Genomic DNA, 288,358 nt, shown 5'->3' with positions numbered 1-288,358 from the left:
TAGACTGTACAACATGTAACGTTATAGTGTAAAACAGGTAACGTAAGACTGTACAACAGGTAACGTTATTAGTGTACAACAGGTAACGTAAGACTGTACAACAGGTAACGTTATAGTGTACAACAGGTAACGTAAGACTGTACAACAGGTAACGTTATAGTGTACAACAGGTAACGTTTGCTTGTACAGCAGGTAACGTTAAGACTGTACAACAGGTAACGTAAGACTGTACAACAGGTAACGTAAGACTGTACAGCAGGTAACGTTAGACTGTACAACAAGTAACGTTATAGTGTACAACAGGTAACGTAAGACTGTACAACAAGTAACGTTATAGTGTACAACAGGTAACGTTAGGCTGTACAACAGGTAACGTTAGATTGTATACGTTACGTTAGGCTGTGCAACAGGTATTGTTAGACTGTACAACCGATGACGTTAGACTGTACAACAGGTAACGTTTGATTGTACAACAGATAACGTTGGACCGTACAATACGTAACGCTTAACTGTACAACAGGTAACGTTTGACTCTACAATAAGTATCGTTGGACTGGACAACAGGTAACATCATACTGTACAACAGATTATCTTATATATTGTACAATCTAACGTTATATGTTGTAAAATCTAGAGTTACGTATCGTTCAGTCTAACGTTACCTGTGTACACTATAACTTTACCCGTTGTACAATATAACGTTACCTGTGTACACTATAACTTTACCTGTTGTACAATATAACGTTACCTGTGTACACTATAACTTTACCCGTTGTACAATATAACGTTACTTGTGTACAATCTTACATTACTTGTGTTATACAGTATATATATATCGAATTGTGTCCTATCGCGATATTTAACTGTGTATCGTACTGAAGAATTGTGAATTGATGAAATCGTCATACACTGGAATTTTTTTTCATTTCTTTTGTTAAAGGTCTTAAATTAGGTCAATCAGTGGTAGGGAGCATGCCCCTTTGGCTCAGTCGGGAGAGACGTAGATTTCCATGCTGAATACCCAGATTGTACAACAGGTAGCGTTAGACTGCACAGCAGGTATCGTTAGACTGTACAACAGGTAACGTTAGACTGTACAACAGGTAACGTTAGACTGTACAACAGGTAACGTTAGGGCGTACACAAGTAACGTTAGGCTGTACAGCAGGTATCGTTAGACTGTACAACAGGTAATGTTAGACTGTACAACAGGTAACGATAGGTCGCACACAAGTAACGTTAGACTGTACAACAGGTAACGTTAGACTGTACAACAGGTAACGCTAGGTCGTACACAAGTAACGTTAGGCTGTACAGCAGGTATCGTTAGACTGTACAACAGGTATCGTTAGACTGTACAACAGGTAACGTTAGGTCGTACACAAGTAACGTTAGGCTGTACAGCAGGTATCGTTAGACTGTACAACAGGTAACGTTATAGTGTTCAACAGGTAACGTAAGACTGTACAACAGGTAACGTTAGTCTGTACAACAGGTAACGTTATATTGTACACGTTACGTTAGGCTGTGCAACCGATGACGTTAGACTGTACAACAGGTAACGTTTGATTGTACAGCAGTTAACGTTGGACCTAGTCCGCTAAACCTGCCTATATTATTAGGCTTTTTAAAAAAAAAATTTTGCCTAATATATAGTCTATATATTAGACAAAAAAAAAACAACCTAATAATATAGGCAGGTTTAGCGGACTACGTTGGACCGTACAATACGTAACGCTTAACTGTACAACAGGTAACGTAAGACTGTACAACAGGTAACGTTTGACTCTACAACAAGTATCGTTGGACTGTACAACAGTTAACATCATACTGTACAACAGATAACGTTATATGTTGTACAATCTAGAGTTACGTATCGTTCAGTCTAACGTTACCTGTGTACACTATAACGTTACCTGTTGTACAATATAACGTTACCTGTGTACACTATAACTTTACCTGTTGTACAATATAACGTTACCTGTGTACACTATAACTTTACCTGTTGTACAATATAACGTTACCTGTGTACACTATAACTTTACCTGTTGTACAATATAACGTTACCTGTGTACACTATAACTTTACCTGTTGTACAATATAACGTTACCTGTGTACACTATAACTTTACCTGTTGTACAATATAACGTTACCTGTGTACACAATAACTTTACCTGTTGTACAATATAACGTTACCTGTGTACACTATAACTTTACCTGTTGTACAATCTAACGTTATATGTTGTAAAATCTAGAGTTACGTATCGTTCAGTCTAACGTTACCTGTGTACACTATAACTTTACCTGTTGTACAATCTAACGTTATATGTTGTAAAATCTAGAGTTACGTATCGTTCAGTCTAACGTTACCTGTGTACACTATAACTTTACCTGTGTACACTATAACTTTACCTGTTGTACAATATAACGTTACCTGTGTACACTATAACTTTACCTGTGTACACTATAACTTTACCTGTTGTACAATATAACGTTACCTGTGTACACTATAACTGTACCTGTTGTACAATATAACGTTACCTGTGTACACTATAACTTTACCCGTTGTACAATATAACGTTACTTGTGTACAATCTTACATTACTTGTGTTATACAGTATATATATATCGAATTGTGTCGTATCGCGATATTCAACTGTGTATCGTACTGAAGAATTGTGAATGGATGAAATCGTCATACACTGGATTTTTTTTCCATTTCTTTTGTAAAAGGTCATAAATTAGGTCAATCAGTAGTAGGGAGCATGCCCCTTTGGCTCGCTGAATACCCAGATTCGACTCCTGGTCGGGACAATCAGCAGGAAAGTATGTATATTTTCGAGAGAAAGGAGGCAACTAAAATAATTGTTCTTTTCATAAAACAGACCTATATTTAAGCTATGGTTTAAAAACTCCACGAGAATATTACCTTACCAACATAACATAGTTTATTTCTGTACTATCGTACACAATGTAAGACCATAATTACACATCAGGTTTAGTTCACGATCATGACCTTGAATTTTTTAGCTGAAAATATGAAGATCACGATACGTATCGTATCCCATGCATTGTATTGTGATACATATTGTATTGTGCGTAAAGCGTATTTATCGTTACAGCTGTAGATGTTACAATAACATCAAGAAACCCAAACGTACCGAAATGATTGGCTAACAGTTGGAAAAATCAAGAGATAATCTGGGCCTAGTGGTTCAAAAGCTGGTTTAATGCTAATCAACAATTTTCAAATGAAGACGAAGTATGTTTTCTTGACAAAATCTAATTAATTTCTGTAATACTCCATTCTTCACCTGCTCGCCAAACTTCAGATAAGTAATGAATATATGATTAAGCTAATCAGCGTCTGAACAGTCGGGCCGCTGTTTATAATTTCATCGAAGAGTAAATCAATGTTGAAGCGAGTCAGCAAATGAAGTATACACAATAAAAACCCTTATGCGAGTGGCTATACGAACATGGCTGGGTACTGACATGAGACATTGACAGTTTGGGAGAAGGTATACCAATTTACACACATAAAAAAATTTAAGTCAGAATTTTATTACAATAAATTAATTATGAAAAGGTTTTTTTTTCAGAAAAAGGAGTAACTCGGCCAGCGTGAACATTGGATTACAACGATTTTTACAGAATAAAGGGAAGTAACTCGTAAGAAAATGTTATCGGAAATATCGATGTAGTAATCTCTCCACCACTCACTACGTTTTACCATATACGTCGTGCTTTAATGACTTCCTTTTTTCTACCAGAATTTCTTTCAAGATCATGTTCATTATTACTGGTATTGGAAGATAGGACGAGATACCATACCGTACTCCCGTGCATCCACATCATACTGATTAAGTTTATACATTAAGTTTATACATCAAATTTATAAGAATCAAGATTTCTCTTTATTTGTATAACATGCTATACTTGCTAAAATACCTCTGAGGAGGCCTATCTATACTTTCCAACAGATCCATTGATGTGCAATCAATTTTATTTACGGAGAGACTACATAAATAAGAATTTGAATAATACATTAAAACTACAGGTCAGTGGAATTCAACTTTGATTCATCAAAAATCAAAATTCAATATAGCTGTACCATATCCTGTTAGCAATTAGTACTTTAAATTCAATTTTCGCATTGTCAATGGTATATGCGTAACTTGAATCTCATCATCGATATTCCAGGGGTTATTACATGTATCACTGTCGTTAAATCCACCCCTGGACTATCTCAAAGTAAAAGACAGAGACTTACTATGAAGATTACAGAGAGAGAGAGAAAGAGAGAGAGGGGGAGAGAGAGAGAGAGAGAGAGAGAGAGGGAGAGAGAGAGAGAGAGGCGGGAGAGAGAGAGAGAGAGAGAGAGAGAGAGACAGGGGGGGAAGTGAGGGAAAGGAAGGGAGAGAGACAGAGAGCGACAAAGTCAAAGTCAATCACAAGACTGTTATTCGATTCTTTTGATGCACATGTACCTCAAAGGACCAAACTATTCCTGTTCATATGTTGTCGCACACAGAGCCTTTCGTTTTGCTATGAGATAGTCCAGGGTGGATATGACGGCAGTGATAGTAACTCCCGGAAAATTGGGGGGGGGGGAATGGTAAAAAGACCATCGACTCGTTGTAACTACTTTCAATTGTCAAAGTCCAAGATGTAGCACGTTAGCCACGCTGTTTTACTATCATATTTCCAAACGCAATGTGCACAAATATGGACTAAGTGGAACCTACATATCACTTTTGTGAAAAAAATCTGAAGTATTTGAGAAATAGCGATAACAAGCTTCCAGTGTCAAATCCAAGATGGCAGCCTGTATACCAGGATATGTGGATTTTTTTTGTGTGTATACACAACCGTGGTCACTTTGTGTAATATCACAGGATTCAGATAAAATTGAAAAATAACTATACACATATAGAAAGTTAAATATTTAATGACATTCAATTCATTTATATAAAAAGATAAAAAAAAATGTATGGGTACACAGGGGCTCGATTAAGAGAGATATCTTATGAAAAACAATGGATATCAAGTAGTCTTGTATATTTACATAATATACATCTGTTATAATCGATACATATTTTTTCGTAGGATTTTTTTTCACGATCGAGCCACTGTGTATTGGTATACTAGATGAGCAGTTAAATCGGTTGTTATAAAGCCGCAGATTAAACTGTTCATTTGTGGGACTGTATTATGTTACCGGGGACTTTTGTGATTGTATTTCTGAGTGTCATGAATTTCCAAACGAAATAGAGAAAAAAAAGGTAATTTATTGAAAACCATGTTTGATGAATCATGCTTTGAAAATCATCCAGATAGACATACAAACATGTATGATGCCTTATAAATATTAGTTTCATAATAAAATTTATGCATTGTAAAATGGATTTTTATGCTTTAAGTATTATTATGCCAAATGAAATGATATCTGTAGAAGTCATATTATATGTAGTCAGTCTTGAACTTATAGCCACATAAATATATTTGAAAAAACGATCTCTCAGGCTAAATCTTAGCATTTCAAAAAGTGATTTTCCGGATTATTGTGTACGTCTTTAAATATTCACTAAAAGAATATCATATCGCATGTTTGTAAAATAAAATGGTTAAAATTGTGCAAAATTTTTATAACATGCCAAATATTCAAAAATGATAATGTTTAAAAGATGGACACGAGAGGACTCCTTGCCATATACCCAGTAGTATTATTAGGGGAGATAAAAATTCTCTTAAATGTAACTTTACTAGAACTTGACATCTTAATCTCATGCAATATTATAAGACTCTTTCATTTGTGGATATGAAGGATAGGGATATTCTACCCATAGCTGTAAACAGGACGTTAATTAATCAAACAAAGAAACAAACAAATATTCTACTCGAGGGTCACAGAATGTTGTGATCCCGAGGGTAGAATATCCCTATCTTTCATATCCACGTATGAAAGAGTATTTTTCTCTCATACTTCGACGTTTAATTGCAATTTTACTACTACGACTTTCCGCATTTTTGAAATGAAAACTCGAAACAAGAGGCCCAAGAGACCTCGACGGTCACCTGAGTGCTGATATAGAAAGAGCGTTGCAAAGTTGGTTCAAATCTGTAAAAAGTGTTTACAAATTAGAATAAACTTTAAAGTTGAACCTTCGTATTAGAATTTTTATCTTTTGTTTTTCATTTTGATAGTTAGTGTATTATGTTACCAAACCTTATGCTTAAAATTCCAATTTGCTTTGCCAATGTTAAAGATGCTCCACCGCTGACAAATGGTATTTTTTCACTATCAAAAATAGAAGCAGACGATTTAGTATTTTTTCAGTTACAAAAGTTACTTACTTTACACTATTACCACCATTGAAAAGTTTGAGCTTCTAATTTTATTTCAAGTTTAAAATATGAAAAAATAATTAATTGAATCCCGAAAAAATACCGCGGCATCATATCCTATATGGAATGAAGTACTGATTGTGCACACATCAAAGGCGAAATTAATTATTTTATATCATTTTTTATGTTAATCAAGCATATTTATACACGATTAAGCACCAATTATTGTTCAAAAGATGAATATCATTTAAGCTCTGTCGGCGGTGGAGCATCTTTAAACAACAAAACCAAACTAGAAGTCAGTCAGTGTCAGTGATTTTATAAATTTCACTTTTAAATCTATGAAGATTATTTGGTTCCATCAAACCTGTGAATTCAGAAGAATATTTTTGAAATTTTAACCATTTTGACCAATTTTGGCCCCGCCCCTCTGGTCCCTTGGGGTCAGCCAGGACCAATATGGATATGGTGTTAAAATGATATTTCAGGCTAATAATTCTAATCCAGTTTGACTAATTTCCTATGAAAAATAAGCAAATAATGTTCATAAATGTGTTTTTCCTATATAAACTATAGTAAACTTGACCCCGCTCCCCAGGGGGAAACACGAGACCCCAGGGTCATATAATTCACAATTCTTGTAAAGGACCTCAAGACCTTTCAATCTATGAAGAGTATTTGATTCTACCATTTCTGGAATTCCAGAAGAAGATTTTTGCAGTTTTAGCACTTTTGACCACTTTTGGCCCCACCCCTCAGGCCCCTGGGGGGCCGGGACCATATAATTCACAATTTTGGTTGACCTTTGGCTATGGAAGGTTTCTGCAAAATTTCAACAAATTTGGTTCAGTACTTTTGGAGAAGAAGTTGAAAAAGTAAATTGTTTATCGCCATACGACGCACATGTTTTATCCCTCATGCTACACATTATAATGTGTCTGGGTGTAAAATAAAATCGTTGAATCACGACGGACGACGCACGTCGCACGACGACGGACAAAAGGCGATTAGAATAGGTCACTTGAGACTTCGTCTCAGGTGACCTAAAAGATCAGTGAATGCAAATAATTTCTCCATGCATGATAATTGCGTGATAGTTTCACGGAAAATTATACAGAATTGTGTCTGAACAAAAATGTTAAAATTGTGCCGGGAAAGTAGAAATTTTGTTGACGCTATGACATCACGAGGGTTTATTGCATGAGTAGCAATGCAATACAGCGCCATGCGACATTAGTGTATTGTCCTGGACAAGCCAGTATTACACATGTAGGTATGAGAGAAAATATACGCATGTCAACTGATGCTGTATTTCATGACTGTACGCATGCATGCTGCAAGCAATACAACCTCATGACGTCACGTCACCTACAAAAAGGCTGTTCCGGTAAAATATGAGAGCCAGTTTTCAAAATCATGAAGGTATAATTGTAAAGGATGCTGAGAGTGAGAATTATCGTGCAATTTTAATTTCATTTTTGGAGAATTGATTTTCTGTTGCGGTTTTTATTACCAGAAAAAAATCAAAATGGCAGGATATCTTTAAAAATAAAATTGAGGTATGAGAGAAAAATACCATTTCATATGTGAATAGGAAGGAATTCTGGCATCTAGATCACAAAATGCTGTAAAACCCTCGGGTTTTCTACATTAAAAATGAACCTCGAGTAAAATACCTCTGTCCTATCTATCCACACATGAAATAGTCTGATAAAAGTGTTAACGGATAGTAAAGGACCTGGAACTTTTAACAAATCAAAAGTTAAAACGGCACTGAGATTAATTTGATTGGCTAATAAAAAGTAATCCAATCAAAAGCTCGAATAAGCCACTGTCAGATATCCTTTACACTAAAGTAATAGCAGTCCTTGTAATCCTTATACTATAAGCACACGAGTTTAGGTTAAACAGTATTAATTCCTATATCGATATAAGTACATACAAAACTTAGAATATTATGGGATTGGATAACAAACTTAAAGCTATATGTTTGTAAACAATTGGTATTGGAATTGTTATGTTTAATATATATATATTAAAAACTCGAAAATTGATAATTACATTCATATGCTTAATTAACATTAAAAAACGCACGAACACGTACCACGACCCTTTATGTTTAAGGATTAATTTGATATAAAAAACTGAGTGTACTCTCATCTTTAACCGCTTCACAGTTTATTTAGAGTGCGCTCAGATTTTTGTGTTATTTCTCCATAACATAAAAAATCAATCTTTATAATCAAATTGACTAAAAGATAATCTCGTCAGAATTCCAAATTAATTAAGACTCTTTTTCTACGAAATCATTACGCCGTTGTCTCCGACAATCAGAAGAGACGTACATGTATATAAATTGCGACGCCATTTTTTCCTTTATCGGCCGATAAAGAAAATTTTTAAGCCAATGAAAATGTTCATTACAATCAAATTTGAATTAATACAAGGTATCACAAAAGCAGTGTCTTCCATTACATTTATGAATTAACAAATAAAATTTGAATAAAACAAAACATACATAAAATTTGAATAAAACAAAACATACATATATATTTTGTAAAGTTCCAGGCAATATGAATAAATCCACACAAAGTGTTGTAATAATCCACAGATAAAGTCACAATAGCTCTCCCAATAGAATCTTATATGGCGCTTGTACAATTCTTGATATGTCTTATTACAGGTCTCATTACAGTTCTGATTAGCCTTGGGCAGCTGGAAGTATATATAGCTTAACCCTAATTCAAGAAATATTGGAAACCTTCTACTTCTAGAAAATATCTAACTAAAAGCAGTAAACAAGTAAACACACATAACTTTCTGGAAATAGATCATTCTAGATATCTACTTAAAATCAACATGTTTACAAACATATTTGTTTATACATGATTATATTCTAGAAAGTTCTATAACCTCCAAATCATATGATATGACCTTCATAGGATGTATCTTATAAAAAACATATAGGAGTTATCTCCCTTATCTCATACTAACATGTATTTTCAGACTGTCATTACATAACACACCCCGGATCCTTAAAGAAAATTGAAAGTTTTTACTTGAAAAGGAAACTTTCTTCAAATATTAAGTCATATTTTAAAATCCTTGTAAACCACATCTGCTAGAATATTGTCTTTCCTTTGATATGTTTGATGTCAAGATTGTATTATTGCAAAGTCAAAACTCCACCTGAGATTCTGTTGGTTTTTGTTTTTCTCATTTTCCCAATGAATGTCAAAGGGTTTGTGGTCGGTACACAAAGACCAACACAGGCACAACTGTAGTGCAGAGATACACATCAAATTGGTTCAAGCCAAAATCAACGCTAACATTCTTTCTCAAGTGGTGGAATAATTTCTCTGGTGTTTGTCAAACTTTTTCGAGAAATAACAAATTGGATGGTCAATTTAGTTCAGTACCTTCTTGCATCAAAACAGCACCAACACCTACATCACTGGCGTCAACAAACAGTTTAAAACTGTTTATTAAAATCTGGAGCAGTCAGAACTGGTGAGTTTGATAGTATGGCTTTCAATTTCTCAAATGAAGACTTACATTCGTCTGACCAAACAAATTTGACATTTTTCTTTAACAAAGCAGTAAGTGGAGCTGCTATAACAGAGAAATTTTTGACAAAATTTTCTGTAGTATCCAGCCATACCAAGAAATCTCATCAGCTCTCTCTTGCTTCCCAGGAGATGGAAAATCTATAATTGATTCTACTTTGGCCTGAACAGGTTCTAACCCTGACCCTCTGTCCTATAACAGATTGCCTAACAATTCAACAGTTGCATGACAAAATTCACCATTTCAATAAGTTACAACAGTACAGTCACTTTTCATGTATGCAGATCATTCTCGCGAAGAAATTCACGAACATCCCGCGAAGATGTCTTGCCCACGTGGTCGTGGTAGTTGATGACGTCATCGATCTTTCCATCCCCACCTTCCATGTCTGATATGACGCTGTTAAGACACAAGCTTGAAATATTTGGCCCGGGGACATGATCAGACCCGAACTGATCAACTTTGTTACCTAATACAAAACCTATGAGAATACAAAATGCCCGACACTTCGATTAAGATCTTTTCTGTTAGTTGCAGCTGCTAGTACCTTTCAACAGGTCAAACTTGCATTACGTAACTTGGCTTTACTAACATTGTTCAATACACCGATTCAATGTCTTGGACCTGGGATAAGAGTCCTGCTATAATGACAGAGTTACTTTTCAGAGTCATTTGCAGAAACGGTATGTACTGTCTAGCTTTGGTACCGATAAGAACAGGGGGATAGCTCTAATCACTTTTGCATGGTTCAATACTATCATTGTCTAAACAGTATTGAATACGTTCTCTAAGTTTCTATCTATGAGCGTAGTGACACTTGCGGATGTTGAATGACTGATGGCGAAACGCCTACAACCACGTCGTGATAGCTGGTTGTCAGATTTGCCTAGCAGGTATCACTGAAACAGTGTTATACTGAAGTATCAAATCGTTCCAGTTCATTGCGTTCATTTCTGATAGATGACACAGTTTCTTGTCAAGTTGTCGCGAGCACATCTGAATTCCTTAACTTAACACCACAGTCTAAACCTTCCACCTTGCTACACCACCAACTAAGTCTAATTTACTAATATCAGCTGTCTCTTTCTCTTTGTGATGGTACAGAGGCCAAAGTACAATAGGGTTTGAGAGGTCTACCTCTCTTCCTAGCTACAAATTTCTTAAGCATCATTAACATGACATAATTGAGTTTTCTTGCGCCTCCCTGGAGTTTGTACAATGTAGTTAACATCATCAACCTTTTTCTCAACAATATAAGGTCCAAAATATCTAGCTTGCAAAGGCTGACCCGGTATTGGTAATAGAGCCAAAATTTTGTCACCTGGATCAAAACTTCTTGCACGGGCATCTTTATCATACCATGTTTTCATTTTGGTTTGAGTAACGGCCAAATTTTCTTTTGCCAGTTCACATGCCCTTGTCAACCTTTGCTTAAAGTTAGACACATACTCTAAGGGATTCACTTTAGAATCTTCGTCCAACATTTTGTCTTTCAAAATTTTCAAAGGACCACGTACAGTATGTCCAAACACAAGTTCAAATGGACTGAAACCAAGAGATTCTTGTACAGATTCTCTAACGCCAAACAACAACATGTGTATGCCTTCGTCCCAATCTCTTTTGTTTTCAACAATAAGATCTCATCATATTCTTCAACTGTCTGACTGTAAACGCGTTCAAACTCACCCTCAGACCTCTGGATGACTAAGCACTAGACTTATACTGTGCTTGAATCGGAGCTGGTACATGACTTGTTGAAAACATACCACGACATGTCGCATTACAGAACACATTCTGGATCCCGATTGGAGACAGCATTTGAAGACCACCAATGTAAAGAAGTACACAGATAACCAGAAGCCTTGACTATAGGTTAGGGGCCTTAATATTTCTGATCGTGAATGCGCGATCAGGAAAGGCGAGAGGGAAGCACACATAATAGTTATAAATACTCATTCCACGACTTAGTTTTGGGTAGAGGACCTACACAGTCTATAATGACTCTACTAAAAATGTGTTCCTCAAAATGCTGGAATCGGCGGTTGCAAAGGTCTAGCAACAGGGATGATTCCTGATTAGGTTTCCCTACCACCTGACAAGTATGACAAGACCTACAAAAATCAGCCACATCCCGTTTCAACTTGGGCCAAAAGAAGTGATCTAAGATCCTGTTATAAGTCTTGGTCACACCTAAATGCCCTGCCATAGGTACGTCATGAGACAAACTCAGAATATTCTTGCCTATACCTCGGTGGGACAACTATTTGATTGACAACTTTCCAGTCTTCCTCGGAGACACATCAGGGGGCGCCACTTGCGCATCAACACACCTGACCTACGGAAGTAACAAACCGGGACTTTCTCCGCCTCTTCCTCACTCAAAGCCCGATTACACAGTAAGGAGATTTCAGTGATCTTTCTCCTGTTCTACTATAAGCTCCTCTCTAGACAAAGATGATTTACTCATCATTTCAGACAAAGAAGTACCCTTGTTAGGAACAACTCTATTACTATCAAAGTCTACAGGATTGCTCAAAAGATCACACTTGCCCCCGATATCCTCTATATCATGAGCCAAGAAAGTGTCACCTAACCCTGGACTATAATGATCCTCAACTACTGCAACATCAGAAACCTTCTTACCCATTGAACGAGTTACAGCACAAGAAGGGAAAATACCAGGAAATTCCTGTTGAATAGTCTCAGCATCATCTGTTTTATCAGGGATACTGGACACTAAGGGATCTACCCTAACTTTCTCTCCAGCCAAGTCATTGCCTAAAATGAGCGACACGCCCTCTATGGGAAGTTCTGGTCTAACACCAATGGTGACAGGCCCAGTAACCAAGTCTGACTTTAAATAAACAGAATGGAGAGGCACATTAACAAAACCTAACTCTACACCTTGAAGCAAAACACTACTACCACACGAGGTCTCCTCAGACAAAGGCACTACGCCATCTAATATCAAAGAATGAGAAGCCCCAGTATCTCTCAAAATCTTCACAGTTTTCAAGATGGTAAATATCACTAGTAAGTGAAACAAAACCTACAGAAATGAAGGAGAGTACTTCTCCAAGACACTATCAGACTCTGAGCTTCTTAATCTCAACAGACACTTTAGAATCTTCCACAATATCACTAAGTTTTCTGACTAGGCTTTGACATAGCTAACACAGAAGGAACTGACGTTTACGCCATTGCTCCTTACGCTGGAGAGAATAACATTCAGACATAGTATGCCCTAGACTTTCTTGCAGTAATTTACAACAGGAGCCAGAAGGAGACCCCACACCTGCCCTGTGATCTGTTTTAGAATCAGACTTAGTCTTATTACCTAATTTAGGTTGGTTCGTTAGACAGGGCCACTAAAGGTTGGGTTCCTAGGCTGACCAAATTTACTAGTAACCTGTGGTACTGTTTTTAGTGTCTTGAGAACTGTTTTTTAACAAATGAGCCTTTGCGTTCTGGGTGAGAGCGTACATCATCAAGCCATTTACGCTGCTTCACTGAGTGTTTCAACTTTCTCTCTGCATCTAAATGAGTTTTTTATGTTTGTGTGGACACAACGTTTAACTCCTCTCATCACACAATAATGCCCTCAATTTACCGAAATCCTCTTCAATTTCTTTAGAATCACACCACCTATTAAATAATTGTTCCTTTTCTCTGGCAAATTTACATGAGTTTGTTCATCTCTCTTTCTCGAGTTTCGAAATTTCTGGCGGTAAGCCTCAGGAACTAACTCATAAGCTTTCAAAATAGCTTTCTTGACTACTTGGTAATTTGAAATCTCATCTACAGATAAAGAAGAATAAATGTCTCTAGCTTTACCCATCAAGACACTTTGAAGAAGCATTGTAAGCTTATCTTCAGGCCATTTCATACTGTCAGCTATTTTCTCAAAATGCAGAAAATACTTGTCAAATTCTTTCTCTTGAAAAGGAGGAACTAACCTAATATTTCTACTGACATCAAAACCTCTGTTTCCTTGTAAACCCCTAAAAGTTGGATTACTTGAACCGTCTTGAGAAGCTAGCTCTAATTCTTTAATTCTAAGTTCTGTTTCAGCTTGAATTTTCTGCTTCTCTAGTTCTAACATCTGATCTCTCTCGATCTCTTTTTCTTTTAATTTTCTTTCAATTTCTTTTTCTCTTAACTCCTTTTCTATTTCTCTTTCTCTCATTTCTTTCTCAATTTGTTTCATTTTCATTTCATGTTCAAGTTCCATTTGTCTAATTTGGATTTCTGAAGTGACTGTTTCCTCTATACTATCTAATGCACTAGAGTCAAATTTGCATTGTCAACAAAAATATCTTATAATTACATTCCTAATTTCAGCTTTCCTCAAATTAGTTTTGATAGTAAGGCCTAAATGTTTACCCAATAACAGTAAATCCTTCTTACTAACTTGCAAAAGAACTTCCAGGGATGGCGCTTTAACAAACTGTTCTACCTGCATAGTAGTCATATTTATCTAGCTGTTGGTTTCAAATGTAAACTCAAAGTTTGTACACAAATTTTGAAAATTTCTAAATTAATTTTTCAAAGTTAGATTTCACAAATAAAAATATCGATCCCGGAACGAGCCCCCAATTCTGTTACATTAACCAATAACAGAAAGGAGAAACCAGCAGCTACAAAAAAACAATTTAATTATATATACAATATTATACAGAGATGGTTTTACAATGTCCTAAAGTAATTGGTGGTGGTACAAGAGTAGTACGATGATTTAAAGTGTTACTTATCTGTATGCGAATATATATCACATTTCATAGTTTCTTTCCATAATACAGTTTATAGTCAATATATTAGAGTTACTTCTCTTCCATTCAATCCGAGTAAAACAAAGAAAAAAGATAATATTTTAAAACATTGACAGTGTCTTAAGTAAAAGAACACTTTAAACTGTATCGCCTATGATACAGTCATGTATCTCTATTATATAGCTATATAGTACAATAGATAAACACACACACACACATATATATATAATATAAATATGAAAAACTAATATAAATATGAAAAACTCAGACTTTGCAGCAAGGCCTCTATCTGCTTCTGCTATCACAGATGTATATAGTCCGCTAAATTATAAGACTTCATAAGATGTACATAGAAAGGAGAGGTCTAGTAATATAGGCAGGTTTAGCACTATATGGTGTGTACAGACTGAATGTGTTAGACCCCTGTGGAGGCAGAACGGCATTATAGTAAAATTTGAGTTTTATTTTTTTTTATATTTTTTCGTATTTAAATTTACACCTCAGCAAGTCTTTTTTTTACGTAAAGGATTAATTTTACACACAAAGGATGAATAAAAATACATTTCACAAATTAAGAAAAAAATCATTTGTACAGACATTACCACTCCTGTCCTGTTATGACACAGTGGTTACTGATATTATCGTCCGTTAATCACTGACTCTAGTCAAAACGACAGGTACTTACATACAAATATATGTTTATAGTCCTCGAAACCTACCTAGATTGTTAGGCGTTTCCCCTAATATATATATATTAGCCAAAAAGCCTTATAATACATACAGGTTTAGGGGACTAACAGGCTTCAATTTAAATTCCAATAAATGTTACTTACAGGACATGGTATACCATTTGTTTACGTAGCTCAATACAATAGTAAAATGTGCAAAAAGTATATAGGACTGTATAGCTTACCTGGCTACTTCACTTTCTTGAATTTATTTTCTTCGTATAAATATATGTATTACCACTAGCCTTTTCCCTCTTGGTCGCAAGTTCTTTGGATTTTTTAGTTTTATGTTCTATTAACAGCCAGTGTAATGTAAGGACGGTGGTGATGGAAAACCGGAGTACCCGGAGAAGAACCACCGAGGACCCAGATGTGAAGGGCTTGTGGTAATTTGTCGGGACATCTTTACCACTCACCACCGCGGCCCCAAGGCCGCGAGTTCAATTCCCATGCTGGGCAGTTGCCAGGTTCTGACAGCTGATCGGTGATATTTCTCCGGTACCCCAGATTTCCATCACCATCTGAACATGCATGGCACGTCCTTAAATGACACTGGCTGTTAAATGGATGTTACACTAATCTTTCTTACTTTTTTTATATTGTTTTTTGGCCCACTATCTTAATCTTAAAAAACGATAATAACATAAAGAAAATTTATATCGATTACCTAAGATAAGGTTACAACACCCAAGAAATGTTAGTTTACCTACTTAATCTACGTTAACAGTGAAGATTAATGCCGCTGTTTCACCGTCTGGTGCAGTGATAGTCGGCTAACGGGAGGTAATAAGAACGAACGTGGGAATTATTAAAATTAACATTGAATTCATTTTAATTACATTGCTCAGAATGTGATGATAAGTGTAGCACTAATGTTAAGTTAATAACTTTCGCGACTCAACAATAATCATCAATCTCGTTTTGCATACCATTTTAAAAATCCAAAGTAGTTTCCGAAAGGTAGCGAGCCATAGGTACAATTCATATCAAACAATGATAGATGACAGACGGCTGACTATTGCTGCTATAGTATACATACCATAAGGTAATTGTTGTAATGTCGCTTATTTCTCACACACTAACATGTATCAACAAGTATAAAATTTGACAAACTTATAATTAGCTTAAAGCTGTCTGGCGTAAAAATTATCAAAACGTGAACAGTTTGAAAGCTGGTTGAGCGAAAAATATCCACACGTGAAACTATTCACATAAACAGTAACTATGAGTATTGATATTGTGTAATTGTATCGTGATATACCGAAAATTTATATATCAAAATAATTAATAAAGGAGAAAAAAAGCGTTTCAATATCATCCGAGTATTTACACTGTTCTTATATTTTATTAAATACATAAAAATAAAAGATGATAGTAAACAGGGACATTGATTCGATGTGTTTTATGTACATATTGAAAGTTAAAGGTAGGTATGGATATCTTCTTATGATAGATATAATATTATGTACTTAAGACGCGAAACTGATCACTGAAAAGCTATGTATGGAAGTGATCATTGATAAACACAAGGGACTAAGATTATTTGTTCATTAATAAACATTAAGAACTTGATATTTGATATTTAGAACTTGATATTGTACAACGATAAACACATAGCACACGAAATATTTCACTATAAATCAACAATTATAAGGAAGACAAAAAAGTTTCGCGTATAGGTTGTTGACTAAACAGAGGTTTCCGTCTCAATGAATACAACATAAGTGCTTAAGCCATCGAAGTTACTATACCAATGATAAAAAATCGTAAAAATGTTGGATGAAAATATATTGAGAATAAACCTTGGATGACAAAAACAGAGGACGCCCTAAATTTACACGTTTCTGTTAAATGAAGAATATTTTTCACTAAAAAATTGACATGAATAATAGTGAGGTCTTGAAACTAATCAACTTGTTTTGCCAGTATTAAAACTGGAGACTTGTACGATTAAAATATAGAGGATCTTGCATGAGTGGCTATGTGATCTGGAATTTATCAAACTCCCGATAGTAGAATATCCTTATCCTTCATATCCATATATGAAAAAGTATTTTTCTCTCATACCTCGACGTTTTATTGCAATTTTTCCGCCATTTTGAAATGATATTCACTGAAAAAATGACATGAAAACAGTGAGGTCTTTAAACTAATCAATGTGCGATTATAAAAAAATGTTTGCAAACTTTTGTGAGTATCATTCACACAGTTTGCAAACATTTTTTTTTTCATTTAAGCATTGATGTCACTATTTTTTAATTTTATCGTGGTAGCGGATTCTCACAAAAGTTTGCAAACATTTTTTTTTCATAACCCGATAAAATTAAAAAAATAGTTACATCAATACTTATAATTAATTTCATACTATATTTGATAAAATGAAGTATGTTTAAGTGTACCATTATAGTGGTTTTTCAAGGGATTCTTTTTTCCGAATCAATACGCAACGTCAATGTCTCTATTGTGACGTCACGATAACGTCGGGGTTTCGCGCCATTCTCGGATGTTTTTTTCATAGTGGTATGCAAAAAAAATATTGGCCAATCAGAGAGCCGGATTTGGTATGAAAACAAAGAAAAATTAATTATACCCCGATAAAATTAAAAAAAATAGTGACATCAATGCTTAAATGAAATGGCTGGACGGACCATTTATGTGATAAACTTTGTTTAAAATCGACACCAGGTAAGACTCTTTCATATATATATGGATATGAAGGATATGGATATTCTACCCGAGGGTCACAAAATGTAAACCCGAGGCTTGCCGGGGGTTTTACAACATTTTGTGATCCCGATGGTAGAATATCCTTATCCTTCATATCCATATACGAAAAAGTATTTTTCTCTCATACCTCGACGTTTTATTGCAATTTTTCCGCCATTTTGAAATTAATTCAATTTCAATTTCAACAATATTTTATTGATATTATGTACATCAATAGGATCAGACATCAGGCTACGCCTATTTAAGTCCTCTCCAGATCTTATTTTAAAGTATAAACATGAATTCATTCTGCAATTAATCAATACATATATTTATATATACAAATAAATTGAATTTATTACAGTATAGTGATAATAATATTAATAATTACTAATTAAAGGGGGATAACTCCAATTTTATTTTTTATAGAAAATGTTTCAGAACAAGTTTAGTTATTTGGATTTCATATTCCTAGTGATTGTAGTTTTTGGATAGGGATAAGAATCATGCTCATTTATTGACAGACTAACATACATACACACCATGAGATATTAGGCCAAAAAGTCCCCGTGCTTATGCACAATAACCCATCCCTTTGGAATATATGTATGAAAGTCTGACAACAAATGAACATGTTGTCTTCAGTTGAATATGAAAAAAAAATTGGTAGGATATTGAATGCAATTTTTTATACAATTGGAGTTAACCAGCATTTATGGTTCTAATATGTACAGCTTGATTATTCAATTAGATAATTATTATAGTATAAAAGATTCTCAATATTCGATAAACAGTATTCAGTATCCATCCAGCCAGGATAGTTTAGAGTAAATTAGAAATAAATATTAACATATACAATAGTTTAGATGTTTAATTGCACTGCTAGATAGTATTTTGACTATCAAGTAATTAGATATGGGTACTTGTTACTTGTTTTTGTTTGCTTATATATGCAGAGGGCTATGATACATGTATATAAAATATGTTTATCAGAAATCAAATCTTTTAGTATGGCATATATATTCAATCACGCATTGTAAAATATCTTTGTTAATATCATTATTGCAAAATTTACATCCATTTAATAGTGTTTCAATGTTTAAATGATTATGATTATCTGGTAAACCTAAGTTATTTATTCCCTGTATAAGAACTGCTCTCTGTTCATAGAAGTGCCTACAGTCAAAGAAAAAGTGATATGAATTTTCATTGGTATAATAACAGGAACAGGCTGGAGATTCTCTTAAGTGATCGTGATAAAGATCAGAGTTTAAATTACTTGCTTGGTTTCGTAGCTGGCACAGAATAATGTTATATTTACGGTCGCCATGATATTTAAAAATATTAGAAATTTCTGTAGTAGGAATATCATTATCAATTTTGATACTTTTTTTAAATTGTTCTAATGAATTATTAAATATGAGTTCTATATCTGTTTGATTAAATTCTCTTAGCATTGAGGGAATAAAGCTGTTGGAGTATAATTCAGTTCTACAGAGGGGGGATTAAACAGGCGATTATTCCTTAATGTGTAAGGAGTATTATTATTATCATTAAAGAATGGATCAATCAAATTAGTAAGATATCTAGGGGATTCATTATTTACAATTTTAAACATCAATATTGATTTATGTAGTATTCGTCTGAATGCAAGTGAATCAAGTCCAACTTCAGCATAAAGTTTATTATGAGTTTATTATTCCTCTTCTCAGGCCTGTTATAATTCTTATTGCTTCTATCTGTACAGATTCTAATAAGTCTTTATCTTGGTTTGTACAATTATCCCAAATGACATCACCATATTCTAAAACAGGTCTTATAAAGGATGTATAAATTTTTAAAAGGCTCTTTCTATCTATATTATGTTTTAGTAATCTTAAAATATTTAGTCTTTTAGAGGCCTGAGTATAAATATTATCAATATGTTTGGACCATTTACCATCACTACTGAAAGTTACCCCCAAATGTTTATGAAATAGAACAGAGTTTACAATATCATCTGCAAATAGAATATCAGGATTGAATATATGTCTTTTTCTTGAGAAAAGTACAGTTTCTGTTTTTGAAGGATTAAAATTAATGTCCCACTTCTTTGCCCAATTATTGATATTACTTAGATCATTGGTTAGATTATCTGCAATTTCTACATGGTTATCAGTTATTATTTCATAAAGTGAAGTATCATCAGCAAAGAGTTTAATTTTACTATTTACACATTCAGTTATGTCATTAATATATAATAAGAATAGGAATGGCCCTAAGACAGAACCTTGTGGTACACCGGCATTGACATTTTTAAAAGAAGATAGGAAACCCTCAGTAGATACTCTTTGTTTTCGATCAGAAAGATAATTTCGAAACCACTGTAACACTCTTCCTTTTATACCATAAGACTCTAATTTGAATAATAATCCTTCATGCCAGACTCTGTCGAAAGCTTTGCTAATATCGCAGAATATAAATTTTATATCATTGTTTTTATCCAAATTATGCACTATCGTAAATTAATTCGAAAAACAAAATGTGACTACAAGTCAATTCTCAATTCATGATAACTCCGCGATATTTTCAACGCAAATTCTGTGTTTGTACCTTTTAAAATGAATCTAGCATACTTTCTGAAAAATGTTAAAATTATACCGAGAAATTTTGTTGACGCTGTGACGTCACGGGACTTTAATGCATGTGTATACGTAGCTATGCAATACAGCTTCATGCGATATGAGTGTAATTGTCCTAGACCAGCCAGTATTACACCTGTAGGTATGAGAGAAATTGTAGTGTGATTCTGTACAGTCCTATAGAGAGGCGATGTCATCGGGATAACAATTTTCACGAAAGGTTACTGAGGTGCCGAGTAAAACGCTACCCACAGGCCGTTAATCCCTACAAAAGACGTGATAAGTAGTTCTGAAGTCTAATATCACACGTTTCTTCACAGAAATAGAATATCGTCTTGCTGTTCTGAAACTCTTTTTTCTATTATCCAAATATCACTTTGGTGTCGAGTTTAGAAGTCTAATGCGTTTCTTTCTTTATTAAACAAGAAATGAAAACAACCCATAAAGGTTCCGTGGCATATCATCCTATTTCGGACACAGCGTCATTGCCTTACATTATATACCACTGATAAAATCCGTTACTTTGGTGGTTTAAGTTTTTCGATAAATTGCTTCACCCATCCCTTGTGATCGTCGTCTGGTCGAATAGTGTTCTCATCCGAGAGAGGCAGTGGGATGAAAGACACATCTGGTGTTCTGGCAACATCTGGCACATTGCATTCATCATCTGAGAGAACTACGACCCGAGTACCAGTTTTCTCTGAGTTGATTTTGAGGGCATGATTGACATAGAACCTGTAATGGTCTGCACTCTCATGGGTCATGATAATGATACAAGGTATCTTCTGCATCATGGAAACCATAGCTTCGGTAGTGATCTCATTCGCGAGCACATTATCAGTGTTAACGGTATACCGCAATCCCATACAGCTTTCCAGAATCGTACCGACATCTCTGGGATAGCTGCATCTCCAGTCTTGTGGACATGAATGTAGTATCAAGATTTCTTTTGCTTCCTCTTCTTCCTCCGCCTCACATGGATCATGCCCGAACATGCCATATACTTGAAAGGCACGCCTAAAACGTTGGTGTGCTAGTTGTGCATTATCCATCGAGTTGGCGTGAAGTGCTCCATTGATATACACATCAAAGATCAAAGACTCAGACAGCTCAGCAAAAATCGCTGTACATTCCCATGAACTCAAAAGAGTAGCACATTCTTCATACTTCCCAACTTTCATGTAGCATTCCAACATATTTTTGCAGTCTTTTTTATCCATTTGCTTCCCGTCTGACAATTCCTTATAGATAGCGATTGAATCCCGGTGGTCTCCCATCAACATGTGTAAGACTGCTAGTTGTTTAGGTTTTCTGTCTGTTGTGTCATTCCAAAGTTCCTTGAGACTCGGATATGAGTTCCATCCATTTCTAAATTCTGGATCCTGTGCCACAATACCCGACTGAACTTGGACAGCATGCAACAGATGCGCCTGACCATCTGTCTTGTATTTCTGTTTCAAATCTATGTCTATCTCTTCCGATTCACTCATTTCTAGGAGACAAAGCCCTAACTGCTCATAAACCTTTGTCATTAAAGTCTGTGTCGTAAGATATCTCTTTTTAGAGACTATTTTCTTGAATACCTGGACGGCATTTTCTGTCTGGCCAAGCATCCTATAAATGATGCCCTCGTCGTATTCAATATTTAAAGGGTATTCAGTCAGTTTCTTTGTTTTTTCCAGAAGTTCTATTGCCTCAATAAGCTGTGTGTTCTCAGGATAAACTTGAACTTTCAATGGCGAATTCATCAATCGGCGAAGATTTTGCTGTTTCCATTGATCAGATACGCTTTCTTGGGGTTGACCTCTTTCTGCGCCGGTTTCTGAATAAGAGCCTCTCCTCCGACTCCATCCTCCAGTACTCCGTGTTCTTTCCTGACTACATGATGTGTTTTGAATTGTCTGTCGTCTATGACTATTTTGATCCCTGCCTCTGTTAAATGATCTGTTGTTACCCCTGGTAAAGTTTCCATTTCCCCGCCAGTCAACATAACTTTGGCAACCTCTATTAAAGTTTGCATTTCCCCGCCAGTCAACATAACCCTGCCAACCTCTATTAAGGTTTGCATTTCCCCGCCAGTCACCATTACCCTGCCAACCTCTATTAAAGTTTCCATTTCCCCGCCAGTTAACATTACCTTGCCAACCTCTATTAAAGTTTCCACTTCCCCGCCAGTCTACATTATCTTGCAAACCTCTGTTAAAGTTTCCATTTCCCCACCATTCTCCGTAAGACCAATAGTGACCGCATCCATATCCGCCAAAATAATAGGCAGCCTGATCCATATGCTGATAGTTATGATCTTGATAATAATTTTGAGAGGTAGGATTGTTTTGATAACTTAGTACGGGATGTTGATATTTGTTTTTATGAAACTGACCTCTACCTCTGCTTGACAAGAACCTGCCATTGGTCTCCTCCCTCGGCTGCTGATATCGCGAGTCTGGTGTGACTGCTTTAGCCTCAGACTTATGGCGTGTTCCGATATTACTGGTTTCTTTCGACTGTCCTCTTCTCATTTCTACTTTTCTCTTAAGTGTCAGAGCAAGATGATGATACCCTTGACACGTTGGGTTGATCTGAATTGATTTTCGCAGAACAATTTCCGATATATCAATGTCTTTGGCGTAACGAGCAAGTTGACCACATGTATTTAAAACCGATGGTTCTTCAGGGCATTTTTCAATAGCGTTTTTGTAACAAGATTCATACGTTAGTTGTTTTAATTGATTAGGTAGATTGTATTCCCCATTTTTGTGAATTGCATACAAGGTTTTTCCAAGAAAAGCATAAGCTTTTGCGCTTAAAACATCATCGTCTGATTCTTCTGCAACAGTAACAAAAAGCTGCGCAGCGCGAACGATGTTCTTTGCCTGTTGTTCGCGGTTAAAAATGTCATCCGCCTGTGAAATAATATGATGAGTTCGCCTGAATAAAGTCAGCCCAAGTCCGAATTGCCATGAATATTCTGTTGGATATTTGTCTACTAGTCTGCAATACATTTCTGTTGCTATTTGGTGGTACCATGGACCCGATCTCGAATATGCGTAAGCTAAATCCGCTTCTGCATAACATTTTCTTTTCTCATAATCTTTACTTTTTTCTAAATCTAGGAGTTTTGATATAACTTCTTCTACGTCAGAAACTTCTCCACTTTCTAGCAGAATTCTTCCTTTATTTGTGTTCGCTATGATATTGTCTGGGTCTCTCTGAAGAGATTCGTCAAGAAGCTGAAGGGCAAGGTCTGTATGTCCCAACAGAAAATTCAAATACGACAGAAAATTAGATATCTTCAGATCTTCGTCTTTCGATTTCGTTGTGTTTTCTCGGTCATCTTTTAATTTCTTTATCGTGCTTTCAACCCTGTCTTTGGAGAAATTTGAAAGATCAAGATCAAAACTTGAAGGAAATCTCTTTACTTCCTCTTCAAGGGTTTCTTTGTCGCAGAATGCTGCCATGGCATCTGTGTACAATCATCAGATTCTACAAATAATAAACGTCAAATAGTTAGAGATAGAGTTAGCCACAACATACATATATGCAGATAAATGTATAATTTACAATAACATTTTATAGAACACATTCACAAACCATGGTCGCAAATACAGGGGAAAATACAGGGACGTGGTGGTTTACCTTTGTTTTTATACATCGTACATTACCAAGTTATCTGCCCTTGTGAAGATGTATTGATTATGACGTCATATGTTTTCGAGCGCAAGTCATGTTTTTCAGAGAAAAGGATTTCGCTAACAAAATAATGACATCACAATTGACACCTAACCGAATGAGATGAACAGGTAATTTGCACATTGGTGTTTATGGGCACAACATATAAATACAGGCTGTGTAACAACGTGTGAACCATGATTTCTTTTAATTACCTAGAAGTAGTAGATAATCTAATTATTTTATTTTGCTATTTTTAATGAGAACCAATATCAAGGGAATAAATTAAAAAGATGTTTACAAAAAGAAAACAAATCTAGCATACTGATACCTTTAATCTAAAACCATATGCAAGTTACATTAAAATATAACCGTAATTGTTCTTTTGGTTTAAGCAATATGTTTTGGATGAAGATACAGATATATTATTAAGGATTGGATTCGGAAACAAGAACAAAGGTATATTAGATCAATCCATCATCATGTACATGGGACTTTGACTCAAATATACCTTAAATAACTTTCATCACCTGCACTACATGTCATAATATAGATCATATCACTAAGGGAATCTGGTAAAGAATTTCATAATATGTTCAATTGTAATTATAATCTGATTACCATTATTTTCATACTCACGAACCAAGAAGAGCTTTTAATATTTTACAATTTATTCACCACAAACAAAATACCAGCATTTTAAGAATTACAATACTTACAATGCATAAGTTTTAATTTTACACGTAAAAATAAGAGCTGATATTTACCAGTACTGCAAAATCAAGCTATTTACGCCTAATATGCAGTGGAATGAATGTACGGTCAGACCAAGAAGCCAAGTTGTGGTCTACAATTCCACTATATATGTTTACAGTGTTATTAGGAATTGTAAAGTGATTTCTGCGCGTATTTTTGGCATCTAAACATACATAAGAGATAGAAAACAAGAATTTTACACTTGCTCTAACTACATATAATATTAATATGGCAAAAATGAATGATTTGCATAGCTTAATTAATCACCAGATGGTTTTCAATAGATTACTGAAAAAAAGGACATGTCAAAATGTTCGTCCAGTTATGGCACATAAATAAATGTTAATAGCAAAATGTTATATGTGCTATAACTACGCGAAAATTTTGACATGCTATATCCAATCAAGGTTGATGGATAGAAAGCTGTGAAAATAATTCAAATGCACAGACAAAAATGTATGAACCCAGAAGTTTTTGTTTTTATGCTTTATGCATGTGAAAACATATCCGCAGAAGTAACTTTAGCAATTAGTAACTTGAATTTGTTCACCTTGGTATTATGGTCTGAGCATATGAACTCATTTAAATGCAGTGCAGACGTACATATAATGATTTTTGCAGTACTGCCAGAATTCATTTTAGCTCTTATTTGTCTGTTTAAAATTAAAACCTATGCATTGTAAGTAATGGAATTCTCAAAATGTTGTTAACGTTGGGTGGTCAATAACACCTATATATAAAAAGCTCTTTTTGATTCATTAATATTAAAATAACGGCACGTATAATTACAAGAATGGTATATTGAATCGAGTCAATTTATAATGTACTAGTTACATAGTACACATCTAGTACATTGTAACTACTAAACATATACTGGGTCAACTAGTCACATAGTACATGTCTAGTACATTGTAACTGCTGAAACATATACTGGGTCAGCAAGTTACATAGTACAGGTCTAGTGTATTGTAACTGCTGAAACATATACTGGGTCAACTTGTTACATAGTACACGTCTAGTACATTCTAACTGTTCAAACATAAACTGGGTCAGCTAGTTACATAGTACACATATATTATATTGTAGTTACATAGTACACATCTAGTATATTGTACCTACTCAAACATATACTGGGTCATCTAGTTACATAGTACACATATATTATATTGTAGTTACATAGTACACATCTAGTATATTGTACCTACTCAAACATATACTGGGTCAGGTAGTTACATAGTACACATATATTATATTGTAGTTACATAGTACACATCTAGTATATTGTACCTACTCAAACATATACTGGGTCAGGTAGTTACATAGTACACATATATTATATTGTAGTTACATAGTACACATCTAGTATATTGTACCTACTCAAACATATACTGGGTCAGGTAGTTACATAGTACACATATATTATATTGTAGTTACATAGTACACATCTAGTATATTGTACCTACTCAAACATATACTGGGTCAGGTAGTTACATAGTACACATATATTATATTGTAGTTACATAGTACACATCTAGTATATTGTACCTACTCAAACATATACTGGGTCAGGTAGTTACATAGTAAACGCGTGTGACTATCATTGTTGTGATATCCACCCTTCAGGCAAATAGTAACTCCACCGCACCCAGTAAACACAAGGAGGCGTAATATTACTGTCGAGCTTTTTAATGAAGTTTGGGTTTTGGGTTTTATTTGCCCCTAAAACCTGCAGAAGTTCTGGATTCATTAGATGAGAATAACTTTACTAAATGTTTATAGTCTGTGAACATACAATTAATTTTGTATTTAGATAAACCCGTTTTTCTTTCAGTAGAATTTACTGTACACTTGAGGATGAAGTGAGCAATATGCTCTACAATATTGCAAAATTTGCAAAACCGGTGCTGTAGTAGCGGAAAAGGATTGATTGGAGTCCGGTAGATTTAGGATGGTCTCGAAGTGCATTTTATAAACTGACAGGTTTTCTAACGAGTGAAATGATCTATGTCGTAATCTGAATGACAAACAAATCCTGGATAACATAGTGGGTATTATGAACTAAAAATCATGCCTTGTACCGACACAATAATTGGGTCTTGTACCGGTACAATGATTGGGGAAATAAATGAATTAACGCAAAGAGGGATAGCATTTTATCATAGCGGGATGTGAACCATGTGTTTGGCAGGATCAAAGAGATTCGGACTCGAATGCAACCAATCTTACTTCAGTTTTAGTTCTTGGTTAGGTATCATCCATGACTGGCCATGAGGGGACAGGAATTTTAGTTCAATTCCAAGACAAGAGGCCTGTATCGCTCACCTGGTTTGTAATGCCAAGTAATGTTCTGAATACAGGTTCATTGTTTCTTTTCTGAAGGAATTTGAATATTTACCTCTAATTCCCTATTGGGCCCCGCCGCTCCTGCCCCCCCCCCGGAGAGGGGTGGGGGGTGGTCAGAGCTAAAATTTACACAAGTTCTGTTCCCCTTCTCCCAAGGATGTTTGTGGCCAAATTTGGTCACAACCCATGCAGAACTGTAGGACAAGTAGCGATTTATAGGATTTACCTCAAATTCCCCTATCGGGCCCCGCCCCTCCTGCCCCTGGGGGTCAGAGCCAAAATTTATACAAATTCTGTTCCCCTTCACCCAATGATGTTTGTGGCCAAATTTGGTTACAATCCATGCAGAACTCTAGGACAAGTAGCTATTTATAGGATTTACCTCTATTTCCCCTATTGGGCCCCGCCCCTCCTGCCCCCGGGGGGTCAGAGCCAAAATATACAAGTTCTGTTCCCCTTTCCCCAAGGATGTTTGTGGCCAAATTTGGTTACAATCCAAGCAGAACTCTAGGACAGGTAGCGATTTATAGAATTTACCTCTATTTCCCCTATTGGGCCCCGCCCCTCCTGCTCCCGGGGGGTCAGAGCCAAAATTTATACAAGTTCTGTTCCTCTTCCCCCAAGGATGTTTGTGGCCAAATTTGGTTACAATCCATGCAGAACTCTAGGACAAGTAGCGATTTATAGGATTTACCTCTATTTCCCCGCCCCTCCTGCCCCCGGGGGTTCAGAGCCAAAATTTATACAAGTTCTGTTCCCCTTCCCCCAAGGATGTTTGTGGCCAAATTTGGTTACAATTCATGCAGATTACTAGGACAAGTAGCGATTTATAGGATTTACATCTATTTTCCCTATTGGGCCCTGCCCCTCCTGCCCCTGGGGGTTCAGAGCCAAAATTTATACAAGTTCTGTTCTTCTTTTCCCAAGGATGTTTGTGGCCAAATTTAGTTACAATCCATGCAGAACTCTAGGACAAGAAGCGATTTATAGGATTTACCTCTATTTCCCCTATTGGGCCCCGCCCCTCCTGCCCCGGGGTGGGGGGGGATCAGAGCCAAAATTTATACAAGTTCTGTTCCCCTTCCCCTGGCCAAATTTGGTTATAACCCATGCAGAACAAGTAGCGATTTAAAGGAAATATTGACGGACGCCGACGGACGACGGACGCCGCGCCATGACATAAGCTCACCGGCCCTTCGGGCCAGGTGAGCTAAAAACTGGAAGAAACTTGCTAGGCTTTGTCAGGTCTCATCCATGTTTTACGATGGGGTAAAGAATCTATTTTTAAATCTAAAATAAAAACTTAATTGGTGATTATAACACTTCGAAGTTCTTGTTCACCATGAGGAATTAAATGTTATATTTATGCAGACGGTCAATTCTTAGGATCCCTCCCGACATTGCTATTACCAAATACATCTTATACATGTCTGTCTGCAAACTTGGTAAGAGGAAGTTATTTAGATATCTTATATTAAATCTTGGCCTTTTCATGGGAGAAGGTTTATTAAATGTTATGCTTTTGCAATCCCTAATGTATCATGTGTGGTGTAGGTCTATGTATTGTTTCATTGTTGTGTTTTAACTAGGTTTGTAAACGTGTGCTGTCAATAAATTAAGACTCTTTGAAAGTCCATTTATCATATCATGTCTGCTGTAAAAACATTGATATCGAAATATATTGTGTCTGGTTTAGAGTCGAGCTAGATAATCCTAGTAGATTACATAACAGTACACATCAATCGCTCTATCCCATATCTAGTAACCTATTGACATAACCTTATCTACGCACATTTTTTGTTTTTATCAGCATTATTTATACTTACTAGTGTTTTCGTTGAAGTAACGTCCGTCGTCTAACAATTAACTGTACACCTGATAGTTCTCCGAAAACCTAGAGTAATGTTTTGGTTTCGGTTTTGAGTGAATAAGAGTTATCATTCTTTAATTATATGGAGCAACACATATCAGTTGCGCTCTCTCATAATGTGTCTGGGTGTAAAATAAAATCGTTGAATCGTTGAATCTTACTAATCTGTTTCGAAGCACATAGCACAGCTTGGTTTCCGACTTCCTCCATACCATCCTCGATGCTCCAGGGGTTCCGATCACTTACGATCTCTACACCCCTGGACTATCTCAGTAAAATTGGAGACAACAGAACAGAACAGGTAATTTAGTCATTTGGTGTACATCAAAAGAGCCGTATAACGGTACACTGTGGTTGACTGTGTGGCTTTGATGTAAGGCGTCGGTCTCTCTGTAGTCTTCAAAGGAAATCTTTGCTGGCCTGTGATTGGTCAAATGTTTTCCGCTGAGCTGCCTTCAATTTCACTATGAGATAGTCCAGGGGTGTAGAGATCGTAAGTGATCGGAACACCTGGAGTATCGAGGATGCCTCCATGCCAACGTCTGTGGATCTTCGCTAATATTGTTATGTCAGAAGAATACAAGTCAGTCTAATCTGTGAACAGACCGTACGATCTCCTCGTATTTTTTTCACCGTAGCGCCAATTTAGATCTGGGTAACTGTGGTGGCCCTAATCCGAGTACACCTCCCCGCCCCTTACATTAAAATTGTATCTAGAACGAAGCGCTTCATCTTTGACTTTAGTTAAGGATTTGTCCGTTAGCAGTTCCCGGGTTGTTGTTCGAAACTTGTGATCACAGCCCACATCCTGTGATAACAATCAGCGACCTTGACAACACAAACAAACGCCTTTACAATGTACAATTAATGTAGCTATAAGAATTACTTATAGACCAATCTTAAGTTCACGGTTCAATATTTGTAACATGGAACGAGCGAAGATAGACTTTGATTAGGGAAAAGAAAACCCAATAGCGTATAAAGAAACAAAATAGAGATTTTATATACACCAAATAAACAGAACAAATATAGCTATTTACAGATATTACGAAAATTATATGATAACAACAACCTACTCACACCACATTCACACTACTTCCACACGATAAACAATGTCTCTGCACACGTCCCTCCGATTACTCCCACGAACCAATAGTAGTGTCAGACGCTGCACATCGACGCAGACCCTGTAGTGGTGGTCTGTCTGTCTGGATCAAACAGTGACACACGCGGTGTCCACAATAAGCACAGGCCCTAAATACACTATAGCCTGCCTGCACAGCCGTGTGGTGGCTGAAGGTTGATGACGTCACGAGTTGAGTTGTTGGGAAACTCCCTCACAAAATGATCTAGCGGCCCTAAATATGACGTGGCCTCTCATTGGCTTCACTGCCGTATAACTGGTGCCCAGTTACTCTAACCAACTGGCGCAGTATGTCGCACAGGAATGAGCGTCTGGTCCACCATACTGTATCTCTTGTCCAGCATCAGTTTGCTGCGAAAACATAAACACAACGTCGATACACTCATTTACTCATTCACACATTGTTATTATATTCAAAGTTAATACATACAGTATTTTTCCTAAAATAAACCTTTCCTTCTACAAATATAGCTGGATCAATAATATTCCAATGATTATACACTTAAAACATAATAATTAAGATACAAGTTGGCTTATTAAAGTGCTGGTCCACGAGTTAACTATATCATATAAAGCTTTAACGTACGCTACCAATGGGCTTCCATACAATAAATTCTGATTAGCGTTCAAGTTATATAAAGTTAAACAGACGTACATAAAACCTAAATACCTTCCAAATACCTAATATACATGTTTGTATATGGAAGTACGATAGCTATTACATACATAAATCGGTATAAACGTTTACAAAACAGTCAAAGTAATGCATGTTTGGACCGCACAATTGAATAATGCATGAACAACATTCCAAGGTTTATAACATACATTTAACCCCAAAATTAACATTACAAATGATAGACTGTATGGTTCTATGCCCGTATAAGTATAAACACTAAAAGGTGTTTCTCTGTCGATTCACATCGACATGGCGTCCAGCCCACAGGGACTTGTGGTCCAGCCCGTGCGCGCTCGCTTACCTGTGTCATCATACGGAGGCTCTGTCGCGCCGTACAATGTAACAGACACGGTAACAACGACACGACAATAAACACATACATAACAACAAATACGACAGGAGTATATACGCGATTTGACATTATCATTTATGGAAATAACAAATGAATTTACAAGAGAAATAATAAATAATTAACTAATGAGTATACAATGTGGGACAGATGATAACAAATGGTTTAATAAGCTGATATAATGATGCACAGTTAATGTAGGAATATAACAACCTTAAGATTAACTAATTAATCGTGTCTCTTTTCTTTTATGTTTTTCGGTGTAAATAATACATATAATATGCAGACAATGAAGTATGTTTATAGTCTTTCGAATCTTCGGTCAAAGTTTTCACATTTGTTTCTTTCTTGATTTCTTAATGTCAAATTTTATTTTGTGTTTATGGGTCTTTGTGATTCTATGTACTTTGTGTTTCATGTTATGAAATGTTTACTTTGTGTAATAGATTGACAATTTCAATATATATAGACATGTACTTGTTTTTTACCTATTCATTGTGTCAGACTACCTTTGCTTTTGCATTTTCAATACATGCTACACAGACAGCATGTGTAATATCAACTAAAATGTATTAGATAATGGCAAAAAATATTATGATAGCATTTGCAAACTGTAGAGGATTAAGTCAAAAGGAAAAAAGAATTGATGTCTTTAATTTCTTAATAAGCCGCTTTAAGGAATTTAGTATTTTCTGTCTCCAAGATACCCATTTTATAGAAGACTAAGAAAGGGAAATTATTGAGCAAAGGGGTTTTAAATGTTATTTCATTTCCTATCGAAACAAATCGCGGGGGTATGAAATCTTTTTAACAACAATTTTTAATTCAATATTTATGATATGCGGAGTGACACTCAAGGTAACATACTAGCACTCGATATTTCTATAAGAAATATATTTACATTGATTAATAATGTTCCGAATAGATTAGATCATTAGATCTTAATCTAAATATTTTGTTAGAGGCAAAGGCCTGTCTAAATTCAACAATGATCTCTTACATGATCAGGAATATGTGCAAAAAGTTAAGGATACAATATACAAATACTAAAATACAATATGTTTCTGATATGCATAATAACGATATTAAAATATACCAGATTCTGACCTCGAATTATGTATTGATGATCAGCTGTTTTTGGAAACTTTACTTTTAGAGATCATGGAAGTAACAATTTTACATTCATGATTAAGAAAAAAGAAAGAGATAACAGAGAAAAAAAGTTATAACTGAAATAGAATTACTTGAAAAAAAATCTTAAGTATCAAATCCAGAAACGTATGAAGGAAAAAATAATTGGAAAATATTAGAAAAATTAAAATGAAAGGACAAGCAATACGATGTAAAGTAACTTGGCTTGAAGAAGGCGAAAAAAACCCATCTTAATATTTTTGTAATTTGGAAAATTGTAATAATATGAATAAAACTATCTGTAAAATAGAGAATGATAATGGTGATATATTAATGGATCAAAACCAAATATCTGCTGAAGTTCAAAATTCAGGGTCCATTAGGCTAAAGTCAGTTTTAGAATATTCAATTTCGGAAACTAAGACAGGTTTTTTAAGCGGACGTTATATTGGAGAGAACACTAGACTCGTATACGACATTATGAATTATTCAGAATTAAATAATTAACCTGGACTTTTAATTCTTATTGATTTTGGAAAAAAAACCCATTTGATTCGGTCTCATGGGATTTTTTTTACATTAAGTAATAGTTTTTTTTTTAATTTCGGAGGAAGCACCAAAAGATGGATAAAAACATTATATAATAAAACATTTTCAACAGTTACACAAAATTGTTTTCTATCAGAATTTTTCAATATACAGAGAGGCTGTAAACAAGGTGATCCTGTTTCCTCATATCTTTTTTTCACTTGTTGCTGAAGTTACTGAAGTGCTAGCAATTCTCATAAAAATAACAGAAATATCAAGGGCATTAAAGTTTATCAAAAGACCATAAACTCTCACAGTTTGCAGATGATACATGAATAATTTTGATGGATCGCAAAACTTAGATGAAATGACTGGTATCAATTATACAACAGTGCAAGCTAACACAAAAATATCCTTGGTTATTGGTCAAGAAGACTCCTTACTCCTATTGGAAGAATTGAAGTTTTGAAATCAATTATTATACCTAAATTCAATCATTTGTTTAAATCCATTCCCACTACTGGAAATTCTTTCATCCAACATTTGAATACTTTCATTTGGCAATCAGCAGTTGATACAATTAAATTAATATGGGGATTATTTAAGTAAATAAAAAGTTTATTATAGCACAAATCACTAAGATGATAAATGTATCAGGAGTCACATATGCTCTTTAAGATGTCTACTAAATGAACGTTTAAAGTACTGATGTTCACAGACTCCCTTAGCCGATTTGGTAAATCATTCAAAATCTGATTTCCTGAAACTAAAAAAGTATTTGCATACAATTTGGTAAGATGTTTAGGAATTTGTAAAATCTGATTATGGTTAGATATGGTACATCTGGTATGAACGAGACTGTAGATAGAAAACATTACATAGGTATTCAGGGACCAGATAATTTATACACTTGTACATCATTGTATCTTTCCTATATTTATAAAACTCAGCTAATGGCAACCAGTTTAACACCTTAAACATGTCAGCAGATGGAGTCTCGAATGGCACACCTAAAATTAACCTTGCTGCCTGTTTTTGAGCTTTAAAAAGTTTCTGTATCAAGTTTGAAGAACGACCATTCCAAACTGTTGAACAATATATAAAAAATGAGGAAAACACACGCATTAAAATATTTCATTCTTGCACAAGTGGGAAGATATTTCCTCTGAACAAACCTAAACTTTTACGAATTTTATGAATTACAACAAAATTAGAATAAAACAAAACATATGTAAATATCACATTTCATAGTTTCTTTCAATAATATAGTCAATATATTAGAGTTACTTCCCTTCCTTTCAATCCGAGTAAAACAAAGAAAAAACATCACATTATAAAACATTGACAGTGTCTCATAAGCATTAAAACATAGTTGTGTCATCTATTGTTGTTTCTGTACTTTAACTCCCGAATTATCGGACCATTACCTGTAACTGTCCTATATGTTACATTTTACTATCTTATAAGTGACTCTAATATAAGACAGTCACTTATAAGACAGTAAAAGGTAGCATAAGGGAGAGTTACACATACGGGTGACTATTTGTCTCCGGGCATAATCCCATAATTATGTGAACACACAACACACAACCTGCCGGACTATTCCCATTATTTTTTTTAATCCAAATTACGAAACTATCCCACACAATGAATATAATCAATCCTCCATTGATGCGGAATTAAACACATCCACAGAATTTCTGTATATATCCCAGATCGAGTTTTCCTCCTTGTTATGAATTCACCATTTAACACTTATCTACAGCATTAACTCTAATTTCCGCTTTCTAAAAACCTTATTGTTTTTGTACACCACTTTTGATTTTTGAATTTCCAAATCATCTGCACTGCAATTTTACACTTATTTTGATATTGTTTCAACAATATTTCAGAATTTCACATAAATCCCATTGGCTTGTTGAATGAAATTGCACATGGTATAAATAAATCTAAGATTGTCCCTAGAGAGGTCGAAATTTTAAATCCTCTGAATTCAATGAAAGCTGTGGGGCCACCGACTGTTTTGAACTGGCCTGTAAATCACTGTTATACGCGATCATTTTAGGAAGACGCTTTCAAACAAGCGACTTAATTGAAGTATAGTTTCATATGTCATTTCTTTACCACCTCAGACAATGGAAAAAATGTCCTTTTAGTAATAAAAGCCACTAAAGACACCGCATTAAATTGCTTAAATTGAGAACGTAATATCCCTCCATCGCTGTCGGTGGACATGGTGAAATTAATTTACAGATAGTTGTCCAGCCCAAAAGCATGCTTACATGCATTCCGTTCATGATTGCTATTCACCACATATAATACAGGCAAAGACAATTCTATGGTGTCATTGTCTAGTATTGGATTTGTCATGGTTGAATGCGCATTGGTAGAGTTACCTGAGCGCATAAACAAAGGCAAAAAACTGGCTTATATTAGAAATAAAAGTGTACTTTATTAACACAAAGACTTGCTATGTTTTAAGTTAGAGAAAGGCCTCAAACTGTATAATATGTGAATGAGAGAACAGATCTCGGCACTGACGGGCCTTGATACAGTTCTCTCTCCTACATATTGAACAGTTTTCGGCTTATCTCCATAACATAGAATACTTTAAGATGTACTTTTACCGCCTATGAATGAATATGAAAATAGAATACAATAGAAATACACACACACACACACACATATATATGTATTTATATCTAAAATATAAATATGAAAATGTTTCTGCCATCATATGTGTCTATTGTCTGCTAAATCATAAGACTACATGTACATATAAAAGGGGAAGCCTAATAATATAGACAGGTTTAGCACTACGGTGTCTAGAGACTGAATCTGTTAAACTTCTGTGAAAGCAGAAAGGGGTTGGAATATTTTTTGAATTATATATATATATATATATATATATATATATATTCATATTTAGATTTATACCTTAGCAAGGAACCCTCGCTCTTTTACGTAAGAGACGAATAAAAATGCATTTTATTAGTTAAAAAAAATGATGACAATTTATTTGTCAATCACTGACTCTATTCAAAACGAACAGGTACTTACATACAAATGTATGTTTATAGTCCTCAAAACCTACCTAGATTGTTAGGCTTCCCCCCCCCTAATATATATATATATTAGGCAAAAAGCCTTATAATACAGGCAGGATTAGGGGGCTAAAATTTAAATTCCAATAAATGTTACTTACATGACACGGTATATCATTTGTTTACGTAGCTCAATACTATGGTAAAATGTGCAAATAGTATACAGGACTGTATAGCTTACCTGGCTACTTCACTTTCTCGAATTTATTTTCTTCGAAGAAATAGAGCTTATTTCTTATAATATGATGTATGTATTACCACTAGCCTTTTCCCTCTTGGTCGCAAGTTCTTTGTATTTTTTAGTTTTATGTTTTATTAACAGCCAGTGTAATGTAAGGACGTGCTATGTTTAATGGTGGAGGAAAACCGGAGTACCCGGAGAAGAACCACCGCGGACCCAAATGTGAAGAGCTTGTGGTAATATGTCGGAACATCTTTACCACTTACCACCGCGGCCCCAATGCCGCGAGTTCAATTCCCATGCTGGGCAGTTGCCAGGTTCTGACAGTTGATCGGTGATATTTCTCCGGTACCCCAGATTTCCATCACCATCTGAACCTGTATGGTACGTCCTTAAATGATACTGGCTGTTAAATGGATGTTACACTAATCTTTCTTTAAATTAACATTGAATTATTTTTAATTACATTGCTCAGAATGTGATGATAAGTGTAGCACTAATGTTAAGCTAATAACTTCGCCACTCAACAATAATCATCAATCTCATTTTGCACACCGATTTTAAAAATCCAAAGTAGTTTCGTAAAGGTAGTGAGCCATAAGTACAATTCATATCAAACAATGATAGATGACAGACGGCTGACTATTGCTGCTATAGTATACATACCATAAGGTAATTGTTGTAATGTCGCTTAATTATTTCTCACGCACTAACATATATCAAGTATAAAATTTGACATACTAATAATTAGCTTAAAGCTGTCTAACGTAAAAATTATCAAAACGTGAACAGTTTGAAAGCTGGTTGAGCGAAAAATATCCACAAGTGAAACTATTCACATAAACAGTAACTATGAGTATTGGTATTGTGTAATTGTATCGTGAAATACCGAAAATTTATATATCAAAATAATTAATAAAGGAGAAAAAAAGCGTTTCAATATCATCTGAGTATTTACACTGTTCTTATATTTTATTGAGTACAGATTCGATGTGTTTTATGTACATATTAAAAGTTAAAGGTAGGTATGACAATCTTCTTATGATAGATATACAATGTAATATTATGTACTAAGACGCGAAACTGATCACTGAAAAGCTAAGTATGGAAGTGATCATTGATAAACAAAAGGAACTATGATTATTTTTTCATTAATACACATTTAGAACATGATACTGTTCAACGATAAACACATAGCACACGAAATATTTCATTATAAATCAACAATTATAATGAAGACAAAAAGGCGTATAAGTTGTTGACTAAACAGAGGTTTCCGTCTCAATGAATACATATGGAGAAAATATATGGAGAATAAACCTTGGATGACAAAAACAGAGAACGCCCTAAATGTACACGTTTCTGTGAATTTCTCCGATATGACGTTTCCGTCTACTGAAACAATCATGCGACTTCATACAAATATTATGACGTCAAATATATGTGACGTCAAAATAGTGTTATTACACATGTGTCTTACGATATTTATGACATGGCCGTATGATATGGCTGGACGGACCATTTATGTGATATACATTGTTTAAAATCGACATCAGGTAAGACTCTTTCGTACATATATATGGATATGAAGGATATGGATATTCTACCCGAGGGTCAAAAAATGTAAACCAGAGGCTTTCCGGGGGTTTTACAACATTTTGTGATCCCGATGGTAGAATATCCTTATCCTTCATATCCATATATGAAAAAGTATTTTTCTCTCATACCTCGACGTTTTATTGCAATTTTCCCGCCATTTTGAAATGAATTCGAAAAAGATAATGTGACTGCAAGTCAATTCTCAATTCATGATAATTCCGCGATATTTTCAACGCAAATTCCGTGTTTGAACCTTTTAAAATGAATCTAGCATACTTTCTGAAAAATGTAAAAATTATACCGAGAAAACAGTAATTTTGTTGACGCTGTAATGTCACGGGGTTCTAATGCATGGGTATACGTAGCTATGCAATACAGCTTCAGGCGATATGAGTGTAATTTTCCTAGACCAGCCAGTATTACACCTGTAGGTACAGTCCTGTAGAGAGGCGATGTCATCGGGATAACAATTTTCACGAAAGGTTTCTGAGGTGCCGAGTAAACCGCTACCCACAGGCCGTTAATCCATACAAAAGACGTGATAAGTAGTTCTGAAGTCTAATATCACACGTTTCTTCACAGAAATAGAATATCGTCTTGCTGTTCTGAAACTCTTCTTTCTATTATCCAAATATCACTTTGGTGTCGAGTTTAGAGGTCTAATGCGTTTCTTTCTTTATTAAACAAGAAATGAAAACAACCCATAAAGGATCCGTGGCATATCATCCTATTTCGGACACAGCGTCATTGCCTTACATTATATACCACAGAAAAAAATCCGTTACTTTGGTGGTTTAAGGTTTTCGATGAATTGCTTCACCCATTCCTTGTGATCGTCGTCTGGTCGAATAGTGTTCTCATCCGAGAGAGGCAGTGGGATGAAAGACACATTTCTGGCAACATCTGGCACATTGCATTCATCATCTGAGAGAACTACGACCCGAGTACCAGTTTTCTTTGAGTTGATTTTGAGGGCATGGTTGACATTGAACCTGTCATGATCCGCACTCCCATGGGTCATGATAATGATACAAGGTATCTTCTGCATCATGGAAACCATAGCTTCGGCAGTGATCTCATTCGCGAGCACATTATCAGTGTTAACGGTATACCGCAATCCCATACAGCTTTCCAGAATCGTACCGACATCTCTGGGATAGCTGCATCTCCAGTTTTGTGGACATGAATGTAGTATCAGGATTTCTTTTGCTTCATCTTCTTCCTCCGCCTCACTTGGATCAATATCGACCTTCCCGAACATGCCATATACTTGAAAGGCACGCCTAAAACGTTGGTGTGCTAGTTGTGCATTATCCATCGAGTTGGCGTGAAGTGCTCCATTGATATACACATCAATGATCAAAGACTCAGACAGCTCAGCAAAAATCGCTGTACATTCCCATGAACTCAAACGAGTAGCACATTCTTCATACTTCCCAACTTTCATGTAGCATTCCAACATATTTTCGCAGTCTTTTTTATCCATTTGCTTCCCGTCTGACAACTCCTTATAGATAGCGATTGAATCTCGGTGCTCTCCCATCAACATGTGTAAGACTGCTAGTTTTTTAGGTTTTCTATCTGTTGTGTCATTCCAAAGTTCCTTGAGACTCGGATATGAGTTCCATCCATTTCTAAATTCTGGATCGTCTGCCACAATACCCGACTGAAATTGAACGGCATTCGACAGATGCGCCTGGCCATCTTTCTTGTATTTCTGTTTCAAATCTATGTCTATCTCTTCCGATTTGCTCATTTCTAGGAGACAAAGTCCTAGCTGCTCATGAACATTTGTCATTATAGTCTGTGTCGGAAGATATTTCTTTTCAGAGACTATTTGCTTGAATACCCGGACGGCTTGTTCTGTCTGGTCAAGCATCCTATAAATGATGCCCTTGTCGTATTCAATATTTAAAGGGTATTCAGTGAGTTCTTTTGTTTTCTCCAGAAGTTCAATTGCCTCAAGAAGCTGTGTGTTCTCGGGATAAACTTTAACTTTCAATGGGGAATTGATCAATCTGCGAAGATTTTGCTGTTTTCGTTGATCAGATACTTGTAAGTTTTCTCGGGATTGCCCTTTTGTTTGGACGGTTTCTGAACAAGAACCTCTTCTTCGACGACTACGTCTTCCGGTACTCTGCATCCCTTCCTGACTATATGATGTGTTTTGATGTATCCGTAGTCTATGACTATTTTGATCCCTGCCTCTGTTAAAGGTTCCAGCACTGCTGTAACTTCTGTTAAAGGATCTATTGTTACCCCTGGAAAAGTTTCCATTTCCCCGCCGGTTAACATTACTTTGCCAACCTCTATTAAAGTTTCCATTTTCCCGCCGATCAACATTTCCTTGCCAACCTCTATTAAAGTTTCCACTTCCCCGCCAGTTAACATTACCTTGCCAACCTCTATTAAAGTATCCATTTCCCCAGTATCCATCGCAATACGGGTTTCTGTAAAAGGTTTCATTTCCATTCAAAGTCCTGTCACGACTTGCGATATTGTCCCAATTCCCGATTAAGGATTCAGAACCACCCATTGCACCGGTACAGTCAAGGTTTTCATATACAGTAGAGGAATATCCGCCATTGCCCTGTTCGTAGTTATAAGACAAATAGCCCGAATCACCGCATCCATATTCGCCAGTATAATAGACGGCCTGGTCCATATGCTGACTGTAATGGTCTTGATAATAATGACGTGAAGAATTGGGATGGTTATCGTATTGTCGTGCTGTAGGTTGATATTTGTTTTCATGAAACTGACCTCTACTTGACAAGCACCTGCCGTTGGTCTTCTCCCTCAGATATTGCGAGTCCGTGGTGTCTGATTTAACCTCAGACTTATGGCGTGTTCCGATATTACTGGTTTCTGCCGACTGTCCTCTTCCCATTTCTACTTTTCTCTTTAGTGTCAGAGCAAGATGATGGTACCCTTGACACGTTGGGTTGATCTGAATTGATTTTCGCAGGAATTTCTCCGATATATCAATGTCTCTTGCATAACGAGCAAGCCGACCACATATATGCAACACCGATGGTTCCTCTGGACATTTTGCAGCTGCTTTTTTGTAACAAGATATGTAGTCTATTTCTTTTATTTGCTTAGGTACATCCCATTCCTTATTTTTCTGAATTTCATGCACAGTTTTGCCAAGTCTAGCATACGCTTTTGCGCTTAAAATATTGTCGTCTGATTGCTCTGCAACCTTCAGAAAAAATCCCGCAGCGCGCACGATGTTCTTTTTATGCTGTTCAGGGTTAAAAATGTCATCCGCTAGTGAAATAAAATTATGAGCCCGCCTGAGTAAAGTCAGTCCAAGTCCGAATTGCCATGCGTATTCTGTAGGATATATGTTTACTAACGTGTTGAACTTTTCTACTGCTCTTTGGTGGTACCATGGACCCGATCTCGAATATGCGTAAGCTAGATCCGCTTCTGCATAACATTTTCTTTTCTCATAATCTGTTCTTTTTTCTAAATCTTGAAGGTGTGATATAATTTCTTCTACGTCAGAAACTTCTCCACTTTCTAGTAGAATTCTTCCTTTATTTGTGTTCGCTATGATATTGTCTGGGTCTCTCTGAAGAGATTCGTCAAGAAGCTGAAGGGCAAGGTCTGTATGTCCCAAAAGAAAATTCAAATACGACAGAAAGTTAGATATCTTCAGATCTTCGTCTTTCGATTTCGTTGTGTTTTCTCGGTCATCTTTTAATTTCTTTATCGTGCTTTCAACCCTGCCTTTGGAGAAATTTGAAAGATCAAGATCAAAACTTGAAGGAAATTTCTTTACATTCTCTTCAAGGGTTTCTGTGTCGCAGAATGCTGTCATGGCATCTGTGTACAGTCATCAGATTCTACAAATAATAAACGTCAAATAGTTAGAGATAGAGTAAGCCACAACAAACACAGATAAATGCCTAATTTACATTAACATTTACAGTATTCACAAACCGTGGTCGCAAATACAGGGGAAAATACAGGGACGTGGTGACCTTTGTTTTCATACTTTGTACATTACAACGTTATCTGCCCTTGTGGAGAGGTATTGGTTATGACGTCATATTTTTGCGAGCGCAACGTCATATTTTTCAGAGGAAAGGATTTCGCAAAAAAAAAGACATCACAATTGACACCTAACCGAATGAGATGAACAGGTAATTGACACATTGGTGTTTATGGGCACAACATATAAATACAGGCTGTGTAACAACGTGTGAACGATGATTTCATATAATTTTAGTGCATCGTAATTCCCTAGTAGATATATTTTATTTTTAAGGAGAACTATTGTCAAAGGAATAGATGTTTATAAAACGAAAACAAATCTAGATATTGATATCTTTCTTTGATCATTTATGGACACAATATGGCCATACGGATAAAAATGTACATTAAAAGTTTATCTCTTTTAATCTAAAACCGTATGCAAGTTGCGTTATAATTATCAAATGTTCTTTTGGTTTATGCAATATTTTTTAATGAAGATACAAATATGTTAAAGATGCTCCACCGCCGACAGAGCATACATGATATTCATCATTTGAACAATAATTGGTGTTTAAACGTGTATATAATAGTCTAATTAACACAAAAATAATATAAAATAATTTATTTTGCCTTTGGTACATGCGCATTCAGTAATTCATTCCATATAGGATATAGTGGTACGAAAATTTTTCGGAATTTATGTAGATACATTATCATAAATTTGAAAAAGGATGGCAAAGAAGTTTTAATGATTAATGTATATGCCCCCAACATTAACAAAGAGGTATACTACACGATGTTAAATAATAAACTGAATTCTAAAGTAGATAAGCCTATGATTATAGGTGGCGACTTTAACTGTACACTTCATAACGATAAAGATAGACAAAACTGTTTTACTGTCACAGATTCAGGTAAATCACAATTACAACACTTAATGGAATCCTTATATTTGGAAGACATATGGCGAAGAAGATACCCAAACAAAAAATGTTTTACATTTAAAAGAGGTGAAAAACGGTCAAGAATAGATTATTTCCTTACAAGCAAATCATTAAACTCAGATATATCTCAGGTATCTTTCATGCACTGCCCATTTACTAATAATGACCACTATGGTAATCCTTATATAGAATTAAATTCTACCGACATTGCTAATGGACCAGGATACTGGAAAATGAATGTAGAAACTATTAAATCTAAACTTTTTAATGAAATTTTTAATACTTTCTGGGTTACATGGAAAACCACCATCAATCAATTCAGTAGTAAAACAGAATGGTGGGAGATTACAAAAATAAAGATAAAAGACTTGTGCATTCAAGTTAGTAAGCTCCTCAACAAACCAAAAGCACATATCGAATCTCTAGAGAAAAGAATAAACCAAATGATACAAAAAAAAGATGAAGGAAATACTGTAAACGAACAAGAGTTATCTAACTTGCAGGAAGAAGTATATAGATATTACGATAAACGGACACAAGCGGCAAGGGTAAGGTCTAGATTAAAATGGTATGAACAAGGCGAAAGGTCGTCTAGTTATTTTTTCAGTTTAGAAAAGGTTCATGGGGCAAATAAAACTTGGAAAACAATTAAATGCCAAGATGGTACTTATAGCAACGATATAAACATTATACTTAAAGAACAAGTTGAATTTTACAAGACATTGTTTTCTTCGGAAGGATGGAATGAAATCGAAGCTGATTTGTTGGTAAGTAACATAAGCACTGAATTATCTAAATATGAAATGGAGTCTTGTGAAAATTCTCCAACTGAAAATGAAATACATAAAGCCGTTATGAATCTGAAAAGTAATAGATCACCAGGAATTGATGGTATCTTGGCAGAGTTCTACCAAATTCACTGGCATACTATAAAGACTGAATTTATTCAAGTAATTGATGAAATTTTTTCGAATTATGAAATGTCAACATCACAGTACAGAGGAGTCATTACTTTAATGTATAAAAAAAGGTGAGAGAGAAAACTTAGCTAATTGGCGACCATTAACTCTATTAACATCCGACTATAAAATTATCACAAAAGTTTTATCGGAAAGAATCAAACCGTTACTTCCTAAAATAATTCATAGTGATCAGAAAGGGTTTATCAAAGGGCGCAACATAGAAGATGCAATACGATTATTAAGTGACGTGATTGAATATACAGGGCAAATGAATACGGGTGGGGCAATTATTTTCTTAGACCAACAGAAGGCGTTCGATAGGGTCGAATGGGGATGGTTAGAAAAATGTCTTAAGAAATTTGGTTTCGGGACAAAAATGATTGAATGGGTTAAAATGACTTACAAATACTCTAAAAGTTGCATACTTACTAACGGCCATCTTTCTAAATTCTTCAACATATCCAGGTCAGTAAAACAGGGATGTCCAATCGCCCCAATACTATACATTTTACAAGCGGAGGCACTAGCATGTTCAATAAGGAATAACGTAGCTATCAACGGTATTGACTTACCGAGTGTAAATAACAAACACATTCAATTAAAACTTAATATGTTCGCAGATGACTCTCAATTCTTTGTTAGTAGCGCGAACAGTTTACCAAAATATTTTCCACATTCTATCTAGATATGAAAAAGCATCTGGTGCAAAGGTAAACTTAGAAAAAACAAAAGGACTATGTATAGGTATTTGGAAACAGAGGCCTCCAAATTTTAGGAAAATTTCATGGGTGAAAGACAACATCAAAGCACTCGGCGTATATCATGGATATAACATCAATGAAGAACAGATATGGGAAAGTAAACTTTTGAAAATTCGAAACATAATAACACAATGGAAAAAAAGAAACCTAACGCTTGAAGGGAAAGTTCTCATAATTAAATCCTTGATTTGTTCCCAGGTAACTTATGAATTATCTCAAAAGACCATTCCGAAAAACTACAAAATTCTAATAAACGATTTGATTTACGAGTTCCTATGGAACAGCAAAATTCATAAGGTCTCTAAACAATTATGTTATCAGTCAAGAAATCAGGGTGGATTGGATATGTTGGATATAGACGTTATTGATAAAATAAAAAAAGTCAAAATGATATATAAGCTTATCCACAGTGAAACAGAGGCATGGAATATCTTAGGAAAATACTGGCTCCAAACTTACGATAAAGCGTTCAACATTGATTACTTTCTTTGCAAATGTAGCACCACAAAAGGGTTAGACCTCCGGAAAATACCAGACATATTTCAGCAGGCCTTAATTCAATGGCAGTTCATTATCCAAAAATGTTCTAATCACACCCGACAAGGCATATTGAATATGAATCTTTTTGGCAATAGCAAAATATTATTTAAGCACAAACCACTTTTCTTTAAACAATGGTGTAAGAGCGGAATATCTAAAATCAAACATGTATGGAATAATACAGAAAGCAGATTTATAACTTCCGAAGCATTACAGAATAAATTAATCAACAAACATAACTGGATATCAGAATTTGCTAAAATAAAGAAGGCAATACCTAGTAACTGGTTACAAATCTTAGAAAACCAACAAGAAAATGCCCAAGAAATTACTAAGATCACCGACGATCTATGTCTAATATACAATGAGAAAATTATAAATACACTTAGGACCTCAAAAGTTTTTTAAACACATTCTGTATAGCAATAGCTCAAAAACTAAACAAATGAACAAATGGGAACACTACTTTAATAACGAGGATATGAATTGGGAACTAATTTGGCAAACAATCAAATATTCAATAGCAGATAAAAAATGTAAGGATTTTCAATGGAAACTTATACAAAGAATAGTAAGCACAGAACATAAACTTAAACTAATGAAGAAATCAAACGGCCTATGTACATTCTGTAAAATTAATGAAGAAACCTTAACTCATTTATTTTATTCGTGCCCAAAAATTGAATTACTATGGCAAAAAAATAAAAATGTCATTATAAGGCTATTTAACTTACCCCCAAATTATATTATGGATGAAAAACACATTATGTTAGGACTGGATACTTATTTCAACAAGGAACAGCAAATCACTACCAGTTTTATCATAATGACAACAAAATGGTGGATTTGGAAAACAAAAAATATTATTAAATATCAAAACACTGATCATGACGAAAATTTTATATTCAGACACACTAAAAATAATTTAATCAGAACAGCAAATATTTTTGGATTGGATGGGACATTGGAAAAATTGACTACGATACTAGAAAATGAAGTGTGAGTGTAATAGAATGAGAGAATGTAGAATGAGTCAATGAGAGGGATGTAAAAAAAAATATACAACCTAACAAGCATTAAGGATATTATATTGAATGAAATAGGAGTAAGCAAGAGATCGATAGTATTAGTGTAATTGTAATAAAAATGAGAGAGAATGAGATATATTTGTACAACGAAAGGAAATAATAGTGCGATAACATGCTGAAGTTAAGATGATCATATAACAAAATGCTTAAAACAAATGAGAGATGAGAAAGTTAGTGAATGATGACTATGTACAAGTTGTTTATATGTAAAATGTTTTTATGCAATAAAATATAAAAAAAAAATTTTTCGGGATGCAATTAATTATTTTTCATATTTTTAACTTGAAGTAAAATTTGAAGCTCAAACTTTTCAATGGTGGTAATGGTGTAAAGTAAGTAACTTTTGTAACTGAAGAAAAATACTAAATCGTCTGCTCCTGTTTTTAATAGTGAAAAAATACCATTTGTCAGCGGTGGAGCGTCTTTAAGAATTGGATTCAGAAACAAGTACAAGGCTATATTATATATATTAATCCATCATCATGTACATGGGGCTTTGACTCAAATATACCTTAAATACGTTTCATCACTGTACTACTGGTGATAATATGGGTCATATCACTAAGGGAATCTGGTAAAAAATTTCATAATATGTTCAATTGTAATTATAACCTGATTACCATCACCATACCTATTTCTCCATGTACCTAAACTTAAAATCAAGGACATATAGTATATTATTACATTTTTGTATGTACATCACAGGACCAAACTCAACTGTTGTAGCACACAGTGCCTTCAGATTAACTATGACACAATCCTGGGAACGGTAACCTTTGGAATACCCAGGGTGCAGTTCTGAATTCGTTTGTTTTCTTCTTTATATTTCTGTTTACAAGAGTTCTTATTTACGTTTATTGTTGTTACTGTATACCTGTATTGTACATATCTTAAGTGTTATTGATAGGAAAAATGAGAAAAATTAGAAACATATCAAATAACCTTGTGATAAAAATGGTATATGCTTCTGCACAAAGTTGACTCTATCTTTTATTAACTCTTTAAATACCCAAACGACATGCTCAAATTATATTAATCAGGCAAGGTACCACTGTATGGTAACGGGATCCGGCCCCGGTTGTTTGGTATCTACTTCCGGAAAAATCGTACCCAAAAAAATGAGAGGGGTACGTGCTAAATCGCTTTATATAACTCAATATTATTTCATTTGTTTATCGAAACCAATCAAAAATTAGAACAGTGGAAGCTAAAAAATTTAATATGTCCCACAATTGTATGTGAAATGGAGAATAAAGTCTCCTTTTTTGTATTCAAACATGCAACCTGGATGATCGTATTTCCGTACAAAATTGAGAAAAATGCTTGAAAATATGAAAATATCTCAAGATATAGGATACATTTCATTAAGATAAGATGTTGAATGAAGAATTAGGATAGAACAAAAACGATCTACCACTTCAAATTAATCGTAAATACGTCCTTTGTCCTATAACAGGTGATGTTTAGTGAGCATGTTATGACTATAGTGTAGGTACGCACAACATTCCAGTTTGGTTTAGTCATTAGAATACGGTTTGGTATAACAACCTGGTTAAATTTTGTTCACAAACAGGGAGCCGCAAAGCATGGCATAATCCCCCGCGCTCCACAGGTATATTTATGAAAACCCAAATATCAAGCACAAAGTAAGAGTTAATAATGTACATATATAATTGAAATTGTATGTGTTTATTGTAAAACTGTAAAAAACCAAGCTGATGACAAAAATAAACAGTAATTTGGTATTTTTGGACTAAGTTTCCATGGTAATAGAAAAAATACCAAAAATGGAAGGTTCGCAATAGCAAAAGGCACAACTCGGACACTTGTCTGATATATATATACAGAAAACGCGTTTCGCAGGCGATAATAAAATCTGATTGACTGAAGGAACGAACGGAAGAACGATCAAAGTAACGAACGAGCAAAAATGGACGCACGAAAGAGATCTATTTTATTTGTTCGTTCGTTCATTCTTTTTTTAGTTCATTCGCTCATTCGTTATTTCTTTCTTTCACGCGTGCGTTTGTTCGATCGTTCCTTTGATCATTCGTTTGTTTAGTCAATCGAATTGAAGCGAAGGGAAACGTATTAAAACGACCATTTGTTCATTGATGTATCACTAATATCATTACCTGGGTGGAAATCCCGTGTTTCGATCGCGATCAAATCTACTATATTTCGTTTTCTCTTTTTGTTTGTAATTTTGAATATTTTAACCTTATCAGCAGATAAATATACATCTAAAATAACTATTTCCGGTAGATCGTTCACGAATATTACGGACAGTAGTGGGCCCAGCGCGAATCCTTGAGGGATTCCTAATGTTACGTCTTTCCAATCGGAATGCTGTTTCAATAGATTTAGTGCAGTTGAACAACCGAAATGCGATATGACACCACAGTCAGTAAATTATGGAGAATTGGATATAAGCTGTTTAATAAAAATGAAGACTTGAATAAGCATCGTTCGTTTCGCCATGTAGAAAAAAATCATAGGAGAGATTATAATGTTAATAAATTGGTGTAAAAATAGAAGGACATCAATATTAATTTTTTTTATAAAATGTTTGATAAAATGCTTATCTGTAAATAGAACACAAAGGTAACGTGTCTCCTCCCCTTGGGGTGAATAAAATAACATGATAACAAAAATGAGATATGAGTAAAAATTACGCATGCTCACTAAACATAATCGATTATAGGACAAAGGACGTATTTATGATTAATTTGAAGTGGTAGATCGTTTTTGTTCTATCCTAATTCTTCATTCAACATCTTTTCTTAATGAAATGCATCCGATATCTTGAGATATTTTCATATTTTCACGCATTTTCTCAATTTTGTACGGAAATACGATCCAGGTTACATGTTTGAATACAAAAAAGGAGACTTTAATCTCATTTTCACATACAATTGTGGGACATATTAAAATTTTAAGCTTTCACTGTTCTAATTTTTGATAGGTTTCGATAAACAAATGAAATGATATAGAGTTTTTGAAGCGATTTAGCACGTACCCCTCTCTTTTTTTACAGCGGGTACACGCACATACTTTCTGACAGACCATGTGACTACATGGCTGGTGTATAGAACATTGATCTACATGTAGCTGAATGTGGAAATTTCTATTGTCTGGAGTCGGGCTACATTACATCACAATGGTTACCCTAGTAACCTATATACATTTTTGTACAGTCATACTTTGTATCTAGGCAGATTACTTGATTTATCCCCGTTATTTAGGCTGTATACTTACTAGTGTGTCTAGAGTATTTGTCGTCCAACAATTACTACATTGTATACTCCTATATAGGTACACGCCCGAAACCTACGAGTGACAGTTCTTCGAAAATTTAGTGTAATGTTTTGGTTTCGATTTCGATTTAATTAGAGTTATCTTTCTTTTATTATATGGAGCAACTTAAAGATCATTAGTACTACTTAAATCAGATGTGTAATTCATGATCCAAAGATGATTAGTATAATTAGTATCAAATGATAAGCAAAATGCAGCTCAAAAATAATAATAATAGGTTAATATTTTAGAGAAAAAAAAATACGTTCTCAAATTTGAAAACTGACAATTACATGGGTCAAAAGTATAATATAATGATATTTATTTAAGCGTTATTCCACGACATAATAGTATTTATAAGCAGCTTATATTATTTAAGGAAAATTGGTGATGAATTTCGTTATTTTTTTTTTAATTTATAACAATTATCAGATTACTCTCTGCAGAAAGAAATGCATATATCAAGATATCATTATGAAGGACTAGCACTTATAAATTTACTATCTTGTTCAAGTACATTTTTATAACTTATTTTTTATTAAGGTTTTCATATGCAATACACATTACATAATTATTTCCTTATTATCATTCTCACTGTTACCATCCTCACCTCTAAATTGTCAACCATACATACAAAATACTATCTCCATCGTCATCATTCCATACATCCTCAAGTCATTATCACATCTTCAAACCACATTAATTCACTCATCGATCAATACTCAATTAACAGCTTTATCCATTTATTAACACTGCACTAGCTATGATCTTCACATTCAATCATCATTTTCTTCTACCTTACACACAACTTTCATTTCCAAGCAATTGTTATTATTTTTTTTTTGTTGTTGTAAAGATTAAGTGGAGATTTAATTCATATCACTTATAACTTATAGCTGAAAAAAATTATTTAAAATAACTACATATTCAAGTACATTAGTATAAAGGTCCAAATGAATGGATATTATTAGCAAAATTCACTCAACATTTAAAGGTAATACTTACTTCGAGCTCCTGTCCATCGTGCTCAATTTAGTGAATACAATGCTTACATTACACTTTATACATCTGTCTATATTTGTGTATGGAACAGATGTTGCTATTTCCATTTTCTTTGATATGCTGCTATAAAAGAATAGTTTTTAAAATCAAATTGTGTTTGTTATGAAGAGGTAAAATAATTAATAACAACATTTGCTTTTTATTTGTTCATAAAGCAAGTATATATAATGCGTATTGTTCTGAAATTCTCTATTCTTTATGTCTATGAAAATAAAATATTGTCACTGTGGTTTTGACCGTTACCACTTTCCTGGTTATTGTTCGAAACTTGTGATCACATATCACATTCAGCGATCATAAGAATTACTCGGAGACCAATTTTAAGTTCACGGTTTATTATTTCCATTTATGGGAAATAAAATTGACAATTTAATTAATAAGTGGAACAAACAATAATGAATAATCTACAAATGAGGATACAATGTAGTAAAGATGATTACTTTTGTTGTCAATGCCATTTTTCCGACCAAGTACGAGTGTGAATAAAGGTAATTTGACACTAGTGTCATTTAGTCCTACCTCAAATTCTATATCTTAAATAGTTTAACAGGTTTTTGGATGATTTCTTTTTGGTCAATAAATATCAAGAACATTATATCTTGTAATATTAGTTGGTAGCGTTCAAAACTCCTAATAAGATAAGTCTCTATTGAAACCAATCAAAGAAAGTATTACACTCACGCAATTAGAAAGTGGATGCTTTTCATTACAATAAAAATACAATGTAAGTACTTGGGATCTGTTATTCAAATTATGTTCCAATATTACTAAAATATGAAAAACAACAAGCAGCTAGGTATAGGCTATTAGGATAAGGCTGTGTCCCCCAGTTACATCAGACGCCATTCTTTATATGTTTCAGAAAGATAGCAATCAGTTTGTTTAGATAAACGTTTCATTGTCACCGAACTATTTTTGAACGATCATTTGTATCTTAACAATATTACATAACAACAGACAACCTTCCTATTTATCTTAGTCGCAAACATGATATATGCCTCACTTTAGTCAAGTACACTGTTTATCTAGATAAATGTGCATAGTCTTGCATCTTTGACTTGTCTTACAGACAGACAATTGTTTTGGCATTAACTTCTCTTAAGATGATGATATTGTATAATGTACAAATTCATGTGAGTTAGTTTTTTTATAATTAATTGTTTGTATAAAACTTCGTCCTTTAGATATATGACATAATCAGAAAAGTTACCTTTCCTTAGTTTACCAGGTGGTTAATTATCTACAGTTTAATAACGACGTATCCCGACACATCGAAGTCCTAGGACTGGCTTCATTGCCTGTCAAATGTAGCTATGGGCAAATGTGATATAAAATCAAGTGGGCAACATATGTGTGTGAGGGTGTGTGCATATGTGTGTATTCGCTAGCACTCACACTCACTTAGGATGTATTTTTGAGATTTTATCAAAATTAAAAATTAAAACTAAATGTCAGTGCACATGGATAAAGATAACAAACATCATTTTAACACTTGATCATTTCAAATTACTGACAAAAACTAGTCAAAGCAACATGCTATCATATAACTGTCATGATCTTCTTTTTACCTGGCCATAAAGTGAAATATGTATTTTTGACGTAAACAATTCTCTTGTGACTGTACATCAGTATTGCCACAAAGCGGTATTACATAGTCCCATGGACATGTTTGCTTTTTGTTACATACACGCCCAGATTATGCATATTGTGCATGTATAATGAATTAATACACGAATTTCATTGATGTTCAAGTCAATATTATTTCTCAAGCTTTGTGTTTTCAAGGTATTACTGTAATGTTTCGATTTGTTTCAAATACGTTTCCTTTTCGTAAAAAATGACCTAACACGATCGAAACAAATCAGTTCGCGGCAATTGATCGCATTAATTGGTCACAAAATTAATCGAGTAAAACAAAATTTATTTTATTCTATGTAGTGGCTAATATTTACATCACGCACACCGGCTCCTATATCACACAATCTCATGTTGAAATACGTTAAGAAAATGTTGTTTTTTTTTAATTTTATTTCAAACCCGCCTTTTATGTACGGTTTTTAATCGTTCTATCCTTTCCCGTGCAGGGTTGTCGAATTGGTTTGCTCCTTTGACATTCAGAGAATCCTGATATTCTCGGATAGCCCTGGATATTTTCCCCATCATTTCGTAACAGATGCCCAGGAGATTGTGGACAATCCAGTGGTTACTTACTCCCTGGCATTCGTCATCCTTCACAGACCGGAGTTGGATCAGTGCTTCTTCACGTTTGCTGGTGTCACCAAGCTCCTGGTAACACAGGAACGACAGGAACATGGCGTAAGGTCGTGGCGGAATACGAATATTTGCAACCTTGCAATGCTTTAGCTCAGGATGCAACTGGGATGGACACATGAGCGGAAACCTCACTGAGAGTCTAACGTAGGAAACGCATGCCTGTTGAGATTTGTGTAGAAGATTATATCCGCGTCCACAGTAGAAATGTTCATACTTGTCTCGATCCATTTTACTAACAGGAATACTTACAATATTCGACATGACGAAATCACTTGCTCACACATTTTCAGTGTCTTGATGTAATCCCCGGTCTGATAGTGATACGTAGCTAACCTCAGTAGACCGGGGCTGCAACACGCCGATGTAAGTGGTGTTATGTACTTCTTAGATCTCCTAAGACATTTGTATTTGTCTTTATTTCCCCTCCGAGAGGAATGCTTTTCAAACGACTTCATGCCTTCATATGTCAACGCACGCGCCATACCATAGTAAGCTGTATATTCATCCGTATCCGATTCTGAGTTACATAGAAGTTTACTCAGCAATGTCAATAACCCAGAAGATGATTCATCAAGACTAGGTGCCATTGTTTTTGCAACAGTTATCAGATCCCGCTCCCTTTCTAATCGGGTCGGTGAAGCTATGTCTATTTCCAACTCTCCATGTTTTACATCACGGATACATTCCCCAATAGACGGCTTAAAGTGTGACCCTATTGACAGGCATCCCCACGTCATACCGTGGAGATCAACGAGATAGTGAAGGAGCTTTTCTTGGTTTTTACCATGCACTTTTCCCAGAAACATATTGTTTTTGCTGATGAAGTAATTAGGACAATGTGCCGTTTTTACCCACGAGATCAAAATTTTCAAGCACAGAAAGAAGCATAAGAATGTATTCTTTTCTTGCCAAAACGATTTCGGTGTGAGTTCTAATGCGTGGAATAAAATAGTTTTGATAATATACGATGATATAATGTCTGCATCTCCATATAGTTGTTTCAACCTGCCAGATATCTGTTTTAAAAGATATTTGAGAAGACAGTACACCAAGAACTGGACACGACTGATAGAATGAATGAGTTTGCGTTCCGCAGTTACGAAAGAAATTCTCCACTGAAGGAATGCGTCGGATGATGTTTTGTCTCCTACAGGGACGAGATAACAACCGCCTTGTACTATTTGATGTATCAAACTTTTACCTGGCCAGTCGTGTAACCGTGGCCTGTTCAACCACTCATCAGCTTCTTTTGGCCACATACTACATCTAAATGAATGTGCATAATCCGTATCAACACCAAATTTGCTCTGATCATTTAAAACTGTAGATGCTGGGCCATGTGTGTCTATGGGCATTTTAAATTCAACACTAATTCTATTTGTTATCATCCTTTTATATATATCACTGGATATGTAATGTAAGTTTCCTACAGATACAATGGATAGTACCATTGCTGGAGAGCCCATTGTTCCGAATTTAACCAGTTCTAAATGCACATATCCAGGTCGACTGTTGGCATCTCTCATAACAAATACAGTTTTATCAGCTACATCTGGTGTGGTACTAGTGTTCTGATCAGGGCATACAACTAGCACACGGTTGTCAACAAGCATGCAATCTCTATCTGAACCTAGCATTTCAACTCCTTCTGCTGCACTGCCTGTAAAAATGACGTCGTTTAGTGGTCTTCCAGCACTATTACATTGTTCCTCTACAAGTGTCAGCTTCCTCTTGATTTCCACTATTTCCTGACTCCCTACCAGCCTGTCAAGAATGGTATATAGAATCCAGAAATCTCCATACAATTCCCCCTGGTCCGACATCTTTATTGATGCATGTAAATTCCCTACAAATGTATTAAAATTGAATCTTATTGTTATTGAATGAATATTTATTGAACGTAGAATATATTAGATTTACTTATGATTAATTATATATAAAATCCTGAATGATTTCTGTAAATCTCATTATCAAGAATTTCATAATTTTATTTATTGATAACATTTGTTCTAAAAGGTGATCAAATACATTGTGTAGGCAACAAAGTTAATAGTCTAATCACAGTTCAACGGGATAGTTGACGAGTACATTCCAAACTTCTCAACGGAAATGTCATGTACATTTCAAACGTCATAACAAAAATGTCATGTACATTCCAAACTTGCATACCTAGAATGTCATGTACATTCCAAACTTACATACCCAGAATGTCAAGTACATTTCAAACTTCATAACTGAAATGTCACGCACATTCCAAACTTCATAACTGAAATGTCATATACATTCCAAACTTACATATTTGGAATATCTTGTACATTCCACACTTACATACCTGGAATATCTTGTACATTCCACACTTACATAACTGGAATATCATGGACAGTCCAAACTTACATACCTAGAATTTGCATACCTGTACAAGGATGTCATGTTCGTACCTTTCATTCTTATGTATAATATTTGTACATTTCTCACTTACACAATATATGACCATATATAGAATATATGATGAAATTTTTGCACACTACTCGGAACTGATATAATGTCTCAAGCCTAGAATAAACATAGTGTACCCATAGTACTCAGCTACTTGTTGAGTACCCTGTGTATGTTCTGCACACAAAGACGATATAAATATCGATCACAGTGAACGCGTCGTAAGTATGATTCAGTGACCATTGTTGCATTTCCTTTTCAAGAGAACAAAATAATTATTGTGTGCACGTATAAGGAGTTTTTGGTACCACATACATAAAGAATAACATGTACTGTGTGTAACTACAACTGTCTGTGGATTTAATCACGGATAAATAATATCCAATAAAATAACTTAAATAAGTGTCATATAATTAGTTAAATATTAACAGAAATATTTTATAAGTTATATACAGTCATGTCTATCAAACATTAACAACTTACCAACACTTCTTTGACAATGTAATCTTTGGTTTTTCCGGGATAATACCTATGTTATATTGGAGGGTCCATGGAATACAGAACAGTCCATTCCGTTAGATGTTGCACGAATGCACGTAATATAGTCTAGGCCATAATTCTGGAACAGCAACGAAAGTATTGAAATGAAACAAAAATGGCATTGCCTCTCATCGACAACACATACGAGTACAAATGGTAGAATTAAAGCGATATAGTGATGCCTTTCAGTGGCAATACATAAATTTATTAAAATTTATTAAAATTGAAACAAAATAGCATTGTCTTACAGCCTCCTACAGATACAAGTATTACAATTGAAATAAATTAGCTCTGCCTTTCAGTGGCAACACATACAAGTATTAAAATAGAAACAAAATAGCATTGCCACCAACACATACGACATGCCCAATCTGTCTCTGTATATGTAGATGTTACAGAAAAATTAAAACAGGTGTATCATGGTAACATATGTTAATCACACGGGTTTACTTTTGTATCGGAATATTTAGCATTGAATGCCATACATGTGAAGAAGGTCTTGATTATTTAATCGACATACATTTAATGTATTTTCATCAATGCTTTTGTTATAGTCTGTCATTGTTGGAAAGGTTCTCCTACACAAAATCACGTTTTAGATGATGATTTTTACTTTTTTCAATAGTAGTTTTTTTTTTAAATATCATTTTTACTAATTTGAAGATTATCAATGATAAGCAGGCATATGTTCATGTATGGATGACTTGTGAGTATTGTTCTTTACATGTTTTAGATCGAGTTAAATAGGTATTAAAATACTGTATGTGATAAACACTATGTCTTTGACACCATGTTGATTATTATAGAAGTGATTCGTTATGGTCGAAGGTTTGAGAGGTTCTTCTTTAGGTAACTTGTTCTCAATCCTATAAAACTTTCTTTAAAACAACAATAGCGTAAGAAAATATATCGATGGCTTAAGATAAGGTTTAACAAGACAATGCAAGATTCCCTGCGTTATCTGTTAACAGTAAAGATTTAATTTCGCTGTTTTTCCGTCCAGCGCAGTAATAGTCAACGAACTCGCAGTAATTACGACGGCGGGAAACATAATACGATCCGCGTAATAAAAACGCACGTTTATTTATTATAATGAAATTGTTGAGAAGTTGATGATAACTGTTGTATTAACGGTAATCTAATAACTTTTGCGACTCTATACAATTTTCAATCTCGTTTTATATTCCCATTTTAAAATTCAAAACGGTAGTGGCCTTTATGTGTTGATAAAATTAATTATCATTGAATGCATTTTAATGTGTCACAACGTACTGTCCTTGATACAGAAGGTCCTTGTAAAGCTTGTAAATACAACATACTAAGTTGTAACTCAATCATTGTAATAACATCTCAAGTTTGGTTTAGTGCTACCCATCGTTTAGTACAACAGAGTTATTCCCCTTTGCATACGTGTATGCACGCCCCACTATAAATAACTCTATTTGTTTGTCTTTAAATAAATATGTTCATAAATAGAAGTGTCAATCTCATTTGACTAAAAGATGATGACATTTTATAATGTACTATTACTACGTTTTTTATTATTAAATGCTTGTGTCGTCTGTTAGATGTGTTACCTAACCAGATAACTTACCTTTTCTACGGTTTAATCACGACATATTCTGACACATCACAATTATAAGACTGGCTCCATTTAATACTTTTATATACACATAATGATGTTAAACAATTCGTTCTTCAAGATTTTCAATTACATATTAGCACTCACACTAACTTCACGCATACCTACACGGAAGAACCAAAATACTTCCGTGCTTGTCAGTGTCAATTTAAAGCATGAATTGCATAATATAATACCATGTGATGCAAGCGCTTAAGCAACTTTTATGAAATGTTGAACATTATTTACTCAGAAATTTAATACTTTCGTTTTTTATACACATAATGATGCTAAACAAATCGTTCTTCAAGATTCCCAATTAAGAGTTGATGACAAAGATATATGTAAATAGTTAAAGCTGCAGTCTTTATGCAATTTATTTCAAGCATAAATTATTTTACTTTTACAATTAAGATTATGAATCTGTCTATGCACTATTAACTAATCCGTTATAAATCACGAGCAGCCATCGCTGCGTTAATGTCCTAGTGTAATTGATAACAAAATCATGTACTGATAAACAACCCATTACAATGTGGAAAGTTATTATCTATCGATTGAGATATTGTGTGAGATTAATAAGATGATACTCAGGTACAATATGTGTGTATGGGTTCCGTGAACTCGATCCTGTCACTCTTTTGGCCGATACAAATTAATGTTAAGACACACTTACCGTTATAAAATGGTTGACTTTCCACTATAAACATATACTGACTGATGACGTAGATGTGATATAAACAATCGGATATTAAAGTCTTTCTTCAACACTTTCGTTAATTGTTAAATCATATTTTGACTCAGATATTCTTAGTCGCTAGCGATTCTAATAACAGACACGTCCATCTAGAAACCAACACGATCTTTGCTTTTCTATTCCACACTGTAAAACTCAGTACAGGAAAATGTCATACTTTCCATGTACGATCATAGACTGGAACAACCTCACATCCGATACTGTCCATGCCAAAACTTTAGACAGCTTTAAAAACTCCCTCTCAACTTTTAACCTGTAAACATCAACTATGTTTTTAACCGTATTTATTTATATGTGGCTATTTCTTTTTCTACAAGTAGTGTATTCTAATTATTGATAATTATTAATTTAATACATATTTTTTTCATTATTCTTAATAATATTTTAAACCTTTTGACTGCACTTTGCGCACTCCCCCAAAGTATCAAAATAGTCGGAACGTCGACTGGGGATAATCAAACGGCAGAAGCAAAATCTTACATAAGATTAAATTTGTTTAACCACATGCCTGACTTGCTGAACTCGAAGTACTCGTCTCAACTGATCTGATCATCTTTATCATTGCATTGACATTAACTTACCTTAAATGCATCCGAGTGAATTTTTTAACTGGACTGAAATATCTAGCAAATATCTCAGATATTGTTTTGTGGTTTCAACTTCATTTTATTGTATTTCCCGTGACCAAATGATTTGATTAATAAAATTTGACTGTATGGTATCGAAATATATCGTCTAAACCTATTCTTTTATAATATCGGCTTCTTTTCTTATGTTTCCTTCAGCTCGTGAAAAATCCGTATATGATATCCGTGATACTTATACCAATCGGCAGGATGCTAAATCTAGGTTGAAGTAATTATCTATAAAAGTAAAATAATTAACTTACATCATATATAATAATAATAATAAAAATACTGTAAGAGATATCTTCATAATTCCAATTGTTCTGAAATCAGAACGAATTTTTAAGTGTTCCAGCAAAATTAATGTAGTGTAACTTACTTGCCTTTGGAGAAAATCGACTTTTTGTGTCCCTATTTTCCTGACTCAAATATTTACTGTTGCCATACTTGGAAGGTCTTTATCACTACAGTGTTATAATTCCCGTTGAAAACAAGCGTTCTGACGCCCTTCGCGGGTTAAGTCCATTTAACGAATTTAAAGTCAACAAAAGAAGCGGAACAATATCGAGAAACAATGCATTTTCAGCACTTATAACGACATAAGTCGGGCACAGACATTCTATACCGGATAATAAGAATTTCCTGTAATCGTTGCAATAAGAAAATGTTGCGATGTCAGTAAATAAATGTTTAATTTCTTTCGTTTGATTCACTTTTTAAATTTGATGACTTGATCCCGAACATTCCAGTGACGTCACTTTTAGTAGGAGTGAATGAAACGGCAGTCAGTCCCGCCAAACAGTGACGTCACAATCACCGGAATGACGTCGCTTACATATTTCCCACGGTAGTAAAAAGGAGTACTCACTCATTCGGTTTAGTGAATGCATCTTTTCTTGATCATCAAAGAAGCAATTCGTTTTGAGCGAAATCGAGTAAATAACAGGCAATTTGCTTTCGTTTTGAAAACCATCTTCTGTATGCATAATGAAAAAAATGCAGGATAAACAGAATACACGGTCGCTATCTTACAATACAAGTTTTATTTTGGTGTCGACAGGGAAAACCGAGATGACTCGGTAAAACCTCCTCATCTCATCTCATCGCACAATCGATAGCAGCATCGATATTAATCATAGCAAAATAAAAATGTCCAACGTAGGATATATTGCAAGTATTCATTATTTACATAAAACAGTAATTAGAATACTCATTTATTTCATCTAGACTAAAAAATTTGCAAATCCCATACACCGCCTGCAAGGAGACGTCCTTGGCCTATCGCTACCCACGATGCTTTCGATCGTGGCCTTATATAATGCAACTTTTCATAGGATATTAAATCTAGATATATTTGTTTTCGACAGTTAAATTTCTATGAACTTGTGTAAAACAAGCAGTCTCAACTGCTATTCCGAGACTGTAAAATGCAATCTTGGTCAACTCAGCCAAAACACAGGGACAGGCAAATTATGACAGAAACGTTTACTAGTCATTTGATACGTACATGTATGTCATTTAAAAGAATTGGAGACCTTTTGATATGCACGTGTATATCATGACGTTTCAAGCCGCTGCCCGTATATTTTTGTAAAAAATGAATTATACATATATGTTATAAAATTCGGTAAGCTTTTTTATTGTAATTATTGTTATATACACTGTATGTGATATTTAAACTAGAGCACATATTTTACCTAAGATGCCAATGATATATAATGTAAGTATCGGTTAGCTTGTTATAATAATAATAAAACTAAATAGTATAACATTTTATACTTATTTATGTCTTTGGATTTTTTCATTCATACTTCTATGATAAAAATCTAAGAATGGCAAAATTTTGTTACCAAACTTTTGTGAGATATCCACTACACCGATTAATACATTTTATAAACTAATTAATTTCACACACTGATGACATTTTAAAAAATCAATTCTTAAATTTTCATCCATCTATTACAATTGTAAACTGGTTATCATTACAATCCTCATAACAAGAGGCCTAAAAGGCATGTATCATCCACCTGGAGATTGCAATGGCTATGACAAAATACTTCCTTTCGATAGAGAAAGAAGAATTCATACGAATTTGCCTAAAATCTCCGACAAGGTTGCCATTTATCTGGCCAATGGTGCCAAATATTTCAGTCCAAATTTTAAGTTTCTTCATGGATAGGAGGACTTCCATTTATTGAGCCTTGTCCCTCTGACCTAGGACTGGAACACACGGAGGCAAATGGAGACACATACTTCTTAGTTTTCCTAAGGCATTTGTTTTGATCTTTATTTCCTTTATAAGAGAGCTGTCCCTCAAATGATTCCATCCCTATAACACCCAATGCGTTATTTATATGATAGTAAGCAATATAATCATCCATATCCGAGTCTGATTTGAAAAAGAGTCTACACAGGAGTGTCATTAGTCCAGGAATTGTCTCAGTTATATTAACAGGCATTGTTTTTTCATGATTTTCAAATTACATTTGCGTTCTAACCGGGCTGGCGTAGCTAGTACTACTTCCCAGGCTCCATGTTGTACACGGCGGATACGTTCTCCTATTGATTGTTTGAAGAATGTTCCTATTGACAGACATCCCCACGTCATATTACGTAGATCTACAAGGTAATGAAGGAGACGTTGCCCATGAACTTTTCCTAAAAACATATTGTTTTTCCCAATAAAGTAATTAGGACATATGACATTTTTACCCACCATGTCAGAATATTCATATATAGCATGAAGCACAAAAATATATTCCTGTCTTGCCAACATAATTTTGGTGTAAATTCTAATGCATACAATAAAACTATTTTGATGATATAGGATTAAATAATATCTCCATCTCCATAGATCCGCTTCGACACGCCGGATATCTGCTTTAAAAGATACTTGAGAAGACAATACACCAGGAACTGGACATGGCTCGCAGAATGAATGAGTTTGCGTTTCGCAGGTGCGAAAGAAATTATCCACTGAAGAAATGTGTCGGGTGATGTTTTGTCTCCTACAGGGACAAGATAACAACCGCCTTGTACTATTTGATCTATCAAACCTTTACCTGGCCAGTTATGTAACCGAGGTCTATTCACCCATCGTCAGCTTCTTTTGGTCAATCACTGCATTTAAATCCAAATACATAGTCTAAATCATACATGTTTTGACCTTTTGCACTTAACATAGCAGCAGCAGGTCAAAATGTGTCTATAGATATCTGAAACACTTGTATGATTGGCATGTAACTGTTTATACATATCGCTGGATATGAAATGTAAATCTTCTATAGGTACGATTGACTCCATCATTTGTGGAATATGCCTACGTCCCAGTTTAACCAACTCTAAATTTACATATCCTGGTCGGCAGTGGGCATCTCTCATAACAAATACATTTTTATCAGCAATATCTGGTCTAGTACTAGTGCATTGATCTGGTCATATAACTACAATATATTTGTCAATAAACATACAGTCTATGTCCGAGCCCAACACGTCCACTCCTTCTGCCGCACTTACTGTGAATATGCTATCGAAATGTGTATTTCTGTTATCCCCTATCTGTTCCTTTACAAGTACCAGTTTCCTCCTGATAGCCACCAACTCCTGGTTCCCCATCATCCTGCCCAGGACGTGGTACAGTATCCATGAGTTCCCGTACAGTTCTCCCTGGTTTGACATCTCTTCGGTTATATGTCGGATATTCTATAAAAACATAAATGAAAATATAAGCAATGTATTGGGATTTAAATTTGATATAGGAATGATCTAGCTGTGATAAGCAATACTAAATGGAATTTTAAGTTCAGGTTGGTAATCAATACATGTGAATAGAATTAAATGTCCGCATTGTACTTGTACTTTATAAAGAAACAGCGCTGGATGGGTAATACAAGGATTTGAACGTTCAAAACAGTGAAATAATCATAACGCCTGACGGGCAATGAATTGTAAAATAGTAAAGCGCATGACGTCCAATAGATAATGAAATAACAAATCACGCAAATAAATTCCATTTCATCCCATGGTATTGCACGAATAGCTACAGAATAGTATTGAAATACAATTGATAAACATTATTACGTATTATTTTCAAAACGCAAATACCTATTGTAAAAACGATGATACTTTTAAAAGGTTTAACCAGTTCAATATTCGTATTTATTTCACTGTTTTCTATGTTCATAAAATTTCCTAACAAAAACACATCTCATTCCCAATTTGCATATGACAATTGTATTGGCAGAATTCTTATACCTAAAATTAAGTTCCAAACATCATATCAGAAACGAAGTCTATAATATCTAGCAAGCTGCCTTCGCCTTAGTTTTTGCTTTAAACATTTCATATTGTCTAAATGATATGGATGATGGCCAACGCATACGTACTTCTTTTACCCAATACGGTTTTAAGTATGCTTAAGAATTTAAGTTCCTAAAGTTAACGCCTAATCATAATTTTCCATCTTTGAAACAAAAGCTGCTTTTACATTTATCACTTACTTACAAAATACTGATGTAAGCAAGTTTGGCACTAGAGAATGTCGGAAATTCCTTTCGGTGTGCGCGAAAATTGAAAATAAGCATTGCATCTGAACTGGGGGATGCAACTCTGTCATGAAAATATCGTACATGTTATATGCCCAACATGTATTAAGGTATTTCGGTCCCATGACACATATACAATATCTCTAACTGATTTGTTGCTGTTTAAGAATTCTATGTTGTTATTGTGGATTACCATAATATTTAGTTATTTAGTTATCCAATCAAATTGCTAATACAATGTACTTTATTATATTAATGATCTATATTATAATTATGTTAAATTTATTGTCTTACCAATAAAATATTTTGAAATAATATTTACAGCGAACCTATTGAGCTGAGTTAAAGTATATTACAACTTTCATAACAATATCTTTTAAAGGTTGGTTACAGAATGTTAACAAAGATTTTCACATTATTTTTTAAATTTGCAGTCTAAGTCGTTAGGTAACAAATATGACGATTCAATGATGACCACATGCTCATGGTAGAATTTGAAAATTGAAGAAAACTCCAAACATGTAATATTTTAGCAACATATAATACAATTGTGTATTTGACGACCAATATACTATGTAGCACTGAGAGCAAAGAAAGAAATAAGGAATATAACCAATAAATAATGGGATATTGTTTAACACACTTGATCCTTTTTTGTTTAGATAATTTATCGAAACAATGGAAAATTGGGTACAATATGCAGTCTTAAGTCATAGGTATCATCTTAATAAAAACATAACTTTAGCTGACTCTTCATGAAAATAACTACATATACAAGATATTTCACTATTGAGAAATGGTTTAAGATATTTGTGTTTAAGTTCCATTCAGATAATGTTGTAGAAACGTTTAATATATTTTTGTTTAGCAGACTCTAAATTACATTAAGTAAATTAACTATGATTATTCATTACATTTATTTAATTGAACGGATATGGATGAATGGTTTGTAACAAAGGGAGAGTGATGTAAGCTTGTTTAAAAGTAAAATTAATAAATGTGGAAATGGTGTGAGAGTCCTTCTACGAAAGAAATATATTATGTTATTTATATGTAATATGGAATAAAAAACAACTTATATATGCTTTAAAATATATCACAATAAAGAAAATTTGTGTACATTATACATGACACTAGTCTATATAGCCGTAACATTTAAAGTTTTAATATTATACTCCTCTTCGACCAAAATGAGTAATTCCTTGAGAAAGACTAAAAGTTATTTCCATGTCCCACACAGTTTTAACAAAATGATAAAATAATAATAAAAAAAAAGATATGCTTGGTCATAAGTGAATAAGTCATTTGGAGAGGACTTGTTGATTGATTTGAAACCAGTTTTAGGAAAAGTAATAAAAGTATCAGGTATAATTACTGGATAGAATTATTTCATATTTACTTCTTCATTTGTAATATGAATATAACTACTTATATAACAATTGCTGTGGTTCAAGTTAACAATTAAAAAATGAAATTGATAATATATATCAGAGGATAGCGGTGTTTATATATTAAAAGCGTGGGCTTCATTTTTCTAAAAACTAGAAATCTACAGTAGCCCGCTACCCTGGAATTTCCACTTTCGATTTGTTAGTCTAACATCTGACGAGCTCTTGATGTCTATAGAAATCTTCAGCAAGCGTTTGACTGACCTCTTCTTTCACTTTTAGACGTTGGTTCATTTACAATCCAGCTATAGTAAGTTTACGTATCAGTGTCACTTCTTTTAAAACAACTAATTTTACTGATTGACAATAGCTTCTACATTGTGTTGATAAAAATACCTATGCTTATATAGTTACGATGTACACGGCAACAACATTATGGACACTCAACAACTGGTTATACAATGTTGATCTTGTTTTAGTCGCTGCGTGTACAATGTAGTTATACATCATATGTGTATTGGTATTATTATTGTAAATGATTTTCTCTAATGCCTACGGATGTACTAACTGTTTTATCCCATACAATACACTGTGACGTCTGAGTATGGATTACATTTTGTACATAGCTACTCAATATATCAACCAAAATACTGGTTTTTTTCCCGTTAAAATCAGAAACTGCACGTAAACTACATGTAGTTTTACTATAAACGATGCAAACAACAGTATTTGCGTTAAAATATCACGCAATTTTGATGTTTGGAGATTTTGTTCGAATTAATTTACAATGTCGGGATATGGTTGTTGTAAAATTGCAATAAAATGTCGAGGTATATAAGAGCATAATACTCTGATCATATGTTGGTATGAAGGATAGGAATCTCTGGTGACTTTTACCTGAGGGCCACAAAATGTTGTAAAACCCCGAGTTTTGCAGATGATAGGGACGCATATCCTTCATATCCACATATGACTGATACGTTGTTTTATGTTTGTTTACAGATGCCAGGGTTAGGGTGGTCATAATATGACAAGATATTAAGATAAGGTCAGATCCCAGGGATTAATCATGGAGGTAAAGTTGCTGTTCCGTCCACTTTTGAGCACATAATATTTTTGATTGTTTTTGCTACATATATAAAGTGCACTCGAATCGTCACGAGAGCAATTTCAAAGAAAGAAATAATATTGGAAAAATACATTTTTCAAGGGACTACATTGTAGTCCTAATTGTAGATGTAATTGCACAAATGGTTATATTATATATTCATTCAGTGTGTCAAATATGAAACATATAATGAATTCATGAGGATCACAATTAGCGGCAAACTGTTGTCTATAGCAACTCGCATATGAAATTTAATCGTCGTTTACGATCACGGAATAGAGATAATGAGTACACTTTTAACACTCTAACTACTACACATACCCACTGTGCCACATAACATAACATATTTTTGTTTATTTTCAGATACAAGAATAACGATGGATATCAGATAATTTTTTCAACAAAGGACAAACATGTCAACTGTAACTGTAAGTTTTTTTAATGTTATGTCATAAAATATATTGCCTGTAACGATCGATGTCCGCAGGCATAGCTTTAACACATATCTAACAAGTGATCACTGGCCTACATATCACTTGCATATAACTCTTGATATTGACGTTTACATATTTACGTTGTCACTTAATTTCAATGTACTAAGTGGATGTTTCATTTAAAGTAGCATGGAATATAGTTACACTTCTGTTTCATTTAACATATCACTAAATATTGACATATGCTAATCCCAATATCAACATACACCTTTTTTTTTTTTATTCACGATATCTACGCATATATCATTCTATTAACAGAAACACTTTATATTGGCAGAAACAACTTGTAATTGTATCCTAAAGTAAATAAATCCGAAAACGTGTCAACTTCCTGTACTTTTAAAACATTTATACTGAAATTCGCGAAATTAAGCCGCCATGAAAAAGTCATTTGGAAATGAGAACGGAAACTTAATGTCCCCGCGAAAACTAAATTGGTTTACAGGTACTGAACACTGAGATTAATATAATCTTTCCCTACCAAGCCTTGTCGAAGGTTGGACATTCAGGAATTCCCCCGAGGGTTGTGATTTTGTTGTCACACCCTAGGGAATGTTTCTTTTTCTCCCATATACAAAAGAAAAAGAAGAGAAAATAGCCTAAAAGAAACAAAATCCCTGCGACGTGAACATGGTTCCGTCGTGTGCAAGTCAGTATTGAAGACGTCATCGACATAGCACACCACGGTCACACCGCATGAAGTCATGACGTCATGTAATTGTCTTCATGTTCAAAAAGTTAGCGCGCGCAATCTGTCATACCCTAGGGGTTGACAGAGACATCTCCTACGGCTAAAACCGGTGACAAATCATGGTGGGAGAATACATGACCAACTCCAGGCTACGTGTGATATTGATATTATGCGTATCATATACGTAAATCTTGATTTAAAAAATATGATCAATCATTCACACGTAACTTACTATTCTTAAGTCTATCATTTGATTTTTACATCATATCAACTTATGCATATTGTAAACGTAACCTTACTTACATCAGACACTTATTATAAGTTATGTAACTGTTTTCACGGTGAAGTGACTAGATTTCGTTTGTTCCAGTGGGATGGTCTGTATGAAGCAGCAGAACTTGGTAACATAAACCTTGTTAGAATAATACTGAACAGGGGAGATGGTGGCAAAAAGGTAAGGTAATCAAAGATCGATAATTAGAAAGACAATGTGTGCTCTATATTAATGAAATATATAGATGGGCAATTCACATGAAGAGTTAGAGTTACGTACTCTGAAAAAAAACCCACATTATACTCTCTTAAATCACTGATTTGTTACATAACCAGAGAATAATATATATTTCAGCAGTGTCAAAATCGATATCGATCTTCGATATTACAATTGCATTTCGAAGCTAACACTTTTTACAGCATTGTGTTCCTATGTTCTCGAGTCATTTGTCTGATAAAGGTCATGGTAACACTGTAATACATTACCTAACCATTCTTTACAAGGCGGAGACACATTACAGTATCAGCAGATCTTTTTGTATAATGAAGCGTTAAAGGTATTTGGAATACCATTTTTTAAAAATTTTCTGATACATTTTTTAAATATTGTTCCAGTGTTAATACCCTTATCACACCACTTACACTGTACTGTCCTGATGTAATCAGTATGACAGGATATTTTTGGTAAAGTTTTAGCAAGACAATGTCTTATAATATATTTATCATAACTGTATTATTCCTATAGCTACTGTCTATGCTTTAATTGCAGTCTCTTGCTTTGTGTGGGGCGGCACTTTATGGTCACATAGACACAGTGAAAATCCTCCTAGAGAGAGGAGCTGATGTAAATAAGGTAAACCGAGCCCCTTGTAGATAATGCTTTTTGATGATGTTGTTTTTCTTCTTCCTGTTATACGTACAACCTACATCATGCAATACACACATGCCGTCTTACATAATATGTGGATATGAAGTGATACTACACCAGGGTCACGAATTATAGCATTACTGTATAAACAATTTTAAATGTCTTCAAGATAGAGGAGAGAAATAGTCTTTCATGTATGAATATGAGTTATAGGGATAATTATTATACCTTTGCTTCCTTTTCACTATATTAAGAGTAGTGAATAGGAATGCTATTCAAATCTGCTCGTTTAAAACTGATATTTGACAGGTAAATAGTCATTCGGACTATCGGACTATTTACCTGAAAATAAGCTATTTACATGCATTCAAATTTTCGCGAACTTTTGCTTAATCATGAATTGGATTGATAAACACATTAGGAGTATTTTCTTCTGTAAATCGTCATTTACAACGAAAAACACAAAGCGCTTAGGTGATCCAGATTTGACGCTGCAGACCACAATTTGTTTACATACACTAGCAACATGACCTCCAGATTCGACAACATAGACGAGGAATCTTTTAAAAAAATGGTGAATAATAGGGACTGTTGTTAAAACTGCAGTAAATATTCTAAACGACTACATAAAAAAACACCTAACAAACAAACAAAAAAAAAAGAAAAGAAAAAAAAGCAAAAGGAAAATTTGTTTACACCATATACTAGTAAAAAAAGGAAAGGTATAATTAAACACTTATTGAATGTGTTTATTCGAAAAATAGTACTTTTATTGTCCCCCTCGACACAAGTGCTATTTCCCTCATACCCATTCAATATCTGTATACTATCATCAAGATCACAAAATCATCCCGGATTGATTCTTTATCCAAATGAATGTAACCTGATGAATTATGTCCAATGTAAAGGTAATATTTTGCGTAGCGTATAGGGTAATATTGCACAAAGGATGAACATTAGATTGGCCGTAAATGAGGCCACTGTTACTAGGAGTTATCGGTATATCTAAGGTATATGTTAAAAGCCATCCAGACTTTTCTGTTTATTTACGATTGTGTAATTGTTTAGATACTATAATGTGTAGATGTTATTATATTTTATCCCAGTACTACTCGCTGGTGTATGCAGCATCAGGAGGTCATAAAGATATCGTCAAATTACTGTTGGATAATGGTGCTAATTGGAATCAGGTATAGGTTTACTGAAATAACCTCCTTCATTTAATCTGTAAGATTCGTATTCCTCTAACTTCATTGAATAAATATTTTGTCTATCAATGGTACCCATGCCAAGTGATGATGTCACAGTACACTATTTGTAGTACATATGTTTATTATATAAATGTATGAAATCGCCTTGATTTTAATCCGTTTTAGTAAAGCGGAATATGTTTTAGGTCATTTCGTTTTCATACAAAATATCCGCAAATTATGTATTCACACACAAACATATTAACAAGTGCATTTGGCATATGATTACCTTAACTTAAACGGACTAAAGGAATATTATCACATCTCCAACAGTTTCAAGGCTGATTTGGCGAACTCTTGTGAAATTCCTTAGATCGCAGGCTTGAATATTTATCGCAAAGTATAATATTACTGAACAATTCATAAGGCATTACATTTCTCTTGGTTAAATTCATCCCACTTTATTGTATATTACTTTATTTCAAGTTCGCTCTCTTGAGGGATACTGTAGAAAGAGGACAAGCAATTTTCTTTGACCAACTAGTGTATCAGGACCTTGACCAAAATTGGGTGAGTCGCTTGTTTGTAATTGTTAGAAATATCAAGGACGTATATGAGAAGGATAAGTCACACTGGGTTTTGGGGGAGTGCAAGGCAGGAGCTTTTGTGTTTGTGCAGTGACCGTGACGTTGGTCGACGGCTGATTTTCCTTTGATATCCGCCGGCGCAGCCTTTGATGTAGCTTGCGGGTGCGAGGGTTACCGTCTTACTTTCTGAAGCGGGCCGTCATTTCATGAGCTGTCGTATTTTTTTAACGAAAATTTAAGACATATCCTCTAAATCCTCTGTCCTTAAATCAAGTTATAAACGTTGTGATATTTAATAAACTTTACATTGGTGTTTCGTTTGACTCGATAAGACAAGTATTTGTTGAGAAAAACGGTTTTTATTCCCGGTTCATAGGCGTCTCGCGTGGTGTTTAGTAATGTAAAGAGACAGTCACGAATCCTTCTCACTTATAAATCCTTGGAAATATTGAGATGTTTAATAGGGATATCAGAGCTGGAAGAATACATCTTTGTCTCTGTTTTTGCTGATATGTTTAAGAGGGATCTATCTTCCATCCATAAACAATTATGTATGGAATTAATCTTATTTTTGTTGACGCAAAATGTTGTTGATATATTACAGATCTCAAAGCTCGAAACGGAATTACTGCCCACGTCAAAGCCACCCGAAGTTATAGAAGGTAATATGAATTATTCTAATACTCCTTTTAACGTTATGTATAAAATTGTATAGGAATAGAATGAATTCCTTCATACTTCGCTTCTTTTTTATACCGTATTTAAATTCATTCAAAAAGTTACCATTATCCTTGACCATTAACTTTGGAGGAAATGGTGTCTAGCGTCCGTTGTTCTGTGTCAGGTGTCTGTCCCTCCATCTCTTTGTTTGTCAACAACAGTTTCCTTCCTCATAACATTATATTTGAATTTGAAATCCTGGAGGCTTGAAGGGCGGTACAAAAATCATCTTCTCTGAAACTATGCAATGCATGTCACTCATATTTTCTTGACAACATTCATTTGATTATTCAAAATTGTACTTAATGAGCCTGAGAAGTGAGACAGAAAGAGAATATTTTAAGTATATTCATGTAATAAAGATGAAAAACAACCACAATTTTATTATAATTGAAAGCGTGTGTCTAGGTGTTGATATTGTTGATTCTGAACCAAAAAACGTTGCTTACTGACCATGTCAAGTAGGCAATACAGGCCCTCTGGACCTCTTGTAACACTATTTACTTGAATATTTCGGTGATAACTTGATCTATTTGTATATTTCATAGAAAACCTAACCTTCTGCTTATGGAAAGAAGTAAGCTATAGACTGTTCAATTGTCGAATTCTGTTCCTGACAAACAATCCATACAGGAGGGAATGGGACTGACTAGATATAATGTAACGTTGTTATCAATTTTCATTATAAATATTACTTACACAACATTTTACTATTCGGTGACAAAATAATAAGAAACCCCTTTCAGGTATTTCAGTTATGTATTTCATTTTCGGTCAAAGATTTACACATAAAGATCAAATATTGTATCCATGATGAAAATTAATTGGTTATAAAATTTAACGATTTTTTTTATCTTCATGTCATTATCATTTGTAATTAATTAACCTGTTGATTTGCGCTTGTTTAGATAAACGTAATGAAAAGAGGCGCAATGCTAAGATAATTTCAAGTGTTAATAATTATACAAGTCTTAATTAATATTAAAATAGATTATAATTCATAACTGTCTAAATGCTTCATGAAAAAGTTCAAAAAATAAGATTACTGTTCACTTCAGTGCATATCAAAACATTTAAAACTGTAGTTTTGAAATATTTGCCACGATTCACAAACATTACTGTGTCTATAGTCTGTATATACCATCCTTAAGTAATTAGCTAATACTACCATATGGACTATTGATTTCAGAACAAAGGCAGCAACAATACCAACAGCAATTCACGGCCGGAATAGCTAAAAATGTTGAAACTCCTTTTAACATTACCATCACTGTAGTAGGTCATAAAGGAGTTGGAAAGTCATGTTTTGTGAAACAGCTTCAAAAGGAATACATTCCAGAAGGTGGACCAGGCTCAACAGATACTGCTGATTTTTACGTAAACTATTTGGGCTTCAATCCGAAAACAGGCTTTCGAAAGAAACTCGATGAAAATGGGGAGGAAGAAACCGGTCGTCATCGAATCAAACGAATCATAGATCAATATTTAGAGGGAGAAAAACAGGAGACATCATCTTTGACAGCTGCACCGATACCTACACCAGGACATGCAGATCCGGACAATAGGAATACACCGTTATCGATAGATACGGAAGCACCAAGACCTGAGAGTTCATCATCAGAAAAGACATCTGATCAACCATCTAGTTCCTCATTAAAACGGGTTAGTATATCATATTAACATAATCAATTGATTCAGATGAGTACTTAATTAAACTCAAAATTTAAAAAAAATCAAAATGGACTTCGGTTTAGGTGTCGATACTTAGCTGAAACATTTATATTGTATATGATATACAAAATATATATTCTTATTGCTTTTTCTGTAACATGAAATTTGTCTTGTTACAATTATTGTAGCCTTCAATCTGAAATAAAATGACAAAAATCATTGCAGATACGACTATAAGGTGGTATTTCATGTGGAATAATTTGGGCATTGCACTCAAAGTAATATTAGTGCCCCGCAATTAATCATTGTTAATAAATGTAACATTGTATAGATAATGCGAGTCGGAATGAAATACAGGATATGTTATTGTATCTATGTAACAAATTAAACTTACACCGAAAGAATGCACAGGTAGCGTAAGGTGCACCGGAGTCAATACACTTTGAATAGTCGGTCTTTTTCAGACTTTTTCGATTTTGTCGAGTGTACTTTCTCACTACATTTGTGTATCACATTACTTTGAGGATGTAGCGATATCCCAACATGGTCAGGATATATTAAGTTCACCAATCTAACATTGTTTATACATTGTCCATGATTTACACCTTTGGCCTTTATTTCTAATATAATAAGGTCCACCTAGAATTGTTTTAAAGTGACGCCGCACAACTCTTTTTTTTTTTTTTTTACATCTATGGGATTCTGTTAATTATTCAGGAACGTCGATGACAGAAATTATTGCCAGTCTCCCACCAAAAACTAAATGCATCTAGAAATATGCCTAAGCCTGTCCACTTTTTAGACATCCAGGTTTTATGAAGCATGCGTGACTTTGGTACGAAACTTTTGAGGCACTGATGTATAATGACACAATTAATAACATTTACTTTCTTCACTTGGCTATGAACTGGGCCTATTAACATGTGTATTCCCCCGACAGAAAACCACAATGCTTGCCGGGGATCGATTAGGGCTTTATTTCAATTAAATTTATAATTTAGATAAATTAATGAAAATAAACTTATCTGCATTCTTATTGCTCTTTACCATTGCAAGTGTCTATATAAGCAGAAACATGTTTACACATTAGACATGTTTCTGAAGTAAGAAACATATTAAAGCTAACAGAACCAACATTATTTCTAAGTGTGAATAATATATGTTATAAAACTCATTCTTACCATTACATTTAGTTTTTTTTATTCCATACCTCTGTTAACAACGATATGCTTATTCTTGTCACACCTTTTAGCGTATGAAAAAACTGATTTCATTTCTTAAAACATTTCTATTTCAGAAGAAGTCACTAACACTTGAATTATCTTTCAAGAAAAGGAAAATTTTGCCTATAAATCGCTCCCAACAAGAAAATACAACAAGACCAGTAGAATTATCTCCTCAGCAAAAAAACACAATAGAAGAAATAATGGACACCAAGACAGACGAGCCGATGAAGGGATTCATCACAATATATGACTTCGGGGGCGAGGAGGTCTTTTACAACACCCATCACTGTTTGATGTCGGATAACATGGTCTTCGTCCTGGTTGTTGATGTAGCGATGTGTTTGGATCCTTACAAATCAAAAGAGGGATACGGTAATTGACAAAATGATTAATGTATCAGATACACAACAAACGACCGGTGCATGATTATGATGTTTATTATTTAATTTTTGTTTGTTAAACACTTTTGAAATACAGCAAAACTTTTTTTCTTTGTCAATCGGTCGGTTTGAGAATATGTGAAATAAAATGGTTATCATGATATGAAAATATATTTTTCTCATATCAAAGCAAATGAAAAACCCATTTATTATCTCCAACCTATAGAATAGATAAAATAGAAGTGCTGTAGAAAACAATTCAATGGAAATATGAAGGAAAAAATAAGTTCAATAAATTAGTCAAACTGTTCTGTAATCGGATGCATTGTTTATTTGAAAATCAGTTGGTAACATGTTCCGTAAATAACGCAAATTAGAAATAATGTATTTTTGCTTTATACGAGATAATTTCATATATGTACGATTATTTTCTACAGATAGAATCGAGTTCTGGCTTAGATCTTTTGCTACATATGCTGTTGACCATGCGGTCAGTGGTGAAGGGACACCTCCTGTAATCCTTATCGGATCACATCTAGATGTCGTGTCTCCCGATGTAAGAATGTTTTACGCTGCGCATTACTTTAATACATAATATTAACACGTTTGTTATTATTGACCACATACACTATTCATATCCACAATTTGTAAATCAGAGATATGTAGTTATACGTATGAAATAAGTATCACTCTTTGCATTAGTAGCATTTCAATAGATTATTGTTTACATTGATATTTTTTTTTACTAGAAAGAGACGCAAAACAAAGCATTCGTCAAGGTGCTTAAGAAATTGTATGACAACCCACAATTGAGGAAAATCATGGAAACCCATGTACAAGACATGTATCCGATCTCCCATCTGAATGATTCTTCGAAGAATCACAGCATGTATGAGATTATATGGAAACGGCTGGTTGAGATAGCACCACTGCAATCTAGATGGGGAAAACCTGTACCGGCTCGATGGCTCGCCCTAGAACACCAGATCGTAAAATGCAAGAGGAAGGGAGACGTTATTCTTACGTACAACGCGCTTAAGGAAATCAACAGTAAATCAGCTGTGCCACTTGCAGAAGAGGACATTCCAGATTTCCTTAGGTAAGTCTTTTTATGTATCCCTATTTTTTGCTTACAAGTTGGGTTTATATAACATGTTTTTTCGTATTTCCGAGATGGCGCCATGGCCTATTTTCTTATCTTATTTTTCGGTCTACGATTTCGGTGAAAATTAAATATGGTTTTAACAGATGTCCTACAACATGCCAATATATTAAAACAGATTGACTACTTTGATAGCAAGATAGAGACCTCTAATTGTCCGAAAGTTATACTGAACATAAGAACATTGGCGTTGCATACTGAACACACTGAGACAGCTGCAAAGTCGTTTGAGGGACATCGATTATAGCTGTTTTTGCAATCAATACTTGTTATTGTAAATATATAAGGTAATGCTACATGTAACTCAAGTTCACGGCCAATCTCTAATGATTAATCACATAACACGTGTTACATATGTGTTGTTTCAATGCAACCATTTAGCCTATTACCACAATGTGTTTCAGGAATCTCCAACTGGCAGGAACTTTTCTTTGCTTTGACCATGAAGGGGAAAATGCTTTTGTCATCCTTAAGCCGCAGTGGATTATCAACGCGTTCAGATCAATAATAACAGATCCAAAGTTCACGGCTGCCCTGACGACCAAGCTTAAACTCCAATGGACTCAATATGAACGATCTGGTGAAATAAAGATTGATTTCATTCGGCGCCTCTGGGGGCTTCATGAAGGCAGCGACTTCCTATCCGATGAGAAAAGGATATTCCGTGCCATGGAAACGCTTGGTCTCTTAGCAAAGCCATTGTCAGATGAGCCGAATGAAGACATTGACTACTACATTGTGCCAAGCATGCTCCAACCTGCAAAACCTGAGATAGTTCGATCACTACTTGAAGATCCTGAAACGATCATCACTGTCACTCTTTGTCTCAAGTTTGACAACCCATTCATCCCACAGGCCGTTTGGGACAAGATGATCGCTACCTGTATACACAGGTTCCAAGGATTACAGGAGTACGGCCATGACGGTACCGATTTTTTCCAGCGCGGATTCGTCTGCTTATCTGTAGACTTTCAGTGGAACATGATTATTAACTGCAGCAAAAATGTTATGAAGGTTACAATGTTCAAGAAAGACAAAGATCCACCAGTACCAACTGGAGCTGGAGTTAACCTACTTGGCATTCTCCAATTTCATCTTAACAGAATTCTGGAGTTGAATCACCAGAGTCATCTTAGGTACCAGTTCTACCTCCACAACGACTATCGCTTCACGGACAACGATAAGATGGTGAGAGTGGACGATCTTCGAAAGACCCGATGCCTAAAATGCCACAGCTCTAATGACAGTCGATGGATCGAAAGGCAAGAAATTTTTGTCTGGTTCAAGCGGCCATGTCAGAAGGTATGTGCGTTCTGTACATTATTTACATACACTTATTTAATTGTAAAAATATAAGTTTATACTAAAATCTCAATAATCTCAGATACGGTGTTTTGGAATAAAGACTCGGAGTAAGCACATTGAAAAAATTTGTATGGGTTTTTGTTTCAGACGAAGAGGATACCGAGTGATCAAGTCAGTAAGTAAATTTAGGATTTTCAATTTATAAAAAAATACTCATACTGTATATTGTAATAAATAAATATTTATTTATTGTGATATGAAGGAAATTTATTAAGCGCTTGTATTTGTGGAAGGCTATTTTCGTGATTTTATGGGAGATTTTTAATAAAAATTCCGTTCGTACAATTATGATAAACCTGTGAAATAGAGGGATTTACTATCTCAAGATCGTGAAAATATGTTTCTCTTCAATAGAAATCAATTGAATGACCAGCTTTACGGAAATACAATGGAGGATATTTTATTTGAAGAAGTTTTCTAGTAATTGATTTCCAGTCATATCCAGAATGTAAGCAATATCGTACTTGCATTTTGATAGATTTGGTATGAAATGTTATATGGTATCGCAATTAATTTTTGTTGTGAATAATGTTAATCTTATTTAGTTTACAGTCAGTCAAATTATTGCAATATGTCTTTGTCAACAGGTAACTAATTTCGATGGTCTTCCAATATGTATTTAATACATATGTGTCCAACGTTATTTCATCTTTATATTTTCCTGTATGATAATTCACATTTAACATATAGAAATCGAATTGCTAACACTGATTTTTTCATGGCAGAAACGATTGCCATGTAAAGCAATTTAATACCGAAATATCCGTCGCGTCTATTCATAATTGCGTTTCAAAGAATGATTTACAATTGAAAACGTCATTTTTCTTTGCAGACGTGGTGAATGCATTGCCAGATAGAAACCTGTCAGTCAAAGAGGTTGGTCGTGTGTCAAAGTACATCGGCACGTCGCTTCAAACTTTCTTTGTCGAGCTGAAGTGTCCTTATGTAGTCATAGAGCAGAAGATAGCGGAGAACTGGCGATTATCTTGTAGAACTCTTATTACCAAGATATTCATTCACCTTCTTAACGCTGAAGCTGATGTTGGTTTCACAAAAGTAGCAGATGCAATGACGGAGCATGGAATGAATCCAGCTTCCCTTTTCAACATTCTTGATGACAACAGGGAAACGATATTCAATGGTATGACTGCTTCTTCATAGTTTTTTTTTCTTGTTCTTTTTTGTGTTCTCTTAAATATACTGTTTCTCAATAACTTCAATATTCTACCTACGCATACGACTACAATATCCAATGATGCATTGTCACTGAGAAGACAATTTAGCTTCACATTAAAGATGTAATATTGCTGTGATTGTCTATATGGAACAAATGTACGAGTCAAAACCAACTTCACATTAAAATTCAAACATACTTGCTTAGATTCATTTTACGATATTGAGTCAGGTAAACGTAATAATTGTTACCTCTTGTCAGAATCATATCAAATAATAGGTCTCTCGTAGTAATTTGATACATTGTCTCCATAAGATTTGTGATATATATTGCATTGTTGAGCTCAGTTATCTGATTGTATTTCACACAAAGATAATTTTATTGTCAGTACATTGCAATCTAGTCCATACCATAACAAGGATTAAGGTGAATAAGTGATTAGTTATGAAAAATAAGAATATGTTCAACCAATGTTTGATCAATTGTTCGGGTAAATGATATGATCATATGTATAAAGATGTGTTTAATTTATAGAGGATATTCCTTGTTTCCTGGTGAATATTAGTTGTATTTCATCGAGTGAGGTGGAAACTTTGGTATATTTCAGAAGTGCGAAGCACGAGTGAAAAATATCAAAGTTTCCACCTCACGAGATGAAATATTACTGGCATTCATCGAGAAACAAGGAATATTCCATCTATTACATTTGTTTTCTCGATTCTCGCATTTTTCTGTACAAACTGATGACATAACAATCATAATGATGTTTTGACTCTAAATGCAGCATTCCAATTGGCAAAAAAACGAGTGAAAATATCAAAATTGTTTTTTTTTTTTTCAGTGGAGTGAAGTATATCGCTTTTATGTTCATTGTAAAAAATTATATTTAACTGCGAAAAAATAATTAACTTTTATATTATGTATGATATTTCTTGATTTTATCGTTTTCCTGTGATTTCCTGATCTTTTATAGACGAGAATCTTCCGCGGAGTTGCTTACTGAAATGTCTTACAGAACATGACGCTCAAGTTATTGCTACATGCGTGAGTCCCAAAGAATACTTCGTCTTCTTCCTTGAACTCGGATTCTCTCCAAAAAGAATTGATGAGTTCGACATCAACTACAGAACCGATCAGATAGCCAATCAGATCACTGCCATGATGAAGGAGTTTGTTAAAACCAGAATGCCGACTCTGAACACAGTTCTTCTTGCCATGCAGGAATGCGACATGGACACGCAGTGCCTATTAGAAGGTCTTTCTTCATTATAGGTAAATTATAAGTAAATTATTGGAAGCGTTTTCATCAGTTAAAATTCAAAAAAAAAGTATGCTACTACAAGCATTAACATGTAAATAAGACAGCATTTACTAATTTCAATCTGTATTTTGTCAAGAGATTTTCTAATAAAATTCATTTTATGGAAAATATTATTATCTTAATAAAGACTTCGTTTTTGCTTTGTTTTCATTCCTTTTCAATTCCAGTGTTACTATATATTATTATACATACGTTTTGAACGATTTATCTTTTGCATTATACAAAATACTCTTTGTCTTGTTTTGCAGATTCTTTCAAGGCTTACTGTTAACAATGAAATGCTGGTCCACAATAGAGAATGAGTTCAACGATGTTCCAGGAAACTATTACATACCTGTGGAGTCCACATCTTTATGATATTGTGTAATATAACATACCTTGAAACTGAACATTTCTGTTGCATTAACATGATTAAACTTGTGAGATGTAGGTTTACACATTTAACATTACCGGCATTACTATATTACTGTATGACTCCACTGTAGGCGGATTCAACAACAATCGCGAACAATTTTTGTTCATGAAATAATGTACATTTTACATTATGTTGTAGTGTTGACACTACCAGACAATACCAAATTCAACATGGCGGCATTGATCATCAAATTAGCCTCATAACTTCAATTTGCTAACTTCTCATTCGCATTCTCCAATTTTGTTTTACTGTGGATCAGTCATTTTGGTAAGTTATTTTGTTTATGAAATTAAAGGGTAGTTATACATACTGCCTGATTTCATCGATCGCAGTATAAAGATAATGTTCCATAAAAAAGATTAATTGGTAATCTGGTTAACGTGAAAGTAAATAGCATCAGAGAGAAAAAAGAGGCACATAACTTTAACCGACATTATATTTCAATATATTAAAATAAAGTGTGTATAGATACCGATTAGATGTATTTGTACAAGTTATTACATTTGAACCAAACTGGCTATATTACTCATTTACTTCAAAATTGTCCAATACATCTTTTTCACATATGATATATCTCATTCTTGTTGTGTTTTAAAAAGTAATACAAAATGTTTATAAAAACAGACCATGTAAATGACCACCAAACCGAATAAATATCAATAAGTATGTAGTCAGGTATTTTGACTATTTAAAAGGATATACAATATATATGAATGAAAATTTTCATATTCAATTTGACTCTTGTGTTGATTCTTAAAGTTTATTTGACTAAATACGGCAGTCTATTGACGTTACATGGATGCTATATGATTAAAACAATAGCTCTCTGGAATTCATGCTTGATAAGAATCGAATTATCGATAAAAGATGTACATAATATAGATCAATGTCATTTATTCTATACAACTTAGTAAATCTTTACAATAGTACATTAGATGACAAACTACCTTGTACTTATACATGTTTCGTAACGTTTAGCATGATGGCAATATTAATCCGCATGTGTCCAAGACGTATGTATATGTTACTTGAACTCGAAACGTCTATTTAACAGTAAAAGTTAATATGAGTTGTGAATAACAATGATAGCAATAATCAAATTCTATTCTCACCAAATTATTTGTTTGTTTATTTAGTATTATGCAAATAACATGCATAGCTGTACATGTAATTTACATGCCGCCATTGACGGAAAAAAACCTGGTACACAATGTATTTATTTGAAAGTTATACATTCGTATGAACTGTCCTGATTGTATTTATAATATAACAGGACCAACTGTTATACATGCCAAACCATCTTCTCGAGTTATTTTAATGAAATTTCCTATGTGATCGTACATGTATCGTGGTTTCAGAAACTTGTTTTGGAGAGATTGACACCTCCCATTATTACGATATGTATGTAACTAGGATTATATTAATATACTCGTGTATCAGAAACACGGCATTTAAAGTTAATAATAATTCAGTAATGTTTAATTGATGTGAGCAAATTAATATTTTGAATGAAATAAAAGAGAATATACTTTGGGTTTCGAATCTAGCAATTTCCCATAAAAATATATTTACATTGCCACTGCACATAAACCATTATGTTGCTACTTAACTCATTGCATGTCAAGGTCCAATATTAACATTGTCAGTTAGGCTTGGCGTACAAATATCATCAATAAATATGTTCAATCAACTGATATTTTCTGTAAACAGTCTTATACGTCTTATTTTCATGCTTTATTTTTTTTTATCTCTTTTCGTTTTAAAACAATAATGATTTGTTTAAATGCAAATCTAGGCTAATGCGCAACACTGGATATGCTAGAACACCCTATGTATGTTACACATCATTGCATGTCAAAAACATGACAACCATTGCTTAATTGATATTTAAAATGTTAAACCTGTTAGTACATGTAACCCTATCTTCTTTTGGAGAATTTGTAAATGGGAGACATATAGTTTACAGGGGCCTATTGCTGTTACACAACGAGCAGACGACCTGTTCCATATTCTGGCCACTGAAAAACTAGGCATTGAAAAATTAAGTAGCACAGACGCTATAACAGTTTTGATATTGAAGATGAAATATAACTTATATAACAATGTTTAAGCATTGGTTGTAATATATTTGGCATGTGTTGATGTGTAACATACATTGGGTGTAATATATTTGCCATGTGTTGGTGTGTAACATTCATTGGATCAAGGACGCATATATGAGATAAATCCTTGATTGGATGTACTAGCATATCCTAGAGTGTGCGTTAGATAGGTATGTATATTGCACACCAATGCATATCAAAAACATGTAAAGCAATGCTTATATTTACACTTAACTTGCTAGGTACGTTACAAAAATGATATTGACAAAACGTAAATGACTAAAACAAAACGTTAGAATATGCATAGAGAAAATATCATTTGATGAAACTGCCGATGATTTGGCGAGAAATCCCAGTAGATTCAACCATTTCTGGTCGTTACCATCGACATCCGACGAATCAATGGTATTAAATAAAAAAAGTCCCATTGATATACCCGGTAAACAAAGATAAGTACAACACTTAAATACATTTTAAATAGTTTGATTACAAAATATTTCATATTGATCAATTACAGTAATATTTTAAAATACAATAAATCCTCACACTGGCGGTAACTCTTGAACTCTGAAGAAGGTAAATTAGTACGACAGAGCCTCAATGCCAACTGGTAATGTTGTACATTGGATTTAGTTGTAACATCAACCTTATGTAGATATACCTTGAATATGCAAGTGTTGTATGGAATAATTGCAATCAAACGGAATCCGAACTTTTAGAATCTATCCAACTTGATGCTGCTAGAGTCATCTCTGGTTTACGCAGATGTATTAGTCATGCTGTTATCTATAATGAACTTGGTTGGGACACTCTCAAAAACGTAGAATTGATCAACAATATATGTTATTTTTTAAAATAATTAATCATGAAATCCCTGACTATCTACTTGAACACATTATACCTTTTATTATTGATCATAGTCAAGTGTCTCATGATGTAAGACATCAACGTATATTTCAAACCCCAATTTGTAGATCTTGCATGTATTTTAAGTTTTTATCCCTATGTGATGTCTTGTTGGAATAAACCTGACTGTGTCTTCTATGATATGGGTTCAATAGGCGAACTCAAAAGGAGGCTTACCCGTCATGCCATCCCCGTCAATTTTGATGATAAATGTACTGATGCTTTTAAGTATGGTGGAACTAGGTATTTTAATATTATTATGTGTCAACTTCGTAATCGAGCAAGTCTGATCTCTATTAAGACCATCTGTCTAATAGTCCATCCTGTATTTGTGGATACTCTACTAAAGATGTTGATCACTTCTTTCTCTTCTGCCCTAGATATGCAGTCCAACGTCAGAGCTTGTTAACTTCTCTGTCTCATTTACAACTTGACATCCAATTAAACCTTCACCTGAATCTAGACCTGAATCTTTCTCAACATTTACATATTAATGTTGACATTTTAACAGAGGGAAGTAATCACCTTCGCCATAAGATAAATTCAAACCTGTGTGCCTGTGTCCAAACCTTTATTGAATCATCTGGCAGACTTTGAGCCCACCATAACTATTATATTTAACATTATAACAGTCATACATCTTTATTTGTAAAACATCAAGTACATGTATAGAAAACATAAATATTCACACAATTTATATACACTGGTATATATACATGTGTGTACATGTATATGATATGAAGACTCCTTCAGTGCTTTTCACACTATACAAGTAGTGAATAGTCATTACATAAGTTCAAGTCACTATACTATTATGATTTTTTTATGTGTAAACTGTGATCTATTCATATACAAGTATATATTAAAATTTAGCAAAATAATCCATATTGTACTATCCAATATTATATGAATATTAACATGTTTATGACTTCTTATACAAACATAATCTAACTGTTTCATGAAATATGAAGAATGAATAGTATTGGAGGATTTGGATATATATATTCAACTATTTTGTCTGCAGGTATGCATTGGTTACTATATTCTCAAATATATCCATACCATAACTCAACCATTTGATTCTCAAATTTGTATTAAACTATTGATATTACATTTTATTATAATGAATTACCTAGATATAATATTACAAGTTTAATCCTTTGTCTGTACCAAGTTCTTTGACAGGAGTAGATCATAGGTAAACCCTTATAACACTCATATTTTTATATTACATTATGTATAAACCCATTTTCTCCAATGTTATAATTAATTTATATGCATATGTTTTAATATACTCCCTCAGTATGGCTCTTTCTCTGGACATTCCTGACTAGGATCAGTACTCAGTGGTAACACTATGGACTTTATAGTACTGCCCGGTCACTAGGAATGGCTTGTGTGGGAGTGATATTGAGGGATCCAAATTCAAATTAAATTCAAATCAATATCAACTGATTTAAATCAAGGAACTGTATATATTGAACTGATATGAATCCATTATAAATTTCAACTTATCATTATCTGGCTATACAGTATCCACATTTTAACTATAAACAAAAACATAGGTATGCATATATACATATATATATATATATATATACTTAACATGCTTTTTATACCTGCTCATTATTCGAGTGTTATCATAGTATTACTTACAAGTGTATCCTAAATATATATTTAATTTCAATATTTAAGGATTAACTTGAATAGATTTTTTATGTTATGGAGATATAACACAAAAATCTGAGTGTACTCTAAATAAACCGCGAAGCGGTTTATGATGAGAGTACACTCAGATTTTTGTGTTATATCTCCATAACATAAAAAATCTATTCAAATTAATCCTTATAATTCAATTTACTAAAGATAATCTCTTCAATCAAAAATCATTTTGGACTCTTTTGTCTATGAAATCATTACGCCGTCACCTTAGCCAATCAGAAGCAACGTTATAAACGGCGACGCCATTTTTTCCTTTATGGCTGATAAAGAAAATTTTTAAGCCAATGAAAATGCTCGTAACAAGCAAAATTGAATTATTTTCTGTAAAATTACATATATTATATATATGATTTTGAGATGTACATGTATGTATCCACAGGGAGAGGGCTTATTTAGGTATAGCCTGCTGCCCAATCCCTATTAAATCTGATGATTTAATAAAAATATTTTGAAATGAAAAAATGTAGATATAGCATGTCTCAACATGTTCCTTGGGTAGCGTTACGTTGTTGTCACTACTTCGCACTTATCTAGTACGAAGCGTTACCATCGTGACCTAAGTATTTGACCGTAATACTAACGCCAGTAGCTACAATAATTACTCAGAATTCACCGTTACTCAGAATTCACCGTTTATAATTATAATTTAGTTACTAGGTATAAGTAGAAATTAACCATTTAACTAAGAAAACAATCAATAATGAATATTTACAAATGAGCATGCAATACAATACAGATGATTGCAACTGGTTTGATAAGTTATACAATATATAACAAGATAATTATGTTCCGATTTCCATCTATTTCTCTCTGCTAGACCAGTGCTAGCACTGATGACTTATGGATATAATAACCTTACAGTTAACTATTAAGCGTTTCTTTGAGTTACATTTGAAAAAGATTATTTCACTTACTACTAATACACATGATAGCCAAACTATATATAGTATAATGACATCAATTCAGTATAATTAATAATAAAGTTCAACGTATGTACAAGGTATTCCATAATACATGTTACACTTTCAAAATGCTATATCTTTTGACTTACGTGAGCAATACAAAAAATATTTAGGGTATATAAAAGCATGCAACCAAATGTTTTGTCGTATGAATACCATAAATGAATAATTTGCTTCTGTTAAAAAGTGTTGACGTCCTAATGGCCTCACCACTCTTTAGACATTGGCACGTCAAAATAAAATAATACTGGCACTGTGAAATGTTCCATACTGTGTAAGACACTGTTTTGGTCATCTAATGTCCCAGTTCTCTACAAATAAAATTCTTTTTATGTGGGTTTTATCATAATTACAAAAGGTGATCAACAAAGAAAATAAGAACAAATGTTCAATACTAGTGTTCTTAAGTTGCTCAAATGTCAAAAATGAAATGTGTAGAAATGTGTCTTTTATCAAAGTTGTTGCTAATATTACCTATAGGTTTTTGTAAAAGCTGTTTTTTTTGTGTTTTTTTTTAAAGAAAATGGACTTTATTGTTGCAGACGTTTTGCTTATGAAATTTTAGTGCTTTACGTTCGGTATTAACCAAATTATTAAACTTTGAAAGTGTAACATAATTTATTAGACTGTACTTTACAAGTTGTGTTAAGAAATAATCATAATAACAATATATACATATAACGAGCGCTAGTTATTAATCATGATAGCAAGTGTTGAACATGCTAGCAATTCATACTAAAACGTAGTCAAACCAGTAATCTAAATATGAGGATAATCAAATGTTAACTTATTCACATTGAGTAAAACTCACTTGCAGATGTTGAATACAATTCAATCTTTACGTATTAATCTAGATAAGGACACAACTTCTATAGAAGACTGTGCTTACATTGTATACTATGTTATGGCATGTAATAACAAAGGTCAAATGTTAATGAAGCTAGATAAACCTTTAATCTCAAATTATTTAAATTACAATTCATGTCTTGGAGACTCCAACTTACTACGTATCAATTACTGTAGAGCTCATAACTTGCCAAACTTAACAAGAGGAAGTAAAAGTTATTTCCCTTTACCTTATTGTTGTAGTGTGTAGGGCAGCCGAGATGACGTAGTGATATACAATTTGTCAATAGGAAAAGGATAAAAATATGAGATTCACTTGGACTTGTATATCCTTTTAAAGAGATTTACGGCGGCCATGTTTGCACCGAGCATGCGAATTCTTCCAAATATGGTTACGAATGCTAACATGGCTGCCCTAGTTTTCGGTGAAAGTTTACGTTCATTTTACAGCATATCCCTACCATTCATATTCTCATGAGAGAGTCTGCATATCCATGATTGATTATTAATTCCAGTTTTAATTTTCTGTCTATTATGACCGAACGAATCATCCACAGCTGTGACAGACAGTACATAAAATCAGCTGCTGTACACGGGCATGACTGTCACAAGATTCATTCTCTTATATCTTGCACACTTGCCTAATTTCGTTTTAATATGCTTGAATAAAAAACACAACTATACGCTTTATAATATTATATATAATGGAAACACATTTAAAATACCAAAAAACCCAATTGAAAGTATTTCCTTCAATGTTCATTAGATCTCCTCATTTAAATTATTATTTCTGTGTATGTGCGTGTTTGATTTTTGATACAGAAATTGATAACAATTCATTGGATGCCGTTTTATCCAATATCAGAGTGTACGCTTTCAAACTAAAAATGTAATAAATAATCCGAATGAACAGATATGAACAAAACATCTACTAAAACTGAAAAGAACTTGTATACTTGTTATACATTGCATTCTATTTGAAAGCTTATTCGATTATGTGAGGCTGAATAGATAAAAGCTTTGTCTGCTTAAAAGCTACTTGCTGGATAAACAAACGATCGTAAATTGTTCATCTGAATGAAATTAAAAAAAAGTAAATAAACTTTTCTAAGTTTCAACAATTGGATCACTACTATTGTGACATGATACTGAGAAAACTCCAGGGGTTCCGATCACTTACGATCTCTACACCCCTGGACTATCTCATAGTGAAATTGAAGGCAGCTCAGCTGAAAATATTTGACCAATCACAGACCAGCAAAGATTTCCTTTGAAGACTACAGAGAGAGCGACGCCTAACTTCAAAGCCACACAGTCAACCACAGTGTACCGTTATACGGCTCTTTTGATGTACATCAAAGGACTAAATTACCTGTTCTATTCTGTTGCCTCCAGTTTTACTAGGAGATAGTCCAGGGGTGTAGAGATCGTAAGTGATTTCAACAATTGGATCACTACTATTGTGACATGATACTGAGAAAACACAACAATCTTCAAGTCAACAGTTATACCTAAGGTTAGGGCCTGTGAATACACACTTTTTATAACTTAGATACGTTCAGGTATACCTCAGAAGTGATATATAGGCATAAAAAATGTTACTTGTTTAAACAGGGAATAATACCTAAAAATGAAGAAATCGGATACACGATCTTAGAAAGAGAAAACATTATCAATAATATATATACAGACTAGCACGTGTTACGACTGAGCTAATTGGACTCAGCCACAAGGACCTGGCACGATTTTTATAAACTAAGAGTATACATATATACATGTATATATTATAGTATCAAGGGTATGAACTCGGCTGTCGAGAAAAACGGACCTATTTTTTTTTTAAACCGTGTTCTATACAACATTGACGGATATCTTAACGTAAAGAGAAATAATTTATCTTTCCATTGAGTGCTTGATGAACAAAATTGGCCAAGTATTGACGAAGTTGTAGCTTGATGAATCGGGAAATTTACGAAATATATTTCCCTGTCCGGTCGAAATGTCGTCTCGGCTCTAATGGGTACCTCAAAAACCAAGCCAAAATCACAAAATCTACGCTTGTGGTGGTAAACAGTACCCATAACTGTGTTCATCCACAATCGCCTTTGGAGGTGTCATGACCCGTACTTTGTAGCATAGGGACTTGTAACGTAGGTTGTGAGAAAGTCTGTTGTGTATACATGTGTACTAGGCATATAGGCCTAGTACACATATATACACAACAGACTTTCTCACAACCTACGTTACAAGTCCCTGTGCTTTGTAGAAACTCCATTTAAACATCGTGTAGCTCACTTACTTTAACCGTTCATACCCTTGACACTATAATATATATATGTATACTATTGATTAAATTTTTTCGTGCCAGGTCCCTTTGGACTCGGCTTAAAACCAACATTACATAAAACGTGATATTCCATGCACATTACAGACGTTTCCCTTTTACGATTTTAACTACTAAGTGTGACACATTTGTTGATTGTCTTCTTTCAAATGTCTTCAGTTTGATTGTTCAAGGCGTTCTATTCTCTCTCTGGCAGAATTTCCATATTGCTCAAGTCGATCACCAAGAGCTAGAGTCCCTGTATTCCTAAGTGCACCCATATCCCAAGGAGATTGTCGACAATCCACCCTTTACTCATTCCCTGATATGTACCACCAAGCTCAAGGTAACACAGGAACTATATAGTGGGGGTGGAGAAATAGGTTCCCATGTACCCATATGGCAGTTTTTCGAAACATGGTTTTGTAGGACCGGTATGATGTCTAGTTTCATTTTATGCTTGTTGCCATTGACAACTAATGTCCCATGGGGTCATATGGCGGCCATCTTGGATTTCAGGTATCAAAAATGGCCAAAATGACACATTCGCATATATGCGCATAGATAGAGAACCAGACAACATTCAGAGGCAAATAAACACATTTTTTGATATGATTGAAACATGCTGAATACGATTAAATCATAATAATGACGTTATGTCTTGTCATTTTTATGAAATGACGGGAAAACAATGAAATTTTCAGCTTTTTTTCCCTAAAAAATCGATAAATGTCATAATTTTTATCACAAGTAAAAAAATTGATGGACAAATCACCTTGTAACAGTCATTTCGAATTGAACCAACCCTTGTGTAAATATATGTGTACTATAAAAAGAAAGATCGCATCAATGAGGTCGGAAAAAGTGAGGGACCCCTCCCCCATAAAAAATATGAAAAAATGGCCAAAATGACACATTCGTATATACGCGCATAGATACCGAACCAGACAACACACAGAGGCAAATAAAAACATTTTTAAATATGATTGAAACATGCTGAATACGATTAAATCATAATAATGGCGTTACGTCTTCTCATTTTTGTGAAATAACGGGAAAACAATGAAATTTTCAGCTTTTTTCCCCTAAAAAATCGATAAATGTCATAATTTACATCACAAGTAAAACAATTGATGGGCAAATGACCTTGTAACAGTCATTTCGAATTGCACTAACCCTTGTGTAAACACATGTGTTCATAAAAAGATATATCGCATGAGTGAGGTGGGAAAAATAGAGGGAACCCCCCAACCCCAACACCGAAAAGAAAATGCAGAAGACAAAAATTGAAAAACAAAAAATAAAATTAAAATAAATTAAAACTCCAAATATTCTGTCAACACATTGTAACAGATATTCTGAATTGAACTGACTCTTGTCTAATCATATGTGCATTATAAAATGATATTTTTTATGGTTTTTAGCAGAAGAAGCGAGATGACCTTCAACCCCCTCCCCAATAATTTAAAAGAAATATATAAGATATTCCCTGATCCAGTTTGTATCCAAAGGCTAGTTCACATGTTTTATCCATAATTCAGGCAGTTCCCAATAACCGTAATAATTTATTTCTTTTTAGTGAAAACAACTGGGTTCGAACTATTCTCCAATTTTGGATATACCTCCCCTTGAAAAAGGTGTACCAGGGTGATGCCTGCTCGCATAAGTTAAAAACTACAAATACATATAATATCTGCTGAGGAGGAACAGTCACAGACTGGGCCGCCAAAACGGGATCCTAGGAAAACAGTCAATTAGAATGAGAGGACAGGGACCGTAGGTAAAAGTCATTGAAAGTAGTCTGACCACGCCAAAAGGCAGCCGACATGATGTCCTGGAACCAGGACCCATTATGGAGAGCCAAAGAAGCCGCAAGGGCTCTAACCTCATGGGCCATCTCGCCAGATTGATAATTAGACTGTTCATAATCAATCCTGATCACCTGACATATCCATCTGGAGATGTACTGGGAGGAGAAATCCTGCTGACCCTGTTTAATGGGCAAGAATAGTACATCGCCCCCTTGTTTTATCAATGGAACACCTAAGCGTCCGACTGGGACAAAGCAGCCGATCATTCTTCTTCGACTCAATAGAGATTGTGAATCTTTACCAAAAAGGCAGGATCAGTGAGTAGGGTAACAGAGCTATGACATATGACATATCCATCTGGAGATGTACTGGGAGGAGAAATCCTGCTGACCCTGTTTAATGGGCAAGAATAGTACATCGCCCCCTTGTTTTATCAAGGGAACACCTAAGCGTCCGACTGGGACAAAGCAGCCGATCATTCTCCTTCGACTCAATAGAGATTGTGAATCTTTACCAAAAAGGCAGGATCAGTGAGTAGGGTAACAGAGCTATATCTGGCCCAACGAAGCACGAAAAGTGAATAGGTGGATATCACTACTCCTACGGCCTGAGGCAAAAGCAAGCAGGAAGTCAAAAGTTAAAACCTTAATGGAGACCGACACCAAAGGCTCTTAAGGAGCCCCTTTCAGTAACACAAGTGATAGATTCCACTGTGGAGCTAACTGCCGTACCCTAGGCCTGTCCAGACTGAACCACCTAAGCAAGGCAGAAAAGAGTTGGAAGACCCTAACTCTGATCTACCATGAGAATACAGTACACTGGAAATAGCCATGCGATAGCCTGCAATAGTACTAGAGGCAAGTTTGCGTTCCCGAAACAAATAGAGATGGGAATCCGCAATCAGCTGGGCAGAGGCCTTGACCTGATCAATCTTCCTGTCGATACACCAATCACAGACAATCTTCCATGACTGTTAGACGGCAGGTGAGGAAGACATATTGATCGGGCGATGCGAGCTGACACGTCTTAAGAAAAGACTGACTGAGCGAGGCCTCCTGAGATAGCTTCCACGCTCTTGAATGGATCTTCCGGGACTGAGGCTGGCGCAGGAGATTGGTTCTGAGTGGGAAAACCAGAGGAATATCCACCAACAGAAACGACAAGAGCTCCGGAAACCAGGATTGTCTCGGTCACAGGGGCGCTATCAGAAGGAGGGGAAAATGATGCTCCCGAAACTTCTATTAGAACCCTGCCCACCAGGTTGAATGGAGGGAATGCATAAGCATGTATCCCCTCCCAATCTAGAGATAGAGCGTCCACAGCCCAAGTCATTTGGTCTGGCACCGGAGAGACAAAAGTGGACAATTAGTGGCGAAGTGGCGAAAAGGTCTATATGAGGTCTGTTCCACACCTAGCAAATGCCCTCGAAGATCGGGAGATTTAGCTGCCTTTCTGTCACAACCGGCTTGCGGCGCCTGGAAAGAGTATCCGCCAGAACATTCAACCTGTCTGGAAGATGCTTGACTAAGAGAGTCAGCCGAATTTCCTGACAGAAGAGAAGAACACGAATGACGAGTGCACAAAGGACGTGGGACTTTGCCCCCACCCTTTCTCTCCAGATACGCGACAACTGTAGAGTTGTATGTAGTCACACAAACCATCTTGGAATGTAGAATCTTCCGAAAAGCCTGCAGAGCCAATCGAACAGCCTTATCTCCAGCACGTTGATGTGCTCGGAAACCTGATCCCCAGACCACTCCCCCGACTGGCAATGGCCGTCGAGGTAAGCCCCCAAACCTGTCATCTGTCATCGCTCCAACGATTCCTAGACTCGGTGGAGTATGAGGGAATCGTCGAAATAGATTTATTTTCCTGGAGTGATTAAATCCTACGCCAACCTGCAGCAGTTTGATGAAAACCAAAGTAACAGTCGTGACACCGAAAGGATTTAGTTTTGTTGTAATGAGCTGTGCTATACCATCGTGTCTTCAGGACAAAAAATCAAGGATAATAATTCGAACACAGTGGTACGTTTCGTTTTGGCAAGAGCCGAAAATTTATGAAAAGTTCTATGTTTCCACATGTTCACTAAAAGAGAGTGCATTATTACGGTTCTAACCACATTCTAGTTGTAATTTGGCCGCGATGGCCAATTGGTATGATGTCTCGACCACAAGCCCTCCACCTCTGGGTAGCTAACTTGTTCAAATCTACACGGGCAGTTGCCAGGTATTGACTGCTGGTGGTGTTTTTTCTCCGGGAACTCCGCCTTTCCTCCATCATTAAACCCGGCACATCCTTACATGACCCTGGCTGTTAAAAAATGTAATTGTTGTTTGGAACTGTCTGTATATGGAATTTCTGTAATAATAGTTATGAGATTTTTTTTTCTCTATGAGTAGTGTTGGGAGGGGGATGTCCACGATTCTTCTGCTAAAAACATAATCCTTTTACAATACACGTATGTTTAAAGGTAAGTGCTATTCGAAATGACTGTTACAAGGTGATTTGTCCATCAATTTTTTTACTTGTGATAAAAATTATGACATTTATCGATTTTTTAGGGAAAAAAGCTGAAAATTTCATTATTTTCCCGTCATTTCATAAAAATGACAAGACGTAACGTCATAATTATGATTTAATCTTATTCAGCATGTTTCAATCATATCAAAAAATGTGTTTATTTGCCTCTGAATGTTGTCTAGTTCTCTATCTATTCGCATATACACTGCCCTCCAAAAGTTCTGTTACACATGCATTTTTATAAAAAAATTAAAAAAAAAACCAAAATAATTTCAATATTCATTTAGTTATCACGTGAATATTTTATTGTCCAAATACGTTACAATTTTTCATGATAATGCAATGGCCCTGAGTTCATGTATTGTAATGAAATTGGAATATTTGTTTAAAATCAAAAAATCTTGTTATTCTGTTAATATTTGGTGTATCCTCCGTGTGCTCTAAGTACTGCCTGTATGCTGTCAGGCATACTTCTGATCAATGTTCTACATCTTCTAGCAGGTATCTCATCGCATGCTAGCTGCAATGCCGCTTCCAGTTCCCCAAGGTTTCCGCACTTGTGCTTGCGGACTTCCATACCAAGATCTCTCCACAGGTTTTCAATTGGGTTCAGGTCAGGGGATTGTGGGGGCCATTCAAGGGACTGAATATTGTTTTCAGTTTTCATCCTTCCATTCAGTTACTATACTGGCTCTGTGGCATGGGGAACCATCATCCTGGAAGAAAAAGTTATTGCCGTAGCCTAGCAGATGTGCTGATGGTATTGCACTGTTCTCTAAAATGTCAATGTACATTATTCCGTTGAGATTTCCTCCAAGGAGTAAGATATCCAGTCCCTCGGAAAGACATAGCGCCCCAAACCGTCACACCACCCCACCAAACTTAACTGTAGGCACTACACACTCGTGATGTAATTGTTCATTCACTCTTCTTCTCACATACGTTCTGCCATCTGTTTGGAAGAGAGTGAATCTCGACACATCAGTCCATAGAACTGTTGACCAGTACACCCATGTCCAATTTGCGTGATTCTGTGAAAATGCCAACCTCTTCTGACGATAGGTAACTGTTAAGAGTGGTTTTTTGGCAGCAACACAACCCTTCAACCCTGCATTGTGTAATCTTCTCCTCACTGTTGTATTGGATGCCACAACACCAGTTTGGATCCATTCAGTTCGAAATTCAGGAACGGTCTCCTTACGATTTCTTAGACTGGCCCGGACTAGCAATCTGTCATACCGATCCGTAGAAATTCGTGGCCGACCAGAACGTTCCCGATCCTCGTAGTTACCCGTATCTTGGAATCTTTTAATAGCCCTGTACACGTTCTGTCTGTAACAAAAGAGAAATGGTCAAACTTTAAGCTGCATACCAAATTATGAATTGCAAAATCCTCAAAGGTTTCAAGGTAAACTATAATCACTTACCTGCTAGTTCCAAGTATCCTTGCAGTTTGTGCCGCTGGAACACCATTGCGATGGTAAAAAACACACTAGAATTGGTCTTCTCTAGATAATCGCTGCATTTTGTTACATGAAATTTTTCATAATTAAATCATACTTAAAGAATAACAAAAAAAATGACACATGGTGAGCAGTGATTAATTTTGTCATTTTAAATTAGATTTCCATGGAAATACTGTCCATATGTGAGTTTGTTTTACTATTTTTAGGCATTTGATAGGTCTGTATAAAATATGAAATAATTGAATTATTAATAAAAACCTGTTTTAGGACTTTATTAGGAAAAAAAATTGTGTTAAATCACCAAAGTAGCATTATCCCCCTTTACATCATTTAAAACAAATGACAAAAAAAATTCTATCCCCAATAATTTTGTCAAAAATAATTTCATGCAGAATTAAGAGAGTTGTAACAGAACTTTTGGAGGGCATTGTATGCGAATGTGTCATTTTGGCCATTTTTGATACCTGAAATCCAAGATGGCCGCCATATGACCCCCATGGGACATTAGTTGTCAATGGGTACAAGCATAAAATGAAACTAGACATCATACCGGTCCTACAAAACCATGTTTCGAAAAACTGCCAGAGGGGTACATGGGAACCTATTTCTCCTCCCCCACATATATATATAGGAGCATTGCGTAGGGCAGTGGAGGTATGACGACATTATCACTCTTACGGTGTTGTAGGATGTAACTGGGATGAGTACATATATTGAGCCTCTAGTGGAAAAAACAATGTTTGACATATATATATGGCTGTTGACATTTGTATAAAAGGTTATAGCCACGCCCACAGTAAAAATGTTCATATCGTTCTATATCTGCTTCACTACTATGAAAAATATAACCACCAAAATGGATTTTCCATGACGAGATCACGTGTCCACACATTTTCAGTGTTTTAATGTAATTTAGTCTGATAGTAATACGTTTTAGCTCAGGATGTAACTGTGACGGGCACATCTGTGGAGTCTTTGGTAGAAAACCAATGGACGATAAACATGCCTGTTGACATTTGTATAAAAGATTATATCCACGCCCACAGTAGAAATATTCATATCTATATTCATCCTCTCCAGTAGTAGAAACAACTAAATCAATTCTCACGTATCCACACATTTTCAGTGTTTTGATGTAATTCCCGGTCTGATAGTGATACGTTGCTTACATAAGTAGACCGGGACAGGAGCACACTGAGGCATGGGGTGTCATATACTTCTTAGATTTCCTAAGGCATTTGTATTTATCTTTATTTCCTCTGTAAGGACCTTTCTCCTCAAATGTCTCCATCCCTTTAACAGCCAATGTGTTAACCATATGGTAGTAAGCAATACAATCATCCATATCCAATATTAATTTGTAAAAGAGTCTACAAAGGAGTGTCATTAGTCCAGGAAATATCTTGTCTTCAAATTGAATGTTCAAGGCGTTTTATTCTCTCAAGGGCGGAATTATTGTATTGGAGTGGTTGATCCCCACCAAGGGAGTCTCTATATTCCCTGAGAGCGCTGCCTTTGTCCCCGATCATTTCGTAACAGATCCCCAGAAGGTTGTGGACAATCCACGATAGATTCACTCCTTGGTGCCTGTCATACTTCATGGTCCGGAGTTGGATCAGTGCAATGTCACGTCTTCTGGTATCACCAAGTTCATGGTAGCACAGGAATGACAGGAATATGGCGTAGGGCAATGGAGGTATGTCGACAAACGTACCCCTGCAGTGTTGTAGCTCAGGATGTAACTGTGACGGGCACATCTGTGGAGTCTTCGGTAGAAAACCAATGGGCGATAAACATGCCTGTTGACATTTGTATGTAAGATTATAGCCACGCCCACAGTAGAAATATTCATACCTATCTTCATCCTCTTCAGTACTTGTAACAACGAAATCAATTCTCCGTAAGCAATATAATCATCCATATCCGATTCTGATTTGTAAAATAGTGTACACAGGAGTGTCATTACTCCGGGAAATGTCTCGGTTCTACTGACCGACATTGTTTCCTTCATGATTGTCAAATCACATTCGCGTTCTAACCGGGCCGGCGTAGCTAGTACTACTTCCCAGACTCCGTGTTGTACAAGACGGATTTGCTCTCCTATGGATTGTCTGAAGAATGTTCCAATTGACAGACATCCCCATGTCATATCATGTAGATAGACAAGAAAACGAAGAAGACATTGCTTAATTTCCCCATGCACTTTTCCTAAGAACATGTTGTTTTTGCTAATAAAGTAATGAGGACAATGTGCCGTTTTTACCCATGATGTCAAAATATTCAAACATAGCATGAAGCACAAAAATATATTCCTTTCTTGCCAAAACGATTTTGGTGTGGATTCTAAGGCATGGAATAACACCGTTTTGATGATATAGGATGACAGAATATCTCCATCTCCATAGATCTGCTTCAGCATGCCGGATATCTGTTTTAAAAGGTACTTGAGAAGACAATACACCAGGAACTGCGCATGGTTCGTAGAATGAATGAGTTTGCGTTCAGCAGTTGAAAACGAAATTCTCCACTGAAGGAATGTGTCTGGTGATGTTTTGTCTCCTACAGGGACAAGATAACAACCGTCTTGTACTATTTGATCTATCAAACCTTTACTTGGCCAGTCATGTAACCGTGGTCTACTCACCCACTCGTCAGCTTCCTTGGCCAACTATTACATCTGAATCCAAATACATAATCTATATCAAAACCAAAATTAGTTTTTTCATTTAACATAGCAGCAGCAGGTCCATGTGTTTCTATTGGTATTTGGAATCTAGAACTGCATTTTTCTGTATATATCTGTTTATACATATCACTGGATATGAAATGTAAATCTTCTACAGGTACTATTGATTCCATCATTATTTGAAAAACCCAACGTCCCACTTGAACCAGCTCTAAATTTACATATCCAAGTCGGCTACTGGCACCTCTCATAATGAATACAGTTTTATCAGCAATATCCGGTGTAGTACTAGTGTCCTGATCCGGACATATAACTACAACATCATTGTCAATAAGCATACAATCCCTGTCCGAGCTTAACATGCCCACTCCTTCTGCCTCACTTCCTGTTAAGGTAAAGTTGTTCTTTTGATGTCCGGCATTATGTAATTGTTCCGCTACAAGTACCAGTTTCCTCCTGATAGCCACCAACTCCTGGTTTCCCATCATCCTATCCAGGACATGGTACAATATCCAGGAGTCCTCGTACAGTTCCCCTTGGTCCGACATCTCTTCGGCTACTATATGTCGGATATATTATAAGAAGTAAAAATGAAAATTATAAGCAATTCAGAATGTTTTATTTTGTTACTTGGTATGCCACAGAAGAATGTTGTTAACTGCGCTATATTGACAAGGTTGAACTCTATCTAATAATTGAAGAATTGACTTCACGTGTCTAATACCGAATAACATTGGGTTGCTGTTCTGACATTGACCTGTAATCGAGTTGTTATTATATTATTAACCTCAAACCGAATTTCCATTCTAATCTTCATGTCTAACTTGGTCGCTATTACGAAATTGAATTCTAAACAACATTATTTGCCATGGAGAAAAGATAAAATCCTGAGCGTGTCTGATAATTACTAGTATGTACTTACTTCAAAACGGTCGAACAAACGGGATAATAACTATATTTCTCTGTGTAAGTTCGTCTTTTAAAATTTCCTGATATGTGTTTCATTTCTGTTTAATGTTAGTTATGAATTTAAACTGACAATTACTAACCGACATCAATTTCTTCTAAAAACCATCTTTGATTTATTCAGAAATCACATAATGCCTTCACGTCAATGAGCTGCATGAATTCCTCGCCATAATAAACTACCCATCAACGTTGATAACGTACCGTTGGTGCTCAGGCTACATTTCTCTCTGGAATAACAATATATACCTATTATCGTTATGTATTTCGATTTAAAATATACAATGTACAAAATCTTTGATGTATACAATCCCCAAACAGACTCTCTTGGATTGTTTAGTGAAATCCAAACAAGCCAATAATCCGAAAAGATATTAGATTTCCTTTTTCTGTTTGGCATCTATCATACTCAATCTCATAAAAGTCAAGAATAGAAAATTAGTAAGCATACGTTGGATTTAATTACAAGTATATATCTACACTCGAACGAAATGACATCTGACGTCAGATACTGTATGTCATAGATTTGCTATTCATTAATGATGTTCGCGTTTTCGTCATTTGTCATATTGAGTTCTGTTTGAATTTTGTTTTATTCACTTTAAAGATACTTTTTATTGACCGCATTAAAAACGCAAAAAGCATAATAATATATTATGGTAGGATAAATACAACCGAACACAACAGAAACGCTAAATTCATATTAAATAATCGTTGTTTTGGTATTATCAAAATAGATTTCGTGTTGTATGATGCGGTAACAGTACCGTTTCATCGCAGTAACAGTATCGTGACGTCGCAGTAACAGTATCTTGTAGTCGCAGTAACAGTTTCGTAACAGTATCGTGACGTCGCAGTAACAGTATCGTGACGTCGCAGTAACAGTATCGTGACGTCGCAGTAACAGTTTCGTAACAGTATCGTGACGTCGCAGTAACAGTTTCGTAACAGTATCGTGACGTCGCAGTAACAGATCGTCGCAGTAACAGTTTCGTAACAGTATCGTGACGTCGCAGTAACAGTACATGTATATTGATGTCGCAGTAACAATATATTGATATCGCAGTAATAGTATCGTGACATCGCAGTAACATGAGATATTGCCCGAGACCAGTCAGTATTACTAGTGTAGATATAAGAGAATATAATATTTTAAGGAAGTCATTTATGGGTCAGCTTTAAAAATAGTCCAAATTGATCATCTCAAGCTATCAATACGTGTTTGCAAGCAACTAAAAGTTTATTTTGTTTCGCTTGATGCTTTTGGCCGAACAATATATTGAACTTACTTAGTATCTGATACAGGTATGATTCCTAATCATGAAGTTATCCCTATCACCCACTCAAAGTTAGCATAAAAAGTTTGTAGTACTTGTATACCATACAAGTTATGATACAAAAGATCAGGAGCTACGTGTCTTAATTTCAGTTTAATCCTAGAAAATGGTGTCTATTTAGTGGTAATTGCTCTATTATGAATTTTATTGTTATCCAAACATATGTGAAAGGGTACAATAAATATTTGTTTCTTCAACATATTTTAAGTAAAAACGTATTTTGAATTCGAGAGGTATTAACTACTTAACTTTGAATGATTTAAATTAAAAAGAAAAGTCACGCAACAACGACAAGACTAAATAACAATACAATAGCATGTATGTTCACTTATCATTATTTATTTCTCAAGGTATCTAGCCAGGATTGAGTAAGTTTTTCTCTGTACAAAATACATACATACGTTCAATACTTGATGGAATAGAGACTTTGCTGGTTTATTGGTCCAAATCTTGTTCATCATTCATTATTATTCGGAGAATCTGACGTTTGAAAGTTTTGCATATGTTCATTTCATAACTTTCACAACTGTCAGAAATTACATCTGTCTGTCTGATTTTGTTAACAATTTGAATAAAACACAAACATCCTGTCTCTGACCACACTATGATCTGTTGGTTATGGTAGTTGCTACTTTTGTTTTGCATACATAATTCACAAATCACAGACTGGGATTTCCATTTGACATTGGATTTTTCTTGCTGTGAAAATCAATAATGTCAAAGGACATTTATATCTTATGTTTCTTTATCTTGGTAATCAATAAACATGTCTATAAGGTATATGGCTGACAGTATGAATGAGTTTGCGTTCCGCAGTTGCGAAAGAAATTATCCACTGAAGGAATGTGTCGGGTATGTTTTGTCTCCTACAGGGAAAAGATAACAGCCGCCTTGTACTATTTGATATATCAAACCTTTATAATTACTTGCATGGTCATTAATGTAACCGTGTCGTATGTTAATGTCTCTCGTCAGCGCTTACATGCTATGGAATTAAAATTTTATATTAATATTGATTAATGTCGAGTGCGTAGTGCATAGATACAAAGTACACATCTGTACAGGGTGCATATGTACAGGGTGCTGACACAGTGTATAGTGCATAAATACAAAGTACACAACAGTACAGGGTGCATATGTACAGGGTGCCGACACAGTGTATAGTAGGCTATTGTTATATGATCACTTCTTTCTATCTGTATATTGTCATTTGTTCATTGTGATGTACACAGTGCAAATTTCTTTCTTAGTTCACATGTCACAGGGATTTGAAATGTGTTTGTCAAGGCAGACCAGCGGTTCCTTTTTATTGTAAAAGGAGCGGGTCAGTGTGGTTTGTACATAGCCTGTTAAATACGGTCTCTGAGACTGTCACTCAGCTGACGGAGCATGCTTCTTTGGCTCAGTCGGTAGAGTCGTAGATTTCCACGCCGGAGACCCGGGTTCGATTCTTAGCCGGGCACTCGACAGGAATGTGTATTTTCCCCGTTCTTCTACAGTATATATTTGCTACCGCTAACACCCCAACCCAGGAAAAGAAAAAGACCTGGTACGAACTCAAACACGTTACAATATCTTTAACAATAGAGCTCTTTATATATGTAAATATTGTGAATATTTATAGTTTAAATGGAACCTGTAATTAGACCAGTTGATATTTATTTATATTCATAAACCATCTGTTCATGTAGTATTTATTAATTATTAAGCACCTGTTGAGTCCAGTGATCATGAGTCCAATAGAGAGTGATTGAGGGAAATTGAAACATGTATAGTGTACATTGTAACTTATCAAACCATTTGTAATCATGGTAAATTATTCATTATTCCATTGTTGTACTTGTTAAATTGTTAATTTATTTTCTATTTCTCGTGGGTGGAAATAATAAACCGTGAATTTAATATCTGTCTTTGAGTAGTTCTTATAGTTAAAGGCGTTAGTTATAAAGGACTTGAGGGATCACTGAATGTGATCTGTGATCACAAACGTGTAATAGCCTGGAGGCCCTACCCATAACCCACCGCTAGGAATTATGGGTAGGGCCTCCAGGCTATAAACGTGTAACAAACAATACGAAATTGAATACAGTCAAGACGACCACGTACAACGCTACCTAAGGAAGGAGACTTCGACACAAAACTAATTCCGTTACAATATTATGCCTATGAACACGACTTGAGTGGGACAATTAATCAATTCAGAAATGAAGTCGCGAGGTGAATAAACCAAACCGCTTCTAAAAGTTGAAACACCGAAGAAAATAAACAATTAAGGTCCTGTACCCTACTATACACACCATCTTCATTATCCTCATCATCATGCCATCGACCGCTTCATCTTGCAAAGGATTCTTCAGTAGGTGAGGAGAATGAAAAACTACTTGACCAACGATGACAATTAGCCGCTACTATCGCTAAACAATTTTGCATATCAATAAGGATAATGTCGACGTCTCTATTGTGACGTCATGATTACGTCGGATTTTCGCGCCATTCTCGGATTTTTTCTTCATAGTATATGAAGAAAAAAAAATTGCCAATCAGAGAGTTGTATATAGTATGAAAACAAAACAAGAGGCCCAGAGGGCCTGTATCGCTCACCTGGTTTGTAATGCCTAGTAAGGTTCATTGTTTCTTTTCTGAAGGAATTTGAATATTTACCTCTAATTCCCCTATTGGGCCCCACTCTTTCTGCTCAAGGGGGTGAAAGCCAAAAATTATAGGAATTCTGTTAACCCCAAGGATGTTTCTGGGCCAAATTTGGTTAAAATCCAAGCAGAACTCTAAGACTAGTAGCGATTTATAGGATTTACCTAAATTTCCCTATTGGGCCCCGCCCCTCCTGCCCCCAGGGGGTCAGATCCAAAATTTATACAAGTTCTTATTCCCCTTCCCCCAAGGATGTTTCTGGCCAAATTTGGTTTCAATCCATGCAGAACTCTAGGACAAGTAGCGATTTATAGGATTTACCTCTATTTCCCCTATTGGGCCCGCCCCTCCTGCCCCCGGGGGGTCAGAGCCAAAATTTATATAAGTTCTGTTCCTATTCCCCTAAGAATGTTTCTGGCTAAATTTGGTTACAATCCATGCAGAACTCTAGAACAAGTAGCGATTTATAGGATTTACCTAAATTTCCACTATTGGGCCCCACCCCTCCTGTCCCTGGGGGGTCAGAGCCAAAATTTATACAAGTTCTGTTCCCCTTCCCCCTAGGATGTTTCTGGCCAAATTTGGTTACAATCCATGCAGAACACTAGGACAAGTAGTGATTTATAGGATTTACCTCAATTTCCCTTATTGGGCCCCGCCCCTCCTGTCCCCGGGGGGTCAGAGCCAAAATTTATACAAGTTCTGTTCCCCCTCCCCCAAGGATGTTTCTGGCCAAATTTGGTTACAATCCATGCAGAACACTAGGACAAGTAGCGATTTATAGGATTTACCTCAATTTCCCCTATTGGGCCCCGCCCCTCCTGTCCCTGGGGGGTCAGAGCCAAAATTTATACAAGTTCTATTCCCCTTCCCCCAAGGATGTTTCTGGCCAAATTTGGTTTCAATCCATGCAGAACTCTAGGACAAGTAGCGATTTATAGGATTTACCTCAATTTCCCCTATTGGGCCCCGCCCCTCTTGTCCCCGGGGGGTCAGAGCCAAAATTTATACAAGTTCTGTTCCCCTCCCCCCAAGGATGTTTCTGGCCAAATTTGGTTAAAATCCATGCAGAACTCTATGACTAGTAGCGATTTAAAGGAAATGTTGACGGACAGACGGACGACGGACGACGGACGGACGACGGACGCCGCGCCATGACATAAGCTCACCGGCCCTTCGGGCCAGGTGAGCTAAAAATGTATGTCTCTGATAATTAAAATCAAAATAAATGAATATCCAACTAAATTATTTAGTGTTAGACTTAAAGAACACAAACATATCTAGACTACATATCATATATACAATAAATATCAGCAATCTACAGGCGCGGATCCAAGGGGGGGCGGACCCGGCGTACGCCCCCCCTAAAATAGGAGAGAGAAAAAAAGAAAAAGGAAAAAGAAGGGGAAAAGAAAGAGGGGAAGGAAGGAAAAGAAGGAAGAAAGAAAAAAAAAGAGGGAAAATGGGAAAAAATTAAGGAATTAGATAAAGAGTGAGAATTAGACAGAAAGCTCCATTTCCTACCTTTACCGTTTGATGTTATCATTTTAAAATCTAAATGTATTCGACTTTGTGGTACATACATGCATGAACATACTTGTATCCAGGCGCAATGGAATAATTATAAATTTTTTTTCGTGTAAGTTAAGGTTTTATCTCCATCACTTAAAAGGTACAATGTAAATCCCTTCAGGTATTTACTTTTTCCAAAAAAAAAAAAACGATAAATTCCCAATATATTAGATAATTTATTGTCATTAATATTCAATATTGACAGGTTATATCTCGATATCCTTAGCAAATAAAAGAAAAGGGGCAGGGGGTGGGTGTGGAAAGAATTGTAAGCTGGCCATGAGTATTCGCTGTTTGACTATATATCATTCCCTTCGTTTTTCCAGGTTGTAAATGATATATTACACATTTTTGAATCAGCATTAAAGTCCCTGTATTAAATCCGACTATCAATTCACAATATGTGTGCTCATACTTTCAAAACGCCAGTTACAAGATCACTACTGACGCCGAATGCTTCTAGAAGCCTTTATTTGTCCTAAGAAAATGTGTGTAAAGAAAAAAGTGGAATGCGACAGAAAATGAGAGCTTCTAGGGTCTGGGTGCACCCCATGGCCAGATGCCTTCCTTTTTTGTTTCAATAAAAACATATCTTAACGATAATGTTATAAGATAGGCAAACGATGTTAAAAAATTAATGCACATGACAAAAGGCTCCCTATTAGAAAACAGGATGATAGCAATGGCTCCTGGCACCTTATGGCCATAGACAAGACCACTAACCTTCTTTTCTTTCATTGTCCAATACACGAATTATGAAGATTGTGTAAGTTAGGGAAAATAAATTATCTAATCTGACAGATAATGTATAAAAGTAAAAGCTTATATCGTTAAAAAAGTTCACATACACTTTCATTAGTCCTATAAAAACCTTCAATAGGCGGACCCTAGCTGCAATATTGTAGCTAAAAAGACTTTTAGACTGAAAATGGTGTCTTCTTTAGAGCTACAATTGTTCCCTATTACTTCAAAACCTTCAAAAAAGTATGAAAAACTGTGCCCGAGTGATTTTCGGAGGCAGTGCTCCACTACGATACATAGGGACCAATTCGTACCCGGCCTAAAGGCATAGTAGGCCGGGTAAGTATATTCGTTCTAGGCGGCCCCCAGACCCCCATCCTTTTCTTTGCTTCGTACCTCTATGAATAGATATTCAGATTTTAGGCAGTGCAATTCTATAACTTTATATTCAAAATATGACATTAGACGTCAAAAATAATAAACGAACATTTTTACATGGCTTCAATTATTTTTTGGAAAAAGTGTACATTTATTCGAGGGCTTCTGGGGGCCTAGGCGGCCCCCAGACCCCCGCTCCGAGGGCTTCTGGGGGCCTAGGCGGCCCCCAGACACCCGCCCTTCTTCGCTTTAAATGTCCATATAAATATTAAGATTTTGATATTGCAATTCTGTAAGTAAAAAAAATTCAATCAAAACTTCAAATAAAAAATATGACACGAAAACCATAAATAAACATCCTTAAATGGCTTCAATTATTTTCTGGAAAATGTGTTCATGAAATCCTCAGAATGCAGGATTTTGCGCCATTTATTCGAGGGCTTCTGGGGGCCTAGGCGGCCCCCAGACCCCCGCCCTTCTTCGCTTTAAATGTCCATATAAATATTAAGATTTTGATATTGCAATTCTGTAAGTAAAAAAAATTCAACAAAACTTCAAATAAAAAATATGACACGAAAACAATAAATAAACATCCTTAAATGGCTTCGATTATTTTCTGGAAAATGTGTTCATGAAATCCTCAGAATGCAGGATTTTGCGCCATTTATTCGAGAGCTTCTGGGGGCCTAGGCGGCCCCCAGACCCCTCGCCTGATTTGCTTTGTCCCACGCCCCCTCTAACCTCAAAACCTAAATCCGCCCCTGATCTATGCGATAAATATATTTGTGGACAGGGCATGACGTGTTTGTATGACTGGCCAGGTGTGCAAACGTCTGCAGGGTAAATCGACGCGCCTTGGCGTATACCGGAAGTATATCTTTACATGTCACATCCGGGTTAAATCTAGAGGTCACCACCATGGCGGAGTAAGTAAATATTTCGCACACGCTTTCGCTATAACTTTACAGTAATTATGACCAATATTATATCACATTAGAATGTTTGTATGTACGTTCACATTTAATCCAGAAAGGATAATTCTTAAAGAAGCGTCGAATGATAACACATGAATGTAGGAAACCATTCCTGATGATGAATTTGTTCAACAACATACTGTAAGTATAGGAGAAACACCGAAAACTGTAGATTAGTCAAGATAATGGACAATGCGAGGCCTGAAGGGCCGAGCATTGTTCATTATCTTGACTAATCTACAGTTTGAGGTGTTTCTCTGACTTAAAACATGGCACTCAGATGTACAGTGCTAACTATGGCTATTGTGTAACTAATCTACAGCTACAGGTAAGGCCTTCAACCACCTTTGACACTGAACATGTCAGCACAGTAACTGATGTACTGCGTATGTCTACTCTGGTCGTGCATGCATAGCATGAATTTTTCATGAAATTCCATATCAATGTAATTACCAGAGAATTTTTTTTTGAGTTTGAGTTCTTTTCATTCTGAGTGAAGCAGTACAAGAGGCAACATGGCAGACAGTGCAGATCAGATCTTTACGAAGTCAAACTATCTAAAATGTTTATCAAATTTCCAATAAGAGAGTTTATTTTGTGATATGTTAATTCAACTGCTCTTTATGTCAGAGGCAGACCATTAGTGGATTCTAAAGGAAACTACATTGGAATTCAGTGAAAACGGCAAAGTGAAGAAAAGAAAGCTTAAAATTTCAAATTTGTTCATTAGGCTTTGTGATTCTTGGATAAGGAATTATACTGAAATTATTCAATTTGGAAAACGTGGATTTAAGTGTTACATATTTCTATCTAAAATTAAAACATCATTGTAGGAATGCCTGTGCTGTCGAAATACTAAAAAGTCTTGATTTTCGACACAAGGAGCAATTTTATGCGTTTTGGGTGATGTGATTAGATTTATGCCGATGTCCACGAATCAATATATAAAACAGAAAACATGTAATAATATGTATATTTAAGTTTCTGTTACATTTATGTTGAATATGATTACATCTACTTGTTATTTATCTGTCCAATTTTACAATGCTGCATGTAGTGTCACTCATTACCTTTCATTGTACATTAGTTTACCTGAAACTGTAGATTAGTTGAAACTAATCTACGTCTACAGGTAAACTAATGTACAGTGAAAGGTGTACTAATCTACAGACAGAACAAGTACTTGAACAATAGTCGAAATAAAGTACTGGGGACAACAAAAGATGACATCATAGCCATGTTTTAACGTTAACGTTACAATAGGCCTACTGGTACTGTAACAGTTTAACCGTACTGTAATATGAATTTAAGGCAAAGCCTCAGAAGAGCGCACCTACATGTAAAAGATTATAACATCATAACTTTATATTGTCTATATTTTTCTATGAGACTAACAATAGAATATTTCACTGACATGCAAATACTATCGATAGTTAGAAAGAATTCAAAACAATCCAAATGGAATAGTTCAATATACACGTACTTCAATCTTGTTTTTATCAGATGCAGAGAAAACTTGGCAACATGCCATGCTATCAAAAATACGCGCGAATCTGTGCCGTCATCTTTGGCGACAGGTTTTGTGACGTCACTGCTGACGGTGCCGTGCGCTTGAGAACATACACAGTACATATTGGACAACTACATTTATTGTGTTGTTCTTGTACATGTGTAAATTAAAACTACTTACAGTAATTTTAAAGCGTATACTGATAACACATTTAGTCTAGTACAGAAATTTCAAATCTCGTCGTGCTGATAACGAGAATTAAAACATGGCTGCCTTCATGGAGGCGCGAGACTTTTCCCGCGGGGCACAATTTCAAAGTCCAAAGGGTACTGGAATGTATTGGAATCTATATGCTCACACATGTGTTATGGTTAGTAGAGCTTCGATCGCTCTTGTAATACTCCAACAATGTTACAGGCTTACAGTCGGTAGGCTATTAACACAACGAGACACTTTTGAATCATTACGTTGTCTTTAACGAGAAGTTTCTCAATGTTGTGCATCTGATATTGGATTACAGAACTTCCTACACTCTAAGTATAACCAGATATAACAGTTTTTCCCATTGCTGACAAAAGTAAAATAAAAAAGATGTCGTGAATTGTCATTGTGATTATGACGTCATAGTCAATGATCTGACGTGACGTCATCTCGTAAGTCAGTTAAAATAAAGATGTCAAGGAAGAAGAAGGTGTCGTCATCTCTCAACACAACGTTGGTGCCGGACAAACGAGACAAATGGAGCTACCGAAGCTAAAAAACATCAGAACTGGCAGCAAGCGGGCCATAACACGCCTGTTAGGAAAAATAGAGGATTTTAGATCAAATGACGACCTCACCGGAATCCACACAGCCTTGGCATCGATACGAGAAAAGAAGGCAAATATCCAGACAATCAATGAACAGATACTTACCCTAATTGAAGAAGACGACATTGCCAAAGAATTCGAAAACTCAGATTAGACTCTAGTCCTATAACACGAGAGGTCATTGGTCAGCTTTTTCATCTCCCATCATGTGTTTCAACCCCTTACTCGGTACACTCTCAAGATTGGGGGTCCATAGTGGATCTGTCACTGCGTGATGGTGGTGGGTGTCCAGCTACAGGTGTCCTTCTTCAGTACTGCTGCCCTTATGGTCCTGTCGGACAACCCTTAAATACAGATATATTGCTTTCTCAACACAGTCTGTGCACAGAAACTAGGTCTCTGCCTCCAACCTCAACATTGGGTAGCTCCATGTCCAGCCCCATGCACGCCTTACATTCCATCAACAGTGCTACACTACTCTTTTCCTCCCATGGGACTGTTAGCTCAATGATGACGATTTTCTTCGTTCCTGATGACCAAAGAACCGATTCTCCAGTCTGAGGTTGGTGGGGACAATATCTAGAAAAGTTAATTTCTGGTTGAAACCTACAGCCAGCCCCAAGTCCCCTGCCTGGCTTGATGATTCCAGTTGGTTTTTCAGATCTTGTTTGTTTCCCCTTCCCTCTCAAACCTTTTCTGTGTATGATTTGGCCTTGGTTGACTGGACCTGGTACTCTTCCGCTCTATCTCTTACACATCAGCCTGGTCCCTTAGGACTTGGTTGTGGCGCCACGTATATTTCCCCTGTGCTAATGTCATATGTATATATATGTTGGAGAGTTTCTCTCTGTCTGCACAGAGGGCAGTTTCATGTTTCGTGGTCCCATCTATGGAGATTTGCTTGTGTTAAGTAGCTCATCATACACAGATATCTTTATTGGACTTTATTTGCTGACTGTGTCACATGTGCCAAACGTACTGTTTCAAAAGTCTCTCATCATGGTTTAGCTCTACTATTGCCCATGTTTATATTTTCACAGTAAATTGCTTTTGTACACAAAATATACAGAAGCTTCTTGAACTACAAAGAGGGCTGATAATTGATCTTGATTATAAATAAAGCTCTTAATTTAATGTACATGTTGTAATTATGATAACGCTGATTGAGAGAGATTTGGCACTTTGGTTCTGGTACTGAAACTCAGAGTTTTTATATAGACCCTATAGCTATGACATAGGTGATTTGATCATGAGTTATCATCAGTGTTGTGTATTGTAATTTGTTAAATTCAAAAGCACAGGTCAACCTGCAAAAATCAGATGGGTTGACAGTACTGAGTAAAAATGTAGTGGGATGGACTGGGTCAATCATTGGAGAGCAGGTATTCCTATATAGCTAAATATATTTTATTGTACAGTACGTATACCTCGATCATGATTAAGCAGTCGACAATTTGGCTAGTGTTCAGAGGTCCTTGGTTCCAAGCACATGCATGCATCCACTGAATTTTCATATTCAAAATGATTATCATCCAAAACCCGAGATGACAGTACTAGTCAAGGCCGTCGTCTTGAAAACACAGTACTTCCAAACTTCTCAAAGTTGTACGAGTGCAATTTATTGCTGAAATTTGCCTGAAATGATCTTGACAATAATTAGTTAAAGGTCCCAGTGACCAAATGTTATTTTTGTGTCAATTCAAAATCTAAGATGGCTGCCATTTTGAAAGCACATTTTGAACTATTATATAATTACATGTAATACTCCAGTTCTACCAGTGCGATTTAGTTCAAAATTTACCTGAAATTATTCTGCTTCTTAGACATGCTTCTTACCAAGTGTTGGTATAGTTTTGGTTCATTCCAAAATTCAAATGGCTAGCACAGATGCTAAAATGAAAACCACATTTTGTTAAACTTCTTCTTCAGATCTGTTCTGATTTGTTTGAATGTAAAGGATAGCCAGTCCAAGAAGTGTTGCCATTTTTAGATACACAAAAAACATTGCCCAGATGTCGGTCCAAAATTTGAAATGGATGCCAAAGTCACCATTTCATGGCATTTTGAAAATCATATTTTTAGCCCACCATCATCAGATGGTGGGCTATTCAAATCGCCTTTCGTCCGTGGTCCGTCGTCCGTCCGTCCTTCCGTCCGTCCGTCCGTCCTCCGTCCGTCCGTCCGTCCGTCCGTCCGTCCGTCCGTTAACAATTCTTGTTACCGCTATTTCTCAGAAAGTACAGAAGGGAGCTTTCTCAAATTTCACATGTAGGTTCCCCTAGGGCCCTAGTTGTGCATATTGCATTTTGGGACCAATCGGTCAACAAGATGGCCGACTGGCGGCCATCTTGGATTTTGATAGTTAAAGTTTGTTACCGCTATTTCTCAGAAAGTTTTGAAGGGATCTTTCTCAAATTTCACATGTAGGTTCCCCTAGGGCCCTAGTTGTGCATATTGCATTTTGGGACCAATCGGTCAACAAGATGGCCGACTGGCGGCCATCTTGGATTTTGATAGTTAAAGTTTGTTACCGCTATTTCTCAGAAAGTACTGAAGGGATCTGTCTCAAATTTCACATGTAGGTTCCCCTAGGGCCCTAGTTGTGCATATTGCATTTTGGGACCAATCGGTCAACAAGATGGCCGACTGGCGGCCATCTTGGATTTTGATAGTTAAAGTTTGTTACCGCTATTTCTCAGAAAGTTTTGAAGGGATCTTTCTCAAATTTCATATGTTGGTTCTCCTAGGGCCCTAGTTGTGCATATTGCATTTTGGGACCAATCGGTCAACAAGATGGCCGACTGGCGGCCATCTTGGATTTTGATAGTTAAAGTTTGTTACCGCTATTTCTCAGAAAGTTATGAAGGGATCTTTCTCAAATTTCATATGTTGGTTCTCCTAGGGCCCTAGTTGTGCATATTGCATTTTGGGACAGATCGGTCAACAAAATGGTCAACTGGCGGCCATCTTGGATTTTGATAGTTAAAGTTTGTTACCGCTATTTCTCAGAAAGTTTTGAAGGGATCTTTCTCAAATTTCATATGTTGGTTCTCCTAGGGCCCTAGTTGTGCATATTGCATTTTGGGACCAATCGGTCAACAATGATGGCCGACCGGCGGCCATCTTGGATTTTGATAGTTAAAGTTTGTTACCGCTATTTCCCAGAAAGTACTGAAGGGATCTTTCTCAAATTTCATATATAGGTTCCCCTAGGGCCCTAGTTGTGCATATTGCATTTTGGGACCAATCAGTCAACAAGATGGCCGACCGACTGACGGCCATCTTGGATTTTGATAGTTAAAGTTTGTTACCGCTATTTCTCAGAAAGTACTGAAGGGATCTCTCTCAAATTTCATATGCATGTTCCCCTTGAACCCTAGTTGTGCATATTGCATTTTGGGAGTGATCGGTCAACAAGATAGCCGACTGGCGGCCATCTTGGATTTTGATAGTTAAAGTTTGTTAACACTATTTCACAGAAAGTACTGAAGGAATCTTTCTCAAATTTTATATGTAGGTTCCCCTACGACCCTAGTTATGCATATTGCATTTTGGGACAGATCGGTCAGCAAGATGATCGACAGGTAGCCATCTTGAATTTTGATAATTGAAGTTTGTTACTGCTACATATCTCAGAAAGTACTGAAAAGATCTTTCTCAAGGTTCATATATAGTATGTAGTAAAAGTTTGAAAAGCAGGGAAAAGATCCCTCTTTCTGTTGTCAGACATAGATCATTCTTTGGTGGGCGCCAAGATCCCTCTGGGATCTCTTGTTTTTGTATGTATACGTAGTTCTTTTCCAATTTAATTGTTGCATGCAATTGCAAGCTTAAAGTCACAATATACGTGTAACTAGCTGCAAAGAGTCAAGTTAGATTTGGATCTCGATATTCTTACTGGTATTAGTAGATGTAGTAAAATTAAGCAATATCAAGAATATTTATAATGGTTTGGTGCAGCAGTTGTTGAAAGTCGCTGCATGTAGACATGCCTTCATTTAAAACTGGTCGCCATAGAAGTTAAAATTGTTGTCGAACAGAAGTTGGAAAGTTCATGACCCATTCTCGGGAAAGTTCGGAAAAACGTCACATTGCTATGAGTCACATACTTACGGTAGTCACATGATGGTGTTTTTTGCAACTACATGTCAATGCCTGCTAACTTAGGTTTGTTTGAAAAGTGTGACCCACTTAGCTATGTATTTTCTCCAAATCATTACTACCCATCTTGACTTTGATTTAGTCCTATTACTGCATGATTTACAACAGGATATTTGTTCAAAATTCTTCTAAATCACGAAAAAATCATACTGATACAGATATTTGGACGTTAAGGTTGTCAGGTGATGGTTAATGTCCATGGGCCTCGTGTTTAATACCTAGCTCACTCCTTTGTCAAAACGCATCAGAACTTTCAAATTATTGAAAATAAATGAAAGGCAGCAGCAGGTATCCTAAGTCTGATGTTACTTTTACAGCCCACAAGACCGAAAGATAAAAGATGCACAGATGCGAGCAACTATCAACCAAAAACTGGTAGAGACAGGTGAAAGAGAAAGGTAACAACAGGTCAACTCATTGTCTTATGTTAATTAAGTTGATATCAATTATCATGAGGCTTAGCTTATGAACGTTTAGTAATCACATCTTATTTTTATGATTTACTTATATTATATACCAACATAAAACAGTTATGTTGATTTCTGAAAACTTTTTATTTGATATTATTAAGGAGTTCTGAAACTTGCATAGAACATATATTTTCCATATATATATATATATATACCGGGGGTATATATATATACTGCCCTGGAAAAATCTAAGTTTCCATATTGTCCAGTAAATATTGCTTCTGATGGCCTTTTGTTAATGTGAATGTTTTGTTTAATAATCTGCAATAGCTGATCACATATTATATATGTTGTTGATGTTCAGATTAAAGGAGCTATTGAGAACACGACTTATTGAGTGTGGATGGCGAGACCAACTGAAGGCACATTGTAAAGGTATGGTGATGGTTTACAAAAAATGCATGGTTACCTGTACATGAATTTTCTGACAACATAAATAATGCTAAATAACACTCATTTAATATCTTATCAATTATAAGAAGGAAACATTAAACTATATGTTCAGCCAAAATCCACATAGGTAAGAAAACAATTTGTTTATTTATACATTATAATATGTCTTACTGCTAACAGGTGAGTGATCATTATTCTTTATCACACAGTCATGTACTATAATTGTATATGTCCATGTACTAAATGATTTCAATCGATTTATTTTGTTACAGAGGTTGTAAAAGAAAAAGGTTTGGAGCACATCACTGTGGACGATCTAGTACAGGAAATTACGCCTAAAGGCAGAGGTATGAGATGGCAACAGTAAAGACAAAACATAAAGCATTCGCGTACATACAGAGCCTAGATACTGTGCATATAAACCAACTTATTTTCATGGTGACATCATTCAATATTTCCAGACATTTCCACTTTCTCACAGCAATATACATTTTGTGCATGTATTTTAGCTATCAGGCCCTTTTTGGGTCTGCTTTAGCAGCCTGCATTCAAAACATTTTCGCAACAATTTATTATTTTGATTTCTATCAGACCTGAAACATAAATTTGTATTGCACATTAAAATACATTGGTTTATTGTTTAGGATACATGTTTTTATTGTATAGAATACAATAATTGTAATTAATGTAGGGGTAACACTATACATGTACATTATGCTCTTGATAGATTGATTGATAGCAAAATGTTAATTCAATCAATTGATGACAAATTCAAGTCAATATTATACAATTATTGATATATCCAGGCTTTTGAATAGTTAAAGATAGTTTCTTTTATTGGACTATAATTTGGAAAAAAAATAAGCAAGGGAAGTAACTCTCTAAAGCAAAGGACTACACTTTAACAGGTAGGCATCTGATAATATCAATTGCCATGCCTATTTTAGTTTTCCAGTATACAGACAATGTATCTGCACTCTTCAAGGCTGCATAAAATTAGGACTTACAACAAATATAGACTAGGATTTCATTAAGTACCAGGTATTCTGTAGAAAATTGTGAAGTTATTTTCTGAGATTTATTTGTTTCTCTATTCAACAGCATTAGTACCAGATGATGTCAAAAAAGAACTACTACAGAGGATACGAACATTCCTAGCAGATCAATCGAACATCTGATATTGGCAGAAATCAACATTTGAATTTTTCATTACTATGAGAAACAGGCCAGTCAGCAAGTTTTTGATGTGGAAATGAGAAAAAGAAAATGGGACTGAATAAGTCTCAACATGTCTGTTATTTACCATTGATTACATCCAATATATGTAATGTCTTGTACACGATAGAGTAACATATTTATAAGTTTTTGTTTTATTTTTTAGATGTTTTTTAGGACTTTTGAACATCCACATTTAATGAAAACCTTTTGATTAAATGATCAATATCACAAAAGTTTACACATTTTGTAAGATACTGCTGTCTGATTCCAATAATGGACAAATAAGTTTATTTCATGTGATAGACTAACAGAATCGTATATGAAAGGATCTGTCAAGTGGACTCCAGTGAAAGATTTTGGTCGGTCAATGCAAGGTGTGCCGAAAATTGATGGCCAAAATCTTTCACAAGGATTGAGATATTCCTGTCCGCAAGAAAGATCTATGTTTAATTCTTTTTCACCCATACTGTAATGAAAACTTTCAGTTGTTATTAAAGCACCTTCATCACAGGGATGTCACAATGAGTCAAAATTAATGATGTCTTCGACAATGGTCACTGCATGTATTGATGATGTCAACTCATTGTATATATATAAATAGCATATGTGTAAGCAGTCTTTTCCCTACCACAGTAAAAGACAGTGATCTTTTCACTACCCCAGTAAAAGACATTCATGCGATTACTCTGACATGAATGGGAGAAAAAGAAATCTATTTCCTATAATAGGTAAAGGAATCTATTCTGTGCAATTGACAAAGAAATCTACATATTTTTGATATCACATGCAGTGATTCTTTGCAGAGTTGATCCTATTGACACTTTTTTCTGGCATGTGGAAATAATAGAAAGATTCATTTTCATTTTGATGTTTTGTTCAAAAAGAGTTTGTTTGACATGAAATGATTATGCAGGAACATTCCATGTAATTTTAGTTGCTCTGCAACAGAATCCTGTTGATAGTATATTCCTTCCATTGTTATAACAGAATACTCACACTAACCTATCAAAGAGGCTTGGATCTGTCAGAAGTAATGCTAATTAGGTGCACCTACCTTTAATTGTGTTCCTATAAGAATTTAGTGCCATTGATCCTATAAACAAGAAGCTGGTAATCAAGTTGATCACCAGCATTAACTTAATAATCTGCATTATGTCATTTCCATTGGTAGTTTCCAGGTACTGACTGCTGGTCGGTGGCTTTTCTCCAGTATCTCTGGCTTTCCTCCATCTTCCAAACCTGGCACATATCCTCGAATGATCCTGGCTGTTAGTTGAATGTGAAACCAAAACAAACCGACAAATGGTTGAGCGTTACTTTAGTTTGAGTAGTTACAAACATCCAATTTTATAATGCAATACTGGCTTAGAGTCTGGTGAAGTGATCGTAACGTTGTATCCTGAATCAGTATCAAACCATAGCTCATTTAGTAGAGCCAGGTTCAAACACTGGTTTATCCTCCTCCTCTGTTTCAAAACATGGGAAAGAGACTTTGAGGTGCTGGGTAGTGACACTGGACTCGGTCCGTCATCAATGCCCAGTATTTCCGATGGTATAACCTTTTTTTTTCTGTTGCAAATATTTCTTGGTGCACCAATTAATTAACAAGACAGATCTGGTTAACTTACTAATTGAAATTTGTGTATTTTGTTATATTTCATCATGATCATGATAGATAGTTACGTTCAAATTTTTTTATGAATAGATGTTTCAGTATCAATGAAATCCCTACTAATATAACTCCTTATAGAACTAAATTATGGAGTTTACGATTTACATTTAAGGTAGTAAAAGAATTTCATTATTTTGAAATTTTGTAAAACATATTTTACATTTCTAAATGATGTGAAATATATATTGTAGCCTAGCTAGTAGTTTCAATACTGCTAACACAACATAGCTGATATGTACACACACAATGAAAGAACAAATCTTATAGGAAATAATATCTAATTGTCTCTTAACATAACACTATCTAGGATACGTTTTTGAGATTTAAAAAGAACTATTAGGTATTCAAAGTAGATAAGACATACCAACACTGTCTCTAACTACACCTTGTTATTATAAAGTATCCTATTAGAATCACCCAATTAATTTCATTAATTAGGTGTGCTATGGGATAAAATTGTATATTTTAAATGTCAGATATGATTGCCTGTAATTTGTTCACAATCCATGCATGACTTAGTAAACTAAGTAATTATGTATATAGTCGCTGCAATATTGTAGCTCTTAAAACTTATAAGATGGAAATGGTGTCTGCCGATAGTTTACCAGTAGTAGGTCAGGGGCATGTATATTAATTGTAGGTTAAACAAACAATCAAAAACACTGTGTATTTTTATTTAGAAAATATTATTAAGAACATGTTACCAAATATGTATAATATATCATCTTTATCTTATCTTTTTGTGTATTCCATAAAAAGTTTTAAGATTCAAAGACACATTTACTGTTTAACAAGAAAAATATCCAAAATCCAATTGCATATAGGTAATACAATGTATATATCAATTTTGTATATACAACCAAAATACTGATATATTTCACTGCAGATATGGAATGACCAAGTTAAATCAAACCAATATACAAACACAGTAAAACAAAAATAATATTTTGAGGAAACTTCTGATACAATCATATCTTACTTTCATGCTTGTAGTAGTCTAATCAAAATAGTTTGACAACTTAAGAATGTTCAAACTCAGAGAGAATTGTTGAAAATGTTTCAGTAGTCTTGCTCTCATCGTAACCATGGAGAAGTTTGAACACATTTTGTTACCGTACATGTAATTATGGAGATGTATTTTCACTGATCATGAGTTTAATATAGGATAATGCAAGCTGTTATTTTTGTAAGCATATTCCAGTAACCTCATTTGTTAATTTTCACTAAAAAAATTTAATTTTGATAAAAAAATCTTTACTGTAGCTTTATAGATTGACAAATTAAGTTAAACTTAAAACACATTGTAGGAGTTATTTTCTTTCTTTCTTTTCTATTTTTTGTTTTGTTTTTTTGTTGTTGATTTTTTGAGTGATGATAAAATATGCTATCATTAATGGTGGGCCAAGTTGTCATTTATTACTTAACAATGCTTATAAAGTATTTTATCGAACATATTGAATATCTGTGGTGCAATGCAATTATTATAAATCTTCTAGCAGTAACAAAAACCGAAGCTCACATTTATTTTGAGGTGCATTACAAAAACATATTCCTTTCTCCAGTTCATGATAATTTTCTTTGAGATGCATGTACATATCAAAACAATGATATATCTGGTATATATCAGAGGTTTAATTGTTGGACTGACATTGCTATGTAGGTTAATGACAACTTAACTCTCCATAACCGATGCCAAAAGTGGAAATAAAACTTTAAATAGAAATAATGTCATTAGAATTTTGTTGGTCTTAAATTTGACTCTTGTCAGTAGGCTACATGTCTATAAATCTGCTCATTTGAGCAGTATTAAATCTTTATTAAATGATATGTTTGCCCTTAGAAACTAGTATGTTAGTTTTCGTTTGTAATATTGGCGGTATTGTATAGAACAAAAATCCTTACTTTCTAGTGTCAATAGAATGATATAAACATGTATACATTGTATGTAGCATATTAATTCATATTCGTTTCTTTTTGCACAGAATGAAATCAAGAGTTAACTCCCCTCCTACCTCTTCTGTGCCATTCTGATCTATTCACAGGCTTTGGACTCTTTCTGTGTCAGTATTACACATACATAGTGAGAAAAATACCAGTAGAGTCAAAAGCCTGTGATCTATGAGATCAAATGGAGATACATATGATACATATGATACAGTTGTTTCATGCCTTTTCAGTCAACAGTCAAAACTCTTTTCCCGAGGTGTTGTGACCAAACTGATGAACTGTTTAAACAGTTTATAGGGTTGGTCCCAACACCGAGGGGAAAGAGTTTCGACTGTTGACTGAAAAGGCATAAAACAACTGTTTATTTTCAGTTATATAGAGAGTCAGGTAACAAAAAATGTATACTATAGCCTTATAGCTTTAGCATGTTTTGTTTACTTTGGGGTGGAGAAGGTTTCCCTTTTGTATTTTACTTAGGTAGTACTGTTGTACCAATGCAATGGCAGTACTGCTTCCATGTCATGTCCACAAAAATTAACATAAAAATGAGGTCTTAAAAAAGTTTTTGAAAATGTTGCAATACCCTTCTGGTTATAATTTATATTAGATAAGGATTTAAATTTTATGGCAAAATAATTAATATGGAAATATAACAGATTTTGTTCTCTCACTTTTTATGATATTGTGGATTTTGTTTTGACACCTTAGCTTGTTTTGAAGTTTTGAAATGCATTTGATATGTCTGAAAATTTGTCCTAGGGTATAAGCATTTTTCTAAGCAGTGAGTTTCGCAATCATTGATTACATTTTTTCTGGGTTTTTTTCATTTGTTTTTTCCATACATCAGTTCATAATATTTGTATATTTCAATATAGTGTAAATACTGTACAATGAATATGAATATATCCCAAATAAAAGGGAATTGAACATGTCTCTACATGGTTGAAACTTGGACAAATAAATGATCACATTTATATTGTATTGACTTCTATCTCATTAACGTGTCAGTGTGTTATAATTACATTCTATATAGCACCATTATAGGATAGTCACAAATAAAAACAGACTATGCAAATCGCTTTTTAGCCCACCATCATCAGATGGTGGGCTATTCAAATCGCCCTGCGTCCTTGGTCCGTGGTCCGTCGTCCGTCCGTAAACAATGCTTGTTATCACTATTTCTTAAAAACTGCTGCAGGGATTTTGTTCAAACTTCACATGGAGGGTCCCCTTGGTCCATATTTGTGCCATACAGATTTTGAGGCTGATCGGAAAAACAAGATTGCCGCCAGGCAGCCATCTTTGATTTTGGCAGTTGAAGTTTTTTATCGATATTTCTTGAGAACTACTGAAGGAATTTTGTTCAAACTTCACATGGAGGGTACCCTTGGTCCCTTGTTGTGCCATACATATTTTGGCTGATCGTAAAACAAGATGGCCGCCTAGCAGCTATCTTTGATTTTGGCAGTTGATTTGTTATCGATATTTCTTGAGAAAAAGGGATTTTGTTCAGATGGTCCGTTGTGCCAGAGGCTGATCGCAAGATGGCCGCCATCTTTGATTTTGGCAGTTGAAGTTTGTTATCGATATTTCTTGAGAACTACTTAAGGGATTTTGTTCAAACTTCACATGGAGGTTACCCTTGGTCCTTAGTTGTGCCATACAAATTTTGAGGCTGATCGGAAAAACAAGATGGCCGCCAGGCGGCCATCTTGGATTTTGATAGTTAAGGTTTGATATCCCCATTTCTCAAAAAGTGCTGAAGGGATCTTTCTCAAATTTAATATGTAGGTTCCCCTAGGGCCCTTGTTGTGCATATTGCATTTTTGGACCAATCGGTGAACAAGATGGCCACCAGGCCGCCATCTTGGATTTCGATAGTTAAAGTTTGTTATGGCTATTTCTCAGAAAGTACTGAAGGGATCTGTCTCAAAATTCATATGTAGGTTCCCCTAGGGCCCTAGTTGTGCATATTGTGATTTATGACCGATCGGTCAACAAAATTGCTGCCAGGCAACTATCTTGGATTTTTATATTCAAAGTTTGTTATCGCTATTTCTCAGAAAGTATTGAATGGATCTTTCTCAAATTTCACATGTAGGTTCCCTAGGGCCCTAGTTGTGCATATTGTGATTTGGGACGGATTGATCAACAAGATGGCCGCCAAGGAGTCATCTTGGATTTTGATAGTTGAAGTTTGTTACCGCTATTTCTCAAAAGGTACTGAAGCGATCTGTCTCAAATTTTATATGTAGTAAGTTTGAAAAAGTTTAAAAAGTAGAGAAAAGATCCATCTTTCCTTTGTCAGATGTAGATCATTCTTTGGTGGGCGCCAAGATCCCTCTGGGATCTCTTGTTACTATTTCCCTTCTGATTGACAGCATTCTGGTCTGTCAGAATTACCGTCTGATCTGTAAACATTGATCGTTTTGGTTACTAACAGAAATAGAATCAGCAGATATTATTAAATGTATCCATGTACGTGAAATTCTTTTTTCAAGTTTTTGTAGTTATCCATACTGGTGAATCAAGAAGGGCATATTTAATTTAATACTGTATGTTATTCACCACCAGAGGCCACAGACATTTTGCCGATTTAGTTTTTAATTAAAGTTTTAATTATACAATTACAAATAAGAGCCCAAAATAATTACTAGAAATTTACATAGTACGTGAATCTCTGTAATTATGTCACCAAACTTTATGATTTCAATTGATTATTCAAGGACGTAGATGACTTATAAATCCTTGCATTACTGCATTGGTTAACTCGTACCAAGATTTCAAGATTTCAAGATTTTTTACTCATTCATGTACATATGCAACAAGGGGTCAAAGGAACAAAAATAATAATAATAAAATAAAAATAAAGAGGGAAATAATAGATGAACACAGTCATAGACAAATTTAGATACATTGAAACTAACAATTCTATGTTTTCCTTATATTGTTTAAAGAAGCTTAATTACTCTCTGAATAATACTAGTTACTTTTCTTAATAAAGCTGTATTGCATGCAGTAAACATTCCTTTCATTTTTTGAGAATTTTGATTAGTAACTGAGTAGTATCTTGGTATATAAATTTCTCGTAATGCTACAACAGTTTCATTATTACATACATATGGTACTCATCTCCAACACAAATTGTACAGAGAGGACATAACCTTTCCTCGCGAGTGATGTTATTCCATCTGCCTGTCTCTATAGAGAATTTTAAATTAGAAGTTCTAAATTTACACAGATATTTACGTTGATTATGATTCAGCCAGTTATGGTTCAAAATTGAATTGAGACTTAAATAAAGAATACATTTGTTCTCGCGAGGAACTGTCAATTTCATGATACCATTTTTAAATAAATTGATCTTGTAGTCTTTGTTTAATAATTGTTTTAAGACAATTTCTATTAACTGTACAAGATAGTTGAAGTGACCAAATATCATTAAACCCAGTATCATTCAATATATATCTAATATATGATAAACACCTAGAACTGAATATTGAGTCCTGATGCAACCTATATAATAATTTATACATTGTAGTAAATAATTTCGTTTCCTAGGGAAACCTACACATGGAATTTGAGAAAGATCCCTTGAGAACTTTTTGAGAAATAGCGGTAACAAACTTTAACTATCAAAATCCAAGATGGCAGCCGGTCGGCCATTTTGTTGACCGATCGCTCCCAAAATGCAATATGCACAACTAGGGTCCTAGGGGAACCTACATGTACACATGGAATTTGAGAAAGATCCCTTGAGAACTTTTTGAGAAATAACGGTAACAAACTTTAACTATCAAAATCCAAGATGGCCGCCTGTCAGGCATTTTGTTGATGATCGGTCCCAAAATGCAATATGCACAACTAAGGCGACAGGGGAACCTATATGTGAAATTTGAAAAAAGATCCCTTTAGTACTTTCTGAGAAATAGCGGTAACAAGCTTTAACTATCAAAATCTAAGATGGCCGCCCGTCGGCTATTTTGTTGACCGATCGCTCCCTAAATGCAATATGCACAACTAGGGTCCTAGGGGAACTTACTAATGAAATTTGAGAAAGATCCCTTGAGTACAATCTGTGATTTAGCGGTAACAAACTCTAACTATCAAAATCCAAGATGGCCGCCTGTCGGCCATTTTGTTGACCGATTGGTCCCAAAATAAAATATGCACAACTAGGGACCCAGGGGAACCTACATGTGAAATTTGAAAAAGATCCCTTAAGTACTTTCTGAGAAATAACGGTAACAAGAATTGTTAACGGACGGACGGAAGGACGGACGGACCACGGACGAAAGGTGATATGATTTGTATAGCCCACCATCTGAAAAAGCTGATGATGATGGGCTAAAAATGTACGGCCGAGCTATTCACAACAGTACTAGTATTTACGTTACTTTGCGAATTGCATATCGCACAAACTATATAGAAATGTTTTTGCATTTATTATTATCATTTTTATTAATTTTCCATATTTAATTTGACTATCAATGAGCTTCCGTAAATATTTTTTAATAAACAATAATGTAGAGGTCCCTCTGTCGTGTACGTCAGCAAAAGACAATTTCGGATTTTGATAGTTAAAGTTTGTTACCGCTATCTCTCAAATGTCATATATGTAGGTTCTCCAAAGGCCCTAGCTATTTGTGCATATTGAATTTTGGGACCGATATGTCAACATGATGGCCGCCAGGCAGCCGTATTGGATTTTGATAGTTAAAGTTTTTTACCGCTATTTCTCAGAAAGTAATGAAGGGATCTCTCTCAAATTTCACATTTAGGTTTCCCTAGGACCCTAGATGTGCATATTGCATTTTTGGACCGATCGGTTAACAAGATTATTCTCTTCATTTCCTCCAATTTGAAGATTACATAAATAGAATAACATACATGTAATACAATAATGGCTGTACAAAGAATAATGTAAGTGATGTGACAGCTAGTTGAGTAAATGTACATACAACTATTTAGAACTATCTATAGTGCATTATAATTTGATGTTTGTTATATATATCTCAGAAAGTACTGAAATGATCTTTCTCAAATTTCATTTGTAGTAATATGTAGTAAAAGTTTGAAAAGCAGAGAAAAGATCCCTCTTCTCAATGTCAGACGTAGACCATTCTTTGGTGGTTGCCAAGATCCCTCTGGGATCTCTTGTTTTTTTGTTGTTTTTTTTTTAATTGTGCCTGTATTAAACTGTTACCATGCACGGATTATATTAAAATAAGAAAATTAATTTATAGCTTACATTCTACTGCTTCAACTTCAAAGTATGATCTTACTCAGTGTAGTAGATTCTAGCTAGATTGCATATTTTTTAAATCGGAATTCGGGCACCTGTGGTTAATATTTATTTACATGTAACTTAAAGGCCCACTACCTTTCCGGAGCAAAATTTAAAGGTTTCTTAAAAACATTAATAACAAAAGAAAATATATATCGATGGCTTAAGATGAGGTTATAACACCAAACATATGTAAGATTTCCTGTCTAATGTACGATAACAGTGGAGATTCATTTCGCTGTTTTGCCGTCTGGCGCAGTGATAGTCAACTACCGCGCGGCATTTAGCACGACGGCGGGAAACATAAAACGACCCGCGTTATGAAAATTAACAATTTATTTATTCTAATTAAACAGTTCTGAAGGTGATGATAAGTGTGCTAGTAAACGCATAGTTAATAACTTCTGCGACTCTACAAAATTATTGATCTCGTTTTACATTCCTATTTCAAAAATTAAAAGCCGTTTCGGAAAGGTAGTGGCCCTTTAAATATGTACCTATACGTAGATTAAGATAAATCTTTTGTTAATTGGTAGCTAATTAGAGAACGGAAAGCTATGTAAATAACTTTTTCATGACATTAATAGATTAAAAAAAAATACAGTACGATTATAATGATGATCTCACATCAAAGTGATCTTCGTCTTCGATCAACGACAAATTGTACGTAGTGAATCGAGTGTGTAATGAAAACAAACGGAAGTGATCTCCGACGACAAATCGAATGCTCCCGATCGGCAGAGCATGGTTACCGTGACGTCACAAGTACACAAAAATGGCGACCATGTGAAGTCTACGTGCAAGTGTCAACAACGGATATGCATAGTTTTACTATGTAGATGTGATAATATTGGCAAAACGAGTACAAGCCAGTCAATAGGCAGTAAGGATTTAAGATGAAATTCAGATGAGTGGGGAAATATGGAAACTCAGAGAAATTATGGTAAGTGAAACATGTTTGAAATGGCATGCTTGTCATGTTGTGAAAGCTACTGTACAGTAGCAGACGATTTTTTTTGTCGCTGTACGTATATACGTACTGACCGTTGCTAATGTTATCGTGGCGTCCGTGAAATTAATGGGCTTTTCATGCCTATTTGCTTGGCTCTTACATGTAACATATAGTTTCTTCTGAAAATAAACGTATCAGTAATTCAATCACCGTTATCAAGTACTGGTGACACTACATTAGGCTTGATGAAATTTTTGTGTTCAACCCAAAAAGTTACTGTACAACTAACTGGAATGAGATTGATATCTGGTCTCCAAAGCCCATAAACACATTGACCAAAAGGAATAACAGGAATATTTCTATATTATGCATGCATTAATGGACAAATACTAAACTCTGATACATGTAAACAATGGTGAATAATGTCACGAGAGAGAAAATGGAATGAATGTGGTGGTGTTATGAAAGAGAAAGAAAGAGAGAGCAGTTAAATGAAGTTTAAATAATGCATTTAATTAATATCATATTTATACTACCACAGAAAAGTTTTATGACTATAGCCTGTTATCTCATCCATTTATATGTGCTTGTTTACATGCATGATAACATTTGTTGAAATGAAAAAGGTTATGGTAAATAAGTATCCTGATGGTACATATGTTGTAGATCTATAGTCAAGTGTATTTACAATTTCAAAAGATACTTGGATTTCAACAATAATACAAATTTTGTGGTCACAATGTTAGAAGCTAATTATATTGATCATTTTCATCTCAATGTACAGATTTAGGTGAATATCAAACTGACAGCAGATTGATGAACCTCCAGCAAAATAACTTAAGATATGAATTAAAGTTAATGAGACCTATTTTGAAAATTGCTATTTAAAGTAACTTTTGGAATTAAAAATAAAATATTAATATTTTGATATATTTTCTGTGTTTAAATATTCAATATTTTGGTCTTTCAGATGTGCAGGCTGCGGAGCGGATATTCCGCAAGGTGGTTCACCCAGGACTGGACTCAATGCGAATCGTTGATAGGAATGGCATGCCTATTACTAGTGCACCATCTGGATATACAAATTATTTGAAAAACAAAGCCTTTACACTGAGTCCTCGAGGTGTACCAACCAGGATCTCGAACCATGTTTACAATGGACAACACACTCACATTTCCAGATATGGTTCATCGGTAAGGATGTCACAAGCTCAAATTCAACAGTTTTAACGTTTTATGTCACTGTCACAATTTTTACTTAGAATAAGCATTAAAAAGGCATTATTATGAACCAAAGTTAACTTCCAATTTTGCATCATAATCAAAAATACAATGTACCACCCAAGTAAACCCGTCTAAAAAGACCACCCATGAGACAAAGAAAAATGGACTGTAGTATGCATGTGGTCTTTATACACAAACTAAATCTTGTTAAAAATGTCTATTTTTCATTTGGGACCCAAAGTGGTCTTATTAAAGGCCCACTACCTTTCCAAAACAACTTTTAATTTTTAAAATGTAATGTAAATGTAATGTAAATGTAAAACGAGATTGATAATTTCAAAAAGTCGCAAAAGTTATCAACTTACCGGTAATGCTACACTTATCATTACCTTCTGAACAATTTAATTTAGATAATAAAATGTTAATTTTCATAACGCGGTTCGTCTTATGATTCCCGCCGTCGTCCTAAATACCGCGCGGTAGTTGATCATCACTGCGCCAGAAGGCAAAACAGCGAAATGAAACCCAACTGTTATCAGGTATATTACACAGGACATCTTGCATAAACTTCATGTTGTAACCTCATCTTAGACCATCGATATATATTTTCTTTTGTTATTAATGTTTTTAGAAACCTTTAAATTTTTTCCGGAAAAGGTAGTGGGCCTTTAAAGTGAATATAGTCAGCCAGAGAAAACCAGTCTAAATGTGTTCATTGGCTTCCAAGAGTCCTTACATAGTCAAGTTCTGCAGCTTATGTTGTCCAACCATTGAAATTATGGAAAAGCCCATGTAAATTGATTAGCACAGTTCTAAAAGAAATTTCGCTCAACTCTTTGAAAATGAGGCTGCATGGAAATGTCAACACGGTCATTCTGTATCTGTATTAATATAAATTAATTTCTGTGCATGCAGAGTGATTTTGATGGAAAAGTTCATTTTTCTATTTCATAAGAAATTATACTGGATATCGTAACACGCTTTTTACTGACTTTAGTGTTCCTTTGCCCGACTATTCAATATTAGCATGTGAATGTTATAAAGAGAGTGTCATCCAGGTACTTTTAATTGCAATCAAGAAAATTCATACATACATGTATTATTGTTATTATTGTATATATACCAAAATTTTAAGTCTACACTTATACTATATACATAAATGTATAATGATTATGCATTTAGATCTGTCATACTCGTTAAATATTGTAGACACTACATTATAAACAAATAATCTCACTACCCAGGGTAACACTATGCCAAGCTTTTCAACCAATCAATACACACAAGGCAGTTACTGGTACTTTTTACTGTTGAATACATGTACACTGTGCATGAAACTGCCTAGTCAACCACAATCAAAATCACTTGTCCATTTACAAAGTATACATACAGGATCAGTAGGTAAGTGCTTTTTTTCGCTAAGCCCACCAATGATTGTAGGGAATCTATGGAATATATATGTAAAATGTATACAATTGTGTTCAGTACATTTCAGTGCCTGTATGGTATAATGAAGTGGAAAAGCAAGTGTACATATCTGACAGCTAGCACAAAGCAGCTAACTCCTGGTGTATTGGGTTTCCATTTTGCCAGACTCCTTTTGTCCTTTAGAATTTATTGTTTTTATCTAGCTAAGTTCTAATCAATTCCTGCGAAAAGGTTAAAGCTTTCACTTTAAACCACATACAGTGCTCACTGTAATTAGCGCTGAGGGTGCTTACAAAGTTGTAACAAATGGGGAAAGGGGGAGGGGGCTTATATCACCAAAATGTAAATTGTGAACAAAAAAAGTCTGTTACAGTTCATGTAATATGGTTTAAAATGCTGATGTTTGAGGCATCATATGTAGTGTAACATCACTAAATCCATGGGATGGGGGCGTTTGTACAACTTCTGGAGGGCACTTATTATCTCGAATACAGTAATAATTGTCGATAAAATACGGGTATACTGTTTACTGAGTTTGAAATAATTTCCAGTCATGAATTTTTACCAAATTATATAATGTGTACATGTAGGTATAAAAAAGGTTTGTTTATCTTTGAACTCCAATCATTAACAGAAATGTAACTGAACAACCAAGGATTTATTAGATTTTTAGGAAATTTTAGGGACTGGTTATTAAAATTACAAATACCGTATTCGACCCAATAAGCGCCCAGGGTGCTTAAAAATTGATAAAAATGAAAAGGTGCTAATAAGTCAAAGCTATTGCAAATCTTTACCATTTTATGTAATTTTGGTCCTTATTTATGCCTGGGCAATCGAAATTGAGGCCTCAAAAAGGGGGAGGGGCGCTTATAGGGTCATGGGTGGAATACAGTAAGTAATTGTTTTACTTGTGAGTTTTATGTTACCAACAGAATGAATATTTGCCCATAAATTTGTGAATATATATCTTTTCTGAGATACTTGTCATCTATCATATTGTACATTTATATCTGGTAATAGAAAATACATTATACAGCAATTATTGGTTTTGCATTGATGCAAATATATCCAATTGATGTCTCCTTTGCAAATATAATTTTAAATATAATAAATAAAAGCGTAGTTCTAATTTGATATTTAACAGGTGATTAAAGTGGATTGAAGACTTTAAATGGATTGAGAATTTTGTTAAAACCTTTTAAACAAGATCTCACAACTAAACAATTGTACCGGACATATGATATGGTGCTGACAGATAAGTTGGCCTGCTCAGAAAAAACTCTTTGTGTTAACATGTTTGACAATTATCGTTCAGTGTATTGTGGGGTAATGAAGTGCAAAACATGGCCTCCTTTGTTAACGATGTACATGGTATTAACCATACCACTGGCTTAAATACAAGTATGTAATTATACCAGAAATATATGTAATATGTATATATGTTTCTGATCATACCATATATCAGTTAATGAGCCAGACTTTTTGATATTGATTGAAATGTTCAGAACTATTTGATAATTCTCAAATTAGTCTTTTAGAGTTTACTGTATATATATATATACATGAAATGGTGAATGTACAAGAGGAAGGTCGTTGAGTTTTATTTTTTATATACATGTATATATATATACATGTACTTAAATAATAAATTGAAAAATATGTTTATCATAAAATAGTAAATCCCAATCTTACAATGAAAAGCTATTATCTTCTGAAATAAGCCCTAGACTTTAATAATGATTAAGTGGTGAAGTTTTGAAGTGAAAAGTTTAAGGCCCAATTCTTTCCTAAAATATAAGATCTTTTTGTATAGCATTCAGTTCTGCATTTAAATGTTAGTATGATAGTAGAAGATGAGCCTTGAATTAAGTGCTGTTCTTCTCCTGAAGTGTGAATATTGGATGTTCTGAACTGTGTTTTGACCTGTTTGTCTATTATAATTACTAGTAATGATAACTACCTTTAGGTCTTGCAATTACATGCTATTACATTCTGCAGTAAACTTGTCTATTAAGACCTGACCAGTAGTACCAAGAAAAAAAGTATTATGGCCAAGTGGTCTTCATATACAGAAAAAATTGTGCTGAAATTGACCCTGAGAAAATTATCTTTTACTATTGATAATAATTAAAGGCAAGGTTTGACTGTATATGTTTTGAAAATCAAGTTTTCATTCTAGACCTTGATGGCCAGACATTGCTAGTACAGTAAATAAATTAAAATGAATGACAAAATCAAGGTCGCTAAGACACTCTTTATTTAACTTAGGAGGTAATTCACTTACTTGTTCTTGGTATTACTTTGATAGCATGTGATAAAATCGCAATTGACCTACTGAACATTGGTGCCCGAGTGGTTTAGACTTGTCCCAACATACCATTAAGCCCTTCACTTCTGGGTCGCTAGTTTGAATCACATGTTAGGTAGTTTTAATTGCAGGTCTGTGTTTTTCTACAGGTACTCTAGCTGACTTTCTTCCATCTCCTAAACATCATCCAGGCAATCAATCCTTTTTTATGCTAGCTGTCAATTGGACGTACATTAAGCGAATCAGACCAAACAATTATTATAAAAATATGTATAGTATTTGTTTTTTTATATTCTTCTATTTATTCTCTGTCAGTCGTTGTCAGTACGATATGATGAAAATGTTGTTAGTGTTTGTTTAAAGAAATTAGAGCCAAAGATTACAACAATTTAATACTCAAGAGGTGCTGGAGTGAAGGACAATGACTGTATTCCAAGGTCACTCAGGGATGAACTAATTTAAATCATCACTCAGCTTACCATATACATATATCTGACTTCTCAAGGTACATTTGAAAAAAATATGTATATTAAAGTGTTATTAGGGCAAAGGAATGCTATAAAGTCGGTAAAATGATGTTGATGTATCCGGTATATAATTTTTTTTTTAAAATTATGAAATAGGAAAATAAAACTTCCCATTAAAATCGCTCTGCAGGCGAAGAAATTAATTTATATTACAGGAGTTCCTAAAAGGTCCTCCTTTCCTCCAATTTGAAGATTACATAAATAGAATAACATACATGTAATACAAAAATGGCTGTACAAAGAATAATGTAAGTGATGTGACAGCTAGTTGAGTAAATGTACATACAACTATTTAGAACTATCTATAGTGCCTTTATTATAATTTGATGTTTGTTATATATATCTCAGAAAGTACTGAAATGATCTTTCTCAAATTTCATTTGTAGTAATATGTAGTAAAAGTTTGAAAAGCAGAGAAAAGATCCCTCTTCTCAATGTCAGACGTAGATCATTCTTTGGTGGTTGCCAAGATCCCTCTGGGATCTTTTGTTTTGTTGTTGTTGTTTTTTTTTTTTTTTAAATTGTGCCTGTATTAAACTGTTACCACGGATTATATTAAAATAAGAAAATTAATTTATAGCTTACATTCTACTGCTTCAACTTCAAAGTATGATCTTACTCAGTGTAGTAGATTCTAGCTAGATTGCATATTTTTTAAATCGGAATTCGGGCACCTGTGGTTAATATTTATTTACATGTAACTTAAAGGCCCACTACCTTTCCGGAGCAAAATTTAAAGGTTTCTTAAAAACATTAATAACAAAAGAAAATATATATCGATGGCTTAAGATGAGGTTATAACACCAAACATATGTAAGATTTCCTGTCTAATGTACGATAACAGTGGAGATTCGTTTCGCTGTTTTGCCGTCTGGCGCAGTGATAGTCAACTACCGCGCGGCATTTAGCACGACGGCGGGAAACATAAAACGACCCGCGTTATGAAAATTAACAATTTATTTATTCTAATTAAACAGTTCTGAAGGTGATGATAAGTGTGCTAGTAAACGCATAGTTAATAACTTCTGCGACTCTACAAAATTATTGATCTCGTTTTACATTCCTATTTCAAAAATTAAAAGCCGTTTCGGAAAGGTAGTGGTCCTTTAAATATGTACCTATACGTAGATTAAGATAAATCTTTTGTTAATTGGTAGCTAATTAGAGAACGGAAAGCTATGTAAATAACTTTTTCATGACATTAATAGATTTAAAAAAAATACAGTACGATTATAATGATGATCTCACATCAAAGTGATCTTCGTCTTCGATCAACGACAAATTGTACGTAGTGAATCGAGTGTGTAATGAAAACAAACGGAAGTGATCTCCGACGACAAATCGAATGCTCCCGATCGGCAGAGCATGGTTACCGTGACGTCACAAGTACACAAAAATGGCGACCATGTGAAGTCTACGTGCAAGTGTCAACAACGGATATGCATAGTTTTACTATGTAGATGTGATAATATTGGCAAAACGAGTACAAGCCAGTCAATAGGCAGTAAGGATTTAAGATGAAATTCAGATGAGTGGGGAAATATGGAAACTCAGAGAAATTATGGTAAGTGAAACATGTTTGAAATGGCATGCTTGTCATGTTGTGAAAGCTACTGTACAGTAGCAGACGATTTTTTTTGTCGCTGTACGTATATACGTACTGACCGTTGCTAATGTTATCGTGGCGTCCGTGAAATTAATGGGCTTTCCATGCCTACTTGCTTGGTTCTTACATGTACATTTGTAACATATAGTTTCTTTCTGAAAATAAACGTATCAGTAATTCAATCACCGTTATCAAGTACTGGTGACACTACATTAGGCTTGATGAAATTTTTGTGTTCAACCCAAAAAGTTACTGTACAACTAACTGGAATGAGATTGATATCTGGTCTCCAAAGCCCATAAACACATTGACCAAAAGGAATAACAGGAATATTTCTATATTATGCATGCATTAAAGGTGATAAAAACAGAACGGACATGAAAAATGAGATAATACGCTAGAAACATTTGTAATGCCTATCTAAACATATACCGGTTTGATATTTGCTTATATTTTGTCTCTAAATAGTAAAATTAATGAAAGCAATCTTCACATCTTTTCGACGACAGATTTTTTTCTATGACTTACCTCCCTTGAGTTCCGATGTGTTGTGACGTCATCTGAGACAATCAACTACCGGAAGCCGGTGTGCCGATCGCGGAACTATCAACATGCATGTGTATTTTAGCCACATGTCTTAGTACTTACGGAAATACACACGGAGAAAAATATGTTATATTTCGACTTATTGGGTAGCGTGATTTATCCCATACATAATGACACATTATTGACGTCATAACCTATGAAATGACGTCACAACATGTAAATAATGATGTCATTAATGTCGCGGGTACATATGTCATGTGGCTTATGGTGTGCCAGGGGTTAAACCACGAATGAATAAGTAGTTCTTTCCTATTCAGTCCACCCTGGAGTAATACGACTGTGCATGTATGTAATTTATAGTTTACACATAAAATTAACCGAGGAGTTTTGATATACATAGAATCTACTGGTAATTTTATGTGCGAAATAAGATCGTAGCGAAAATGGACAATTATTGGGGCCCACCTCTTTAGACCTACGTTTTAATAGAAAAATTATCTGTTACAAACATACGGAGACATGAAAAATACATGCAGATTAAAAGAAAAAAATCAATAATTTATAAGTTGTGTCTTTTTGCCCCCCATTTTCGTCGACTGAAATGTTCTCAAAATGCGCATTAAAAATAAAAGAGGTCCTTCTGCACATTTTCCATACTTCATTTTAGGGATTTTCATATTTATTTTGGGTTACACAACAATGTACCGGTGGTGTGAAACCGGTATGTTCAGATCTAGTCCGCTAAACCTGCCTATATTATCAGGTTTTTTTAATTATTTTTTTTTGCCTAATATATAGGGGAGAAAAAAGCCTAATAATATAGGCAGGTTTAGCGGACTAGTTCAGATCGAGCAGGGTTGCATACTGATATGACGACATTCACAGTTATCATTATTTAATTGCAGGAATTTAAATTCGAAAAATTACCATGTTAAGAACGCTCTAAAGTCATCAAAATACATCGTAAAACTCATCTCAGCAATCGTAAATACATTTAGTAATATTTTTCCTTCTCGGGGGAGACCTTAGGACCCCCAAAAAACAAAATCTCTCGCCTTAAGCCCTCGCAAAATCATCAAAATACATCGTGAAACTCATATCTCAGTCATTCTAAATTGTAATATCTTTATCAGGGTCTCCCCCGAACCCCCAAAACACCACAATGCTCGCAAAATTTGGCCAATTTTAGTACTCATTAATTTCCTGTTATATTCTACATAGTACACTTGCGTATATATATGTAGAATGCGAGTTTTACCGATTTTTTTTATTTAGACCCCTAGATCGTCTCATAATGGTCAATAGGCTATCTAGTGTGCTGTGCGTATACTTTTAAAATTTACTAAGGTCGACAGGTTTCTTATTTCCAAAACTCCGCACGGTTAGAAAATATAATGAAGCGGTCTTGTAAATGATTTGTGTTTTATAAGAAATATATGTTGTTTCATGGTCCTGTGTTAGTTGAACTATTACATGTGTATCTTGTCCACGAGTACATGTCATCCATATTAGGTCATTGTATCTAGTTTCTGTGTTTTGTGCCCCGTCTTTTTTATCGGCCGTGCGTGTATTGTTACTACTGTACATGTTATTTTATTTCGTACACATCCGTAAAACTCATTATAGAACTTTAAGAAAATACATAAGTCTAGCCCTTTCTGTGCGGTGTTCTGAAGGATTAAGCTTCAAATAGGAAATATAGAGGTGTGCAGTACGTACATAAGGCGGGATAGGGGCACGTTTATCGCGGTATGATAGGGTTTTGGATAGGGTATGAAGGATGGCGGTTTTTTTTTTAAATATGCATTATATGTACATGTATGTGCATGTAGCATGTAGTTTCATTGTAATTTGGGTCCATTTTCTTGTAAAGTTATATTTCTTTTTGTTGGTTTAACTTTAAAGTCTATGTTTTGAGTTTTAAGTTACAGACAAAAGTCAAGCGCAACCCCCTTGAACCTGAGTCAGTGACACACACGTACACGGTGTCAAATGGCTTTTAAAGATGCTCCACCGCCGACAGAGCAATAATGATATTCACCATTCGTACAATAATTGGTGTTAAATCGTGTATATATATGTCTAATTAACACAAACAATAATATAGAATAATTTATTTCGCCTTTGGTGCATGCGCAATCACTACTTCATTCCATATAGGATATAGTATATTTTTTTCGGGATGCAATTAATTATATTTCATGTTTTTAACTTGAAATAAAATTAGAAGCTCACAAACTGTTCAATGGTGGTAATGGTGTAAAGTAAGTAACTTTTGTAACTGAAGAAAAATACTAAATCGTCTGCTCCTGTTTTTGATAGTTAAAATTTACCATTTGTCAGCGGTGGAGCATCTTTAACATACTGAACATAACAATTTTATAGCCCAGAATATGACGATAAGAATGAGTAAGCTATCGTTTTTATTATATCATTGTATGTTATAGATTATATATTATATACGGATTCATTTCCACTATTCAATATAGCAACTACACGTAGCGCGACTGTTTTAAATATCTATAATCGCCAATACCGCAACACTGCCCCATTGAGTTTCCCGGCTCTTGTCACAGCTGTTGGTCTCAGATGACGTCACGAATCTACGGCCACCTGGTGATATCAGGGGCGATAAGCGATGCGATTGTTCTAGACAAGGGTCGTTGTGGACTTCGTTTCAAGCACATTTTATGGAAATTACGTCAAATACAACCTGTATTTTTTGTTGGAAATCATAAAGTGCACCACAATAAACAAATATCAACACAAAAATAGCATATTTAAAATCTGTTTTTATCATGCATTAATGGACAAATACTAAACTCTGATACATGTAAACAATGGTGAATAATGTCACGAGAGAGAAAATGGAATGAATGTGGTGGTGTTATGAAAGAGAAAGAAAGAGAGAGCAGTTAAATGAAGTTTAAATAATGCATTTAATTAATATCATATTTATACTACCACAGAAAAGTTTTATGACTATAGCCTGTTATCTCATCCATTTATATGTGCTTGTTTACATGCATGATAACATTTGTTGAAATGAAAAAGGTTATGGTAAATAAGTATCCTGATGGTACATATGTTGTAGATCTATAGTCAAGTGTATTTACAATTTCAAAAGATACTTAGATTTCAACAATAATACAATTGTGTTCACAATGTTAGAAGCTAATTATATAATATATTGATCATTTTCATCTCAATGTACAGATTTAGGTGAATATCAAACTGACAGCAGATTGATGAACCTCCAGCAAAATAACTTAAGATATGAATTAAAGTTAATGAGACCTATTTTGAAAATTGCTATTTAAAGTAACTTTTGGAATTAAAAATAAAATATTAATATTTTGATATATTTTCTGTGTTTAAATATTCAATATTTTGGTCTTTCAGATGTGCAGGCTGCGGAGCGGATATTCCGCAAGGTGGTTCACCCAGGACTGGACTCAATGCGAATCGTTGATAGGAATGGCATGCCTATTACTAGTGCACCATCTGGATATACAAATTATTTGAAAAACAAAGCCTTTACACTGAGTCCTCGAGGTGTACCAACCAGGATCTCGAACCATGTTTACAATGGACAACACACTCACATTTCCAGATATGGTTCATCGGTAAGGATGTCACAAGCTCAAATTCAACAGTTTTAACGTTTTATGTCACTGTCACAATTTTTACTTAGAATAAGCATTAAAAAGGCATTATTATGAACCAAAGTTAACTTCCAATTTTGCATCATAATCAAAAATACAATGTACCACCCAAGTAAACCCGTCTAAAAAGACCACCCATGAGGCAAAGAAAAATGGACTGTAGTATGCATGTGGTCTTTAAACACAAACTAAATCTTGTGAAAAATGTCTATTTTTCATTTGGGACCCAAAGTGGTCTTATTAAAGGCCCACTACCTTTCCGAAACGGCTTTTAATTTTTAAAATGTAACGTAAATGTAATGTAAATGTAAAACGTCAAAAACGAGATTGATAATTTCAAAAAGTCGCAAAAGTTATCAACTTACCGGTAATGCTACACTTATCATTACCTTCTGAACAATTTAATTTAGATAATAAAATGTTAATTTTCATAACGCGGGTCGTCTTATGATTCCCGCTGTCGTCCTAAATACCGCGCGGTAGTTGATCATCACTGCGCCAGAAGGCAAAACAGCGAAATGAAACCCAACTGTTATCAGGTATGTTACACAGGACATCTTGCATAAACTTCATGTTGTAACCTCATCTTAGACCATCGATATATATTTTCTTTTGTTATAATGTTTTTAGAAACCTTTAAATTTTGCTCCGGAAAGGTAGTTGGCCTTTAAAGTGAATATAGTCAGGCAGAGAAAACCAGTCTAAATGTGTTCATTGGCCTTCCAAGAGTCCTTACATAGTCAAGTTCTGCAGCTTATGTTGTCCAGTGTTGACCATTGAAATTATGGAAAAGCCCATGTAAATTGATTAGCACAGTTCTAAAAGAAATTTCGCTCAACTCTTTGAAAATGAGGCTGCATGGAAATGTCAACACGGTCATTCTGTATCTGTATTAATATAAATTTATTTCTGTGCATGCAGAGTGATTTTGATGGAAAAGTTCATTTTTCTATTTCATAAGAAATTATACTGGATATCGTAACACGCTTTTTACTGACTTTAGTGTTCCTTTGCCCGACTATTCAATATTAGCATGTGAATGTTATAAAGAGAGTGTCATCCAGGTACTTTTAATTGCAATCAAGAAAATTCATACATACATGTATTATTATGATTATTGTATATATACCAAAATTTTAAGTCTACACTTATACTATATACATAAATGTATAATGATTATGCATTTAGATCTGTCATACTCGTTAAATATTGTAGACACTACATTATAAACAAATAATCTCACTACCCAGGGTAACACTATGCCAAGCTTTTCAACCAATCAATACACACAAGGCAATTGCTGGTACTTTTTACTGTTGAATACATGTACACTGTGCATGAAACTGCCTAGTCAACCACAATCAAAATCACTTGTCCATTTACAAAGTATACATACAGGATCAGTAGGTAAGTGCTTTTTTTCGCTAAGCCCACCAATGATTGTAGGGAATCTATGGAATATATATGTAAAATGTATACAATTGTGTTCAGTACATTTCAGTGCCTGTATGGTATAATGAAGTGGAAAAGCAAGTGTACATATCTGACAGCTAGCACAAAGCAGCTAACTCCTGGTGTATTGGGTTTCCATTTTGCCAGACTCCTTTTGTCCTTTAGAATTTATTGTTTTTATCTAGCTAAGTTCTAATCAATTCCTGCGAAAAGGTTAAAGCTTTCACTTTAAACCACATACAGTGCTCACTGTAATTAGCGCTGAGGGTGCTTACAAAGTTGTAACAAATGGGGAAAGGGGGAGGGGGCTTATATCACCAAAATGTAAATTGTGAACAAAAAAAGTCTGTTACAGTTCATGTAATATGGTTTAAAATGCTGATGTTTGAGGCATCATATGTAGTGTAACATCACTAAATCCATGGGATGGGGGCGTTTGTACAACTTCTGGAGGGCACTTATTATCTCGAATACAGTAATAATTGTCGATAAAATACGGGTATACTGTTTACTGAGTTTGAAATAATTTCCAGTCATGAATTTTTACCAAATTATATAATGTGTACATGTAGGTATAAAAAAGGTTTGTTTATCTTTGAACTCCAATCATTAACAGAAATGTAACTGAACAACCAAGGATTTATTAGATTTTTAGGAAATTTTAGGGACTGGTTATTAAAATTACAAATACCGTATTCGACCCAATAAGCGCCCAGGGTGCTTAAAAATTGATAAAGATGAAAAGGTGCTAATAAGTCAAAGCTATTGCAAATCTTTACCATTTTATGTAATTTTGGTCCTTATTTATGCCTGGGCAATCGAAATTGAGGCCTCAAAAAGGGGGAGGGGCGCTTATAGGGACATGGGTGGAATACAGTAAGTAATTGTTTTACTTGTGAGTTTTATGTTACCAACAGAATGAATATTTGCCCATAAATTTGTGAATATATATCTTTTCTGAGATACTTGTCATCTATCATATTGTACATTTATATCTGGTAATAGAAAATACATTATACAGCAATTATTGGTTTTGCATTGATGCAAATATATCCAATTGATGTCTCCTTTGCAAATATAATTTTAAATATAATAAATAAAAGCGTAGTTCTAATTTGATATTTAACAGGTGATTAAAGTGGATTGAACACTTTAAATGGATTGAGAATTCTGTTAAAACCTTTTAAACAAGATCTCACAACTAAACAATTGTACCCGACATATGATATGGTGCTGACAGATAAGTTGGCCTGCTCAGAAAAACTCTTTGTGTTAACATGTTTGACAATTATCGTTCAGTGTATTGTGGGGTAATGAAGTGCAAAACATGGCCTCCTTTGTTAACGATGTACATGGTATTAACCATACCACTGGCTTAAATACAAGTATGTAATTATACCAGAAATATATGTAATATGTATATATGTTTCTGATCATACCATATATCAGTTAATGAGCCAGACTTTTTGATATTGATTGAAATGTTCAGAACTATTTGATAATTCTCAAATTAGTCTTTTAGAGTTTACTGTATATATATATACATGAAATGGTGAATGTACAAGAGGAAGGTCGTTGAGTTTTATTTTTTATATACATGTATATATATATACATGTACTTAAATAATAAATTGAAAAATATGTTTATCATAAAATAGTAAATCCCAATCTTACAATGAAAAGCTATTATCTTCTGAAATAAGCCCTAGACTTTAATAATGATTAAGTGGTGAAGTTTTGAAGTGAAAAGTTTAAGGCCCAATTCTTTCCTAAAATATAAGATCTTTTTGTATAGCATTCAGTTCTGCATTTAAATGTTAGTATGATAGTAGAAGATGAGCCTTGAATTAAGTGCTGTTCTTCTCCTGAAGTGTGAATATTGGATGTTCTGAACTGTGTTTTGACCTGTTTGTCTATTATAATTACTAGTAATGATAACTACCTTTAGGTCTTGCAATTACATGCTATTACATTCTGCAGTAAACTTGTCTATTAAGACCTGACCAGTAGTACCAAGAAAAAAAGTATTATGGCCAAGTGGTCTTCATATACAGAAAAAATTGTGCTGAAATTGACCCTGAGAAAATTATCTTTTACTATTGATAATAATTAAAGGCAAGGTTTGACTGTATATGTTTTGAAAATCAAGTTTTCATTCTAGACCTTGATGGCCAGACATTGCTAGTACAGTAAATAAATTAAAATGAATGACAAAATCAAGGTCGCTAAGACACTCTTTATTCAACTTAGGAGGTAATTCACTTACTTGTTCTTGGTATTACTTTGATAGCATGTGATAAAATCGCAATTGACCTACTGAACATTGGTGCCCGAGTGGTTTAGACTTGTCCCAACATACCATTAAGCCCTTCACTTCTGGGTCGCTAGTTTGAATCACATGTTAGGTAGTTTTAATTGCAGGTCTGTGTTTTTCTACAGGTACTCTAGCTGACTTTCTTCCATCTCCTAAACATCATCCAGGCAATCAATCCTTTTTTATGCTAGCTGTCAATTGGACGTACATTAAGCGAATCAGACCAAACAATTATTATAAAAATATGTATAGTATTGTTTTTTATATTCTTCTATTTATTCTCTGTCAGTCGTTGTCAGTACGATATGATGAAAATGTTGTTAGTGTTTGTTTAAAGAAATTAGAGCCAAAGATTACGACAATTTAATACTCAAGAGGTGCTGGAGTGAAGGACAATGACTGTATTCCAAGGTCACTCAGGGATGAACTAATTTAAATCATCACTCAGCTTACCATATACATATATCTGACTTCTCAAGGTACATTTGAAAAAATATGTATATTAAAGTGAATATTGGGGCAAAGGAATGCTATAAAGTCGGTAAAATGATGTTGATATATCCGGTATAATTTTTAAAAAAAATTATGAAATAGGAAAATAAAACTTCCCATTAAAATTGCTCTGCATGCGAAGAAATTAATTTATATTACAGGAGTCCTAAAACGTCCTCCTGGCTGGCTATGTCCATGTTGATATTCCCACGCAGCCTCGCTTTCAAATTTTATTTTTAGAACTGTGCTTAATGTACACAGGGCTTTTCCATAATTCTGAATGGTCAAAACTAGACAACGTAAGCAGAGCTTGACCAGCGTTTTGATATATAGGGGCTTTTGGAAGTCAAACAAATGCATTTAGACTGGTTTCACTGCCCGAATATTCATGAATATATATCATAATATTTCAACAAATTATTTAATTGTAATATTTGTGTGTTACAGATACCAGGAAGCGAATCACCTGAAATGTATGTCATGCAGGCTAGCTCCGGGTAAGAAATTGTATTTTAAACACTTAAAAGCATTACAATTACTGTGCACTTCACAGTCTGATCATTTGATCAGAAGGGTCAAGATGACCTAATATAGTCTTCATGCTTCAACAGTCATCATCCATCATCTGCTGTCAGCTGTGCATATTTTATTTCATTCAAATGACTTCTTCTTGAGAACTAAAAGCCCCAGTGTGATATTGAGACTGTCGTCTGCTGGGATAAAGGACTACCAAGTTTGTTCAAGTAAATGACCTTGACCTTTATTCAAGGCATCTTGTGGTCAACTAGGCTAACATCTTTAAATGACTTCTTGTCAATAATTAAAATGTGCATGCCTAAGAGATCTGATATATTGGGCCTGTAGCTTGCTGGGATAAAGGACCACTAAGTATGTTCAAATGAATGACCTTGACCTTCATTCAAGCTTACAGGGGTCAACTAGGCTAATATCTTAAAACATCTTCTTGTCAATGATTATGATGCCAAAGAGACCTAATATATTGGGCCTGTAGCATGCTAAGATGAAGGACATTGGTCTTTATTCAAGATCACAGGAATAGAAAAATCTGAAACAAAACTGATATTGTTTTAAAGTTTCCTTTATTATCATTGAATAAATCAAGACCATTTCTTTGTTTTCTAGTAATACAAAGTGATTATTATTTCCTTTTTAGCTATACGCTAATTGTGTTGAAAAACTATAAAGCATGTTAAGGAAGACAATAAATATGTTTCCAAACTGGTACTTGGTGTATATTCCATCTGTAAAGGCTATGAAAACAAGAGACTGACATTTAAATACAGATTAACACCTAGACATTAACTTATACATAAATGCATTTAGATATACAGAATAACTCTGAGACATTCAATAAACCACACAATATTTTACTCAGGTATAGTCTCAATAGCTACTTTTTAAAAGCTGCTTAAATGTAAACCATGCTATTTAATAAAACCCAGATTAAACGGAAGATTATATTAGATAATATAGTCTAGCACTATTGGTGATATTTATCATTTTAGAAAATCACACATGGTATTCTAGAACACAATATGAGGGAGTAGTTATTATTTTGTACCAATGCAACAAAACAACAATTGTTTATCTGTTCAGTTGTAAAGAGATGATAAATATATAAGTATGTGTCAATCGCCTAACATGTGACCTGTAGCTAGTAGACAAATTTAATCCAACTGTGTGTATATGTTTGATTGGCCGTACTGAACCAGGTGTTGGCTATACACATTGATCTGAAAACACACCACTTTGTATGTTGTGTATTCATCAATAAAAGATATTGGTACGAAGCCAGTTGTGTTAATGTCTAGTTAAATTACATGTATACATTATGTAAACAATCAGTCGACTTCAACATTTCACACTCCATAATTAACAAATTATCTCATTGTTGTGGATTATTGAAATGTAATCATCACATGATAATTATAATGTTCAAATCACCCCTATGTCTGTTGTCTGTCTGTCCATGAAGTTTTTTTAGTAGAGAACTTTTAAACAATTAAATATGTCACTACCATTTCTCAATAATATTGATATATCCGTTTCAAATTTCAACATGTACATCTATATGTAATGATAAAGTAAGGTTTTTGATCTCACATGTCATGGTCCAAATGAAAGGGCTAATGAGTTTTTGCTATGGCGCAGGCAATCCAGCGTCAGTGTTCCTCTCTCATCCATCGACATTTTTTTTCAAATCGGTACTTAATCTTAAGTACTGATGCAGAATAGATTTAGACCAAAGTTGGTCAGAAATATTCTAGATAGAAGAAGAATATATATTACATAAATTATGGCAACTCTGACACCCCAAAGAGTTAATTAATAAAATATATATGAATCACTTTCACATAAACCTTGGAGTTTTCAATAAACTAATTAGCCACGCGTTGAATTTAACGAACTTTAATCTTAATAAGTTCATGTTCAAAGGACTTCTAGATATGTAGTCAAATTTTGAAATTAACTATCAATTCAGTGCTGATTTCTACAACTTACCAAAGCAAATTTCATCATGTGATTTTTTTTTTTTTTTTTTTTTTTATTTATTTGAGATTTTGCTATTTTCTTTTTTATCTTAATGATTATTCTTACATATTTTAATTTTCAGGGTGAAATCATCCAAACAAAATCGACCATACACACATTCGTCCATTCTTCCGACCAGGAAACGTGCAATGTCTAACACCTCTAAGACCACTCGTTCCATGCAGTCAGCCCGAACACCCTCTGGTAGAAATTCGGTAAGGCATTTAAAATTCAAAACAAATCTGGTTTGAGCTTATGATGAAGGTAAATTATGTAATGACATTCTTCTCATAATCAGATCACTTTGACACAACATACTTGGGAGTTTGGAAATTAAAAAGCATTCATTCATATTACTTGAGGAGATAATAACACCCTATTGGATAATAGATGCTGACTTAAACTAAATTTAGTGTCATTTGTAAAATTGTTTAGGAGGAAAGTGTTTCAGTGTTGTAGACTTTCATAATTACAATGGAGAAAAAAAAAATTTGAAAGATGATATTTTGATTTAGGATTGAAATTACATTTCAAGATAAACCAATGGCAATTAAGACATATAAAATAATTATTTTCTAGTTTTTAGAAATACAAATATTGAAAAAAAAAAAAAATTATTTTAGAAATAAGAATATGAACTTTATATAAGTTGATGCACCAGACCAATGTTACATGTACAGACTTATTGAGAGAGCAGTGTAAAAAGTTGTCAGAAGTGATTGTGGATGAAATATATATAACTAACTCCTCTACTAAAACAACACAGAGAATTTATTGCACCTGCACTGTGGCTTGATAAGTCATCACCATTTTCTTTTCCTTCAATTCATTTCACAAACTTTGCTTTTCCAGACAAGATGGTATTTCGACATGGTGAGGAATGTGTTTGTAGTTTTCCCATACCTGTATATAGTAGGCTTCATGTGTTCCTAGATATTGGGTTCATTGATTATTTCACACGGTGGTCAGAATTAGTACTCACCTGATAAATTGTTGTATTAACAGTCAGTGGCCATAATATTATCAGTAATTTTACATATATTTAATTGTTATTCCTAAAATAAATTTGCCTTCAATTGTAACAAGATGTTATGTGCTGACTACGGACTATTTTTGCATCCTTTATATATTATCTTAAATATTTTCCATCCCATATTCACCAAGAAATTGATCTTAATTGTAGACATGTAGTTTTTATGATGCCATTTAACTATAGCTAATCAAGAAAATGGTGACTTCAGCATGCATGCTCAAAACTTGGACATATGACAATGGAAGAACACTTTCAAAATAAGCGCTAGGTAACATACTTTTATGTGGTCAACTTTGAAGTTTTTATGTTTGTAATTGATTTCTGGAGGGAAGTTTTTAAAAATGTAAAATTGCTGAAAATATATACTAGGTAGTAAAATATCACTGGCATACTGTATTATGGCCACCGACTGTATGTAATTACTGGGGGTAATTGTTTTTGAGGGGATGGGGAAAAGAGAGACATTTACATTGTAGTATATTTTATTCATATTTTTTCCTGTCCTGTTATATTCCAATTTATGTAGAGAAGTTAATCTTAGAATTTGTAATTCATATATGAAACTACCTTGTAACTCACATACATGCAGTTTGGGCTTATTATTGCATAAATACTTAGGACTCTAACCATTTTCGGATTATATGGTTCAAACTTTAGTGAATTTTGGGCACCTATCGTTACAGAGGAATGATAATTAATGTATGCCATGTTCAGGATGGACTCAGTGGTGTATTGAAATATTGTTACATTTATGATCCTGTTTTCAAAACAACTAATATGAAGTGTTAGGCAGAGCAGCCAACGTTGTATTTCAAAGGTCAATGTGTACATCTACCGTATCCTTCATTTTCCGGCTGATAAGTCGCACCTGTGTATAAGTAGCGAAGACATCTTTTTTTTAGTTTTTGTACACATATAAGTCGCATTGGTATATAAGTCGCATCCAAAAGTTAGGCCTTGTGTTATCAAATTTCACGTTTTAATTTAAAAATCTGATATTAAAATCTTCTGATGTTACACAAGTTTATGTGATTTTCCTCTAAGATTGGTCTAGCTGAAATGGTTTTGAAATGGTCATGACCAAGTGTTGGATTGGTCTACAATTAATATCATTTTTTTTTGGTAAATCCATGATCATTACCAATGTCATTATTCTACAAAAAAATGTACCACAAATATCTTGTAGTTGTGAAGTCTGGCTTTGATTTCTCGAAACGAAGATACGTCAAAATGACTTACCTAAGTAAAACAAATCATATAAGTTACATAAGGAGAACAACTTTTGACTGAAGTTTGCACTTTTGTTTTAGGAAATCGCAGCCAGATGTCTGTGCAATGCCATTAGGTCTCTAAAGTCATCGTTATTATTTATCAGTACATGTAGAATGTGGAAAAGTAAATAAGGATAGACTAATTTGTAAACCTTTAGGTTGAAGTTCTCAAGGTTATGTTAACTTAGCTTTGTCTAATGATACCATATATATCGCCAATTATTTCACGTACACCATTTCTGACAATAAAATTATTCCTTCACAAATGTAAAATCTGTTTCTTCTCATTGAAAATGTAAAGGGCCATTAGCCAGTATCGAGAGTGAATATTTATAACACATTGTATATAATATAGTATTTTGGTCCTATTCCTACTGCAAATTGCACTGAATATCTTCTGATTATGCATAATGAAAAGAATTTCAGCAAAGTTGGCAGCAAGAATAGGATTAAGATTCGTGTCGCAAATTCACTCAGCAATTTTACTTTGACAGGATGAAAAAATAACGTGTTATATGTTATTTATTTCTTATCACTTTACAGATAAATTTTTTAAAAATCAAATCAAGGGTCAACAAAATTGCGAAGATTTGACTTGTTGAAATAGCTTGATGTATGGTATCTTTAACGAATCGATCCCACCCCTTTAGAGACTAATTTTACCTTTGATTATTGTATATATTCATGCACTAAGACCCCAATAGATTCCTTGCATGTTCAGTGTGTTTCCATTGATTGCACCTGTGTTACTACAGCTTGGTTGTATATTGTTGTTAAGTATGGTACACATCTCCTGGTTTGATGGGGCTACATTTTGGTTATTGTTTGAGGTCATGACTGGTTAGAAATATATATCATTTATTTAGTTATTTTATGTCTCTTCATTATCATACATACTGCATAATTGCACATAATTGTTGAAAAGTTCTGCGAAAAAGTGTTTACTTATTTTTCACAATTGAGGTTATTTAAAAAAAACTACTTTTCATTTAAAGTAATTTTATTATTTAGCTTACGCAATGTTTTCCTATGGAGAATTTTAAATTAATGCTTTCCCTTAAGTTAACGAATGTAAATGGAGCTGGGGCCTGGAGAAAACCCCTTTTGTCTGCCATGAAAGTGCCATGATTACCATTTTTACCCCATGATACCCAGTTCTTGATTAATGCAACAGACTCTGTCATGACCGTGTCATATTTAATCGGGGAATCACAAGTGCAAAGCAAGTGCATGCACTGTCCTACCATCCAAACGCTTAATGTATTGAATATGAAAAATCTATTGAATGTGACTTTAGATGTACTTTAGATACCTTTGGCTTAAGAAAACCACGTGTCTTTCTTTAGAAGTTTAAAGGATACTTCAGATCATTCAAATATTGACTTGTCTGCCTGCATTATCCAATAGTAGATATGTTTATAGTTAAGATCAATTAGACTTTGTTGTAAAGTTCCCTGTTTTGTCACTGGGTGTCTCTAAGTATTTACCTGTTCGTGAATTCCAACCTGGAACACCTGAGTTGATTAAGGTATTTAATATAGGTTTATATGTACACAGACTGTTTACTTTACAGATTAATCAAACAATTATATCTACCACCCAGTGCCAGAAAAAAATTGATTAATAAAACCTTTGGTAAATCTCCTTCAATTTTGATATACATTAAAAAGGATTACAATTATTGAATTTGCTCACTCGGATGTAGGTATACAAAATAGTCTATGAGTGCAGCCAACTTCTATAGAAGTCAAAAGTTATTACTTTGATTAAACTAAAATCCTAGGTGGGAAAAATCCTCCGTTCAAATATTATATTGTATATACGAGTGAGACTTACAACCATCAAATATTAAGAATATTTACCACAGGATTTGATATTATCAAATGTGAATTTTAGAAAATACCAAGGAATTTCTTGTTATTTTGAAATACCCATTTCATGATTTGAAATAAAGTCATCTAAAACGTTATTGGTAATTGATGAACAAATGATACTGAATTTACTGTGAATATAGGATATGAACACATATTTATATGCATTGAACGAAGTAGTTACTTTAGACATTCCTATGTTTACCTAGTCACATGATTGCTGGTGTTACCTGTCCTTAACTGTTCAGACGGTTATATGTACCTTTAATGAACTCCCACCATCTATCAATGTCACCACAAGAGCTTTCGGACAAGCTTTTGGTAGCTAGGAACATTTATCCGTTTGCGAATGTTTGCCTACATTTTAAACTTAAAATGCATTTGCAAACAGCATAAGAGTCATCAGTGGATCATTTTCTGATTTAAAGAAAGCCTGAAAGGTAATTGTTGTCATTTGTTTTCCAGTTATGCTGTTAGAAAACATGAAATATATCTTTACACCAACAGTAGGCTCTGAACCCCTTAAATCAGTAGAATAGAAAAAGATATATTTCTGATGAGTGCTGAATACACAACAGCTTAAATAAGTGTCATTGGTGGGGAAATGCTTAGTTCAACCTAAATTAACGAGCAAATCAAGTGTTTCTAGCAGAAATGAAATGACAAAATATGACGTATGTATCTTCCTTTTTGTGTTTTAGACAACAACCATGCCTGGAGAGAAACGACAAATGAAATCGGCCCATAGTGAGCATTGGAACAAAAGTGAACAAGGTCAACGTCTTAACCGAGAATGGTCCAGTGTCTCCGACAGTCGTGCCCTCAAAAGGTCATCAGAGGTAACGTCAAAGTTTAAAAACAAAACATTCACTGCACTTGAATTTTCACCTTTCGTATTCAAGTAATAGTTACATTGAATGATATTTAACTAAAACAATAGAGTTGAAGGGAATTAAGGATACTCGTAACGAAGTCAATTTGAATCGATTGGAGTGTTAGTCTAGCTCATAAATGTTAATATATCTAAAGGAAAACACAGTCCGCTCAGCTTGGGAACGTTAAATTCGGAACATTTATTATTGGAATTAAACTTTACTGATACGCTACTGTATTGGACTCGTGTCCGAGAATTAAACATTCCAGAGTATATTCTACTTTGTTTCGATCAGTTTGCAAGAATTAAATGTTCGATCAGCGCTTCCTTTCATATATCATTAGAATTTACGACGGGACATCGCATGGATGCCACTAAGTATCCACAGTTTCTCGTTTCTGACTTTACTGCACACTAATTTGAGGGGCGTTGTGCTTTTAATATCATATGTGTAAGGGTTCAACAAGCGCGCATTCTTTTTGGCTAGAAATGCCAACTGAAAGACATTCAATGCTTAAATGAATGACCTTACCTTTTTGCTGTAATTTTCCTGTATACATTGTATGTCATTACAGATTTTGTCACACCGAGTTGACCGTATGTACTTCATGAATGGTAGCAACATCCGGTTACAGCCCAAGTACCACGTGGACGAGGAAGAGCTCCTACAGCTTCGTGATGCATCCAAGTCACGTCAGAGCATACATCATCCACGGTATGTTCAGTGTCGGTCTGTTGTAATAACAGTTCTTAATATTTGCTGGTTTGTCATCATTGCAAGTCCCTGAAATAAAAAAAAGTAAAGATCAAGGTTTCTTGCATCATTAAACAAAAGTTTTATTGGTTAGGTAGAAGTGATATCTTTTTTAGAACGTGACCCATAATTGTTTGGGAAAAAATAATTTTAAAGTCTGATCAAAATTAGAATATTAATACAAGGCATGTACAAAAGCGTAGCAAATATTAATAAGACATACATATATTGTAGTACACTGTTGAACGTCTTGTATAATGGGGATTGTAAATTTTAGTCAATAATTCTAAGAAAGTTGGAAAGGACCAACAGTATTTAATGGGAGGGTCAGAAAGCCAATCCTTCTGTTTTCCGAGATTCTGCTACATGTAGACAAGAATACTATTCAACTCGGCACTTTGTTTTAAATTTCTAAGAGGAACTTTTCTGATATGCATCTTGCTAATGAAAGGATAAAACCCTTGAGGTAAAATTTCAATTTGATTTATATATTATCCAGGTAAGTAGTTTGTCGCATATGGGGAATCTACATAACGTTTTCATTACAGGTTTAAAAAAAAAAAGAGAATTTTTCCATAATTACATAGTACTTATCATTTATTTACTACAACCTAGTATTGCACGACCCCAACCTATAAGTAGATGGTTTTCCTTACATTATGCATGCAATACAACTCATAGAGTTGTAAAGACATATAGGCAATTTAGATCTATAGAAAACCTCTTTGATGTAAAATATATTAATGTTGTAGAACCATTAGTTTGAATTAGCTTAGAAGCAATATTCTGTTAGTCGATCTTTTAGAGTGCAGAGTTATCCTTTTCTGAGAGAAGTATTGAGTATTACATCATCAGTTTATGTGAGAAAATTATATATGCATGTATATATATGTATATAGCATTGTATCTACTGTATACAACTGCCTCCATTAAACTTCATAAATTATGTGTAGTTGACTACAAAAGCTATACAAATATTAAAATGAATACAAAATGTTTAAGGAAATATTTTTTCTCCTTTTGAGTTGGATTTTTTGTGTTGCTCCTTTTTTGCTATAATGATATATAGAAGAAAATTATTAAAATCTACAAGACATGCAAACCTCTTTTATATTATCATTCTAGTCAACTAAGTTCAACGTTAACGACAAGAAAAACATTTATAAATAGTCATGCTTATGGCATTTCAGTCCTAAACTAAAGAATGGGTAAGATGTTATATATTGAATTCAGTTAGTTCATTAATCTATTGATATTTAATACCTTGATTTCCAGTCTAATTAGTTCTCTAAAAAATGACGTAGAACTGATACTTAATACTTATGAATTTTAATCTCTTCTGATTTACTTAAAAATCAGTGAAATGTTAGTTCGGAGGTTAAGCATGATTTGTGTCTGTTTTTGTTACAATTTTAAGTGGGGGATGAAAGACAGGAACGTGTTGTTTTATTTTAATTTGTTTAAAAGAATGGTAACTCTGATGTTGATAACAACAAAATTTTCTTCATCAATTAGAAATACAAGCAACATTAGTTTTTATTAAAGTGTGTAATGGATTTTGAGCAAATTTGATATTTTTGTTGAGTCCTCCGCGAGGAAAAATAAATTAGTCTCTTATTACATACTTTGTGCATTTTTTACCTCAAACAATGTAAAATTATTTTAAAAAAAATGAAGTTAAATGTGTTTCTACAAAATTATTGAAAAGACAAGTCTACTTATGTTTCTTTATTTTTCTGATAAGGAACTCCTTTTTGATAAAATGAAAGAAAAGAAGTGTTTTCAATCAACTCAGAGTTTTAAGTGAAACGAGAATGGTTACCGGGGCTTACTGCTGGGAATAATAGCATATGCATGTATATACAATGTACCGGTGAGGTATATGTGTTTGTAAATACTAAAATCTAACCCTATTTTTCTCCTGTTACCAACACGTCATTGTTATCCGATAATGTAAGCTATTAGTTATTGTCTTTTATTTCTAAGTTCAATCTACAGAATTGGGCAACTGATAGATTTCCTGTTACTGTACTTGCTAGGTATATATGTATATAATGATTCACATAGTTATTCCGACATCCTCCTTGCATTGTTCATCTGTATAATTTTATGTCTAGCGTTATCAAAATGTTTTGCCCAAAAGTGAATTTGTCAAACGAAATCAAAAGATTTCATCTGTTATCTTTAGTGATTTCTGTATAATGATTTGTTTTCGACTTGCCTTCTGAATGGTGATTGAATGTGTGTCTAGAGAAGGCTTAACGCACACGACTTCCAGTACCAATATTTTCTTTTACATGCACTTCTTCTCAAAAAAGATACAAAAAGACTTATATGCTGTATCTGGTGTGATGGATTGAAAAATACCCTGTATCTTTTATTTGTCTTATTGTAATAATCAAAATATATTTGGTATTAGTTTTTTTGTGTTGGGCTGTTATAAAAATAAAGTTGACACGATATCAAACACATCCATCTGGTACGATATAAAGGGATACTTATTTATACGTGTACTTTTAATTCTATCCACTATTTCCTTTACTCCTTCTTTTATCTTTCTATTACTCTATCTAACATTTTCCTGTAAATGTGTTTATTCTGTGTGTCTATCATTTCTTTTCTAATTTCCCCTTCTTTATTCTCTTCTTTCTTCTCAATCGTTCTAAGGAGGATCATACGACCAACTGTGAACTTTGAAGACAACTATCTTGATTCCGTACGAAACTCCTCCCCCTCCCAGTCTGTAGAAGATGTCCATCCCCTTTCCACACCTCGGGGCACGACCCCTGCTATACCGGAGGCTGTTGACTCCGCTGCATCTCTTCCTCCACGTCCAATGTCTAGTTGCCAGATGTGCAACCACACACAAGCCAAGACTATTGCCAAGTCTGTCAGTGAGGAATCCGGCATACAGGACGACGACGAATGGCAGGAAGAGGATATTGACGTGGCAAAAGGAGAACCAGATGACACTATGGACAACTCCCGACCGGTCAGAAAAGTGGATATAAAACATGTACAGGTTCAAGATGGCCCCGTTAACATTATTGACATTTTGTCACACGGGGAAATGCAAGCGTTAGGAGATTGCATGGTGAAACTTTTGGAAAACTACCCACAGAAAAAGAAAGTGCGTAATACGGACGAGGATTGGATTTTCAAAGTTGGACTAAAGCAGCAAAGAATTCGTAACAACAGGAGAGTGACTGGGACACCAAACATCTATACTCAGCACTACAAGAAAATATCACACTCGGCGCCAGGTCGAAGTGCCGATTTTCAAACCCAGAGGCAAAGTATCGCTCACAAGAACCTCAGACTTGACAACCTGCTGCAAAAGTTTCCTAAGAGGCGCCCTAATTCTAGAATGATAATGAATCAAACAGCTGAACCTGTTGAATGTGATTGCCGTAAAACTTTACCAGGATGCGGATTATCATTCAACATAAGTGGCACTCAGGCGCCCATATTTGTCAAAATACAACACAATGATGCTAAATATTCACGCACGGAATCACGTTAGAATTCCATTTTAGATCTAATTCTATAGCCCTCTTCTCTTGTTTTGGTATACAATTGTATTGTTTCAGTATTATGATTTTATTGAACTCTTCTCATCTAAAGATTCTTTTAACCGTCAACAGTTACTGCTAGATAGTATTAACATTTTGTTGGTTTTTAACATTGTTACATTCGCTTCCAAAGATAATAGTCATTACAAAATCACGATAATGTCATTTTTGTTTCTCGATGCCATGCATATGTAATCAATATATACCTTTTGAGTTTTTGTGGAAATGTTCTGCTTATATGACATTTCCATACACAATTATTGCTTAGATGTCATCGTTTTGCATAATATTATATCAATCAAATTTAGCTTAACTGCGTTCAGAAATTCATGTCGACTATATTTCATACCGCCTAAATGTTCTTTACAAGTCTTCAATGTTTCTTAAAAAACTATATCTTTACATCAGGTTTCATATGCTGCGTTGACCAATTTTGAAATTGTATTTTTTATGTTCTCAATAAAATTATACGCCCTTATGCATGAATTATGTTTTATCTTTTGAGAAAATATGTGAGAATTTGTTGAGAGCTTTTCTACATCATGGTGTTAATTCTTACCTATAGGATCGTAAAAATGCCTTCTTGGTAAGTAGTTCCGTTTTGCTGACCTTAATTTCCATCGTCACATATAATAACTGTATTACATCCGGGTAGTTCAACTTTAAAGTACATGCGGGTTCTTTTGCTTCTAGTGAAATGTTATTGTATACGTTTTACCCAATACCTTAAGCTCACCGTAGATAAACAAAGTTCACATAATTTTCTTATTATTAGATATATATTATTTATTGTAGATGTACTAATTCTGAGACAATGTTTCTTTACTAAAATGTCAGAGATCAGTTGATAATGTAGTTTCACTTTTAGTAGATTTTGTATATTTTGCATGGAACAGGGTCTTTATTTCGTGCTTATTTTCGATTTGTTTTTTCATTTCATATAAAATGTTCCAGAACTTCACCATCATCATATAAATTATAATCTTATTATCTTAGGTATAGTAGTTTCATTTGATGACATCCTCAAACACATCCATTTGGTCCTTACACTTTACTTTATTTAAAAACTTAAAAATGGATAAACTTCTTATTGAAGGGAAATAAACACACATTTGCAATATTTCAACTAATTCACCCCTGAAAATTCATAATGAACTGTTCCAGCGTTTGAACTATAACAACTTTAATGTGTCCTCAGGAGTGAATGAGTTAAGATAAGATTTTTCCGTTCTGGGTGCTACAATTCCCAAATTGTTATACCTATGGAGACTATTTTATTTCATTTAGTTATAAAGAACTAAAGAGAAGAAGTGTTTTTGAAATTTAAATGGATGTGGAGGACGTTCCATCCTATATGTTATTCGTCCTTTCTCTGCTGACTCATTCCTCAACATGCTCTAAGTTTTAACAGCATAACCAGATTTCTTGTCATGAAGTGAAAGTATTGAATGTTTTGTTGTTGTGAACATTTATTTGTTTATTTTCTTACCATATCGTGTACATGATCTGTAGTGGTTATTATATGTGTGATAATAGTGTTTATAAGTCCCCTATTGGTTCAACCTAGAGATCTAAAGGTTGGCGTTGTATTCAAGTTATTTCCATGTACATACAATCATAGATACACCTGTTATTATGTTATGTTGTATGACTCTGATGTCAATATTGTAACGTAACGATCTGTATAACGACCTTATTGAAAGAAATGAAGATGAAGAATGTTTCTACTGTATTTGAAATCTGAATAATTCACCAAATTAGATCATTTCTGCTAGGTTTTGCCGATAGTCCCTCCGCTTCTTGTTACAGTTCCTTTAATGAATGTTTCTTCTGTTTTCTTTTTATATTTCAAATGGTATCATTTTGTGAATTAATTTCAAATTGATCAAAAAACTAACAGTAACAAATCATTGTAAACAAAACAAGTTAAAGTATATATGAAACAAATGGACTCCTTAAAATCACTTCACTTGTTGTATAAGAATAGGTCTTCCGGACGAAAAATACAGATATAGGTTTCCATGCGATCTTGATGTCAACCATAAACCAATCCTCGATACCCCCAGAGGTTACCATTATTGTCTTTATTTCCACCTCGATACTCCAGAGGTTACTCCACTATCGTAATATCCACCCCTGGACCATCCTCGATACTCCAGAGGTTACTGTTACTGTCGAAACGTAATATCCACCCCTGGACCATCCTCGATACTCCAGAGGTTACTGTTACTGTCGAAACGTAATATCCACCCCTGGACCATCCTCGATACTCCAGAGGTTACTGTTACTGTCGTAACGTAATATCCACCCCTGGACCATCCTCGATACTCCAGAGGTTACTGTTACTGTCGTAACGTAATATCCACCTCGACCTTCATTCGTTACTATTATTGTCCTTATATTCACTACTGGACCATCTGCCATACCCGGGAGGGTTACTATCACTGTCGCAATATCCACCCCTGTGCCATCCTCGATATTTCATGGGTTGCTATCTCTGTCGTATCGTCTATCCCTGAAATATGCTAAAGTAAAACTGAAGATAGATGATGCTACAGAGACGTCTTTAAGGTTTGAAAGGAGCATCGTTACGGTGCGACTAAAGGCGTATTTCACGGCCAAGTAGAAAATGTTTCATACATAGATATAGTAGAAGCATAATTATGACTTTGCGAAATTAAGTAACCGATGATCCGTCGATATACAGCATTCCATCAACTGATTGCCTTTGATTTTAATCCAAGGATCAAATTACAAACTGAACTCTGTCTCACCTGTTGTCGCACATGGAAACTTCAGTTTTACTATGACATATCAAAGAGGTGGACATAACGATGATAAGTTAAACCCTTGGAGTTCGAGGTATCATTAAAGAAGTTTTCAATATTTTTCAAATTGTTTCCCTCTGTATAAAAAAACAATGATCAAGAATTTCACAAAATTCACATAGGAACTATCTTTCATATTCTTTTATGTGTAGTTTTAATATTTATTTTCCCTTACAATTAGCTTGAATATATTCAGAGCTTTATGATTCATGTGTGTTGTTTCCAAAAGTTGAATTTTAAAACATTGTCTGAATTCCAAATATTAAAGATTTTCAACATGTTTCTTTTTCCAATGTACTTCAGCTGTATTGTGAAACCAATTTATCGTTATGATGGTACATGCTTTGGTTCTGAAACATTTAAAGGAACAAAACAATATTAGTTTCAATATCGTTTATCGTTGTGTACATTTACTTCTAGCGTTATCGTCAAAACGTATAAGTGATATCAAAGAGGATGGCGGAATGAAACAACATTTTCATTTCAGAGAATGTTTCTTTCGTAACATTGAGGGTGTATTGAATTATTTTAGAATAATGCTTGTCTGAATGTGTTGGTTTTTAGTGTTACCACTAACAAATCATGTTAGATTAGAATTTTTTCTCAACCCTGTAAATAGTGTTGATAGCACAATATCTGCATTTTATGGTTATGATACAATACCTCTGTATTCGATACTTTTTCAATGAAATCTGTGTCATTATAAATATTCGTACACCTATACTATATGTGATTGATTACCTTATTTATAACGAATGTTTAATGAGACAGGTTTCACTGTATAAAGTGTTTTGCGGTATTATCAATCTGCGTGTGATTATTCAGCGATAGATCAAGAAATACACGATATCGGAGTAAATGAATTTTACCTTCATCTTATGACGATTTGTGAAAGATATTTCCAATCGTCAACAAATTTTGCCGCTTCAAATTCCATCTTTGCATATTAGGGAGTTATCTGTCTTGCAGGTAGATATCCATTGTCACGAAATTCTTTTTCCTTTCTTTGAAAATGGTCGAAAATACATGACGTCACAATCAATACCTTCCTACAAGAGAAGATACCTTTGTAATATGCATATACAGGATATTCATAAGTAGATTTTCCTGATGAATAGTTTAGATCTTTGTAGTATTTCTTGGTTCTGATCCACATCGGATATTAGATATTATATCCCTGCCACACCTTTCCCACACAGTAGCTATTATGATACCCCCAGTAGGTATATATCTATGATTGGATACTTCAAAATCTATTTCGTAAATATTCGTTTGTTTAATATTTATATACTGTGTATTTACTAATTCTGGTTTTTTTCTCTCTTTTTTTCCAACCTTCCTTTTCTGAACCCATTATGACACATTTTTCTTTCAAAAATAATAAAAAATGAAATAATTTTCATAATGGAAATTTCGGTTAACTTAAAATGTTATCGGTTCAAAATGTGTCATATACCTCTTCTTCCCTCCCTACTTTAACCTCCCCTATACAGTGGTCCCTCGTCTCGGATGTCCAGCCATCGTGGCCTCAATAGTGGAAAGTCTAAGGTGAGTTATTATTATTATTTAACTAACCCCCAAATTTCAAACAGTTATCAAAGAAACACGTTGTATACGGGAAAGAATAATCATTGCCTAAGGTCTGCGATTTAGATAAGATCGAGAATGCTTTTCATCGTCACCTGACATGCATGGCATCATATTATAGAGAAATATGTTATAAAATGGAATACAAACTGTTGGTTTGAGACTTTTCTATCATATTAATACTACACAGTTTAAAATGAATTCCTTATAACTGCATGTTGTCTCCCTGCAGGCATCCATGGACCAAGCTGCAGAAAAGACGGACCGAGCCAAAAGTCTTGGTATGTTTAATAAATATCATAAAGTGTGTCAATTGAAAGAAATGATAATTCCATGTGTGTATTCTCTAGCTTTTAAGTGGAATCCACAAATTGGTATTCCGTTACTCTTCGATCAAGCTTATCTTCTGTGATTTCATCATAATATTTTGTGAACATGTATGATATATCTGTACCTTTATGGATACAAAAAGTATTACTTTTGGTACAACCCCAGCTGTCGCAACATTAAGTGGCACAGTAAGAGGAAAGCAGCCATGACATTTATTTCCTTTTTGTTCTAACACAACGACTATAAATAAAATGATGGAGCTGAATTTTGGAAATCTTTGCATTACTGACCACGAACGCTATTATATGTACATTCTGATATACATGTATCAGAGTTATTTCTCACCGTAGGTAAATAACTCCGGATAGATCAGAATGCATTTAGAATATGAATTGTGTTTCATTCTTTTTTTTATTATTAACCTATATATATATATATAATATATGTATATTATTTCAGATAATATCATGACAACCAGGAAAATGGTAAGCTTCTTTTATACAGATATCCCATACTTTCGTTAGCTTTCAATAAGCTAAAGAAAAGACCAACATATCTGAGTTATGTCAGAATTCAAGTTTAGGTCTGGGTCACTTGTCTATGCAGTACAATTATGTAGGAGAGCCTCATGTATATATATATATATATATATATATATATATATAAATTAAGGGTTGAAATCGTTCTACATGGTAGGGTTTCATTAACGTCGGTTATAATAAAACAACGTACTTAAAAACATGTATGATAAATACTAGTATAATTTTACTATAAAGTTATTTTCCGGGTAAATTACGTATTTCCATGTCTCCCTACTTTTTCGTGACAATTTTGTTTTGCAATTTAAAGTCCTATGGGTCTACACATTTGTGAGACTTACACGCCTGCGAAATACGCGGAATTTAATTGAACGCGAAATAAGATGGTTGACAGTGTATCTGTGTATAACACTATTCTCGTGATTGTATTTGACAGGATAATGAAATAGACCGAGGGAAGAGTCCCCTTCATGGATGGGATAATGACGGAGACGGCGAGGAAGATCTCAGTGTCAAGGGGGAGGTAATTCGTAAAAAATCCTTCCACGAGGATCAGATTGCGGCCGACAGTGCTTCGGCAACTCAAAGGTCGGATAAGGCCGCTGTCAAAGATGACGATGAAACTGCTAAAGTGGATGAAACAGTGGAAGATGAATTCGACAAACCTGAAAGAGCCGACGGACGACAAAATCCAGAAGATGTTGTTAATACAGATAACAATGTGGTTGAGGTTGACAATAATGAAGAAAAAAATGAGGAGGAGGATGAAAGTTGGAAAATAAGGAAATCGGAAGAGGAAGAGAAAAAAAGATTAGAACAAATGAAACAGGAAGAGGGTAACGATGAAAAAGTCAATCAGAATGACGATGCAATGGTAAATGAAAATAACGATAAAGAAAACGAAACAGTTAAGGATGAAAGTGTCATAAAGGATGAGCAAGAGGCAGTTGATAACCAATCAACAAAGGACAATGATGACGTAGTGACGGATGAAAAGGTGAAAGAAGAAAGTGATGAAAAAGCACAATAAAAAAAAATACCGATAATATCATTAGTTACTGACACAATTGAAATCATGTCCATCAAATATACCGCACAAGAAATTACGATGTTATATATGGCGAAATAGCACACTATTCAGTCCATATATATATAGACTTCAGTATTCAAACTTTTAGTGCCTTCAGCAATTCTGCCATTGTATATTTTTAGAAGTACAAATTAGCTGAACCTAACAGTATTTAATGAATTTTGTAACTGACATTTGTAGTCTTTTATAACACTAAGCTAAGTGTTTAATGGTTTTTTTTAATTACTATTTCTTTGTCGCTTCATATGGATGCTTACAACTTTAAACACCTTGAATTATGCACAATTCGATAAATATTCAATCATCAGTTGAGTCAGTTTACGCTGTGTTTATTTCTGTGATGGTCCACAGAAAGGCTCCTTACACTGAATTATAGTTCTTTGCGATTGCACATTTGTGTCAATGGGAACATTAGTTGTCCATATGATATGTGTTCATTCAGTCGTTATCGATACCTTTTAGGTAGACATTCACAGAATGATATCCACTAACATGTCTAAAGACAGAAGTTCTCGGAAATAAATATTCACGAAATTATGTAACACCTCTGATTCCCCGGTTAATGACATGCACACTTTGATGAGAGATAGCAGTAAATCGATCATGTGCATGTTGAATTTTCTATTGAATCGCTCAAACTTTCTTGATTTTTTTATTAATTTGTTTTAAAGATTGCGTTTTGAAAGAAAGAAACTGTAAAAACATGATTTTTTTTTATAATTTTTCACGTTCCCTTGCCCCATTGTTATGACCGCACGATTTCATACCATACATGCACTGTACTATTAGGAAAACAAGGTTCTAGTTTGGTACACAATTAAGGTTTTCCTATCAATATCGAAATGTTTTTCACACGCTTCTTCTTCATGAACCTTGTATGAGATTTATTCTCTGTAATCGGTTTAGGATATGGGCCTATGTATACATGATTATATATTGTATGTAATATTAATTGTATTCTTATATTGAATTTATTTTGGTGGAATGTACATGTAATGCTATAGAATTGAATCGTTTGAAATAGATCAATTGCCTCTATATTCTTACATTTACAGAGTTAATAAATACAAAGGTTTATCAGACATTATAATATATTTATGCATTAGATATATCTTCACCATTATACATTGTATGTTAGTATACAAAATACGATGTCTAATGTTTATTTTAGTGATAATATGTTAGAAAAAATATATCACATCTCTAATTGCTCAAATTTGAGATTCAGTTTCGTTTTTCTTAAAATTTATTTGATGTCAAAACTCTAAACTTTGATGATACCATTATGTTTTTGAATATTTCTATATATTTTCTATTCAGTATGATAAATAAGAAATGTCAACTTTTATCATTATACAAACAAAGTCTACACATCGCTTGCTTACAGTAATTTATACTAGATTAAATTCTAGAGCTTGAGCTAAAATGCTTGAATATTGACCACTTGCGTGCTCTGTATATCAGTAACAGAAAATCTTATCTGCTTGCTGTAATTTTGGACCAGAATTGTTCAATTCCTTTGTATTATATCCTTTTTAAATTATGTGTAAAAGATGACGTGCTTTTTTATGGTAAATATTCTTTGGGTATTATTACATTACATGTATTTGTACTTTAAAATTATAATAGGTATAACCAAATCTGATTCAAATCTTACACAAATCTGAATGAACTACATGTATGAGGGTAAAATAAACTGTGTTTCAAAAACAAATTTCATGTTAGGATACAGGGTGATTTTACCTATGCTTATCGCGTTTTTATGTAAAATGTAGTTAGTAAGAATTATTTTTATTTACTATATTTTGTTATATGATGTATTTTGATCATGGGTACAAGAAAAGGGATCTCTCTCCGTTATATTTACATCACTTATATTTTAGAATTTATGTTTTGAAGTATATTGTTGAATATAAAACAGCTTTGGATTTCCAATGCACTATATATCATGCGTTCTATGGGGAAGTAAAAGTATGTGTTGTTTCATCTGAATTAAATCTTTGAAACTAACACGCATTTTAGTGTTATGTCTTAAAAAGATTGAAAAATACACACATAAATTGTAAGACTTTTTTCAATCTGTAATACATGTATTGTAATATGAATAATAAGAAGCACATACTTTGTTGTTAGTGTGTGTTTTTTTCTGGGTATATGTTGCTAACTATTTAAGAATGGGTCTTAAAACATGACACTACACCATCAAATTTTAATCATCTGCGGATTATTATGACAGAAGAATACCGAATACTTGATATTTTACACATACAGTGTATATAGGTAAATATCGCCTGATACAAAACTAAGAATCTGCATTGTATTAAATATTAAGATCGATAAAAAAGCATCGTTTTGTGTTTTCAAGCTTCTCCTAGTTGTCGGCCCGTCTTAAACTAGGATATGTTATTATACCATTTCTATTGCATGGCCACAACCCAATGTAGGTTTCAGATAAAACGTTGATAAAAAGAATGGTCTGCATTTATACTTTTTTAATTATATTTATCTCTGATTACGTTTAAGTTTTCTGCAGACCATTTACTTAGGGAAATTCAAATTTATGAATTATTTTCTGCATTTCCTCTTATGGACTTGTGACCATGGAAGACTCGCAAATACGAAAAGGGGTTAAATTTTCCTGTGATACTGGCATTAAAACAGTAACAGGAAGACCCTAAAGGACTATAGTACTTGGCCTTTGGTCTTGAGTAACATTTCCCTGGTCTTCCCTGCTATTTGGGTCAAAGATTGAACTGTTCCCTCAGTACCAAAACAGTTCACCGCTGAGAAGACAAACATGATCAGTTTTTTCCTATTTAAAATTTTAGAAATGCAGGTTTATATCATAAATGAAATATTAAAACTGTACGAAAGCCGATTGGGCTCTATTTGGTAGAAGAAGAAAGAAATCGCGTTATTACTCAAAGCTTTGGCGTTATTTCGCGAAACTATCGCGTAATTATTTTGCGTAATAACACGAAAAATACTTTATCACATAACTGGCCCTTCCAGCCATATCACATGGCCATGTCATAAATTTCGTAAGACACATAATATACATATGACGTCTCATAATTGTATTGCAAGCCAACATGACATTTATTCAAGGAGCAAAGTAGATCCTTAATTTCAATGCATATATATAAGATATTGAAATATAAGATATCTTATATAGTATCTGAGATATATCATATAATATATCAGATATCTTATATCTTATATCTTATATACTATATGAGATATCTTGTATATTATATAAGATATCTCATATGTTTTTTTTTTAATTTATCATATATAAGATATCTTATATCTTATATAAAATATCTCATTTTTAAGTTATATATATAAGATATTTTAAATAATATATAAGATATCTTGATATATATATAAGATATCTTACATGATATATAAGATATCTTATATAATTGAAATATCGTTGCTTTATAAGATATCTTATAAAGGAACGAGATCTCAACAAAGGCCCAGAAATGAAGTCTCCCTACCCGGAAGTCATAGAGCTGTAAAGTATACTACTATACTCGTTCAGGCAGACTCTTGTATCAAGGGTTTGGTTGAACTAGACAAAAGTATGCATGTATAGAAAGGTCACCATTATAGCCAATATATTTGTTGTCGCCATGTTCTTATTGACAACTAGAGTGATGGGAATTAACTTCTTCTGTGTTTCAATACATCGTTGAATGCAACCAAACAGCGGTTGATTCTCCCTTTCAGTGCCATCTCTGTCATTGCGAACGATTCTAAAATGTGTCCCGAAGTGCTCCGAATGATGCTCGAGGGAGGAATTATTTTCTGGTTTAAAATGCTACGAAATTTCATTCTATGTAAGATATCTTATATAGCAACGAGATTTCAATTATATAAGATATCTTTTATATTAATTAAGATATCTTATATACGATGGTAAGATATCCTTTATAGAAAATTAAATTAGATATCTTATACTATATGAGATGTTATGAACATATATAAGATATCTTATTTAATTTTCATATGAGATATTTTATATAATATATGAGATATCTTATATACTTTATGTGATATCTTATATGCTATATAAGATATCATATACTTTATGAGATATCTTATATATTGTATAAAATATCTCAGATATGTATATAAAGATATCTTATATAATCATAAAAGATATCTTATATAATTCGATTAAATACGGAATAGACCTTGCTCCTTCAATAAATGTTAAATTGGCTTGCCATATAATTGTCTCAGTAGACGGAAACTTCACATCCGAGCTGGATTTCTATTGTTCTACTGTTCTACTTATATTTCTATTAATAAAAGTTATGTGATAAATAGAATCTTACACTAGTGACTATGTGATATGGAATTTATCCAAAGTCTCGTGGCATATGAAATTATTGAATTCGTTGGATAAATTCCATATCACATAGTCACTTATGTAAGATCCTCTATGCATATATGTATTACATTGTTTGAGCCCTCGAAAGACACATCTTGATTCCGGAAGCTACATGTTCTTTGGGCGAGCAAGAAATTAGATATCTATACCCATAATTGAAAAGATTTTGCATTTGCTAAAGAAAGGGGCATATCTTGCATTAAAACTTCTTGCTCATCCATATTAAATGTGGCTTCCTAATCAACATTTAGCGTCCGAGGGACCAAACAGTACAATGTATATATAGTTTTTTTCGCGTTATAACGTCAAAGTTTCGCGTAAGTTTCGTACAATAGGCTTTCGTACTAAAACCAAAAACAAATTAGTCTCCCATGTGTGGATATTAAGGATAGGTCGGGATATTATACCCTCGGGGTTACAAAATGTTGAAAGCCTAAAAAAAAGGGGGGGGAGGGCAAGCCTCCGGATTTGCAACATTTTTATGACACTCGGGTAGAATATCCCAACTTCTCGTATCCAAATTAAAAGAGTATTATAATATTTCACTGCGTAAAATAAATAGAGGGTATTTCTTGTTCCTTGATGGATAACAGATATGTATGGCATCGATTGAAGTGGAAACTTTGATATGTTTCATGAGAACTACACTGTACTGTTATTCACCAAGAAACAAGCAATATTATATTCATTACATTATTCTAGGTCTAAACTAGACCAACTGATACCAGTGCACGCATTTCTAGTTTCCTACTTACTTATTTTGTTCCACACATGGGGCACACATTTCGATGAAAAATAACATAGATAATCTAATGCAACACATTCTTGCTAAAACAATTAAAAATAAACAAAAAATAATTTTGGGACACTCAGACTTGAGGCAAGCAGACGGGCAGCAGTCATCTTGGATTTTACTTTAGTAATAGCTTACGTTTGCGAAAGTTATTCATTCTCAGAAAGTGCTAAAGGGATCTCACTGAAATTTCAAATGTAGAATATTCTTTGTCCCTAGTCAGAGTAATTAATTTTCATTCACAAAAGTATATTATACAATTGACAAACTGCATGATAAATATCCATCTTGAATTTTGTCAATTTCTCAGAAAGTACTGAAGAGGTCTAGCTTCCTCAAAGTAAACTTGTAGGGTCTTATCAGTCTTGTTAAAACCCACCTAGCAACTTGTCCTTTGTTGTACATGATCATTATATTACATAATGGACACATAGGAGTCCATTATGTAACCCTCTGTCCATTATTACGGGGCCGCTGTCCGTTATTCTCCAAAATAATGGACAGTCTGGGGAATAATGGACAGTATATTTTGAACAAATGAGAACAAACGCTGCTGTAAGGAAAACCAAACAAGTTTGTTATTAGACCAACTAAAATTGTACATCTATGTTCACTGCTCCATCGAAGTTATTACTTTCCTTCCTAGCTGTGACTGTTCTGAAATTATAGATAAAAAAAAGAGTCTTGCATTATTATTTGTTACACAGTTTATTATTAATCTGATACGGAAACATATGGAGTCTAAAAAACTTGTGTCTGACGAGGAATAAGAATTCAAGATTCTTGTCGGAGATATGGGATGACATATGGGGCGCCGTTGCACTTTTTTCTCCGCTTTTTGGATATCCAAATTCGAATTCTTGATATCCCAAATTCGATTTATTGATATCCAGAAATACAATCAAAAGAATTCGAATTTGGGATATCGAGATTTGATTTTTGGATATCAAGAAGTCGAATTTTGGATATCAAGAATTATATTTTTAGATATCCAACAATCATATATTGATATCCAAAATTTGAATTGTTGATATCAAGAAATGATTGTATTTTTGGATATCGTGAAATCAAATTTTGGATATCAAGAAATTGAATTGTGTCCCATCAGACTGCCGACTGTTATCAAGAAGGAATGTTAAATACTCCAAAGCAACGTTAGAAAAGTGACATGCGTATACGGGCCAACACAGCGTTGACGAAATAAACTAGAAGCAAAGCAAAATTTGACAAAAAAATTGTACAACACTTGTAAAAAATCGACTGCTTTTGTGGTTGCTGACAACGTTTTTGTGTGAAACTACTGTCAAAACTCGGGTTGACCGGCCAAAATCTTTCACTCGGTTGAGATATCCCTTTCTCACATAGCTAGCCATGTAAGATATAGTTGTCCCATGAAAGACAGCTATGTAAGATAAATGTATCTTACATAGCTGTGACGTCACAATTGCCGAACAATCAGATGACGTCATATCAGCCAAAGTTGACGTCATTTTTCTTCTATTTCGATTGATTTGCCGGATTTATTTACCATTTCATTTGTTTAATTTGCATTTCAAACCGTTTTACCTAAGATTTCTTGTTTATATTTATTAATATATACCAAACTTTGATGAGCTCTTTCGAATGGCGTTCTTATCTTTAAAATCGATCAATTATTTAAGAAGTTAAGATTTTGTCACAAAATGGCTGCCTCACCTTTCGTGCAAGTAATTCGACAAGCAATGTGAGAAAATAACTCTTTCATATGTAAATCATGTAGTATAGAACTATCCCACCCTCGGGTACAGAATTTTGGGTCAGAAACCTCGGCAAGCCTCGGTTCTGACCCAAAATTCTGTACCCTCGGGTGGAATAGTTCTATCCTACATATGTACATATGAAAGAGTCATATATTCTCCCATACTTCACAGGGACACCCGTGGTTGCTAGGGAAAAGATATCTCTATCTTACACAGGGAGGGGGGGGGATGTAAGACAGCTCACACGCGCTAGACAATAACGTGACGTCATCAATACATGCGGCGCACATTGTAGATGACGTCATCAATTTTGACGCATACCGACGTTTCTGCGATAATGGCGCGATGAAAAAGCTGGAAACCAAGCGGAATTTCATCATTTTTCTGCTATGTATCGGAGAAAAAGATTCAAACATGGGTCTGTGAAGTGGACAGGGATATCTCATTCCTCGTGAAAGATTTTGGCCGTCAACCCTTGGCAAGCCTCGGGTTGATCGGCAAAAATCTTTCACTCGGTTGAGATATCCCTGTCCACTTCACATACCCATGTAAGATTCTATTATTCTCTTATCCCAGACAGGAATATTCACAGTTTTACCGGTGTGAGATTTTTCTATCTCACCCTAGGGTAAAGACAAGCTACACGAGATCTTTGCATGTGCCCAACAATTGTATGACGTCTCGATAACAGTATCATGACGTCGCGGTAATAGTATTTGCCTATAACGTCACGACAAGAATGAAATGACGTCACGTCATCCTTGCTTGCATAAGTGACACGTAATTATCAGAGCCACAAAGAGGTGCAAGTGGTAAGAGAAAAAGAATAACTCACCCTCTTTGGGGTGAGACAGGTGATCTCAACCCTTGGGATAAGATTCTTAAGCTGTCAAACACTCGGCAAAGCCTCATGTTTGACAACTTAAGAATCTTACCCCGAGGGTAGAGATTCTCCCTGAGAGACAGAAGAATCTCAACCCGAGGGGTAAGATTATCCTATCTCACCCCAAAGGGAGTGAAAGATTCCACTAGTCCACTTCACAGACCCATGTAATAGTGGAGCGTCTAAGGTCGATTTTTCGGCAAAATTGTTCAAAATTTGAAGAAAGCATAAAACTGTGCATATGGCTTCTTTGGGGCATAAGCTTTCAGGAAAAAACTGGACCCAAAATCACGGCATCTGGCGGCCGCATTATTGGTTTTCAAAATGGCCGCAAAAAATACCTTCTGCGACCCATAACTCGCGTTCTATACCAGAGAGACCCAAACTTTAAACGTATACACCCATATTATTGATTCTTTGGAACATCCTTGCAGTGTTAAACTTCATGTAGAAGGTCCACCATTTTGTATTTCAAGATGGCCGCCAACTTTGCGAGCAATATCTGTATATATAATGCATTTAATTAGCTAAGTTGACTTTAAGCAAATATAGTGAGAGTATTTATACTTTTGTAGTGTTTGATACATAAATAATTTGATTCTTATTTTAAAGGCCCACTACCTTTCCGGAGCAAAATTTAAAGGTTTCTTAAAAACATTAATAACAAAAGAAAATATATATCGATGGCTTAAGATGAGGTTATAACACCAAACATATGTAAGATTTCCTGTCTAATGTACGATAACAGTGGAGATTCATTTCGCTGTTTTGCCGTCTGGCGCAGTGATAGTCAACTACCGCGCGGCATTTAGCACGATGGCGGGAAACATAAAATGACCCGCGTTATGAAAATTAACAATTTATTTATTTTAATTAAACAGTTCTGAAGGTGATGATAAGTGTGCTAGTAAACGCATAGTTAATAACTTCTGCGACTCTACAAAATTATTGATCTCGTTTTACATTCCTATTTCAAAAATTAAAAGCCGTTTCGGAAAGGTAGTGGCCCTTTAATTTCAACTTGACCGACATTTTAAATTCCAAGATGGCCGTTTAGATTAAAGTTATTTTATTATTTCACACTGTAAGTGATCCAGCAAAAAATCAATTTAACACTCTTAAAATTGATACATATGACATGCTTTGAATGATATTGGAATAAATTTCTGAATTGCAACTCTACAGGCGTCATCAGAGGATCATCTTTATGACCTTTATCGACTCTTCGACTGGAACATCTTCAAAGTCGCAAGTCAACAGCGATTGTCCAAATCACTGCCTATTTGTAGATAACACCCTTTACTTAGCATCTTCTCAGGTCAGCTGCTATACTTTCTTTAAGGAACTGGAGTTGTAGAACGCGCAAGAATTTCTGGTGACACAATCAGCAGCCTGCACTATCGGTCCCACTTTTTGTCATAAAATGTATATCGCCGTCAACCAGAATTAAATTCGGCAAAGTTCCAGATGACCAATATCTGACTAAGTTAGTATGCTGTCTATGTGGTCCTAATCTTGTTTATACTCTCTATTTTCTCAATTGTTTGCACATAGTTTGAAAGCGTACTATTCTTCTGTCCTCCCTCGCTGCAATTTATTTTCACCCAGTCCTTGCTGCTGTATGTATGTTTTACTGATAGTGTTCAAGGCGGATTTAGTTTGCATATACTGCACTACTAGCAAAGTGCTTCATATCTGTTCTTAATTCAGCGCAATAATCTGTCTTGCCTTCGCCATCTTCGTCTCCTAATCCAGAAATGAGATTGGGAGTTCTCAGAGGCTCGGCAAATATTTGCAAAGTTTTGACATAGAGGTACTCATGGCCATCTTCGCAAGGAATTGTATGTGGTCAATACTAGTGTCACTACCGTCAAATTGATAGACGTCAGATGAGGTAGACATCCAAGCTTTGGCGGCAAAACCGTGCTTTAAACTTACTCGAAGTCCGTCCTTGAGTGGTGTCTCCTGATTTTGTTAGAGTCGTTCACGATTTCATCGAACCAATTTCCCGAACATTATATCTGATTATTAACAATAGAAGGAATATCTTCCCCTGAATCAACATCAAACTTATTGATATGCAGTTGACGGCCGTGCATGAACGTGGTATTTCAATATAAGTGTGGCAATCTCATCTATGGAGCCTCCTTTGGAAGACGAATTCCAAATGATATCCTTCTTGATTATCTCCTTGCAGTGGTCAGGAATAGGAATATTAGATATCATCCATATGCATTAATTGGTTGCAGTCGTAATAAATCATTTGAGGCCTTGAATGCCTTCTTGCTTTAACCAAAATGTTTCGTTAGCATTCATGAATATTTCCATTCTTCTGCCAAATGTTATCTTACATTTCACATTTAAAAAGGAGATGATCCTCAATTAGTTTTTGTTGTCTACAATTTGTATCTTTCGGAAACACCTCCTATGCTCTCTACAGTTTAGCAGATATCCTATCTTTCTTCCACATTATATTTCTAAGTCTCTACGGTATCCTGTATAAGGTGTTGGCACATCTTGCATTTGTAGACAGTGTAAGATGTACAAATATATCATTGTGCTCATGTAGTGAAGATCTCCTTCAGGATAGGGTATTTTCGATTACATGATAAAAACAATTTCGCAGAGCAGTGTGTGATTTTTCTCTAATTGAATATGAAGTTACATTTTGTGTTAGAAATCTCTGCCAAAGCCTCTTTTTAGAATTAAACACTGAGTTCTTGTATGTGTGTTCTTTCCAGAATGACAGATACTCCTATCGCGGAAAACTTGATTCTAGAACTATACAATGTACATGTAATTGTCTTAAAGGCATGAATTTAAAATGGATGTTAAATGTTTATCAAGCTATTGTAGACTGAAAGGGTTAAAGGTCCGATAACTTTCCGAAAGGATGAAATGATTATAAAAGTTTACTAATAACCCCAGTGAAAGTCAACTACGGTGTGTTTATAAGGACGACGTCGGTGATCATAAACGACTCGCTTTATGGATATTAACCTATGCATTTAATTCATCTATTCAGATTGGTTCAGAGAATAATGTAATATTTGCAAAAGTTAATAATATTTGGAACTCAAGTTTTAAAGTAATGATTAGTAATTATCACCCGTTTTGGTTAATTTATGTACTTTTAGTTTAATGCTGTCGTACTTCTTGAATTTCAGATTGGCGGCCATTTTAAAAATTAAATAAGAATCGAATTATTTTTTTTCAAACGCTACAAAATATAAATACTCATTGTATTTACATGTGTTTTATTTGATTAAAGTCACCTTAGCCAATCATTATATTATCATTATATATAGGTATAGGTACATGTAGTAAATTTGGTGGCCATCTTGAAATACAAAATGGCGGTCTTTCTACATTGAGTAATAACCTCCCAGAATGATCCATAATCAATAATAATAAGCATCAATAATATGGGTGAAGACGTTTAAGAATGTTAACTTAATGTTTTGCTCGATCACTGACGGAGTGAAATACGTAAACAATTTTTAGTTTAACGACCATCTGGAATTTCAAAATGGCGGTCATTTTGAAATTAAAAAAAAAAAATCAAATTATTCATGCATCAATCACTACAAAAGTATAAATACTCTCATAATATTTGCAGGTGTTTATTTGCTTAAAATTAGCTTGGCCAATTAGATGTATTATATACAGATATAGCTCGAAAAGTTGGCGGCCATCTTGAAATACGAAATGGCGATCCTTCTATTTTAACGATTTTTATGCTTAGCCGCTCCATTGTAAAATTCTATCAATCTTTTCCTTAGCAACCGCGGGATAACCCTGTCGGTAGACTGGCCACCTACCCTGTCGGGCACTCCTGTCGAGTATGGGACCAAGATCTCTCTAGGATCTATTATTTTGATATTGTGGACAGTTCAGTACATTTTATATCTCCTATATTTCCAAACAAATATAAACTCATAACTTTCTGTTCTTGTTCAACATGAAAATTGAACAACTTAATTCAGAAACATATTGCATGAACAAATATGTTCAATCCCGAGGTACTGTGTCTAGCATGTCTAGAAGACTTATCGCTCCAAATCGTTGCGCTTTCAAGTCGCTCCAACTGTACGTTTCGTCCCTAACATTATATTGTTCCGAAATGAATCTTTGTGTCCCAGAAATTTTGAAATTACAAAATCTCTGTTATATTGTATGCTATCTTTGATATTCGTGCCATCGTTGCTTTGAATCAAAGCTATATAAAAAAAGGTGTAGTTGAGGGTCAATGACTAAAGTATTGCATTGTATAAATATAGTATACATAATTACATTTACATCAGCAATATATCACGTGCTCCGACTATGTAAATCTGTCTTTATGTATTTGACTGTCGGTATATAATGTTTGCATGTCGATTCATGTTTTCAATCAGTGAATACCGGGTAAGCAAGCATCTTTAAAAACATCTAAATCAAACATCAATGATCATTTTTAGAACATTTTCTTTACACATTGTTTACACTCTTTTATTGGATAGGTACGAAGAAAATGTTAATGTATCTTTACATATGGACATTTTTTTATTGAAAGTTTTGCATTTTTACTTTTATTTCATTTACACACACATATTAATTTGACATATAATTCAAAATTTTAAAATCCGTCAAAATTTACAATTAAACAAAAGGTTCCTATTACTTGTAAAATCAAAATAATATTTAAGGAGACATAGAGTCGATCATCCGATTTTAGGTACATGTATGTAGTTTATTATTTATAATATTTTATTTACTAATAATTATCAGTTTTATGTGAATTTTGTTGTTGTTAGGGATATTTTCTGTTGTCAAGGCTAATTATGAATGGTTACTAATGAAATTTTTCAATAGATCTAAAAACTAGAACTATTTTGATGATTACGTTACTGTTCAAGTAATTTTTTGTGAAAAACTATTCCTTGCATGGCAATAAATGTCCACATACACCTATTTTCTGTTGTGTTTCTATGGAAACCATATTTAAGCAAATGGCAGGAAAAATAGTACCGCTGAATTTAATTTTATTTGGTAATTTTGCTTAAACTAACTCACATAATCTGTGTGCCAAATTTGAGGAAAATCCCATGAGTAGTTAAAATTTTCATTTAATGGTGTTGAATATCCTTAAGCCACGCCCCCCAACGATTCGATAGATCTATAATAGGTATTGAATGTTATGAAAAGTATGTTTCAAAAACCATACTTTACATACTATTGTTATACCCCTATAAAATAGTTCCTATATAAACTCTATTGACAAAAATGCCAATAAATTAACTGTTCCGACGAGCGGTCCAAAGAACTGTTAATTAATTAAAATAGACTGTTAAAATGTGCTGTTGGACCGGAGTGACTGTATACGTACATGTAGATCTATGTAGAGTATGATTTTTACCGATTTTTATCTAGACCCCTAAAACACTTAAGGCCCATGGCCACTACCTTTCAGAAACGGCTTTTATTTTTTAAAATGGGAAAGTAAAACGAGATCGATATTTGTGTATAGTCGCTAAAGTTATTAACTTACCGTTAATACTACACGTGTCATCACATTCTGAACAATTTGATTAAAATACATAAAATGTTAATTTTCATAACGCGGGTCGTCTTATGTTTCCCGCCGTCGTCCTAAATACCGCGCGGTACTTGACTATCACTGCGCCAGACGGCAAAACAGCGAAAGAACTCTCCACTGTTATCAAACATTACGCATGAAATCTTGCATATGTTTGGTGTTGTAACCTCATCTTAGGCCATTGGTATATATTTTCTGATGTTATTAATGTTTTTAAGAAACCTTTATGTTTGCCTCCGGAAAGGTAGTGGGCCTTTAAAAATCTTAGGGGACTCTAGTGGGTACATAAATTATATATAATCTGTAACTAATATTCTCTGAAGTAATACATACATGCATGTTACCAAGACATGCTGTCAGATTATTTTTTTTAGCTTGCAAAAGCCCGTGTGAGTGACGTGAATGGAAAAATACAACACATGAATTATGCAGAAAATTATATGTGTTATATGTGGTCTACATGTATTTTTCTTTCACCGCTAGGAAGTGTACATAATTTGGAGGGAAAAAAAAAGAAAAGAAAAACACACACAAGAAAATGTCTATAGATCGAGCATTTGCTTTTGGGGCGATATTGAATGAAATCTGGGGCAAAATGGTTTCGGTCGTATTTTTTGGAAGTGTACATAATTTCGAGGAGAAAAAAGAAAAGAAAAATCCACACAAGAAAATGTCTATAGATCGAGCATTTGCTTTTGGGGCGATATTGAATGAAATCTGGGGCGAAATGGTTTCGGTCGTATTTTTTGGGGCGGGACATCTGTAATTATATATTACTTCTATCGTGTAAACGAATCTAAAACCAACTTCTTATTTATTAATTGCTGTGAAAATAAATGCAAATTGTGTTGTTGTTTATCACACTGAAAAATATCAAGTTAATAAAATTTTATTCGTCCTTGCTAGGACTTATGATTTTTATTTCTTTAATTTTTGTGGAAAATATTTCCGAAACGGAACTTGCTTTAGTTCAGTAATATAATCTTTCAACTAGGAAAATGGCGCAAGATCCTCAGTTAAATGAATTCGCACAACAATTTCTTAAAACATATTATACTATTTTAGATGGACCTGCAGATAGCAGGGCAGGGATTGCCCAACTTTACAATGTAAGCATATGAAATGACATGCCACGGGTTGTTACGATACATATCTAATGTTATAACATAAAAACTGCATGGTTTTCTCATGGTTTCTTTGATGGGCCTGGTATCCCAATGATACTGATAGGCCGATAAAGTTTTCTAAGATTGAATGTGTATAACTATACTTAATTGGAAGAAACCTATCACAATAAAATATGTTTGTAAGATCATTATTTAACTTTTCAGTGAAACCAATATCAAATTATTGTGCATAATACACGCCCGTACTATTTATAGTTTCTTGACTTTCTTTCTCTAGAAATTTCTATCGTGGTATTGTACATATATGGATCTATGTATTCGTGAAATGAAGAGTAGCTATAGTTTTGAAAAATAGATCAAAACACGTCTCATTCTTTGTAAAGACTGTCGCCTAGACTAGTGATCATGATTGACCTTAGTCCGCTAAACCTGCCTATATTATTAGGCTTTTTTAATTTTTTTTGGCCTAATATATAGTCAGCTCGCGGTACCTCTTAAAAATGTGAAATCGTAGGCCAGATTTGGCCTACGCTACGTCAGCGGCATATTTCTAATATATCGTCCATGCAATGCCGGGAAAACGTACACATACGTTTATATTAGGATCTTATGTACTCCTTTGCCCCCATGTTACATCCCATTTATGAAATTAAACAACTGTGTACAATGAAATACTTCCGAGACCCTTCTATTTCACACATTTGTAATGGCCGCCGTATACACATTTAGTAGAGCAAACGGCAGCCAATCAACTTCGCTTCCGGTTTTATTTAAAAAAAAAACACGCGTAGTTGAAAGATAAACAAAATGCTAGCCAGTTAGAGTTTTTAAAGTAAAATCATGGTCGACATACACGACATGTTGTCAAATATTCAAATTGAACACGACTATTGCTAGTAGTACCGCATCACTTTCGCGATATTCACGTTGCATATACATGTAGCATATACACGGTAGAATTTTGTTTATCTTTCAACTACACATGGTTTTTTAAAAATAAAACCGGAAACGAAGTTGATTGGCTGCCGTTTGCTCTACTAAATGTGTATACGGCGGCCATTACAAATGTGAAATAGAAGGGTCTCGGAAGTATTTCATTGTACACAGTTTTTTAATTTCATAAATGGGATGTAACATGGGGGCAAAGGAGTACATAAGATCCTAATATAAAGGTATGTGTACGTTTTCCCGGCATTGCATGGACGATATATTAGAAATATGCCGCTGACGTAGCGTAGGCCAAATCTGGCCTACGATTTCACATTTTTAAGAGGTACCGCGAGCTGACTATATATTAGGCAAAAAAAAAATTAAAAAAGCCTAATAATATAGGCAGGTTTAGCGGACTAGATTGACCTATACTCCAACAATGTTAGAGGTGTAGCACGACGAGACACTTTTGGAACATTACGTCGTGTCTAACCTCTAACTTCCGATAGGCCATTTACCCGATGCTGAGGGTAACATTTTCAAAGTTTGGATTGTGACAATAAAAAACGTTTATATCATATTTAAATCGTTATCAATGTCAAATACCTACCTCTTTTTCATAAATCAACAAGGTTTTTGACAAAATCAGCTGTAAAATCCATCAAAAACAAATATTTACATCTCCTAACGTAAACTTTCATGACCCAGACAAAACTTCATGATGAAAGCGATCCGGCCGGTAAATAGAAAAAACGAATTGCAAAGTCCCCAAAACGCTTAATTTGCCTTTACTTTTACTTGCATTCTGCCCGCTTGAATTCACATTCCGTTTTTTGTAGTAACCAGTCGCCATATTTAAAACTAGGTCAAAATGTTACGGAAGGGATTCATCAATTCTAATCCGCTATAATACTATTTTATGAGGCCTCAAGTTATGGTTTTCCTATATAAATGGGATAATTAATACCTAAACTGTAAGTACACGTCAATGTAATCACTGTTAGAGCTATAAATATTGATATTATTGCACTTTTCATTCCGCCTTCATTTGACGTCGGAAGCTGCATCGTACACGTCAATGTAATCACTGTTAGAGCTATAAATATTGATATTATTGCACTTTTCATTCCGCCTTCATTTGACGTCGGAAGCTGCATCAAAGAAATAGGCCTACGGAAATGAGAGTCGACAGTCAGCAAAATAACGTCCGATAAAAAAACGGCTGACCAGTTGACTCATGTTATGGGAGTAGATTGACCTACTGAAAGAAGTAGCATGCGCAGAGTCCCTAGGCGCCTTTAAGACTGCGCTTGAAAAAACACCGCCAATAATACCACAGCACTCTAACCTTATATATAAAAATATTCATTAGAATCTACAAAATACTGATTTAAACACATTTTAGCACCAAGAACTGTAACAGGCTAAGAGAGTCAGACTGGGTCTTGTCCCTGTGATCATCTAGCTGAACACTAGCTAGATGCTAAGCTACCTGGTCATCGTTGATCGACACTGCTGTAGTCCAATTAATTCTGCTTTATTCTTCCCTCGTTTCTCAAATTCTTCCCTCATCAAGACATACATATACAAGATGCTTATTTATCACATAAATGGCCCATCCAGCCATGTCATAAATATGACATTATGTGTGATAACAAGATTATGACTTCTCATATAGTTTTGATGTCATAATGTATATATGACATCGCTTGATTGTCTTAGTAGATGGAAACATCACTGTGTGATTCACATCAGAGCCAGATTTCTACTGTTTTATCTTATATAAATTTCTGTTAATAAAAGTTTTGTGATAAATAGAATCTTACACTTGTGACTCATTAAGTAATTTGATATGTCACTCCCCTAAAGGCTCGTGGCATATCAAATTAGTAAACTTATTTGATAAATTTCATATCACATAGCCACTAATGATATAATGTAAGATCCTCTATTACATACCACCACCAGTACTTGAGTATTCAAGTGTAGCGGCCAGACAGACAATTGATTAGCCCAGTCCAGTCCCGCTAACAGTAGTTTCTTTTATAAGACCCACTACTTTTTCACAAAACAAAAAAACTTCTGAAGAACAATAATAACATAAGAAATTATATTTTGATTGGCTAAGATGATCACTACCTTTAAAAAAATGATAATAACATAAAAAATAATATGAATGGATCCCCATCAAACAAATGCAAGATTTCTGTTTGTAATCTTACTATGTTAACAGTGAAGATTCATTTTGCTGTTTTGCCATTTGGTGTAGTGACAACTAATATGCCATAATTAATTAGGAAGTCGGAAAACATGAAAAGACCCTCGTTATGAAATTAACATTTTATTTATTAAAATTCAAGTAGATTGTTCAGAAGGTGATCAGTGGCGTAGCGCCCGTGCATGCTTTCATGCTCAAGCATGCAAAAAATAATCCGACTTACATTTTTGTACAGGAGAAAAAACACAACATTTGAATACACGTTACGCTGCAGAATATAAATTTTGTATAAATACCTACTCACGAAATAGTTGACTTATTTTTGTCGAATATGAACAGATTTTTGATTTAGAAAAATTTGTTGTTGTAATTGTTATAAATAGAACAGAATAGGTAGAAAAAAATGTCATAAATACAATGTTTAATTTTGTTATTGAGGTGGTCAAGGGTCCCTTCTTACGCAATTTCCGCCATTTTGACAGTGGTCTTTGACCCGCTGTCATAAACAAACCTACACGTAAACTTCATTTTATTTAAAATATTCGCCATAAGATTTTCATCAGTTAAAATAACACAAAATTCTCCCATTGCTTACTGATTAAATTTTTACAGCCAAAATCCGTGTTTTTTGTTCGAGCACTTGTCAGAGGAGTCTAGTATAGTACGATTATATGTATATAAAAAATCACCACCGTTCTAATTTTGTGTACAGTTTTACTTGATTATCACCTAAATATCGTGACCTCCATTTAACCATTGGTATATAGTATAAAGTTACAATAGAAGTAAAATGGTTACTACATTGTAACAATTTCCCGTCAACTTCTGGGGGGCTTCGCCTCCCATACCCCCCCACCGAGGCTTTGCCCATGGACCCTGAGCAGGGGGCGATACCCCCAGGCATGCAGGCCTATCCAGACCTAGCTACGTTGCTGGTGATGATAAGTGTAGTTTTAACGATAAGCTAGTAACTTTCGAGACTTTAAAAAATTATAAACCTCAATCGTTTTACATGAAATTGACAGCTGTTTCGGAAAGGTAGTGGGCATTTAAAACTCTATTTTAGATACTAGAGTAAAATACTACCTGGAGATCGGCAACCAAATATGATATGAACGAATCGAGTGTTAGTTTACAGACACAATGTTTTTATTTGTATTCGTCATCATATTTTTGCCACCATGATCTTATGACATAATTTTTAGCTCACCTGGCCCGAAGGGCCGGTGAGCTTATGTCATGGCGCGGCGTCCGTCCGTCCGTCCGTCCGTCCGTCCGTCCGTCCGTCCGTCCGTCCGTCCGTCCGTCAACATTTCCTTTAAATCGCTACTAGTCATAGAGTTCTGCATGGATTGTAACCAAATTTGGCCACAAACATCCTTGGGGGAAGGGGAACAAACTTGTATAAATTTTGGCTCTGACCCCCCGGGGGCAGGAGGGGTGGGGCCCAATAGGGAAAATAAAGGTAAATCCTATAAATCGCTACTTGTCCTAGAGTTCTGCATGGATTGTATCCAAATTTAGCCACAAACATCCTTGGGGGAAGGGGAACAGAACTTGTATAAATTTTGGATCTGACCCCCAGGGGGCAGGAGGGGCGGGGCCCAATAGGGGAAATAGAGGTAAATCCTATAAAACGCTACTTGTCCTAGAGTTCTGCATGGATTGTAACCAAATTTGGCCACAAACATCCTTGAGGGAAGGGGAACAGAACTTGTATAAATTTTGGCTCTGATCCCCGGGGGCAGGAGGGGCGGGGCCCAATAGGGGAAATAGAGGTAAATCCTATAAATCGCTACTTGTCCTAGAGTTCTGCATGGATTGTAACCAAATTTGGCCACAAACATCCTTGAGGGAAGGGGAACAGAACTTGTATAAATTTTGGCTCTGATCCCCCGGGGGCAGGAGGGGCGGGGCACAATAGGGGAAATAGAGGTAAATCCTATAAATCGCTACTTGTCCTAGAGTTCTGCATGGATTGTAACCAAATTTGGCCACAAACATCCTTGGGGGAAGGGGAACAGAACTTGTATAAATTTTGGCTCTGATCCCCCGGGGGCAGGAGGGGCGGGGCCCAATAGGGGAAATAGAGGTAAATCCTATAAATCGCTACTTGTCCTAGAGTTCTGCATGGATTGTATCCAAATTTGGCCACAAACATCCTTGGGGGAAGGGGAACAGAACTTGTATAAATTTTGGCTCTGACCCCCAGGGGGCAGGAGGGGCGGGGCCCAATAGGGGAAATAGAGGTAAATCCTATAAAACGCTACCTGTCCTAGAGTAAATCCTATAAAACGCTACTTGTCCTAGAGTTCTGCATGGATTGTAACCAAATTTGGCCACAAACATCATTGAGGGAAGGGGAACAGAACTTGTATAAATTTTGGCTCTGATCCCCCGGGGGCAGGAGGGGCGGGGCCCAATAGAGGAAATAGAGGTAAATCCTATAAATCGCTACTTGTCCTAGAGTTCTGCATGGATTGTAACCAAATTTGGCCAAAAAAAATCCTTGGGGAAAGGGGAACTTGTATAAATTTTGGCTCTGACCTCCTGGGGGCAGGAGGGGCGGGGCCCAATAGGGGAAATAGAGGTAAATCCTATAAATCGCCACTTGTCCTAGAGTTCTGCATGGATTGTAACCAAATTTGGCCACAAATATCCTTGGGGGAAGGGGAACAGAACTTGTATAAATTTTGGCTCTGACCCTCCGGGGGCAGGAGGGGTGGGGCCCAATAGGGAAATAAGAGGTAAATATTCAAATTCCTTCAGAAAAGAAACAATGAACCTGTATTCAGAACATGACTTGACATTACAAACCAGGTGAGCAATACAGGCCCTCTGGGCCTCTTGTTATATGCACATAATCACCTACCAATCACAATGCAATAACCATATCATGTTAGTGAAATCTTTTGAGTGTGAAATTTAAACGCAAAATTGCTGTTATCTTTTCAGGATGCTTGTCAGATGACATATGAAGGTCAAAAGTTTGACGGAAAAAATGCTGTGGCTGCGAAATTCGCTGTAAGTCTTCACGTTTTTTGTTACCTTTTTAGACAGTTTGTGAATTCGAGGTTCTACATGTAAATATAAACTTACCTTATAGCTTATATTTAAGCTAATGCCATATTTCCTGTAATTATAGCACCTACTCTCCCACTGAAAACACACTTCCCCTATTCTGGCATCCACATCCATCAATCCCTGGACTATTTCATAGTAAAACTGGAGGCAGCTCAGGAGAAAAAAAACCCAACCAATCACAGGCCTGCAGAGACTTACTTTGAAGACTACAGAGAGAGCGACACCTAATATCAAAGTCACACAATCAACTACAATGTACCGTTGTTCAATTCTTTTTATTGCCTTTGTCTTCTGTTGCCTTCAGTTTACTATGAGATAATTTAGGGGTAGGTATAAAAACAGTGATAGTAACCCCTGAAAAATAAAGGATTAGGAGTGTCACGCTTAACAGAAAATATGGTGAACCGAAACATTCAACTGTACGGGTTTTGTTCGGTACGATGATTCTTAGTTTTGGTTCCTTTCATTAGAAAATTAATTGTCCTATATTACCTGTGATTTACGTGTAAAAACTGTATTGCTGAATATTTCATTTAAAAAACGTCGAAATTGTTTGTCAGAATCCAGAGAAATACACCTGTTGACTGACATATGATATATGTGTAACATGTTTGCAAGTTCAATCATTCAGAAAATCGTTTTTTGCTGTCTGCGTAGATTTTTTTGCAGATATATTTCACTTATTGTTTGATAAATTATAATTGTTGATGTTTTTATTATAATTTTTTCCATATCATTCCCGCAGAATATTGGCAGCTAAATTAAAGAATTTGGTTAAATCGGCCCAGCGTGGTTTTGGCATTTTTATAAAATATTTTTCAGTAGATCTAGGAGTTGTTTTTTGGATGTTTGTTTATTTTAGAGAGTATCAAAGAAAGCAATCTAAACATAAAATCCTGACTTATACGTCTAAGTAAATAAGCTTACGTTACAATATAAAGTGACATTAGTGTATCAACCAACACAAAATATATGCAGTATCTAAATATCAATTAATTAAAATTAATTTAAATCAATATTTCACATCTATGCGCAAAAGATATGAAACATTACTCATTTGTAATACATTTGTAAAACATTTGTACATACTGTACATGTATAGAACTATGACCCATTTTACCATTACAGTACATTAATAATACGTTAAAATTGAATTAAATAATCATTGTGGCCTGATTTGCTAAATCAGGCTGCCATTGTGATGCGATTGTTAACAATCCCATTTCCGTCGGCCAATTGCAATATTCCCTGAATTAAACCATTTTACGATTGAACATGCACCTTGTAAGTAATAATGTTCATCTTTATTATCCCCCGCCCAACGAAGTTGGCGGGGGATATACAAATGGGTTCCGTCCGTCCGTCCGTCCGTCCGTCCGTCCGTCGTACGAATGGTTTCTGGAGCATAACTCTAAAACTCTAGAGATATTTTCACAAAACTTCATACACACATTGGTCTTATGGTCTAGTAGTGCCTTTTGCTATGTTTAGGTTTTCATTTTTTGTACTTTTTTCCGTAACCATGGAAACATTGCTGAAAATATATTTTTGTACCAGGTTCGTTTCCGGAGCATAACTCTAAAACCAGAAGAGATATTTCCACGAAAATTTATAGACACATTGGTCTTATGGTCTAGTAGTGCCATTTGCTATTTTAAGGTTTTCACTTTTTGTACTTTTTTCTGTAACCATGGAAACATTGCTGAAAATGGCAGATTTTTGTGTAAGAATCGTTTCCGGAGCACAACTCTAAAATCAGCAGAGATATTTCCATGAAACTTCATAGACACATTGTTCTTATGGTCTGGTAGTGCCTTTTGCTATTTTTAGATTTTCATTTTTTGCACTTTTTCCGTAACCATGGAAACATTGCTGAAAATATCATATTTTTTTACCAGGTTCGTTTCCGGAGCATAACTCTAAAACCAGAAGAGATATTTCCACAAAAATTTATAGACACATTGGTCTTATGGTCTAGTATACGTAGTGCCTTTTGCTATTTTAAGGTTTTCAATTTTTGTACTTTTTTCTATAACCATGGAAACATTGCTGAAAATGGCAGATTTTTGTGTAAGAATCATTTCCGGAGCACAACTCTAAAACCAGCAGAGATATTTCCATGAAACTTCATAGACACATTGTTCTTATGGTCTAGAAGTGCCTTTTGCTATTTGTAGGTTTTCACTTTTTGTGCTTTTTTCTGTAACCATAGAAACATTGCTGAGAATATCATATTTTTGTAGCAGGTTCATTTCCGGAGCAAAACTCTAAAACCAGCAGAGATATTTCCGCTTCATAGACACATTCATTTTATGGTCTAGTAGTACCTTTTGCTATTTTTAGGTTTTCATTTTTTGCACTTTTTCCTGGGTTTTTTTTCATACACATAAGTCTCCACAATCAAAGTTACTTCAGCTTTGATATCTCCATTGGCGGGGGATCTGAATGACTATGTCCTTGTTATTATTCAAATGCATAGTACTTCTTTTAAACACTTCTTCCGAGATAATATTGATGTATTGATTTGCGTTAAAACTTACCATTTTCACATGTTAAACATGACGTAATAATGCGTCATGAAGGATACATTACATGACGCAATTAATTATTTTTAATGTTTTTAATTTGAAGTAAAATTTTGATAGAGAAAAAAACATTTGTTTGAGTGATGTACCATCTTTTTAATTCTAATGCAAAACTTGTTTTTGATAGTAAATAGACTTAAATAGTGTTTAAGCAAGATTTGTCTGAACCGAACTGAAAAAACCGAAAACCAATAAAAAAAAAATTGAAACCCAACCGAGCTAAAAAACATGAACATGACATCCCTATCAAAGATGCTCGCCTGGGAAGGGATTAAAGTTATATAAACGTCCATGTTTTTACTTAGTAACTCAGTTTTGGGCATTGTATTCCATATTTAGTGAACTAGTGTGTCTTTGATATGCGAATCACAACGTAATATTATGTCTCATTAAAGACCCAATATCCGTATCTTTCATATTTTTTTCATAATTTAGAAGAATGTTGAAAAAAAATCCTGTTGTAAATCATGCATAGACAGGACTAAATCGAAAACAAGATCGGCGATTATGATTCGGAATATTTTGATAAAACTCAAATAAATATTAAACATCGCTAGGTGGGTCCCACTTAGTCAAACAAGCCGAAGTTAGCCGACATTGTAACGTTGTATCCGAGAAGGTCATGTGGCTACCGTAACTACGTAACGTCTGTCTGAACTCTTCCGAAAACGGGTCATGAACTTTCCGACTTCCGTTCGGCAATAATCGTAGATTCTATGGTGACCAGTTTAAAATGAAGGCATGTTTACATGTATCGACTTTCAACAACTGCTATACCAAAGTTTAAAAAAAAAAAACCATTCTAAATATTCTTTAATATATCTTAATTTCAACTACATTGACAAATACAAATAATATCGGAGTCAAATTTAACTTGAATTTTGGTGATAGTTACGTATAGTTTGGCTTTAAAAAGTGTTTTCAAAAAAATGTGTTTTCAAATTTCAATGTGATAAATTAATGTGCCAAGAATAAAGAATGAATTAAAATATGGCAGACTTTTTTTGAGGTTTTTTGTCCCCACCTGACATTTTTTTCCCTAATAAGCAGCCCCTTTATTATGATGTTTTTAAGGGCCCTTGGCAATTATTATGACGAATACAGTAAGAGTAACTACCTAAGACCAAAAAATGAGGACTGCATTTGCAGTTTTACTGTATATGAAGTGTACTTAGGTTCATGCAATAAAATATCATTGTTTGCTTAATTTCACCTTCTCCTGATAGATATGTTCATTGATAGAAATCTTTTGCTATGTCTTGTCTATGTCCATATCTGGCCATGATTTCTCTAATCAAATTTCAGTAGAAAACAAACATTCCACTATATTTATCATAGACATATAATTAATGGTATGGATATTTTTTTCAGAGTTTGAGCAGTATAGCAAGTATGGTGCATGATATTACATCTTTTGATGTACAGATGGTAAACGAAGCAACAATTATGATAGCTGTTCTGGGACAATTCAAGGTAAAGTAAATTATTTTCACACCTGTACACCTGTTCACAGGTATTAACCATAATGGTGGCCTGATTATCGATTATAATCGAAATTGATTAATTATTGAAAATTTAACAATATCATTCATGATTGTGAAATAAGAAAAATTGATTTACATATTTATTTGTCTGGTTTCTGATTTGTCCCTTTCCTCTAATATTTTAAAAAGGAGGCCCAAGAAAACAGATGACGATCCTGGGGCATGGAAATTGATAGTTTGACCCTTCTTAAGTAGAGAATGTCCAACAGTTATCTAAATTTCGACATGACCAAAGGTCATTTTACCACCAGTAAACCTGTAACAATAAGAGTGATGAAAGAAAAGACTGTTGGAAGTAAAATAACAGATTTTAAAGATAATACTGTATGTTCTTAATCCTTAAATATCTGATTTTAATTGAAAATTGATCGGTTGATGCTATCTAATTATTCCAATTAATTGATTAACAATTTCCATCTAATTCTCATCACTACAACGAAATCATGCACCCACTCTCTTTCATCATGATATTCTGTACGATATTAATAACATCTTTCCCTACCTATGAGGATGTGAAATCACAACCAGAGGGATAATTCATGAATGTCCAACCCGTGGCTTATCTAGGGTTGGACATTCAGGAATTCTCCAGAGGGTTGTGATTTTGTTGTCGCACCCTCATAGCTAGGTAGGAAAGATTCTCTTTCAACCATATCTTATACAAAAGAAAAAGAAGAGATATTTGCTTAAAAAGAAGCATAAAGTCATGACATCACGTGGTTGTGTTCAGGTTCAAAAGGCCAGCGCATGCAATCTGTCACACCATAGGAGTTGTCTAATAGAATCATTCCCTACCTATGGGGGTGTGACAACGAAATCACAAATCGAGGGGTAATTCACGAACAATCATCGGATGGGTTGGATATTTAGGAATTTCCCCGAGTGTTGTAATTTTTCTGTCACACCCTCACAGGTAGGGAATGATTCTTTTTCTCCGATATACAAAAGAAAAGAAGCATTTTCACTGTGATGTGAACATGGTCCCATCGTCTGCACATCAATATTGATGACGTCATCAACAATGCACGCCACGGTTACACTGCATGAAGTCATGACGTCACATAATTGTCTTCAGGTTCAAAATTAAAGGTTAGCGCATGCAATCTGTCATACACTAGGGGTTGACAGAGAAATCTCCCACAGCTAAAACCTGTTACAATGAATGGTGGGAGAAAAAGTAATCTCTCATGTCTAAAAGAAAACTGGTGACAAATCAGTGAATGGTGGGAGAACTTGTTATCATGAGACCATGAAAGAACTACATTACTGAGCTTTTTGTCTAGTGAAAATGGCAACAAAAATAACTACACTACAGACTATATTACCTCATTCAGTGAACTCTATAAATATGACTCTTAAAATGTTATAAGTATATCTACTTCACCTTTGTATACTACAGACTATTCTGCTCTTGTACATATACTTTTAAGGACCCTATTTTATCTGACTTTAGGCACTGTTTCTCTGGAAATCAGGAGCTTATAATCCAATATGTAGACAAAAACTAAAATCAGATGATGGTTAGTGTGCGTCCTAATATGACGACAGTTTCTTTGAAAATTATGATGTTTTATGCTCAGAAATACATGACGTCACAATAAAGATCTATCCACAAGAGCAGATAACTCTGTAATTTGCAAAGATGGAATAGATCCAAAGTGGTATTGATTTTGATTATAGTATGTGGTATGAGGGAAAAAAACCAACATATCAATGTTTTTCCTAAGCTACCTACCCATTATCTGGATACCCAGTTTTCTTGGTTCTGTGTGTCTTTAATTTCATTTTTTGTGACTTTTGCAGACAAATGATCAGGAACATGCCCTTGGATTTATGCAGACTTTCCTTGTGAAGGGTGAAGGCGGAAGTTTCACGATAATAGATGACATTTATCGACTTGCATTGTTTAACAACGTTGGCTGAAAACTGCATTTTTTTTTTTATTTGTGAAACAGTTTTGAATGTGAACAAGAATAAAAACAGAAAACACCATAATGAAATAACAGTACGGAATGAAGCAACATTTTGTGGCATGTTTTTTTTTCATCATCAGAAAAGTGTGATTTCATAAGATTTGCAATAGTTTAGCTTGAAAACTTTTCCTCCCAACCCCGGCTGGATTCCATATTGTTCTTAGTGTCAAGAAAATACTCTCAACAACGATCATCATTCTTCTTGTTGATATTTCTTCATGCGAGAACAAATTTCAGCAACGTTATTGAATATCTTTTCAAGAATACTTTTTCCATGGAAACAAAAAGGAAATAAAAGACTGGTTGCTGTGAAATTCAGGAGAATGAATTATGGTACAAGTCAGTGTTACTGTTCTCTTAGTTAACATTATACCTATTTTGTATACCACTATATTGATGTTCATTCAAACCTGCTTTTTTAATATAAGCAATTACCTGTTTAGTAGCGTATTATTACCTTGATGGAGTTTTATGTACCAATAGAAACAGTGTTATCCCAATTTGTCTTATATCTGTACATTTTTATGTTGATCAGTTATTTTTTGTACTTTCAATAATGTCAGCTATTTTAGAGAGAAAGTTTCATGCTACCAATTTGCCTTTGGTCCCATATCATTAGTTGTACATCATATGCCTCTAACAATTCATGTCTTAAATCACTGAATTATTAAGCAATGGAATAAACTGTTTGTGGCCAAATGTCAACCAAAATTATATGTGTACGGTACAGCAGATAAAAAAAGTTGTCAGAAATTATAAAAAAATGTATGATGTAACCATTGTTTCGGTAATGATGCGCAGATTAATAAATCCATAAAATATTTAATTTGATTTTTTTTTTTTAGATACACTATACATATTATATTTGCCAAAAAAAAAGCATTTCTGTCCCTATACCACCCACCCCCTCTTATTTTGAAGCCTCATTTTCATTTACCTTGAGTTAATGAAGACCAAGAATAGGATAACCATTGACTTCTTTCAGTTAAGATGTTCCGTTATATTACTACAAGCCCTCCCCCTCTGGGATGCGGGTTTGAATCCCATATGGGACAGTTGCCAGGTACTGACTACTGGTTGGTGGTTTTTCTCCGGTTACTCAAGCATTCCTCTACCAACAAACCTGACACATCCTTAAATGACCTGTGGCTGTTAACAGGACGTTAACAAACCAAACCAAATCTTATCACATGTGCACAGTAATTGACTATCACTTTGGGGTATGCTAGCAACAAAACAGAAAAATAAACCTTCAATCTGATTTTTAACACAGAGAATCTTGCAATTGTTTGGTGTTGTAACTTCATCTTCATCAATTGGTAAAGATGAAAGACATTTATTAAAATTGATGGCCATTGCAACAGTGAAAGACCTCTTGACCAAAAAGGCTCTCGATCACTTCATATTTGAAAACTTATGTTATGTGCAAATGTAACTGGTGGCATCTGGAAGCCGTCAAGGATCAGGAACTTCTATTGCCACTTGAACATTCAATTTTGGTCGTATTCTGTCATTCTTTCATATAAGTGACTTAATTTGATCTGAAGCATCTTATTCAACATCCCATTAAGGGTCATGTTCTGGTGACCTTTTGAAATGGCCATTCAAAATTGCTGCAGCCAGAATCTTGACTAGGGACGAAACAGTTTGAAAAAGTTATCAGAATTATTTTCGTATGTAGTCATCTTGCCCAAAGAACACAAAGATAAATGTATTTATATAAACTGGGAAGAAAAGTCTATCAATTAATGTAGCAAGATATGAAAATGAATTTGATGGTATAAAGGTCATCCAAATATGACCCTTTATGGGATGTTGTCAGATCCTCTATCGAAATGAGTGGTTATATTTAAGGATCTGTATTTAAATCAGATGCTTCTATTTGTAATGTAAATTAATTCCTCCATGCATACTCTCGTGAAATAAGTATTGAGGTTATCTTCAAATATGTGGTCTTCTGTTTCTACTGAAGGCATCTTTCTCAAATTTCATATGTAGGTTTCGTTTGGTGCATAGTTATGAATATCACATTTTAGCCCCGATTGATCCTGATTAACAGTCTGCCATCTTGGATTTTGACAGTTGAATTTTGTTATTTCCAAAAACCACTAAAAGGATTTAAAAATGAAAAAAATCGACAATTTCACCTCGATTCAAGTCTAATTATGCAAATTGCATTTTAGGGTTGATATATCACGATGAAGGGATCTTTCTCAAATGATACATTACCTTCCCCTTTGTGCCTTGTTATGCATATCTTATTTTAAGAAAAATCACAAAACAAAATAGCTGACTGGCAGTTATCTTGGATTTTGCCATTTGCCTTTCTTTATAAAATTTCATGTGTAAGCTCCCATTGTTGACTAGTTAAGATAATGCCTTTTTGGACTGGTTTGATAACAATTAAAATGGTCAAGAAGCAGTCACATTGAATTTTGACAATTGAAGTCTTTTCACTACCATCTATAAAATGCTATCCAAATTGTGTTATTTTTTTCTTGAAAGCTTAAAATGAACTTCATTTAAGATTCCAGTTAAAACAACTAACCTTATTATTGCACTAGAACTCTAAGAAATAGCAGTAACAAACTAATGGCAATTTTTATTCCCCCAAATAATAACTGCTCAACTCTAGGAAACTTGGGATATATATATATGTCAGGCTAGTGTCCTTGTTGTGTCTTTTTATAAGAATACACATATTTAAAGAACAAAATATTACAAAATATGAAATGCAATGGTGGCAAGCTAAAAATAACCAGCCAAACAAAAATGGAATTGTTGAGTTTTAATGCTACATACCAATACCTCATTTATACATATATAATTGATACAATAACGTGATATATACACATGGGCATGCACAAGTTTCAACACAACTCAAATCAAGTGTGAATAAAATGATGATATATCAACCATTTCATCAACTCAGATCCATAATTTTGATACTGTTTCTTGTTGTTAGACAGAAGCACTCTTTAATTCTAGAGAAAAGTTCTATATACAATGACATGTTTTTATTTTTGTTTTTTCCCCCTCGCCTTTTTAATTATCTATTTTCAAATCATGATTTTTATTAGAAGAATGAATACACATCTCTAAGGGGTATCTGTAGCAGACTCACCAGGATAAAGTTTTGATAAACTTTATTAACCGGTAATGGTTTTAAGCTTTTATTGTACCGTATATAAATACATTTAAAAAAAAGAAAATATTGCTTGAGTATTAATGTTTTACAATTGTCAATAAGTCTGCTGTGCCTTAATCATACCTCATATTGATTACATTGCACCAAAACCCAAAGCTGCATCATGCCAGGATAGTAGCATCAGTTACCTTTTGCCTACTTTTTGTAAAAATGTGTAAATGAAAGATTTCTGATTGATCAAGTGTAAAAGGCATGCATTTTATGACTGTAACACGATTTCTCATTCACCCATTCAGACATAATTAGACTCATATTTCCAGGACCAGAACATTTCGTTTTGCATATTACAGCATCCTAGATACTCCAGGGGTTACTATAATGGATGTTATATCAACCCATGGACTATCTCATAGTAAAACTGAAGGCAGCTCATCAGAAGAAACAAGAGATCCCAGAGGGATCTTGGCGCCCACCAAAGAATGATCTATATCTGACAAAGGAAAGATGGATCTTTTCTCTACTTTTTAAACTTTTTCAAACATACTACATATAAAATTTGAGACAGATCGCTTCAGTACCTTTTGAGAAATAGCGGTAACAAACTTCAACTATCAAAATCCAAGATGACTCCTTGGCGGCCATCTTGTTGATCAATCCCAAATCACAATATGCACAACTAGGGCCCTAGGGGAACCTACATGTGAAATTTGAGAAAGATCCATTCAATACTTTCTGAGAAATAGCGATAACAAACTTTGAATATAACAAGAGGCCCATGGGCCTTAACGGTCATCTGACTATTAGTACAACACAACATAGTCGTTTAAAGATTTTAGCCTATTTGACCTCTGTGACCTTGATTGAAGGTCAAGGTAATTCATTTGAACAAACTTGGTAGCCCTTCATCCCAGCATGCTACCAGCATGCCACATGCTGAATATCAGTACCCTGGGCCTTCTGGTTCTTGAGAAGACGTCATTTAAAGATTTTAGTCTATTTGCCGCCCGTGACCTTAAATGAAGATCAAGGTCATTCATTTGAATAAACTTGATAGCCCTTCATCCAAGCATGCTACATGCCCAATATCAGTACCCTGGGCCTTCTGGTTCTTAAGAAGAAGTCATTTAAAGATTTTAGCCTATTTGACCCCTGTGACCTTGAATGAAGATCAAGGTCATTCATTTGAACAAACTTGGTAGCCCTTTATCCCAGCATGCCACAGGCCTAATATCAGGTCTCTAGGCCTCTTCGTTATTCACAAGAATTTGTTTAAATGATTTTAGCCTATTTGACCCCTGTGACCTTGAATGAAGGTCAAGGTCATTTATTTGAACAAACTTGGTAGCCCTTCATCCCAGCATCCTACACAGGCCAAATATCAGTACCCTGGGCCTTCTGGTTCTTGAGAAGAAGTCGTTTAAAGATTTTAGCCTATTTGACCCTCGTGACCTTCAATGAAGGTCAAGGTCATTTATTTGAACAAACTTGGTAGCCCTTCATCCCAGCATGCCACAGGCCTAATATCAGGTCTCTAGGCCTCTTAGTTATTCACAATAAGTTGTTTAAAGGATTTTAGCCTATTTGACCCCTGTGACCTTGAATGAAGGTCAAGATCATTTATTTGAACAAACTTGGTAGCCCTTCATCCCAGCATCCTACAGGCCAAATATCAGTACCCTGGGCCTTCTGCTTCTTGAGAAGAAGATGTTTAAATATTTTAGCCTTTTTAACCCTCGTGACCTTGAATGAAGGTCAAGGTCATTTATTTGAACAAACTTGGTAGCCCTTCATCCCAGCATGCCACAGGCCTAATATCAGGTCTCTAGGCCTCTTAGTTATTCACAAGAAGTTGTTTAAAGGATTTTAGCCTATTTAACCCCTGTGACCTTGAATGAAGTTCAAGGTCATTTATTTGAAAAAACTTGGTAGCCTTTCATCCCAGCATCCTACGGCCAATATATCAGTACCCTGGGTCTTCTGGTTCTTGAGAAGAAGTTGTTTAAAGATTTTAGCCTTTTTGACCCTCGTGACCTTGAATGAAGGTCAAGGTCATTTATTTGAACAAACTTGGTAGCCCTTCATCCCAGCATGCCACAGGCCTAATATCAGGTCTCTAGGCCTCTTAGTTATTCACAAGAAGTTGTTTAAAGGATTTTAGCCTATTTGACCCCAGTGACCTTGAATGAAGGTCAAGGTCATTTATTTGAACAAACTTTGGTAGCCCTTCATCCCAGCATCCTACAGGGCAAATATCAGTACCCTGGGCCTTCTGGTTCTTGAGAAGAAGTTGTTTAAAGATTTTAGCCTTTTTGACCCCTGTGACCTTGAATGAAGGTCAAGGTCATTCATTTGAACAAACTTGGTAGCCCTCCATCCCAGCAACCTACAGGCCAAATATGAGGACCCTGGGCATTCCGGTTATTGAGAAGAAGTTGTTTGAATAAAAAGTTTACGCACGGCGGACGGCGGACGGCGCACGACGACGGACGGTGCATGATGACAATAGGTCATCCTGACCCTTCGGGTCAGATGACCTAAAAATCCAAGATGGCTGCCTGGCAGCAATTTTGTTGACCGATCGGTCCAAAATCACAATATGCACAACTAGGGCCCTAGGGGAACCTACATATGAATTTTGAGACAGATCCCTTCAGTACTTTCTGAGAAATAGCGATAACAAACTTTGAATAACAAAATCCAAGATGGCTGCCTGGCGGCCATCTTGTTAACCGATCGGTCCCAAAATGCAATATGCACAACTAGGTCCTTAGGGGAACCTACATATGAAATTTGAGACAGATCACTTCAGTACTATCTGAGAAATAGCCATAACAAACTTTAACTATCGAAATCCAAGATGGTGGCCTGGCGGCCATCTTGTTCACCGATTGGTCCAAAAATGCAATTTGCACATCAAGGGCCCTAGGGGAACCTACATATTAAATTTGAGAAAGATCCCTTCAGCACTTTTTGAGAAATGGGGATATCAAACCTTAACTATCAAAATCCAAGAAGACCGCCTGGTGGCCATCTTGTTTTTCCGATCAGCCGCAAAATCTGTGTGGCACAAATATCTTGTTTTTCGGATCAGCCGCAAAATCTGTATGGCCTAACTAGGGACCAAGGGTAACCTCCAATTGAAGTTTGAACAAAATCCCTTCAGTAGTTCTCAAGAAATATCGATAACAAACTTCAACTGCCAAAATCAAAGATGGCTGCCTGGCGGCCATCTTGTTTTTTCCCGATCAGCCGCAAAATCTGTGTGGCACAAATAGGGACCAAGGGGACCCTCCATGTGAAGTTTGAACAAAATCCCTTCAATAGTTCTCTAGAAATATCGATAACAAACTTCAACTACCAAAATCAAAGATGGCTGCTTGTCGGCCATCTTGTTTTTCCGATCAGCCTCAAAATCTGTATGGCACAACTAGGGACCAAGGGTAACCTCCATGTGAAGTTTGAACAAAATCCCTTCAGCAGTTCTCAAGAAAAATCGATAACAAACTTCAACTGCCAAAATCCAAGATGGCTGCCTGGCGGCCATCTTGGTTTTCCGATCAGCCGCAAAATCTGTATGGCACAACTAGGGACCAAGGGTACCCTCCATGTGAAGTTTGAACAAAATCCCTTCAATAGTTCTCTAGAAATATCGATACCAAACTTCAACTGCCAAAATCAAAGATGGCTGCCTGGCGGCCATCTTGGTTTTCCGATCAGCGTTAAAATCTGTATGGCACAACTTGGGACCAAGGGTAACCTCCATGTGAAGTTTGAACAAAATCCCTTCAACAGTTCTCAAGAAATATCGATAACAAACTGCCAAAATCAAAGATGGCTGCCTGGCAGCCATCTTGTTTTTCCGATCAGCCGCAAAATCTGTATGGCACAACTAGGGAACAAGGATACCCTGCAAGTGAAGTTTGAACAAAATCCCTTTAGTAGTTCTCAAGAAATATCGATAACAAACTTCAACTGCCAAAATCAAAGATGGCTGCCTGGCGGCCATCTTGTTTTTTCCCGATCAGCCCCAAAATCTGTATGGCACAAATATGGACCAAGGGGACCCTCCATGTGAAGTTTGAACAAAATCCCTGCAGCAGTTTTTAAGAAATAGTGATAACAAGCATTGTTTACGGACGGACGGCGGACGGCGGACCACGGACGCAGGGCGATTTGAATAGCCCACCATCTGATGATGGTGGGCTAAAAATCTGGACCAATCACATGCTGGCCTGCAAAGATTTCCTTTGAAGAATACAGAGAGAGCGAAGTCAACTTCAAAGCCACACAGTCAATCACAGTATACCGTTGTAGTGCTCTTTTGATGTACATCAAACAACTAAATTACCTGTTCTGTTCTGTTTCCTACAGTTTTAGTCCAAGGGTGGATAAAACATCAGTTATAGTAATCCCTGGTGTACTGTATCAAGGATGCATATACAGTGGACAATTTTAAGCTCATTTCATCCATTAAACTTTCGGTTAAATAGCCTATACATTCCTTTAAGACATCATGAAATTCATTGAACTCTACCATTTTTTACCATTGCATTAAACTTTGGTCTACAGCCTGATTATACAGATGACAGCGGAGTGCTGTTACACAATACACATATAATATAAACACTATACACATTTCTATCAAATCCTGTACTCTCTAGAGTATATAAAAATTATATAGTATAAGATAAATGCTTGTAATAATAATGACTTATGATAAATGCATTCGATTTGGCTACAGAATTACAACCTATTCAACTATTCTCTGAATATCTGGTATTCAATGTCAGATTCAGATCCAGTCTTTGAATACCTAGTATTCAATGTCATGAATACCTAGTATTCAATGTCAATTCCTCCAGAAAACAGATTCAGATCCAGTCTTTGAATACCTGGTATTCAATGTCAATTCTTCCAGAAAACAGATTCAGATCCAGTCTTTGAATACCTAGTATTCACAACATATTTATATCCAGTCTTTGAATACTTAGTATTCAATGTCAATTCCTACAAATGTCAGATTCAGTTCTAGTATTTAGTTTTTTCTATCAGTATTGGGGTGAATTGTACCCAAATGAGCCTTGACCTTGCATCTGACCTCCAGCAGGTCCAGGGCCCTGTATGGGGCCACTCATCTGACTCTGAGAGGGCATTGATGGATTTGGGCCCTGCATTTGGTTACCCATTGATCCCTGTGATGGCATTGGACCTTGATTCTGCATCTGTCCGCCCATTGGCACACTACTTGGCATGTTATTTTGTCCAGAAATCTGATTTGGCATTTGGTTTGGCGTTTGGCCTTGCCCTTGCGGCATTGGACTGCCCATGTTGGACTGTCCATGCATCTGTCCTCCACCCATGTGATTCTGACCTTGCATGGAGGCTGGCATTGGTCCTGAACTTTGACCTTGGCTTACCATTGGTCCTCCAGACATCTGGTTACCAGGCATGTTGCCCTGGTTACGCATGTAGGGGTTGAATCTTTGCTGTGAGTTTTGCCCCTGAAAGCCGGGATACTGTGACTGTGGCATGTTGGAGTTCTGGTTGTAAGCTTGTCCCTGTGGCATATTCTGTTGACCCTGACCTCCCTGGTTATAAGAGTTTTGATTCGGATATTGCTGTTGTCCAGAGAAGTTTTGCTGCTGTCCATATTGGCCTACAATAGACACAAAATACATCCAAGTATTGTTTTCTTCACATAACCAATTTTTATGATTATTCATGATCACTTACTCTTATAACTTCAGTTTGCCTTGTTCCCAAATTGTATGTTAACTTTTGTTATAAATAACCAAAAATATTTCAAAATGTCTCTGCACTAGAAATGTGATTTTCCTTACTAATTGAAGATATTTAAGGCTCAGCTGACATGCATACCACATTGATCAAACACATGAAATACATGTACCATGGGTACTTTATTCTAAACCATACATATATAACATTTTCTGTTCTAAATTATTGGCCACCAACATACCAGACACAAAGACCTAGCACATACAGTCAGTGGCCATAATGCAGAATGCAGGTGAAAATTTTGATATATTAGAAGTATAATCATAACAAAATTTTTTGTACTGACTGGGAATTTTTTTTGCATTCTATATAAATTATCTAAAATATTTTCCGTGCCATTTTTATTGAAAAATCGATCTTAATTGTAGTGTAGCTTCTACATGTATGGAAGTACCGTGGCGCATGCGAAAATGTATTTTGGGGTGTGGCGTTGGGTGGTTTAAATAGATTTGCACAGGCTTTTCATTAGTCCTGCCTGAAGTTTTGACCGGGGTACTGGTCAGGAACTCGGACCCGCAATACTACTGTGGCGCATACTAGAAAGTCTTCATGACACTTATACCTCTGCCTCCAGAAAAAAACTTTTACAAAATTAAATCAAATAGTGGGAATGGATGTAATAAAAGGGTACAGGGTGGTTTTAAAAAAAAAAAATTTTCAACAGCCAATCCAGTTTCATTTAATATTTAATTTGTAGTGTATGCTTACCTCCGATATTATTTTTAAACCTTTCTAACACTAGAACCACTAATTACCTGAATTAGGGCGTCTGTAACCACCTTGCATCTGCCGAGGATTCATCATTGAGCCACTTTGTCCTGTAGACTGACCAGACATCTGTTGTGATATCATAGGCTGATTTTGCGACATCATGGGCTGATTTTGTGACATCATTGGTTGTTGCTGTGACATCATCGGTTGTTGCTGTGACATCATCGACTGCTGTTGTGGCATCATGGGCTGATTCTGGGACATCATGGGCTGTTGTTGGTTCGGGTATCCACCCTGTTGTTGCATGTTGTAGTTTTGTGTGTTGGACATACCAGATGGCATTTGATCTGTCAAAAAAAATCAGTAAATTATCTGAGGATTTGACAAATCTAGAGATACAAGTACAGATTATAGCAAGATTATTTTGCAATATTAAACTTCCATTTATATACATACAGTGAAACCTCATTAAAAATTAAACATGAACCTCTCTAACTGTTTAATTCCAAGCGTTCTGCTAAAATAATTAGCATTGTTGCTGTACCATGGTCCCATTGACTTTAATCAAGGCGGATTGATTGTATACGTGTAAATATATGTGTATTTTATGAGTAATAGTGCTTTATGCTAATGTATGTCTGAGACCTTTACAGAAACGGAGGAAGAAAACCACTAACAATGGGAGAGTTACTTTGAATTATCTATATTGGGCTGAGTGATTAGCATAAAAAACAATTTCAGAAGTTTCACAAATGAAATGTAATTTCATGGAAAAGCAGTAATGTGAAAAAATTGCTAACCCTATAAAGTTAAACTGTAAGTGGAAATAAAAAAATAAGAGAGTGTTGATTGTGACAATCAATTAAACTTAAATGAAAATATGCGTACTCATAAAACGCCAATGCCTATCTCTTTTCCACATGAAGTTTGAATGGCCTTGTGCAGCACAATATGCTAGTAACCCTAGGTCCCCCCCAACCCCTACTTATTCAAAAGGGCATGGAAATAAGAGCTCTGGAGCTTCATAATACAAACAGAGCTCATTATATGTGTAAAGTTTTATAAGAAGTTTTTAGCAAGGATGTGACAATTTGTCGCATTGTTTTGGGTACACACATATACACAGGGGTGTCCAAACAAATCTGGTGTACCTTGGTAACATATTTATTAAAATAGCACTGGTTGATAAAACAATGATGAATCTATTTTATCATTCACATGAATCTAACATGTAAATTCAAACATTGTTTGATGCATGGAAGTGAATTTATCACTTTCATCTTGATAGAGCCTTGCATCATCAATACTTTCAAGATGAGCCTTGCATCATCATTACTCCAGGGTTTACTATCACTGTCATAGCAGAAACATGACCAATCACAACTTCAGAGCCTATATAGTAATATTACAGTGTACCATTAGTTTATCAACTAATTTCTTTTGGTGTATATCAAAGAAACCAAACTACCATCTCAATTTATACATATGTTTCCGCACACACAGCCTTCAGTTTTGCTATGACATAGTCCGAAGGTGGATATAACAAGTGATAATAATCCCTGGAGTATTGAGGATGGAAGCATAGATGTAAAGACGTTTCATCATCAGGAAATAATGATAATTACACTCTGCTGTACACAGTGTTTTCTACAGTGCTACACTGTGATTGATATCATTTCACAAAAATAAAACACAGAGATATCAGTCTTCACACTAAATATAACTCAAAGCAAGGAAGATAATGTATAGCAATGGGGAGCATGAATATGAAAACAGATTTAAAATTAGCCACACAAACTGAACATAATTTGAAATTTGCTCGGTACTTCGGCAGTATCTCGCATTTGATGTGTGAAGCGATCCAAGATGGATCTTGGCACTTACCATTTAATCAAGTAGTTAAATAGTTTCAATTTATCATAAGTCTCCATACACAAGATTAGTCAATGGATGACTTTAAGAAACTATTTATCAGACTTTGAATGATCTTTATGAGATTCATGTACGTCAATGTCAAATAGCTGGTGCAAGAATAAAAGAGGGCATTTTGAATTCACTGAAAAAACAACTTGGATCATATTGCTTTCAAAAGCTTAGGTTGCACAAGGGACAAAACAAGTATCTTGTTCCTATCACAGAAAGTTGAATGTTGAAGCATGGGTGCATATGGCAGTTTCCTGTTTGTTGATCTCTAAACATTCTGATGAGAAAAGCATAAAACAAAGACAAACTACTATAAACCGGTCAGTTTGTGAGGTCCCAAAATAAAGTACACAACTAGGAACAAATATAAAGGGCAACCTACGCATTTCAATGGAGATCCATGCAATACTTTCGGATGAATATTTGTGATAAATAAAATTATTGCAAATGCAGAGATTAAAGACTAGAACACATGGCAATATGAATAGCAAAAAATATATCTTATGGAAGATGAAGTGCTCTTTAAAATGACGATTTCAGAGAAAAAATGACAATTTGCTTCATAGAATATTCTTTAATGAAGATAAGAATCTTCTCTTGCGGGAAACTGTCTTACATTCTTTTCAGTTTTTTGAGTAAATAACAGTTGCACACTTAACATAGCTACAGTTTTTCTCTGGAGAAAACACTGGTAAATATATAGACAAACATTAAAAGTGTGCAGCATGCTAAAAGTTCACCTATTTTGGACAAGCCATGTTTGTTGGTGTCACTGCTGTTGTCTTTTTGAGTTGAGTGACGATGTGGCATGTCATGTGGGGCAATTTTCTTGTCTGAATATCCTAAAGGAAACACATCAGCACAATATTAACATTTCAGAATGGGACACATATTAAACATGGTCATTTAGTGATGATAATACAGATTATTTTTATTGTTTAAGTCAGTTAAAACACTCCTTTCCTTTCTGCAGTTGGGAACACTAGATCCATATTATCATAAAATGGAAAAAATACCAGTGATTTTCTTATTCATTAATTTCAGGGACCTGTATCTTTTCAATTGGGAAAATTACAGTGTATTTTTCTTGATATATGTATATTTTAAAGAGGTTTTTTTATTTGTAAAATATTTACATGAAATGGGAAAATACAGCAAAATTTCTCTGGGGGAAGGGGCCTTCATTTGACTCCAAATGTACCTAAAAAAATCACTGTATACTATAATATGAATTCAAGATTATCTTCTTAACCATGTTCCAGGAGACTCTTGAAAGACATAAGGGACCAACAAAAGCATACTTTTAACTATTAAAAGTGCCAATCATAAAGTTAACTTAAAGAAAGATTGTAGTGTTTTTTAACTGGTTTTTTTTTTAAATTGTTCCAGCTACAGAAAATTTGAAAAGGTTTTGATTATTATTATTCACAATCTTTGTATTAAGGACCTTTAGTTCTATGAGGTCTTCCATACTTGGGCATTAATTATTAAAAGAAAATTTAGTCAGTCTAACGCTTTTGATCTGTCTCTTTACCCCTCGATCTCTATTATAAGTAATCAAGGTACAGTAAGTATTGTTTGAGGAGACGAAAATGTTAAACTCTTTTAAATACAAGACAATAAACAAAAGGCAACTAGAATAGGTTTTATACGATGGACTTCAACACAGGTTTATATTAGTAGAGTTAATTAATGCTATTCTTGAAAACACACATGTCATAATCATGTACTACAGTGCTGCCAAGTTAGAGAAATTCATCAATAAGCTTGAGATGAGTGTAGTAGCATTAGTACATAATTGAACCAAATGAAAATAAATCTGGTATTAAAACTATATGTAACAGTAGAAACAGACAGTGTTTTCAAGAAACACAACATGTGCTTTCATAGGAAATCATATCAAATAATTGGGTGTCTCATTCTGCATATCACACAGTTATCAACCCTTAAGAGTAGGTATATATATATATATATATATATATATTGATTGTGAAGTCAAGCAAGTGTTTGACAACGCAACATCATATATTTCAGAGAAAATTAAATCATTGAATATGGTTCTCACATAATGATGTCAAAATCGACAACTACCCACAAGCTCAAATAATATTCTGAATTATCAACATTTCCCAAATATTGACCAATTCTATGCCTTATCAATATTTTTCCCTCGTACACCATAAGAGGACAGACATGGTAACATTCTCTGGCTGGGACATGAAAAAGAATTACAGGCTTTTCTTGGACATACAAGATCATATACATGTATGATATGTATATGTATATAACAACAGATAGGGAGTGGCATGAGACAACTTACTGTAAGAGCCAGCCTGGGACACCATTGGTTGCTGTCCCATCGGTTGCTGAGAGCGAGGGTAGCCTCCTGTCCCTGCCTGCTGGGGTGGGCCTGACCCCCCAGCTCCCTGGGAATACATTCCTTGAGTTGTGGGAGGGGTCATGTTACTGCTGCTGCTAGGCGTCATCATTTGGTTACCATTGCCTGGCCCTCCTGTAAATAAATCATACTTTGGTAAACATGTACAATCTTTGAATATATACAGCATATGGACTGTCGTCCTGACACAACTCAACCAGCCCTCTATCTAACAATTGTGGGCTAATTCATCCTTGTAGGGTAGTTGCCAGGTACTGACCAGGGTTTTCATTATATTTCAGGAGAGGTAGTTCAGGGGGTACTTTTATATACCGTATGGTCTCTGTAATGTTATTTTGCCCAAATCAGGTTGTACCACAGCCAGGTTTAACCAGCACAAAGTACCAGGTTCCTGCCTGATATTGAAACCCCTGACTGACCATATGCAGGTAGTTTTTCTCTGGGTACTTCAGCTTTCCCCCCACCTCCTAAACTTGGCACTTAATTGACCTTGACTATTAATATGATGTAAAAACACTACAAATAATACAATAATTATTTAAGAACTGTTAAGGCACCTGAAGAGTTCATCTGGTTCTGCATTGGACCTGGGGGTCGCATCTGATTCATCTGTGAGTTTGGTGGCTGTTGCTGTGGCTGTTGATTCATCCCTGGGTTGAACTGACCTGGAGGCTGGGAAACACAAAATTATTTTATACACAATTTTAAACGGGTCAAATTGTATGACCTGGTAGGCAGATGTACTGTGATAATTCTGTGTTTATCGGTCTTCATCTGGGCCTATACTGACTAACCCACAGCTACTTTTATGTTAAAATTGTTGGAATACACCTATAGCTTCTGCATTCCATTGTTTATACTTAATCTGCAGTCAGCACTAATGGAAAACAATTGTCAGAATTTAAGCATGTGCCTATTCAACAAACCTACCTGTACATCTAAGTGAAATATTGTTTGAAAGACATGTATTTTTGACATTGGCAACATCTTTTACCTTGGTGCTATGAGCATCATTGTTTTTTTTATTTCATTAATGTTGCAGAATCATGATCAATGTCTTGAAATAATACCATATTTAAAAAGATTATAGACTTTAAAATATAGTCAATTCTATAACTAGGCATGTGATTGCAGGATCCTAACAGTGAAGGGAGGATATCTCTTGAACTAATAAGAGAAAAAACTCCCCTTAAGTGTTTAAAAAGATCACATAGTGATGTTTCAAATACAATCTGACATTACGTGTTTCTCATAGATATTGTTGAATCAGATTATAGAATCGCATCCCTGAATAGCCTTATGGGTGCATAAAAACAATGAAGTATTTTACACTAACTGAAGGAATGGCATTACCCTATAAATTACACAAAAGCAATAATCAGAGAAGTTTATTCTGTATTTGCATATTACAGATTTATCTGCCCTTGTAGGTAGGTAATAATTGTTCAGTTAGTTATCAAACATTTCTAAATTGTATACAGAGGACTTTTTTTATATTTTAGATATTTGCATAATGGTTATTCGAAGAATTCAGTTATAAAATATGTAATAATTGTTAATAGCAGTTTCCATTTTGTTGGAAAATAAATAATTTGTGTAACGTACTGGTAAAAGTGCCTGTATATTCTGACTGGAGTCTGCAAGGGTAGCCAGGTATACCAAGTTCCTGTGTAACATCTGTTGAAATCTGAAACAATCATACATTCATCTTCAATGGAAAATACAAGTCCTCTAAAAAAATATCAATAAATTAATTTGTATATTATATAACATGGTGCATTAGACAATATTTTAAAACGGTAAAACAAGTTATATAAAAGAGCATATTAACTATGAGCCTATATGTCTGAGGTCAACTATTACTGAATAATGGTAGCTATAATGAATTGTTTAGCACAGATTATAGTATTTTTGTACTAGTACTACACCGATTATAGGTGGTAGCTGTTGTCAGTTTCAATGATTGATCATGACTGAGTACACTTTCTTTGCACAGAGCATAGAAGAAAGAAGAAATTTGTAACATTAACTTACACATTGAAAAATATGATAATAAAGCTTAGGTTTTACTTACTGCAAACATTCTGAAGACTTTCCTTTATTCTGGTAGTCGACAATAGCCTGTATCAATTGATTGTTCTCATCAAGCATCTGAAAAAAAAGAGGAAAAAATTAGTATCGATTTATTATATAAATTATGAAAATCTGGTGTGTTCATTGGGAGAGTGTATGAAGTTAATTACCAGAAAATAAGGTTTGCTGTTATAGGTTGGTGGCATGCTTCAGCGAGGTAGCACATTAAGTGTATTGGTTACATTATTACAAAAAGACACCACACAAATACACAGCAGCTGTCTTTAAATGGCCCTAGCTGTTAATAGGATGTTAAGCCCACCCAATATGCAATCATACAATATAGTGATTATACAATATGACCAACCATTCTTGTGTAATAAGATAGTCTGTAAAGATTTGGTCAATTCTTTGCTAAATGGAAAGTATTTTCCTCACCTATTTACTAAGTAGGGCTGGATCAATATATCGATATACCGTAGGTATAGGTTTTCAGCAGTGCATTGATTATTGATACATAAATCTTCTTTATATTTTTAGCTGTATCGTTTTAACAACTCAACCTACCATTTCTGTTATAAAAATAGGCATTTCAATCAAAAGGAGGTATAAGCAACTGTGTCACCTGGATACATTAGAAATGCCTTTTCATAACTACGAATACAAATTGACAGAGCTTAACACAGATGATAATGTCGATTGAGAAAACCAATCAAATTAATGTTTGGTAGATTTTTTCCAGGTTATAGGATATTTCATCAAAACATAATTTAAATTAATGGTCAATTGAATTTAAACAAGAGATCCCAGAGGGATCTTGGCGCCCACCAAAGAATGATTTATGTCTGACAATGGAAAGAGGGATCTTTTCCCTGCTTTTCAAACTTTTTCAAACCTACTACATACGAAATTTAAGACAGATCGCTTCATTACTTTCTGAGAAACAGCGGTGAAATCCAAGGTAGCGGCCGGTGGGCCATCTTGTTGACCGATCAGTCCCAAAGGTACTATGCACAACTAGGGCCCAAGAGGAACCTACACATGGAATTTGAAAGATATCCCTTCAGTAATTTCTGACAAATAGAGATAACAATCAAAATCCAATTGACTAATCAGTTACCAAATGCAAAATGCAAAACTAGGACCCTAGGGGAACCTACATATGAAATTTGAGACAGATCCCTTCAGTACTTTCTGAGAAATAGCGGTAACAAATTCTAACTTTCAAAATCAAAGATGGCTGCCAGGTGGCATCTTGTTCACTGATTGGTCCCAAAATGCAATATGCACAACTAGGGTCCTAGGGGAACCTACATATTAAAATTGATTAAGATCCCTTCAGTACTTTCCAAGAAATAGCGGTAACAAACTTTAGCTATCAAAATCCAAGATGGCCGCAGGTCGGCCATTTTGTTGACCGATCAGTCCCAAAATGCAATATGCACAACTAGGGTCCTAGGGGAACTTACATATAAAATTTGAGAAAGCTAGATCACTTCAGTACTTTTTAAGAAATACTAATAGTGGTAACAATTTTTAACTATCAAAATCCAACATGGCTGCCAGTAGGCCATTTTGTTGACTGATCCGTCTAAAAATGCAATATGCACAACTCGGGTCCTAGGAGAACTTACATATGAAATTTGAGAAAGATCCCTTCAGTACTTTCTGAGAATTAGCGGTAACAAACTTTAACTATCAAAATCCAAGATGGCTACCTGTCTGCCATTTTGATGACTGATCGGTCCCAAAATGCAATATGCACAACTATAGGGCCCTAGGGGAACCTGCATGTGAAATTTGAAAAAGATTCCTTTAGTACTAACTTTCTGAGAAATAGCCGTAACAAGAATTGTTAACGGACAGACGACGGACCATGGACGAAATGCGATTTGAATAGCCCACCATCTGATGTTGGTGGGCAAAAAAGAGGTCCACTATATCGTCAATACATGTATTGATTCAGTGTATTGTCAATACCTATTGTATCGTATTAGCCCTTCCAATACCCAGCCCTGATATATAATATATACATAAGGATGAAGTTCCAATGGCGAAACAGTCTAGACCTTGAAGGTAAAAAACATGGGTCACAGTATAGTGCCCCTTATATAAGAGTATAGTGCCCCTTATAGTATAGTACACCAGTTAACCTACGTAGATTAATATAATATAGGAACAAGATAAGTGTGTCATCAGGTCAGTGAAAACCACAAACTTGTGTAAAATAAACAAAATAGCCTAGGTATTACAGTTGGTGTACGATTTGTAACTGAAAATATCTTAAATTGCTGAAAACTCAACATTTGGTGTAATGTTGTTTTAAAAAAAAATGAATTTAATATGATCAAAGATAAAAACTAAGATTAAGTACAATTTAATTAAATTGTGCAACAGAAGCATTTGTTACTTAGAAATTTGATGCAACCATATATAATACTGAAAGTAATTGCATTTATTTTCAATTCTTTCCGACATGCAAATAAATATTTTTTATGCATTTGTGATATATTTCATAATTTAGTTATAGGCGAATTCTGAAAATATTTGGGTCTCAAATATTTTAGTTCATTTTAAAGCAATTTCATCTATTTTTAGTAGCAAAGCATACACTAAGTAGACTATAATATATTTTTAACACGTACACCACATGTAATACTTAAGTTAGTGTTTTTTCCTGAATGAAAACATGTTTACAGCCAATATATTCATGCCATGGGTATTACATACTAACAATTGCCCATCAAGGTTCATATGCGTGTAATATGTGTATAACAAAGTGGTTTTGTTGGTCCCCAGTGTTTTGTTATTTAACCATGGCTTACTGAAGGAGGTATTTAATGTTTTGTACTACTGGTGATACAATTTATGTCTAAGCTTATTGCAAAACCGTCAGAAAATTTGAAGTATTGTATTTCAGACTGCTTTCAAAATCTTTATGACAGTTTGGTGTTTTTACAACATTCTGCTAGGACATTCTAAATCTCTCTAGGAATATGATGATTAAGGATTTTAAAATCCATTAAGACATTTTGGAAGAGTGCTGGTAAAATGGTCTAAATTTAGCTCCAAACTGAATCACTGCTGACTAGTCAAACTCCTGTGAGATCACTTTATCACTAAATTATAGACCTAACGTTTCAGTATATTTTTTTTTTCATTTAACAGTTCAAGAATCGATGCAGTAATCTGACAACTGTCCTTTAGCAGATAGCCAGATAAATTATGTACATGATCATTGCGACTCCATATAATATCACAACACTGCTGTATGGGATATGGTCGAAGACGTTTACATTTCAATTACATTGAATGCAGCATACGGAATCATACGTATACGTCGTGTTAGAGAAAGACCGATGTCATAATCAATGTAACGAGACAAGGCCATTCAAAATCAGATTTTAAATACTCACGTAGAGAAGGAAATATAATGAATACAAACCTTTTGAATCGTTGCCTGGTTAGGAGCAGGCCCCTTTTTCTGTTGCGGTTGCACAAATGTTAATGACATGGTGCCGGCTGTGTGCGATATCACACAATCCGACGGAAAATGAGCGCGTTGGCCACACAAAGAAAGCAGCGAATTGATTCTTTTCTATAAATATAAAACCGACATATATCTTACATCCGGAATATGACTATCAGTTTAAGTATAAATATAAATTACGTAACCCATGCAGAAAATACCATTATTTCACAAAGAGAAAATTAGAAAATATTCAAGATAATTCAAATTCGAGAGTAAATGAACTAGTTGGTAGACAAAATATCATTTTACACTCAATCAAATTTTAAACCTGAATCCGATATTTTTGGTCCGGGCTTCGACTCTACGTGTTATAATCACATAAAAATAATTTTTAATTTTTACCAGTAGAATTAAGAAATTAAACCGTAAGACACTAAAGTCATGATGTTAATATTCATTCTTAACACCATTAATGAGAAGAATTACAAAAATAGTTTTGTTTACAGCAATTTTAAATGATTTTGCAGGTAATTTTAGGTTACAACTATGTTTGTAATCAACTACATTCGCAATAAAGCGTTTTTGAGAGATAGAAAGACCGGTTTCTGCGGACCTGTAAAGTTTTCAACATGAGTGCCAGATACGACCGTGCTATCACTGTTTTCTCGCCTGATGGTCATTTATTCCAGGTTGAATATGCTCAGGAGGCGGTAAAGAAAGGCTCCACTGCCGTAAGTTTATATCTTCAACGTTACCAGCAAAATATCCACCTTTGACTGGTATGGAATGGAACGACAAGTTTGAATTGAAACATGTCGACCATGCATTCCATTCACAGTTTCGGATCATAAATGCATTGTCATCTTGTCAAAACATCATAATGCCATGCAAGTTTTCCAGTCAAATTATTTCTTTTCACCAGTCTAAAAAAAACACAGCACGGATATTTCGCTATTAAATTTTACATTGTAATATTATCAAATGTTACAATTGTATATATGAAATAATTTTCTTTAATGATGCTCCACTGACATTTGGTATTTTTCACTATCAAAAACAGGAGCAGACGATTAAGTATTGTTCTTCAGTTACAAAAGTTTCTTACTATACACCATTACCACCATTGAAAAAATTGAGCTTTTAATTTTACTTCAAGTTGAAAATAATATAATTTAAGGCAAAGCCTACTCCAACAATGTTTGAGGTATAGCACGACGAGACACCTTTGGAACGTTGCGTCGTGTGTAACCTCTAACTTCCGATAGGCCATTTACCCGATGCTGAGGGTAACATTTTCAAAGTTTGGATTGTGACAATATAAAATGTTTAAATCATATTTAAATTGTCATCAATGTCAAATACCTACCTCTTTTTTCATAAATCAACAAATGCAAGTATTTTGACAAAATCAGCTGTAAAATTCATCTAAAACAAATATTTACATCTCCTAATGTGACCCAGACAAAATTTCATGATGAAAGCGATCCAGTGACAGTCTATAAAAAAGTTTCAAAAACAGGTCAAAATCAGCATTTAAAGTATTCACAATGGTAAATTACCCTTTGGAATTTTCAAGTCAGCATTGGGAAAAAAATCAAGGAGTAAAATCAGCATTGAGTTTAAAAATAGGGGGTAATAACCCTTTGACCTGAAATTTTATCTGGAGCTCTGAACAAGAAAAACAATATTTAACACAGGATACTTCTACTTTGACTTTCTGCAAAAATATGTGACTGAGGCTACAAAATATATCTCAACGTCATTCTCTGTTGCCAGGTAGAAAATTCCGAATCAAATGATCACTTAAAAGTTAAGATTCAGGAGAAAATGTAAATGTTAGATTCAGGAAGAATAAATTGGAATGTTCATCTTTCACTAATGTTTTGATTTTGAAATTTTTCAAAGGATAACTTGTTTGTAATCACGCGAGATTGTGATTTTGTAATCATGTCAGAGTGTGACTTTGGATACTGTCTTGCGCAACGCTGGATCTTGTGTTGACTTCCGGTTTCCAGATTTCGTGAAAGTTTTCCAACTCTACATACATTGGATGATTTACATAGAATAACGTTACCGAGACATCTCTATTACAAGAGTTAGCTGCGCTCTCTATAAAAATAAGTGCATCCCATAAAAATTCCATGGCACTAGGCCTATATCCTATACTGGGTCGCAATCAGTTACCTTGATGTACCAATTACCGTGATTTCTGCGCAAGCTCTATCTCCTGCACAATTTTTTGGATTTTTTTAACAGCTAAATCATGGTAGCCATGCAAGTGTTGTTACATGAACGAATTACAGAAATAAGAAACCAGCAGCTAAATTCAAAACACAATTTAATTATATATACAATATTATACAGATATGGTTTACAATATCTAAAGTAATTTGTGGTGATACAAGAGTAATACGATAATTTAAAGTGTTACTTATCTGTATGCGAATGTCCTAGTATAATCCTTGATCATTCCAGGTTCCGAATAAACAATAATCACAAATCTACGAGGAAAATGAATGTCCACAGATAATTTGTAAAGTTCCAGGCAATATGAATAAATCCTCACAATGCATTGTAACAATCCACAGATAAAGTCACAATAGCCCCCCAGTAGAATCTAATATGGAGCTGTACAATTCTTGATATGTCTAATTACAGTTCTGATTAACCTTGAGCAGCTGGAGTATATATAGCTAAAACCCTAATTCAAGAATATTTGGAGAACCTACTTCTAACAAAACACAATTAATAAATAAACACACAGAACATTCTGGAAATATATCATTCTAGATCCCTACTTATAATCAACATGTTTACAAACATATTTGTTTTATTACATGATAATATTCTAGAAAGTTCTATAAACCTAAATTAATTAAATGAACTTTATAGAATGTATTGATAATATTTATATCTATAGGAGTTATCTCCCTTATTTAATAAACTACAATAGACAATAGATAATAGACTCTGAACCAAAATTACTTTTTAATGACAATAAGTTGAGAGCTTGCTATCCTTCAACATACTGCATGTTGTGTGCCACATATGTATTTAGTGTCATACATAACAGTGTTCAAACAGTCATTCAACAAAAACTGTTCATTTGCAACTGATATTGCTAACAAATCTACATTTTCCTTTTGAAATAAAAGTTTGCAACACTCAATCACAGCGGGGAATAGCTTGAAATCATGACTTACTTGCATATACTAATCCTGATATTTCATGAAAACATTGTTTATTTTGAGTCATTTTCAAAAATCGCCTGCATCAAAGAAAGTCAAAGTATGCAAAATAATGGCTATATGGCAAGGTACCGATGGGGCATGGATGGGTAGGACTGTGAAACAGAAGGTAGTTTTTACGTGGTGCATACGTCTTATGTTTACTTTTTTTTCAAACAAAATAAATTAAGATGTAATTATTGAATTTACCATAAAAAATAACTATGCATTACAATTATATTATTCCACTAAAAGACCTTTTGTTGTACTTTAATGAAACACTAAACTAAGTTTTGTAAGTCCTTTCTTTTTGAAATCAATTGGTAACTGGTCCTGTAGTTATACGGTACCAATTAGCGGTGAAAAATATTAAGTCAAATGCTATTCATGCCAATATTCGTTTGTGCGTTGAGCTTTTTTGCTCCGAAAATGAAATCTGTTTGACATCCATTATGTTTTTGATCAGCACCACTTTATATGACGATTACTGTTTGCTTGACAAGGATTTTTAATTGAGAAGGATTTGTCAAGTGTCTCTTCACACTGCAAATATAAACACACAATACACCTATGAACTGGAATAAAAACCATTTTTTGTCAACAGATATTGTCTTATTGAGTTAAATGTAAAGATTGAAAAATTTCACAGTCTAATCCTTGTATTAAGAACGGAAGATTTGAAAGAAATGTCGTAAACTTTCATTTAAAAAAATATGACATCTCATGAATGACAGCTCACTTCAAAAAGTAAGAAGGTTAAGGTTATCCTGGGAACTGCCAAGCTACATCAAATATTGCATTGCCACTGGTGAATACCAGATGAAAATCAGTCGTTGCCAAACGTCACCGACAGTGCATGCACAGGCGTTTGGCTCTATAGACATTTTTCTCTCTATATATATAAAACTGTGTCAAGGTCTATAATTTGGTCAGCCATATAACACTACCCAATTTCAGAAACCAGTATTTAACCAATGTTGAATACTTTGGTGCATACATTTTTTCATAATTATGTAATTTTAATACTTACTTGACAAAAAACGTAAGTTGGTTAAAGTATGTTTCAGAAAAATACAAAAATAAAAGCAAGATGACTATAGCCTGTTTCAGAAAAGAAACCTTAAATTGGTCTCAAATCAGTGTTTTTCCTGCCTATATATTTGGGGTCAAAATAAGGCCCCATTCCAAATTGTATTTCTTGTTATTTTTCCCAAATCTATGTCTAAATTTCCCAAATCAGTGAGCTGACGCATATTTTGTGTGACGAAACTAAAAAATTCCGTAAATCCCAAGTCTGAACATTGTATTTTAATATCCATTCTTACACTTGATTATTAGAGAAGCATAATTGTCTATTTCTACCTTTTCCTAAATTTCCATAAACACTGCATGTTTAAATTTTTCATTTCCTACTTTTATCGCACAAAATTTCCCAATTTTCACCAGGTGGCAATTTCCCAAAATACCCAGGAAAAACACTGCAAATAACGGCGCCTCTCTCGGCCAATTACCCGCGACGGTCAGACTGATTAGGGAAAATATGTTACTTATAACGTTAAAAAATTCCCAATTTTGCCCGATCCAGAAATTGGTGGGACGTTCTGTGCAAAAAAATACCGTTAACTGAACCATGTTGTTTATACCATGATATCCTGATCGTCCCACGGTTTATTGTTGCAACACTGTTGTCAATTAAATTTGCATTTAAAATTCAACAATATGATCCAACATTTTTTATTGTAACATGAACTGATTACCATTTATTTACACACCTTTTTATCAAAATTATGTTTGCAAGCACATTTTAATGGCTCACATTTCCACTTGGCTGCCATGATGTTTCTTGTTATTCTGGAGGTTATAATATTTAATTTAAAATGGTAGCATGTCATTTGGTGCCTGACATTTGATAATGACAATTGGATTCTAGTTCTACAGTTGATGATGTTTAATTAGAAAGGGACGGAGCTAAAACGTTGCACATCAATCATACCATACACGATGAAAAAGACATCACAGGGAGTTGTACATGTCAAAACATCAAAATCAGAATTTATATTCACAATTGTGAGACAAACTTCTGAAACCAAAATAAAAGTTTTTTTTAAGCGATTTGAATTTTCAAATAAATCACAAGTGGGACACACAGTTGCGGGAACTGGCATACTGGTCATTCAGCTATTCTTTGCCTATATACTTTTGATTGACAGGTCCAGAAAATGGAATGTTAAAACAAAGTTTTTTAAACCAAGCACACAAAATCTATACCTTATGTAATGATTTGATGAACTTTTCCATAGGTTGGTGTCAGGGGCAAAAGTATAGTCGTACTAGGGGTAGAAAAGAAAGCTGTTGCAAAACTACAGGAGGACAGGACAGTGCGTAAAATTGCTCTCATTGATGACCATGTAGCCCTTGCGTTTGCAGGTAAGTGTAATAAAGTGGTACCTCGAACTCTGAGCTCTCTGATACATAATGTGTCTCTAAAAAAATATTATTATTGCAATTATTATTATTTTTTATTTTTATTTTATGAAATACACTGTGACTAATGTAAATTACATTTTCAATCCTTGAGAATACTAAATCAATGTTCCAGGATTCTTGATTGTTAATTTTTTGTAACAAATTACATGCCATAATTACAAAAGGAAACAATAACTTTCCATAATAATACATGTAGATAAATCTGTTGACTGATGATAGTTAATGCTTGGAGCACAAGACTAGATAAGTCACTGTTTAAAATCCTTATCATTGTTCTCATGGTGACTGATGTTAATTTTTTTTTATAGGTCTGACTGCAGATGCCAGGATTCTCATCAACAGGGCACGTACAGAATGTCAGAGTCATAAACTTATTGTAGAAGATCCTGTCACACTCGAGTATATCACACGGCACATTGCTCAGCTAAAACAGGTAAAATCATAGCACATTGCTCAGCTAAAACAGGTAAAATCATAGCACATTGCTCAGCTTAAACAGGTAAAATCATAGTACATTACTCAGCTGAAACAGGTAAAATCATAGTACATTGCTCAACTAAAACAGAAAACCATAGCACATTTCTCAGCTAAAACAGGTAAAATCACATGTACATTGCTCAAATTAAACAGGTAAAATTATAGTACATTGCTCAACTAAAGAGTTGAAATCATATTACATTGCTCAACCAAAACAGGTAAAATCACATGTCACATTGCTCTGTTAAAACAGGTAAAATCATATTACATTGTTCATTTAAAACAGGTAAAATCATAGTAAATTGCTCAGTTAAAACAGGTAAAATCATAGTAAATTGCTCAGTTAAAACAGGTAAAATCATAGTAAATTGCTCAACTAAAACAGGTAAAATCACATGTCATATTGCTCAGTTAAAACCGGTAAAATCATAGTAAATTGCTCAGTTAAAACCATAGTACATTGCCTTACCAAAACAGGTTGAATTACATGTAAATTCATATGTAAGAAGTCTGTTTTACTGGGAAAATGAAATTGTAGGTAAGATAATTGTTTTGCTTCTTGGTTTAACTGTGTACATTCATTTTTTTTCACAATAGATGTGAATATGATTATGGGCAGTACTGCCAAAATTCATTTTGAACTCTATTTGACTTTGTAAAATTGAAACCTTTGCATTGTAAGTCTTTAATTCTCTTGACAACATGTGAATAAATATTGGTGATGAATAAATGATAATGACGTAATTAAATAATGTAAAGATTTTTTTCACAGAAATATACCCAGAGCAATGGTCGACGACCGTTTGGACTGTCAGCGCTGATTATTGGTTTTGACTATGATGGCACCCCTCACTTATATCAGACAGATCCATCTGGAACGTACCATGAGTGGAAGGTAGGGGTTTTACTGAGCAGCAGAGATTAGAATAAGAAAATATTTGATGATATGTCAATTAGGGCTGCCGCGATACGGCAGAAGCGTACCACGATATATTGCGATACACAACAACTGTATTGTGATATGTATTGCAATATTTTGACCTTAACATATGTGTTGTCTATTTTGTATATATTCCATAATAAAAACACCCATTACATTATACAAACATACAGTGCTATGTTATGTAGTTTTACATCGATTTGAACCATGTTGTTGAGTAACAAAAATGTTCAAATGTGTTCTTGTTTTAAAAAAATACGAGTCTGTTTGTGAAAACGCTAGGCTAACTGTTACAGACGATCGTAACCTAATAATGCAATAACTAAACATGATAGTGTCTGCAAATATTTACACTTTTGAACCTAAATGATGAACAAATTTACGTACAATTGTCCTGGCAAAATAAGCTTACGATCGTGATTAAACTTCAAAGGGCTGACCGGCTTGCAGTGTTGTTTTGTCACGTGTAGGAAATCGAAAATGGCGGCGGACGATGAAGCCTGAAAAAGCTGGCAAAATCCCTGCAGCCATGTATTCACCGGGCCTTAAATGTGTTTAGAGAATTAGATATTCCGGTATTGTTGATTGATGGAGCGAATCAGCTTGATAATATTTCAGAAACTAGCCTAATGTCATATTGTTTATATTCAACGTCATGCAAATGTTTGAATCATTTGAACATTATACACGTTAGTTACAAACATTTGACCGACATCTGAATCGAATGAAAACGAAAAGGATACCCACATGGCTTCATATTATCGGAAAGGAAAACAAATACAACTTGCTGGTTTTGTTTTAATGACAGGACGTTTTAATTATATCAAATTAATGAAATTATGATACTAAGAAAATATATCGTAAAAAACCGGTACAGGTAAACTGTATCGCGGTACAATATTTTTTGGTGGTGTATTGCAATACCCCAATATACCGGTGAACCGCGGCAGCCCTAATGTCAATCCCAATATTGGACTATCTGGCAGTATGTACTCATGGGGCTGTGGTAGGGGAGACTGGATTGAAATGTCCCTACTTATTACCACAAGCCCTCCATCTCTGGGTATTTTTTGAATCCCCCCATGTGGGGCAGTTGCCAGATACTGGCCACTGGTTTGTGGTTATTTCTCCAGGTACTCTGGCTTTCCTACAATGCTAAAACCTGTCAGTCCTTAAATGACTCCTACTGTTACTAGGAAACAAAAATCAAACCAAAACATGTACACATTGTATGATGATGGAGTGCAGCTGCAGTTATATAGTGAAAATTTGATCAGTTTTGACAATGTTTTGCTATGTTTTTCATTCAGAAACCATAGAGCACATCTTTGAATTAACTTTATGTTTTTTCATAAAGATGTATACGAAGTACCAACATTTTGCAGTTAATGTTATAAGTTTATAAGGTCACCTGACCGTGACCTATTGCGATAGTCTTTTGTCCGTCGTCGTGCATTGTGCGTTGTCCATAATGCGTTAACATTTCCTTGTGAACGCGATAACTTGAGTTAATATGAATCGAGCTTAATGAAACTTTGTATGTAGACTAACATTAGGAAGGTCTTGGATGAGTTTGAAAATCAGCTTGATTTGACAGTAATTTACAGAGTTATTGCCCTTTGAACTATTAACTATTATTGGACCTTGTAAATACAATAACTTGAATAAATATGAACCAAGCTTAACAAATCTTTGTTTGTAGACTAACATTGGAAGGATCTCAAACGAGTTTGAAAATCAGCTTGATTCAACTCTTAACTTAATTATGCAGTTATTGCCCTTTGCAATAATAATTATTGAACCTTATGAACAGGATAATGTGAGTTAATATGCACCAAGCTTAATGAAATTAATGTCTGTAGACCTATTAGATCTATGTCCCTAATTCGTGAACAAAAGACATCTGTTGCCTAGTAAATGACATCACTAATTTGTATCAAATATCAGGTAGCCTTTAATGCCCTTGGGCCTCTTGTTCAATATTGCACTCTTATTGTTTCTTAGACAAAAACTCTCAAAAAATAGGCATAAAGTGACAAAATTTTCACATAAATTTGCCTTCTTTATGCATATATTGTATGGTTACCATGGCAACTACCGGTAACTTGAACCAAGACTGCAAAATAAGATAACATTCACCAAAATCGAATCAGCGAATCAATTTACACATAAGGAATGTTTTAAATATGACAACTTAATTTCTTAACACTTATTTAAACAAATCAATGAATATGGGGCCAAAAAGGGCCCAAACCATACATAGTCTACAATTTGACTGTTTTGTCATCGAGATATATATATCATATATCATATGTTTTAATTTTTGTAGGCAAATGCCATTGGACGCAGTGCTAAGCCTGTAAGAGAGTTCCTTGAAAAACATTACACAGAGGAAGTAGCTGGGAGCCAGGAAGAATGTATAAAACTGGCCCTTAAGGCTTTACTAGAAGTCGTTCAGTCTGGGGCCAAAAATGTAGAGCTGGCTATAATGAAAGAAAATGAACCCCTCAAGGTACAGTAATATGTTCTGTGAACCCCTCAAGGTACAGTAATATGTTTTGTGAACCCTCAAGGTACAGTAATATGTTCTGTGAACCCCTCAAGGTACAGTAATATGTTTTGTGAACCCCTCAAGGTACAGTAATATGTTTTGTGAACCCCTCAAGGTACAGTAATATGTTTTGTGAACCCCTCAAGGTACAGTAATATGTTTTGTGAACCCCTCAAGGTACAGTAATATGTTTTGTGAACCCCTCAAGGTACAGTAATATGTTTTGTGAACCCTCAAGTACAGTAATATGTTCTGTGAACCCCATCAAGGTACAGTAATATGTTCTGTGAACCCCTCAAGGTACAGTAATATGTTGAACCCTCAAGGTACAGTAATATGTTCCCCTCAAGGTACAGTAATATGTTCTGTGAACCCCTCAAGGTACAGTAATATGTTTGTGAACCCCTCAAGGTACAGTAATATGTTTTGTGAACCCCTCAAGGTACAGTAATATGTTTTGTGAACCCCTCAAGGTACAGTAATATGTTTTGTGAACCCCTCAAGGTACAGTAATATGTTCTGTGAACCCCTCAAGGTACAGTAATATGTTCTGTGAACCCCTCAAGGTACAGTAATATGTTTTGTGAACCCCTCAAGGTACAGTAATATGTTTTGTGAACCCCTCAAGGTACAGTAATATGTTCTGTGAACCCCTCAAGGTACAGTAATATGTTCTGTGAACCCCTCAATGTACAGTAATATGTTCTGTGAACCCCTCAAGGTACAGTAATATGTTCTGTGAACCCCTCAAGGTACAGTAATATGTTTTGTGAACCCCTCAAGGTACAGTAATATGTTTTGTGAACCCCTCAAGGTACAGTAATATGTTCTGTGAACCCCTCCAGGTACAGTCATATGTTCTGTTTCCAACAGTAGGTTTATGGTGCTTACCTCAACAGTTTATTTTCTAGTATCTTATTGATCCATTGGTCTGAACTGACTCCTTAAGGAATTTTGTAAAAATGTTAATCAAAGCATATAAAATCGAATTGGGTACTGTATTCACTGTAATTGGTGGCCCTCCCCCTATAAGCTCACCTCCCCTTTCCTGGAGAAGAGTTAGTTGTATAAACGCTCTCATCCCATAGATTTAACAATGTTTTACAACATGTGATGCCTCTGACATCAGCATTGTATCCCATATTACATGAACTTGTGAGTCTTTTACATGTGAATCTCGGCATCATAGTGTATCTCAAAGGGTAAAAGGCATATTTACGATTACTGTAACAGATCAATGTACCATGAGTATTTAAACATGACTGATTTTTATGTCCACAACTTACATTTTGATTCATTAATAAGCGCGCCCCCTTTGTTACAATTGGCGGCTAATTACAGTCATTACAGTACTACTGACTTCAATTTTATTATTTATGTTTTAAAATGACCAGATGAGTGATCAATCCAAGTCCTTAGAGTCCCGTGTTATAAAAAATGTTGAAGAATTTCAATTATTTAAATGTTTGAGTATCAATGCCATGGATTTTGTAACATAAATCTGTGTCCATTATTTGTGTGTAAAACACTTGTCATCACACCCTGATCTGTAACTGTTAGGGAAAGTTTGAAGGTGTTACATACACAAATGTTATAACCATCAAGTAATGAACATTTCTTCTTCAATGTTTCAGATGTTAGAACTGGAAGAAGTAGAAAAGTTCATCACAGAAATAGAACGTGAAAAGGAGGAAGAAGCAGATAAGAAGAAGCAAAAGAAAACAACAAATTAATGACTCACACCTGTATTTATTATAAGACTGTTGACCATAACACAAAGAGAGTTGTTAAGCAATTGATGTGTTAATTGTATACAAGGGAAACTTCTGAAGAAGACACTAAACATGGAGTAACTGCCAATATCAGGCTTGGAATTTGTCCAAGTGGCCTACATGCATATCTCTTAGTTGTGTCATCTTTTGTCATCTAAAACACCCTGAAGTGAAGTGATTATGCGACAGTGCTAGCACTCCTGAGTGCTTTCAACTTTTTTCACTGTTAAGTGCTTGTACTTTCTGTACATTAATAAACATAAATATTTGTGATATGCACTACTGAATTAGTTCATTTACATGAATAAAAGAAACCATTTCATCCATTTAATTTATAATACTTTGTTTTTAGTCCACAAAACCAGAGCTGTTCAAATCAACTTACGTCCTTACTCCATACATCCTTCCTTTCTAAAATTACATATTGTATCATTATTTCTCATTTAGGGTAAAATAGATTTTTCTCAAAGCTGGAGTTAATTGTGAATGGGGATTAATTATGACCACCACTTCTACTGAAATTACTTTCATTTTCTGATCTAATTGAATGTAGAATAAATATGGAAACAAAACAATTTGCAAATTAATGTTGCACACAATAATGTATCAAAATATGCCAGATGGTTGCATTCCCTCTTCTTCTCCTTCTTCTTTGACTTTCGTGAACGCCGTCAATACCGTCAACACTGACGATTATGTCACGGTGATTTGTAGGGGTGCAAGGCTGTGAAGGAATTAAGTGATTTTGTTTTTTAATATATAAGGGCTGTTCCAGCAAAACATATATGGCACCCAGGGAAGGCACTTTAAAAAATAGTATGTGCCATGGTGGGTTCAAAATAAAATCCCTTCTGTGCCAGGGTGGCGTTTCAATAAAATTACTTCTGAGGGTGGGTCTATCTGAAGCACTTTTTGAAATAAAATGCAAAATTTGTGTTTTATAATGCTGTCAGTCATCCTGACTACAAAAATAACTGTTGAGAAAAATGTTTATTTCTGACAATATTTAATGTGTTGTTCATCTTCAATAAAAAACAATTATTTTATTTTCTAAGTGTTTTGATATAATAATGACAGAATATTTATCTAAAACATATTGTATTCATTCAAACTTGACAATGATACAGAGAAACAATGGATTAGTTTTGGCAAAATAACAGATCTTTATTTAAATTCACTGGTATTAAGTTGAGGAAAAAGTGACAGTTCACAAGCTGAATCGTGAATGTCCAGATGACTATTCTTGCAGTGCGTTTGAGAAATACTTTGGTATCTTTAGTAACTAGATTTTCCGCTGGTTCTACGAGGATTATACCTTATACAAATTTAGTAATAGATGCAGCACATCCAACAATTGCACCATATACAGTGCCATTTTGACTTCAGTGATGCTAGAAATCAAAGTATGTCAATCCAAAAAGATGACGGAGCAAAATAAAAAATTAAATGGCTTCTATGTCATGGTCTTGTTAACAAAAAAATAGATATGTGTGGGGGTCAACAAAATTGAAAATCGCTTCTATTGGTGGGTCTCCCAATTTCAAAGTGCCTTCCCCCCCCCCCCCCTACCATATATGTTTTGCTGGAACAGCCCTAAGATAAAAGAAGGGCGCAGAGCTAGTGCACGAGGGCTTCAGGGGCTACGTGGGAAATATGTGCCTTGAAGTCCTCAAGTGTGGTACATTGTACTGCTGCCTCACCAAGAGGCATGGACTAGTACCTCAGTAATTGAGATAAACAAAGATAAGCTTTCCTTGAAAGTTGCACTTTGTAGGTCACTGTGACCTGCTATATGTACATTAAACACCTAGGATCACCTAGTTATTTCTAAGCTTTTTAAAAGCTCTGTGAAAACTTCTTCTCAAACCGTGTCACAGACAACTGGAACAGTTTATCAACAACAGTTGTAACTTCCAAAACCATGAACTCATTCAAATCTCGTTTGAACACAGCCTGGAAACAACCTTCAAAATTCAGCCTATCATGCTACAATACAGGAACCATCAGAGAAACCATCTGGTACAACCAGTAGTAGTCACAGACTTTTGGTATGATATCAACAACGATGAGTTAACAGCGAGTTTATAGGTGGAACCTTCGACCAATTGTGAAATTCAATTACCTCGCAATATACTCATGGCCTTAAAAGGTGAATCTATATAACAAGTATCAAGTTTCAATGTCTCGTAAAGATAGAGAGCAAGGACAAGCAAATTAAGGCCAATTAACAAAGCTGACTATCTGGTAATAATGGTTGACCCATATACTATTTTAACTGGACATGTAAGGTGAAAACAAGGGACCACATCAATTCACTGTTAACTGTAGACAGATAGTTCCAGATTATCCTTGGAATATCTTGGACAGGACAAATGTCCAGTTTTAGGAGGTGACGGTCAACACTCCCAAGGCATAATATCACTACTGTGACATTTCAAATAAATTTATTTTTGACAAATTACAGATTTACTTACACTTCTTGGTTGTTGCCAGGCACTAAACACATGCCGATGGTTTTTCTCCAGATACTGTGGCTTCCCTCAACCTCCAAAGCCTAAGTCCATAAATGACCCAGCTGGGGCATTAAATAAAATCAAACAAACTTCTACTTACACCCATTAACTGCTAAATTTATATTGATGCAACAAATAATTGAACAATAGCAAAAAATCAATGATTTTATTACCATATTCACATAATAATAACAGGTACAAAACACAGATATTTAACAACAAAACTTCACAAAATGTTTTAATGATAAATATATATAAATATAGCAGAGAGGTTAAAATTATACTTCAATGATTGAAGTTTCCCTGATAAAGTCTGACTATCAATTTACAAAATTACATACAGATGAACATACTGATACATTAATTAGCCTTTTTCACAAAATACCCTGAAAAATCACTGTAAGGGCTTATATGGACCTCAATGTACATGTAGTCATTTTAATTGTTTAGTAACGACAATTAAAATGTTTGTATCGCTCCTGACCACCTCTTGTAGCCAAGTAACATTTACAAATGAGTGGACCATATATACAGGTCTTGTATTTCAATATTTTCAATATCTCATATCATTGCTATTTTCAACATATTAATGAATACATGAGTTTGTGATTAAGGACTCTTACCGACCGTGCATTCATTTTACCAATCTAAAGAAAATTATATGTGTTCAATGAACAGTTGAATTTGCGTTCGACTTCTCCAGTTTAAAGTGAATAGTCGGGCAAAGAAAACCAGTCTAAATGCGTTCATTGGCCTTCCAAAATTCTCACATATTAATACGATGGTCAAGTTCTGTCAAGTTTCCCAGTTATGACCATTGCAATAAAGAAAAGTTGAAAGCGTTGAAAGCGAGGCTGTGTGGAAATGTAACCACGGACATAGTGAGCCGGGAGGACGTTTTAGGATTCCTATACTTTAAATTAATTCCTTCGTACGCAGAAAGATTTTGACAAGAGATTTTATTTTTCTATTTCATAAGAAGTTATACTGGATACATTCACACCATTTTTACCGACTTTAGCTATCCTTGCAAGACTGTTCACTTTAATTATTGGGATAATTCAGTACATTAAAATTTGCACATATTTGGAAGCAAACCAGTTCTAATAGAAATTAGATTATTTGGTTTTATTGTGATATGCCATAAAAGCCCACTGTAGTGAAATGTTCAATCTAGCTTACTGTCCGCCATAACACAGTGGCCAAATGTCTTGTATGCCGAACTCTGATCCTTGCCAATGTAGTAAAGAAATGTTTGTCTAGAACTAATCAAATCGCTCTTACAGTGGTGCATTTACCTTGTTAGATGCATGTTCTTGTCAAAAAAATTTTCATCAACTCCTCAGAGGTTATGTATTACATTTGTTTAACATGCATGATTTTGGCTCGGGTATGGGCACAGCATGCATTTTGTACCTGTTTAATTGTATTGATCAACAATTTGGAATTTCAACAGTTTCAATCAAAATACTAAACAACGTCGTGAAATTTGTCAATATTTCTTGTTATATGTTTCATAAGGAATATAGAACAATACATTTATGTCATATTTTGCTTCATGGTTATGTAACAGAATTAGCCTCACTGAATTGTCCCTTTAAGTGGTTTGTTGTTGTTGTCATATTAATCTGTTTACTTATAAAATACCTTATTTTCTGGACTATTAAATCACAACTTTTCTTTGGAAATCGAACTGAGGCTTATACCTGGGTATATGGCAAAAACTAAAACCGGACATGGTTTGAATAAAAAAAATTTGATTCACATGTGGAAGTCATAGATAACAACAAACTTGGTGATTTTTCATGGTTTTGAGGCGAGTATCAACACAGATTTAGTTCAAAAGCCATATGAAGGCCTGTTAGGCTAAATTAGTCAACCTCACCAATGTAACTGCAGTCAAACCTGTATAAATTAAGTGATCAATAAAGGGAGCTGCTTAAAACAGAGACAAACATATATTTGATATAGGCTCATTGTATAACGTTTATATAGTGCATGAAACAACATTTTCAATAACTATATGATAATTGTCAAGTAGCTCTTAAATAAAGTAAAAGCCATGATCAATTACAGTCTGTACAACATATTGTAGACACGTTGCTCATAAAAAACCATTTATAAATTATGTGTTGAGTTTATGTAATAACTAAACAGTTTGTATTTGTTTCACAGACGATACCCTATCAGTTCTAAACTTACATGAACTGTTAAGAAATCTATAATTAATTCTTTTCATATGAGTCACCTTTTACATTGCTATCATGTTGAATGAAAACATAAAAGAACTTTTAAAGTTAAAAACTGATAAAAATCTATTACCGGTAATATATAATAATAATTAAAAAAGAGAAGCTACACAAAAACTTCTAGAATCCTAATACAACATTTGTATTTCATTTTCTGTTGTATTTTTTTTTTTTTTTTTTTTTTTTTTAAATAGAAAATATATCTCCCTAACAGGTAAATTATCTATATAACAGCTGTTTTGTCAGAAAGCAAAATACCAATAACTATACTGTAAACCAACTTTCTTTCGTGGCTACTTAATGTTTCAATTTAAGTTTCAAAGTATTTTTGAAGAGATTAATTAAAGTTTTAAGCGGATTTGAAATTAAATGGAGATACCTTTGTATTTACCATTTTTTTTATAATATGTAAGAATTGTAGAATATAATCCACAGGTATTAACTTTCACAATTCAACTTGATTGCAAAATTAAATCATCCGTGAAAGAAAGTTGGTTTATACAGTAATCAGAATACAGTTCTTGACCAGTACTATTGAATTTCGATAACTATCGGTTATAAAAATTGGTCACACTGTCTCCAAATACAATTAACCCTTTTAAATAAACAAACAAATATTACTTTTCTCCCTTTCCAAATAAACTTTTCAAGTTTTCTTGTTATTATTTATCCAGATCTATGTAAATACAGCAAATGATTGTTTTCCTGTGTTGGGTGCATATAAAAGCAATATCCACTACCAACCAAAGACCTCAGAGTACAAGTCGACATTGGCATACCAAACCGGTTTCCCGCCCTTGTTTACATTGCAGTGCAGAATTAGAGGATCATTGTCTTCCCAGCACGCTGACGTTAATGCGTCCCCCCAACAGGTGGAGTCAAAATACAACATTTGCATAGTTTTCACATGAAACTCGTGAAAGTTTTGAATTTTTTTGAAGTGTTCACGATATGATGCAATACTAGCCACCTCGAAAAAGTATCGAACGTAGGAAGAGCATCGCGTGCGCCGCCAGATGTCCGTGTCACTAAGAGGTACTGCAAACGGATGGAGGAAGGCAGTTTCTGGTCTTGTTAATGGTGTTATGTTAAGAATATGTGGTTGAACAGTATCCATTTCAACTGAGCCGAATCTATTCCTCCACCAATCTGGGATTTCTGCCACTTCACTTCGGGCCACATTCATGAGAGTGTGCATGTTTTTAATCTTAACTGAAGGCTTCATTTTCCCACCACAAGACATCTCGCACACCGTTGTAAAAGTGGTCTTGCCTATGTGGGCAAGACTAACTGTTATATCTAGTGGGGCTTTTGGGGTTATTGTCTCATAGAAGTCTTTTTTCACCTCAAGTGAACATGCTTTCACTATAGAGCTGAAGTTTTGCTTGTTGAGACTAGTATAGTCCAGGAATGGTACGCCGTTGTTGTAGAAGCCAGCATGCTCTACTCTGTTGATCATTTCAAAAACCCTCCAAATATCAGGCTGCCCTAAAAAAGATAAACAAACAAAATTGTCTTGAGCTTTTGTCTTTCAGTTATTGTTATAATGAACAGAAAAGATAGTATTATTAATGCAATAGAGCTTTAGTAGACCACTGATCAAGAAAGGATAGTAATCTATATCAAAATGCTTTCAGTCAAAATTTATGAAGGGGTGCCAATTTCAATGACCAGGTCACCAAAACATGTACACATGCTGCTGCAATGTTGTGTAAACTAGGAGACCAATGAATCTTAGTTTGAGTTATAAAATGTTAAATTGACTATCGATAGATATGTCTTGTATGGTGATATCAAACAATTATCCAAAATTAACTTCCATCAAGCCACTATGCATTTGACAAATATACCTGTAATTATAACCCCCCCCACCCCTCAAATTAAAAAAAAAAAAAAAAAAAAAAAAAACTCCTCTGTCTCCTGCCCTAAACCCTCTTACCCCCATTTTTAACAAAGGGCATAACTCTGAGAAAAGTGGAGGCATAGAATTTCCAATGTTGTACATGCATATCTAAGACTATACAGTCAGTGTAAGTATTATTGCCACCAAGCTTCATTGAAACAAGCAAATTTGTTAATTTCCATCCCTGCTTTCAGGACATATTGTAGGTAAACATTATTGAAGTTAGGTTTAACCTTGGTTGAAACATGAAAAAAATAAACTGAAGTCTTATTCCGAAGTAAGACATTTAACTTTGTTACCAAATTTGAAGAAAATCGGTTAATATTTATTACAGTTATTGTACGGAAGTGGCAGAAAATGATTTTTTTTTTATTAAATCAAAGGGCCATAATTCTGCTTATTAAGATCTGCCAAAATTAAGTGGCGATCGAACTTGGCTAAGCCCTTAAGGCATTTAACTTTGTTACCAAGTTTAAACAATATTAGTTTTAACATTTGTTAGTTATTACACAGAAACTGCATGACATTTGTAGTAAATAAAAGGGTCATAACTCTTTTAATTAACATCTGCAGAAAGAGTTGATCAAACCTGGCCAGGCACTTAAGGCATTCAACCTTGTTACCAAGTTTGAAGAAAATGGGTTAATATTTATTACAGTTATTGTACGGAGTGGCAGAAACTGACTTTTTTTTTATTTAAGCAAAGGGCCATAACTCTGCTAAATAAGGTCCGTTGAAAGTCGCTATCGAACTTGGCCGAGTCCTTAAGGTATTTAACCTTGTTACTAAGTTTGAAGAAAATGGTTTACATTTGTTTCACTTATTGCACAGAAATGGCAGAAAATGACGTTTTTAGTAATTCAAAGGCCATTATATAACTTCGCTAAATAAGGTCCATCAACAGTCGCGATCGATCTTGGCCGAGCCATTAAGGCATTTAAGCTTGTCACCAAGTTTGAAAAAAATTGGTGTACATTTGTTACAGTTATTGCACGGAAACGAAGTGTTACAGACAAACGGACAGACAGATGGTTGATTGTTTAGTAAAAAAGGGATGTAACTCTGCAAGATATGGAGGAATTTTGTTCTAATATATACATGGTAAAAACATTTTTGCCACTGACTTATGTTGAAATCCCTCCAGTAGTTTAGGAGAAGTAGACTTAGACAGTGACAGTGTCGATTGTTGCACATGTATCTACTGTACACATAAGCAGATGGACAGACGGAGAGTTGGACAACCTGAATCCAATATTCACCCAACCTCTAACTTCTGCTTTGAGTAGCATTATTAGCATATTTTGCTTGTTACGAGCATTTTCATTGGCTTAAAAATTTCCTTTATCAGCCCATAGCGTCGCCGTTTGTAACGTTGCTTGTGATTGGCTGAGATAATGGCGTAATGATTTCATAGATAAAAGAGTCCCAAAATGATTTATTAATTATATTTAGTAAATTGAATTATAAGGATTAATTTGAATAGATTTTTAATGTTATGAAGATATAACACAAACATCTGAGTGTACTCTCATCATAAACTGCTTCACGGTTTATTTAGAGTACACTCGGATTTTTGTGTTATATCTCCATAACATAAAAAATCTATTCAAGTTTATCCTTAAATAAATTAATTATCATATTTGCATTACTTTTTAATATATAACTTCACCCAATAGTAATATGCCTTTGGCCTCTTGGCTTAAGAAATAAATAGAGTGAAAATTAGAAGTCGGTGCACTGTGTAGACAATCAGTTCATAAGAAATATGAACATGCAGGCATTGATATTTGGTGAACTTAGACCTCAAATTTACCTGTATGGTCAATGTCATCAAACCGCAGTCCAGGTAGTACAACCAACATGTTCTTGCCATTATTGGTGACATTAATCTTCAGGTTGAGGGAGGGATAAGACCTGCCAAAATAAAAAAAATAAGCTTGCATCAAAAATGTGTATGTGTAATGCATGCAATGACTTAGAGAGGAGAAAATATAGCAGCCAGGGTTTGAACCTGGGTCCTCCGAACACTATCTGGATCTTAGCTACTATTGTAGCGAAAAAGATATTGCATTCTGACTGACTTTTGAAGGCGTAAATATATCCCGCTACGACAGCGCATTCTCTTAATTACTAGTGCTAAGCATACTTCAAATGCTTGAAACAGGATGAACAAGTTAAACTTGCCAATTTTGCAGGTAATCAAACAGAAGCTGCAGCAGTATGCTAAATATCAAATGAGCTACCTTACTTATCACCGATGATTGACCTTATACTCCAACAATGTTAAGAGGTATTTAGCACATCAATTAATTATTTCACACTTTGGAAACATTATGACATGTTTTATCAACGGTCAGCAAAATAAGACCTGATAAGGTATCGGCTGACCAGTGCACAGGTCATGTTATGGGAGTTATACCATTTACAGTAAATGTATATGAATACACATACATGTATACATGTGTATACACTCCCATTCTGCTGCAGAATGGTGTCATTTACTCCATTTATCACTCAGCTGATGGACCCTTTGCTAGAGCCATTTACCTGACATTATATAGGCCTTCAGTCCATAAAAAACTTCATTAGGCATACTATGGGGTATTGTTTTAATTAGAGGTGTGAATATTAACATCTACATCTACCAAATAATCGACCTACTTCATCATATTGAAGATCATGTCGATATTGTTGAAGGTGTGGCTATGAACAGGGGAAGAGAAGAAAATAATTAAATCAAAGATGAAAGCGAGTTTTGAAGGAGTCAAGCGACTTTGAGATTACAAGATCTTGCGGAAGAGAGTTCCAGTCTTGGATAGTGCGGGGAAAGAAGGAGTGTTTGCGAGAATCAGTTCTATAGTAATGTATTTGGTATGCAAGTGTATGGGAGTGTCTGGTAGGGCGTAACTGTGAGGTCATGTATTGGTCTTATTTAATAGCTACTATGCCGTTAGTGATTTTTAAAAGCATAGTAAGCCGTGCGTTTTTTCTTCTAGCAAATAAGCTAGGCCACTCTAGGTGTTCAAGCATGTCACTAACGCTTGATGTGTTATGGAATCTGTTAGTGACATATTGAGCAGCTCTGCGTTGGACCATTTCTAGCTTATTAATGTCTCCCTTCTGGTATGGGTCCCACACTGTACAGGCATATTCAAGTGTGGGACGTACTAAAGATTTGTATGCTTGTTCTTTAATCTTTTTTGAATTAATTTTGAGGTTTCGTCTAATAAAGCCAAGAGTCTTATTGGCTGTGCAGGTGATGTTGCTGATGTGGGAGTCCCATTTGAAGTCGTGTTGGATTGTTACGCCCAGATATTTTGCCTTATCAGTGTGTTCCAAACAGTGACCATGAAGATAATAATTATGTTTGATTGAATATTTAGTCTTGGTAATCGAAAGAACATTACATTTCTGGGGGTGGAATTCCATTTTCCACCTTTTTTCCCAGTCAGCTAGTTCATCTAAATCATTTTGGAGTGTTTCTGAATCTTTTTTCGATGTAATGGTTATGTACGAGATAGTGTCATCGGCGAACAATCTAACTGAAGATGAGAGTTAAGTGGCATATCATTGATGTAATATAAGAACAAGCTTGGGCCGAGAACAGAGCCCTGGGGGACCCCCTATTCTACAAGGAGTGGTGGGGAAAGTTCGCCATCAAGGATGACAGATTGTGTTCTGTTCTCAAGAAAGTTTTTTATCCATTTGTTAACGTTTATGGATAAGAAGAGTGTGACTGACATTATCAAAAGCTTTTGAGAAGTCAAGAATCAGCACATCTGTCTGTTTGTTATTTTCAATATTTCTGGAGACATCATCTAAAAATTCTAATATTTGAGTTTCACATGACCGGGATTGTCTGAAGCCATGTTGGAGAGGATAGAGGATGTTATTTCGGTCGGCATAAGACATGATGTTACTTACTACAATATGCTCTAGGAGTTTGCTGCAGATACAAGTGAGCGATATTGGCCTATAATTTTCAGGACTATATTTATTACCTTTTTTGTAGATAGGTGACACATGGGCTACTTTCCAGTCTGATGGTACATCACCTAAAGCTAGTGATTGCTTAAATAACAGGGTTAGAATGGAGGCAATTTCTGATGACATTTCTTTTAGGAATAATGGTTTGATGTTATCTGGACCTGCAGCTTTGGATGGATTCAGATTATTTAGGAGTTTTTGGACTCCCTCTTTAGAGATATTTATACTCTCAAGTGTAGGATGGTCGGTCTGTGGCATGTTGTATTGTTGTTGGAATTGTTCCCTGTTTAGGTTGGTAGCATATTAAAATATTATTTATTTATTGTATGGGTGTTTCATGCTACATACATGTCGATTTATAATATAAATAGCTCTCTGTGTTGTTATTACGTGTTTAAAATCCACCATCGTAAACTTGATTTGAAATGGTTTATCGCACAGGAGACTAAGGCCGTTTTCGTTTATTCGGAACAACCGGTTCGACCGTTGGTTAAAGTAATTATTTCAATTATAAATCCTGACGGACCTGCAGTATTTAATACAGGCCTGTGAGGGCTTTGCCAAGGCTCGTCTGAAAACAGTATAAAATCACCAGGTCCGTCTTTAATTAATAAACGAACTAATAGGTCCAACCAGTCAAACCGTATAATCGGAAACGGCCTAAGTTAAGCCAAGAGGTTTGATTCCTTGTCGCATGGCACACGATGAGAAAGCGCGTTTCCGGACTTTCTATTGTTCTTCTAATCTATATAATTTGTCAGTGACATGTACCTAATGAGCCTCTTTGTAGCTTGTTTCATCATATTGGATTGAGTATGGGTTGTGCATGCATCTGTGGTCCTATCCGAGTTCCAGCAGAGCTAGCGTCTGAGCGTTGTTGTTGTGGATCAATTTAATTCGGAACTCATCGGATTTAGATGGTTTCCGAATGAAAGAAAAGAGAAAAACATCTTGTAAAAGTTGTTTATTATTATTCTAATTAAAGAAACATTTTGCTACACTACTTCTTTATCACTTCTTTAAAGGTCTTTACAACTAATATGTATAATAATGATTTTCAAATAAATATTTCAGTGTCAATTCTCTGCGGTCCTACAACATGGCGGCGCCCAAGTAAAATCGAGCTCGTAAAATCTACTGAACTGAAGGTAAAGTGCAACTTGAAATTTTCAAGAGAACGTTTGACCTGACATTTATCAATTAATGTTTTGACTAAATAATCAATCTTAAGTATAGAAAATACATTGTTCTCATTTGAAACGTGCAAATCATACTTTTACAGTTTTATACTTAGTGACACATGGGCGTGGCATCATTGTTGATTTTTGCCTTTTTGACAAAATTGATGTAGAATCTACCTGCTGAGAGATGATTACAAAACCAAAAACACAAAAATCATTCCACACTAATGAGTGTGGTCTGTGACAATGTATGACCGTCACTCATGGAGTAAGAGTAAAGACCGTTTGTACTTAGTGTGACATGTCAGTGACGATGTATATTTTACATACTTTACTAGTATACATTGTATGACCGTCACGATGGGTTTATGGATATTTTTATATGGTTTTCTGACTTGCAATCGGTATCCGGGTATTTCACAGTTGTTGACAAACCTTAAGCACATACAGCCTCGCCCTGCTCTTTGATAGGTGTTCGCTCCATTCATTTGGGGCCCCTGGCCATGGCACAGGCCTGACTTAAGCTCAAATTCCCTTGGACAGCATGGAAAGCACAATGAAACTAGTGTTGCATTTGACTGGGTCAATTATCAGTGACATTAACTAAAAGGTAGCTCAATCGGTAGAGAACATTTGGTTATTGTAAAGTTTGGAGGTCCTGGGTTCAAATCCCAGCCTGGTCGCTACATTTTATCCTCTCCTGTTACAATATTAGCAAGTTTGCCAACCCCTATTTTAACTATATTGGGATTATGCTTAGCAGGGAATATTCAAACTGTCAATTCCAGGGTGAAGAAGGGAGGGAGGACTCGGGCCAATCATCAGTAACTAGGTAACTCAGTTGGTAGAGTATTTGGCTTGTGCTCTGAGGTCTTGGGATTGAATTCCTGTTACAACGATACTGGATGGTGACTAGCAGGGTCAGGATTTCTAGTCATGAGGCAAGTCAGCTATAAAAACAGCAAGGACAGTTAATGTGCTGAGGATCGATGTCTGTGGTTGAACCTATGAAAGCTTTTGGATGAAGTTTGTGAAGTGAGGGGGTGTGTGGGGTATGATAATTGGCTTCGGTAATTTTAGCTGCAAACATGTAGTCCATCAGCTAGCTTTTGTGGCTGTGCAGATGTGTCATAGCAAATCAACATTAAGCGCAGCCTGCTCTTGGATGGGTGACCAGGTCATGCCATGGATTGCACATCGTCCGTCATGCTTCATGCGACTTTCGTTTACATTTCCTTGTGAACACAATAACTTGAATAAATATATACTGAACTTAATGAAACTTTGTATGTAGACTAATATTAGAAATATCTTGGACGAGTTCGAAAATCAGTGTGATTCGACCATATTTGATGGAGTTATTGCCCTTTGCACTAACAAATATTATTGGACCTTGTGAACATGATGACTTAAATAAATATAAACCGAGCTTACTGAAACCTTGTAAATTTGTATGTAGACTAACATTTGAAAAGATCTCAGACAAGTTCAAAAATCAGCCCTTTGCACAAATAATGATTATTGGACCTTGTGAACACAATAATTTGAGTAAATTTGAAATGAGCTTTATTAAACTTTGTATGTAGACTAACATTGGAAAGATCTCGGATGAGTTCGAAAATAAGTGTGATTCTAATCTAACTTAATTATGAAGTTATTGCCCTTTGCAATAAAAATTATTGAACCTTGTAAACATGATAATGTCACTTAATATGCACCAAGCTTAATGAAACTTTGTATGCAGACTAATATTGGAAAGATCTTGGACAAGTTAGAAAATCAGCATAATTTGACAATAATTTATGCAGTTATTGCCCTTTCTACTAATAATTATAATTGAACCTTGTCAACACCATAACTTAAGTAAATATGAAATGAGCGTAATGAAACTTTCTTTGTATGTAGTTATAACATTGGAAAGATCTCGGATGAGTTCGAAAGTCAGCTTGATTCGACTCTTAACTTAATTAGGCAAAAAAAAATATCTATGTTTCAGGTACCCCTACCCACCCTAGTTTTTACCTCCGAACTTAGCTATTTTATCACACTTTTTCAAAACAAAAAATGTAGTGTGTGAAGTTTTCAGCCTAGATTTTTAGAGAAGTATATCCAGATAAAGTTAAATTACAGTAATGAGATATAAAAGACTTCTAGCCAGCCTAAAGCATGAGAGACAAATTACTTTGTTATGTAGTAATAAAGCAATTGAACCAATACTCAAAAAAAAAAAAAAAAAAAAAATTTAATAAATAAAAGGTTTTAAAATTTCCGACCGACCTACCCTATTTTTTTCAGTCATGTAACCTGAAACATGCATATAATTTTTTTTGGCCTTACAGAGTTATTGCCCTTTGCAATAAAATTTAATGAACCTTGTAAACATGATAGTTAATATGCACCAAGCTTAATGAAACTTTGTATGTAGACCTATTAGATTTATGTTCCTATTTTGTGAACAAAAGACATCAGTTGGCTAATGCCGTACAGTGTAAATGATATTACTTATTTGTTCAGCACTTGAAAATATTTTCATTGTCTGTGTCTGTTTTTTTCACTCATGGAACTCAACCAACAGTTGGATGTAAAACAGGATAAAAATATCTGATCCTTGTTTCAAATTCAAACTAGGGCAGATAATCTAGTATTATGGTAAAATTCTGCTGTTGAAAAACGTAACAATTGAAGTCCATTACCAGAATAATAAAACCTTCCTTGTTTTAATGTTTACAGTGAAATGCGTTCAAGCGTCCGAAATTGCCTTTCGGATCATTCAAACCACAAATCATGTGAATAGTTTCAACCAGTCGTAAGCGCGTTTATCGGCTCAGAATAGCGTCAGTCAAACTGTGGGCGGAGTTTAGAAACAGCGATAGTCTAACTGAGGGCGGAGTTTACCTGTTGTAAGCTGTTACACATTCAAGAACTTATGCAATTTCAATCATTAATACCGCAACAATTTGGTATACAAAATCGTAAAATAAAAACAGAATTACATGCATGTATATAATCATGACCTACATGTACATAGCCATAGTCACAGCTATGTTAACGTGAGTAAAAATTTGGTATTTGGTATCTTAACTTTACAATGCTACATGTATTTTATTTGAAATCACAGGAGTCAGAGAGTCCTTACTTTATACATGTACATATATATATATGCATTCCAAACGTCAAATTATGCTTTCTTGAACTACAATAAGAGTGTTTTTAGCACAACTTATCATAGGTTTGAATACATATTTACAAGCACACTTTTAAACATTACTATTACAATTCATACAACCAAAAATGCATAATTAGAGGTGAGATGTCTGCTTCCGGATGAAACATCTTCATTAGGCCAAACAAATATCTGTTTAGGGTTACCCGATCGACCCTATTTTTTGTACCTAAAAGGATACTCCTATTAATAGTTTAACTCTAGGCCAATCTGAGCTGTTACATGTAATACTTCTTTCTTAGTTCATATTGTTAAATAAAGAGTCAAGAGTGAAGACACTAATGTTTAATCATTTTATTGATAAATAGGAGCCACATGTGTTTCGTAAACAGCTCGCTAAAGAATCCCAACCTACCGACCCTATCTTTTTTTTGCCAATGTAACCCTAAACAGATATATTTTAGCCTTATACATGTATACAATGTACATGTATACAGCTACAACCGTGTATGTTCCAAGGAACGTTTTACGAAGCTGTCAAGATATCTATAGTGTTATTGTCTTCGATAATCATATGGTACGATTGACTTCAAATCATGTTTGAAACCTTTTTATCTACAAGTGTATGCTAACAAATCTTTGGTACAAAGGTGTGACCAAGTCAAATCAGTAGATCCCTTTGAAGTCAACATTGTTTGCGCTACACCACATGGAGTCTAACCAATCGAGGCAACTTTCCAGAGTTTTCATTGGCTGTCGTTACAGAATGTTACAACATTTGAGGGAGGAGTCTAATCCCGACGCTTGAACGCAGTTCACTGTAAATTAAAGATCTTGGAATATTCAGAGGTGAAAAGTTAATGAAATTGAGTACCAGCTGGGTATGCTAATATACTAAAACAGCCTCTACATGTATAAAGCCATTAAGGTTAAACCACAGGCGTTTGGCTCTATTGACATTTTTCTCTCATCTGTATATGTGATACTCACAGGGACCTGGCACAATTTTTTTAAAACTAACAGTATACATATATATATGTATACTATTGGTTAAAAAATTTTGTGCCAGGTCCCTGTGGTGATACTGTGTCAAGGTGACATGATGTACTTATCATAATTATGTACTAGGTAACAATGGTATTTAAGTTCCAAGAGAGTGTCCCAGGCTTATTTCATTTGACTATAGTTGATGTTATATCAAGGCATTTTGGTGCTTATTGCATCTCTGATTGCTCTTCCATCCATTTATGCACCATGAATCCCCCAGTACTTAATAAGGATTGCAGTATATGTAATTGTAAAATGTTAAACCTTAATTATGTCTTAATTTTTCCATTTTTGTCATTTCCAGGTTTTGCAGAGCATCGTGGATCAAACAGGTGTGTATTGTAGCTAGCAAAATTAAGGCATGATAACTAACGTATTATGTACGCCTATACATGTATACAGTGTGTCGTTTAATGCTTCGTCTTAATGAATTCATGACATAAATGACTAACCAGTTAAGCTGACATGATAGAGCTAAAAAGTTTTCAGGTAGTACATGTATTGAGGTTCAAGATACGAAGTCATTAAAAAATCAAACCAAAAACAAGCCAATTTTAGCCCAAAGTTATAAGAAATTCCTGTGATATAAAATCAGAATTTTTTTTAAAAAAAATATACCAAGTGACCTTGAAAGTGAGTTAGGAAGAAATTGCATGTGTTTAAAGGCCCACTACCATTCCAGAGCAAAATATAAAGGTTTCTTAAAAACATTAATAACATCAGAAAATATATACCCATGGCCTAAGGCTAAGATGAAGTTACAATACCAAACATATGCAGGATTTCCTGCGTAATATGTGATAACAGTGAAGAGTCATTTCACTGTTTTGTCGTTAGGCGTAATGATAGTCAACTACCGCACAGTATTTATAAGATGGTAGGAAACATAAGACAACCCGCGTTATGAAAATTAACATTTTGTTCAGAAGGTGGTGATATGTGTATACGCGTATTATTAACGGTGAGTTCATAACTTTCACAATTCAACAAAATTATCGATCACGTTTTACATTAATTTCCATTTAATTTTGCTCTTTTCGGGGATCACAGAAGCCAAATTTAACATTTAGGAAGAATATTTTTATGACATGAACTTAACATACAATAATGCACCTTGATATTTTGTAAACGACTTATATTTTAATTAATTACCTGGATATGATAGAAAGATAATCCAAGCAGAATATGTACAGTTTCTTTGGAGTTATTTTTCTGAATTCTGAAAAATATCAAATGTATTTTTAAAGTTAAAACACAGGTTTACGACGCGCATAATTCGCCCATAATCCCATCATATCATATACCATAGTGACCAGCAAGGAATTGTCTTCAGTGTAAGCTAACAAATATTCAGATCGGATGATTTTTGTGGTGTTCAGAGCATTAAAAATTAATTACCCCATTTTCTGGAAATGTGATACAGGGCTATTTTTCTTTTTTTTTTTCGTGTCGTAAACCTGTGGTTACAACTACACTATTAGGTATACATCAATATACACAGACATTTAATCATCACAGGCCTGCATATTTAAGTGTACATGAGAACATCCACGTTACATTTTACTGTGCATGTACTTAAAATTGACACTATGTATTAATAGGATATTCAAGAAACAAATATACAAACAAAACTAAACAAAAATAATTTAGACATTATTTTATTTTCCCATACAAAATGCATGTACATGTATATTACATTGTAAATATTTTTCCTCCTTCTTTATCTAACCAACATGGATTATGAAATAGCCGACAATGTAATGTGAATGTATGACCAATCAATAGTTAATATCAAAGCACTGGATGCATAAGAAATACTGAAAAAATACCGATATCATTAAGACTACAGTATATAAAAGAAAACAGTTTGGTGTATTTGTATGTCAACTGAAAATTTGTACCATTTAAAATGCTGATGTATATTTCATATAGTTCATGTAGTTCAAGAGTGTACCCGCAGCGTAAAGGTTTCCCATGAAAACTTTACATTTCCTATAGAATTTTACAAGAATAAGTGATCAAGCTTAAGATGACCAATTACTGACTTATCAGGGTAAACTACATGTACCCTGCTGCTCTCTGCATCACAAATATTTTCATACTATTGTCATGTGTACCGAATAATTTAATATCCATGCATATTTATAAGTTAAATACATGTTAGGTTATGATGTACATATAACAATAATCATATATAAAAGGTAAAAGAAAATGAAATCTGTCTTGGTGCACCAAACTTAATGGAGGTTTCTATGTTATATGCAATATGATCGTTACAAAGTACCGGTAATGACAAAACAAAACTGACATGAAAGCACATGTAAAAAAGACACTATTCTCTTGAGTATTACTACAGCCAAATTGAATTAAATCTTTTAACAAAAACAGGTACGTAACAAATAGCAGGAATCATAAGTATTAATACAGCAATGTGAACTACATCATACAGCAATGTGAATGACAAGTATTCATATAGCAATGTGAATCACAACTATACATACAACAATGTGAATCACAAGTATTCAGCAATGTGAATCACAAGTATTCATACAGCAATGTGAATCACAAGTATTCATACAGCAATGTGAATCACAAGTATTCATACAGCAATGTGAATCACAACTATGCATACAGCAATGTGAATCACAACTATTATACAGCAATGTAAATCACAAGTATTCATACAGCAATGTGAATCACATCTATTCATACGGCAAATGTACACCAATATATTATGTGACATCACATCATATATTTCAAGATATAAAATTAATAATTAATAGTATCAAACTATCTGGTATTATAGTAATTCATAAAAAAATTCTTCTGAACAGAACTAATTTAAAATTAAAATTCTTTTGGTTTATTCGCGACTCACAAATGCTTAGATATTGTACATGTGATGTCATTGGAACCTTACATTTTGCTGCCTATTACATGTACAGTGTGTACACTTAATGTCAAATCTGCTTAATATCACATCACCTGATGCACCATTTGTCTCTATGTATTCTTTGTTATGTAACAACTGATATCACTCAAGGTGACATCACCTGAAAATGACCAACACTGTGTTAACTGTTAATGTCATAAACCTCTACATATCACGACATCACCTGAAAATGACCAACACTGTGTTAACTGTTAATGTCATAAACCTCTACATATCACGACATCACCTGAAAATGACCAACACTGTGTTAACTGTTAATGTCATAAACCTCTACATATCACGACATCACCTGAAAATGACCAACACTGTGTTAACTGTTAATGTCATAAACCTCTACATATCACGACATCACCTGAAAATGACCAACACTGTGTTAACTGTTAATGTCATAAACCTCTACATATCACGACATCACCTGAAAATGACCAACACTGTGTTAACTGTTAATGTCATAAACCTCTACATATCACGACATCACCTGAAAATGACCAACACTGTGTTAACTGTTAATGTCATAAACCTCTACATATCACGACATCACCTGAAAATGACCAACACTGTGTTAACTGTTAATGTCATAAACCTCTACATATCACGACATCACCTGAAAATGACCAACACTGTGTTAACTGTTAATGTCATAAACCTCTACATATCACGACATCACCTGAAAATGACCAAAACTGTGTTTAACTGTTAATGTCATATTCCTCTTCATATCACGACATCACCGGAAAATGTCCAAAACTGTTTTTAACTGTTAATGTCATATTCCTCTTCATACCATGACATCACCTGAAAATGACCAAAACTGTGTTTAACTGTTAATGTCATATTCCTCTTCATATCATGACATCACCTGAAAATGACCAAAACTGTGTTTAACTGTTAATGTCATATTCCTCTTCATATCATGACATCACCTGAAAATGACCAAAACTGTGTTTAACTGTTGATGTCATATTCCTCTTCATATCATGACATCACCTGAAAATGACCAAAACTGTGTTTAACTGTTAATGTCATATTCCTCTTCATATCATGACATCACCTGAAAATGACCAAAACTGTGTTTAACTGTTAATGTCATATTCCTCTTCATATCATGACATCACCTGAAAATGACCAAAACTGTGTTTAACTGTTAATGTCATATTCCTCTTCATATCACGACATCACCGGAAAATGTCCAAAACTGTTTTTAACTGTTAATGTCATATTCCTCTTCATACCATGACATCACCTGAAAATGACCAAAACTCTGTTTAACTGTTAATGTCATATTCCTCTTCATATCATGACATCACCTGAAAATGACCAAAACTGTGTTTAACTGTTAATGTCATATTCCTCTTCATATCATGACATCACCTGAAAATGACCAAAACTGTGTTTAACTGTTGATGTCATATTCCTCTTCATATCATGACATCACCTGAAAATGACCAAAACTGTGTTTTACTGTTAATGTCATACTCCTCTTCATATCACATACATGTATTTGCCTGACACACGTAACATGACATTAAGAGGATTTCACTGTAGTAATATTAAAATTCTACTTGCTATTATAAGGAACTTGTTAATTACATTTAATTTTTAGATATAAAACACTGCCATCCTTATATAAGGTCATTTTTTAATAAATCCTCGAATTTTATAAATTGAAAATTAAAGCATTTATTTCCTCTTCATAGTCTAAATATTATTTGGTTTTATATAAAAAATCATTTAAATTCAGATACAATTCACAAATCTTTCTAATTTCAAGGATATAGTGGTGATATAATACATAACTAATCACGACAACAAAAGCAACCTGAATGCCCATTCTAATCTAATAAGGATCGCCTTTGGATTATGTCTACTGTATACAAAAATGAAACTATTCATGATGCACCATTGGATGAAAGTGTATGAAATGACTCGCATGACTGATAATTCTTGAGTCAAGTTTCTATCTTTTTAACATCATTGGAAGGTCACATATGTATACTGATAATTAACATTGACACATATATAATACCAGTAATAAAGGATTTATGAAATAATGCATGACAGAAAAAATAAAATCTTCTAATATATCATATAATATACCATCTTTTAAACAACTCATCATTGATAACCAGCAATTTATGTAGAATATTTTTTATGCTAAGTCTATCATACTAATTTTAAGTTCCAGTACAATGAAATATAAAGGGCTTTCAAAATTTTGACGAGTCCAACATAAAAATGAATACAGGACTTGCCTTGGCGAGTCCGGTAAATCACTGGATAACTGGAGAATATTTGTTTATAATTTAAAGATCTCGAAGACATTTACAGATTTCTAATTATCCTTGTTATTATCATTTCTGCTTATACCATGGGTAACATTGATACAAAACCTTTTAGTTAATTATTAAATTAATATAACAGATCTGAGAGGTTTCATATGATATTAATTCATAATACCTAAATAATATAATAAAAAAAAATTGCAAGTATTGTGTAGCGTTTTTTTTTTTTTATATATATATAAATAGGGATTGGATTTCGTTTTTATGTTAACCATGCTTGTATGGAGCAATTCCGCAAAGAATATATTCTATGGGGCGCGGTCTAAGTTCAATGTTACCATGCAGTTATGATAAACAAAATCGGCTACTGCTTACGTATAGTGATCAAGCCTAGCAAGTGTAATTATAAGAATATATTTTTATTAACTAACGTCCTATTAACAGCCATGGCAGGTTCATAAAAGTACCAGTATGTGCCAGGTTTAGGAGAAGGAGGAAAACCAGAGTACCAGAATGACATGTGGTCAGCAGTACAGACTATACAGCTGCCACACATTGGTTTGGCATTAGTAACATGACCGTCATGTTTTAGATCACAATTTTACATCAAGGCCTCGACATATATCAAGTACTGGCTAAATACTACAGTTTACGGTTCTGATCATGGTATATTATATATATATAAAGTCATCTTGTGGTCAGTAAGATATCAAGGCACTTCAGTAGGGAACAATAAACTACAAATGTTTAAGTGTTAGCTGGTATAGACAATCTACTAGCAAAATATCAGTTACCTAATAGGGCTGGGTATTGGAAGGTCTAAAACGATACAATATGTATTGACAATACTCTGAAACAATACATGATACGCATTGACGATACAGTGGACCTCTTTTTCAAATTCAGTTGACCATTGTATTTCAAATATTGTGACAATAAAAGACAATTTTGATAAAATATTCTATAACCAGGAAAAAAATCTGCCAAACATTTGATTCGTTTTATCATCTGTATTACTTTAATTTCTGTCAATTTGTATTCTTAGTTATGAAAAGGCATTTGTAATCCATCTAGGTGACACAGATGCTTTAAACGCTTCCTTTTGATTGAAATGCTCTTACTTGAATGATGTGTTAGAATAAATTTTGTTTGGAATTTCCTATGTCTATTACGAAAACAGTAGGGTGAGTTCTTAAAATGATACAGCAATATACAGCATGTTGTGTATCGATATTCGATACACTGCCGAAAATCGGTAAGTATCGGTATATTGACATATTGATCCAGCCCTATTACCTACAGGTAATCCTGTTTTCTATTATCAAAAAATATATTTTTCATCTAATACAAGTCATTTACATAATATTTTACAAGTGCATGCCAAATAAAGGCTATAGCTGTATAATATCTTATATGGGTACAGGTAATCATTTTCTGTATAAAAGACATGCATTTTATCTCTCTTTTTTTTTGGATATTATTATCATTATAGCATAAAGTTATTATTCTGGGCATTTCACTCTAAACTAGTATTATCAATAATTGAGGAACAAATGATTAATATACATGTACATTGTTTTCTACAATTTATCTATCAACCAAATTTTCCATATTCATGAATGTTGTAAATTGTGTATATATATATATATATATATATATATATATGTATCAACTGTGAACTACATTTGGTCACAGTTCACGGGTTTGAATTTTTGTTCGGAGGATATTGTTTATAAAACAGATTTACTTCAGAAAGTTAAAGTAAACCTGTGGGTTATGCTGTACGCCAGTATTAAACCTTGCCTTGTTTACATTGTTATTTAGTATAATTATACACATGTCATTCACATAGCTCTACAATCAACAGTTATATCTGCATTCACTGGCAAGAGAATAAACCTGTAGTACACTGTCACATATACCAGTATATGGCTTTACTGAATACAATAATAAAATAGAAATACAACTTTTGTATCAATGAATTAATAAAAAATAGTTTGTTTTTTCTCAAACTGGTTTCCCCATTAATTTTCTAAAGATTTCAAAAATATGAATGGATGAGAAAAAAGCAAATTTAACCTAAATGAATAGTTGTGACACTTTTATTTTCTTGTCATATATTAATCATTAATCTGTACTTGCGGGTAGGTATTGATTGGGACCTCATTTGTTTGAGTGTTGTAATACTTTCCAGAGAAAACATGAATTTTCGCTCACAAAATAATGATGTCGCAAGCAATACCTGTACCTCACAGCAAGGGGAGTAACTCTGTAAAATACAAAGGCTAAATAGCTTGATATAGAATGCAAATTGCCATCTATTTATATCTTCCTGATGCAAGTTTTGAATTCACTGGAAATATTTAGCAAAATTCACAGAAATAATGGCATTAACTTTAGCAACCTTAATTATCTAAAATACAATTAAGACATGTTTGTGTCATACAGTTGACTCGTAGCCTATTGGTCCATTAAATACACTGTTCACACTGTGAATTGACGGACAAGAGCCATTGAAATCAAACTCTTTATGGGACAGTGACGGTGTCCCTCTGTAGGAGGCAACACTCTGAGTTGGTTGATTTTCCATAGAACGGAAATATCGTTTTACTACAAAGTCTTTATCAGACTCATTCAAAGAACCCATGTCCACATCCTTGAATGGTGTGGTGGACTTTTCACGGTCTTCTTTGTGGCTACTGGCAGTTGAGTTTGCTGTGCATATGGCAGGTAACGGCCGGCCATGACGATGGCGGCAAATGCACACAACTAGAATTCCAAATAGAATGACAACCACCATACTCCCCAGAGTTAGGCCGATTATTGTTCCGACGGACATGTTTTCCTTGTCTCCTTCTTCCTGACACTCCTGGATATTCTCCCTGGAGAGTGTGGATATTTGTAGATTCTGAAGACCAACAGGCGAGTCACACACTGGAGTCTTACAATCGCTGTACATAGCTATATTCCCAGAAGTGGGACACAGAAGTACACTATGAACAAAACCTTGTAACCAGTTCCACAAAGGTTTGATGTGACAGTCACAATGCCACTGGTTGCCATAGAGACCAAGCTCTTGGAGGTTTTGAAATTTACTCACTGCCGTACTGGGAATGTATTTTAGAGAGTTTATCGACAGATCCAGACTGCGTAGAGTCTGTAAAGACTGGAACTGCAAATCCTCTAGCTTGCTAAGTGAACATGTACTAAGGTTTAGATATATCAGTCTGTATAGACCATCAAACACATGAAGTGGTATGGACTGCAATGGGTTCCTTGACAGAACCAACCTCTCCAACTGTGGTGCCAACGAAGCAAACGCATTCTCTTCAATGCTTGTTATCGAGTTGGATGATAAGTATAAATTACGTATATTACACTCTGAAAACGATGCATGAGATAACAAACTGATTCTATTACGAGATAAATTCAAAGTATTTAAGTTCAGTCGAGAGAATTGATGTTTGACGAGGACAGATATTTGGTTGCCATCGGCGATGAAGTGCTGCAATGTTGCCGGGATGTGTTGAAATGTTTCTGTGGAAGGCAACTGATAAATGAGATTGTCACCAATATCTAAATTCTGTAGGTGGCGAATGATATTGAACAAGTCTAAGGCTAATGAATGTAAACCACAGCTACGTAACTTCAGTGTACGAAGGTTTCCAAGGCCCTGAAATGTGTGTCCATGAACTGTTTGTAGTTTGTTTGAATTCAGATTGAGAAAATTCAGGATCACTTGAGCATTAAAAGCACCATTTTGAATACTGGTTATTGAGTTAGAGCTCAAATCCAGACGCTGAAGCTGTATCAGGGGAGAAAACTCATCCTCAATTTGTTGCATATCATTGGAGGACAGATCCAGTGTTGATAGACGTGAAAGTCCAGCGAAAGCATTCTTGGTGATTGACCGGATACTATTGCGGGTGAGGTTTAGGACATTCAGATTGGAGAACTTAGAAAATGTGTTGTCATTGATGCTTTGTATTCTGCTATCCTGTATAAGAAGAGTACTCACTGTTCCGATGTTTCCACCGTCAAACGTGGCCTGTGACAGACTTGAAGAACCACTAGCGGAAACAATTTCTAGACGTTTTGTATTAATTGGTAGGCCCGAGATAATTGAACTGATACCTTTATTACGACATCGAACAGTTGTCCCAAAAGTATCCTGGAAACAGTTACAGGACGTTGGACACGACAGAGCAACGTCCATCCAGCATACCTCAGTAACCACAGCAACTAGGACAAGACTTTGGAGGATTCCCAGTGCCATCATGGCAAGGGATCTAGGAAACTGGAAGTAAAACAGAAATATTTTAAAGTCAAAATGCAAAACATTCTTTTTCCTATTCCTTATGTAGTAGTTTTGTTTTTACTTTTTATCTTGCTTTAATATATATATAAGACACCTGTGACCTTCAAAGTGGGTCAAGGTTACCCATTCAAAGAGGGGTCCAGGCGTTTTTTTGTTGGGTTTTTTTTTTTTTTGGGGGGGGGGGGGGGGCATATTAAGAGTTTTCATAATGCAGAATTAGGATTATCCATCAAGGCCTTGTAATCTGGTAATAATTTGAATTCTTATATCATTGATTAGTTTGTGTCTTATATGTGTTGTGAATGACACTTAATTTTGCAATAATCAAAAACTGTAGGAAATTATAGGATGTTTATTTATAAATTCTCTTATACAGCTGCCATGGACAGATTCATGGTGTATATATAATTCTCTGGTGTTAACCATGCAATGTTATGACAAAATTACCATGATGTGTGGTCGGCAACAAAATATGTATTGTCCCAACAATTGTCACATCACATACATTGTTTGAAATTTGCCTTGTATTTAAAACATGTCAATATCTAAAGCCGTAAATTAAACAGCTAGGGTAAAAGAAAACTTATACACACAATATGTGAGAGATCAAGACAGCTAGAGATCTCAACCATCAAGATCTATACTATATAGAGATTGAAGCTTTTTTTTTTTTTTATTTAATTAGCTACAGCTTAATTTTATTGACAACTTATAATTTATCTCGTCAAATTACCATATATATCTGACGACAAAGATTTTTCCCTTTAAAAATTTTTACTTTCAGGTTAAATTGGAATATAGAACTATGAATTAAAATCTGACCATTAATTGATTATATAATAAGCATACATACAACTTGTTTACTTATTCAGTCAAATTTATTTTTTAATTAAATATCAATGTTCACTATTGCAAAATGTATCTCAATTGAAATAATTTAAAACGATACGATTTTTTTAACCTCGCGATCCAAATTTGTGTGCTAATCATTACGAGTATTTTAGATAGATTTAGTCAGGTAAAAGTTCAATTCCTAGCCATTAGTTCTACTAGCTAATTAAATGTTTAAATATTTTGGTTTCCGGAGTCGATCTTCACGTCTTGTTTACAAAATGAATCACGTCTGCACGGTTCGCCTTATCATAAGCTTGGTAATTAAGGAAGCGCGGCATTATTTTCTATATAACGTGTTATCTTACCTGTGTTACGTAAATGTTAACATGGAGTTTTTGATATAGATCCGGGGAAGTGGGTGGATCTTTTCCATGAGTTATACTGCATTTTAGGACAGACGACGCTCACAAATAGTCGGCCATTTTTACTTTGGGCACACCTGTCCTGTAGGGCTTTACCTGTGTGTGAATCGCGACGCTTGAAAGTTACTCATTTCAAAGGGGCATCGGGTACACATATCGGAATTTTAGCAGATTAAAACCGACTTTGGTTTAGCTTGTTTTTGTAATTTTAATCAAGCTTAAAATTTTAGAAAAATGATGTTTTTAGAATTATCAAAATACTCAGCATTGACCCATACGTCTTACTTTATATCATAGTACACCTGTCGGTAATCCTGACCACCCCTCGTTTTGGACGAGTCTATTATATTGTTATTCCTATGTGTGTGATGACACCTTTGACGGAAGACGGAAGAGAGGGAGAACTGGAAAGTGTGTGATTGCCGTAATTACGTTTGTTTGTTAATTTATTATTATTTAGCATTAATTTAAATCATCCTTATTTGGAGTAACGCATATAAAACATTTTTTACATGTAGGTAGATCATACCTGTAGTGCAGCTCGACACGTTGTTGATTGTTTATTTTTAGCCGAGCTTTCATTTGCTTTCTGGAATGTCCGGAATTTAAGTCATGCTCAAAATAGTTCTTCCTACACATACAGGGGCCGCGCGCATATATGTGCAACATGTACCCATGCACATGTACAGGTTTTTTTTAATTGTAGTATCAAAACTGCCAATTTGTCAGAATTGATTATCTTGACGTCATCTGTATTCACATCATAACCACAACGTCAACAACATTGATTATAATATTTGCTAACATATAAATTAATGACTTGATAATATGAGGTAGGCTACCTAAAAGCCATAGATATGAGTCTCAACTGTGAAATAATTAATACCAGAAACATAGTTTTTACTCAAGATTAATTCAGATGATTTCATTTTTTTTTTTTTTTTTTTTTTGTTTTTTTTTTTTCTTGCTTTTTTTTCTTTTTAAAGGCCCACTACCTTTCTGAAACGGCTTTAAATTTTTAAAATGGGAATGTAAAACAAGATCGATAATTTTGTAGAGTCGCAAAAATTATTAACTTACCGTTAATACTACATTTATCATCACCTTCTGAACGATTTGATTAAAATAAATAAAATGTTTATTTTCATAACGCGGGTCGTATCATGTTTCCCGCCGTCGTCCTAAATACCGGGCGGTAGTTGACTATCACTGCGCCAGACGGCAAAACAGCGAATTTACTCTCCACTGTTTTCATATATTACGCAGGAAATCTTGCATATGTTTGGTGTCGTAACCTTATTTTAAGTCATCGATACGCATTTTCTGATGTTATTAATGTTTTTTAAGAAAATTTTATATTTTGCCCCGGAAAGGTAATGGGCCTTTAATTAAAATTTTTCAATTGCACCATAATTTATTACATAAGGCCCAAATGTATTAATTGACACAATTATCTAAGAAGTAGTGAATTTAACTCCTGCTTACAATACATTCAATACCCACTACCTTTCCGAAACAGATTTTTGAATTTTAAAGTGGGAATATATAACAAGTAAAATTTTGAAGAATTACAAGAGTTATTAGCTTTACTATTAATACTACATTGGTCATCACCTTCTGAAAAATTGAATTAAAATAAATAAAATGTTAATACAGGTTATACAGAAAATGTTGCATTTGTTTGGTGATGTCGTCTCATCTTTGGTCATCGATATATTTGTTCTTTTGTTACTATTTTTGTTACATTTTTTTTAGAACTTTTCATGATTAGGAAAGGTTGTGGGTCTTTAATGCACACCTATTAATATTGATTCTTTTCTTCATATTATAGTCATAACCATGGAAACGGAAAATGGAGGATCTGGATATGTAGATGTCATAAAGAAAACAGATCGTCCCTTCATCCCACTGGTCATCATCGAATTCACACCAGGTGCCAAGCAGGCGGCCATTGAATGGATTGTGGGGAAAATTCAGAAGTCTAAATCTGGGGGCGGTGCAGATCTGGATGTCAATGCTGTCGTCATGCACCACAAAAGGGTGGGATTTTTTTTTATTTATTTGTTAATTAATTTGATGTGAAATAGTTTTTTTTTTTTTTAGTTACGTAGCTAGGGTACTTGAAATTTATTTATGTAATCACATTCTTGGAATATCAGTGAAGATTACACGTCTACATTAAAAAGAAAGTGACAAAGCAGACTATCCATGTTGGTATGATCACCAGCTGATTTTGATGGATTGATGACAATCTGATGCTGCGATGCCATATATCACATGGATTATATCCATGCAGAGACATTCTGTATGTATATATGAATGAAGACAAGGTCCCAATGGTATGACTGTGTTTGATTTTTCAACTATGTCAGCAACTTCATACTAGCTAGCATATAACAATGCTAAAGGACAGATTTGGATAACACTTTACGCCCTCTCTCAATTTTCATAGTGGGAACACAAAATGGTCATTTGGAGTCATTAATAATTGTGCAAGTATTACATTTAGTTACCAAGAAAAGATTGAATACAGACATTGTCTAAATATGTGCTAGTAGATTTTATTTTTTGTGATGTAAAATTATGTAAATGTAATCTTTTAATTACATTTTGTAAATGATACAGTTTTTGAAAGAAATATGAGTCCAAATTGAGTTACAAAATGTAATTAAAAGATATAAGAAAAGATAACAAAATTGATTAGTTTCTAGCTACCGCTTTCGCCCATCTGAGGGCTCTTGAGGCAAACCATAATGCTTACATGAACAAACAACTTGATATATGCTTGTAATGATATATATATGTATATATAAAGCAGTGTCATGAAGAACAAATTCATGACCGGAAATCTTTCTAAGCAATTATCAGAAACTATGAGGTAAACTTAAGCTTGTTTTGGTTGGTTTTCACAGGGTGTCACGGTAAGTAGATCCGAAGTATAGCATGACGCGCCTGAGTTGTTGTCGTAGTTGGCGGTTGCGCCTGGTTGTTGGTAGCACTGACGGCCTGCTCAAGTCAGCACATGCTATATAAACCTAATATAGATCAAACTGTATACCCGACTGTCTAGGTGTGTTACACCTCTACATCTGTTCCAGGTTTTTTTTTGTTGTTTTTTTTGTCTTTTGTCTTTTTGTAATAATACAGAGATATCTGCTCTTGTAAGAAGTTATTGTGTGTTTCTTCATTGAAGGCCCACTACCTTTCCGGAGCAAAACAAAGATTTCTTAAAAGAATGTTAGAAACATCAGAAAATATACATCGATGGCCTAAGATGATGTTACAACGCCAAACATATGCAAGATTTATTCGTAATATATGATAACAGCAGAAAGTCATTTCGCTGTTTTGCCATCTGGCCCAGTAATATAGTCAACTACTGCACGGTATTTAGGTTGACGGCAGGAAACAAAAGATGACCTGCGTTTTGCCATTATGAAAATTTACATTTTATTTATTTGAATTAAATTGTTTAGAAGGTGATGATACGGGTAGTATTAACGGTAAGTTAATAATTTTTGCGACTCTACAAAATTATCGATTTTGTTTTACCTTCCATTTGAAAAAAGCTGTTTTGGAAAGGTAGTGGGCCTTTGAATATTTCATTTTTGGAAGAAAATAAGACAAGACAAAGAACAAAGACAAATCTATTGAAAGAACAATCAATACTTAAGAGCTGTGCATTGTAAACATAACAGGATACCCATTTACATCATTTGGTATCTTAAATGCATCAGCATTGCGATTATACCCACATTGTATTAAGTTTTACCGTGCTTAGTATTTTAACAATTAATTTTCATCCTTTGTTTTCTCATCATTTAGTAAGTAATTTGAGGTTGATTGTACATGTACACGGAGATTTAGTTAATTTGCTTAGAGGAAACCTCTGTAATTGAACTGAATTTTGTCTGGTCCCCCTTGTTATAAATTATTTTGCATTTTGTTTTTCTCAAATTGACCTAAAGTTAAGTACCACAGGATTGGGCTTATAATAGTAGTCTAGTATGACAAAGAGCATACATGTTTGTCTAAATAAATGACCTTGACCATATTTCATGAAGACGAAATTGACTTTTGTCAATTAAACACTGAGAAGCCAAAAGACCTGATATAAATGGCTTGTAAAATGTATTGAATGGCTAATGAAAACTAATGACCTTTATCTTCAATCAAGGTCCACATTGTTAAATTACATTCTTTGAATCCAAGTGGCCTGCCCAAGCAATAAACCATATTTCTTTGATGCAAATATACATGGAGGTATTTCTGAGTAATGGCTAACAGATTTATTCAGGGAATGACCTTGACCTGAAAAATAAAGCATGGTGGGAAATATTGGATTTCAGTTAATGATATGGCATGGAGTGTATTATATGTGTTTGGAAATGTTGAGCATAAGTAAAATAAGGATATGGCATGGAGTGTGTTATACTAGGAAACATTGGGCATATTAAGGTCAGAATATGGCATGGTGTGTTATTATTAGGAAATATTTTATGTATAAAGTAATGATATGTTGTATAACATGAGAGATACTTGAAATAGGGTGAAGGACATAGCACCATTTCACTTCTTCTTCATGTTGCACTTGCTGTCTATCAAATCACACACAAGGGTAGTACTTGAGGTGACAGCTATAAATCTGTATGATTGCTCTTCTTGTCAATTATTCTGTTTTCTCCTACTTCATGTTGAGTGTTCTGTTATAACTTATGAGTTGAAAACATTCACACTCTGGTGGTAGCCAAATGTTAATTTATTATAAACTATGAATAATATCTACAAACTAATAATGTCATTTATATAACACACCATCATTTTCCATCACAACCATATTTTGACTGGTAGTGTATGTACCAACGGGTGATTCTAAAGGGTACAACTTCAGGGGTAGACTTTTCCCAATGGCCTTATAGGGTATCAGTACAACCAAAAAGTTTCACTTTTCTTGGAAACCAAGAAAGGAATATAACAAAAATATAACATTTGTTATAGACTGATAGTGTGTACCTTGGGGTGTCAAAAAAAATTACCCAAATATATAGGTCTGTCTGCCTGGACCGGTTCTTGGGCTAAAAATATTGCAATTTGACTGCACAAATTGAGTATAAAAGTGTATTAATTGACATACAAAATCCAAAGAAAGCTACTTTACTATATTGCATACTACTGACATTAAATATATTTAAGTTTATACTGGTAAAAAAAAATCATTATTTTAATATTAATGCGATCATTGAAAGATCTTTGTAGATTGCATTACAGGCCACAGAGGCCTCTTGTTTATATAACAGACAATGATCTGGACATGCTATATTCTATCTACTTGTTTTAACCTAACCTGCTTACCATAGAATACTATTTTATTTGACAAATAGCTGCAGTCCTTTTAATCACAAATGTTAATGACGCACAACCCAATCATTCCATCCATCACCCAACTCTTTAACATTAACCTGGAAACTAACATGTCACAGTGCTGAAGCCTCATATATTAATGGCAATTTATGTTTTCATTTTGATTCATTTTTAATGTTTGCTATGAAGCCTCCCCTATGTAATTAACAATTATCTCTAAATCATTTCATTTTAGATGACATTAAGATTTTCGAAGAGATTCTTTTAATTCGACCAATAAATGTTAGTATGTGACACTGATGGAGAACTTATTGCATTAAAATATGTCTTCAGAAAAATGAGATATGGTTGGGGCAGATGATTGAAGTCTAGTAAAGAAAACAAAAGACCTTTAAATGTTTTTTGTCAAAATATTTTTTATATTTTTTTTGTCTTAGGTATCCTAAATGGAAAAGGAAATATCTTTTGTATACAAATGTTACTTTGTGCCTCTTGGGCCAGAATTAAGGGATAAGGTTCAGTAGTGATTATTATGGACACAGATTATTTAAATTGTGTATATGGTACAAGATAAAAAAATATATATATTCAGGTAATATTTCTTCATGTGAAATTCAAGTGAAGAAGTATTACCTGTGTACGTGTGAGTGATCCAGACCCCTCAGTGCCTAGGAACTGTACGTCTGCTCATTGAAGCAGAATGTTTTTTGCTTTTTGAGAGAAAGTGTGTGGGGGAGGGGGTGAGTAATGAGTGAAAGAAAATTAGCTTTTCACATAGAAGAATAATACGTAACTGGCCTACTATACCTTTCGGCTAAAGATGACAACAATATCCGTCAAGAAGTCTTGAGAGCTACAATATTGCAGCTACTTTTACCACTATGACAATAATTAGTAACTATATTCCCTGTTTACAATCCCATGATGTAATTTGGTGAAAGCAGTCCACACTCTACCCTGGTGAAGAAATAGTGAATCACTTAGTTTATGGGAAGAAAGAAAGAAAGGAAAAGAAGATAATCTGAAAAGAGGAAAATGTTGAATAAAGATGATGTTTATTAATAATAATACTATTTTGATTAATGAACAAAATCTATGAATTCTGTTTTTTTATCGTTACCATTATTGATACTGATTTTGACAGGAAACAGTTCTGTATGTTGGGGGAAGTACACAGCGGTTGCTATGGGCTGCGGACATGATGGACATTAAGAAGGAATATCGTGATGGTTACCACCGTGAATTTTCTGTGGAGGATGTTTCAAACTTCAGAGGATCCAGTAAGTTAATTACACATTGGTACACATAAGATTAATTAAAGTGAACAGTCGGGCAAGGATGGCTAAAGTCGGTAAAAATGGTGTGAATGTATCCAGTATAATTTCTTATGAAATGGAAAAATAAAATCTCTCGTCAAAATCTGTCTGCGTACGAAGAAATTAATTTAAAGTATGGAATTCTAAAACGTCCTCCCGGCTGACTATGTCCGTGGTTACATTTCCACGCAGCCTCGCTTTCAATGCTTGCAAATTTTCTTTACTTTAATGGTCAGAACTGGGAAACTAAGCAGAACTTGGCCATTGTATTAATATGTGAGAACTTTTGGAAGGCCAATGAACGCATTTAGACTGGTTTTCTTTGCCCGACTATTCACTTTAAAGTCAGTCAAACAGATTAATTGGTACGAAGTGCTTGAGATAAAATTTTCAGATGTTCAGTTGACTGCATATATATGTAGCTGTTACTATCATTATGTATATTGGGTAATGCCATATGTCTATGTTGCAATCAATGTACCAGTAATCTATAAATGTCTAAAGTTTATTTTTAATTAAACTACCAGTGTACAAAACCCCCATTTTTAGTGAACATTGATATTACAGATGATTTGGACAACTTCTTAACGATGAGCGAGAAACAGAAAATCATACTGCACGAACTGGAGGCAATCAAAGCAACAGAAGAGGACTCAACTATAGCGGGCTATGAAAGGGTTAAGCTCTATTCCGGCAACAGTATCAGTAAGTACAATAGAAGTGTAAAAGGAGCGGGTCAATGTGGTTTGTACTTAGTGTTAAATATGGTCTCTGTCACTTAGATGACAAAGTGTGCTTCTTTGGCTCAGTGGAGCCGCAAAGTTTTTTCATACCAAGTTCGACGGGAATCATATGTGTATTTTCTCTGTTCTGCTACATAAGCATGACAGTGGATTCAATGTTTTTTCAAACGCTTTGTGATGTTATAACTTTGTGCTGTACATTTTTAGTCAGTTTTAGATTATTAATATGTATGTCAGTTTTACTGCAGACGCAATATTTCTCTACCCAAAAGTACTGATATATAGTAACTGTTTACCTAACGAAAATTATGTGGTCAACTGATCTACTTCACTCAGTGAGAGAAGGGATAACGAGGGGCGGAGTAAATTAGATACCAATCAAGGCACGCTCCGTAATCTAATTGGATACAATACACTATACACTGACTACTATACTGGTACTTTTGGTTAGAGAAGTGTTGCACCTGCAGTAAGCATGTTCGTGCATGCACGTATTCATGGAGATTTTAAATTAAAGCGAAATTTCCACATCACAAATAATGCCAGTTTTACAGTATTTAAAATCAGATTAATTACATATATTACACACTTGTTGGACGTATCAGTACTGATTGGTGTACATCCTATGTAAAATTATATTATATTACACACTTGTTGGTCGTATCAGTACTGATTGGTGTACATCGTATGTAATATTATATTATATTACACACTTGTTGGACGTATCAGTACTGATTGGTGTACATCCTATGTTAAATTATATTACACACTTGTTGGACGTATCAGTACTGATTGGTGTACATCCTATGTAAAATTATATTACACACTTGTTGGACGTATCAGTACTGATTGGTGTACATCCTATGTAAAATTATATTACACACTTGTTGGACGTATCAGTACTGATTGGTGTGCATCCTATGTAAAATTATATTATATTACACACTTGTTGGACGTATCAGTACTTATTGGTGTGCATCCTATGTTAGATTATATTACACACTTGTTGGACGTATCAGTACTGATTGGTGTGCATCCTATGTAAAATTATATTATATTACACACTTGTTGGACGTATCAGTACTGATTGGTGTACATCCTATGTAAAATTATATTATATTACACACTTGTTGGACGTATCAGTACTGATTGGTGTACATCCTATGTAAAATTATATTATATTACACACTTGTTGGACGTATCAGTACTGATTGGTGTACATCCTATGTAAAATTATATTATATTACACACTTGTTGGACGTATCAGTACTGATTGGTGTACATCCTATGTAATATTATATTATATTACACACTTGTTGGACGTATCAGTACTGATTGGTGTACATCCTATGTAAAATTATATTATATTACACACTTGTTGGACGTATCAGTACTGATTGGTGTACATCCTATGTTAAATTATATTACACACTTGTTGGACGTATCAGTACTGATTGGTGTACATCCTATGTAAAATTATATTATATTACACACTTGTTGGACGTATCAGTACTGATTGGTGTACATCCTATGTAAAATTATATTACACACTTGTTGGACGTATCAGTACTGATTGGTGTGCATCCTATGTAAAATTATATTATATTACACACTTGTTGGACGTATCAGTACTGATTGGTGTACATCCTATGTAATATTATATTATATAACACACTTGTTGGACGTATCAGTACTGATTGGTGTACATCCTATGTAAAATTATATTATATATTACACACTTGTTGGACGTATCAGTACTGATTGGTGTACATCCTATGTAAAATTATATTATATTACACACTTGTTGGTCGTATCAGTACTGATTGGTGTACATCGTATGTAATATTATATTATATTACACACTTGTTGGACGTATCAGTACTGATTGGTGTGCATCCTATGTAAAATTATATTATATTACACACTTGTTGGACGTATCAGTACTGATTGGTGTACATCCTATGTTAAATTATATTATATTACACACTTGTTGGACGTATCAGTACTGATTGGTGTACATCCTATGTAAAATTATATTATATTACACACTTGTTGGACGTATCAGTACTGATTGGTGTACATCCTATGTAAAATTATATTATATTACACACTTGTTGGACGTATCAGTACTTATTGGTGTGCATCCTATGTTAGATTATATTACACACTTGTTGGACGTATCAGTACTGATTGGTGTACATCCTATGTAATATTATATTATATAACACACTTGTTGGACGTATCAGTACTGATTGGTGTACATCCTATGTTAAATTATATTACACACTTGTTGGACGTATCAGTACTGATTGGTGTACATCCTATGTTAAATTATATTACACACTTGTTGGACGTATCAGTACTGATTGGTGTACATCCTATGTTAAATTATATTACACACTTGTTGGACGTATCAGTACTGATTGGTGTACATCCTATGTTAGATTATATTACACACTTGTTGGACGTATCAGTACTGATTGGTGTACATCCTATGTAATATTATATTATATAACACACTTGTTGGACGTATCAGTACTGATTGGTGTACATCCTATGTTTAGATTATATTACACACTTGTTGGACGTATCAGTACTGATTGGTGTACATCCTATGTAATATTATATTATATATAACACACTTGTTGGACGTATCAGTACTGATTGGTGTACATCCTATGTTAGATTATATTACACACTTGTTGGACGTATCAGTACTGATTGGTGTACATCCTATGTAAAATTATATTATATAACACACTTGTTGGACGTATCAGTACTGATTGGTGTACATCCTATGTAAAATTATATTATATTACACACTTGTTGGACGTATCAGTACTGATTGGTGTACATCCTATGTAAAATTATATTATATTACACACTTGTTGGACGTATCAGTACTGATTGGTGTACATCCTATGTAAAATTATATTATATACACACTTGTTGGACATATCAGTACTGATTGGTGTACATCCTATGTAAAATTATATTATATTACACACTTGTTGGACGTATCAGTACTGATTGGTGTACATCCTATGTAAAATTATTATTACACACTTTGTTGGACGTATCAGTACTGATTGGTGTACATCCTATGTAAATTATATTATATAACACACTTGTTGGACGTATCAGTACTGATTGGTGTACATCCTATGTAAAATTATATTATATAACACACTTGTTGGACATATCAGTACTGATTGGTGTACATCCTATGTTAAATTATATTTATACACACTTGTTGGACATATCAGTACTGATTGGTGTACATCCTATGTAAAATTATATTATATTACACACTTGTTGGACGTATCAGTACTGATTGGTGTACATCCTATGTAAAATTATATTATATTACACACTTGTTGGACGTATCAGTACTGATTGGTGTACATCCTATGTAAAATTAATACACACTTTTGGATATCAGTACATTGGTGTCATATGTAAAATTATATTATATTACACACTTGTTGGACGTATCAGTACTGATTGGTGTACATCCTATGTAAAATTATATTACACACTTGTTGGATGTATCAGTACTGATTGGTGTACATCCTATGTAAAATTATATTTATATTACACACTTGTTGGACGTATCAGTACTGATTGGTGTACATCCTATGTAAAATTATATTATATAACACACTTGTTGGACGTATCAGTACTGATTGGTGTACATCCTATGTAAAATTATATTATATTACACACTTGTTGGACGTATCAGTACTGATTGGTGTACATCCTATGTAAAATTATATTATATTACACACTTGTTGGACGTATCAGTACTGATTGGTGTACATCCTATGTAAAATTATATTATATTACACACTTGTTGGACGTATCAGTACTGATTGGTGTACATCCTATGTAAAATTATATTTATATTACACACTTGTTGGACGTATCAGTACTGATTGGTGTACATCCTATGTAAAATTATATTATATTACACACTTGTTGGACGTATCAGTACTGATTGGTGTACATCCTATGTAAAATTATATTATATAACACACTTGTTGGACGTATCAGTACTGATTGGTGTACATCCTATGTAAAATTATATTATATTACACACTTGTTGGACATATCAGTACTGATTGGTGTACATCCTATGTAAAATTATTATATTATATTACACACTTGTTGGACGTATCAGTACTGATTGGTGTACATCCTATGTAAAATTAATATTACACACTTGTTGGACGTATCAGTACTGATTGGTGTACATCCTATGTAAAATTATATTATATTACACACTTGTTGGACGTATCAGTACTGATTGGTGTACATCCTTTGTAAAATTATATTATATTACACACTTGTTGGACGTATCAGTACTGATTGGTGTACATCCTATGTAAATTATATTACCACTTGTTGGAAATTGTGTATCCTATGTAAATTATATTATATACACACTTGTTGGACGTATCAGTACTGATTGGTGTACATCCTATGTAAAATTATATTATATTACACACTTGTTGGACGTATCAGTACTGATTGGTGTACATCCTATGTAAAATTATATTATATTACACACTTGTTGGACGTATCAGTACTGATTGGTGTACATCCTATGTAAAATTATATTATATTAACACACTTGTTGGACGTATCAGTACTGATTGGTGTACATCCTATGTAAAATTATATTATATTACACACTTGTTGGAGTATCAGTACTGATTGGTGTACATCCTATGTAAAATTATATTATATTACACACTTGTTGGACGTATCAGTACTGATTGGTGTACATCCTATGTAAAATTATATTATATTACACACTTGTTGGACGTATCAGTACTGATTGGTGTACATCCTATGTAAAATTATATTATATTACACACTTGTTGGACGTATCAGTACTGATTGGTGTACATCCTATGTAAAATTATATTATATTACACACTTGTTGGACGTATCAGTACTGATTGGTGTACATCCTATGTAAAATTATATTATATTACACACTTGTTGGACGTATCAGTACTGATTGGTGTACATCCTATGTAAAATTATATTATATTACACACTTGTTGGACGTATCAGTACTGATTGGTGTGCATCCTATGTAAAATTATATATTATATTACACACTTGTTGGACGTATCAGTACTGATTGGTGTACATCCTATGTAAAATTATATTATATTACACACTTGTTGGACGTATCAGTACTGATTGGTGTACATCCTATGTAAAATTATATTATATTACACACTTGTTGGACGTATCAGTACTGATTGGTGTACATCCTATGTAAAATTATATTATATTACACACTTGTTGGACGTATCAGTACTGATTGGTGTACATCCTATGTAAAATTATATTATATTACACACTTGTTGGACGTATCAGTACTGATTGGTGTACATCCTATGTAAAATTATATTATATTACACACTTGTTGGACGTATCAGTACTGATTGGTGTACATCCTATGTAAAATTATATTATATTACACACTTGTTGGACGTATCAGTACTGATTGGTGTACATCCTATGTAAAATTATATTATATTACACACTTGTTGGACGTATCAGTACTGATTGGTGTACATCCTATGTAAAATTATATTATATTACACACTTGTTGGACGTATCAGTACTGATTGGTGTACATCCTATGTAAAATTATATTATATTACACACTTGTTGGACGTATCAGTACTGATTGGTGTACATCCTATGTAAAATTATATTATATTACACACTTGTTGGACGTATCAGTACTGATTGGTGTACATCCTATGTAAAATTATATTACACACTTGTTGGACGTATCAGTACTGATTGGTGTGCATCCTATGTAAAATTATATTATATTACACACTTGTTGGACGTATCAGTACTGATTGGTGTGCATCCTATGTAAAATTATATTATATTACACACTTGTTGGACGTATCAGTACTGATTGGTGTGCATCCTATGTAAAATTATATTATATTACACACTTGTTGGACGTATCAGTACTGATTGGTGTACATCCTATGTAAAATTATATTATATTACACACTTGTTGGACATATCAGTACTGATTGGTGTACATCCTATGTAAAATTATATTTATATTACACACTTGTTGGACGTATCAGTACTGATTGGTGTGCATCCTATGTAAAATTATATTATATTACACACTTGTTGGACGTATCAGTACTGATTGGTGTACATCCTATGTAAAATTATATTATATTACACACTTGTTGGACGTATCAGTACTGATTGGTGTACATCCTATGTAAAATTATATTATATTACACACTTGTTGGACGTATCAGTACTGATTGGTGTACATCCTATGTAAAATTATATTTATATACACACTTGTTGGACGTATCAGTACTGATTGGTGTACATCCTATGTAAAATTATATTATATTACACACTTGTTGGACGTATCAGTACTGATTGGTGTACATCCTATGTAAAATTATATTATATTACACACTTGTTGGACGTATCAGTACTGATTGGTGTACATCCTATGTAAAATTATATTATATTACACACTTGTTGGACGTATCAGTACTGATTGGTGTACATCCTATGTAAAATTATATTATATTACACACTTGTTGGACGTATCAGTACTGATTGGTGTACATCCTATGTAAAATTATATTATATTACACACTTGTTGGACGTATCAGTACTGATTGGTGTACATCCTATGTAAAATTATATTATATTACACACTTGTTGGACGTATCAGTACTGATTGGTGTGCATCCTATGTAAAATTATATTATATTACACACTTGTTGGTCGTATCAGTATTGATTGGTGTACGTCCTGTGTAAAATTATATTATATTACATACTTGTTGGACGTATCAGTACTGATTGGTGTACATCCTATGTAAAAATTATATTATATTACACACTTGTTGGACGTATCAGTACTGATTGGTGTACATCCTATGTAAAATTATATTACACACTTGTTGGACGTATCAGTACTGATTGGTGTGCATCCTATGTAAAATTATATTATATTACACACTTGTTGGACGTATCAGTACTGATTGGTGTACATCCTATGTAAAATTATATTTATATTACACACTTGTTGGACGTATCAGTACTGATTGGTGTACATCCTATGTAAAATTAAATTACACACTTGTTGGACGTATTAGTACTGATTGGTGTACATCCTATGTAAAATTATATTACACACTTGTTGGACGTATCAGTACTGATTGGTGTACATCCTATGTAAAATTATATTATATTACACACTTGTTGGACGTATCAGTACTGATTGGTGTACATCCTATGTAAAATTATATTATATTACACACTTGTTGGACGTATCAGTACTGATTGGTGTACATCCTATGTAAAATTATATTATATTACACACTTGTTGGACGTATCAGTACTGATTGGTGTACATCCTATGTAAAATTATATTACACACTTGTTGGAAGTATCAGTACTGATTGGTGTACATCCTATGTAAAATTATATTAGATTACACACTTGTTGGACGTATCAGTACTGATTGGTGTGCATCCGATGTAAAATTATATTATATTACACACCTGTTGGACGTATCAGTACTGATTGGTGTACATCCTATGTAAAATTATATTATATTACACACTTGTTGGATGTATCAGTACTGATTGGTGTACATCCTATGTAAAATTATATTATATTACACACTTGTTGGACGTATCAGTACTGATTGGTGTACATCCTATGTAAAATTATATTATATTACACACTTGTTGGACGTATCAGTACTGATTGGTGTACATCCTATGTAAAATTATATTATATTACACACTTGTTGGACGTATCAGTACTGATTGGTGTACATCCTATGTAAAATTATATTACACACTTGTTGGACGTATCAGTACTGATTGGTGTGCATCCTATGTAAAATTATATTTTACTTCTAATAAATTTATTTCTCTTTGCAAAAGTGATAAAACACTTTTGTTTGTGTTCTGTTGCATAACAAAATCTCAGTGTTTCTTTATTCTCAATATTCTGCTTTGTTTAATATCATACTTCTTATTTAGCAAAATGCACTACGACAGCTGATCATTCTATGAAAATTAATATCTGTTGTTGATTGCAGTAAAGAAGTATGTAAGTAATGGAATAATTTCAAAAATGTATCCACTTCACGATGAGGAAGAGATCAAACGACTAGGAGCCGAATGGTACCAGCTGAAGCAATTTGCAAAAGAACAACCGATTCGTAAGTGGAATTTCATCCAGTTGTTTCATTCCTGTGTATAAACCAGGGCCCGGTCTTTCAAAATGGGATTGGTTTAATCTCTTGGTTTATTTTTTTCCATACTTATTTTTTTGCATAAACCTGTGATTGAAACCTCCACAGTGACTAAAAATCATTCAAAGACAATTTTTAGCTCACCTGGTCCGTCCGTCCTCAACATTTCCTTTAAATCTCTACTAGTCATAGAGTTCTGCATGGATTGTAACCAAATTTGGCCACAAACATCCTTGGGGGAAGGGGAACAGAACTTGTATAAATTTTGGCTCTGACCCCCTAGGGGCAGGAGGGGCCGGGCCCAATAGGGGAAATAGATGTAAATCCTATAAATCGCTACTTGTCCTAGAGTTCTGCATGGATTGTGACCAAATTTGGCCACAAACATCCTTGGGGGAAGGGGAACAGAACTTGTATAAATTTTGGCTCTGACCCCCTAGGGGCAGGAGGGGCCGGGCCCAATAGGGGAAATAGATTTAAATCCTATAAATCGCTACTTTTCCTAGAGTTCTGCATGGATTGTGACCAAATTTGGCTCTGACCCCCCCGGGTCAGGAGGGGCGGTGCCCAATAGTGGAATTGGAGGTAACCCTATAAATTGCTACTTGTCCTAGAGTTCTTCATGGATTGTAACCAAATTTGGCCACAAACATCCTTGGGGGAAGGGAAACAGAATTTGTAAAGATTTCGGCTCTGACCCCCCCTGGGGGCAGGAGGGGCTGGGCTCCATATGGGAATTTGAAGTAACCCTATAAATCGCTATTTGTCCTAGAGTTCTGCATGGATTTTAACCAAATTTGGCCACAAACATCCTTGGGGGAAGGGGAACAGAACTTGTATAAATTTTGGGTCTGACCACCTGGGGGAAGGAGGGGCGGGGCCCCATAGGGGAATTTGAGGTAACCCTATAAATCGCTACTTGCCCTAGGGTTCTGCATGGATTGTAACCAAATTTGGCCACAAACATCCTTGGGGGAAGGGGAACAGAACTTGTATAAATTTTGGCTCTAACACTCGGGTTCAGGAGGGGCAGGCCCAGTAGGGGAAATAGAGGTAAATCATATAAATTGCTACTTGTCTTAGAGTTCTGCATGTATTGTAACCAAATTTGGCCACGAATATCCTTGGGAGAAGGGGAACAGAACTAGTATAAATTTTGGCCCTGACCCCCTGGGGCAGGAGGGGCAGGGCCCAATAGGGGAATTAGAGGTAAATATTAAAATTCCTTCAGAAAAGAAACAATGAACCAGTATTCACAACAGTACTTGGCATTACAAACCAGGTGAGCAATACAGGCCCTCTGGGCCTCTTGTTTAAAGTTTGTATTACAAGAAATTATTTTATCTTGATTTGGAAGTTAATTGTCTTTGAACTGTGATTAGCCTAATCATCTTTTGAACAATTGAACCCTGTGAAGTGATTAAAGCTGATTAAGAACAATTAAGTTTTAGTGTGAAATTGGTCAGATAAACAAACTGGTGTGTGTATTGTAATAACAGTTGTGGTTAATACTACTTCACATAATCTGTGAGTGTTCTGAAATATCTCACTTAAATCATTCTGCTTTGTATCAAAGAATAAAAAAATCCAACAAATGTTGTCATGAGTATATTCAAATTACAATTGTAACAGTAAAACCTGCTATAATAAAGGACACTTGTCTGTAAAGGACAGACTCATCAACCCAATTTGGAAAAATATAATACACCTGTATATATAATTGACCTCTGTATAAAGGACACCTGCCTGTAAAGGACATATTCCTATGTCCCTTTGGTGTCCTTTTTAGACAGGTTAAGTTGACTGTACATGTATACCTATGAACATATTTGATTTGTGATTTTCTTTTCTTGTAGACCATATCCGAGAATACTTCGGTGAAAAAATTGGCATGTACTTTGCTTTCCTGGGATTTTATACTGTGGCTCTCATACCGCCCGCCTTCATAGGAATTCTGTACCTGGTGACTTCTTGGAAGAGTATGTACAGAGAGGCTATCTTCGCTGTATTTAACCTCGTCTGGGCTACCATATTCCTCGAAGCTTGGAAACGTTACTGCTCTGAACTGTCATTTAAATGGGGACAGGCACAGGATGTGGAACTGAATCGATCACAAGAACCAAGAGCAATGTACCATGGAACAATGGATAAAAACCCGGTCACAGGAAAGCCTGAGCCACACTACCCAAAGTACAAACGGTCACTGAGGTTTTACGGAGTTACTGTCCCTGTTATTGGATTTTGTCTCTTGGTGGCATTCTACATCATGTTGGGATACTTTTATTTACAGGTAAGCCCATAAAATTCTGGGGAAGGAGCAGGATAGATTTCATGGGATTCTGTCATGGCCTATAATTAAGTATTTTCTCTGTATTTTGGCCACGGCCTATAATTCAGTATTCTCTGTGTTTTGGCCACGGCCTATAATTCAGTACTTTCTCTGTGTTTTGGCCATGACCTATGATTCGGTATTTTCTGTGTTCAGGCCACGACCTGTAATTCAGTATTCTCTGTGTTCAGGCCACAAACTATAATTCAGTATTCTCTGTGTTCAGGCCACGACCTGTAATTCAGTATTCTCTGTGTTCAGGCCATGGCCTATAATTCAGTATTCTCTGTGTTCAGGCCACGACCTATAATTCAGTATTCTTTGTGTTCAGGCCATGGCCTATAATTCAGTATTCTCTGTGTCCAGGCCCTGACCTATAATTCAGTATTCTATGTGTTCAGGCCATGGCCTATAATTCAGTATTCTCTGTGTTCAGGTCCCGACCTATAATTTAGTACTTTCTATGTGTTCAGGCCTGGGCTGATGAGGTGTACGCTAAGGACCAGACCTGGCTGAATATGTCCTTACTACACATGCCTACTGCTATCTACGCTGTCATCATTGGTATTGTCAACAACTTCTACAGAAAAATTGCCAAAATACTAAACGATTTTGGTAAGTTTATTTATTTATTATTATATGTTTTCAGGTATGGACAATTTAAATGTGTTAGTCATTCGAAAAGTAATTTTGATAGTTAAGTCATTGAGCAAATGTTGTGATATACATAAGCAAACATGACCTTGATGTTATGCAGCTAATGTCAAGTATACAGAGCCCAACTAGGTTTGCTCACTGCTACTTCTCGAATATAAATTCTTGTCACTTGATTTGTAGCTGCTCTGCTTTAGGAACATATTTCAGTGTACCTTTTCTATTCAGTGGCTGATAGAGGGCAAATCAAGTTGGCCCAAGATCTAAACATGTGCATGGGCTGCTGGAAGTAATTTTGTGATGAAATAGCCATATTTCTCATAATTAGGATTGGCTATATGTTTGAAGATTTGTCTGTGTACTCTGGCTTTTCTTCATTATCTAAACCTGGCAAATCCTAAGGGTAAACACAGTCAAACCAAACTCTTACAATTATAGAATGATATTGAAATCAATTTATGTTTTGCCTCCACAGAAAACCATCGACTCCAGTCTTCCTATGATAATCATTTGATTGTGAAACTCATTTTGGTAAGTGGACTGTAAAAAATCAGGAAGCATTCATCATATATTATCAAATTTATCATGTTATTAAATAAAAATACTATATATTACAATCTCTGACCAGAGTTTTCACTTTACCAATCAGGAAACTTACCATTACTATAGTACTTTAAATTTCTATAAACAATTTTAATTCTGAACATTTGTTCTAGGGTTGTAGTATTTGAAAAAAAACAATTGCTTTAATGTTTGTGCAATTGAATGGCTCAGATTGAAAGTCAAGGTTATATGGTTAAAAAAACTAATGATTCTTTCAGACACTTCTGTGAATAACTACCCAGTAATTGGCCCACAGATCTAATATGTATATTACCATATACATGTACATGCAGCACACATTTTGTCTTATCATTAGTACTTGTCTCACATATTCTTAAACATTTCAATAATCAACGTCCTTTCAATAATCAACGTCCTTTCAACAACTGTTGAAAGACAAGCTAAAGACAAGCTAATTGGTTCTGTTACATGCCTAGATGAATCATTTGATAATCCTATTAATAAATTTCAAAGTCACATGCTGAATTCCTAAAAGGACTTTTCAACAAGGATAAGAACCTGATATCAGGATTTATAATACTGGCAAATTGGGTTGTTACATTATTATAAATCTGTTACATTATCATAATACTGTTACATTATTATAAGTCAATGATGTGCACATATTGACTGACTAATATATCAGCAGAGATGGTCTAATGTTCACCATTATGTCAAGATTCTGGTCACCATACCCATAAACCATTTGTTTTATTAGAATACAGAAATGTTATTGCCATAGTAACCTTAAAATAGACTTGAGTAGACAAATGATATGTATTTAGGCTGGGGGTTTTAGTCATTTGCTTTCAGTTTTAGCTACAAACTACAGAAACCACCTTTATGTAACGGCCTTCTGATTGATAAGACCATTTGCATTGGACTCCCAACACAATTTGACCTGTGTAGAAAAACACCTTATTCAAAAATCCTTTGTCTCTTGAGCGTACATTTATGTTGTTACTGTATTTTATTGGTTTTAATGTTCTCTTTTACAGTTTGATTTCGTCAACTGTTTCATGTCGCTGTTTTACGTTGCATTCTACATGCAAGATATGACCCTTCTCCGCAGTGTAAGTTAATCAAATGGAGGTATTCAACTCTGCTTCTGTATTAGAACCGAAAAATGTTATCTGGGGTCCGTTAGTTCTATTGTGCAGTTCTATCTCATTAACTTATATACTTCAAATAGTTTTTAGGTCACCTGAGACGAAGTCTCAAGTGACCTATTCTAATCACCTTTTGTCCGTCGTCATCCGTCGTCCATCGTGCGTCGTGCGTCGTCCGTCGTATGTCCGTAAACAATTTACATTTTCGACTTCTTCTCCAAAACTGCTGAAGCAATTTCAATGAAATTTTGCAGAAACCTTCTTAGGCATAAGGCCAATCAAAATTGTGAATTATATGGTCCCCACCCCCCAGGGGGCTGTGGGAGGGGCCAAAAGGGGTAAAATTGAGTAAAATTTCAAAAATCTTCTTCTCTACTCACAGATGTGGTAGAATCAAATACTCTTCATAGATAGAAAGGTCTTAAGGTCCTTTACAAAACACATTTTTGCGCATTATTTGGTCATTTGTAATAGGAAATGAGTCAAATGTTGTCAGAATTATCAGTATGAGATGGCCATTTAATCCTATTAACAAATTTTCTATGACTGACCCCCAGGGGCCTTAGGGGCGGGGTCAAAAGGGGTCAAATAGGCTAAAACTTCAAAAATCTTCTTCTGAAATACTGGAACTGGTAGAATCAAATACTTTTCATAAATAGAAAGGTCTTAAGGTCCTTTACAAAAATTGTGAATTATATGACCCTGGGGTCTCACGTTTCCCCCTGGGGAGGGGGTCAAGTTTACTATAGTTTATATAGGGAAAACACATTTATGAACATTATTTGCCTATTTTTCATAGGAAATTAGTCAAACTGGGTTAGAATTATTAGCCTGAGATAGCATTTTAACATCATATCCATATTGTTCATGGCTGACCCCCAGGGGCCAGAGGGACGGAGCCAAAAGGGGTCAAAGTGGTAATTTCAAAAATCTTCTTTTTGAATTCACAGATTCGATGGACCCAGATACTCTTGATAGTTTGGAAGGTCTTAAGGCCCTTTACAAAAAATTGTGAATTTCATGGTCCTAGGATCTCAGATTTTTCCCTGGGGAGGGGGTCAAATTTACTATAGTTTATAAAGGAAAAACACATTTAAGAACATTATTTGCTTAGTTTTCATAGGAAATTAGTCAATCTGGGTTAGAATTATTAGCCTGAGATAGCATTTTAACATCATATTCATATTGGTCTTGGCCGATCCCCAGGGACGAGAGGGGCGGGGCCAAAAGGGGTCCAAATGGATAACATTTCAAAAATCTTTCTTCTGAATTCACATAATCTTCATAGATTAAAAAGTCAAATTTATAAAATCACTGACTGACTTCAAGGGCCTGATGGGCCAATATATAGTGTTTATATGCATGTCTTTGTTTCATTCTGTATCTGAAATCAGGTGACCGTTAAGGCCTATGGGCCTCTTGTTGTGAAGTTAAAAGTCTTTTGTTCTTCATGGTTAAATGTTACAGTACATAACACCCTCTTTTGTTTAAATACGATAATTTAATCATGAATACCATACTTACATGAATACTGTCAACCAGCTTCATATTTTTGTGGCCATTAAATTTCGTGTTTTCTTGCCAAACAACATTTTCATAACTAAAGTTTAATTATATAAAATGCAATTTATGTTGTTAGCTAAAAAGTTTTCACAAACTTAAGATTTTAATTCAGTCCTATGTGAGAGACATGAAATTTTATTGCACATGACAATAAAAAAAATTACATTTTAAGATGTTGAAAATAACTTTGTTTTATATTTTAGCATTTAGCAGCCCTACTTGTGACCCAGCAGGTGATTGGTCAGGTGAGAGAAGCAATGGTCCCATTCATCTTTGTCCGCCGTAGAAAACAACAGGTAGACAAAGTGATGAAGAAGGAGGCCACCATACAAAAGGTGGAGTATTTCAATGGGGAGATCGACCAAACGGTACAGAAACAGGTCAACCTGGAATCTACCATGGATGAGTATGAGGTAAGGAAAAGGTGAAAGGTCAAATATGCAGGTCATACAGAAGTTTCTAAATGATTCACATAATAATGAAGTAAAAGGAGATGTAATTGGGAAATTTACTAAAAGAATTTTACTCAGTTGGCAAGAGTCAATATTAAAGTGAAAATTGTTTTTTGCTTTGTTGAGAATTTTTTGGTATTTATCTCTAAAAAGTAACTTTATTGTCAATACAATATTTCAAACATGCGATTGGGCATTTTATAACCCTCCTTTCGTTAAAGTCTGTTGAATTAAATTTTATTATTTTGTTAATTGGATAACACTGATATAAATTTATATTCAGGGAACAATGGATGATTACCTAGAAATGTTCCTCCAGTTTGGCTATGTCTTCTTGTTCTCCTCTGCCTTCCCCCTTGCTGCTTTCTGGGCACTCCTCAACAACGTCACAGAGATTAGGTCAGATGCGTTTAAGATGTGTCGAGTGTTCCAAAGGCCGTTTGCCGAGTCAGCATCAAACATTGGGGCTTGGCAGGTTTGTGTACATACAGTAGCATTTCCTGACTTATTAATCTCTTTAGTCCATACAGGTTCATTTTATTGATAGGTTATCAATTGATACACTATACATAAGAACTGCAAATAATACTATAAACTTGTGATAAAGAAAGCAGAATCAAAGATATTATTTCATTCCAATTTTTTAAGAGAGTTTACTTAGTATGTCAGTTCATTATTATAGTAATTAAAAGTTTATTAGTAAAAATAAAATGTAGATATTGTGATCACCTTTTGTGTGTCCTCTGTCAACAGTTCTCATTTTCAACAAACCAGAGGTGCTAAAATAGTACATAGTTACATTATGTAAACAAAACATGCTGTTCAATAACCAAGATATCCAGCAGCCATTTAATGGACCTATAACATAATAGTATGGTGGTTAAGAAATTCCAAATACAAGGTACATTATAACATTCACTTTAACACCCTAGGAATCAATTATGCTAAAATGTCTAAGCAACATCTTCTCAACCAGGTACAATATGGAAATGATCACTATGTAGCAGGTTATAATGTGTGGTCCTTGAGCTCCAGTATGAATTATAACCATTGTTTTCTTTGTACCAGGTGGCATTTGAGGTGATCAGTATCATCGCTGTCATCACCAACTGTGCCCTGATAGGAATGGACCCGGAGGTGAAGAAACTGCTCCCGTCAGACATCAGTGCTGTCAACATAGTCATTGTATTCGTGGCAGTGGAGGTGAGAGCAAGAGTCGTGCAAATGTTTTCATTGTCAAATAAATTGTATAGTGTTGTTGGAGCATACTTAAATTTTCAGTCATATAAACTCATAACTCATAACTGCTTGCATTGGGTCTTCCTTTTTATAACACATGAAAGGCACCCAGCCTTCTTAAATCCAAGTTGATTATTTCTCAGAAAGATTTGTATAAATCAAGTTTTTCCTAGTTCCCCATTTGTACAGAGTAGAGATGTATAAAAAATAGCAGGTGGCTTATTTAACTGATGATGAATAAAACTCAACTCACATCTTTCAGTAATAACAAACATCTTTATGAAATAACATAACATATGTAGGCTTCTCTGAGTTCCTTTATCTGCATGTTTCATTTTTGGACCAACCAGAAATTAACATGGCTGATAGTTACCAGACATGACAAGTTATATTTTTTTTTATTCTTATTACATTATGTTTCATATAAACACGTACTACTAGGTTCACAAAGGTATAAAAAGTACTGAAAAAAGAACAAATATTTTTTCTTTAATTTGACCGACTGATATATATCTATAGATTTAGAGGTCATTCTGTTCTGGTGCTAAGATCCTTTTTTGATTTTGTGGAAACATTTCATGACCTGTTGTACTACAGAACCTCAAGACTATAATTCCTGAATTATTGACTGATTTTAAATTCCCAAAGTCTTGGCTCAGGCTCAAGTCTAGGATAGGGATAAGTAGTTCCTAAGGGATAATTGAAAACTTGTATTACTTTATCCCATATCCTATACCCTATTCTACCAAAACCCTAATTCTAAAATATACCGGTAAAACCAAAACTAACCCTAACTCTATCGCTAACCCTAACCTTTCTTTGGAACTACTTTTCTGTGCTTGTCCCACAGTCGTCAATAATTGTTCTGATCCATTGTGCAGTTTCAGTCGTACATCTTTTTCAGCATATCATCCTAGCACTGAAGGGAGCTGTGGCTTATTGTATCCCAGATACACCAAAGTGGGTAGAAATCGAACTGGAGAAAATGGCATTTCAGACAAAACAAGCCCTGCATGCTGAGGTAAGACGCATCAAATATTCTAAAACGAAAGTTCTTAAATTGTAAACTTGAGAACTCTAAACTTAATTTCTTAAACTTCATAAATATTTGTTCCTGTTTCAATGACAAAACTATTTTGAATACAGAAAAAACCTATTGGTAAAAGATGACATATCGATTGATTTTCAATTTAGGTGCGCATGCGTGACCAGGTAATCATGCTTCCTTAAGCTCTCCCATTTTCTACTTGCTAACCTTACAACTTTTAGCTGTTCCTCTCTCCTTTCACAAGACTACTCCCTCTGCCTCCCACATCTCGCCCAATCCCCAGATCCCACTTATCTATCTTCTTCCGATCAGTAGGCCCTACTCCAAGATCGATATCATTGAAAACAAGCCCAATTATCACAACCCAAACACAAGACAACTTAAGCAAACCGTCAAATGCACAACAGCTCCCCCACCTTCATTACAAGACTATGCAACAAAACAATAATACCCATTTGCTCATACCTTTATATTAAACTGCTACTCTCAATATTTGCAGACACAGAGTTAAATTTAGGTCACCGAGTCCAAGTTATATCTGTGGTACCTGTAGCAAGGCAGTCACATGGAAATCCAGCGCCATATGCTGTAACTTGTGTAATATGTGGTTCCATGTCGTCTGCCATGGAAATCATTCATTCAATGTTACCACTACAGTGGGGTATCTTGAGACTGCCCAATATGTGACTTGGCAAACTACTTTTCAACTTTATTTGACACCACATCAATAAATAAAACAACAATCTGGGTGCTAACCTAACATCAGCACACATACACAACATACCGTATTCGACCCAATAAATAAATAAGGGAGGCGCTTATAGAAGCCATAAAACAATTTGCAAAATAAATATGTAAGGAATCAAACACAGTTTTCATAGTTTCAATCTGCATTTAATTCAAAGTAAGTGAAATAAATGCCTAAAAAGTGAGTGGGCGCATATTGGGGTAGGGGCACTTATTGGGTAAAATGCAGTATTTCACTCGCTCAAACAAGACATTATCATAGTTACAGAAACAATGGAATATCATCACATGGAATTGAGAATATATGTAGGAATTTTGATAACATTTGATATCAAGTCGATATATTATACCTTGTTGTTGAAATTGACAATGATTTAGTTCTTTTGTAACCCAAAATCAAATTTATGTTGCAAAATTAAATGCTATTTTTGTATGAATTAGATGAAAATGTGTGTCGTGTTTTGAAATTTTGGTTTTCTTTTCCAGAGAGTTGCTGCTTCATCAAGCCAACAGCAGAAGTTAGGAGAGATGATCAAGATGGAGAACAGAGAGACATCAATCTGAGTGTTTTAACCTCTTTCTCACTGCCTTTACAGTTTCACCTGTTGTTGTTAAATGCTCATTATTGTTATTAAGGGTTTATCTGTTAGCCAAACTGTGAACAAAACTTTATTTATCGCTGTTAATCATATATAAATATGTTTAAATTATATTCACCTGGTCAATCAACCTGAGACTAGTATGTCCCCAAACAAAGTGATATGACTGCATGGTTGTTTAGGAGGGGAGGGGGGCATAATGGCTCACATTTGCATGTTAGTGCAAATTAATTGTCCTTTTACTTGATATAATGTTAATGTATGAGTACTGCTGTCATGAACAACGAAACCTTTTTGTAAGCTCACTTGGTGAAAGTAACAGTTTTTGCTATTATTTCATCAAAATCTTTTGATAGGGGAGTAGGATTCAAAATTGTAAAAATTTTGAGACTGATCTTAAGGATCACCAATGAAGGATGGGTACAGTTACTGTATTAATGAAAGGATTTCTGAATGTAATCTATATGTGGGCGAAAGAATGCTAACAAATGTCACTATTTCTTAAATTTACATACTTGATATTAAATAATATTGCATAATTATTTGCTGTATGATCTGCAGGTTTTTACGATTTGTTCATGTCACCCAAGGATTACTTTAAATCTCTTCAGTGTCATACAATGTACACTCATAACTAAGCATATTTTTTTTCATTTCAATATTTTTTAACTACTATACATGTAAAATAGTAGTCTAATTCAGAGTCTTTAATATCATTAAAGATTTGTCTACGATTTTAATTTCCACGGTTTCTGACACAGATGTTTTTTCTTTCTCTAATATTAAATGATGGTTCTCCATGTTCCACCACACTTGTACTTATTTAACAATATTGAATGTTGATTGTTCATAGAAATTATATCCACATTATATTATTCTCTTTCTGAATGAAAAAAAATGGATGCCAGGAAGCCCTTTTGAATTTAAAAAAAAAATTAAAACTGATACTTCAATCTCTCACATACCGTAGTATTAACGGTTTATTTCTGATTTTGAATTTGGTTCTATATATCAAAATGGCTGTTTGGATTTTCATAGACTTTTATGGACTTAGTGTATATTGTTCTCTTGTTCTGAAAAAAGAATGGATGAAATCAGGAAAAGATCTACCTATCATTCATAATGACTGAGATAATTGCTCATGCTGACTTTTTATCTTTAAATGTCTAGCTTTTTTTTTGTTTTGTTAATTAAATATCTCATTTTTACTGATTTATTAAATACAATTTTTCATTCTTTTTATTATATTAGTAGGTAAAAGAAATACATCGCAGTTGTTTTCATATAGGAATATCATGTCATAATTTTTGAGAAAAAATATTCTAAAGTTTGAATGTGCATGTAAAAGCCGTCCCTATCATTAAAAATGATTTACTAGTAACCTTTAACGAAAGCACATATACCCCTGTATATATAAGTACCTTGTACAGTATCTGTAAATACAGATAAAATAAAATTATTGAATGTTACAGTTATTGATTGAATGCATCAGTTATGACGTTGTCCATCATGAACAGAATACTGCTGATGATAAATCATAATAACACAAGTCATTTACTCAATCTTTGTATAACTTGTGTTATGTTTAAAACTTTGCACATGTATTTCTCTTCGAACTTTGTGGCCCATTGACTTCATCATAATGGCAGGAATACAATCTGTAAATTTTTAACCCATTCACCTCTGAGTCTTAGATCTTCTCATTTAAAGACTGGAACAGCTCATTATGAAAATACAGGGGTGAGTGGATGAGTTTTATTTACAATTAAACATTCACACACCTCGATGAAATTTGGATTGAATGGGTTTTTTTTAATTTGATAAAGGGACAATGACCAATATTAGCAACATTTTAGATATTGATACTGTATTTCACATTTTTTCTCTGTTTAATTTTTAGCCATTTTAAAAATGTTTCTTTAATGATTTTTATATTTTTCCAAATGTAGATAATCACTTGAGTTCTCAACATTTCTTACTTGAACAAAGACTCAGAATAAATTTATTTACAATATCTGTGAACATTTAAGAACACCATCAAGCTTGGTTATCTTGATGTCTTTTGGACTGTGGTAAACTCTTGACTGAACAAGTTTACTATACTTTAATATCCAACCTGGGATATACAGGTCTGTCAAAGATATTTGAAATTAATCAGGGTATTTGAATAATTTAAGTTCAAGATAGCAAGATTCAAATCTATGCTGAGATAGATTAAGCTGAAGTTAAGAAGTTAGTAAACCAAACCAATAAGATATAATTTTTCAAAGTTTATTTCCAGTTCCGAATTTATAAATCCTCTTCATTGGAAAGATAAACAAACAATACATATATATACATAATAGTGTAAGGCAAAGATTCTAAGATGTGCAAATACTACTAGTATTTGAATTAACACACTTTGATCTGTCTCAGAATTACACAATTGGAAATGTTACTCCTGTCTCAATTAGAAATTTAATTGTAGAAATTAAAAAGTGATCTGAATTTACCAGACATCAAAGTTTTAAAATGAACAACCCTTATGAACACATTACATGTATATACTAGTGTAGATTTATTAAGTTGTTTAGATGGTGAATGTAGTATGCTGCTCTGGTAGGTTGGTTGATAGGGTACCCCTTTATAAACATACATTGTTGTTATTGTGCCTTAATTAAAATCCAGTCTTGACACATGATACCTTTCATTTCTACCTGATTCATTCTGAAGGATTTAATTTTATTAGAAACTCTTAAGACTATTACAATTCAGTTTTTATTAGAAACTCTTTAAGACAATTTCAATTCAGTTCTATGGATACTAAACCAATGTTTTACTAGTCTGAATGAGATTAAAATGTCACAACACATATCATTATGTATATCTTATGCCACATTTTATACGGTAGACAGTGTATTATATAATTTCTTGTTTTTTTATCAACCTTGTTTATTTGGCTGTAGATGTTTTCGGTCGGTTGTTAACAGATAGGTTGTTTTAGATGAAAATGTTTGCAAATAAATTGCCATAATATATTTTCACACTTCCGTACTTTTGATATGCCTCCCTGGTGGTAATCTGGAAAGACTAAATCTAGATTATCTATTTTCAGGTTGGTATGTTCACAGGGGGGCAACTCAATGAAAATGGATGTTGTCATATATTTTTTGTATTTGGTGGATGGACTGATGAGTATATATGAGAGTCGTGTGATTTTTTTTCAGAAAATATGAGATTTGAAAAATTATTTAAAAAATCGGGATATTTACTATAATAAAATATCCTGATTTTTAAAATAATTTTTCAAATCTCACATTTACTGAAAAATTACATGACTGTCATATATACTCATCAGTCCATCCACCAAATATAAAAAATGTATGACAACATCCATTTTCATTGAGTTGGCCCCCTGTTGGTATGTCAAAATATCTTGCCAAGTCAATAGAAGTTGCTAACTGTGCATTACAGAAGGAAACTATGTAAGTATTGTTCAGTTTGAGATTGAACTTTTCAGTAACGGTAAATGACTATTAGACATTGAATACTCGTTCAAATTGTTCAACAAGAGTAACAGTAACTCACATGTTCAAATTATTCAACAGGAGTAACGGTAACTCACGTGTTCAAATTGTTCAACAGGAGTAACGGTAACTCACATTGAGGTTTCATTATCGTCTGAAGTTGTGTAATTTAGACTATCACATCAGTTATAAATACACTACAAATGGCTTGGACATGAGGAAATATACGAAGGGAATAAAAAAATCGTTCTCGGCTTCTTTGACATCAACTATATAAAAATACTCAACTATCGTTTACATTCAGTTGTATGGAGTAAATGCATTTTTGTGAATCTTTATGGCAATCTATTTTAAAGCAAGAAAACCTTACTTACCAATAGTTGGTTGATCATTTACCTTTACTAAGTAATTAATCCAGAATTAAACTGCTATCATAGACTGATTTAGATTTCATTTTTGGTTTACTGAGCTGAAAAATTACTGCTCTCTCTTTTTTGTTAATTAGTTTTTTTTTGTACGGTTAATGCTCTAGACATGTATTTCATTTCGTTTTTGAATGGAACACTTTATTAAGTTAATATATTAAGTTATCTGTTTATGTATGATTTACACGTTATATTTTGTATTCCTTATATTTCACACATACTATTAATAATATTAAATTATATCGCAATCTGTATTGTGCAATACTGTGAAAGGCCAAGTGACCTTTTGAACTGCACATATATTAACAATAGCATGATATTGTATGACTAGTTATTTACACGAGGTGATTTTATTGCGATTTTAAGTGAAATCTGGAAAATATCAGCGGTTTTATATTTTCGCGATCTGGATTTCAGGGTTTATAAGACTGAGTCAGCAATTTCTATATATTTCGCAGATCAAAGCCACGTCCTACAAATTCACAAAAATATCATTCCCTCGAAAATAACCGGCTATACAACACTACATGTATGTCTGTCATTTTATATCTGTGTTATTATATATAGGAGGTTTCTAATATATTCAATTGTTCTGAATGTGTGTAGTTGAATCATTTAGTTTAATTATACCTGTATGTAGTTGATTTATACCCGTATGTGTTTCAACTTTATTTGATAACGTTAACTTTGAATGTGAGTTTACATATTTACCATTTCTTACCTGCTGCAAAATGACATTTGCTCAGCTTTAAGTTTTAAAAGTATGTTTACATAATTTTCCTTTTGGGTAACAATTTCGCAATATTTATATTTTTAATAGCTTTAATATTCTTTTCATGAAATTGGGAAATCAAGTTGTAAGCAAAAAATCTATAATGCTAAATTTTATTATCATCTGTCAATTATTTCACTAGAGAAAATTCACTTGGATATAAATAATAGACAACTGCTTTTATATTTGAACTCTTAAAATAACTGAAATTAAAAGCTGAATCTTCATTATGTATTTGGTTATGATTTCATGAAAACGCTTATACATGTATATCGGTGCAAAAAAAAAATCATCAGAGAATTTGTAATTAAGCTACCGTAGTCTCCTGATGATCGTTTTAGTTCTATCAATACTATACGATAAACAATCCCCTATTTTAGAAGATATTGGGTGTAAGGATGAGATGACATTTTGAAATTTTAGACAAATGATTAAAATGTCTGGTCTTCTACTTTTAGTCCTCCACATCGGGGTTGCCGCCTCGAAATCCTAGTGACTCTTTTCACAGGTTATTGTCGTAGTTCGATGTTTTTTCTTCATCTGCTCAAGATTTCTTCCAGTATCAAAACGCAGCTCGTGTTGTTATGGCCGTAACTGTTAACACGATGTCAAACAAAAGCTGATGATAACATGTGGCAAAACCCGAGTGATTCGGTTTCGCTCCGCCATCTTTGACATTGTCTAAAATGAACAAGATTGGAAATGATTGGGAGACATCTTTTGTGTCTGTAATGTATTAAATGAAAAATTCTATGACTACACATTATAATGGAAATGAAGAATGAGTCAGTTCATTAATTTTAACATCTGCAAAAGTGGGATGAAAAATAGAGACCCCTTTTAGTTTCTTATCACCCGAATCATAGGAGACTCCATGAAGTACCGCTATTAGATACTCAACTAATCAGATCATTATGTATAGATACGAATCGAAAAATAAAACATCGAATGATAATTTCAAATGATCTTGAGCTATACCACACAAGTGGGCCTCAATGAGCTTATTCAGAACGCCGTAAAAGCGCCTTCATCAGCGCTAGCGGTCCTGCTAAAGTCCAAAAAGCACCAATAGCAACATTTACACTGATATTTTAAGATATTGCTGACAACACATTGAATTGGACTGTCTTTGTTACTTAAACGAATTTAAAGAATATTTCATCGTAAATATACGATAAAAATCGATAACGATGACGTAAGTGCGATAATGTATTCACCTTCAAACTGTTTGGCGTGAAGTTCTGAAACTCTATGGAGTACAATATTGATGTCAATCTTACGCTAGCGGACGTTGTTTTAGATATAAGGTGAGAGCATGAAGCGACATACGATATTTTTCCTGTCTGTCATCAAACATGGAACTCCATATCAAAGACAAAAAAATCACAAGAGCAAATGTTACTTGTACATTGCATGAAGCGTCAGACGACATACTTTCCTATTTTACATTAAACTGAATTTTCTGACTCAATTCCCAAGTCAACATTACGTGAACAAAAGTTGTTTTGAATATAAAGAGCGTGAAGTGACATCCGCCCTGACGGGGGGCTGCGGTGCTGGTTCCTATGTGTGTTAAAACGTCTGGTGTCCTTCGCCATCAGGTACGTATGTTCGAAGTTACTTCTCCGGCGGGATATTCTTGTCCAATTTCCTGCTGTCGTCGATTCATTGATTGTTTCAGAAGATTGTCTCTTGAAATGCGGATCTGCAACAAAAGATAGAGGATTGATTTTGTTCTTCATTAACGCCCGCTCATTTTTAACTTATGCCTGTCGCTGAGTAAAATTCACTTGATATTTTAACATTATCTACTGTGATAAAAAGTGAAGTAATCCTAAAATATCTAGTGGCGTTCAAGTGCAAGAGGACTTACATAGGCTGGACCTGTTGGCTAATTCATGTTGCCACAACAGTAGACAATAAATATTTTGAGATGCAAGCCTAACAAGTGAAACAAGTAGAACTATATTTATAATAGATTACGTATCAATCGTCTTAAAAGCCGACATTTTTCTAAGCTTTTTGTAAGATGTACAATATCCCTCATATTGTCTGATGACTACATTTTGCGACTTAATAAAACAATATAGAAAACTGTTCCATCAGAAGCCCTAATTTTGTTGCTACATGTATGGCTTTTTTACCGTATGATCACTCACAACCCTACCGTTTTTAATACAACGCGTGTAGCGTTTGTATTATTGCTATCCGGTTTACTGTTGATTTGTAGGACTTGCTCTACAATGACATCTAGTGGTGACCTCTTGAACCATTTCATTCATAAACTTCCATTCATAAATTCCCTATTCATTGAATAATAATTCTTTGGACCAATCAGTAGTCATGGGAAGACTGCCTTCTGATTGGTAGAATACACAGAGTGTGTATAAAATACCCAGAGTGTTATATAATACACAGCACCATCTAGGTCAACTGTACTTTATACCAGTACTCCCTGACTGTTGCCTGCTGGTGACTCCTCTGTTCAACTTACATAATCACTTAATGCTAATTCAAATTAGACTTACTATCTATCAAAACATATGGATTTTCTGTGCTAAGTTGAATGTTCGTGAAATAATTGATATCAAAGTCTTGATAAAATGGTTTATATATTTTGATTTTGGAAATTCATTTGTTTACATTCCATTTTTTTGTTTTAGCTGCGTTGTATTTGCAGTACTTTGAGTACTTTGATTTACCGTAGAGTATAATTTTTGACAAAAGCCGAGGCTATGAAAGTGAGCAGGCATGATTGTGAACAAATAATTTACAACCACACATTATCGATCCAATTGAAAACATCAAAATAATAACCTTCAGGGCACTATGCATGTCATTTGGTTGAAATATAAATGAAGGTTACTAAAGAATCTAACTTTTGAGTTACAGAAAAGAACAATTAGACACATCATGAACTCTAGACTTCCAGTGATTGTGATGTCACAAAAATAACATCTAAATATGACTTAATAATCACTGGATGTGGTGAATGTAAATCGTATCATATCCACATCGTTTTGGGGTATAAACCTACGTATTGTGCTTCTTTTTTCATGGGGACTGATCATCCGAACATTAAAGCATATATCGAATTTTATAATGGCGGGAGTGTGTGGTTGTTCGATAATGGAAAACGCAGACATTAATCAGATTGGTGATTATCCTGTACAACATCACAACACGACATATTTTCTTAAGCATAATGTATATCAGTTCTCATTATCGCATTTATTCTTCACGATTGAGCCTGACTTACGTCCGCCTCGTGACCACAAACTAGGATTAATATATATCTTATAGTTTTTACTGCATTGCAGATGTGACGTCTATACTTATAGATTATACACTAAATAAGTATGCTAGATCAAATCTGCTTTGTGCAGAAGAGAAAACATACATTTTGGTCTACGCCTACACTAAGGTCATTAAACATATATGCTGTTAGCGGATCTCACCGAAATAAGAGTGGCATGCTAACGGTTAGGTTCATGGTAACAGCAATTTCATTTATGTCAATATCGAAATCGGGTTGTTTTACTACATTTTGCTATCAAATGTATAAGTTTGATAAAATTTCCTCTTGATAGCAACCTCATGTCCAATACAGTGTGCGTATTATTGAAAACTTACTGGAATCTTACAAATCAGTCGGTTTGAGGATATGTATGTATGATACACTGTCCGTCCCTTCGTCCGTCAAAATCTCCTTTTAATCAGCGTCTCAACATCCAAAAAGCCCGGACATATAACAGTTTGGAATGAAAGGCTTCCGAGATTGTTCAAATCAATGACCTTCAATGTCATAGGGCCAAAACTAGACTCAACGCTTTGAACGACTTCATGTCAATAACTAAAAAGTTTATTGTCAATAACCAAGACATAGAGACCGGATATTGGGACTGTTGTGTTCTTGGATGATTGTTAAATGAATTACTTCTTTTCAAGGACATGCGGATCTTAAAGGTTACAACTTTGAACGACTTTACGTAAATAACTGAGAAGTTTCTTGTCAATAACCAAGAGGAATAGAGACCGGATACTCGTAGTTTGCCATGCTTATATGAATGGCTACCAATTCTATTCAAACGAATGACCTTTGACCTTCCCATAAGGACACAGACTGAGGTAAACAAGGCTAAATGTTTTGAACGATATCTTGTCAATAACTAAATGGGCTAAAGCCTGGATATTGTGACTGTTGCATGCGGGGTTAACACATTTGTTCAAATGCATGACATTGACTTCATTTAAATATATATTAAACATGAGACATCTTTAATCGACTATCTTGGACCTACAATATGATCAAATCGGGCTCATTAGGTGTTTGTTTTGTTTTTGAGTAGATTACCACGTTTTGTCTAGATTTATTTATTAAATTATCAAAGGGACAATTCAGTCTAAAAGAACATTAAAATGTGCAAATATATCGGAAACAAACCAATTCTAATAGGAATTATTTTAGTTGGTTCTACTGTGATATGCCAGAACAGCCCACTGTAGTGAAATGTATGTGAAATGTTCAAAGTCGCTCACTGTCCGCCATTACACATAGTGGTCGGATGTCTTGTATGCCGCACCCTGGCCCTTGCCAGTGTAGTAAAGAATTTTTTGTCTAGAACTACTCAAATCGCTCTTACAGAAGTGTGTTTACCTTATAAGATGCATGTACTTCTCTAAAAATAATTCCATCAACTCTTCAGTGTTTATGTATCGTATTTGTTTTAACGTTTGTGACTTTGGCTCGGGTATGCCTATGGGTACAGTGTACATGTTATTCCTACTTAATCTTATTCATCAACGATGTGGAATTTCAGCGATATTAATCAAAATGCTTAACAATGTCCATATTTCACAATACATTTATATCATATTTTGGTTCGCTGTTATGTAACAGAATTAGCATCACTAAATTGTCACTTCAAGGCGGTTACTCGTTAAAACCAAGGACGTATATCACTTACAAATCCTTGTTAAAACATTGCATTGATTATATCGTTAATTTTTCATAGTCAACAGCACACAAAAATATTCACGTACAGTAACAAACTTTATGTAGTTGAAAGTGCGCGGTATATATAAATTGCTAACAGCAACCGTAATGAACATTTTATATGGCTTTTGTACCATTGCATCCGTTTTCTTTTTAGTACAAAACAGCACACCGAGATTAATCAAAATATATTTAGATTATTAGTACATGAATCCAAGTTCCATGGGTATGAAATTACAAAGGGCAAATACTCTGTGATAATTAAATTTAGGCGCACCCATGGGGTACAATTACCATTTATAGAAGAACGCGAGGCAATTATTCTGTACATAGTTATTGAGGCTGTCTTATTTTGAACTCATCCTATTTCTTAATGATGTACATTTATATATATATGATTCGTCATATTTACCAAAGGTCTCGCGTCTCCCGTATAATGGTCTTACAATTTTAGAGGACGATGACTCTGCTAAATAATCATTTGGTCGATCGCTTTTCTGAAATCATTTGATATAAACCATCAACATTTCGTCGGCATAAGTTTGGATTGACTCAGATTAAATGTGGTTAATTCCGAAAATTTGATATATGACTGACAAAGGGCTTTTTGGCTCAAATGACATAAATATTGATCCCAGCTCGTTTGTCCCCTTGTGGTTTCTCTTGACAATAGTGGGCCATCTTGTCCAGAGTCGTGTCAATTAGTTTAGCTTGGTGTTGAGTACTCACGCCAATCTTCACATGACTTCAACAGTCCGGACATAAACCTCAATGACATTCACTGACATTCCTCTTTACCATTTTTTGTTGGTTCTTGTAATGGTCCAATGGAAGATCGCGCCAATCATTAACCTATTGACCCCTGGAAACTCATAATTAATTCCTCAGCCTTTGTACTAGAAGAGTAAAAATGCGTCTTCAGAGGTGAATGAATTAAAGAAAACACTCTTTCATCTATATCTTGTTGGATCACATAGAATTAAATTCCCTTGATATTTAATACCCAAAACCCTTTTAGAAAATTTAGAAAGCGTTAATAAACAAACACATGTCAAAATCTGAAAATGAATTGCATGGAAACCATAACATATTATAATCTTGTCATTAAGATAATAATTTAGTAGACCTAGTTTAGTACGATCGATCATATTGTAATATATGTTAGTGCCGGGGAAATGAGAGCGAGAATGATGTCCACACTTATTCAACGGCTTTTCTCTCCATTTATCCTACAAATCAGATCAGACAATATCCATCACATGAGACGAGTTATCACGGGATTTTTTAGGTAATATAACACACAGCTATCTGAATAATTGATAGATTTCTAATCACGCTTGGTCTGTCAGATGGTATCTTTATCATTGGATCAGTGTCTAAAATGACAAAGGTATTCCCTAGGCATATAAGATGGAACAGTAACGACTGAGTCTAAGGTCAGTCAGAAAACATCTTCTAGTGTGTGTCAGTTTCTGTGAAGCTCTGAATGTCTTGATTGGTAGAAGCCAGACTGACGTTTGATTTGTTGATCGTGAATGTCATTAAGGATAGTACAGAAGACAAACAACAGGTTGGCACCACTGAATACATGTAACTGCACCCTGAAGCTGTTTCATCTATTATCGGACCAATCAGTGATGCATTTATGAATGAAACGAAGCCGAAGAAAGCAACACATTTACATACATGTTACACAAAATGAGAATATGAAATATGAGGATATCCACAATTAAAGATATATACAACGTATAGTTTGAATTTGGTTTGTACTTTAAGGTTTTACGTCTTGCTGTCATGGGCAAATGCTCAAACCTTGTAACTCGAAATCAGCGGAAGATAAATTTTGAGCTATCCGAATTCGAGTTGGATTTAATCGGAAATGTAGTGAAACTTAAAAAAAGATAAATAAAAAGGTTATTCGAGTTAACGATACTCTTAGTTTTGCAGTCCTTCTTTGTGTACTTGTTGTTAGCCTATTTACCATTAGAGATTTTAACTTGACCCTGTTTTGACCCATATTTGTCTGACAGGTAGTGTCGATGTAACCAAGATCCTCGCAAAAATTGTTTCACGAGTTTGTTTTAATATTTCTATTCAATTTCTGTATTTGTGATTGAAGAAATAATAAATATTCTAAGAATTTTTTTTATGCTTGAAAGAAATTGAGGCTTTTAAACATACAGCAGAGCAACAGTAGTGAATTTGGAGTTCTGTGTATAGTACGATGTTTCTGGCAGGGTCTTTTTATATCGATTTTAATGTTTAAAGTTCATATGTACCTTTAGTCGTCCAGACTGAACCATAGTCAGAAAGTCAGACACAAGTAATAGTGTTCTAATTTGTTCCCAAATTACAATATGGGATTTCGTACTTTCATATGCCCTAGAAATTTTAGCATATTAGTTAAGTAATAGTATAATTCAGTTTAAATATTTTCGTGTTACAGGCGGGTGGGGGATACTGCTGGTTCATTTCATGGTCCATTCACTTTATTGGAACTAGCTCATCAAAATCTTACACATAAAAATAACGATGGTTTATATAGATATTTGAAGGAAAAAATCACAGCGTGGGAATTTTTCGGAAAATTTCGCTTATTACTTCAAATATCAGCGAATATCTCCACGTCAAGCGAAATCATAAAGAACTACAAAATACACGATAATGTCATACACTGTATAGTTGTCTTATTTCATCTTTGATACCAATTCAAGTATTTGTCAATTTCTAACATTAACAAGCTATACAGGTTATCTTACTTATCATTCTTTTCATTTTAGCCGCTGGTAATTACATGTACCTTTGCGGAAATTTACTTAACCTCCTCGAGTACAGCGAAATTTAATTTCCCGCGAATAAAAACAATAAAGTATAACAGATAACACATCGCGAAGTTTGGAAGTAAACTTCGCGAATATATCCTGTTATGTATGACACTAAATACGTGTAGTTATTAGATAAGGGAGATAACTCATATGGCTATATTATCAATACATTCTAGTTAATATCATTAATTTAGGTTATAGAACTTTCTAGAATATTATCATGCGTAAAGAAACATGTTTGTAAACATGTTGATTTTAAGTAGGGATCTAGAATGATCTATTTCCAGAAAGTTCTGTGTGTATATTTGTTCATTGTTTTTAGTTAGATATTTCTAGAAGTAGAAGGTTCTCCAATATACTCCAGCTGTCCAAGGCTAATCAGAACTGTAATGAGACCTGTAATTAGACATATCAAGAATTGTACAGCGCCATATTAGATTCTATTTGGGAGAGCTATTGTGACTTTATCTGTGGAGTGTTACAACGCATTGTGTGGATTTATTCATATTGCCTGGAACTTTACAAATTATCTGTGGACATTCATTTTCCTCGTGGATTTGTGATTATTGTTTATTCGGAACCTGGAATGGTCAGGGATTATACTAGGACATTCACATACAGATAAGTAACACTTTAAATTCTCGTATTACTCTTGTACCACCACCAATTACTTTAAGTATTGTAAACCATCTCTGTATAATATTGTATATATAATTAAATTGTGTTTTGAATTTAGCTGCTGGTTTCTCATTTCTGTTATTCTTTCTTGGTCGTAACAGGAATTGGGGGTTCGTGTCCGAAATCGATATTTAATTTGTAAAATCTAACTTTGAAAAATTGATTAAGAAATTTTCAAAATTTGTGTACAAACTTTTAGTTAACATTTGAAACCAACAGCTAGATAAACATGACTACTATGCAGGTAGAACAGTTTGTTAAAGCGCCATCCCTTGAAGTTCTTTTGCAAGTTAGTAAGAAGGTTTTACTGTTATTGGGTAAACATTTAGGCCTAACTATCAAAACTAATTTGAGGAAAGCTGAAATCAGGAATGTAATTATAAGATATTTTGTTGACAATGGCAAATTTGACTCTAGTGCATTAGATAGCATAGAGGAAACAGTCAGCTCAGAAATTCTAATTAGACAAATGGAACTTGAACATGAAATGAAACAAAGACAAATGGAAATAGAGAAGGAAGTGAAAGAGATGGAGTTAAGAGAAAAAGACAAAGAAAGAGAGTTAAGAGAAAAAGAAATTGAAAGAGAATTAAAAGAAAAAGAAATTGAAAGAGAATTAAAAGAAAAAGAGATCTAGAGAGATCAGATGTTAGAACTAGAGAAGCAGAAAATTCAAGTTGGAACAGAACTAAGAATTAAAGAATTAGAACTAGCTTCTCAAGAAGGTTCAAGTAATCCAACTTTAAGGGGTTTACAAGGAAACAGAGGTTTTGATGTTAGTAGAAACATTAGGTTAGGTCTCCTTTTCAAGAGAAAGAAGTTGACAAGTATTTTCTGCATTTTAAGGAAATAGCTGACAGTATGAAATGGCCTGAAGATAAGCTTACAATGCTTCTTCAGAGTGTCTTGATTGGTAAAGCTAGAGACATTTATTCTTCTTTGTCTGTAGATGAGATTTCAAATTACCAAGTAGTCAAGAAAGCTGTTTTGAAAGCTTATGATTAGTTCCTGAGGCTTACTGCCAGAAATTTCGAAACTCAAGAAAGAGAGATGAACAAACTCATGTAGAATTTGCCAGAGAAAAAGAAGAATTGTTTAAAAGGTGGTGTGATTCTAAAGAAATTGATGACAATTTCGGTAAATTGAGGCAATTGTTGTTGATAGCGGAGTTTAAACGATGTGTCCACACAAACAAAAAAACTCATTTAGATGAGAGAAAAGTTGAAACACTTAGTGCAGCAGCTACAATGGCTGATGATTACGCTCTCACCACCAAAGGCTCATTTGCTAAAAACAGTTCTCAAGACAAAAATAGTACCACAGGTACTAGTAAATTTGGTCAGCCTAGAAACCCAACCTTTAGTGGCCCTTCTAACGACAAACCTACATTAGGTGATAAGACTAAGTCTAACTCTAAAACAGATCATAGGGCAAGTGTGGGGTCTCCTTCTGGTCCTGTTTGGAATTACTGCAAGAAAGCAGGACATGTTATGTCTGAATGTTTTTCTCTCCAGCGTAAGGAGCAAAGGCGAAAACAGTCAGTTCCTTCTGTGTTAGCTATATCAAAGCCTAGTCAGAAACTTAGTGATATTGTGGAAGATTCTTAAGTGTCTGTTGAGATTAAGAGTTCAGAGCTCGAGTCTGATAGTGTCTTGGAGAAGTACTCTCCCTTCATTTCTAAAGGTTTTGTTTCACTTACTACCAACTTGAAACCTGTGAAGATTTTGCGAGATACTGGGGCTTCTCATTCTTTGATATTGGATGGCATAGTGCCTTTGTCTGAGGAGACTTCATGTGGTAGTAGTGTTTTGCTTCAAGGTGTAGATTTAGGATTTGTTAATGTGCCTCTCCATTGTGTTTATTAAAAGCCAGACTTGGTAACTGGGCCTGTCACCATTGATGTTAGACCGGAACTTCCCATAGAGAGCGTGTCGCTCATTTTAGGCAATGACTTGGCTGGAGAGAAAGTTAGGGTAGATCCCTTAGTGTCCAGTATCCCTAAAAAACAGGTGATGCTGAGACTATTCAACAGGAATTTCCTGGTATTTTTCCTTCTTGTGCTGTAACTCGATCAATGAGTAAGAAGGTTTCTGATGTTGCAGTAGTTGAGGATCATTGTAGTCCAGGGTTAGGTGACACTTTCTTGGTTCATGATATAGAGCATTTCATGGGCAAGTCTGATCTTTTGAGCAATCCTGTAGACTTTGATAGTGATAGAGTTGTTCCTAACAAGGGTACTCCTTTAGCTGACATGATGAGTAAATCATCTTTGTCTAGAGAGGAGCTTATAGTAGAACAGGAAAATGATTCTGAAATCTCCTTATTGTGTAATCGTGCTTTGTGTGAGGAAGAGGCTGATAAAGTCCCAGTTTGTTACTTCCGTAAGTCAGGTGTGTTGATGCGCAAATGGCGCCCCCTGATGTGTCTCCCGAAGAAGACTGGAAGGTTGTCAATCAAATAGTTGTCCCACCGAGGTATAGGCAAGATATTCTGAGTTTGTCTCATAATGTACCTATGGCAGGGCATTTAGGTGTGACCAAGACTTATAACAGGATATTAGAGATAACTTCTTATGGCCCAAGCAGAAACGGGATGTGGCTGATTTTTGTAGATCTTGTCATACTTGTCAGGTGGTAGGGAAACCTAATCAGGAAACCCCTGTGGCACCTCTACACCCTATTCCAGCATTTGAGGAATCATTAAGTAGAGTCATTATTGACTGTGTAGGTCCTCTACCCAAACCTAAGTCTGGGAATGAGTATCTTTTAACTATTATGTGTGCTTCCACACGCTTCCCTGAAGCCATTCCACTCAGGAATATTAAGGCCCCTAACATAGTCAAGGCTTTGGATAAATTCTTTACAATGGTTGGTCTTCCAAAAGCTGTCCAATCGGACCAAGGTTCGAATTTCATGTCTGGTATTTTTCAACAAGTCATTTACCAGCTCCAGATCAAGCAGTACAAGTCAAGTGCTTATCATCCAGAGTCTCAGGGTGCTTTAGAACGTTTTCATCAGACATTGAAGAATATGATGAGATCCTATTGTTTTGAAAACAAACGAGATTGGGACGAAGGTATACACATGTTGTTGTTTGGCGTTAGAGAATCTGTACAAGAATTTCTTGGCTTCATTCCCTTTGAACTTGTGTTTGGACACACTGTACGTGGTCCTTTGAAAATTTTGAAAGACAACATTTTGGACGAAGATTCTACAGTGAATCACTCAGAGTATGTGTCTAACTTTAAGCAATGGTTGACAAGGGCATGTGAATTGGCAAAAGAAAATTTGGCCGTTACTCAAACCAAACTGAAAACATGGTATGATAAAGATGCCCGTGCAAGAAATTTTGATCCAGGTGACAAAATTTTGGCTCTATTACCAATACCGGGTCAGTCTTTGCAAGCTAGATATTTTGGACCTTTTATTGTTGAGAAAAAGGTCGATGATGTTAACTAACATTGTCCAAACTCCAGGGAGGCGCAAGAAAACTCAATTATGTCATGTTAATATGCTTAAGAAATATGCAGATAGAGAAGAGAGCAAGACATCTCAACCTATTGCTACTTTGGCCTCTGTACTATCACAAAGTGAGAGTACAGCTGATATTTGTAAATTAGACTTAGATGGTGGTGTACAAGATGTAGGTTTAGACTGTGGTGTTAAGTTACGGAACTCAGATTTGCTTGCGAACTTGGACAAGAAACCATGTCATCTATCGGAAAAGGAACGAAATGAACTAAAAGATCTGATACTTGAGTATAAACATTTGTTTCCGGATACACCAGGCAAAACAGATGCTATTTATCACGACGTGGATGTGGGCGATGCGCCACCTGTCGAGCAACATCCTTACCGTGTCAATTCTTTGAAAGAAGAACATTTAAAGAAAGAAATTCAATACATGTTGGACAATGATATTATTCAACCAAGCAAAAGTGAATGGAGCTCTCCATGTATTCTGGTGCCAAAGCCAGACAAGACATACTTCTGTACTTCTGTACTGACTTCAGAAAAGTAAACTCTGTCAGAAAAACAGACCCTTATCCAATTCTAAAGATTGACAAAGTTGGCAAGGCCAAGTTTGTTAGCAAGTTTGACCTGTTGGAAGGTTATTGACAGGTGCCATTAACAGAAAGAGCTAAAGAAGTGTCGGCATTTGTAACCTCGCAAGGTTTGTACCAGTATAAAGTTATGTCGTTTGGTATGAAGAATGCCCCGGCAACATTTCAATGTCTTCTGAACGGCATGATATCAGACCTGGAAGGCTGCGATGGCTACATTGATGACGTCATCAACTACCACGACACGTGGGAAGACCATCTACGCGGGATTCGCGAATTCTTTGAGAGACTCATTACCATGAAATTAATTGTAAACTTATTGAAATGTGAAATTTGTCATGCCACTGTTGAATTTTTAGGCCATGTTGTAGGACAGGGGTAGGTTAAACCTGTTCAAGCCAAAGTAGAATAAATTATAGATTTTCCAACTCCTGGAAGCAAGAGAGAGCTGATGAGATTTCTTGGTATGGCTGGATACTACAGAAAATTTTCTCAAAATTTCTGTTATAGCAGCTCCACTTACTGCTTTGTTAAAGAAAAATGTCAAATTTGTCTGGTCAGACGAATGTAAGTCTGCCTTTGAGAAATTGAAAGCCATACTATCAAACTCACCAGTTCTAACTGCTGCAGATTTAAATAAACAGTTTAAACTGTTTGTTGACGCCAGCGATGTAGGATTTGGTGCTGTTTTGATGCAAGAAGGTTCTGAACAAATTGACCATCCAATTTGTTATTTCTCGAAAAAAAATTGACAAACACCAGAGAAATTATTCCACCATTATACTAGGATTATACTAGGTCATTCACATACAGATAAGTAACACTTTAAATTCTCGTATTACTCTTGTACCACCACCAATTACTTTAAATATTGTAAACCATTTCTGTATAATATTGTATATATATTTAAATTGTGTTTTAATTTAGCTGCTGGTTTCTCATTTCTGTTATTCTTTCTTGGTCGTAACAATCCTAATTTACAGTATATAGTTGACTCTTGTTATTAATGTTTTTACCCAAAACTCCGCTGATGAATTCTAGGACGATGCAACAGAATGCATCACGGTGTTCTCTATTTTTAAATCTTCTGAATTTCTTGTTGGTCTACTGTAAAGCCCCCTGTGTACACTGATAACAGCCCAAGAAACAGTTATAAGGCTTGATTAGCTATAACCTTCTCATATCATCCATTGACACATGCAGGTATATTTTTATTGATATATAATCTCGTTTTCTTAAGTGTGTTTTGCTGTTCCAATGCATTAGGTATCATTTGATAATTGATATAATCCATTATGAGGCTATTTAAAGCACACTAATCTGTTCCCCTGACACTACACTGATTAGTGCGCAGAATGATATCACGAAACACCACTGACAAAATGAGCAAACCTGTATTAGATAGTAGAGCTGCATTTCCGTTCATATTACTCATCAGAAAATGAATAGACTTACCCATTTAATATACAACACTTCAGTGTCTGAACAATCGGTAAATTCGCGAGCTTGTTTTTTAATCATACCGTGAACGTGTATATCTAGAAGCGACATTGACTTGGCATGCTGAGCAAAAACCTTGCACAAAAACCAAAGTTTTTAATTTCAAAATGATTGTGTGCTGATAGACATATAAAAGAAAATCAATTAAGAAATAAAGAAATATCTGGTGAAAAGTGATACTCTACGGCGGCACAGAGGTGACCAGAAAAAAGTTTAATATAGGACAAAAATATTTTATTTTATGTAATGTGAATTTTTTCTTTTATACAATAGTGAAAACAAATCTTTTAAAAGTTTTACTTTTGTTTTCCAAACAGTCAATACATTTCATACTGAGGTCAAGGTCATTCAAATGAACAAATTTTGTAGACCTTAGCATATTTGACACCTGTGATCATACTTTTGAATGCCATTTATTTGAACAAACATGGTAGTCCTTCATCATAGCAAACTATCAATCCAATATGAGTACGTCTCTGGGCCTTTTAGTTATTGAATAAAATTAGTAGCCGTTCATCCCAGCATGCTGCAAACCAAATACATGTATCAGTATTCCGGTTGTTGAAGTCGTTTGAATGAAAAGTTTAGGAACGACGCCCGTTGGAGAGCGCACGACTATGGACGAGACATGGTGACTAAAGGTCATACTGACTCTTTTTACTTATTCCAGAACAAGTAATAAACATTCAATTCCTATGGAGAATCTGGAAAAATTCAGGAAAAAATTGAAAGAAAAGTGAACTGAAAACAGTAAGTAAAAGGGAAAAAAATCACAATCAAACCCAACGCTCTTAAGAAAAGCATTTACATAACCTTACTGGAAACTAGGCCACATTCTAGCTGTTGGCGATGTATCATTAAAAGTCGGCTTAAAAGAGGTGACGTCTAGTAGAGTTTTTTCATCAATCGCCATATCGTGTCGGGATTAATGGTTTCCAGGAGATGTCACCGACCTCTGTCGTTACTTTGAGTTAGCAATGTCTACATCATCGAGTTGTTGACAAACGGTCAGCCGGAAATTGATTACAATGATTTTGAGACATT

At 34.6% G+C, this 288,358-nt stretch overlaps 12 protein-coding genes and 1 pseudogene across 24 annotated transcripts; 6 read left to right on the top strand and 7 right to left on the bottom strand.

Moving 5' to 3' along the window:
• Positions 1 to 17,183: 17,183 nt before the first annotated feature.
• LOC138315221 (uncharacterized) lies at positions 17,184 to 30,094 on the bottom strand. The gene is made up of 2 exons (XM_069256077.1): positions 29,334 to 30,094; positions 17,184 to 24,222 (listed from the first exon to the last, which is right to left on the bottom strand). The coding sequence occupies exon 2, from the start codon at positions 24,195 to 24,197 to the stop codon at positions 21,258 to 21,260; it is 2,940 nt and encodes a 979-aa protein (XP_069112178.1). The 5' UTR covers positions 24,198 to 24,222; positions 29,334 to 30,094; the 3' UTR covers positions 17,184 to 21,257.
• A 5,538-nt stretch (positions 30,095 to 35,632) lies between these two features.
• On the bottom strand, positions 35,633 to 49,812 carry LOC138315219 (uncharacterized). The gene is made up of 2 exons (XM_069256076.1): positions 49,630 to 49,812; positions 35,633 to 41,943 (listed from the first exon to the last, which is right to left on the bottom strand). Exon 2 carries the CDS (start codon positions 41,916 to 41,918, stop codon positions 38,871 to 38,873), a length of 3,048 nt encoding a protein of 1,015 aa, XP_069112177.1. The 5' UTR covers positions 41,919 to 41,943; positions 49,630 to 49,812; the 3' UTR covers positions 35,633 to 38,870.
• Positions 49,813 to 50,247: 435 nt separating this feature from the next.
• On the bottom strand, positions 50,248 to 62,718 carry LOC138316606 (uncharacterized). Its single transcript, XM_069258281.1, has 3 exons — positions 62,429 to 62,718; positions 61,238 to 61,313; positions 50,248 to 54,850 (listed from the first exon to the last, which is right to left on the bottom strand). The coding sequence occupies exons 1-3, from the start codon at positions 62,660 to 62,662 to the stop codon at positions 53,250 to 53,252; spliced, it is 1,911 nt and encodes a 636-aa protein (XP_069114382.1). The 5' UTR covers positions 62,663 to 62,718; the 3' UTR covers positions 50,248 to 53,249.
• A 2,405-nt stretch (positions 62,719 to 65,123) lies between these two features.
• On the top strand, positions 65,124 to 83,170 carry LOC138315218 (uncharacterized). Of its 4 annotated transcripts, XM_069256073.1 has the most exons (17): positions 65,131 to 65,226; positions 65,919 to 65,991; positions 66,388 to 66,452; positions 67,580 to 67,663; positions 68,252 to 68,335; positions 69,457 to 69,540; positions 70,027 to 70,110; positions 70,732 to 70,789; positions 72,037 to 72,509; positions 73,816 to 74,116; positions 74,562 to 74,680; positions 74,874 to 75,223; positions 75,691 to 76,588; positions 76,739 to 76,766; positions 77,484 to 77,792; positions 78,799 to 79,097; positions 79,395 to 83,170. In XM_069256073.1, exons 3-16 carry the CDS (start codon positions 66,438 to 66,440, stop codon positions 79,095 to 79,097), a joined length of 3,186 nt encoding a protein of 1,061 aa, XP_069112174.1. In that variant the 5' UTR covers positions 65,131 to 65,226; positions 65,919 to 65,991; positions 66,388 to 66,437; the 3' UTR covers positions 79,395 to 83,170. The 4 variants fall into 4 exon arrangements, 3 of the variants coding, with proteins under 3 accessions (XP_069112174.1, XP_069112175.1, XP_069112176.1); XR_011207472.1 differs by lacking the exons at positions 78,799 to 79,097; positions 79,395 to 83,170 and adding an exon at positions 77,006 to 77,099 and having other exon boundaries at positions 65,124 to 65,226; positions 77,484 to 77,623; XM_069256074.1 differs by lacking the exon at positions 69,457 to 69,540.
• A 12,667-nt stretch (positions 83,171 to 95,837) lies between these two features.
• LOC138316605 (uncharacterized) lies at positions 95,838 to 97,466 on the bottom strand (annotated as a pseudogene).
• Positions 97,467 to 105,385: 7,919 nt separating this feature from the next.
• LOC138315217 (transcription and mRNA export factor ENY2) lies at positions 105,386 to 118,679 on the top strand. 2 transcript variants are annotated; one of them, XM_069256072.1, is made up of 5 exons: positions 105,386 to 105,477; positions 112,323 to 112,403; positions 112,780 to 112,850; positions 113,141 to 113,215; positions 113,970 to 118,679. In XM_069256072.1, the coding sequence occupies exons 1-5, from the start codon at positions 105,470 to 105,472 to the stop codon at positions 114,044 to 114,046; spliced, it is 312 nt and encodes a 103-aa protein (XP_069112173.1). In that variant the 5' UTR covers positions 105,386 to 105,469; the 3' UTR covers positions 114,047 to 118,679. The 2 variants fall into 2 exon arrangements, with proteins under 2 accessions (XP_069112173.1, XP_069112172.1); XM_069256071.1 differs by lacking the exon at positions 105,386 to 105,477 and adding an exon at positions 105,629 to 105,666.
• Positions 118,680 to 130,798: 12,119 nt separating this feature from the next.
• Positions 130,799 to 159,933, top strand: LOC138315216 (enolase-phosphatase E1-like). Of its 6 annotated transcripts, XM_069256067.1 has the most exons (13): positions 130,799 to 130,998; positions 134,989 to 135,212; positions 139,957 to 140,006; positions 142,145 to 142,277; positions 142,915 to 142,935; positions 146,939 to 147,076; positions 147,687 to 147,826; positions 149,056 to 149,073; positions 152,003 to 152,023; positions 155,759 to 155,813; positions 156,085 to 156,133; positions 156,642 to 156,667; positions 157,158 to 159,933. In XM_069256067.1, exons 1-13 carry the CDS (start codon positions 130,977 to 130,979, stop codon positions 157,749 to 157,751), a joined length of 1,491 nt encoding a protein of 496 aa, XP_069112168.1. In that variant the 5' UTR covers positions 130,799 to 130,976; the 3' UTR covers positions 157,752 to 159,933. The 6 variants fall into 6 exon arrangements, with proteins under 6 accessions (XP_069112168.1, XP_069112169.1, XP_069112170.1 ...); XM_069256068.1 differs by lacking the exon at positions 149,056 to 149,073; XM_069256069.1 differs by lacking the exon at positions 152,003 to 152,023.
• A 12,254-nt stretch (positions 159,934 to 172,187) lies between these two features.
• Positions 172,188 to 185,493, top strand: LOC138315214 (nuclear transport factor 2-like). The gene is made up of 4 exons (XM_069256064.1): positions 172,188 to 172,315; positions 178,437 to 178,505; positions 182,522 to 182,623; positions 184,498 to 185,493. Exons 1-4 carry the CDS (start codon positions 172,205 to 172,207, stop codon positions 184,615 to 184,617), a joined length of 402 nt encoding a protein of 133 aa, XP_069112165.1. The 5' UTR covers positions 172,188 to 172,204; the 3' UTR covers positions 184,618 to 185,493.
• Positions 185,494 to 191,338: 5,845 nt separating this feature from the next.
• Positions 191,339 to 204,352, bottom strand: LOC138315211 (protein SSXT-like). Of its 2 annotated transcripts, XM_069256060.1 has the most exons (8): positions 204,162 to 204,352; positions 200,718 to 200,794; positions 200,249 to 200,330; positions 199,201 to 199,315; positions 198,566 to 198,757; positions 196,986 to 197,087; positions 194,367 to 194,669; positions 191,339 to 193,471 (listed from the first exon to the last, which is right to left on the bottom strand). In XM_069256060.1, exons 1-8 carry the CDS (start codon positions 204,228 to 204,230, stop codon positions 192,864 to 192,866), a joined length of 1,548 nt encoding a protein of 515 aa, XP_069112161.1. In that variant the 5' UTR covers positions 204,231 to 204,352; the 3' UTR covers positions 191,339 to 192,863. The 2 variants fall into 2 exon arrangements, with proteins under 2 accessions (XP_069112161.1, XP_069112162.1); XM_069256061.1 differs by lacking the exon at positions 196,986 to 197,087 and having other exon boundaries at positions 204,162 to 204,342.
• A 410-nt stretch (positions 204,353 to 204,762) lies between these two features.
• On the top strand, positions 204,763 to 215,973 carry LOC138315213 (proteasome subunit alpha type-7-like). The gene is made up of 6 exons (XM_069256063.1): positions 204,763 to 204,919; positions 209,716 to 209,842; positions 210,211 to 210,335; positions 211,152 to 211,274; positions 213,649 to 213,831; positions 215,505 to 215,973. Exons 1-6 carry the CDS (start codon positions 204,818 to 204,820, stop codon positions 215,601 to 215,603), a joined length of 759 nt encoding a protein of 252 aa, XP_069112164.1. The 5' UTR covers positions 204,763 to 204,817; the 3' UTR covers positions 215,604 to 215,973.
• A 2,334-nt stretch (positions 215,974 to 218,307) lies between these two features.
• LOC138315212 (uncharacterized) lies at positions 218,308 to 227,206 on the bottom strand. The gene is made up of 3 exons (XM_069256062.1): positions 227,066 to 227,206; positions 224,121 to 224,221; positions 218,308 to 221,892 (listed from the first exon to the last, which is right to left on the bottom strand). The coding sequence occupies exons 1-3, from the start codon at positions 227,095 to 227,097 to the stop codon at positions 221,141 to 221,143; spliced, it is 885 nt and encodes a 294-aa protein (XP_069112163.1). The 5' UTR covers positions 227,098 to 227,206; the 3' UTR covers positions 218,308 to 221,140.
• Positions 227,207 to 227,372: 166 nt separating this feature from the next.
• Positions 227,373 to 273,479, top strand: LOC138315210 (anoctamin-10-like). 3 transcript variants are annotated; one of them, XM_069256058.1, is made up of 15 exons: positions 227,373 to 227,442; positions 231,990 to 232,017; positions 244,326 to 244,534; positions 249,000 to 249,135; positions 249,739 to 249,876; positions 258,051 to 258,173; positions 260,063 to 260,496; positions 261,009 to 261,150; positions 261,665 to 261,720; positions 262,791 to 262,865; positions 264,668 to 264,877; positions 265,200 to 265,391; positions 265,985 to 266,119; positions 267,060 to 267,176; positions 268,437 to 273,479. In XM_069256058.1, the coding sequence occupies exons 3-15, from the start codon at positions 244,334 to 244,336 to the stop codon at positions 268,512 to 268,514; spliced, it is 2,037 nt and encodes a 678-aa protein (XP_069112159.1). In that variant the 5' UTR covers positions 227,373 to 227,442; positions 231,990 to 232,017; positions 244,326 to 244,333; the 3' UTR covers positions 268,515 to 273,479. The 3 variants fall into 3 exon arrangements, with proteins under 3 accessions (XP_069112159.1, XP_069112158.1, XP_069112160.1); XM_069256057.1 differs by lacking the exons at positions 227,373 to 227,442; positions 231,990 to 232,017 and adding an exon at positions 242,857 to 242,905; XM_069256059.1 differs by lacking the exons at positions 227,373 to 227,442; positions 231,990 to 232,017 and adding an exon at positions 242,858 to 242,918.
• LOC138315209 (leucine-rich repeat-containing protein 15-like) lies at positions 233,328 to 242,596 on the bottom strand. Its single transcript, XM_069256055.1, has 2 exons — positions 242,438 to 242,596; positions 233,328 to 241,217 (listed from the first exon to the last, which is right to left on the bottom strand). The coding sequence occupies exon 2, from the start codon at positions 241,197 to 241,199 to the stop codon at positions 239,361 to 239,363; it is 1,839 nt and encodes a 612-aa protein (XP_069112156.1). The 5' UTR covers positions 241,200 to 241,217; positions 242,438 to 242,596; the 3' UTR covers positions 233,328 to 239,360.
• Positions 273,480 to 288,358: the final 14,879 nt, after the last annotated feature.

Source organism: Argopecten irradians, chromosome 2 (genome assembly GCF_041381155.1).
Source record: "Argopecten irradians isolate NY chromosome 2, Ai_NY, whole genome shotgun sequence".
Lineage (NCBI taxonomy): Eukaryota > Metazoa > Mollusca > Bivalvia > Pectinida > Pectinidae > Argopecten > Argopecten irradians.
Note: the sequence above shows the minus strand (reverse complement) of the source record. Positions and strands in the feature narration are given on the sequence as shown.

Bases quoted from the DNA above. Each gene is read 5' to 3' on its own strand.
- LOC138315209 (XM_069256055.1), bottom strand. From the start codon at position 241,199: ATGATGGCACTGGGAATCCTCCAAAGTCTTGTCCTAGTTGCTGTGGTT.
- LOC138316606 (XM_069258281.1), bottom strand. From the start codon at position 62,662: ATGTCAAACCAGGGAGAACTGTACGGGAACTCATGGATACTGTACCAC. The intron at 61,314-62,428 runs GTTATATGACCA...TGGGTGTTATAG, and splicing joins TTATTGACAAATATATTGTA to GGATGGAATCATTTGAGGGA. The intron at 54,851-61,237 runs GTATGTGTCTCC...ATACATTTGTAG, and splicing joins TGCCTTAGGAAAACTAAGAA to GGAATTTACATGCATCAATA.
- LOC138315211 (XM_069256060.1), bottom strand. From the start codon at position 204,230: ATGTCATTAACATTTGTGCAACCGCAACAGAAAAAGGGGCCTGCTCCT. The intron at 200,331-200,717 runs GTAAGTAAAACC...TGATTGTTTCAG, and splicing joins AAGTCTTCAGAATGTTTGCA to ATTTCAACAGATGTTACACA. The intron at 199,316-200,248 runs GTACGTTACACA...TGTGTTTCCCAG, and splicing joins ATATACAGGCACTTTTACCA to CCTCCAGGTCAGTTCAACCC.
- LOC138315213 (XM_069256063.1), top strand. From the start codon at position 204,818: ATGAGTGCCAGATACGACCGTGCTATCACTGTTTTCTCGCCTGATGGT. The intron at 204,920-209,715 runs GTAAGTTTATAT...ACTTTTCCATAG, and splicing joins TAAAGAAAGGCTCCACTGCC to GTTGGTGTCAGGGGCAAAAG. The intron at 213,832-215,504 runs GTACAGTAATAT...TCAATGTTTCAG, and splicing joins AAGAAAATGAACCCCTCAAG to ATGTTAGAACTGGAAGAAGT.
- LOC138315218 (XM_069256073.1), top strand. The intron at 68,336-69,456 runs GTAAACCGAGCC...ATTTTATCCCAG, and splicing joins GAGGAGCTGATGTAAATAAG to TACTACTCGCTGGTGTATGC. The intron at 74,117-74,561 runs GTAATTGACAAA...TATTTTCTACAG, and splicing joins CAAATCAAAAGAGGGATACG to ATAGAATCGAGTTCTGGCTT.
- LOC138315219 (XM_069256076.1), bottom strand. From the start codon at position 41,918: ATGACAGCATTCTGCGACACAGAAACCCTTGAAGAGAATGTAAAGAAA.
- LOC138315214 (XM_069256064.1), top strand. From the start codon at position 172,205: ATGGCGCAAGATCCTCAGTTAAATGAATTCGCACAACAATTTCTTAAA. The intron at 178,506-182,521 runs GTAAGTCTTCAC...TATTTTTTTCAG, and splicing joins CTGTGGCTGCGAAATTCGCT to AGTTTGAGCAGTATAGCAAG. The intron at 182,624-184,497 runs GTAAAGTAAATT...TGACTTTTGCAG, and splicing joins CTGTTCTGGGACAATTCAAG to ACAAATGATCAGGAACATGC.
- LOC138315212 (XM_069256062.1), bottom strand. From the start codon at position 227,097: ATGATGAAACAAGCTACAAAGAGGCTCATTAG. The intron at 224,222-227,065 runs GTACATGTCACT...TTATTTTGGCAG, and splicing joins GCTACAAAGAGGCTCATTAG to GTCTTATCCCTCCCTCAACC. The intron at 221,893-224,120 runs GTAAATTTGAGG...TATCTTTTTTAG, and splicing joins TGATGACATTGACCATACAG to GGCAGCCTGATATTTGGAGG.
- LOC138315217 (XM_069256071.1), top strand. From the start codon at position 105,641: ATGATGAATTTGTTCAACAACATACT. The intron at 112,404-112,779 runs GTAACAACAGGT...GTTGATGTTCAG, and splicing joins GAGACAGGTGAAAGAGAAAG to ATTAAAGGAGCTATTGAGAA. The intron at 113,216-113,969 runs GTATGAGATGGC...TCTATTCAACAG, and splicing joins AATTACGCCTAAAGGCAGAG to CATTAGTACCAGATGATGTC.
- LOC138315221 (XM_069256077.1), bottom strand. From the start codon at position 24,197: ATGGCAGCATTCTGCGACAAAGAAACCCTTGAAGAGGAAGTAAAGAGA.
- LOC138315210 (XM_069256057.1), top strand. From the start codon at position 242,863: ATGACACCTTTGACGGAAGACGGAAGAGAGGGAGAACTGGAAA. The intron at 258,174-260,062 runs GTAAGTGGAATT...CTTTTCTTGTAG, and splicing joins TGCAAAAGAACAACCGATTC to ACCATATCCGAGAATACTTC. The intron at 264,878-265,199 runs GTAAGGAAAAGG...ATTTATATTCAG, and splicing joins CTACCATGGATGAGTATGAG to GGAACAATGGATGATTACCT.
- LOC138315216 (XM_069256065.1), top strand. From the start codon at position 130,977: ATGGAAACTCAGAGAAATTATG. The intron at 142,278-142,914 runs GTAAGGCATTTA...TTGCTTTTCCAG, and splicing joins CACCCTCTGGTAGAAATTCG to ACAAGATGGTATTTCGACAT. The intron at 147,827-150,532 runs GTATGTTCAGTG...AATCGTTCTAAG, and splicing joins CAGAGCATACATCATCCACG to GAGGATCATACGACCAACTG.